Here is a 288,358-nt window from a genome sequence, read left to right on the forward strand (position 1 = left end):
GAAAAAAAAAATATATGTATAAAAGCCACCAATGCCCCTGAGAGATTCTATATTTTTAATCTTCTTCACCCAAACCAATTTTTGCAGTTTACAAATCTCAAGTATATATTTAAAATATATTTATTTATTTATTGCATTGCTAGTTTTGCTCTATGCATCAAGCTCAATAAAACTACCTCTATATACAAAGTATTTTCAAATTATGAGATTAAATCATGCTTATGAGAAACCACCACTACAAACAGCAAAATGGGTACATATCTTTCCTACATTTCTCCTTTCTTTTTTCTGTTTTTCCAAGTTCTGGATAATATATTGTCTAGTTTCTAGTGCTAGTTGTGCCACTAATAAATTCTATAATCTTTCAGAAATTACTCATTATTTCTTGACTTTATGTTCTCAAAAATAATTTGATGCTACTGTAATAGATAAGACTAATAAAGATAAAAGCAATATTTTAGACTCATTATTATGTGTGAGGAACTAATCTAAATAGTTGGCTTTTACAACCATAGAGATAAGTAATATTATAATTCTCAATTTACAAAGAGGAAACTAAAGGCAGAAAGGTTAAACTACTTTGTCCATAGTTATCCACGTGACTGGGTAACTGTAGATGGGGAATCCTAAACTGATTTCAGAATCCATGAACTTCACCAATGCCTCAGAAGAGATGAAAGTTCTTTTAAATCTCAATGTGTAGTAGTTCTAAAGTCACTACTTAATCTATAAGAACCTAGATCTAAGGTTTTAGAACAAACTGAAAAGGAAATATTTTCTTGTCAAAAGAAAAAATATTTAAATATGGGATTTGTTTTGATCAAAACATTGAAAAAAAAGGACGCTGAGGCCATCTAGAAATTTTTATTTTACTGAAGGAAAGTAAATAGTATCTGATTATGTTGAAATACAATGATGTAATTACAAACTAGCATTATGTTAATCTATGGCTACTGTAATTCTGTTCATTGTTCACTAAAATTTATTTACATGGAATTTGTGTGTGTGTGCATGTATATGCGTGTTTTGAGTGTAGTGATTACCTGTCAACAGAAGTTCATAAAAGAATAAATCACTAAAGATTTTTGAAACTCATTTTCTTGTTTACTAATTTATTATATTCAGTAAAAGACATATCTTAGTTATCTTGTTTTTCTGACTTCCAAATCTACAGATAGGATTGACATTCATCCAATTAATAGCATGTACTGTGGAATGGAAAGGTAGAAGGCATACACTCTATTTAATTGACTACACACATGATATGGTTTGGATCTGTGTCCCCTGCAAATCTCATGTTGGACTATTAATCTTCAATGCTGAAGGCAGGGTCTGGTGGGAGGTGATTGAATCATGGTGGCAGTTTCTCCTAGTGCTGTTCTCGTAATAGAGTGCTCATGAGATCTGGTCATTTCAAAGTTTGTGGCACCTCCCAACTCTCTCTCTTCCTCCTGCTCCTGCCATGTAAGATATGCCTGCTTTCCCTTCATCTTTTGCCATGATTGTAAGTTTCCTGAGGCCTCTCCAGAAGCAGATCTTGCCATGTTTCCTGTACAGACTACAGAATCATGAGCCAATGAAACCTCTTTTCTTAGTAAATTACCCGGTCTCAGGTATTTATTTATAGTAGTGCGAGAATACACTAATAATGTCTGTGTGTGTGTGTGTGTACATGTGCATGTGTGTACTCTTCTGTAGTTATATATATTTTTTCCATACAAACTCATGATAACATTTCCAGATGGAAAGAAATGGAACATTTATCTGGATTAAGTAATGATAATTTAAAAGTAGGCATTAAGGTCAGTGAGTTTACAGAGCTTTGGCATCCTGCATGCTTTTTTATTTCTCTCTGACCCTTCTTGCTTCTTGCTTCCCACATTCTCTCATTGTTTTCATATATACATATATAAATACATATATAATATATGCATATATAACGTGTATATATGTGTAAATGTATGTATATACATATATATTCTCTCTCTCTCTCTATATATATATATATATGTGTGTATATATATAAAAACATGCTTTCCCTTCTCACTCTACTACTTGTTTCTTTATTCTTTCCCATGGCCAGTTCTTTAGGTTTCTATGGGGAAATAATGAGTGCTGCCAGTACATGAATGGCTAAAAAAGGACACTAAACTCATGTATTTCTTCTTCCCCCAACTACAAGCTCGCATTGCCCAAGGTAAGTCCTATAGACCTTGTTTTTCTTTTTTGTTCATAAAGAGACACTGACTTATCTCACAAGAACTGCTACTGAGGACAATTAATAATTACAGTACACAACTATTGATTATAAATATGGAATTCAAAAATTCCTAGGTTTTTAAAAACCTATAAATCCCAAATTACATTACTGATTTTATACATTTCATCAAAATGCTTATCAATGTTATGTATCAGGGGATGTTAGGGGCTTCATAAGTAAAAGTGAACTATGAAAATTGTTTAATTTAAAGAGACCTAAAAACTACTGGGGAATGACAACTACATGAAGAAAAACTTTAATGCAACGTGATAATATGAAAGGTAATTTTGGGTATAACAACATTTGTAAGACAACAATATTACATGTAATGCCAGCACTACAGTTAGTAGCAATTGCTTTTCTACAGTCTTTGAGTCATTCTTTTAAAAATATGGTAAATTCAAAATGACAATGATAGATTGAACAACTCTGTCATTATACTGGGGCCTATCATGGGGAGGGGGGAGGGGGGAGGGATTGCATTGGGGAGTTATACATGATATAAATGATGAATTGATGGGTGCTGACGAGTTGATGGGTGCAGCACACCAACTTGGCACAAATACACATATGTAACAAACCTGCACGTTATGCACATGTACCCTAGAACTTAAAGTATAATAAAAAATAAAAAATAAAAAAATAAAAAAATAAAAAGAAACTTCAAGTTTGTTAATTAGGTTCTGGATACAGATAAATATCTTATATATAATTTATTTCATGTAAAATAAAGTCTTACATGCTTTACGAGTGGGAAGTGTTCATGTTCAATACCTTGATTTTCTACTTATCTATTTTGTCTGTGGTCATCCATTTGTAAGTTTAGGGGTTAAATTTTTATTAAAAAGCTCATTAGATTCAGTATTTCTATATTGTATTTGAAATTTCCAATATTAAAATATATTAACTATAAGAACAAAAGTCTTCAGTATAGTAAAATTTTGAAAAACAAGGAAGTAAGTACATTAGAAAGTTATATCTCCCGCAGCAACAGTAACTCTGCCCCTGTGCACAGATGGAGCATTTTGGCACTGCATATATACTCTAACGTGTATGTCTTTTTATATATACTACATGTAGCTTGCCAGAGCTATTTTCACTCTAGGAACCATTAACTGAAATTTTCTGACCCAGGTGTATTCATAATCAAAGTCTTAAAATCATAGTAATACAGTTTTTGGCAAACATTTCCTTTCCTTGTTTTATTTTCAAAATATATGAAGAAAATAGTGATATTGATTGCTCAGAGAAATGAAGGTAGTTTTGAATAAATGTACATTCATAAACTTATATTTTATAACTACCTAACAGAAGACATACAGATTCTGTCGAGGGCCCAGTAACTTATTATTTTAATAAAACAATAGTAAAACTACATGCTTTATGACCATAGCTCCTTGTTCTCTAGTATTTTGAGGCCAATTTGCGGCAGCAATAATAACCCTTACTCTCTACCTAAAAGAGAAGTGGTAAAATTTGATCTATCCAAATATTCATCCACGAATTATTTTCTCTTTTGTATTTTTTTATTTTCACTGATCTGAAGTATTTGTCACACTGAAGACAAATGAAAGAGACACTTTTATTGATAATGCTCTTTCTTGAATACTCTGATTGATTTTCTGGAGTATAATATATCCCAAATATATATCCTGAATGATGTTGGAATGCTTTATTCCTTTGGACTGAAAATTATTATCCTTTTGGTTGGCGAGGGTAATAGTCTTGCCATGAAACTAAAGAAAATGACATGATATGGAGTGTGATACTAGAATGGCCCTATCTCATTTGGTCACAAATTTAAGACTAGAAACATTGCTTCAGTCATGTGCTGGTAAATGTCTAACAACAAGCTCTCTGAAGGGAATTTTTAAAAATCTCTGGTTTAGGCTAGGCGCGGTGGCTCATGCCTGTTAATCCCAGCACTTCGGGAGGCCGGGGTGGGCGGATCACGAGGTCAGGAGATAGAGATCATCCTGGCTAACATGGTGAAACTCCATCTCTACTGAAAATACAAAAAAAAAAAAAAAAAAAAAAAAAAAAACATTAGCCGGGCGTGGTGGCGGGCACCTGTAGTCCCAGCTACTTGGGAGGATAAGGCAGGAGAATGACGTGAACCCGGGAGGTGGAGCTTGCAGTGAGCCAAGACCGGGCCAGTGCACTCCTGCCTGGGCGACAGAGCAGGACTCCATCTCAAAAAAAAAAAAAAAAAAAAAAAAAAAAGAAAAGAAAACAATCTCTGGTTTGTAGTATTTCTGCATTTTCATGATATAAATATTCCCACCACAGTTGATTTCAAGCTATAAATGCACCAGTAAACAACTTCGAGAGTTTTAAAAACCAGCAATTAGGTATTGTAAGCCACATATACTGGTTCTAGCACTGCACTGGATTGTTCTTACCTAAGAAGGCATGAAATTGTCCATTTCAAATAACATAACTTTAAGTCAACCTGGTGCCATGAAGAAAAACTCCTGATAAAAGGACATTTACTTTGGTCTAGTAGTTCTTATGCATTCAATATTAATGAATAATTTGTTTCTTCATTTCAAATACCTGAATATTTAAAACTCTAAAGAAATTTCTGTTGTACATCTATTGGGACTTTCATGGTGATACAGATCTGAGAATGATTTTTGTCTACATTTTACCTGAGCTAGCCTTTGATTAAGAATGTAATGAATTCCCTTGTAATCACGACACATTATGAACATTCTTTAGGAAAGTACAGATCTTTTGGGGGAAGAATCCAGATGAGATGAATCTTGGTAACCTAATTGGTATCTAACAAGGTGTTCTGAAGTAGTCAGAATATTGAATAAATATATTTTATTTATTGAATAAATGTATTTGATTCTGGATAAATGAAGTGAGTGAGTGAGTGAATGAAAAATTGTGCTCTTTGGCATCTGACATGCAAGCATATGTCAAGGAATATGAGTATGTTACTTGTAAAATAAATTTGAAATAAATGATTTATTGTTTCGTTATTCTGACAGAGGAAAACAAATATAATCCCCGAACTTTTATTTGTTTTAAAAAGGAAAAATAATTTGAAGTCTGTAGACACCACTGTGGTAAAGACTTTTGTAAATAGAATTTGAACAGGCTAAGGACTTATTGATTTAATAATCACAGCTTTGTTACAGTAGGTGAAATTGAGGGACTCTATGCTAATGTTGTTTGATGAAGAACAATGGGAAAATAGACACAGACATTGTTATATAGGAGTATATCTTACAGCGATTCATGTATAGGATATTCTATTAAAAATTAAATGAGCTATGCACATCATTAGACATTCCTGCTGCCACAATGAATCACCTTTCTGAACACTCTGATGCACCTAGACATGGGGTGGGGAGCTTAGGCTGGCTGACTTGCTTCTAAATAAGGATCTGCTGACTAATTCACATAAACTTCTCTTGCATTTCTAATAGGTTCACAGAGACTCCTTTTTTAAAAAGCAGCATCTGAAGACAAACAGAAGCTCCTATTTCACATATTGGCTTTCTACTGAAAAGATTTTAGAAATGTCAGAGGGAATTTCTTATTTCTACAACGACTGTCATTCAATTTCATGTGGAAGAACACAGAGATGGAGAGGATAGAAATGATAACTTTTCTTTTCTTTTGAGACAGAGTTTCATGCTGTAACACAGGCTGCAGTGCAGTGACACAGTCTCAGCTCACTGAAACATCCATCTCCTGAGTTCAAGTGATTCTCACGCCTCAGCCTCCCCAGTAGCTGGGATTACAGGTGTACACCACCACGACTGCCTGATGTTTGTATTTATAGTAGAGATGGGGTTTCACCATGTTGGCCAAGTTGGTCTCGAACTCCTGACCTCTAGTGATTCACACACCTTGGCCTTCCAAAGTGCTTGGATTACAGACATAAGTCGCCATGCCCAGCTCCCAGAAATGGTAACATCCTTGAATACACAGGATATTCCTGTGCAATGTATAATTTTCCTGCCCAAAATGTAGATTAATGTGTGTGATGGCCAGCCTCTAAGATGGCCCTGAAAAATTCCCAACTAATGGTGTGCATACACTTGTATATTTCCAGCCTCCATGTTCAATTGTATATGGCAAAAGAAATGATATGTTACTCCTGAGGTTAGACTATAAAAGACACATAGTTCCACTTGCTTTCTCTATATCTCATGACTTGCTCTGGAGGAAGCCAGCTGTGCTGTCATAAGGATATTCAGGACTGATTAGGAAGACGTTCACAAGTCAAGGAACTGATGTCTCTACCCAACAGCCAAAGCGGAACAAGTTCTGCCAACAGCAGTCTGAGTGAGATGGGAAGCAGAGTTGCAGCATTTGTTGAGCCCCAGTTGAGCATTCATTTGACTGAAGTCCTGGCCAACAGCTTTACTGCAATCTCATGAGAAATCTTGAGCCAGAACCACCCCTCTAAGCTGCTCTCAGAAATCTGGTGGCAAATATTTTACTGATTTATCTGAGAAATTCCATACCTATAGATAATTGGTCTATTTGTATTCTATACAAAACCTAAAATGTTCCCTACTGGCAAGGAAATTTTTGAGACTTTCAATGTGGTCTTTAGCATAGATTAGAAACGATGTCATATGAAATATTTTTATAGTCTATTTTTCTTAATAATTCTATAGTATATTTAAATATGTATATTGTATGACACCTTTATAATATTAAGCTTCTTGTTGGTTATTTGAAGGAATTGTTCAATATTTGCAATATGTTCAGTGTAAATCTGCTTAAATATCCAATTTGATATTTTTCTCTTTTGATGTTATTATACATTGCTGTGAGTTGGATGTTAAACTAATTGAATTGGTGGGACAAGAAAAAACTAAAAGTATGAAACCATTCCACTTTATGTAAACCTTAAAATCATTTCTCTTTTGTTAAATAAATGGTTTTAAAATTGCCTTGTTTGAAAAATCTATTTTATTCATTTATCCTATTGAAATATTCATGTATTACTTCAGATGCTCCACTGTGCTGATAACCACATTGATTAAAATGAAAGTCATAGAGATGAGAATAGAGAATTTTCCTGTAGTTAGAATCAGTTTTTCAAACTGGGAGTAGGAGAGGAGACACAGTAATTTGTGTCTCAATATCGTCATCTGTGACTTAGAAGTGTAGAAATTTACTTGGCCTATTTTGTGGATAAAGTTCAACTTCACTTTTATTCTTTAGATCGGTCTTGACCTTGGCTGGTCCTAGGAAATGATAGGAGATGAGAGATTTTTGAGAATATAAGAAAGGAAAAGAGAAAAGAGTGTTGTAAACAAGGGAAGTGTTGATATAATAAGATTTAAGGTCAAGATTCTGTCAATGAGCATATTTAGCAACTAAGATAATCATTCCTGAGCATGGGCAATCTGTATAACACAGTGGAATCGGGAAAATGATGATAATTTAAAGTATTATACTGACATACTTGGTCCTATGGGTATGAATTCTGATTTATGGTTTATAATATTGACTCACAAAAGGAATATAATTCCTAAATAATGCTTGGACTACAGGATTACAATGTTTCCTTTTATTTGAAAACAATAATAATTTACTGAATATCACTGTAGGATCTGGGAACATTACCGTGGATGAAGAAGAAAAATAAAGTCCGTGTCCTCATGAATGTATTCGAGTGTGGTAAGACAACAAGTAAGTAAATATATAACACACTTTGTATATCAGGTAGTGTAGTAGTTTGAATACTATCTCCCGTAAATTCTTGTCCATCTAAAATGTCAGGATGTGACCTTATTTGGAAATAGGGACTTGACTGATATAATCAAGTAAAGATAAGTAATACTGGACTGGCGGGGGGACCTAAGTCTAGTGGTATGTGTCCTTATGAGTAAGGAGGAGGATATATAGAGGAGGACCTGAAGGTGGAGGGAAATTTGGAGTGGTGCATCTTACAGACCAGGGAACACCAAGGATTGCCTGGAACTGCCAGAAGCGGGAAGAAGAAAGAAGGATTCTTTCTAGATTCTTGAGTGGGAAAGCATGAGTTTTCTGACACCTCGATTTAAAATTCTTGCCTCCAAAACTGTGAAAGAATAAATTTCTATTGCTTTGAAACATGCAATTGGTAGTATTTAGTTAAGGTAGACCTAGGCAAGCAATATAAAAGATCATGAGAACTACAGAGAAAAATAAAACACAAAATGTGGTTAGGGAGTACCAGAGTAGGAGAGTGCTATTTTAAATAGATTGATGCAAAAATTCAGTGATGGGGTGACATTGAGAGAATTTGCTATTATTATTCTTCATAAGGCTGGGCACTAGCCTCAGAATTCTGTATGAAGGCCCTTTTCTTCTTTTAGTAGCAGGGGTAATTTGAGAAGACCGTAACACAGGAAAACACTCTTATCTACTGTCTGGGCTTCTAGTCATCTCAATGATATTGAATGCAAAAAAACGCAAATGAGTGATAACATCTGTAATATATAAAAATAGATATCAGTGAAGACAAATACTTTTATATCAAAAAAGCTTCAGTTTGATAAAGTAAAATTATTTGCTAGTTTAACAAACTTAGTTCTCTTGTAGGCAGTACTAAATAGAGTATTAGAGAATGTAGGCAGAGCCTGTGTAAAGCTGATCTAATGAGAAGTTATAATGAACAATAAGGATATACAGAAGCAATGATAAAAGTAGCTATTGCCTATTCAATGTAGATGCAAATGACTCTGTATCCTCACTTAGAGCCTGAGAACAACACTGGATTAAAATAATGTAGTATTTTAAAATATTTATTGATTTATGATTTTTAAAATTTTCTCCTTTTTTCATTCATTCAGAAAAATCCCTGGTAAATGTCTAATACATGTTATTAGAATTATGGCCCCTTACATGGCCCAAGTTTATAGTCACAGGCTTACTGGATTACAGATACATACAGAGGGGATTAAAATATTACAATATATGCTTTATTATTTGGTTAGTTTTAAGTGTCATGAGAAAAGTAAAGAGTAATCAATGCAGTCTACATTGTTGTAGGAAGGTGTCTCAGTGTATTGTCATTTGACCTTAATATTTTGGGATATGTAATTAGCCTCTAAGAATGGGTATGCACAAGTAAGAAAACGAATAACATGAGAAAAGATAGGTATTTAAAATTTTCTATGATATATTTTATTTTAAAGACTTTTTTTTTTCTCAATTAACTAGAACAATTATTCTTAATTCTGACTTTACAATAGAATTTTCAGGAAACTATTTAAAAGAAACTTATGCCCAGGTCCCATTTGTGACCAATTAAATAAGAATGTTTGAAGATGGGACTTGAGTATGATCGTTATTTAAAACTCTTTAGGTTATTTGAATGTAAAATCAGCATTAGGATCGCTACCTAGAAAATATTCTAAACTGGAGAGTTGGAAGAAGTTGATCATAGAAAGCTACATTGACGATAGCTTTCTGATGAATAACCTAGGATTGCATAACAGGGCACCTGGACATGATGTTTATAGCCATAAGTCTAGATCATCAAATAGATTACTTATAGTAATAATTCTAATTAAATTGTAAAATTGAGCATTTGGATAAAATTGGTAAGAAATGGTATAAAAAAATGTCACTATGTTTTCTCATTAACTTATTGCAGAATTTTCTCAAACTGGAATCTGTGGACAGATGTTGCTCCCTGATTTATTTTCTGGGGACTGAAGGCCCTCAAGATTTGTTTTCTCATATCACATTTTCATTTTAGTTATAATTACAAAAATATATGACTATATATGTCATATTTTGCATATGTACACTCAAATATATGTGTGTATATCTCATATGTATCTTCTGGTGACTATGTTGTAAATAAATATCACACAACTATCTATACTTAGAATCATATTAGAACCAAGTAGAACTACTTATCAGGGGACAATACAAAAGGAAAAGAGGCAGATTCACAAACATAAACTAAAGGCTCGCTGACGGCACACCACAGCATAACATAGAAATACTGGTTTCATGTATTCCAAAGAAAGACAAAAGGTGGAAAATTGAGGTATCACATAGTCAAACATGGATTTAGGCATATGCAACCAAAGTGAACTTGTCCTATTAGCAATCAGCTACATAGTCACATTGTGAGCAATGATAATTAGAATTTAGTGACAATTTGGTCGTGTTAACTTGAGCTCCATTTTAATTTTGTATTTTTCTCAGCAGATACTCTTTTTTACTTTGTTTTTATGGTTTTTAAAAGTTATTACAGAGTATGCATAGTTTTAAATAATAATGTACTTTTAAAAATGAATGTCAATACTTTTCAGAAAATTACTTTTATATAGAAATTATTTCTATTTTAAAAATACACATGCACACTTTTTTTTTAAACTTAGCTTTAAAGGTAGAAAAGTTTAATGGAGGGAATACATAAGATGACATTGAAGAATGCATATTAAACTAATTCCATCATTGGTTAGTTTCGTACATTTTATAAAACACATAACTTCTATGAGCTCTGATATTTGGTATGCAAAGTGAGATTAAGAAAATATTTCCTCAGCATCATACCTAGGATTTTGTGAATATTAAATAAGATTACTTACATTAAATATTTTAGAAATTAGTAGACGTTAAACATTCCTGGCTTATAGATTCTATGAAACTACTTGCAGCAACTTTCCCTCTCTTACTCATCTGTCTTTTTCTGTGTGTGTGTGTGTGTGTGTGTGTATGTAATGTGATGGCAAAATGGTACTCTTGAAAAGGCTCCCAGAGCCTTCAAGCACTTACCTTTTGTAATCTGCAGCCCATGAGTCTCCTGAAAATATCAAGAAGAAACAAAGAGAGGGGTAGTGATTGATTGAGGAATACTCAGGCAAGAGGGCCCTGTGCTAGGGCCAAAGCCTGCACATGGATTTGGTCTTAATAACTTTCCATTACACACACTTCCTTTGGCACCAGTGAAACAAGGTTTGATTTATTTTTGATGGATCTTCTCGACATCGGAACTCTATTGCTTTCAAAGCTGTTGCTGCAGCAACACCTGAAGTGATTTTTATCACTGCCATAAAAACATTAAACGATTTCAGGTGCCAGAGACCTTTTTCAGGTTCTGCTGTTTGATAAGTGAAGTCAGTTGTTAAAAAATGTTTTTCTGCTGCTTTAACTTTTGACATGCCCCCTAGAAAATCTATATTCTGTACCCAACAGGATGTGAGATGCTTTATAAATGTGGGGAAACACTGACAGATTGAGATTTGTGAGGTATTTGTAATATTTTATGCAGAATCACTAAGGACATTTAAGCAAAATTATATGATTGTAATTATATATTTTAATTATTGTTTATTAGGATTATTTGAGATCAGTTTGGTTTAGTTGGCTTTCATGTGGTTTTAGCAAGTGGAGTCTGTTAGAAAGAAGGTTGTGGGAGGATCCTATGTGCTCTTCCTCCAATTTAGAGAATTAAAGGCTAATTATTCTAGTACATCCCTCACTGATTAGGCAATTATAACTAAAGCAGCAAATATTCCATTTGACTCTAATTTTAATGTCCTCTGGCCACTGATTGTTCAATGTCCTGCTGAGTGGATTATAATATCTCTCTACATCACGTCAGCTCCGAGGGAGAAATAGTACAAATGAATGACAAAGATAGGCAGTTAGAGAAAGCTAACTATACAAAGATTGCACAAGCATTGGTATAGTCACCTGTGACCTCATTATAGGCTCAGATTTAAGACATTGAGAAGTAGTATTTAGAGAATCTGTCTATCATGGAATTAAATATTTTACTATGTGTTAATCGCAACTTTCTCAAAAGCTAGAATATTTATTTCTCTTTCAACACATAAATATTATTCTGAAGCATACAAATTTTCACAAATAATTGTAATTATTTCTTAGTATTTCAAAAATTTTAAAAGGTCCTTATTTTTATAATAGTTCTGTTGAATTAAGCACATTTCTTTAAATTTTAGAATATTAAAAAAATTCAATCCATATTATTGGAGCAAATTATTTACATTACATTTAGAATTGACATCAATCCTATCAATCTGGCCAGGGTGCATATCCATAAAAATTTGGATCAACCTATTTCTGGCACTATTTTTTCTCTTCAAAAATGGTATTAAGATCTCTAATAAAAAATCAAAACATTTTTTAAAATGCTTTGACCAGCAAGTACCATATGATGCTAGACCTAGACCTTTCTTTTCCCAGTTTTTGGAAAATAAACCAACAAGCAACAACAACAAACTCTGTTGGGAACAGGCCCCCAAATCTGGTCATAAACTGGTCCCCAAACTGGCCATAAACAAAATCTCTGCAGCACTGTGACATGTTCGTGATGGCCATGACGCTCACGCTGAAGGTTGTGGGTTTACCGGAATGATGGCAAGGAACACCTGGCTCACCTGGGGCAGAAAATCGCTTAAAAATGTTCCTAAATCACAAACAATAGTATGAGTGATCTGTGCCTTAAGGATATGTTCCTGTTGCAAAAAACTAACCAGAGCCCATCCCTTTGTTTTGGCCCATCTCTTTGTTTTCCGTAAGGAATACTTTTAGTTAATCTATAATCTATAGAAATAATGCTTATCGGCCGGGCGCCGTGGCTCAAGCCTGTAATCCCAGCACTTTGGGAGGCCGAGGCGGGCGGATCATGAGGTCAGGAGATCGAGACCATCCTGGCTAACATGGTGAAACCCCGTCTCTACTAAAAAAATACAAAAAACTAGCCGGGCGAGGTGGCGGGCGCCTGTAGTCCCAGCTACTCAGGAGGCTGAGGCTGGAGAATGGCGTAAACCCGGGAGGCGGAGTTTGCAGTGAGCTGAGATCCGGCCACTGCACTCCAGCCTGGGTGACAGAGCGAGACTCCTTCTCAAAAAAAAAAAAAAAAAAGAAAGAAATAATGCTTATCACTAGCTGGCTGTCAGTAAATATGTGAGTCAAACTCTGTTCAGGGGCTGTCAACTCTGAAGGCTGTGAGTCCCCGGATTCCCCATTCAATACTCTATATTTCTGTGTGTGTGTCTTTAATTCCTCTAGCACTGCTGGGTTAGGGTCTCCCTGACCAAGCTGGTCTAGGCAAAATTCAACTACTAAGTTTGATTAAGAAATAAGAAATTGGAATCAATTTCATTAATTCTAGGACCTTTCAGCATATTCTTGTTTCCAAAATATGTAAACAATAGGTTAAACAATGTACTGGATAGACTACATGTTGTTCTAAGTTTATCTAGCTATATGAACTAGTCATCACATAAACCTGGGAAAGTAACTTAATATATGTTTCCCAATTTTCTCATCTGCAAACTGCAAGTGTTAAGAGTCTTCCCTTTTTGTTATTATGTAACTAAATTTACTTAAAATATGGGACATATTTAGTGTTCTTTCAACATTATGCAGAATACTGTATCACAAAACACATATTTGTAATTAAGATACAATATTAATATTAAATATATGTAGTAGTGTCTTAGCCTGTTTTCTATTTCTTTCATAGACTGCCCCAAACTGGATTATTTATAAAGAAAAAAATATTTCTCGCAGTCCTGAAGGCCAAGAAGTCCAATATCAAGGTGCCAGCAGCTGTCAAGGGCCTCTTGCCGAGTCATCCATGGTGGAAAGGCAGAAGGGCAAAGGTGCATCCATGAGAGAGAGAATGGAAGCAGTTCAAACTTATTCTTCTATCAGGACCCACCCTTGAGATAACTAACTCACTCCTATGATAATGGCATTAAACCACTCATCAGGGCAGAAGGTTCAGGATGTAAGAACCCTTTAAAGATCTCACCTCTCAACACTGTTGCATTGAGGATTAAGTTTCCAACACATAGACTTTGAGGGACATATTCAAACCATCACATATAAGATAGAATATGTATACATATAGGATTAAATATAAAAATGAATATTCAGGTATTTTTTGTTCTGATATAAGATGACATAGGTTCTCTTTTCCTTATGCTTCCAAATACACAAAATATCCTAGAAATAACTCGACAGATATTATCTAGGACGGTGAACGGTGAAAAAAGTGTGAACTGACTAGTCTTTGAGGACTTATGACACTGAAATGAATTTTCCTGGAATTTTTAAAATCTCCCACATATACCAGATTGAGCTCTTCCAAACTCTGCAACTTAGAAGTGCCAATAAGCATAGACAGAAGAAGAAAGAAGAAGAGGAGGAGGAGGAGGAGGAGGAAGAGGAAGAGGAGGAGGAGGAGGAGGAAGAGGAAGAGGAGGAGGAGGAGGAGGAAGAGGAAGAGGAGGAGGAGGAGGAGGAGGAAGAAGAAGAAGAAGAAGAGGAAGAAGAGGAAGAAGGAGGAGGAGGAGGAAGAGGAGAAGGAGGAGAAGAAGGGAGGAGTAGAAGGAGAAAGAAAAGGAGAAGGAGAAAAAAGATTTTTAAATTTTGTTTGTTTTGTTTTTGCCAGAAGACTGGGAGAGAGAAAGTTTGCCAGGAATGTAGTAAAGTGACCCACACCTAGAAACAGAGGTGATCTGGCTATAGCAGCACTACCAGCAGAACTCATTTGAGTCAGGCCATATTACATCCCACGCCTGCTGAGAGCAGTGGACCTGACCTGCCAGCAGCAGACACAACAGCAGAATTGGGACAGGCTCACTACGCTATGCTCTATCTCCACTGAAAGCAGCAGTCTCTTTACTCACACTAGGAGTGCCAACCATGCAGTGTCTTCTGACCCTTCAATGAATGGCAAAATATGTTCCAGGAAAGGCATTTTTAAATCTTTCATCCAACAACAGAAAGCCATGCAGTTCCAGTGACTCCTGGCTTTCCGGGAGTGGCAGAAGAAAACCCAGGCCAAGTATTTCATAGCCGTCCACTCAATGACATAAGGTAATTTGGATTTGAGATCTCCTGACCTTTCATAAAATGGCAGAGAACAATTTATATTCCTAATCTCCTGGCCTTCCACACACAGACATAAATTAGCCCAGTTAGATGCTTCCATCCACCAGTGGTACAGCAGTGATAAAGCTGAGAGCCCACCAGGATCAGATGACCTCAAAACAGACCCAGGGAAATGCTATCCCTTCTACAGGACTGTCATAAACCATCCTATATCAAATGACCAGAACATCAAATGAAGTGACTTTCATTACTGAAAGAAGCATCGTTAGGAATCCAGAAGGAGCTCAAACAGAGCCAGGAAAAAGCAAGCCAGATTAGCACTGCAAGTGCTCAGAAAATGAGGTCATCATTAGAAATACAGATCACAAAGATCAGAACCTACAACTTAAACCTAAACAGAGTACCTGCTAAAATATAATATTTAAATATAATTAACACTCTTCTAATATAACATTTGAAATGCTCCAAATATAATAGAAAGACACATATCATAGCAAATCCCAGAAAAGTCATGCCTTATGTGAGAGGAAACAATCAACTGATGCCAATGGCAAGCTGAATCAGATGGTGGAACTATTTAACAACACTTCTAGGGCAGCCATCATGCAATTCCTTCAACAAATAATTACAAATATTCTTGAAATAAATGAAAAAATTGAAAATGTTAGCAACGATATAAGATTATTTAAAAGAATTGAATGGAAATTATAGAATTCTCAATAGCCATTAGATGGGACCAATAATACAGTGGAGACAGAAAATAAAATTAGTGAATCTGATAATACAAGAAAAAATATGCTTTGTCTGAACAACAAAAAAGTGAAACTAGGAAAAAAAGAACAATGCCTCAGGCATCTGGGGGATGATAAAAAATATCCAAAGGTTGTATTATTGGAATATCAGAAAGGAAGGAGAAAGAGTAATATGAGTTGAAAAAGTATTACAAGAAATAATGGCTAAAATTTTCAAAAATTTGACAAAAGACATAAAACTACAAATTGAATAAGGTGAATGAATCCTAAATAGGAGAAGCCCAAAACATTTATGCCAAGATATATCATAATTTAATTTCTGAAAACTGAAAAAAAAATTAAAAGCAGACAGAGATTATCTGTAAGTGAATACCCATTAGAATGACAGCCTATTTTTTTAATCTCAAAATATGTAGGTTAGAAGGAAATGACACATTTTTCAAATGCTGTAAAAACAGAACCTGTAAACTGCCAATTTTATATATGGTGCAACTCAACTTTAGATATGAAAATGAAATAAAGACATTCTGAGACGTAGGAAAACTAAAACTGTCACCAGTAGATGTAACCACAAGAAATGGGATCTCTCCAAACAGAAAAAAAATAATTATAAGAAAAGAAAGTCTGGAACTTTAGGAAAGAAAGATCAACATTGTAATATAAATATCCTCCTCCTCAAATTCTTAAGTTACTGTATTAATTTCTTATTGCTGCTGTAACAAATTACCACAGACATTGTGGATTAAAACAACATAAATGTATTATTTTACAATTTTGGAATTCAGAAATCTGGAATGGGTCCTCCTGGACTAAAATAGAAAAAATTGGCAGGGGGCCTCCACCCATATGATCTCATCTAGAGTTAATTATGTCCCAAAGGGATCATCTCAAAACACCATAAAATTGGGATTAGGACTCCAATGTATGAATGTTCAGGCACATGATTTAGTTTATAGAATTCCCCTAGAGCTATCAGAGGGAGCATGTCCCTGTCAACACCTTGATTTGGAACTTCTTGTCTCCAGAACTGTGAAAGAATAAATTTCTGCTATTTTATGCCACTCAGTTGGGGATAATTTGTTATGGCAGTCCTAGGAAATTAATACAACTATGAGCCAATATCTCTTGTGAATTCAGATGCCATATTCTCAAAAAAAAAAAAAAAAAGAAAGAAAGAAAGAAAGAAAGAAAGAAAGAAAGAAAGAAAGAAAGAAAGAAAGAAAGAAAGAAAGATTAGCAAATCAACCCAACAATGTAAAAACAAATATGCATCATGGCCAAGTGTGACTCCAAGTATGCAAGGCTGGTTCAAAATTCCAAAATCATTTGATGTAATCTACTACATGGACAAGCTAAAGAAGGAAAATTACATAATCATATCAAATGACACACAAAAAAAGCATTTAACACAGTATAATACCAATTTATGATTAAAAATCTCAGTAAGTTAGTAATAAAAGAGATCTGCATCAGTTTGCTAAAGGTCATCTTAAATAAAATATAGCTAATATCATAGTTAGCACTGAAAAAGTAAATCACTGTTTTTTAAGATCCATCCTATGGCAAGTGTGTATGCCCTTGTCACTCTTATATGACATAGTACTAAAAGTTTTAGATACTGTAAAAAGTAAAAAATGAAGGAAGGAAGAAGGTATACTGATTGGAAAGAAATATAATCACCCTTATCTTCACTGACATGATGACAAAGACAATTCAAAAGAACTTTAGTAACCTCTCTGAACTAATAAGTAAATTCAGCATGATCGCAGAATAAAGGTCAACACAAATAAAACAAAGTTTCATATTCTAGAAAATTAAATTTAAAACTATATCATTTATAATTGCTCCAGAGAAAATGAGATACTTAGATATAATCTTAGCAAGACATGTTCAAGATTTGTGTAATGAGTATTACAAAATTTTAAAAAAACAAAGGATTTAAATAAATAGAAAGATACATGATGTCCATGAATTGAAAGACTTAACATTATAGTTTTTCATTTTTTTTTCTAATTGTTCAATTTCTATCCAAATGTCAGAGAGGGTTTTTTTTTGCAGACGTAGACCATAGACAATCTTATTCTGAAAATTTTTACAGAAAGGCCCAAGATCCAGAATATGTATAACAATCTTGAAAAATAAACTAACAGGAATGACTCTACTCAATGGTAATACTTACCGTAGAGCTATGGCAATTAAATCAGGACCAGGGGAAAAATGGCAGACAGGAGGCAGAACTGGATTGCAGCTCCCACTCAGACAGACAGAGCAGTATGTGGAGAATTGCATCATGAACTTTTACTCTCAAACTGCTGCAGGAATAAACCAGGAAAGCCAAGAGAATCCACAGACCCTCTGAAGAAAGCAGATTGCTCCTGTGGGACCCAGAAGACATCCCAAATACTGTACTGGTATCCATGACTGAGAGACCTGCAGACAGTTCACATCACACATCACAGGACTCTGCAGATAACCTTCAGTACCAGCCCAGGGCCTGACAGACCTCCTGGGTGGCTAGAGCCGGAAGATCTACTGCTTGGCTTTCAGGAAGCCACATCCCTAGGAAAAGGGGAAGAGTACAACATCAAGGGAACACCTGTAGGACAAAAAGAATTTGAAAAGCAGCCTTGAGCCCTTCCCTCTGACATAGTTTTGGCAAGTAGGCAACTGAGAATGAACCAGACAAACAATTCATGTAATATGACAAAATAAATTTCTTTAAAATCCTCCAGATATTACACGAGCTCACCAGCAATAGAGCCAAACCAAGAAGAAATCCTTGATTTAAAAGCAATTCAGAAAGTCAGTTATTAAGCTAATCAAGGAGGAACCAGAGAAAAATAAAATCCAATTTAAGGAAATTAAAAAATGATACAAGAAATGAGGGAAGGAATTTTCAGTGAAATACATAGCATGAAAAAAAGACAACCACAACTTCAGGAAATGAAGGACACACTTAGATAAATGCAAAATGTTCTAGAAAGTCTCAGCAATAGAATAAAACAAGCAGAAAGAAGAACTTCAGAGCTCAAAGTCAAGGTTTTTGAATTAACCCAATCCAATAAAGACAAAGAAAAAATAATTTAAAAAAGAACAAAGCCAACAAGAAGTTTGGGATTATGTTAAGCAACCAAACCTAAGAATAAGTGAGATTCCTGTAAGAAGAGAAATCTAAAAGTTTGGAAAACTTATTTGGGGGAATAATCGAGAAAATCTTCCCCAGCCTTGCTGGAGACTTAGACATCCAATTACAAGAAGCTCAAAGAACACCTGGGAAATTCACTACAAAAAGATCATCACCTAGGCCTACTGTCATCAGGTTATCTAAAGTCAAGATGAAGAAAAGAATCTTAAGAGCTGTTAGACAAAAGGATCTGATAACCCATAAAGAAAAATCTATTAGATTAGCGGTATAATTCTCAGCAGAAACCTGTAAACTCTAAGGGATTGAGGACCTATCTTCAGCCTCCTTAAACAAAACAATTATCAGCCAAGAATTTTGTATTCAGTGAAACTAAGCTTCATAAGCAAAGAAAAGATAACAGCCCTTTTCAGACAAACAAATGCTGAGAGAATTTGCCACTACCAAGCCAGCACTACAAGAATTTCTGAAGGGGGCTATAAATCTTGAAAAAATTTCTGAAAACACAACAACACAGAACCTCTGTAAAGCAAAAAATCTCACAGTAGCTATTCTTATATCAGACAAAACAAACTTTAAAGCAATAGCAGTTAGAAATGACAAAGAGGAATATTATATAATGATAAAACCTTGTCCAACAGGAAAATATCACCAATCTAAATATATATGCACCTAACACTGGAGCTCCCAAATTTACAGAACAATTACTACTAGACCTAAGAAATGAGATAGACAGCAACACACTAATAGCGAGGGACTTCAATACTCCACTGACAGCACTAGACAGGTCATCAAGACAGAAAGTCAGAAGAAACAATAGATTTACACTGTACCCTAGAACAAATAGACTTACAGATATTTACAGAATATTCTACCCAACAACCACAGAATATACATTCTGTTCATCAGTGCATGGAACTGAAATTATATCAAGTACTCTATCAGATCACAGTGGAATAAAACTGGAAATCAGCTTTAAAAGGAAGCTTCATAACCGTGCAAATACATGGAAATCAAATAACCTGCTCCTGAGTGATCACTGGGTCAACAATAAAATCAAGATGAAACTAAAAAGTTATTTGAACCAAGCGATAATAGTGACACAACCTATCAAAAGCTCTGGGATGCAGCAAAGGTGATGCTAACAGGAAAGTTCATAGCCATAAATGCCTACATCAAAAGTCTGAAAGAGAACAAATAGACAACCTAAGGTCACACTCTCAAGGAACTAGAGAAACAAGAACAAACCACACCCAAACACCACAGAAGAAAGGAAATAACCGAGATCCAAGCAAAACTAAATAAAATTGAAACAAAATAATACAAAAGATAAATGAAACAAAAAACTGGTTCTTTGAAAAGATAAATAAAATTGATAAACTATTAGCAATATTAGCCTAGAAAATAAGAAAAAAAAAAAATAAGCTCAATTAGAGGAGAAAACAAAAAAAGGGAGCTATCACAACTAAAACCATAGAAATACAAAAAGTTAATCAAGGCTATCATGAACACTTTCACACACATAAACTAGAAAACTTAGAGGTGATGGATATATTCCTGGAAAAACATAGCCCTCCTAGCATAAATCAGGAAGAATTAGACACCATGAACAGACCAAAAACAAGCAGCAAGATTGAAATGGTAATTTAAAAATTACCACCAACAACAAAACAGTTCATGATCAGACAGATTCATAGCTGAGTTCAATCAGACATTCAAAGAAGAATTGGTCCCAATGTTATTGACACTATTCCACAAGATAAAGAAAGAGAGCTCTCCCTAAATTATTCTATGAGACCTGTATCACTCTAAAACCAAAACCAGGGAAGAACATAACCCAAAAAATAAAACTACAGACCAATATCCCTGATGAACATAGATGCAAAAATCCTTAACAATATACTAGTTAACTGATTCCAACAACATATCAAAAAGATAGTACACCATGATCAAGTGGGTTTCATACTATGGATGCAGGGATGGTTTAACATATGCAAGTCAATAAATGTGATATATTACATAAACAGAACTATAAACAAAAATATCACATGATCATCTTAATAGACTCAGAAAAAGCATTTGACAAAAATCAGCCTCCCTTTATGATTAAAACCCTCAGCAAAATCAGCATACAAGGGACACACTTCAATGTAATAAAAGCCTTCTATGACAAACCCGCAACCAATATAATGTTGAATGGGGAAAAGTTGAAAGCATTTCCTCTGAGAACTGGAACAAGAGAAGAATGCCCATTCTCACCACTTCTATTCAACATAGTACTGGAAGTCCTGTCCAAAGCAATCAGAGAAGAGAAAGAAATAAAGGACATCTAAATCAGTAAAGAGGATGTCAAATTGTTACTGTTGGCTGATGATATAGTTGTATACATAGAAAAATCTAAAGACTCCTCCAAAAAGCTCCTAAAACTGATAAATGACTTCAGCAAAATTTTAGGATACAAAATTAATGTACACAAATCAGTAGCTCTGTTATACACCAATGGCAAAGCTGAGAATCAAATCAAGAACTCTATTCCTTTTACAGTAGCTGCAAAAAATTACAAGGCTTAGAAATATACTTAACCAAGGAGATGAAAGAACTCTACAAGGAAAACTACAAAACATAGACAACACAAACAAATGGGAGCACATCCCATGCTCATGTGTGAGTAGAATCAATATTGTGAAAATGACCATACTGTCAAAAGCCATCTACAAAGTCAATGCAATTCCCATCAAAGCGCCACCATCATCAAAACGCTGGGATAATTGGCAAGTCACATGTAGGAGAATGAAACTGGATCCTCGTCTCTCACCTTATACAAAAATCAACTAACGATGGATCAAAGACTTAAATCTAAGACCCGAAACTATAAAAATTCTAGACGATAACATCAGAAAAACTCTTCTAGACATTGGCTTAGGCAAGGATTTCAAGACCAAGAACCCAAAAGCAAAAGCAATAAAAACAAAGATATATATACATATATATATGTGTATATATATGTATATATATGTATATATGGTGCACTACTACTCAGTCATAAAAAGGAATGAATTAATGACATTTGCAGCAACCTCTATGGAATTGGAAGCCATTTTCTAAGTGAAATAACTCAGGAATGGAAAATCAAACATTATATGTTCTCATTTGTAAGTGGGAGCTAAGCTATGAGGATGCAAAGGTGTAAGAATGACACAATGGAATTTGGGGACTCAGGGGAAAAGGGTGTGAAAATGATGAGGGATAAAGACTACAAGCTGGGTTCAGTGTATACTGTTTGAGTGATGGATGCACAAACATCTCACAAATAACCACTGAATAACTTACTCATATAACCAAATACCACCTGTTCCCCCAAAATCTATGGAAATGAAAAGAAAAGACAGTGTAGTATGGGGACAATGCTGCAGATAAGCAGCTTACAAATAACCCATTTTAAGATGAGACAATAAAATGCTGAAAATCAAAACCCACAGTGAGAGGCGCTATTTGCAAAGAAAAAAAATCATCTTGTTCGTGCTCTAATTGAAGAGGGCCGACCAGTAACAGCAGAAACAATAGTCGATACCACCGATTTCTCAATTACTTCAGCCTGCACAATTCTGACCGAAAAATTAGAGTTGGGCAAACTTTCCACTAGATGGGTGCTGAAATCATTGTATCCAGATCAGCTGCAAACAGGAGCAGAACTATTAATGCAAATGTAAAGCAAGTATAATCGAGATCCTGATGCATTTTTTTTTTTTTGAAGAATTGTAACAGGAGATGAAATATGCTTTTACCAGTACAATCCTGAAGACAAAGCACAATCAAAGTAATGGCCACCAAAAAGTGGAAGTGCTCCAATCAGACCAAAAACAGAAGTGTCATGAGTAAAGGTCATGACAACCATTTTTTCAGGTGCTGAAGGCATTTTGTTTGTTCAGTTTCTGGAGAATCAAAGAACAATAACACGCTTATTATGAGCATGTTTTGAGAAAGTTAGAAAAGCTTTAGCAGAGAACACCTGTGAAAGTTCACCAGGGAGTTCTCCACCATGACAATGCTCCTGCTCATTCCTCCCATCAAACAAGGACCATTTTGTGAGAGTTTCAAAGGGAAATCATTAGGAGTCCATTTTATAGTTCCCATTTGGCTTTGTCTGACATTTCTTTTTGTTTCATACTATTAAAAAATCTGTAACGGGCACTCATTTTTCTTCAGTTATTAATGTAAAAAGATATTGTATTCACATGGTTAAATTCTTAGGACCCTCTGTTCTTTAGAAATGAGCTAAATAACTGGTATTGTCACTTACAAAAATCTTTTGAACTTGATAAAGTTTGTGTTGAAAAATAAAATTTATACTTTTTACTTTTATCTTTTTATTACATTTTCCCTGAACTTTGTGAAGTCCCTTTATATATGTTTTATTTTTAGATATTGACCTACATGATTGTGGAGTTGCCATGTCCAAAATCTGCAGGATGGGCAGGCTGGAGACCTGGAAAAAGCCAACAATATAGTTGAAGTCTTCAAGTCCAAAGACTGTCTGCTGGCAAAATTCCCTGTTGCTCAAGGGGGTCAATATATTTTTCTCTATTTTGGCTTTCAGCTAATTAGAGGAGGGTCATCCACTTAATGAGGGACAATTTGCTTGATTCAAAATCCACCAAGTTAAATGTTAATCTCATTCATATCACCTTTACAGAAACACGCAAAATAGTGTTTGCCCACATATGTGAGCACCTCGACTTAGCCACGCTGACACATAAAATTTACAATCACACAGAGGTAAAGACCAGAGTGGTGGTATATGGCTGGCAGGAAGTAAGTGTGGTTATAAGAGTAACAAAAAAGATCTTTTTGGTGAGGGAACAGTTCAGTATCTTGACCGTAGTAACATATATGCAAATCTGCATATATGATAAAATTGCCAAGAAATAAATACACACAGAGACACACAAATCAAATTTAAGAAATCTGAACTAGATTAGTAGATTGTGTCAATGTCAATATCTTGATTGTGATATTATATTGCAATTTTGTAAGTTATTATTGAAAGAAGCATGGCAAAGAGTAAAAGGGATCTGTCTGTATTAATTCACACAACTACAAGTTAATCTATAATTATCTCAAAATCAAAAGTTTAATTTAAAAATAAAGACATGTTAATTTACTCACAAAAGTGATTTTTGAACTTATTGATACTAACATTTGATCTTGCTATCGTTATAAATACACAGTACCTGAAATTTAAAATTATTACCTACAAAGTTCTTTGTTAATCCACACACTCTTTTTACATGATCTTTGAATATTACATATTACTGATTTATCTCTGTGGTTCCAGAACTCTATTCTGCATCTCTCAAAACCAGCTTTTGATCTCCCACTTATTAAAATATTTTGACATTTCCCTTTCAACATTTTGAAATCCTGTTCCATGCATTTGGAGATGTTTCTTTCTTTAAAAAATATAGGATTGAATCAAATATTTATTTTCAGTTCACTTAGTGATAAGATCGATTTGCTATGCTCTCTCTGTGTTATTTAATTTTCCTTATTTCAGAAGGATCAGGCTTGCCAAATACCAAATTAGAATTTCTTTGTAAAATCTCGTATGTTCAGTAAGGGATGGGGAAGAAGTCTTGAGAGACTAGGAAAAGGAAGGGAACATAAGGTAAGGAACTAACAAATTGTCATATAGGTCATAAAAATGCCTACATCTGTCTGTTTTCTACTTTCCAATGCCCCCTGCCAAAAGTTAACTAATATGGTTATCCAGGCATAAGAATTTGATACACATTTCCCAAGAATGAATAAAGAGCCTATAATTTAAATGAAAACATTTGAAAGGTTTTTATTGTTATGGTGATAGTGGTGGTGGTGATTGTTGTTTTGAGACAGAGTCTCGCTTTGTCACTCAGGCTGTAATGCAGAGGCACAATTACGGCTTGGCACACTGCAGCCTCATGTTCCCAGGCTCAGGTAATCTTCGTACCTCAGCCTTCCAAATAACTGGGACTACATGCATGTGCCACCACGCCTCAATCATTTTTAAACATTATTTGTATAGACAGGGATTTGCCATATTGCCCAGGCTGGTCTTGAGCTCCAGGCTTAAGTTATCTGCCTGCATTGACCTCCCAAAATGCTGGGATTACAGGCTTAAAGTATTTTTGTCAAGGATAAAATTTGAAACTTCAAGTGAAAATAAAAATTCTGAAAAACTTGTATTACCCACCGGGGGCTTGAAAGCATCAGGACTAAAATACTTTACTGTTGAGATCAGATAGTATATTAAAAATATGGCTTTTTGTTATTGAGTAATGAGATATGTCAAGCATTTGGAAAATTTGCCAAACTAAATGAACCAATATGTCCCAAATAATCAATGCTTGATTTTGTAAAATTAATGTATGAGCAAAAGGCCTATTCAAAGAGCAAACAGTTCAATGAATTTTACAAGGCAAAATGAATGCAATGATTATTTTAGATTTCACATTGCAACTAAATATTAAGAAACTACCATTTGTTGACTTTCATTGTAATATCAAACAATTATCACATTTCCACAATTATCACATATCTAATTAACTATCCATGTGAGACTGAATTTCCTTAATTTACCTCAACCAAAACAATGTATTGTTACAAATTGAATGTAGAAGCAAACATGAAAAATACACTGTCTTCTAGTAAACCAGGCATTGCAGAGATTTGAATGTGTGTAATACAATGCCATTCTGCTCACTAAAGTGTTTTATTTGGGAATTGTATATTAAAAAATTATGTTAGCATGCAATGGTTTTAATTGCTCAATTTTTATTTCTAACATGAAAAAATATTAACAGATATAGCCCACATGAACAACATCTCTTTATAGGCCTCAATATTTTTTCAACATCTAAAAGTCATTCTAAAACCAAAATATATAATTGCTGAGACAAGTTTTAATTAATAAATTTATTAGTAGATTACAGAATTAAACTTTTCCACATTTGGGGAAGGTTCCTTCAGTTTAGTTAGAGTAGTTGTTCTTGGGCAAGAACACCACTTATCTATGTGTCTTTGCTAAATAATGGAGGTATAATTCCTCTTTATATTGGTGGAATGAAGTGAGTGTTCACTGTTTGTTTATTGAAGGGTAGTAAGTATGATTAGCTTTGCATGGTTACAAGAAATGAGTAACATCTAAGTTAGGAATTATTATTTTCCTGTATAACTTGGACCCATCTCCACTTGGGTTCACGTTCTAATCTCTAGCTATTTCTGCTTGTCCTTGTTTATCCCTTTCACCTACTTCTTTTTTTATTTTCAGAAAAATTTTTTCTTTTCCTCCCTCCCCTCTCCACCTTTATCTCTTTCTGACTTCCATCCCTGTCCTCCTCTCTTTCTTTTTTTCTCTCTAACCTTATTGCATATCAGAGGATTCAGTTTAAAGTGGCTTGTGTTCACTGATAAGATGCTTGGAATAACGTTGGATCTTGGAGAATATTTTAAAGATATTATCGCCAACATTATCTTGATTTCAATCAGTCTCATTTAATGGTGGAATAGGCAACTGAAATAGCAGTGAGATATCATATAATAATTGTTTGATAGGAAAATAGCATAATCCTTTTGAAACACATGGTAAAATCTATTATGTAGACAACAAAGAGACAAGAATATTCTTCTAAGCTTGATTTCTAATCGGACAATTTGCAAGTAGAGTATAGTAGATTAGTTAGAAAATACAGTGATGTCTAATGTGATTCAATGTGATAATTCAAAATCTTTATATTCAAAGGTAATAGTTGTATGATATACAAATGGAAAAATGATATATATGATATATTCAGAATATATACATTCATAAGGAAAAGCGGCACTAAGAAGGAAAGAAAATATACTAACATGGCCATTTAGTGATTAGATGTTTAGAAATGTGATAGCTATCAGATGCTTTTGAAATTTGTGAGGAATGTGATAATAAATACTTCTAATAAAGAAAAATGCATAGCCAGATACTTCACTGTCCAGTGGGCTCTGTGGCAATGTTCTCATCTGAAACACACACTCGGGATCTAGTGACTTGCTATGTAGTATATCAGAGTTCCAGGTTTATCTTCTACATATGAGAATCATTCCTCCAAGAAGTCCTGACTGCATTTCATGTGAAATAATATTTTGAATCGAAGTCACAAATGCTCATTGCCATGTGTTGGCCATTGTGTCTCAGCCATTTTCTTTATATTGCATATATTCTTTTTATCTGGAGACACAAAGACTTTTTTTCTTTTCCTTTAATATCTAGGCATTTTGCTAGGATATATCTTGTTATTCATTCTAAATTTTTATTTTTGGGTACCAAGTGTGCTCTTTCAATATAGTAGTTTCAAATCGTTAGTACTAATTTCAGGAAAGCTTTTTTTAAATTAAGTTTTAAAGTAATTTTAAGTATTAATTTGGTTATTGTTTTGGATCTCTTCATTAAGATCTCCTATTGTCTATATTCAATATTTTTACTTTCTCTTGATTTATTTTAATCTCTGTCTTTTTTATTTTTGTGTGTATATATATATATACACACTCATAATGCACATATGTGTGTGTGTATATATATACACACATGCATAATGCACATATACACACACACACACACAAATAAATATATATATATCCTTTCTATCTTCTATTTACCTTAAGGCATAGGCATTTTATTGTGTTGTATTTACTCACTCCTCTGTTTCTTCTAGTTCAGCTTTCATTTATAAAATTATTTTCTTTTACATTGTTTTATTTCTTAAAATCTCCTAGGTTCCCTCATTTTATCTCTGAGTTTAAAAAAATATTTAATGTTACTCTTTAACATTATATGATTTCTTAATGTATGTAATGTGCTGTTTTATTTTCAAGCACATAAGACATTACAGGTATAATCTGATTTTTGAACATGTTTTTATGACATACTTTTATTTTCTGTAAGGATGTTGCTTTACATCTTATTCTCTTTTTTTTAGCAACTTATATAGAATTTGGCCTTCAGGATTTTCAATTGATCATTTTTCATGCAAAAGTTTCTGAACTTTTAGAAAGAGGCATAGCTCTGGGTAATTTTCAAACTTTACAGAGCTTCCTCTTCTGTTGTTTCATGTGGTATTTAAAAATATGGCAGCTTACTCTCTAGAATCTGCTGGAGGCTCTATGGCCCTTCTTTGTCTCTGTTTCTCCTATCTTTCTTAGTTTTGATTCCACTCATAGACATTTCTCTTCAATGTTTTGTTCCATCCTGGAAAAAACTCTGGCAGCTCAACTTAAATGATTTCTGGTTGTTAGGTTGTTCCAGTCCTGTCCAAACTACCCCAGTACATTCACATTTGCTTTCCAGCTGGGTGGGGAAAACTCTTCCAGCTGCCACTGCAGTACTCAAATCCACCTGTCATGCTTTAAAACCAACAAATGCCTATCTTTCTGCTATGGGTGCCTCTCTGACAGTAAGCTTTCATTTTGGAGTTTATTTTATTCACTGTCACTTAGTTCTGTTTTAAATGTCTCCAGAAATTTGTGTTTGTTTTGTTTGTGTTTTTGTTTTGTTTCTCTTTCTGATTTTATGTTAGGATTCAGGAAGTCTCAAAAATTATGCCACTACTGCCATTTTCCCTACATCTGCTACCTATAGTTTAAGTTAACAAGTTACTTGAGAGATAAAGTTTTATCCCCTGGCCCTCATTCAGAAAATTTATTTTTATAGGAACAAAACATGAAGATAATTATATTATTCACATATCTCCAATTATACTCAATCAATTTTTTAATAATTTATGTTGCACCCAAAGTAACACAGTATTCTCTTCATCATATGAAACTGTGTTTTTGACCTACATACAATGCTGTTGTATGATCCACATACAACATGTAAAGTCAGTAATATTTGGCTTCCCTACATGTGCAGAACTAGGCAAAAAGCCATAGTAATAAAGTTGTTATAACATTCCTCATCTCCAGTATGCTTTTTGAAGTAAGCAGCTACTTAGATTGTACTTATTTCAGCTTATTTTTCTCTAGGCCCTTTAAAGGATGTCACCAAACTATGACTCCTCTTACTTATGCTTTTGCTACTTTTTAAGTTGTATTTTTTATAAGGCATAGAGATGGTATTTTAGAAAAGTTATCTCCCGTAAAATAAATGTTTTCTTCCTGTTTGGAAGTTTCCTTACTTGATACTTTGTGCACTCTTTTTTCTTCCTCTTCTTAGTCATCCCCTATCTCAAAACCTCTTTAAAGTATGTACAAAATAACACTAAGAATTATGAGAGCAATGAATCATATTTATGTATCAACTATAACAAAATGTGGTTATGCATAGAATAAGTTGGTATTTATAAATTATGGATAAAAAATGAAAAAAGTGAATAAGTAGGCTGAGTGTGGCAGCTCACACTTATAATCCCAACACTTTGGGAGGCTGAAGCGAGAAGACTGCTTGAGTCTAAGAGTGTGAGACCAGCTTGGGCAACATTTTTGTTTCCATAAAAAAAAAAAAAAATAGTCAGGTATTGGTAGGGGCCTGTAGTCCTAGGAACTTGGGAGGCTGAGGCAAGAGGAGTATTTGAACTCAGGAGTTCAGGATCTCTCCACTGCACTCTAACCTGGGTGAAAGAACAAGACCCTGTTTCAATAAACAAGTAAATAAAATAGAATAGGCAACCAGTTGAAAGCGAGTAGTGGACGAAAGAAGCCAGAAGTCAAAGGAAAAGTAAAGAGATAGAGCTAAGCAATCAAAATGTTGATGGCAAAAGAAGAATCAGCATTCAGAGAATTATTAGAGACAGAACAAAGCAAGCAATAGACCAGAAACAAAGTAGACCAAAACAGATGAACAGAAATAACAGACACTATGATCAAATAGATTATCAGAAGTTCAAAGCAAGCAGTCAGGAGTCTGATGACATAAAGACTGAAGATGCAACCAGCTTGTGAAACAATGAGGACACAGACAAATTTTATATATATATATATATATAATTCTTTTTGAAACAGAGTCTCACTTTATTGCCCAGGCTGAAGTGCACCAGCATGATCTCGGATCACTGCACCTCTGCTTCCCGAGTTCAAGCAATTCTCCTGCCTCAGCCTCCCAAGTACCTGGGATTACAGGAGTACATCATCAAGCCCAGCTAATTTTTTTGTATTTTTAGTAGAGACGAGATTTCACCATATTGGTCGGGCTAATCTCCAACTCCTGACCTCAGGTGATCCACCTGCCTTGGCATCCCAAGGTGCTGGGATTAAAGGCATGAGCCACCATGTCTGGCCTCAAAGAGTTATAATTAATGAGACCTTATGTGAACATGTGGATATTAAAGTGTATTTTTGTAAAACAGCTTCTCATGTTCAATCCTGCTTGACTTCTTTAAATGACATGTTTACCGCTCCCTGTGAGATGAATCAAACCACTCATAAGGTCATTTTTGACACCCAGCCCATTTGCATATTGTTTGTCAAATATGCCCTGAACCATGAATATTATTTTGTTTAAGTCACAGGTGGTGCCTGCCGTGTGAAAAATATTGCCCTAAGCATTTTAATCATAAAGTTATGCAATTGTAATAATGATGTTTACAATTTATTTCACTCTCTAGTTCTCAATCATTTTCAAAATTGCCCAATTTCTGGCCTCGCTTTTTTATTTGTTTAAGCTCTCAGCTCAACACATGGAAATAATTTTTATCTTGCTGCTATGACTTGGACCTATGGCTTCAATTAAAATCCATACCTCTCCTTTGAGCATTCTATGATTGACTCTTTTTTGAAAATCTCTCTCTGAGTCCTTGATACTGAGGAATATGTAACTTGGTATTATGTGTCTTGACTGCCAAGTTGCACTGGCCCTGGAAATGAGATCAGATACATGATCAATGATTCTTAAAAGAAGCTTCTGTTATTTTAGTTGTATGATGAAATGAAAGAGATCAAAAGAGCCATACTAATAGCCAAGACATTTTGGGGGGAACATTTAACACATTCAATTGTATGCCCCAAATATTTATTAGGTATTGATTATGAGAACTTCTGATGAACTGTATGGTTATATTGCAAAATAAATGCCTCCATTGTTCACATAATCTTATAGTTCTACAAACTTTACAAGATTAAAACAGAAAGCATAATAATTACATATGTTAACCTCCCAAACAAAATTAAGGCGCAGTCTATAAGACTTTATTCATTTATTTATCTATTTTCTGTTTTTAGAAATTTGAAACGCTAATCATGTTTCCTTTTTGCTGTTTAACTCCTTTATATATAAACAACTTTTAAAATTACAATGTCATCGCAAATTTATTTTAGAATTATTTTTCTTATTTGATATCCTTTTGATATTCATAAGCATAGAAAATACACCTATCTGTTTTATCAGTTACCATAGTGCTTTTTAGAGTACTAAGAGTGTGTGATAAATATAAATAAATAAATATGAGTTAAGAACATCTAGAAAGTTTTGTGGTTCCATAGTTCCAGCCATAGAAACTAGTCAATTCTTACGAACATTTCTGTGACTGTTGTAATAGATTAAAAACATATTTTGATAAAGCATTTAAAAACCTCTAAATAAGGAGCTCTATGAATTTATTAATACTGAATTCAAGAAAATAGAAGTTATACCAGACTTTTACTGTGCTGTTGCTCAGTGATTCAGGCTTCCCTATATTACGTCCTTGTGTTGTCCCTCCTCATAGTGACTTTGGCCTCAGTCATGGGATTGACTTTGTCCAACTATTCTTACATTTAACAACTGCATAAACTATGAGAAAACACTTCATTTTGCCGAAGTTCATTCCTCAACTGGTAAGAAATATTTACCTTAGACGTTTGATGTAATAATTACATATGTTAACTTCTACACCAGTATTAATTCTCCTGTCCTCAGTGCTTGAATTACTGCCAAGTATGATTTAGACGTTGGGGAATATTGAGTACAAATCACTTAAGTAGTTAAACTTTTTGTTAAGCTATAAAATAATTAACTCAAAGTATAAATTTAAATTAATTCAAACATTTAATTTGAGTACTCTAAATAGTATGATAATTACTTTTATTTAATTGTGAAGTGTTGGGCTAAGCTATATTAATTCTTATACTATGTTTCCTGAATGTATACAGTGTTTCAGAGAAGTTTCTGTATACTTCTGTTTTGTTACTCTATAGAGAATTATCTTTGGTAACATTCTCAGTGGAAAATAGGCCTGAATCAATGATCCTTTCTCATTGACTTTAATGAATTCTAACTTTCTGACTGAAACAAGAATAGAGTTCTTGTAAAAATGGCAGTCACTAAAGATGACCATAGAAACTATGTGAGGAATAAGAGTGTTCACCAAACACAGCCTGACTATGTTTTGATGGGAGTGACTTGTTAAGAACCTAGTATCAGCCTATACAGCTATTAGATATCTGATAAGGTTTTCACTAAAATTGTTATTCTATCTGGAACCATTATTTAAAATAAAACAAATGTTTTTAAGATGGGTAAGTGGAAAACTGCATCCTCTTTTAAGGAACTAATCACTTTCTACCTGCAATATATATATGTACTTTTATTTATTTTAATGTATCAGATAAGTAGCAGATTGAAAGAAGCTATCATTTACTGTATGTCTTCTAAAGACTTGTAAATATTGTATATATTCAAAAATATTATAAAATATTAGGAAAGTGAAAGTGTAAAGAGCTAGAAAAATAAAGTTAAGGAAGAAAAGATGGAGGGAAGAAAAAAATAGATACATCTTAAAAGAAAGGAGAATGTGTGCGTATATACACATAAGTATGTGTATATACATACATTTTTATATATTTGTATATATACATAAATAAATGTATATATACATAAGTATAAATATATACATATTTACATAATGTAAATTATGTACATATTTACATAATGTAAATATAAATAAGTATAAATATAAGTATAAATACTTATACATAAGTATAAATATATACATAAATATATATTATGTGTATAAATATACATTTATATGTGTGTATATATATATACAGATATTTATGTATGCACATATATTCCTTAGGTATCAAAATATATTTAGGACAACAAAGAGATACAGTATCTTGTCCAATTTGTTATCTTTCAGAAGCTGCCTAAAGCCAAGTAATTAGAACCAAAACAGTTGAATTTAAATGTATGCATATTTTGTAGAATAATTTGCCTCTAAACAGAATTCAACATATTCATGTTCATTGGTTCTGTAATGCCACTCCTACAATTTTAATCAAAGAAAATTGCTTAAAATACATTTAAAGATGGAAGTCCAATAATGTCCAACTTTGTTTATTGAACTTCCAGTCATTCTTTACATGTATTTTAACCAATATTCTTAGAGTAAATTTTTAAAGAGTTTTAAATTTTTTCATTTTAAATTTTTTATGTGACTTTAAAATTTTAGAGGTATTTTTAAATAGTGTGCTTGTGGGGGGCTAAAAAAACTACATGACCAACAGTAAGTCATACATTTAATATGAAAGGACATAATGTATACAATTGAGCTGTATGTGGCCATAAGATTATGTCGTAGATAATATTTAATAATATGGTACAAATATTTGTGATATAGAATTAAAAGGCATTTTACCAAATGAAAAATATAATTTTATATATAACACAAAAATAAAATATGAATTTATATGTATATGAGAAAAACATAAGAATGGTATATGACCGAAATATGAGTGTTTTTTCTGTTAGAAGCTATAAACACATTTATTTTCTTTTTTATATTGTTCTGTACACACCAAATATTCTACTATGCATATCCTCCACTGGAAAATAATGACTTTTTAATGTCAAAACTAAGTAAGGACTTCTCATGGAAGAGTTACCAAAAATAGATTCTCAGTTATTTGTTACTATATGCTATATCTAGGTCAACACAGCCTGGGACTTGTATCAGATGATTGGTAACTACTTTCTAATATATTCTTAAGAAGTGTAATTCTTAATTTATAAAATGGCTGTCAAACTTTTTGTTTCATTATATTGTTTTATATTTGATTTATTTATAATCCAATTATAACGGCAATGACTTAATTACTGCATTCATTGTATTGACCAAAAATGCTACATGACTATCTTCTGTCCCCAACTCTAAACAACTCCCTAGTCTCCAACACACAATATATTTGATATTCTTTAGGTGATATACAGATTCAATGTGCCAGGCCTTGATTTTATGCTTGAAAATTGTTATTTTCCAGTCCATTAATATCTACACAGATACTCCTTCTAAGATTTTTTTAAGGAAAAATGAGTGGTGGACTCCTTTGTTTGACAAGCTTTAAAGTTTATTTTATTTTTTTCCCCCAAGGATATAGTTCTTTTGTGCTAACAATGAGACAAGTGCCCTAGGAGCACCACACAATGTATAATAGGTGCTGACACCTTGTTACATGAGGACATATACAATGAGATGAAGTGAAGCCTCTGAAAATTTCCAATAGGAGTGATTTAGACAAAACAAAGGAGATGTTTTCTGGATTATAGGATGCCCATTCATTTTTAAAAAATGATCTTAATCGGCTTCTTCAAGCGAAGTAGAGATCAAATAACAAGCATAAAATTCCCATATCTAATTTTCTTTATTCATTTTCATTTATCAATAATGAATATGTCAGGAGTTCTAGTCTGAACACAACATTTCTGAAAGCTATAGTTGCAAGGCAAATGTTACTTTAACTGCATGCACAGTGAAAGTTACAATGCAAACATTTAATCTAAATAATACCTGAAAGAACTGTTTGTATTAAAAGAACCTTAGGAAAAAGATGGTTATATCAGGAGAGGAAGTCCAATGAGTTGCTGGGGGAGGGGATGGTGGTATGGTTAAACAGGTTTAACATTCAAGTTTTGTACTATTGTGTTCCAGTTTTCTTATTATGTAATTGTGAGGTTTCTGGAAATTTTTATAATCACTTTAAAGCTTCAGGCTCTTCATTGTAGGCAATGTATGCACATCAAAGAGCATTGTGGGCTGGGCACGGGGGCTCACACTTCTAGTGCCAGCACTTTGGGGTCCAAGACGGTCAGACCATCTGAGGTCAGGAGTTTGGGACCAGCCTGGCCAACATGGTGAAACCCCATCTCTACTAAAAATACAAAAATTAGCTGGGCAAGGTGCCAGGCAACTGTAATCCCAGCTATTCAGGAGGCTGAGGCAGGAGAATCATTTGAACTCAGGAGACAGAGGTTGCAGTGGGCCGAGATCATGCCAATGTTCTCCAGCCTGGGCAACAGAGCAAGAGTCTCAAAAAAAAAAAAAAAAAAAAAAAAAAAAAAGCATTGTGAATATCCAAAAATACATGCATATAATCCATGCCCAAAGCAAGTACTTATTCAATAATAAACAGTGATACCAAAATTCATATTAATGATAGTAGTAACTATAGTACCAAAAATAAGACTTTTAGTAGTTAAGAGATTACTAACCTTCTACAAATAAGGCCCTATTGATATGGTCTGGCTCTACGTTCCCACCCAAATCTCATCTTGAACTGTAAACCAAATTGGAATCCCCACATGTTGGGAGAGGGACATCGTGAGAAGTGATTAGATGTTGGGTGTGGGTTCCCTATGCTGTTCATATGATAGTGAGTGAGTTCTCAGGAGATCTGATGGTTTTATGAGGGGCTTTTCCCCCTTTCACTCTGCACTTCTCTCTCCCGCTGTCATATGAAGAAGGACATGTTTACTTCCCCTCTGCCATGATTTTAAGTTTTCTGAGGCCTCCCCAGTTATGCAACCGAGAGTCAGTTAAACCTCTTTTCTTTATAAATTACCCAGTCTCAGATATTTCTTCATAGCACCATGAAAATGAACTAATACACCTCTATTTAGTCCTTCATATAAATTGTGTAATTTAATTACCAAAATAAAAATAAAAAGCTATCAAATAGAGAACTCTAATAATCTATACTTGACTATGAGGTGAATAAAGATCATTGAGGTTGAGTAATTTTAAGCTCACAAAATGTATACAGGAAAAACTGGAAATGAAATCAGAATTGTTTAACTGCACATTTATATATAAAACTTGAATTCAATTTTGAGTATTTCCTACTTACTTGTTTTCAAGCCTGTGAAGCTAAATCTAAAGTGTCTTACAGAGAAATAGTTAGCAATAACAGATACAAACAAAAATGGTGATTGATATCATTAGGAAGAAACTGAGTTGATTTAATCAAATTCACATATTTTACATAATAAATTATGTATTGTATTATGAGATTAACAAGAAAAAAACAATAGAATGGATCTTCTTTTGCTTTACAGCCATTTGAGAAAAATAAGGGCCATCACACACCATATTTGAAAGAAGTCTTGTGACTATGTAAACAAGCAATACAAAGTTAAAAAACAACAAATGGTGTATCTTTATTTGGATGTCTTTCATTTTTATAAAATATATTATCTTGCTTGATGTGCCCACACAACAGATATCTTGATTTAGGGCTTCTGGTCCAGAAAACTTCAGGGTCATCCTGGAAGCAAGCTTTGACCTTGTTATACAGGAGTTGACTTTTATATTAGAAACTGATCACAGAAGTGCAAAGGCAGTGTACTGTTTAAACAGTGCCTGGGTTATGGCCAAGGCAGTAAAGAATAATGTTTTAATAGTATTTTTGTATTTCTTCTCATTCTAATATCATTAGCTGTATTTATTAATACATAGACTTTATATAGGGTAAACCTGCACTGTGCTCTAATTGTGTCAATATTCTTCATATTCTCAGTCTTCCAAGAGAATAATTTACCTACTGCAGTTATCAGAGCTTTAGAACTAACCAGTCTAGTGTTACGTTTTCTCTTTTTCTTCTTTGAGTTTCAAATGATATAAGGGTCTTTTGGAATACTCCGAAGACTTGGTGTCCCAGGTGTGATGATCTGCTATCAAATATTAATTCAAATCAGTTGCTCACTAGTTGACCCCCAAATATCATGGGGAAAGACATAATATCCTGGTAATCTTCATTTAGTGCCATTCCACATTGTTATTTGTGCTGGTAGCTTGTTCAGAGCCTAGCTGTCAGAAATAAATAAATTACTCCCCAGCTAGTAAATCACAAAACTCTCCTGAGCTTCTCAAAGAAAAATGATGAATTTGTAGCCTTAAGAGGTTTGTTCATAAATATCCATTTTGTTTAAGGCATTTTGGGTCTACTCAGTGGAAGCCCAGTTTTCTTCCATAACCACTAGAAAAAGTGTTAATCCAGAAAGAAACACAAATGAAATGTTTATTTTCTGATCTCCATTAAATTTCAAGATTTTTAAATAAAATTAACATGGTATGGAAAGAAAAATTTGTCTTATGTTTGAGTGGCAAAAATGAGAGCAATATTTGAAAATCAAACCAAAAGAAGTGACCTTCTCCCAACAAAAATTGAGAGATCCTTGGTCCTCTTTCCCTCTTTCAGCTTTTCCCACTTCAAGAAATATTCCCAGACTTTCTGGGAGAGGAATAGCTCTTATTTGTTCATATTTGAAGTGAAAAATAGAGAAAGTACTGGTAGTCAGAGCCATATATCTTAAGTGACACAGATAATAGTTTTAGTAAGTGCCTTTTTCTTTAGAGATTCAAGCCCAGACTGGGAGCAACCAAAAGCCTTTCCTCACTGACAAGGTCTGGACTCACCAGGGAAATATATTCTGTCACTATGAACTTATTCCTAAGTGGGATAAAATTTTCTGACTAGTATTAAACTGCTTAAAATTCAGTTGACTAGATACAATATTTTATGATTGCAAAGCATAAATCATGTCAGTGTGGCAGCCCTAGATATTACTGTATTAGCTATTTTCTGAATTTTTAAAGAGGGGAAACTTGCAGGAAAAATTACAACACATATTTTTACAAAGAGCTTGTTACAAGTCCATGATATCTATATGTACAAATACTTAGAAATTACTAGCTGTATAATATAAAGATGATATGAATTAGCTTGTGTATTACAAAGCCAAGTGACAATTTAGAGCTAACTAGTTTTATGCTGAAGACATCATCCCAATAATACTTAAGTGAATTATAACTAATGCATTTCTATAAGTGATTTTTTAATCTGAAATAATAATTTTTTTATGTTGACTTACATTAAAATTGATATTTTATTTACCTCAGTGAGAAAGGTTACAGAGAAAGGAAGCAAAGAAGCACATGTGACTTTTATTGTGCGTATTGAAAGTAATCTAAAGGATGAGAAATGTGTACAAATTAAGGACAAAGAAAAACTCAGTTTTGGGTCCTTGCATACGTATAGTTCTATAGGTTTTAGTTTCTATTATCTGTGAATATATACTTTGTTCTATGAAACAATATTGATGAGGTGGTAGTTTTGTTCTTACATAAAAAATTTTTGTATTTGCAGAATTCTTGGTTATTTATTTCTTTTGATTTCACCTCATAAGGTGAGTGACAAAAGCTATTATTTTCATAAAGAAAAGGCCACTGTCAGCTCTAACTCAAGGTCAGCATGCTTTATTCATGGTCACTGGGGTTTATGTTTCCATAACAGCATTTGCCTTAGAACATAACCGAGGAAGGCATTTCAGAATTGAAATCCCAAAACTCAGTTAACCACTAGTAATTCATGTTATATAAAACCAAATATCCTAGCAGCATAGGAAATGCCATTCTGGGTCTGATAAAGACCCAGTTATTTTGCCAAGAGAGTTTATTGGGCCCTTGAGAAAGTCATAAAATTAACAAAGGCATGGTCTTGGCCTCCCGGAGTTTGTCTGCAGTGGGTTACATCCTGGTTATATATTAGAATCACCTGAGGAGCATATAAAAAATACTGATGCCTACCTACTTAACCAGAATTCAGATTTACCTTGCGTGCAAGCCAGGCTGAGAGCTATTCGTCTAGAGTTTTATACCCGAGTGCAACATGAATCATTTGGGGATGTTGTTAAAATGGAGAATCTGAGTTAATAGACGTGGAGTAGCTCCTGATAGTCTACATTTATAACAAGTTGGTAGATGACATTAGTTAAGAAGAAAAAAAAGGTCAAAAAGTTTTATATATATACATATACAGTTATATATATAACTGTCCCAGGCTCCAATTAAATAAACATAAGCAAACCTACATCAAATGTAATTATGTCCTTACCTAGTGAAATTTTTGTTTTTGTTGTTGAGATGGAATCTCGCTCTGTCACCCAGGCTGGGGTGCAGTGGTGCAACCTCAACCTCGGCTCACTGAAACCTCTACCTACTGGGTTCAAGTGATTCTCCTGCCTCAGCCTCCCAAGTAGCTGGGACTACAGAGGCGTGCCACCACGCCCAGCTAACTTTTTTATAATTTTTAGTAGAGACAGGGTTTCACCATATTGGTTAGACTGGTCTCAAACTCCTGACCTCATGATCCACCCTCCTCAGCCTCCCAAAGTGCTGGGATTACAGGTGTGAGCCAATGTGCCCGGTCTTGTGAACATTTTTATAAAGAATAAAAAGTGAGATACGAAAGGTTCCTTATTGTTCTGTAATTGGTATCAGAATAAAAGGCCACATAGGGAATCCAGACTGACCCAAAAGAACAAGACGGTTCAACAAAGGAATAAACCAGGTGAAAAAATAAACAGATGAAACATTTTTTAATTATTGGGACTTTATATTAGAGAAACACAATTTTGAATTAAGAAATCTTTTTAAGGCCGGGCGCGGTGGCTCAAGCCTGTAATCCCAGCACTTTGGGAGGCCGAGACGGGCGGATCACGAGGTCAGGAGATGGAGACCATCCTGGCTAACACGGTGAAACCCCGTCTCTACTAAAAAATACAAAAAACTAGCCGGGCGAGGTGGCGGGCGCCTGTAGTCCCAGCTACTCGGGAGGCTGAGGCAGGAGAATGACGTGAACCCGGGAGGCGGAGCTTGCAGTGAGCTGAGATCCGGCCACTGCACTCCAGCTTGGGCGACAGAGCAAGACTCCGTCTCAAAAAAAAAAAAAAAAAAAAAAGGAAATCTTTTTAAAGAATATACTCGAAAATTACAACTAGTCACTTATCTTTAACACAAAAATATATTAAGAAAAGATTTTTGATGGTAGTATTTCCTTTTTTTTTTTTTTTTTTGCTGCTTCCAATTTATTTAGATGCTTATAAAGATACATCTTGCGATTTTTACACGAATATGTACAGTGAAGCAGGGTGATTAGTCAATCCTGAAACACTTTTTCTTCTTTCAAACGGGCCATGAGTTCATGTCTATGTCTACAATTTAAATCTGTTTTGTTTGATCTTGTTCTAATATGAATGAAAAGCTCGTTTCTGCTCTACTGGATCTATCAAGTTACACGTGGTCATATCAATCTATAATCTTATCATATCCCTCAAACTTAGGATTACTTATTTAATCATTTACTTTTCCACTTATATGCTTATTTATCATTTTATGTCTGAAATTAGCATCTCAGAAACGGCCCCAAATTGTAGAAGTATAGGTGACAGTTTTTCCTGGTGTTAACCTAAACATTAATTGCTTAAAAATAAAAAAAAAAAAAAAAACACTTCCCCAAGTTAAAGCAAAAAGTCTTTCATAAGCTGAAACCACTTGAAACATTACAGCAATTATCACCAGGCTAAGTCAAAGCAATGACTATGATGAAAACAGCCAAGTAAGAGCCTATGAGGTTTCATTGAAAACATCCCTTTAAATTTTCACTGGTATGAGTATTGCGTGAAAAAAAAAAAAAAAAAAAAAAAAACTACAATAATAAACATCTACATTTACCCAATTAGCTAAAGTAAAGTGAAATATTCATGATGGTAGTATTTCTTTGACAAAATATGTGATGCTACAATGAAAAGGAGTGAATTTTACTTTTTATAATTTTTACAGCTGGCTATCAATTTGATCAATGTTAAAAACTATTTCAACAATTTTACCAGTCAATTCCCTTAATTTTTTGAGTCAAACCATCTTATTTTGAAAAGGTATCCTCATTTGTATTCACTGATCTTAATTTCAATTTTTAGCTGATTTCATCACCAGATCTTTACGAGTCAAAACGTCTAGGTGAGGTAAAATTTGTCTCTGATGTCATCTGAATAAATTTCAAGATATCCCCAATCCTTTTCAGATATTTGCAGTTTCACTGTGTAGCTATTTTTTTGTTAGTATACTTTCCCCACTGCACATTTCTACAATTTCTTCAAATCAATGAGAGAATGGTGTAATACAAGTTATTTGGAAAGCAAAGAGATTTCACAGGTTAAAAGGGAGGAGACATGATTGAGAAAGGATTTATTTAATAAATAGTCCCATCCCTAGGAAGTATTTTTAGTGTTATGACAACTTTGATTCCACCTGCTCATTGGTACTCGCATATGATGAGATATGCAATGAGTTTCTCTCTGCCTTAGTGTTTCCTTATTCACACTCACTATTATCCCCTTACACTGTGAGTTCACTGCTGCATTGAGCCAAGTGGAAGAAACCAGTGTGTTAAGATCCTGCCAAGTAACAGAAGCTAGAGGGTAAGAAAAGAAGAGGATATCCTTAGCCCAATCCAATCAGGCCTATTTCATAAACTCACTTTGTCCTTGTCTTCCACCCTTGATGCCTTTGCAACTGAGTAAGTTTTGACCTCTGTTCTGCAGATTATACACTTTATCTGAACATACATGGATGTCCCTAAAGACTACTGCCTCTATCTAGTAGGATAAATGCTAACGTAATCCTAATGTAATCAGTTAGACTCCCAGAACTCTCCATATCTGCATTTGGCACACCTGACCATTGCCATGTGCTGTCTAACTTCTTTAAGAGTAATGGTCACTGCTCCTGTAATCAATCTCAGCTTCTCTTCATTTTTCTGATTTGGGGGGAAGCAAGTTTAGTATATGTTTGCATAACTGTGGAATTAAATTATAGAAGGTTGTATTAAGAAAATATTCCTTAGCTTGGCAGAGTGGCACTCATCTGTAGTCCCAGCTACTTGGGAGGCTTGAAAGACTTGAGCCCAGGGGCTTGAAGCCAGCCTGGGGAATATTGTACTACCCTATCTCTGAAAAACAGAAAAGAAAAGAAACAATTTTGACATTTGACATTTCCTAATGGCTTTGTTTTTCACTGACTAAACGATTGTTTTTCTAATTGCTCAGAATATTTCCGTGTACCTTCATTTCTAGTAAATATCAACATTATATTATACATTTTGGAAGTAATAAATGCATTCTAGAATTTCAGAGCAGTATTGATAATCTTCTTCTTAGAATACAGCAGTAAAAATGAAGTCTTCTGAAGAAAGCAGAGAGGCTAACAATTGTCTTTAGCTTTTTCTAGCCAGACAGTTCTATTTTATAATGTGACAGAAGTACTAAATATGTAGCATTTTCATGAACCTTTACTAAAGGAATAGTATTATGTATTCACATACAAAAACATAAAATAATTGTGCAATATTAAAATATTGGTTACTTTTGGAGTCATTTTAATGTCACACAGCGTTTTGATTGTTTCTCTTTTAATTAAGAAAATGCTATTCCTTTAAGAGTATTATAACTTTTTCCAGATGCTGCACACAAATATCATTTCTCTAATTTCTAAAAGATATTAAATAATATTTTCAAAAGTATTCTTGTTTGTCCAAATTCCATATATTTTGAGTCCATTATACCTCTTTTCTTTATAAATTATCCAATCTCAGGTATTTCTTTACAGCAGCTTGAGAATGGACTAATATAATGTATTACTCTTTTGTTACTAGTTAAAATGACGCAAATGTTTCTAAGCTCATGATTTTGACATACTTTCATTTTATTAGCTGTTTATCATTTAGTTAAAAAACCCACATATTTAAAACTTGCAAAGTTTAATAATACTATGTTTAGTTATTCCCTTAATTGTCTTCTGAATATAACTCTTAGCTCTCACTGAATAACTCACAGAACTTTCATACCTCTGACTTCTGATTTTTTTGTCTCATAATTTAAATGGATTGCATTTTAGGTGTAAATACAAGAATCCTAACTGGTCTGGGGGTTCTCAGAATCTAATCAACAAGGAGAAGAGATGTATCCTTGGCCCATACGTGTAATCAGGATCTGATTGCAGCAAACTACTTGTTAACTGAATTTCAGGAGTGACTTTTTATCTGATGGACCTGTTTGTGAGGCCTGCAGGTGTTGTTACACTATCAATTATATATGTGGTCTCCATCTTTAAAATTTCAGGGGAAGGAGTTAGTGCCTGAGAGTCATAATTCCATTAAGAAGTTGAAAGGCATAGGACCAGAACAGAATTCTAATAGCAGGGAGAGGAGTCCGCTGACTCAGTCCTAATTCATCCACTTTCTCCGCATGGTTTCATCTAACGCTGTACAGTTTGGGCACAAAGGGATTCCCTTTAGGTGAACTAAGAGAATAGGGAAGTCTCTTTATTTCCTTCAACCTAGCTAAATATTAGAAAATAAACCAAGATGATAGAAGTAATATTTCATTTCAAACTTTTAATAACTCTCTATATTGTTTTCAATTTTTGTGGCTACAGTTAGATTTGAACTATGTATGGCTAAGTGAAAGAATCTAGATAGATTTGTGAAACTGGTTTCCTTTTTGCCACAACCTTCCGCACTAAAATGGAATAAGAATTAAAATTATTGACAAGGGTGATATTAATACTTAAACATAGTTAACTTTCATTACAGGAAATATTGATGTCAGTATTAAAGAGGCTGGATCTTAATCCCAATTAAAAAAATGAAACTTTACTCAGTGAAAAGGTAATCAGTTGACTTTAGTGCCTAAAATAATTACAAAACTTGGAAAAAAATGACAACCACAACTTTGATTAAGATCAAATTTCTATTGATGCAGTTTTGGATTGAGACTCAAAGTATTTGTTATTGAATGACAATGTCATGGGCCACTCTCTTTTGGCAGTCAATTAAAAACCAAGAACTGTTATTTCACAATTGGATAAAAATGAGAGCTATAAAGAAATCACTTCAAAACCTGTGATTTTTTTTTAAGTTTTAAAAGAAGCACTTTCCTCAAATTCTGTATTTGTTGTTAGGACTTAAGTCTTTAGATATAAAGACAGTTCTCTCACCAGTTCAAGTTTTCACAAAAAAGACAAAGTTGATTATGGCTAGTTTTAGGTGATATTACTTAAATATGCTATTTTATAAATTACTACATGCTGAATGATTTTCTTTTTTTTTTTTTTTTTTTTTTTTTGCTAAGATAGTGTTGTATAGTACTTATTACATAGTTCTTATTTGTCTCAAACCTGGGTAAACAAAAGTACAGATATTTTCTCATGTTATCTGGATATTTTATTTTAAAATAGTAATATATTTGTATTATTTTTCCTCCTATTTTGAAAACCCTGTAGGAATCTTAAGTGCTGAGTCAATTTTCTATTAGTAATATGATTATTTTCTCTGACAAAATAATTGACTACTGTCCCTTGAATTGATTTCATGTTGAATAACCACTGACTCTTTTAGAGAATAATTTTTAAGAATTTTTGTGTACAGATTTAATTTTAACTAAAGATTTGGGTAATGGTCAAGGTTAAGGTTTAGGTTAGTGTTAGCATCAAGTTTAAAATTAAGTGGGTGAATTTACTGGAATATCATATGTTAGGAATCTTCTTTGAGGCTTGTTCACATCATCTTACATCTTTGAGTTTCATGTTCTTTCTCTGAAAAATAGGAGTAGGATGAAATTATTTTTTTAATCTTCAACTTAGACACTAAAGTGAACTTTAGGAGGCCAAGCTTTTATCAGCATGACAAAAATCTAAGTGTACAGGATTTAGAGTAAAATAATTTACTTGTATGTTTCCATTTCACTGATTAATTATTACCTGAACAAGAGAGAAGTCTCTGGCTCTCTGAACCTCCCCTTCTTCAGCTTTAAAATGAGAATAGTAAATGAACCTTAATTGGTAACTCTGAGGTTATACCTGATGGTGTCTTCCAATGTACTTTGTACAATTTGAAGTATTAGTCCATGTTGGTCCTCTTTGGCCTTATTGTGATTTTATCATAATAAATTTTATCATTTTTAACATAAATTATCTTGTTATTTTGTTATGTTAGATAAAAGTCTATCCCATTTCAGTTTACAGATATAAAAATAAAAAGTGAAAAAGTAATTAATGATATGAGAGGGATCAGGATACATATATGAGATTGTTGTGTTAGTATCTTAAGGTTTTATTTTCATGTCAGTTTTAATGTTACATACTTCACCAGTTCCTCAAATAGTAATTAATTGGATGCTACAGCAACCTAACATAGTAGAAATTTGTAATTGAAGAGGACCACTTTTGTTTTAGGCATGTGAGCACCTGTAAGCTTAATACATAGTTTTCAAGATTATATAGCTTTCAATATGTGTTGACTACAGCCAATCTGTACCAAAACTTATTTTTCCAATGAAAATGAATAATATTAGTTTAGTGTTAACTACTAGTACTACAGATAGATAGATAGGTATGTAGAAAAAAATACACATATATACTTACATAATGTAATATATGTATATATAACATACAAATTCATGTATAATTAAATATTATACAGAAAAAAATTAATGTTTATAGAGCCTTTACTAATGTCAAATACACCTGCATTTCTTACTCTGTCTGCCTGAGAGGATCACAAGATTGAGCAAATGACTTCTGAGCACTAGGGAACAACAACCAGGCCACAAGATCAAAAGAGAATGTATGAATATTGACACGAAAGCTGCCCCCCAAAAAGAAACGTCTGTATTGGATTTCATGTGACCCAAAATAAAGTTGTATCTCGTTAAGCCACTGACACTTGGGACTTTGTATACATTAAAATTTCTTTTTAATTTTAGTTCTATATCAAAACAAGTAGAAATGCTCAGTTCCCCACTCTAAATCCCAGCACTTTTTCACTCTGAGAAAATACCCTAGGTTTCCATTTCTTCAGCCATAAGAAAGGATGATTATTTTAAATAATATAGATGTCTCCTTCTAGGAGATGTTCTGTGATTCTATTATTTTTATGTAAACACAATTAGTTTAACAGATGGAAGCTGCGGACAGAGTCTTGTTTAGCGTCATTATTACCCATTTTCATATTTAAAGTTCTTATTTTAATACAGAATTAGTTGGACATAAAGTCTACTAAGACATTAACTGAACTCTTGTTATCGGAAAAATCATTATGATGGATAGCTACCACTATAGAAAAAAAATCAAAGTCTATAGATAAAATAAAAGAATAAAAATAAAATACTACTAAAGCTGGATAAGCAAAATGCATTTCATGCCCCTTACTTGACCTACTAAATGTCTATATTTTTGAACAGAGGTGGTAAATCTGACTTACCACAGGGTTGGTGAAGAGATTATAGTATGCAATTATTAAAAATCACGTTTCTACTTTAAATAAGTTCCAAATTTCAGGTACTAGATATTTAACAGGCTCAGGCTATATAAACTTAGTGGCACATTTTAAAATTATACAACTACTATATTATGATAGCATTTTATTTCTGGTTGCATATAATAAACCAAAAAGTCAAGACCTAAATATGATGTTATTGCATTGGAAGATAGAAAAAGAATGAAAATGGCTTATGAAGCTGTATACTATGCATATTTTTCTCACTTATTCTAAGAGAGGGAAAGATAAAAGGAAAGAAGAGAGAGTGCTCTTAATTCTATTTTCTCATGCTGCTATTGTAAGACCACATTCCTTTTAAACATAGAAGAAAAAGAAAATGAGAGTTACCTAGATAACTTTGTACTTCATTTTATTTTTAACATAAATGGGACAGGTGCAGTGGCTCACACCTATAATCCCAGCACTTTGGAAGACTGAGGCAGCAAGATCCTTGAGCCCAGGAGTTCGAGGCTGCAGTGAGCTAGGATTGTGCCACTAGCCTGTGCATCACAATGAGATACTGTCTCCAAAAGGAAAAAAAAAAAAAAAAAAAAAAAAAAAAAAAGGCAATATTAAGTCATAAAAAATTCTTTCTAGTCTGCGAATTCACCCTCATTGCCTGCTCTAAGAAAATTCAGCTGATTCTTATCCTTCCTTCTTTCCTTCCTTCCTTCCTTCCTTCCTTCCTTCCTTCCTTCCTTCCTTCCTTCCTCCCTCCCTCCCTCCCTCCCTCCCTCTCTCTTTCTCTTTCTCTTTCTCTTTTCTCTTCTCTTTCTCTTTCTCTTTCTCTTTCTCTTTCTCTTTCTCTTTCTTTCTTTCTTTCTTTCTTTCTTTCTTTCTTTCTTTCTTTCTTTCTTTCTTCTTTCTTCTTTCTTCTTTCTTTCTTTCTTCTTTCTTTCTTTCTTTTCTAGTCTGTATGGTATTATGCTTTATTTTTAAAAGGGACAGAAGAGATGTTGCAGAAACAAGCGAGATCTTCCTGGTTGTGGTGTGTTTTATTAGCTGCTCTAGTACCCCTGCAGCATGTAGCTCCTTCTGTGCTTATATCTCCCCAGCACGTGACTCTTGAACCATACAGAGCTTCTTCAGTGCCAAGTGGCTACAGTGTATGTAACTTCTCCAGTCTCCATCTCCTAAAGTGTGTGTGCCTTTGCAAATGGTCTGCTCAAGCAGTACAGGCAGCCTTCCCGGCAGCCATCTCTTACAGTGTGTGAAGGACAGCAGCCCCTAGTGGCCAGCACCTGTCGCAGCTTCCCTTTTGTGTAATTACATAGTCCCGTAGTGGTGTACTTCTAACAAGATACCTAGACCACCTTTAGAGTACGATGTTGAACAAGACTGATAAGAAGGAATCACCAGAAGCCAGCAAGAGATAAAGAAAGAGTCTTTCCTAGAGCCTTCAGAGGAAGCATGGTCCCATTGACCCTTGATTTAGAACTTCTAGCCTCCAGAACTTGAGAGACTACATTTCTGCCGTGTAAAGCCACTCAGTTTGTGGTAATTTATAATAGCATCCCTAGGAAACTATTACAGATACAAATACTTCCTTATTTTGAAGACAATGATCTATAAAAACCTATATTCATACTTCATGATGGGAAACTTGATGTTTATATCCTAAAATCAAGAATGAAGCAATGATATCTTTTCTTACCACTCCTATTTAACATTACACTTGAATTATATGCCATGGCAATGTAACAATAAAAAAAAATATTCCGATTACAAAGGAAGAAATTCAAATGTCTTTATTTTCAGTTGCATTAATTGCCTCTGTAGACAAAAACACAAAAATTACCAAAAAAAACAAAAAACAAAAAACTTTTGCAATTAATAGCAAATATAGAATTGTTGTAGGATATAAGAATATAAGGATTAAAATGGCAATACTTCTGTGAATCATTACCCCTCCCCATGCTTAGGTATAAAACTAAAAGAATAAATACATGATATATATGTAGAAAACTAATTAAAAATCAAAGAAACAAATAAATGGAAATATATTCTATGTTCATGGATTGGAAGAGTCAATATTATGCTACTGTCAATTATTCCTAGATTTATTTATTGATTTGGTAAAATCTCAAATAAATTCTCAGTAAGATATTTTATAGACATCAATTAAATGGTTTGAAAATTTGTATAGGATAGCATAACCTATAGTGGCCATCACAAACTAAAAAACAAAGTTGGATAAAGTGTACTTCCTGATTTCAAGACTTAATAAAGTTATGGTAATCAAGACAGTATAGGATTGGCAAAGGAACAGATATATTGAGCAAAGGCAAAAACAGAAACCTAGAAATAAACTTACTGAGGTATACTCAACTTGCTTTTAACAAAATTGCGGAAAAAAAAAAAAACTATTCAGTAATGAAAGTATAGCCCTTTCTTTTCAACAAATGATGCTAGAAGAATTGAATGACTATATGAAAAAAAGAAAAAGAAAAAGAAAGCCCTAAAGATATACCTTACACCTTAAACAAAAATAACTCAATATGTATTTTAACCTAAATGCTAGCTGCAAAACTTCAATACAGAAGTACAAACCGTTAGGGAAAGCCTACGTGACCTCTGATACCACTATACATATATATAGTGGAATTGAGGTAAATGAATTCATATAGTGAAAAGCATATTTTCACTGTTGGAGTGGAAGGTCACAACAAAAAGGGGAGAAAGCTGGAATGATTCACAAGGGAATGAGATTAGTTGCAGATATCAGTATAAAATAATGTGTTGTTTAATACACATACAAGTGGATATATGTATATATATTATATATCAACATATATGTAATTTATAGACATATAATTGAATGACAGTAGACAATTGAATGGTAAAATACTGTAAGATTTACAATTGACTCAAACTTCAAAGAAAGAATATACTGTCCAGAATCTTAAAGATCTAAAATTACTGAGAGTAGATTATATTATTTGTACAAGGGTATATTTTCTTCCTCTTTTCTCTGATAATTTGTGTTTACTGAATTGTTTATAATTGTCTATGTTGTTTATAATAAACATTTAAATAGATCTTTGACAGGTCATAGCTATTAGTATGTTAGTTTATGACTTGGAAATTTTTTTGTGTGCAGTTTTAAATTTTGTTAGTATAACAGTTTAAATTAATAGCCAAAGGAATCTCAGAGGAGACGTGCAGTGTAATTTATTGACATTAGAGAATTAACTGATGGAAGTACTGTAATCTTTACAATCCTCCTCAGGGAAGTGAAGCATGTGGTTTTGAAGATCCTTGGACAACAAAACAGGCAACAGCACTACGGGACTAAATTATCCCTGGTCCCTAGGGTTGGGAAATTGTAACTCTAGTACTTGGAGAGACTTTGGGGGGTAAAAAAGCTTCCCATCAAGAAACAACAAAGGGCCCAAGGATTTTTGGTCTGTGTAATGTGTGAAATTGAAGTACTTTTTCTATCATCATTAATTGATTTGAAATTGAAGGAGCCTACCAACTTGACTTGAATATTGATTCTAAAAAGCTTCTGGGGAAGCCTTGGAAAACTTAAAATCATGCACAAAGCAAAGGGGAAGCAGGTACATCTTACCATGACTCGAGTAGGAGGAAAAGGAGGGGGAAGTGCTACACAATTTTAAGCAACCAGATCTCATGATAACTCACTCATTCACTATCGTGAGAACAGCAACAAAGAGATGGTGCTAACCCCTTCACAAGAATTCCGCCCCCATGATCCAGTCACCTCCAACCAGGCCCCACCTCCAACAGTGGGGATTACAATTCGGGCTGGAACACAGATCTAAACCATACCACTACCAGTAAGGTGATTTCAGTTTTTTGTTTTTTTTTTTTTTTTTTTTGTTTCAGTAATAAAAATCCAGTATTAACATTAATGTGGGTAAAAAATCATTTTCACAAACTACTGATGGGAATCAAAAGTTGGGGCCGGGTATGGTGGCTCACACCTGTAATCCCAGCACTATAGGAAGCTGGGGCGGTGGATGACGAGATCAGGAGTTCAAGACCAGCCTGACCAACATGGTGAAACCTCATCTCCACTAAAAATACAAAAATTAGCTGGGCGTGGTGGCACGTGACTATAGTCCCAGCTACTTGGAAGACTGGGGCAGGAGAATCACTTGAATGTGGGAGGCAGAAGTTGCAGTGAGTCGAGATTATGCCACTGCACTCCAGCCTAGGCAACAGAGCGAGACTTCATCTCAAATAAATAAATAAATAAATAAATAAATAAATAAATAAAAGGTTGTAGAGTATTCTGGGAAAATAATCTAGTAAAACCTACTAAAATTTAAAAGCCACCTCATCTAAACCTATCCAAATACTCCTATATGCATACATTTTATGTAGCAATGATATACTGTATAAAAAACAAACAGGCATATATATACAAACTTACAAGCACAATGATAAAACAGTTAATTGCACATTTGTTTATAGGGTTAAAATGTCAGGGTAACTACAAAACAAGAAAACAAATGGTTTTGTTTGTCTGTGTCACCACCAAAATCTCATCTTGAATTATAGTTTCCATAATCACCACGTGTCATGGAAGGAACCTGGTGGGAGGTAATTGAATCATGGGAACAGTTACTCTTATGCTGTTCTTGTGATCATTAAGTGAGTTCTCACGAAATCTGATGGTTTCATAAGGGGCTTTTCCTCCTTTTGCTTGGAAGTTCTCCTTGCCTTTGCCATGTGAAGAAGGGTCTGTTTGCTTCCCCTTCTGCCATGATTGTAAGTTTCCTAAAGTCTCCCCAGTTTTAATTGACGGCGAATCAATTAAACCTCTTTCCTTTATAAATTAGCCAGTCTCTGGTATGTCTTTATTAGCAGTGTGAGAACGAACTAACACAACAAACAAAAATGTTACTGAAATAAAACAAAATAAAACAAATTGCAAAAATAATGTTATAGGTTACGTATTCACTCTATTGATTGTTGCTTTTGCTTTGGGGAAGCTTTTTATATTGATGTAATCCACTTGTCCATTGTTGCTTTTAGTTGCCTGTGCTTTTAGGGTCATATCCAAAAAATAATTGCCAGATAATGTCATGAAGCTTTTATCTCTATGTTTTCTTTCAGTAGTTTTATCATTGCAGATCTTACATTGTCTTTAATCCATTTTGAGTTTATATTTGTATATATTATGAGATAAGGAACTAATTCCATTCTTCTGCATATGTGTATTCAGTTTTCCTAATTCCATTTATTGAAAAGGCTGCAATTAACAGAATGCAATTGATTGGAAAAAATTGATTGGAATGGAAGAAAATATTTGCAAACCATACATGTGACAAGGGGTTAATAAGCAAATAGATAACGAACTTGAACAACTGACTACTAAGAAAAGAAATAACCCCAATTTTTAAAATGAGCAAAGGACCTGAATAAACATTTTCAAAGAAAAAAACAAATGGCCTACACGTTTATAAAAAAATTGGATATAATTAATCATCAGGGAAATGCAATAATGAAAGTTCATCTCACACCTGCTAGAATAGCTTTTATTTAAAAAGCTGAAAAATAACAAGTGTCGGTGAGGTTGTGGTGCAAAAGGAGCCCTTGTACACTACTGGTGGAAATGTAAATTAGCACAGCCATTACAGAAAACAGCATGGAGTTTCCTCAAAAAACTGAAAAAGAAAGAAACACCATATGATTCAGTAATTCCACTGCTGCATATGTATCCAAACAAAACGGAATCAGTGGCCAGCTGTGGTGACTCACATCTGTAATACCAGCAATTTGGAAGGCTGAGGCAGGTGGATCTCTTGAACCCAGGAGTTCGATCTCAGCTTGGGCAACATGGTGAAACCCTGTCTCTACAAAAAATCCGCCAAGCGAAGTGGTGCATGCCTGTATTCCCAGTTACTGAGGAGGCTGAAGTGGGAGAATCATCTGAGCCAGGGAAGTCAAGGCTACAGTGATCTGTGATCATTCCACTGCACTCTAGCCTTGGTGTTGGGGTCAGACCCTACCTTAAAAGAAAAAAAAAAAAAAAAGAAGAAGAAAATGGAGTCAGTGTCTTGAAGAGATATCTGCATTCCATTACTTGTTGCAGCACTATTCACAATAGCCAAAACCTGAAGTTAAGCTAAGTGTCCATCGACGTGAATGGATTAAAAAATGTGCTGTATATATACACAATCGAATACTATTTAGCCATAAAATAGAAGGAAATTCTGTCATTTGTGACAATATGAATAAAACTGGAAGGCATTATGCTGAATGAAATAAGTCAGGCATAGAAAGATAAATACCACATGATTTCATTTTTATGTGGAATCTGAAAAAATTGAACTCATAGAAATAGGAAAAATGTTGAATTCACAGAAGTGGAAAGTTGAATAGTAGTCACTGGGGCCTTTTGATCAAAGATATCAAAGCACTAATATTGGGAATCTGCAAGGAACTAAAATCAGAAAGAAAAACACATAATCCCATCAAAGTGGGCAAAGAACAGTAATAGACATTTCTCAAAAGAAGATATACAGTCAACAAACATGAAAAAATGCTTAATATCATTAATCACCAGGGAAATGCAAATTAAAACCACAATGAGATATCATCTTACTGCTGCAAGAATGGCCATAATTAAAAGTCAAAGAACAATTGATGTTGGCGTGGATATGGTGAAAAGGAAACACATCTACACTGCTGGTGGAAATGTAAGTTAGGTACAACCACTATGGAAAACTTTATGGAGATTCCCTAACAAACTAAAAGTAGAACTATCATTCAATCCAGCAAACCCACTACTGGGCATCTACCCAAAGGAAAAGAAATCATTATATGAAAAAGACACATGCACACACGTTTATAGCAGCACAATTTGCAACTGCAAAGATATGGAACCATATATTTCATATTGAAATGCCCATAAACCAACAAGTGGATAGTGAAAATATGTCTATATACACCATGAAATACTACTGAGCTACAAAAAGGAACAAAGCATGACTTTTTTAGCAACTTGGATTGAGCTGAAGGACATCATTCTAAGTGAAATAACTCAGGATTGAGAAAATCAAATATCATATGTTCTCATTTATAAGTGGGAGCTAAGCTATGAGGAGGCAAAGGCATAAGAATAATATAATGGGATTTGGGAACTCAGCGGAAAAGAGTGAAAGGGAAGTGAGGGATAAAAGACTACCTACTGGGTACAAGGTACACTACTTAGGTGGCAGGTGCACTAAAATAGCAGAAATCACCACTAAAGAATTTATCCATGTAACTATAAATCACCTGTACCCCAAAAATTATTCAAATAAAAATAAACATTAAAAATTAGAAAAACAAAAACAGAAGAAACAAGTCAAAAAGCATGTATAAATATAATATTAATGTCTGTAATTATTCATGACAGGAATTTAGCAAATGCTCCATGCACTCTTCAGTGGAAAGGTAGAAATAAAAATAAAATTCTAAGTCCCCCACCCAACTGAATGGACTCCCTCTTGGCCAAGGGGACTTCAGAAAAATCTAGAAAAGTGAGCTCCTGACATGCTTCATTATATCCTCTGCCTCACCAACCACCATTAGGCTTTCTTTCCTAAGAGTTAAATAGAAACCAGCCCCTTGGAAAACCTCACTCCACTGCTGATGCAGCCCCTTTCATTTTGCAGTTTTGACACAACTGACCAGCATTACATCCTGATAAGGGACCACTGACCATGGAGTGGTTCTGGCCAGACTATGGAGGATGGGCACTGAGTTCCTTCATGTCCTCTGCTTCACTTTTTGACTTCGCAGGACTGAAAATTCTACTTTTGGATCATGCTAAAGCTGCTATTTGACCCTTGGAAAGGGGATGGAGCTCAATTGTACGTGTGCATGTTTCTCCTTTCACTAAAAATTGTGACTCTTCCTGCAGCTTATTGAATGCTTATCCTCAGCCATGCAATTCAGCATCAATTCTTGTCTTACTCTTTCCACACCTGAAGTGCCTGTTTTTGGCTTTTATCCAGTGGTTATGCTTTCCAGCCTATCAGAATGGACACCCTGCAGGCTGCAACTCTTCATAAGAAATAGAGCTCTCCTTTCCAAATTTATGAACTTTGTCTTTATTCTGTTGACAAATGTATAATCAGACAGGTCATGCCCTAAAATCTTTTGAATCTCTCACCTCAAAATACTCATCTTGCACTTTTCACTGATCCCGTTGTTGATCACAGTTGACTGCATTGACTGCCCAATGAACTCCACCCTCCTCTTCACATTGAGAGATCCTCCTTAAGCCAAGCTTCCACCTCTCAATACATTCAGATCTTGTCTTTTCCCCTTCCAGACACTGCCAAAGCTTCCCAGAAGTGGTGTTCTCCTTTACCTTTATAAGCAATTAGCTCAACTTTATCTTATTAACAGGATATTTGATGATGTTTGGTGAGCCAAAGTTCAACAATTATATGGCAATTGGGAAAAGAAACCGATAAGATATTGCAGGATATTTATCAGAGGCCAAAAAGGAATATGTCAGTTATGAGGGAATAAAAAAGAAAAGTACAAAAAAAGTGCAAGTTTTCCCTGTAGGAGAGGAAAGATAATTTTTTCCTCAACCCTCATAAATTCTTACTTACAATGGACCCCTGGAACAAAAGACGGATTAACAAGAGAAGAACAAACAGAATATTATTATTACATATGTTTCATATAGTGTACGTGGACAATAACCAGGAAATGAGTAATTCTCAGAAAGATGGCTTTACATTTCAGTTTACAGTGACAAGTGACAAAGACAAGACCAAAAAAAAAGATCTTTAAGTCTCTAGGGGTGACAAACTGGGAGAAGGCAAACAAATGACAGATAAGCTAGCAAATCTCATTAGGTAGATTCCACTGATGTGGTCTCTAGGCTGATAAAGGTTTAAAGTTGTCTTCAGAGATTATCCTCTCTCTTCGTTGGTGCAAGGTAGGGGTGATAGTTTTTGTCATTGTTAATCTATGACCTGCTCTTAAGCAAATAGATGGAGTGCCAAGAGCCTTCCTACATATGCTTCTCCTGAATTTATTTCAGCTCAAAACAATCCTCATGCCAAAGAAGCATATTTTGGGGTGGCATATTCTGGTCTCCCTCATCACTATATGACAGTATAGACTTTGCTGTCTTTACAAAGTCCTGATTGTAAAAATATTCTTACCAGTAGCAGCTACAAGAGTTTAGAGCACATATTAAGGATTTAAAAATTGTCATTTTTGTTAGTTGTGTTTAATTTAGCTTCAGATTTTGTTACCACAAACAAGTATGTTGATTAACTCAGATAAATTATATTCTTTGTTTACTATTAACAAGTAATAAACACATAATCCTAAAACATAATGAGACAGCTTCATATGGATATTTAATTCCTCTTTCTAAATCTGTTATTTTAAAATTCCAATGAAAACTATGAGGTGTCTTCATTTTGTGAAATATTAAGCATTGTTACAGCATACATTGGTATCTTCTTAGGTGTTTAATTATAGATTTTTAAAATAAAAGTCTCTTTATGGGTGCATAATTTTAAATGACTAGTCAACAAGTTAAAATGCAAATAAATCTTTACACTTACAAACTTTTTTTTTAAGGCATTTGTTCCTTGTTTTGATTAGATCTGTCTAATTTTAAATATAGAAGCATACAAAACAGCTATGCTACTTCGAGGCATGCTTTATCATACAAGAAATAGAAGGAGCAAATTCACAAATGGTATTCACAGAAACAAAGTGGGAGGTTTGGGGATTAGAAGCAGGAGGCTTATTTTTTTCATTGGCAATTAGTAGGCATTGAGAATCGAGGGTACCCAGTTAATGCCTATTTGTTCTCAGGAAATTACAGCTCAGAAGGAAAGCTGGCACCTTTGGTTTGCTAATCTGCATCGTTTTATGTGCTCCAGTCTTTCAGCCACAATCAAATACTTATTTCCTCTTGTTTGTCCTCATTCACTTCCTGCCTCCTACTTAGATTTAGCTATCAAATGTCCTTTGCTTTTGACCAGAGGCTCTTCAACAAAAATACTGTTCCTGACATCATTAATCTTTTGTAAAAAGAAATGCCTAGGCATATAGTAATGTATATAGTTTCTTTTTCTTGATCATACACTACTATTCAGCTTATTGTACCAGTATTCTTAAATCCTATAAATCAGACTTCTTTCCAATATAGTATCGCAAAGAGATTTAGAAAAAAAGGAACTCTAAACAGAAAATTATACTGTAAATAATATATTTTTAACTTTTCATTAAGTCTGGGATCTTCATTTACTTTTAGGTTTTTTTTATGGCAATTTATAAGAGAGATATATATATATAAACATATCTTATATAAACATATTTGAACATATACCCATATATATATGCATATTTCTTTATCTTTCTATTTATTATTTTAAATTGTCAGTTGTATTAAGGTTTCCTGCTGGTAACAAGGTTTTTTTTTTTTTTTTCTTTCTATAAATATCCATTTCTTTTCAAGTCACTGTCCCTTTTTTGACAACAATCTCTAAACCAGAGAGGGGTGTGTTTTAAAAGTAGTGTGTAGGAGGTATTAGCACAAATCCTGTTATACATGAACAGAATTTTTGCACGTAACTTCTTCAGAGTTATTTAAAAATGTACATTTTTTTTTTTTTTTTGGAAAAAAAAATGTGCTTGGAAGCTAACAAACCAGAACAAACTATTTTTGGCTTTTATAGATGCTGTCTTGTATATGCAACTCAAATTAACCTTTCCTGTTACTCGCCCCTGAAAAATCTGTAGTCTAAGGATTGTATGTGTATGTGCATTTATTTATTTTTACGTTTTATTAAAGTTTACAAAAGTAAAGTTTGTTTTCACAAAAAAGTAAGTGTAAGTATAAAATATTTTTTTATTTATATTCTGTCTTGTAATAAGATTAATTAAAAGTGCTCCCAGTTCTTCATATATTTTAGACTATGAAGAAAAATTTACTTTCTTTGTTTCGGACAATTACAAAATGGAACCAGGTTTTAAATCACCTTAATGTTTTACATGTTGTGAGCGATCTAGAGAACACATATTCGGAAATATTTTCCAAAAGTATTTAAATATATATATATATATATATATATATATATTTTTTTTTTTTTTTTTTTTTTTTTTTTGAGGCGGAATCTCACTCTGTCGCCCGGACTGGAGTGCAGTGGCCAGATCTCAGCTCACTGCAAGCTCCGCCTCCCGGGTTTACTGCCATTCTCCTGCCTCAGCCTCCCGAGTAGCTGGGATTACAGGCGCCCACCACCTCTCCCGGCTAGTTTTTGTATTTTTAGTAGAGACGGGGTTTCACCGTGTTAGCCAGGATGGTCTCGATCTCCTGACCTCGTGATCCGCCCGTCTCGGCCTCCCAAAGTGCTGGGATTACAGGCTTGAGCCACCGCGCCCGGCCTAAATTTTTAACAATAAGATAAATTTCAATATCAGAGAACATTTTTGGAATAGCCCACCTGCCATGGTGGGTATGGATATACAGTAGGTTTCAACATTGGAAAATAATGATATAGATTAGATTTTTATACTCTGTGTAATATTGTCATTATTAAAAAATAATACACTTTGGAAGCTCAAGGAGGGTGGATTGCCCGAGGTCAGGAGTTTGAGACAAGCCTGGTCAAAAGGACAAAACTCTGTCTCTACTAAAAATACAAAAATTAGCTGGGCATGGTGGCATGTGCCTGTAATCCCAGCTACTCAGGAGGCTAAGGCAGGAGAATCGCTTGAACCCGGAGGTGGAGGCTGCAGTGAGCCAAGATGTGCCACCGCACTCCAGCCTGGGCAACAGAGTAAGAGAGATTCTGTCTCAAAACAAACAAACAAGCAAACAACTCCAAAAAAAACAAATAATGCAGTTGACTTTGATAGAAAATGAATGATTTGTGCCAGCTGCATGACAGAAGGCAAAATATCCCCACAGCAATACAACCAATAGCAGAGACTTATAAATATGAGCCATATTATAAATCCATATTACCTTTGCTAAGGTGAAGTGACGGAAGTATAGAATCCTTTAGAAACTAATGTTTAAAGTGAAAGCAAAATCTTAAACAATGGATGATCAACGTGGTGAAGTGAAAAATGACTTTGCAGAAGATATCTGGAATCTGTGAATGTCTCTTTTTTTTGGAAAAAGAGTATTTATAGATGTAATTAAGTTAAGCGTCTTGAGGTAAGTTCATCCCGGAGCTTCAGGCTAGGCCCTAACTCCAGTAAGTATCCTTATAAGAGACACATACAGAGAATTGACACACGGAGGAGAAGGTGGTAAAAAGACAGAAGCAGAGATTGGACTCATGGAGCCAAAAACCAAGGAAAGGAATGCTGACGGGCACCAGAAACTGGACAAAACAAAGAAGGATTATCCCCTAGAGCCTTGGGGCACAGTGCAGTTCTGCTGATAATCTTGATTTCAGGCTTCTGACCTACAGAATAGTTAAAGAATACATTCATCTTGTTTTAAACCACCCAGTTGTGATTGTTTGTTAAGACAGCCATAGCTAACTAATATACTCAGGAAAGCCAATTTAGGATGCCTGAAATTACCGTTTAAAATCTATTCCATAGATATTTCTGGCAAGGCTTCTGGTCTTATGGGGCCCTCCATCCAAAGATTCCTTGCCTAGAAATGGTATATTCTTGTTCATTGTTACTGATAAATATGATGATGAACAAACATTATCTATAATTTATAAATTATGGTTCTTAGAACACAAAAGCACTATTCTTAATTGTGTTCTTTCTATTAAATTTATTTTGTACCTCTTTAGATAGAAAATATGACTCAAGCATGCATTCTACAGATAGAACATGTGCTCACTTTGACTTGAACATGAGTTCCTAAATGCCAGCAAGAAGATAAGAGAAAGTGTTTACCAGCTCATGAAATATTTCTTGCATAAATACCTGTCTGATCCATATTGGAGGTGTTGGTCCTGAACTTTCCAACCTCAATCAGGAGTAATGATGTAGTATATATTCTTTGTCTTTTTGCACACAACATATATTTTATATATTTTTCTTCAGGACAGAACGATATGGGGAGGGAAATAGTGTGAAGGTAAAATTTAAGAAGTGGTTGTTGAAGCTGTTTTTTAATTTTTCTAAAACATTTCAAATAAAGTGCAATGACTTTAGGCTAGGGTTTCTTAACCTTGATATTGTTGGCATAAATCAGACATCATGTAAGTTTGGGTGAGGCAATTCTTTGAGCAGGGGCTGCCTGTGCATTGCAGTATGTTTGGAAGCATCCCTGTTCTCCTACTGACTGGATGCTAGTAGCATTTCTCCCACCAGTGTGATCATCAAAAAGGTCTTCTGACATTCACAACTATCCCCTCTTGGGGCACTCTTAGTAAGGAACAACTGAGTGAGTTAAGCACATTTTTTTTTTTTTCCATGTCTATTGACATTCCTGTGTGGAATTTGAATTTTCACAATGTCTATAGTTAGAAAAACACTTATGTTTCATTTTGTTTTCACTGGGGAAATAATAGTGAGCAATTCATCCCCAGTCCCTGACCTCATAGAGCTTAGAGTCTCATGAGGAAGACATACAGAACTGAAATTATTATGAAACCAGATGTATGCTGATAAATGATGGCAGACAGGGTTATTTGCCAACTCATAACTATTTCTTCCTTCTTTCCTAGGAGAACTTGAACTTGTTCTGGGTGACAAAATACCGAATTTGATGATGACACATATCCTTCTTTACCAGAAATTAATTTGTTACCTCACTTGCATTTTAGTGTATTCATTTGTTGAATTCTGTTGAATGAGGTAAAAGGAGTTATATGCTAGGAATTTTATAAATAAATATTTTAGTCTCCACTATAAAGGAAGCTAACTTTTTTTGCCCAGTGGTCCCTGTTCTTTCCCCTGGCTTTTGGACTTGTAAAAAGATGTGATGCTAAGTTGTGAAAGCTATCTTGTTATGTTGAGAGATAAACCAACAGAACCTAAGTGCTGTGGACTTAGAGGTCTGACCTAATTAAAATGTTAAGCAAATCATAGTAACTACCATTATAATACAACTGCAGTCTTTTAAAAGTTGCTTTTAATTAGCTAATATATATCATAAAGTAAAAATATCATTAACTAATTTACAAATTGTGGTTATTTGTGGTGAGATCTGAGATGTGAGTAGGCATTAACTAAGGGGAAATCGTAGTGTAAAGTGTGCTGGGCAGAGAAACGATGGTGCAAAGGCTCTGTGTCCTAATTCCAAGAATTGCAGAAAGGTTTTAGTGAGCAGAGTTTGAACAAGAATATGAATGTTGTGGCATTGACTGGAAAACTAGGCATGGCCCTACAGAACATGGAAATGATTTTGCCTTTACCTGAAAAGCAGGTGAAGTGTCATTCAAGGGTTTAAAATCAGAAGTAAGGTGATCAATCATCAAGTAAGATGATTTTGTATTTTTAAAGCAAACATAGAAGAGTGGCACAAGAGCAGATGGTGAGATATTAATTTGAAAATTGTTACAATGAAGCAAGATGGAAATGCTGGTGGCTGAGACTAGAGAACTGCAAGTGGTTACGGACTCACATTTGATGTTTATCTGGAAAAAAAATTTGCTTAAAAATAGTTTTATTTTGGGGAACAGTTATATGTAAAGCCAAAGTTGTAGAAGTTCTATAATCATATGCCAATATAAATAAATTTACCAAAAGAGAAAATTCAAGTTCATATTACAATTAAGGAACTTATATTTATTCTTTCTGGTAAAGAAATTATCCTGGCCAATGCCATTCCGATTAATATTTAACTCAGACCCCACCGATTCCGTAAATATCACGTGTATTTTTTCAACATTGTCTCCACATATTTCTTTAGTTTCAAATAGGCAATAGATATAGAAAATTAAATTAATTAATCCTAAATTTGGTGTGAAATTCATTGATGAATTCTGTACCAACCTATAATATAAATGTTATTAATAGAAGAAACAGGAAAAATAATTGAAGACAAAAAGGAAACCCTTGTTGAGGTGAAGTTTACATACCACGAAAATATGTCCATTATATATGCACAGCTCAATGATTTTTAATAAATTCATACAGCTTCCCATTATACACACATTGGCATGTTTGATGTTCTATGGGTCTCTGAGACTCTATTAATTTCTCTTTAATTTTTTTCTCTCTGTTATTCAAATAGGATAATTTATATTGTTCTTCCTACAATTCACCGATTCTTTCTTCTGCCCTCTGAAGTCTGCCTTTGAGCCCATCTAAGTGGGTTTCTTATTTGTTGTACTTTTCGTCTCTAGACTTTTTAAGTTTAATGTACTGAAATTCTTCATTTATTGTGTCCTCATATTTTCTTTTAATTGTTTAAAAAGCTCTTGTAATTTTTTGAATACAGTAATAATAACTTCTTTGAAGTTCTTGTTTGCTATGTCCAATATCTAGACTCAGAATTAGTCTATATCAACTATTTTTTTCTATGAGTTAAAACTTCCTGTGGGTTTTTTGTTGTTGTTGTTGTTGTTTGTTTGATGATTGTTTGTATGCATTTCCTGACATCTTTTGTTGAAACCTGAATATTTTAGATGGGATGAGTTATAATATACCAAATTCGGAATGACTTGTTTTTTAAACTTGCCTTGTGTTAATCTCAGGCATCTGGTTCCTCTGTTGTAGCCACTGATGTTTCTGCTCAGATTTACATATATTATTTTTATTTTTTTAGCTTAGCAACCTAAAGAGTGTCCCGTGTGCTTGCATTGTTTACTGTTCAGCCAGTGATTTGGGGAGAGGTTGTACTCAAACACCTTGAGCTGAGACTCTAAAGTTTTCATGCTGTGCTGATAGCTCTGTTTGTGGACTGAAAAACCATTAACAATTCATCCAGGATTCAAGTATGCCTTGACTTTTACTTTCCACTGGACCCTACCAGGTGTCCCTGTGCCCGAAAGCAATTTCCTAGCCAGAGATGTGTGGGCAGCTTATATTGCTGGCGTTTCTTGGACTCTCTCATTTCCAGATCTCCCCATTAAAATTTTGGCTGATTCCACTCTGCACACCAGTGTGGACAGCTACTTTAGGATAACAGAGCTTCCGGCTTTCTCCATCATTTCCTGTGATATTTATCACTGTTACTGACAATGCTACCAATCACGAATTTTCACCTTCAACCCTGAATCAAGTTTGTCCCTCTGGCAGTGGCACTGTTGGTTTTCATAGCAGGGTCATGAAACAACAGAAACAATTGTGTTTGGGTAAAAAGCAGCAGCCTAAGCAAGAAGGCTACAGACTCAGCTTTTATTCCAAAATGTTTTAATTGTTGTTCATGAGTAAACACTTCTCAACTTACTGATTATTTCAGCAATACTCAGAGCCTTGAAATGATTATCTGGGGACAATTTTGTCTCATATATTTATTTTGGGGAACATGATTTCTGACCGTTTGTGCACTATTAAGTGGTTGCTTTTTAATGATCTGCTTTATACGCACACATGTTCCAGAATTACTTATTTAATGTACCTAATATAGTATTTTCCTTTGAATTTCTTCCCTTCAGTTCTTTAAATCTATCTGCTTTCATTTGTTTGTTTTTCCTAGTAAGTGTTGGGACTCAGAGGATGACAGTCCAAAGTGTGGCACATGGTGATGCTGAATACTTTGAAGTCGAGGAGATTGGAAAAGCCTCAGAAGGAAGGCCTTTCTGAACTTCTCCTATCCTCCTATCACCCACCCTTCTTTGTCCCCCACAGCAAGCCATCAAACCCAGAAAATCACTTTTTCTCTTCTTCCTTCTTTCTTGAAGGCACTCATTCCCACTGGGGACCTGCCCTGTACTTGCCCCATCCCTGAGAGGAATGCTACACAGAGAGACCAAGAAGAATCAGAACAGACAAGCTTTGCTGGGCTCCCCCCTCAATCTATTACCATTAGATTATGCTCTTTTGTCTGATCACATTTCTACATGGCTGTTTATTCTTCAAAAAACCTAAACAGATAAATAGATAGTTTTTCCTGGGTCTTTGGGTCTTCATTCCTCAAGGCTCCCTGTCACATCAAACTTTAATCAAATAAAATTATTAGGCATTTCTGTTGTTCACCTGTCTCCTGTTGAAGGAGTGTCAGCTATAATAATTATGATGGGTGATGAAAGGTATCACACCTTTCCACACATACACAAGCAAAAGTTTGAGCACTACAGGAATGATTCTAATTTTCAACACCCCCTAAAAGTAGTCTATGATTCAGGAATACGTTTGTTTCCTATAAAATTCCCTTTTTTTTAGTTATAGTTGAAATTATTGGCGTTATTACTGAATTTAGAAATCTACATGACAAGTTTAAAGACTATTCTTGCTTTTATAATACCTCTTTTATTTTTAATTTGTTGTTTCTGTATTTTTTTATTTCCCTTTGAACAACTGGCAATGATGGACTTTCACTTTGATATATTCCAGAGGTACAGATAATAATGAATGTAGTAGACATAGACCATTTTAATACTATTGAATGCCTAAATATTTTTGTTATTTCAATGAAATTTCCATTGGGTGACTGCAAGAGTAAGACTTATTTCTATCTAATCCCTGACAACTAAAACGAAAGCATCTGTCGTGGGCTCTGATCTTCCAAGAACATGAACCCAGAGCAGTGATACAAAGATGCAGAAAAATTTTAAAAATACTCACTTCAGAGTTTGTTAATTAAGTATTCAATGAAAAAAAGTAAAATAATCCTATAGATTGATTTATTGGCAGCCTAGAATTTTATTTCTTATCAATTTCCTGAGACTTGTTTTTTTTTTTTTTTTTTTTTTTTTTTAATTCCTGACAATTCTGACTATTCTGTGAGCTACCTTATATCCTTCTAATGAAACTTATTTTAGCCAGAGCTTGGAATAATGCAATAAGTAATTTTGAGGTTGAGCCATACTGGAGCCTAAGGCAAAAGGAAAAATTAATAATATTGATAATGTATTTATTTGATATTTCGTTCATCCTGTTTTTAATATTTATTTTAGTTTTTAAAAATTAAAATATTTACCTTGATTATTTGTTTCAAAGTTACTTTCTTTGTATGGGTGAATACAAAGATGTTCTTATCATGCTGGCTCAGGTTGACTGGACCCCTTATGATTGGTTGCTGTGAATCTCCTGTTTTTGGAAAAACTGGCCTGTTTCTAAGTTCAGTTTGATCACATGGTATCGAGCACCAGTGACTCTATTCTGGTTTGATCTGGTCTGTTGGGCTCTAGTGCAGCAGCTTAGTACAAAGCAATGACATCTCATACATTTTATTTAACATTCTTAAAGATAAAAATTTTCATCATTCACCAAATTACTTCATACTAATCAATATATATTTTCAGCATTTCAGAATCTTATTCTAAAAACATCAGTAACTTCCCTGTGTTCAGCTTAGGGGGCAGGAAGCCTGATTACAAGCATTTCCTTCATTCTCTCCCCCTTTTCCCTGCTTTTCTCCTTTTCTCCCTCTCTCTCCTCTCTATCTACCTCCCTCCTCCCTCCCTCCCTCCCTCCCTCCCTCCCTCCCTTCCTCCCTTCCCTCCCTCCCTCCCTCCCTTCTCCTTCCTTCCTTCCTTCCTTCCTTCCTTCCTTCCTTCCTTCCTTCCTTCCTTCCTTCCTTCCTTCCTTCCTTCCTTCTTTCCTTCTTAATTTTTCTTTATTTTGTGCTTTACAATATACATTGGTAATTAAGTAACCTCCTATCTATAGGCAGATTTTCTTATTTTTGTGTTTCAGTTTCTTGGGTTATTTAGGCTGGCTGTATTGTATATTGAAGTATTATTATATTGCCATGTAGCCTTAAGTATAATATGTTTCCTTTTAAAACCTGAATGATTTTTAAACAAGATTTGGTCTGAATACAATGTGCAAAGCAATAAAATTGTTTAAGCCAGACCTTACAAATATTTCCCTATTTTCCACATGTTTCTTGATAAATACAAAAAGTAAAAATAAAAACACACATTTAAAAATCCTAAAACCCACCTATGTATTCTCGTCTAACCATCACTTTGTTTTTGACTCGTAAAATTTGACATGCTTATCAACCAACAGCTGAAAAGGAAGTATCAAAGGATACAATCAGGACATTGGGTAATGATCTCTTTTTCCTTTCTGCAGATGAAACAACACTCACAGTTTCAATTCAGTTATTCAGTTTCAACCACCATAGGAAAGGTTCTGAATTGAAATTTTGATAACGTAGAGCAACATCTATATTATTTGAAAGATATAGGCTTTTAAAAAATAAAAAGTGGGCTTTCTAGGGGGCCCTCTCAAAACAATATAACAGAGATAAATTCTATTCCCTAAACCAAAATATAAAACTCTTGAGTTAGACTTGTTCTCCAATCCTGTAATATGGAATACTAATTAAAAAGATTTGCATAACAATATCAATCTCACAAGCAAGTTTTGTTATTGCCACTAAAAACAATAGCTACAACTTACTGAGCTTTTATAATATGCTAGCTCATGTGCTTATTTCTCTATACATGATATTTAATTTTAATTCATTTTAGTTTCCTTGTGAGTAAGATGATAGAATATTGTTATTACTATCAGAGAGTAAAAGAAACTAAGTTTTAGTGGCTTACGTGTATAAATGAAGTTACTATAGCAAGTAAACTAAATAACACATGAATTTAAGCTTGACTTCTTTTTTTTTTTTTTTTTTTTTTTTGAGACGGAGTCTCGCTCTGTCACCCAGGCTGGAGTGCAGTGGCCGGATCTCAGCTCACTGCAAGCTCCGCCTCCCGGGTTCACGTCATTCTCCTGCCTCAGCCTCCCAAGTAGCTGGGACTACAGGCGCCCGCCACCTCGCCCGGCTAGTTTTTTGTATTTTTTTTTAGTAGAGACGGGGTTTCACCGTGTTAGCCAGGATGGTCTCGACCTCCTGACCTCGTGATCCGCCCGTCTCGGCCTCCCAAAGTGCTGGGATTACAGGCTTGAGCCACCGCGCCCGGCCTAAGCTTGACTTCTAATGCATTGTTTTCACTATTATTCCTTCAGTAGGGAGAAATTATTATCTGTGTGTTCCTCTAGAATCTCAGTGACTTAGTGCTTAATATTTGATGGGGAAAAAAGAAAGACTTCATTTAGTGTCCCTTTGGGAATATGAAATGTGAGAATATGCTTTTCAACTCTGACTTCTTTGAAGGGAGAGAAGTTTCGTGATGAATAATGTTCACAAACAAGTACATACCTACCAAACAATGTATTTTGTTCTATAAGAATGGACTTTCCTCCTTTAAACTAGGATAGGATGTCATTGGATGAAGCCATGATTAATAAGTTATAGCCTAGTTGTTATCATTCATTCCACTCTCAAAGGATGTCTCAAGTTAACCTCTCCCCTAAGAGACACGTAGTTCTTCCAAATTAAGAAAGACAGTTTGAAGTTATAGAAATGCCTCTTGAGATTTGTTGACTGAAATGTATTTTGTTTATTAATTTAGCTAATTCTTATCAAGAAGTTCTTACAACAACTAGGGGAAAGGGTAAGAGTGCTCTGAATATTTTTAAATTTCAAAACAACTATTACACTTGCATAAACATTACATAGCAATTAAATGATTACATATGATATTATTAGTAATCACACATTTACTTACAACCTCTAATTAGTTTCTGACTGTGATCATAAATATTACCTAATGTCTTTTTACCAGCTTTTACTAAATGATCTCAAATTTAAAGAGCATGATAAATGTAAGCAAATTTGAGTGTTGCGATGTAAAGCACTTACCTTCTGATTATCTTTGTCATTAGTGTGATCCTATCCCTTAATGTTGACAGTTTTGTTGACTTCACTTGTCAGATGAATATCTTAGCTTCTGGCTTCCTCCATTCCTCCACTTTAGTGACTAGTTTAATTCATCTCTCTTATTTACTTACATAGTTAATGTTGGATTTATTCACTAGAAACTGCAGAGTCTAAAAATTTAAAAACCCTGCTCTCCTGCCACGGTGATTGATTCTCTGAACTTGTGTATTCCAGTAACCTATGAACATAACACAAAGCCTTTTTTTGATGCATTGAAACCACCAAATTCTCATTATCCAAAGCCTCTTTCTGGATTTTTATTTGTCCAGCCAGAATAACATGATGCATTATTATTATTATTTATTGGAATAGACTCAATTATATTAATTGGAATGTGATCAATTCCCTTCCCCATTCTGTCTCCATCCAACTATCTTGGAAAAGTCAAAACCTGGAAGAATAAATAGCTTCTCTATATGTGCAGTGCAGCAGCTGATTATTTTTGGAAAGATAAATTAGGTATTAATCCCTTATTCTTTTCAAATCAATTTCAGATTTTCAGTTCTCTTCCACATCACATTTTCTAACAAATGTCACCCATGTATCCTCTCTTCTCTTTGTCACTTTATGCATAGCATAGAACTTTCTATTTGTTAGTTAAGTGTTATCTAACCACCTTTATCAGAGTGTAAGATCAATGAGAGCTGTGTTGGTCATATAAGTCATGCTTTACACCCAGCACCTAGTACATAGCAAGCCAATCGTGAATTACAGACATGAGTGAACTCTCCAAATTCATGCCATTTCCATCGGTCTCTACATTTAATATTTTTAAAAGATTAGTCTTTTTTCAGTTATTTGAACATGTCAGTATTTGTTGATATTAGGACTTTTTCATATTTGTCCTTCTTTCCTGAGGGCTCTTCTCTTTCTTATAAATGGTATCCCCTTCTCAACTTTTAAGATTGCCTTTCAATGTCACCAATTAAGAAAGAGCTGGTCACTCTATCTAATCTAAAGTTGCTCTTCCCCCAAATTTTCATTCTATTAACCCTTCTTTGTTTCATTCATGTCACATATAACAATCTATTTTGTTTGTTCTCTTTTATATCTTCTTATTTTAATTATTTACATCATCCTATATTTCCATCAGAGCAATCAATGTCTGTCTAGCTCATTTTTTCCGTTTTTAATTGTGGTAAAAAACATGTACCATAATATTCACCATCTTAATCATTTTTACACGTACAGGTCAGTAATTAACTCACCTTGTTTTTCCCCCCTCCGTAGACTGACTGCTGCCTGACACAGAGGAGTTGTGGAATTAAAGACTGTGAAAAAAAATGAATAAAACATTTTGCAATGACCACATTCTTGATGTTTTTTAAATTCATGATTTTGTACAGGACTGAACCTCAATTATTTGAGCTGGCTTAATAGCAATAAATTAGTTTATATATACCCCATTTTCACCCATTTGTATTCTTAAATCCAGTACCTGGATGTGTCTATGTCAAAAAATCCTTGTATTCTGTTTCTATTTTCTAGGTCACCCTTAAACATTGTCAAGAAAAAAATCGTTTTTTTTAAAAAAATTTTTTAATTTAAAAACTATTCTTTCTAGCTTAGATTAATTTTGTCTAGTGTCCTTCAAAATTAATTTGAATCTGAAATGGGGGGAAATTTTAAGTACTCTTCACGATTATTTTCTAAATACCATTCTATAGACATTAATCATACGAGGTATACATTATTAATTCAGCCAATGATCCAGGACATACATATATGGAACCCAGATCATGTAAAAATCTATGTGTAGATGGATAGATAGATAGATAGATAGATAGATAGATAGATAGATAGACAGATAGATAGATAATTATGTGATGAATTCTATGTGTTGCCATACAAGACACAATACCAGAAAACAGAAGCATTTATTCTGCTAGTATATGAAGAGAATTAAAAAAGTAATTACATAAGGTGTGGAACATTTTATAATAAAAAGTAAACATAGGGCTATTTTGAAGCACAAATAAGAAAGAGTTATTATTATGACTTCATTTTACAGATAAAGGAACTGAGGCTCAGAGAGGATCAATAACATGGTGAATGTGTTACAAATTCTAAAAAATGACAAAGCCAGAGTTTGTATCTTATCCTGACTTGATAATTTAATTTGATAATAATGGCATCATACTGTTTTCATATATATACATATATACATAATATGTATATATATGAAATATATATGTATATATATGAAAGCATCTGTTTCAGATAATATATTTTACATACATTTTCTTATTTAATTATCCCCAAACTCCTTGAAATAGAAAAGATTTTCTATTTTATCAACTTCTATGTGAAGATGCATACCTTTAGGGAAAACACATACTTTCTCTAAGTGGTTAAACACAGGGATGACTGGATCTCAGATTTCTCTGACTTCAAAATACATGATTTTAAAAATTGCTATTAAAGCAAAATATTTTTATAATACTTGCTATTTTATCAAGTTCACTTATAATATTAATCCATCATGTCCTGAAATCCAGTACTTTTTTTGTTTGGAAGCTTTACGGCAAAGTGTACTCTGGGCTTGAATATTCAACAGAGGTACATATTGTATATTTATACCTCTACTCATGCTCATAATTATTTTGCATATATGAATCAACTGGCATTTTTTTCTGATACCCTCACTTATGTGAGCATTTTCTCAGTGATCTGGACTATGTCACTGTAGCTCATCTTTCTCTCCTTTGCATTGTTCAGCCCAACATTTTGTATGCGGCAGGTGAGCAGGAATATGGATGGTGAAAACAAATATTCTCTGTGTGTGTGTGTGTCTACTTATTATGCTACATACAAGGATGCTGAGACTCTGTAGAAATGGGTATAATTTGTACAGGAAATTTAGGTAGCATGTTAATTCACCGTCTCTTATCAAGGACTTCTGCTAAAAAAGATACATGATACATAGAGAGGTCTTGTGTATTTTGCCCTTTCATCCATATTTTCTACCACACGCATTACTCAGCATCTGTCCACGCCCAGCCTTGGTCTCTTTGGGGTCAATATGAAGAGATGCTAATCTAATACAAAAGGAGATGAAAAGAGCTTTTCTTCCTAGGAACTGGTAACCGTAGCATATTTTTATTACCTGAGGCATATTGCAGTGCTCATCAAACAGGACCCTAATGAGACCGAGTACCTCCAAACCTGTGCTAGTATTTGCTATCTTTCCTTAGAAAAGAGTGGATACATTTTTATTCTTAATGTGAGAAAAAATATCTCAAGGGAGGAAAAAAAAACTATACTGGAATAGCAATGAAGAAGTAGTTGCTCTACATGACATTTTATTTCTGGATGGCGAGAAAGATCAATGTACTTGCCTGCAGCTCATGAATTAATATCGTCAGCTATCAAGGAGTGAGACATTGTGCAAAGCAACGTGTTCTTCATTGCTAACTTCTTGTCATAAGTAAAGTAATAATAAGGCAGCTTCAGAATAGGTGTAACCCTTGGGATACACTACTACTATATCTTAAAAATCACTAATAATTATAATGCACGAACTTGACTTAAATTTTCAGTACAAATGAGACAATTTCCATTAGGTATATGGAAAGCAGACACTCTGAGCAATCCAGCCTTTTAGACATATATTTTTATATTTCCAGAGGCTATCACCATTCCAACTGGTTAAATGAAAAGGACTGGGCTGAGGTTCTTGAACATGAATTTCACTGTTATCTTAATATTGATAACAATTAGCCTGTGCTTTTGGCAAATCATTTCTAAAATGTTGATAGCAATATTGTTACTAATTATAAAAGTACTTGCTGGCCGGGCGCGGTGGCTCAAGCCCGTAATCCCAGCACTTTGGGAGGCCGAGACGGGCGGATCATGAGGTCAGGAGATCGACACCATCCTGGCTAACACGGTGAAACTTCGTCTCTACTAAAAAAATACAAAAAACTAGCCGGGTGAGGTGGCAGGCACCTGTAGTCCCAGCTACTCGGGAGGCTGAGGCGGGAGAATGGGGTAAACCCAGGAGGCGGAGCTTGCAGTGAGCTGAGATCCGGCCACTGCACTCCAGCCTGGGCGACAGAGCAAGATTCCGTCTCAAAAAAAAAAAAAAAAAAAAAAAAAAAAAAAAAAAGTGCTTGCTAAGGACAAATTCATTAATGCACATATTTGGTTTTTTGCTAAGTATTTATTAAATGTTTATTAAGAGCCAAAATTCTACTGTACATTATATATGTAACTATCATTTCAAATCACTTCAGAGTTTAGTTGGTACGGTAGCAATAAAATTATTGCTGTATCACAAGTACGGTAGCAATAAAATTATTGCTATATCACAAGTACAGTGAGGAAATACAAGTAACTAACTGAGGAAAGCAGAAATTTCTTATTCATAAAAGTAACAATTACCCATAGAACATAGAATGGCAAAGGTGAGGGTACAAAATTTGTAACTCAGTAACATATTAGAAATCTAGTTTATGGAACCTCAAGTACAGGCTGTTACTCTAGGAATATGAATTTACCTAAAATGCTTCTTAAGATTCTAATGATGAAATGATATAAAGTGAAGTAAATCCAAAAAGGCCAAATAAATTGGTCAGTGTTCTGGGAACAGTGGCGGTATAAAAGGCTACCGAATGTTTCAACAACATTGTTAAAGGAGAATTTGTAGGAGTGTTGAAGGAACCAGATGGAGTTAACAGTGTTCTTCACTATGGTATGAAGGTACATCACAGGGGTTTTTAGTCACTCTTCTGCTCTTTTCAGAATAACATATTTGAACAATTTTCCAACAGTAGGATTATTTCTCATTATTGTCTTCTTATACTCACAGTAGTATTGTTACAAAAGTAGAATTATGTCTACTTTCAAGGTGAAGAATCTGACATTTAAGGTCGTCTAAGGAAAGTTCAATGATGAGTAGCAATATATTTCTTTTTTTTTTCTTTTGGAGACAGAGTCTTGTTCTGTCGCCCAGGCTGGAGTGCAGTGGCACAATCTCAGCTCACTGCAAGCTCTGTCTCTGGGGTTCACGTCATTCTCCTGCCTCAGCCTCCAGAGCAGCTGGGACTAAAGGCGCGTGCCACCAAGCCCGGCTAATTTTTTTTCTTTCTTTTTTTTTTTTAGTGAGACGGGGTTTCACCATGTTAGCCAGGATGGTCTCAGTCTTCTGACCTCTTGATCCACCCGCCTCGGCCTCCCAAAGTGCTGAGATTACAGGCATGAGCCACCGCACCCGGCCAAAATGTCTTTCACTGAAAACTTTTCTTTCATTCAGTAAATGCCAGTTGAACACTTTCCACATTCGCAGCCACCGTTCTGCACAATAGGGATGTTATGGTAAGGTAAATATGATTTTTCCTTTCATTAAGTTTATAATTTTCTGACTTTTACCTAAATATTTATTATAAATATGACATAAAGAAGACAGAGTAGAAACCATTAAGATTGATAAATGTAAATATTTATAGTATACATTTAAGCTAAATATCCACACACGTTTCTGTGAAGACAAAGTATGATCTGTACTGTGGCATTACTAAGAATTACTTTACTATTTCGATACCAACTGACTACCTTATGTTTTAATTCTATGGGAAATGTAGAAAACACTATTGCTAAAACATAATGAATTTCCATCGTATGTTGCTTTGGTTAAAGACATTCTGGAGAAATACTTGCATGACCAATTTATTTTACTATATGTGGTTACTGTTAGCTCTTTTTATGTGTAGATTAAATTGAGTAAATAAAAGAGGACTTCCTCCATGTACTTTTTAATGGCATTATCTCGATTTGTTGTCTATATTTATGATCTTCTGTTTCTTTTCTTCCACTTTCTCTTTAACTTAGTTCAATCAGATATTTGCTCCCACACGTCCACTGAAGCTATTCTTTAAAAAAAAAAAATAATTATCTTGTGACTAAAAGACAATAAATTCCATAGTTCTCACCTTCTTCTAGCTTTTGATAGAGTTGACCACAGTTGACTATGCCGTCTTCCTTGAAACTCTTCACTGACTCCCAGGGAATTAAACTTGCCTGATTTTCCTCTTTGCATTAAGACCACTCCTCTCTTAGGCTCCCTATCTGGCTCCTTCTCATATCCCTAATCCCTAATCCTGGAGGAGTCCAGAGCCAATCATTTTACCTTTCCTTTTTTTTTTTTTTTTTTTTTTTTTCTGAATACCTCCCTCATCTGGTCTCACGGCTTAATTACAATCTACATGCCAATAATTTCCACATTTATCTAGACAGCCCAGAACTCTCCCCTGAGCCCTTAACTATTTCCTTGACTTCCTCACTTGGATGTCTAGTAGACTTCTCAAACTTAACATATCCAAAAGTTTACTAGCTCCTGATATTTACCCTCCAAATAGCTTCTGCCCTCAGCTCTGCATAACGTGCATCCTCATCCCCTCCCTGTACTAGTTCCCAATGGCTGCTGTAACAAATTACCACAAACTTAGTGGATTGACAATACAAATTTATTTTCTCACAGTTCTGGAGGCCACAAGTCTCAAACCAGTAATAATGGGCCAAAATCAAAGTGTCAATAAGATTGCACTCCCTCTGGAGGTTCAGGGGGAGAATTCGTTCTTGGCTTCTTCCAGCTACTGGTGGCTACTGGCATTCTTTGGCTTGTGATTGCATTACCCAACCTCTGCTTCTGTGGTTATATCACTTTGTCCTCTTCTGTTTATGAATATAATCACTTCTGTTTCCTTTCAAAATACATCCACAATTGCTTTTAACATTTAGGGCCCAATTGACTAGTCCAGGATAATCTCTCCATCTCAAGATCCTTCATTTAATCACATCTATATGTATGACCACCCTCTTTCCCTCATTCTTTCTTTCTCTTTTTTTCTCTTTCTTTCTTTCCTTCCTTCCTTCCTTCCTTCCTTCCTTCCTTCCTTCCTTCCTTCCTTCCTTCCTTCCTTTCTTCTTTCTTTCTTCTTCCTTCCTTCCTTCCTTTCTTTCTTTCTTTCTTTCTTTCTTTCTTTCTTTCTTTCTTTCTTTCTTTCTTTCTTTCTTTCTTTCTTTCTTTCTTTCTTTCTTTCTTATTCCTTCCTTCCTTCCTTTCTCCTTCCTCCTTCCTTCCTTCCTTCCTTCCTTCCTTCCTTCCTTCCTTCCTTCCTTCCTTCCTTCCTTCCTTTTTTCTTTATTCCATAAAAGGCAATATTCTTGCTTTCTAGGGATCAGGACATGGATATTTTTGGGGGCGGAGGGGTTGGGGTTGGGAACCTTCTTCAGATATCTGCTAAAATGTCAATGTTTCTGCGAATCCTTCTTTAACTATGTTATTTAAAATTTCCCACCCACTACTACCAATGCCCCTGAACTCACTATTGCCCTTTCCTTTGTTTTTTTTTAATCACCATACCCCTTATCATAATTTAAGATAATTATGTATATGTTTAATTTTTTATTATTTTTTTCAAGGTCTTGAATTTATTTATTTTTAACTTTTACTTTAGTTTTGGTTGTACATGTTAAGGTTTGTTACCTAGGTATACTTATGCCATGGGGATTTGATGTACAGATTATTTTGTCACCCGGGAATTAAACTCAGTATCCAGTACACACTTATAAGTGAGATCAGGTGGTATTTGGTTTTCTGTTCCTGGGTTAGTTTGCCAAGGATAATAGCCTCCAGGTCCATCTATGTTCCTGCAAAAAACATGACCTCATTCGTTTTATGGCTGTGGAGTATTCCATAGTGTGTGTGTGTGTGTATATATATATACACACACACCACACTTTCTTTATCCAGTATACCATCGATGGGATCTAATTAAACTAAAAAGCTTCTGCACAGCAAAAGACACTATCAACAGAGTGAACAGACAAACTACAGGATAGGATAAAATATTTTCAAACTATGCATCTGACAAAGGTCTCATATCAAGAATCTATAAGTAACTTAAACAAAACATTAAAAGTAGGCAAAGAACATGAACAGTCACGTAAAAAAAAAAATACATCTAGCCAACAAGAATATGAATAAAAGCTCAAATCACTAACACTAGAGAAATGCAAATCAAATCCACAATGAAATACCATCTCATACCAGTTGGAATGGCTACTTTTTAAAAAGTCAAAAAATCACAGATGCTGTCAAGGCTGTAGAGAAAAGGGAACACTTATAGACAATTGGTGTGAGTGTAAATTAGTTCAACCATTGTGGAAAACAGTATGGCAATACCTCAAGGAACTAAAAGCAGAACTACCATTTGATGCAGCAATCCCATTGCTTGGCATATACCCAGAGGAATATAAATCATTCTACCATAAAGACTCAGGCATATGAATGTTCATGGCAGCACTATTTACAATAGCAAAAACATTGGCCTCAACCAAAATGCCCATCAGTGACAGACTGAGTACTTTTCTTACTAGAATTGTAAACTCCACAGAGATAGAAATATTTAATACGGATCCTTGATGGGCTTTGGTGGTTCATGCCTGCAATCCCAGCTCTTAGGGAGGCAGAGGCGGGAGGATAGCTCAGTCCAGGAGTTTGAGACCTGTCTGGACAATATAGTAAGAACCTGTTCTCTACAAAAAGAAAAAAAAAAGAAAAAGAAAAGGAAAGCATTAACTGATCCTTAGCCCATAGATTAATATTTTGTACACCTTAGCTAGCTTAAAAAATATTTAGAGAACTAATTTGTTGAATGAGTTGTTGTGATGAAGTAGTCTACACAAATAGGTTACTGTATCATTATTGCATGAGCAGAAATCTTATTTGGTCATCAGATACATGCATTAAACAAATCTCTGGTAGCATTAGAAAATTTGTTGTGATACCAACAGACGTATTCTCACCTGAGTGCCTATCTAAATAATAGTTGGGGATATCTCTATTTTTAGACTTTTTTTTCTGATTTATATTGAAATATTAACTAACAGTAATGTAAAACCTTAGATTTCTTATAAAGGACGTGGCTAACAAATTTGAGAGAAATTGATATTATTTCACTATGATTATTTCAAATGCCTACATTATAGTGAGATAGAAACAAATTCCTGAGATTTATGAACTGTGAAATATTAAAAAATTACCTTCTTTAAGAGGCCTTCCTTGGGCAATGCATTTGTACAAATATTGTGGTTAAATTACAACATTTGTAATAGAATTTTTATTGATATTAATTAATTAAATATGCATATCACATCTACTCCCATATTTATCTTTGGAACTGTCACTATTATGACTTAGTTAACAACAAGTTATAACACATGCTTTTTAAATTTTAAATGGTGCTGCCAGACTATTTTCCCAGATGGCTGTATCAATTCACATTACCATGAGAATTGTGTAAAAGTAAGGTTTTACCCATATTATTGTTACATTTTATTGCACTCTTCTTTCTTTAGGAGCATACTAATATTTTTATCTGTGTACTGTGTTTTATACTGTAGTCTTTGTGATTGTTCTTCAAAACCTTTCTAAGTTCTTGGCATTTCCCACTAATACTTCTGGTAGCTTGAAGTATTACTAAATTTTGGATGCTTATCTCATAGATCTTCATTACCAGTCTTCCATTTTTATTGTTTGCCTGTTGCCTTCAACTGTTTTTCCATACCTCGTTGAATGAAGAGTTTATTACTTTGCATTCTACTTTATTCTATAGAATCCTACAAGAACTGGTTCATTTTTCATTGAGTTCCATCCTGAAAAGATCTGCCAGCTCTGTTATCTGATATAATTATATGATATTATCTTTTATAATCACTGTGTTAGTCCATTCTCACACTGCTGTTAAGAAATACCCGAGACTGGGTAATTTATAAAGAAAAGAGGGTTAACTGACTCACAGTTCAGCATGGCTGGGGAGGCCTCAGGAGATTTACAATCATGGTAGAAGGCACCTCTTCACAGGGTGGCAGGAGAGAGAATGAGGGCGGAGCAACGGAGGAAATCATTTATCAAACCATCATCTGGTGAGAGCTCACTCACTATCATGAGAACAGTATGGGGGAAACCACCGTCATGATTCCATTATCTCCACTTGATCCACCCTTAACAAGTGGGGATCATCACAATTCAAGGTGAGATTTCAGTGGGGACACAGAACCAAGATAGCAGTAACTATCAAAAACATTGCTGGATACATACTTCAAAACGTTTCTTGAAACTCCTAATGAAAAGCTACAAGGTTTTACATGATTGACACTAACCCAGAAATACTCTAACAAATATCTGTTGGTTATAGATCTATCTATCTAGTTGCACTCATTTTGTTGTCTGTTATTGCTTATCATTGGCCTGGTAACAGTAAATTAAATTTCTTCTATACTTTCCTATAACTGGTTTCTAAAAGATGTGAAATGTGTGGATGAAAAGTATGAAATTTACATGAATAGAGATGAAACTGCATGCCAGATCTGAAATTCCGTTTAAGGAAAATAAAGTTAGGGATAGATCTGTAAGCACTAAGAACATTCTGACCTAAAGTTTTCAGAATTCTGGGTTCTACATTGTCATGATTTCAAATTGATGAAAATTGAGCCTTACCATCTCACAAAGCAGTATCCTTTCTATTTTAGTTTCGTATTTTCTTTGTTCTTTGATAGTAATTTCAGTTTTGTACTAATGATTGGTTAATAAAATTCTTTTAGTTGTAAATATAAATAAATTTTCATTGTAAAAGAATAGTATTTAAGTATTTAAGTATACTCACAGAAAACAAGTAGGAGAGTGTTTTACTGCATCTTAACTTTCATATAAACAGAGAATAGACATTTTCAGTCACCACATTCTTATGTATATCTAAAAAAAGAGCTTCAAGTGAATTAAGACAAATTTTGATGCATGTAGAATGTTATTTAATCTTTACAACCTATTTGTCACCCATCAAGATATAACTATGTGTAAGTGCATTAAGCAAATTTGTTTTTTACATCTTAAAATTTGAAACTGTACTATAAGTTAGGGTTTCTCAACCTTGACAATATTTCTATTTTGTGCAAGATAATTATTTGTTGCAGGGCTGGAGCATTGTCCTTTGCATGGTAAGATATTTTTCAGCATCACTAGCTTCGATCCACTGGTTGCTAGTAGCTTCCTGGCAATTCCGCCATTATAACAACATAAATGTCTCAGGCATTGCAAATATCCCTTGGCCAGAAGGCAGGGGATTTTTCTCCAGTTGAATCCACTATCATAAGTTAAGAAATGTTACTATTGATATTATTATGTAATATTATTTCTTACATCTTGGTACTTGTAGATTATATATATATATATATATATATATATATATATATATATATTTTTATTATACTTTAAGTTCTAGGGTACATGTGCATAACGTGCAGGTTTGTTACATATGTATACTTATGCCATGTTGGTGTGCTGCACCCATCAACTCGTCAGCACCCATCAATTCATCATTTATATCATGTATAACTCCCCAATGCAATCCCTCCCTCCTCCCCCCTCCCCCCTCCCCATGATAGGCCCCAGTGCGTGATGTTCCCCTTCCCGAGTCCAACTGAATTCTACCAGAGGGTACAAGGAGGAGCTGGTACCATTCCTTCTGAAACTATTCCAATCAATAGAAAAAGAGGGAATCCTCCCTAACTCATTTTATGAGGCCAACATCATCCTGATACCAAAGCCTGGCAGAGACACAACGAAAAAAGAGAATTTTAGACCAATATCCCTGATGAACATTGATGCAAAAATTCTCAATAAAATACTGGCAAACCGGATTCAGCAGCACATCAAAAAGCTTATCCACCATGATCAAGTGGGCTTCATCCCTGGGATGCAAGGCTGGTTCAACATTCGCAAATCAATAAACGTAATCCAGCATATAAACAGAACCAAAGACAAGAACCACATGATTGTCTCATAGATGCAGAAAAGGCTTTTGACAAAAAGATTATATTTTTAATTATGTAAGGTCACAATCATTTTTATACACAATTAGAACATTCCAATGTGTAATTATTAAGCACTGCACCTCATATTAACTGCCAGAGGTAAGAATAAATAAGTATATTTTCAATAGATATAATACATTATAGAACATTTTAATAATCCTCTCAATGCATATCTGATAAGCATTATTTCACTTACATATTTCCATACTATGTGCATCTCCTTTAACTATGAACAAATTAAAGTAATAGTTTATACAATCACTGGTCACTCATCATTGCTAGTAAATATTTAGTGAGTCTAGAATATGTGTTAGATATATTTCGTGACTTGTCATAGTCAAATGAGGTTGCTGCTCTCTATTATTTCACTATTCTGCATCTGCAAATTTATTAAACAAAAAGGGGTATCTTTTCTGCTGCATTCATTCTACATTTGGGTATCTGTCTCCATCAGAGTTCTATTTTAATATCTTGATTATTAATAATTTAAATAATGCTACATCTAAGTACACAGCAGTCGTCAGTCAATCCATAGTGGACAAAAATAGTTCACACTTTATCAAAATAAGAGACGAAGTGTTATGCTATAGGTAAATTGTGGCTGTTTTGATTCAGAGTAAGTGAACAATTCATAATGGATAGCAATTCTAAATTAATGTCAACTTCTTGTTCTTGTCTTGTTCTGTGTCAAGTTCTCTCTCCTCACATTGAACAGAATTGCTTCTTTTTCATTACTTTACCTCTAAGAACTTTTGTTTCACCAACTTCTTTCTGTCTTTATCCAATTCATTCTGTTGTGACCAGAGCAGTTTACCCTCGTGTATTAGGTGATTATGTCATGCTCTTCAACAGAAAATTATCAGTGGCTCCCACGTGTTAAATTAAATTTGACTCAAAGCTGCCTCTATAAGTTATGGCCTGTAATCTAACTTTATATGTAAACAAACTGCAAACCAACTTGAGAGAATATTCTTGTAACAGGTAACCAAGCCTCACCCAATCATAGCAGCCAAGCTTTCAGCCAATCACAGGCTACAAACTGCTTGAATAAGTTTCAATAAGGCAAACCCCTAGCTATAACCAATTAGGCTATTTCTATATGTCACTTCCTTTTTCATCTACAAATACTGTCTGCCCGTACTGCTAAGTGAAGCTCTCTTGAACATTTACTGTTTCAGGATAACACCCAATTCATGAATTATTTCTTTTCTAAACTGCTAAATTTTCTAAACTGCTAAATAAACTCTGCTAAATTGAATTTGTGTTAAGACTTTCTTTCAAGCTAGGTGTCTACTATATAGACTTTCAAATTTGATTTTTTATAACTCCCAGTGTTCTTTGTAGACTGTACTGCTAGAACATATTAATAAGTTATATTTTAAAAGAGCTTAAACACAGGCCATCTCATGAGTTAAACGTTTTAATTTTTAAATAAAAGAATTGATTGAGATAATCTCATTCATTCGTACTTTGCAGATAACTCGTAAAATGTTTATAATTATTCTCTCCAAGTGGTTAAACACATTACTCTCATATTCTATAGAAACAAAATTTTTAGGATGAAAGAAAAACTGCCTTAATCTTAGCTCTTCATGCATAATTCATTGTAGTCTTCTTTGCACATGTATCATATCCTCAAGTCAAATATCTGAAATTCCTGGGAAATTTCTTCTTGTCATTCCATGCTTTGGTCTTGATCTTCCTGATACCCTGTCGTTGCCCACTGCTTTATCTCAACATGTTGACTCTCGCTGTTCATTCATGACCCAAATTAGACCTGTTCCTGATCATTAAAACAGACTTCTCCCTCTTGTGCTCCAGGATAATCCTTTGTTCAGTTCCCTTAAATACTATGCACAATCTTAAATATGTTATAACTCAGCATTTTCATGCATCATCTAGATAGTAATCTTCTTAGTACAAAGAGCCTTTATTTATATTTTCATCCTCCTTACTACCCTACTCATAGTAAATGTTCAACAAATACCTTGTGCCTAAACAAGAGCTTTACTTAACAATTGGATACTTTTATTTAAAGAGCAAAAATCAGAACAAATTTTCTATAGTATATTTTTTATAGTATGTATATTTCTTTATATAAAAGTATCTGTAAATGATTTTAAAAGAATCTAATAAAATGTTATAAAAGTGACCTTTATTTAAAAATAACATTATATGAAATCATAATAATCTTCAAAAACTCTAAATAAATATTATACTGCTGTCTGTGGGAAGCTGATACCTCTTTTCTGTCTTGTCAATGCTCATGTCTTAAAAATTATATTTAACTTACTCTAGAAGTTTTACTTTTTAAAATCTCCACTGAAGGCAAACATATATTTAAACCGGGTTGTTGTTAGTTATACTAATAAGGCTTAATTATAAGAGAAGTAGCCCATTCTCATTAAAGGGTGGAAGTATAATGTTAAGGAAAAGTACCAGAAACAAGGAGATACAAACAAAAGGATCCCTGTGTGTCTATTCAATGTCATTCTAGAGCATTGATAAACAGACCCACTCGAAGATTATTTAATTGTCCAGCAAAATTTAGCTTTGTTTGACTTGCTATTTATCATTGATTAGGGAACAGATAGTGTACAGTTGTTGATTTTAGTCTGTAGAGTTTCAAAGAATTTCTTTCTGGTGGAAAACAAAAAAAAGATGAATCCCAGTTATTTATGGTTCTATTTCCCTGAGGTTTCTAACTGGTTCTTAATCTAACTTAATGATCTCCTTGCTATATTCTTTATTGAGTGACGAACTACTGCATTCTTCAAATGGCCTTTGACTGCCACGTTTTCCCATCCTTTTTGTTTCAATTTTGCAAATTATATTTTTACAACAATTACCTTTGTTAGAAGATTTTAAGAGTGTTTCGAATACACAGATACCCTAAGTATACCGGCCTGAAAATCGGGCTGATGCTAGATTAACCTTGGTTGTAAATGATATTCTTGGAGAAAGCACTAAAAGACCATTATAAAAGGGTATTTGGTTCCTGAGAGGAATGTAGGTCAATTAATATTGATTGAACTAGGGAGGAGGAAGGGAGGTGATGGTGGGGTGGAGAGAGTTAAGAAGAGAAGAGAATAGAGTTTATTTTGTAATGTTTACAGGGATGGATTCTGATAAAGTTAAACCTAAAATCAAAGAAGAAATCACTAAAGTTTGTGTGGTTTTAATTTGCTCATAGACTTTAGGTCAAACAGGAAAAAATAATGAGATTCAAGAGATATAAAAACCCTCTTGCACCTCTCCTATGGGAAGAAAGAACTTGTAAATGTGAGAAAAAATAATATTCATACTTAGAGCATGTATCTCACTTAAAAAGGAGAAAATAATTGTATTCTATTTAAGATTTTAAAGACATATTTTTACCCCACATTTGTGAAAGAAGTTTTATTTCTCAGGCAGTGTTAAATGCAAAGCAAGTTTAGTATTTTAATACAAAACAATTCAGGGCTCTTATGAGCACAAATAACTGGGTGGGGGAAAGACAGCTAGAACTGAAAGATATCTAGCTGAACAATTTAGAGATCTTCTAATGGCTTAATGAAGCTTTAAAAAATCACCTCTGGGCTTAGAAATTCAAACCTAACACTTTATTTTTGGAGACTCATTAATGAATAAAGAAGCACTTTACAGTTGTTTTGTCAGTAGTATGTGTTAAATGGTTTATTTAACTAGCTAATTCAGACTCTGGATGGGGCATGGATATGGGAAAATTTACATTAGAAATAATCAGAAAAATCATATACTTCTGTGTACGTAAATTTTTCATTAAACTGGTTCGTTCTTCTAAATAGGGTCCCTGAGTAAATTAGCAGAGTGTTGTGTGGCATAGAACCACAGTCATGGTGCATGATAGCAACACTGAAGCAAGTCATTGGCTCATAGTCTCCATTCCCTATGTTCTGCTTTGAAATAGGAACAGGATACTCTCAGCACTACACAATTCAGGCACAATTAGCGATCATCAAGATAGAATCACATAAGATCTACTGGCAGCATGCCAGATATTCAGGGCCTTTGCATATATCTCAAATTATTATGTACTTATATTCCACTTAAAGTGTTTTTGACGAAAAAAAAAAAAAAAAAAAAAAAAAACTAAGAACCTAGATGTGTTTATACGTTTAATATGAAGAGTCTGTAATAATAGATATGCTATGACTGGTGATTTTCTAAGCTGAGACAAATCACATTGAATTTTGAAACCAAATGATGTTGAAATAGCACACTATAATAGCTACCGAAGTTTAATATGGTGTGGTGTCATGTAGATCTAGATACGATAAAATTCATTTCTTACTATTTCTACCATAATATAAAAAGAAAAAAAGATATTTATTAAAGACTTAAATATATCTACTTTTTTCTAACAAAACTGCTGTGACTTTGGATCACAGTATAATGAAGCACATATAAATAATACAATTACATAAAGAACCCTTCCATTCTTAAAAATGGTAATGGAGAACTAGCAGAACAGGACACTGGAAAGCACAAATTCAAGTTAGATAGTCTGTTTTAGAATTTCTGGTTCACTGCTTTTTAGTGTGTGTCTTTGCAAATTTTTGCTTCAATTTTGTCATCTGTAAAGTAGCAATAATATAAAGCACTCATACCATAGGGTTATTGTGAGAAATAAATTAATATATGTATGCAAATATTTAGAACAGTGTGTGGCATATAGTTAGTTTTTAAAAAAAAAACTTTGATAAAATTATTATCATTATTATGCAGTATGCAATGTTTATTGAGGGACACTGTGTTTCAGTGTAAATAGGTCTTTTCTTTGTTTTGTTTTCTCTCTCTCTCCCTCTATAGAGGTGGAGGACAAAACATTCTTACAAAGTAAGCAGAACACTTCGGTGGCCCCAAATGTGTGAAGGTTGTTTCTTCACACACCAATCAATTCTCAAGTGGACAGCAGCTGGGTGTCGAGCAATTCAATTCAGTTCTGACACTATTTACCTGCAGATGGTGTCAGACTTCATAGGCTGAGTATTCAGTCCCACGAGATTTCCCTCCATTTTCAGATGCCAGTTTCAAGCAGATAGTGACATGTGCTTAACTGACTTGCTGGCCATAAGTTGGGGTTCATACGACCCCCTCTTTGAGTTCAGTTAATTTGCTTAAGCAGATCCCGGAACTTTGGTAAACTCTTTACTTACATTTACTGGTTTATTAATAAAGGATATAATAAAGAATACAGACGAACAGATAGATGAAGAGATACATAGGGCAAGGTCTGAGGTGGTCCTGAGTCCAAGAACTCCCACAAAGTGGAATTGGGTACATCATCCTCCTTTTATATAAAAAAAGGATATGTTTACTAACCTGGAAGCTCTTCAAACTCAGGTTCAGAAATGTTAATGGAGGCTTCATTGTGTAGGTGTGATTGATTATTAATTTCATTTCCAGCCCTTCTCCCTCTCCAAAGAATGAAAGCTCTAAGATTATAATCGTGGCTTTGTCTTTCTGGTGACCAGCTCACCCAGGAAATCCCAAGGGATTTAGGAATTCTGTGTCAGGAACCAGGGTCAAAACTAAATATTAGAATAAGAGATTATTCTAGTACTCTTATCTTCTACAGAATTTGGAATTCTGGCTCAGGAACTGGGACAGAGACCAAACATTAGAACAAAAGATTCTTCTATTGCTTTAGTCATTTAGGAAATTACAAAATTTGTAAGAGCTGTGATTCAGAAACTGTGGACAAAATCTAAAATATGTATTTCATAATATTATACACTTTTTCTCTATTTCTTTTTTTTTGACAGACTGAAAAATCCCACTGCCAGTATCCACTCCCCTTTTATTTATTTATTTAGATAGGGTCTCACTCTGTCACACAGGCTGGAGTTTAGTGGCATGATCTTGGCTCACTGCAACCTCCGCCTCCCGGGTTCAAATAATTATCCTGTCTCAGCCTCCCAAGTAGCTGGGACAATAGGCACCCGCCATCACACATGGCTAATTTTTGTACTTTTAATAGAGACAAGGTTTCACCATGTTGGCCAGGATGGTCTCGAACTCCTAACCTCAGGTGATCCACCCACCGTCAGCCTCCTAAAGTGCTGGGATTACAAGCGTGAGCCACCGCGCCTGACCCACTCTCTCCTTTTTAAATAAAAGAATGTCTTTTAAATAATAGAATGCTTTCCGTGCCTAATCAAATTTTAACAGGGAACAAGCTGGAGACTAATTTCTTTCAGATTCCTTTACAGAGAAGTAATGCATGAAGAAACTTTTAGGTAACTTTATTTAAGACTTCCCCTCCTCTCATTATTTCCCTTTTCCTAGAGCTGGAATACAGATACGGTGTTGGTAAGTTAGTATCAACCATGCAAATAAAAGAAACATCACGAGATTGTAGAAAAATATGATTGAAGAAAAATGTGACCCTCTAGACAATTTTGTGAATCTAAGCCATGCATTGACCCTTGAATAACCACCTATGTTTTGCTTGAAAATAAAGGAAAAATAGACTTTAATCTTGTTAGAGCATTTTGGGATCTTTCTTCTACAGCAACTTAGTCTATACCCTAGAAGAGCAAATCACCTCTCTTTGTCTCCATTTTTCTAGTAGAAGATTAAAGATAATTAGTTTACTTGTAGGGCTGCTATAGTTATCAAATAGGAGTGCATAAGAAAAATGTTCAATATAGAAACTGATATATTATGTTGTTTTACTTTTCTGATGTAAAAACATTCATATTATCATTGATTATTTGACACTGTATATAAAATATTTTGCATAAGAGATTTCTTTTCTGTAGGCTTTTTAGTCTTTCCCAGGAAACCCCCCCCCCAATAAGAATAAATGAAATTGGCAATTATATAATATGTAACATAATTTGTGTGAATTTTAAAGATTGTTTAGTCCTTTTCTCATAAATGGTTCTTGAAAAAAATGTTTATGATTGAATTCGGCTTATGAAATTTTATAAATCCTTTACCGTCATTCTTTTGAAATTTGCAGTTCTCATTGTCATATTAAGGTTTAGAAAATTTCTACAAAAATAAATCTGCTTTACTATTTGATACATTATGTGCTAAACACAATGCTTGATCTATGAACACATTTTTTAATGTAACACAAATTAATGTCACACAAGAGAGTGTATTATCAGGAGCATAGTTTAAAATGAGATTATCTAGCCCAATGGACATCTGTTTATATGTGAAACCTTTTACTTGTCTGTTTGTCCATTTTGACTAGGTAGGCAGTTGCAATGACATTTAGTGGGTAGAAGCATTAACATACTGAAAGAGGGACATTGCTCCACAACAATCTCCTCCCTCCAATCCTCATCTCCTAATTACTGTATCATGTCCATTGAGATAGATGAATTTCTGGTCTACTCCTTTTAGGAATTTTGTGGACATTTGTGGGGCATATTATTGATAAAGGGCATGTGCTGGACCTTGAGCTTGAACCCAAATTGGACTCGTTATCTGGTCCTCTCTCAGGATCAGATTTTCTTATACAAAAGTTGCCATACTGAGTAATGCATACGTCATAAGTAAATTCTAAGATTCCTCAAGATATTCCTCATGACATGAATTCACATTTTACAAAGTTATCTTATTCCCCCATTATGATTTTTCTTTTTTTTAATATATAATAATATTAACTGTGAGGACAGATATTAAATAAAAGTGGAACTGAAATAAAATGAAGCAGAAAATATCAAATGTTATTCCATTGCCTGCCTACTGCTGGAGCTATTACAAGGCAAAATAATTCTCAATAATTCTCAGTATTTGGATATCTGTATTTTTTGTGGTTTTTTTTTTGTTGTTGTTGTTTGTTTGTTGTTTTGTTTTTTACTGGGCTGCTAATGGAGGTAGAGTGCGTAAGTTTGTCTATAGTGCTCCTAGTCATTGAATATTTATAGTGCACTAGCAACATGATAGGAATCAGCATTCTTGAGGTTCAGGATTGATGGGCAGATAGTCTAAGAGGCCAAGGTATTCAGTGTTTAGGAAGAGTTTGAAGATCTGATATTATTAAGAGGCTGCCAATGTATAACAGGACCTTGAAATCTCTCAACTAAGGACAAAGGTGGCAGCAGAAAATTTTTACTGTTCTATTTGCCTGACATGCTTTTTATTCTGATTGTTTGCTGCAATTATTCTATTCTCATAGAATAGAATAATTCAGGTCTTGGTTAAATGTAATGTTGGAAAGGATTTCCACAAACATAGTCCCATGGGTACAATCTCATTCTCCCAGCTCACTTTCTATGATAGTATTCTGTTTTATTTCTTCCTCACTTCATTCTATTTGTAACATATTTGCTTAAGATAGTAATTAAATGTGTATTTTTGTCATTATCTGTCATATAGTAAGATAGCTCAATGGAAATGACCATGTTCATTCCTTTCCACCAAAGTGAACAATGTCTCTTCAGTACATTGTTTTGAATGAATGAACATCTCATGTAATAAATTTATTTATAATATTTGTAAATTTGATAAGCTGTTTTATAATATTAACACTAATAACATCTTGGTAAATTCATCTCTTGCTATTTCATATTTGTTCAGGGGCTTTGTCTCTCAAGGTATAGAGCAAATGTTATGTAAATATTCTAATATTTATGTCCAAAATGTTCTATATTCTGATTCTTTGTTGTTATGTTCCTAAGGTAGAAGCATGGACTATAGTCAGTGGTCAGGGGAGACAGTGGGTTTGGAGTAGAAAGAGGAGAGAGTATCAGCAGTTTAGCTATAATAATTTTCATCAACCAGCAGAGATGTCAAGCAATAAAAGATTTTATCATCATATTTCTAATTTTCAGACATAATTCAAATTTATGTATACACTTGATTTTTACAAAGGAAACAAAATATCTTAAATATTTGTATCTAAGTTTTTCTTGAATTATGTGATTATAAACTTATATTAACATATATATGTAAAATTATTTCAGAAAACCTAGGATGGCAAATAATAACTTTGCAATAATTCCTCAGATAGCAATGACTTTGCTATGACTCAATGACAAAATGAAATGGCTTGTCTGATGAAGCATCATAGATTCTTCACCTTCCATAATGTTATATATGCCTGCAAGCTTGGTTCACCCCATCACCCTTCTCTCTACAACATAAAACCAACTGACAAGTAAAGGAATGATGCGCCTATAAAATGTCCCGAAACCCTGCTTATCATTATTAATAGCAAATGATTTCTTTTGAAATAAAAGGGGATGTCAGGCTATTATTGGCTATCCTTAAGTCTTGTTAGTTCTCTTCTAGAAAGATGGTTTTCAGGGCAGGTTATTAATTAAAGGGCTTGAGTATTTTTCCTTTCATAAAACATATCAGAGAAAATTTCTGTGAGCTATACTTCCTAAAATTATGAATTAGTGACACTTTTACACTGCTATCATTTATAAATCACAATTTCAGGTAATAATGCAATATCACAATTTTAAGCAAGGATTAAACATTAGTAATGAGGCCTGTAAAGTACTTAACTTTAATTGAGACTGTTCTTTTGACCTAGGGTCTCAAGCCATTTCAAAGTCAAAATGCATATCAGTTTTCTCTTGAGTTGTATGGATGAAAACATTTTATTATACAAAGTGGAAGGTTGGAGATGTTTCTATTGCTGTACTGTTTTATCCCCAATGAGGTACAAATTTGTCTAAAAGTAACAATCACCAAAAGAACAGCATGGTTATGATACTGACAGATCACACCACTCAGCCTCAATCAATGGCCTCTGTAGCCTTTGGTAAATTTGCTTTTAGTATCCTCACACTGCTCATTTGCCCATCTCAGTTGTAGATATGGGGTTCAACTTTATTGTACATTATCTGCTAAACGACAACTCAGTTACTTGTTAGGTGGGAAAACTCAGGCCCTCATGAATTGCAGAAGGGACAGCACAATTGGGAATGTGTAGGAAAAAAATTAAATTGCTTATTTTCCATCCTAGGAAGTTTGGTTTTATTATTCAAAATCATAATCTTGTATTTCTGTCTTCGTCAAGTATCTGTCATTAGGGTAAAAGGAAACATTAAATTCTTACAGATTCACTCATGACTCTTTCATTTGTAGAACCTCATGACAGAGGGACAAATTTTAACATAGAAAATGAGGTTTTAACTTAAGAGAAGAAGAAAAATCTGTCATATGTACTTTCTCTTACTATGAACATTTATTCTCATGTCCTCCTTTTTCATAATCTGTCATTATGTTGAATGTATGCCACTAAATGACACACCAAGAACTATTATAAAACTGACAACATTGGAATAAATAAATTATATTCCACAATATGAAGCTATTAAAGTATGTTAGAAAATAATGTTCAACTAAATATAAGTGCATAATATATTATGGGAAATTCATAAAGCCACAATATGTATACTAAGTGCATAAGTATCCATAAATTTTTTCAGTTAGAAAAGTAAAATAGTAAACATACTTATTGTAAAATGATAAACTGTAATTTTTGTATTCATGTAGCCATTAAGAACATTTGGGTTTTTTCTTAGTTGGATAGGTTAAACATTGGAATGAAAAAAGTAGAAGTATAGATGGAAAGATTCAATTATTTAAACTATTTATGAAATGGCTATTAAAGGGTTAAATCATTTATTTAAATTATTATAAGAGTTATATAATGTTGAAGGAATCTAAATAAACCCGCAATGAAGAATGCAAATAGCAAAACGTTTCTTTTTTGCTGAAAGAGAGATTTTAATGAAAAGATTTATGACAGAGGTCAGCAATGGAGAGATTGAGCTTTGTCCAGGAACACTATGCTTCATGACTCTACAAATAAGGGAAGTGTGTGTGGCAAAGTGTTTACAAGCAAAGATGTCACATTTGTTTTAAGTGCAGTGACAATTGCTACTCAAGCCTTTGGGTAAAAAACACAGTCATTTACTCATTTATAAAAAAACATACATAAAAGTAAAATGCAATTTAAAATCATTTTGGAAAATAACTACATTATACTAAGGTTATGATTCACAATTTAAAAATCCAACAAACAAATTTACTGGAGATACACACATACACACATACTCTCTCATTTTAAATCTCAGAATAATCTGATTGACCTTGGAAAGCATTAATGTCATGCAGAGTTACTTTCAAAGGGATAATTTATTGAGTAAGCTTTAATTTTTTGTATTTAGATATTAAGGAGACTTTATATTCCCCAGATGACAACTGCAGGGAGAGGTTTTTGGTAATGGAGGTGTCCACTTATGTCAGTCCTAGCTGAAATCTATGGCTCCACCTCATTACTCCATGGTTAATTCAGCCATTTTTCTTTAGTTCTAATTACTGATTCCTAAGTATTATTGTTGCACTTCAGGCAGTCAGTTAGTTTCCCAGTGCTGAATATGTTTATGCATTTAGTTTTACAAGACCGGATGATGTCTCAAACTCATTACCTTTATGTAGATAACTACACTCAAAAGATCTTCAAATCAATTAATGAATCAATCAAGAAATTTGCATCAAGTACTAATTATATGGTTGACATTCTGCTGAGCAAAACAGTCAAGGTAAGAATTGACGCAAAGAAGAAAGAGTCACTTGATTTGCTTTTGTATTCTACATACTATATGCCTTACTGTTTACAACAGATATGGTGATGCAGATACAGTGCTACTCACAAGAGACAAAATAATGAATAATAGAGCTTCCCTCTATTTAGGAATGCACATTCAGCACTTGAAACTAACAGCACATTTATAACTATAGTAGTTAAATAGAAGTATCATTATAATCGGACTATATACAAGGTTCTATGAAAATGTTTTGTGGAGAGACATAACTTATTCTATGAACATGGGGATAGATATGATCTTATTAGGAGAAAAAAAGTGCTTCTTGAGTGTTGGGTAGGGGAGATAGAAGGTAGAGGAGAGTTTATTGGAGAGAACAAACCATATGTTTTTTTACAACTAATAATTTTACAATTATTTATTTACTTTCTACTATGTACCAGCCACTGGTCTAGGCACTAAGGACACACCAATAAAGGGGAGAAGAATCCATGCCTTCATGGGAGTTACACTCTAGTCAGCAGATGTTTTAGTCAGGGTTCTCTAGAAGGACAGAACTAATAGAATATATACATATGGGTATATATATCCATATATATCATAAATGGGGAGTTTATTAAGGAGTGTTAAACTCACATGATCTCAAGTTTACACAATAGGCCATCTGCAAGCTGAGGAGCAAGGAAGCCAGTCTTAGTACCAAAATCGAAGAACTTGAAGTCCTATGTTTGAGGGCAGGAAAGCATCCAGCATGGGAGAAAGATGTAGGGTGGGAGGCTAAGCTAGTCTAGCCTTTTCACGTTTTTCTGCCTGCTTTATATCCTAGTCACACCAGCAGCTGATTAGATGGTGCCCACCCAGATTAAAGGTGAGTCTGCCCTTCCCAGCTCACTGCCTCAAATGTTAATCTCCTTTGGAAACACTCTCACAGACACACCCAGGATCAATACACACCCAAGATCCAGACACACCCAGGATCAATTACATCCTTCAATCCAGTTGACACTCAGTATTAACCATTACAGCAGATATGCATAAAAAATCAACTATGCGCTTATGAAAGACCATGATAAACTGTGTAGTCAAAGAAAGACAAGATGACAAGGTACCATTAGAATGACTAAAACAAGTGAGGGTGTAAGCTATGTGTGTATCTGGGGGAAAAAATATTTCAGGCAGAAAGTACAGCTGAGCTCTCAGGTGGAAAAAGCTGCAGGGTAAAAAGAAGCAGAAAAGGACTCAGACTGGAGTTGAGTGAGCTAGTGGAAAAGCAGAAGGAAATGGGATTAGAGAAATCATAGGGGATCAGACTATGCATGGCCTTTGAAGCCACTTTGAAGATTTTTTTTGTTGTTGTTTTCAGGGTAAAAGACAAAAGAGAATCAGGAAACTCTGTGAAGTTCTGAGTAGAATAGAATCTTTATCTGACTTACACATTAAAAGTTTTAGTCTAACTGCCCTGTCAGGCATAGGCTACGGTGAAAGGGAAAGGGGTAAGGGCAAGGAGATTAATGAGAAGGTTATTCCAGGAATTCAGGAAAAATATGACTGTAGCTTTTCTCAGAGTGATAGTAGTAGATGACAGATTTGATGAGATGAATGTAAAAACTTGAAGGTACAAGAGAATCTGACTTATATACAAATTTGAAAGAAGGCTTAAATATCTGGCTCCAGTGCAACAAAAGAGAAGCTAGTAAGAAAGAAGGCTGCACAGAGTGGCAAAGCTTACTTTATGAAGAGCTTTATAGGCCATGCTGAAGCTTTTATGCTGAGGTTGTTGTGAACCCACTGATATCGGGGGGAGCCAGCCCCCAATATTTCAACATAGGTTATTTTCTATTTTCCCTAAGTATCAGTTGATCTGAAAAATAAAGAGAAAGAGTACAAAAGAGAGAAATTTTACAGCTGGGCCTCCGGGGATGACATCACCTATTGGTAGGTTCCGTGATGTCCACCTGAGCCGCAAAACCAGCAAGTTTTTATTAGGGATTTCAAAAGGGGAGGGGTGTACGAATAGGGAGTAGGTCACAGGGATCACATGCTTCAGACGGCAATACAAGATCACAAGGCAGAAGGGGAAATTAGAATTACTGATGAGGTTCCATGTCCCCCTGGGCATGCATTGTCTTGATAAACATCTCAACAGGAAGCAGGGTTCGAGAGCAGACAACTGGTCTGACTAGAACTTCCCCTGTGAAGTTATCATGCATGTATTATTTCACACATTTCATGGATCAGGAGTTCAAGCTTTGCTTTGCTGGTTCCTCTCTGATCAGGGTCTCACAGGGCTGAAATCAGAACGTTGTCCACACTTTGAATCTGGGACTAGAGCTCTTCTACTCAGCTCATTCAAGATGTTGCCAGAATTGAGTCCCTTGGAGTTTTAGGACTGAGGCCATTAACTCCCAGAGGCTCTCAGACTACTTCATCACTGTAGTTTATAACAGCTGCTTGTATCTATTTGGCCAGCAAGAGAGTATCTGTCTTTTAAAGGGCACCTGATTAGGTTAGGCCTATTCAGGATAATCTCCCTGCTATCATCCTATAGCAAACTGATGAAAAACAGAAATTACACATGCAAAATCCCCTCACCTTTGCCATATAATGTTATATCATGGAGTGGTATCTCATAGTTTTATCATATTTAAAAGAAAGATATAAGTGTCACACTCAAAGAGAAGAAAATTATACAAGGCATATACACTGGCAGTGGTAATCTTGGGGAACAACTTAGACTTCTGCTTACTGCATGGATAGATCTACCACCTATGCACTGGAGAAAATGTCATGGCCGTTCAGTCATTCTGGTTTCTATTATTTTATAGAGAGTAGATAGGAGGGGAGTAGAAGGGAATAATAGACAAGTTAAAAGGCAATAGTTGAGACAGGCCTTAGATGTTAAAAATTATTTACAAGATCACTGAGACATCATGAATAAAGAAAAGGAGTAACATAAAAAAAAGGCCCCTAAACTTCTGACATGGCAACTGTTAGTTATTGTATGATCTAGACTGTATATCATTTTCTTTTTTTTTAAGATGGTAGATTGGAGGCTTTGTTGGCATACCTCATCCACTTGGAAAGAGGAAAACAGTGTGTAGAGATTCACACTGTCTCAACAGAAAAAGCAAAATAATCTCTGGATACTTTGAATGGTCTGGTGGGCACCAGCCTCCACTGGGGATTCAGTGGAAAAGTGCAAGTCTTCAGAGCATGAAAGAGGGGGAGAGTCTAGCTCCGTGATACACATTCCCACTGGGGAACCTGGTGAACTGGGCCATGGGGGAGCTCCTCAACCCTACCCAGTGCCGGATCTGACTTAGTGAGGGGAGGCGAGTCTGTGAGAAGAGGTTCTAGGGGATGTTTTGTGTGCACTGCCAGACCCTGGTGCCAATAAAAGGAAGCCATTTCTGATCCTAATTAATGGAGGACTTCACAGAAATCTGTCAACCAACTAGAGCAGGGGTCACAGGTTGGGAAAGGCTTCTGACTGAGACTTGCAAGTTAATCTCAAGCAGAGATGAAGCCCCGTGGCCAGAACTGAGAGGTGGTGCAGAGAGTGGGTTCTTGCTGTGGGTGAAGAAATTGGACACCCTCATTTTGTGAACATGGACCAGTAGAAATGTGATCTAGGAGCTGCAGGGTTTTTTTGGTTTTTGTTTTTTTTGCTTTTTGTTTTTCCCTAGGATGTGAGTCTTGTGATGCTGAGCACAAGTCACAAGATCTTAGTGTGGGCTGCTTGAGACTCCACTGGCTGCTTCAGCTTGCTGCCAGCAGCAGTCCACTGGGTCAAGGTCATAGGAGTTGGATGGTTGTCACTATTGCCTGCTGGAGTGTGGAGCTTGAACTGCCCCTCTCTCTTTGTGCAGGCTCTTTCGGCAGTGAAGGTAGTTCTGCTTGTCCCCGGAGCACTTCATTTGCAGCCTAGAAGCCACCCTATGATTCCCCCTTGGGGTCCAAGCTTGTGCTCACCATTGGAGAGCCTGAACACAGGCTCTTCGGACCCATTTCCACCCAGTTTGCTCCCCACCCTCCTTGTTGACAGAACATGGGACAGATAGCCTTGGCAGTTCCCTAGCCCTACCCACTGCCAGGGACATCAGAACATTTCACCAGGTTAAGCACAAATCCCACCACCTCAGCTGGCTCTTTCCTGAAAGTGCCACCTACTGGCCAGTAGTTCAGTCTGCATAGCCCATTACAACATTTGCAGACACAACTGCACAGTGCTCAGGGAGGAGACAAGCATTATGTAACAGCAGCTACTACCATCCCCCAAAACACTCCACAGATTCAGGAAACACTGAGCCTGCTCACCCACCCGGTAGATTACTACTGCAACACGATTTGGAGAAAGCTACCGCACTGCTATCAGAGTATAGCAGCAGATGGTAGAGTTGATGAGATGAATGTAAAAACTTGAAAGTACAAGAGAGTCTGACTTATATAAAAAATTGGGCCGGGCGCGGTGGCTCAAGCCTGTAATCCCAGCACTTTGGGAGGCCGAGACGGGCGGATCACGAGGTCAGGAGATCGAGACCATCCTGGCTAACATGGTGAAACCCCGTCTCTACTAAAAAATACAAAAAACTAGCCGGGCGAGGTGGCGGGCGCCTGTAGTCCCAGCTACTTGGGAGGCTGAGGCAGGAGAATGACGTGAACCCGGGAGGCGGAGCTTGCAGTGAGCTGAGATCCGGCCACTGCACTCCAGCCCGGGCGACAGAGCGAGACTCCGTCTCAAAAAAAAAAAAAAAAAAATTGAAAGAAGGCTTAAATATCTGGCTGCAATACAACAGAGAAGCTAGTTAAGAGAGAAATAGTAAGAGAGAAGCCAGTAAGAGAGAAACAGAGTATGACCAAATAAATAGTAGAGAGTCTATGCCACTCCTCTGCCACCTCCAAGAGGGCTGGTGCTTGCACCCACCATTGGAGGACTGAAGGCGGGTCAGTCTGGCACAGCTCTACCCAGCTTTACCCCATCTTAGGCTGAGAGTAGAGCCCAGGCCACTGTGAAATTCATTGGCCTGAGGAACCTAGCCCATGGCCTGAGGAGTCAAAAGCTTCTCCTAGAAAACATAGATCTAACATACACCTTACTATACCACTGCAGCTAGCTCTCACTTGCAAGCACTACCTACTGGCCTAAAGGTCAAAATGCAAAGCTCAGTACAAAATCTATGGACTTAAATGCACAGTGGTTGGGAATGAGATGGGCTTCCTCAAGACTCTGCCTTCCTATGCATAGGTCTACTACACCATGACCACAATCAGCATTTGAGAAAACAACCATATCCAAGTTATCTATAACTTTAGTTAATAGATTCCAAGGAATTCATACAGAGACTTGGCCCCTTGAAAGTACCCAGAAGCAAAACCAAACATCCTTGCTCAACATACGTTACAGTCATACCCTCAAGGGAAAAAACAAAAGTCTCATTTACATGAAAGTGAATTCAAAAATAGGAAGTGATAGCTTCTTCAAGTCAGAAAGAACTAGAATCTTGACAGTATGAAAAAGAGGGTGTTATGACAGTTATAAAGGATCACACTATCTCTCAGCAAGACATCCTCACCATATATATTCTTGAAATACCAGATAAAGAAATCAAAATATGAATTGTAAGGAAGCTCAGTGAGATCTAAGAGAAGTTGAAAGCCAACACATATATAACAGAAAAATAATTGATAATATGAATGAAAAATTTACTAAACAGATACATATTTGAAAAGCAAACAATTCTGGAAATAAAAAAATAATTGAAGGGATTGCAAAATACAATTGAAAGCTTTAACATAGACTAGAACAAACAGAAGAAAGAATTTCAGAGCTTAAAGACATATATTTCAAATTAATTCAGTCAGGCAAAATCAAAGAAGAATTTTTGAAAATGAACAAAGCCTTTGAGAAATATGGGATTGTGTAAAGCATCTAAGCCTAAGAGTCATGATATTTCTGAGGGACAAGAAAAAGTGAAAAAGTTAGAAAACCTATTTGAGGAAATAATTTAGGAAAACTTCCCTGGTCTTGGTAGATATTTAGACAAATAGATACAAGAAGCTACTGGAAGATATGTAGCAGGGAAAACTTCACCAAGACATATAGTCATCAGACCATCTAAAGTAAATGTGAAAAAAAAATCCTAAAAGCAGCAAGAAAAAGTGTCTAATCAGCTATAACGGAAATTAGACTTTAACAGCAGACTTCTCAGCAGAAACCTAAATGTCAGAAAAGATCAGGGTCCTATTTTCGGTCTTCTTAATCAGAAAAACTATCAGCCATGAGTTTTGTATTCTGCTAAACTAGGCTTCATAAAGGTAGGATAATTAAAAATTTTCCCACGCAAATATATGCTAAGAAAATTCATCACCACTAGACCATCCTTAAAAAAAATGCTCAGAGTAATTCTAAATCTGGAAATGGAAGGTTAATACCCAGCATCATCAAAACATGAAAGTATAAAACTCACATATCTTATAAAGCAATTACACAATTGAGAATACTAATCAATGAGGTAACAATTAGTATTTTGACAAAAGAAAATCTCATATATCAATATTAACTTTGAATGTAAATCAACTAAATGCTCCACTGAAAAGTTATAGTTTGTTAGAATGAATAAAAAAAAAAAGGTTCTAACCATACACTGTTTACAAGAAGCCCTCCTAACTGGTAATCAACATAGCACTGGCAGTCCTAAACACAGCAATCAAGCAAGACAAAGAAGTAAGCCTGTAATCCTAGCACTTTGGGAGGCCGAGACAGGCGGATCACGAGGTCAGGAGATCAAGACCATCCTGGCTAACATGGTGAAACCCCGTCTCTACTAAAAATACAAAAAACTAGCCGGGCGACCTGGCCTGTAGTCCCAGCTACTCGGGAGGCTGAGGCAGGAGAATGGCGTGAACCCGGGAGGCGGAGCTTGCAGTGAGCCAAGATCCGGTCACTGCACTCCAGCCTGGGCGACAGAGCAAGACTCCGTCTCAAAAAAAAAAAAAAAAAAAAAAAAAAAAAAAAGGTAAAAGGCATTCAAATTGAAAAAGAGTAAGTCAAATTATCTCTGTTTGCTAAGGATATGATCTTACACCTAGAAAATCCCAAAGACTCTTCCAAAAGATTTTTAGATTTAATAAATGCCCTCAGTAAGGTTTCAGGACACAAAATCAATGATCAAATATCAGTAGCATTTTTATATATGAATAATAATCAAACTGAGACCCAAACCAAGAACTCAATCCCATCTACAACAGCTACAAAGTAAAAAATCCCAAACACCTAGACATACATTTAACCAAGGATTTGAAATATGTCTACAAGGAGAACTACAAAACACTGACAAAAAAAAAATTGTGGATAATTTAGATTATTTAAATTATCTAAAGTGTAGATAATTTAGAATTGCAGATAACTTCCAATCATCACTCATAGATTAGAAGAATCAACATCATTATAATGAAAATACTGCCAAAATAAATTTGCAGATTGAATACACTTACATCAAATTATTAGCATCATTTTTCACAGAATTACAAAATAATTCAAAAATTCATATAAAACCAAAAGCGTCCAAATAGTCAAGGCAATTCTTAGCAAAGTGAACAAATCTGGAGACATCACATTACCTGACTTCACCCTATAATACAAGGCTATAACCAAAGCAGTATAATTCTGATACAAAACAGACACATAGATTAATGGAACAAAATAATGAACTCAGAAATAAAGTCACATACCTACAACAAACTGATCTTTAACAAAGTCAATACAAATATTCACTAAGAGAAAGACACCTTATAAATTGAATGATGCTAGGAAAACTGGATAGTCATATGTAAAAGAATCAAACTGGACCTTTCATTCTCACCATATACAAAATTAAGTCAACATTGTTTAAAGACTTAAATCAACTTAAGGCCCCTAAACTATTAATATCTTGGAAGAAAACCTAGGAAAATCTCTTCTGGACATTGGCCCGGGCAAATAATTTATGATGAAGCCTCAAATCAGAATTAAACAAAAAAATAGACAAATAGGACTTAAATAAACTAAAAAGCTTTTGCACTGCAAAAGAAGCAATCAACAGAGTAATAGTACCGCATGCAGAATGAGAGAGAATATTTGCAACCTATGCATCTGATGAAGGACTAACATTCAGAATCTACAAGAAACCCAAACAGGTCAACAAGATAAAAACAAATAACCTCACTAAAAAAGCAGAAAAATGTTTATAATTTGATGTTCATTGTATGCTGACTAGATAACATTGTTAAATATATTGAGCTAAATAAAATGCATTTGTTAAATTAATTTCACCCATATTTTTCTAGCTTTACTGTGGTTACTAGAAAATTTTAAATTACAAGTGGGGCTCAAATAATATTCAAATTTGACAATGTGCTAATCAAAGGAAAGAAACTTCACATTTTTGTTTCCTTTACAGTAGATTTCAATTTTTAACTCTTGTAATGCTGTCATGACCCATTGTTTGTTTCACTTTAAGAATATAAATATAATTTTATTCATCTTGGAACATAATATTTTTTCCCTTTCCAGTCTCCTCAATTCATTCACCATGATGTGTGAGACATGCTGTATAATCATTCTTGCTTTATAAATCTCCAGGTTGTTCAGAACTTGTATTGTGTAAAATGGGCATAACATACTAAAGTGTGAGTATTTCCACCCATTTTTCTTTACCTTCTGTGGTAATTTAAACTTTTTTTTTGTTGTTGTTTGTTTGTTTGTTTTGCTGTTCCTCCCGTTGAATGATGGAGTGCAATTCTTTTTACCTTGAACTGCATTGATCTTAGTGACTTGATTGACCAATAGAATGAGGCAGAAGTGACATTTTTGGGATTTTTGTAGTTAGGTTGTAAGAGGACTTGAGCTTTCTCTTGAATCTCTAGAAACACTTGACCCTAAATTCCTGAACTGACTTCCCAGCTAGATAGAACAAATGAAGAGGCCCTGAGAAGCAAAGGATTTCAGTTCAGCTGAGTCTTCCAACCATTGCTGCTGGGGAATGATGTATATGTAAGCAAAGTCTTCCTAGACCCTGCAGACTACACTAAACACCAGCAGAATATCACTGTGTAGCCTCCAGGTGGAAACTCACAAAACTAAAGAATCACCCAGCCAAACCCTGTCTGAAATATTAGTTCACACAATGTATAATTAAGTAAATTATTGTTTCAATTCACTAAGTTTGGGGGTAGTTAATTATACACTAGAAAAGCAGAACATCATTTTCTAAGGAGGATACTGTTCTGCTCAGCTACTATGTTTCTATTTGCCTGGGCAGCCTAGTGGGTAGGCAAATAGAATTTGAGTAATTGAGAGACCTGATGCTTCTGTATGTGAGAAAAGATAGACGAGAAATAGAGGGAAAGACATGGAAGAAACAAGTACATATGACAGAAAAGGCAGGCCAATGAGTAAGGTTGAGTGAGAAGGGAAGATGGAGATCAGAGAGAGTTAACAGGCTGCCATAACGGGTGGAACTTGGGTGAGAAGAGAAACTATTTAATTATATATATATATATATTTTTTCTTTTTCTTTCTTTTTTTTTTTTTTTTTTTTTTTTGAGATGGAGTCTCGCTCTGTCGCCCAGCAGACTGGAGCTCAGTGGCGCGATCTTGACTCACTGCAAGCTCTTCCTCCCGAGTTCACGCCTTTCTCCTGCCTCAACCTCCTGGGTAGCTGTGACTACAGGTGTCCACTACCACGCCTGGTTTATTTTTTGTGTTTTTAGTAGAGACAGGGTTTCACCCTGTTAGCCAGGATGGTCTCGATTTCCTGACATCATGATCCACCTGCGTTGGCCTCCCAAAGTGCTGGGATTACAGGCGTGAGTCACCATGCCCAGCCTTAATAAGATTTTTTAAGAAGTTATGATGTGTGATGTGTTGTGTCATCTTCTCCTTAGTGTACTGAAAAAACTTCAGTAAAGATTTCTATAGCTTTTCACTACTTTTGAAAGAGGGCGCTTTTTTTATGTGGAAGATATGCTGAAACTAGATTTAACATGAGAGCAATAAGACAGCTTTATTTGGGTTACATTTAATATCATAAGATAGGATAATAAATAATCTGAAACTCAAGCATTCTCACAGAACACAAAATTGTAAAATGATTCTAGAATTTAGTCAGAACCTCTTTAAACAACTGTACTTACATTTAATTGAGTCACCAGAAGTGCTTAGCTTACTTATTGTCTTATATATAGTGGAAAATTTTCATACATATAAGCATATATATACACATATGTAAACATAGGTATGTGTATCTATACACATATGTACACATAGGTATGTGTATGTATACATATACATGTGAAATTATACATATATGTGTAATATGTAAACATTTATGTGTATATGTGTGTAAAAATGTACACATATATATGTATATATGCATATCTATGTATACATACACATATATGTGAAAAGATACATACATATACATATTCGTGTATATGTAACATTTTAATATATGTATACATTTATGTTTAAATATGTACATTGAGTACATATAAACTTCAATTGTATTTAGTGTTTTCCTTGAAAATTTTCTTTCTCAACTTACGCCATTAATGAAATTCTAATTATAATTTTAAACAGAGTAACAATTACAAATATTATATAGAAATAGATACGTTTTAAGATTTGTTTTTAGTCTGGTTTCTCTTTTTCTATATTTTAACATCGCTTTTATTTTACTTTTATTCAACTTAATTTTGACCTACATTTTCCTTCTTATTATGAACACATGAAGCAAAGGGAAATAGATTCCTTCTAGTATTCCACTGGTTAAAACATTGTTCATCTCTCCTGTTCAGCTGTCATGGTTCATCCTTCTTCTCCTAACACACATTCATCTGCTGCCAACTTATCTTGCAGAACAGCTTAACTCTCCTTATCTTATCTTACCTACAAACCTTGCCTTTGGGCTCTGTTCTTTTGCTTATTCCCATTTAACTACATGCCTAATCATCAGGAAGATTATACATTTAAACCAATGCTTTTAAAAGAATAAATAAATAATATATACTTTCAACCTGTCAAAGATAGCTCTTGCCATAGGAATCATGAAGAGAAACACACACACACACACACACACACACACAAATACACACATACAAATTCAACAGTATACTATTTATGCATATTGCTATTTTGACCTAATAATTTTCTGGATTTTTAACTACCTCTAGTTTTAAAACTTGGATATCTGTCTGTTTGGATGGCTTTTATCTTGTGCTTTCTTACTCCATCAAAATAGGAAATATAATTCTTCAAAAATAATAGCTTCTCACTACCTGCTTCGTGATAGATACACTGATTAATATTTATGCTTTGAGGAAAATGGGATGTTTGAAATTTTGGAGAAAATTTGCTACAGAAAAATATGAGATTTTTCTTAGAAAATCATAATATTTGAAATCCAAATGATACCATGATTGTCATATATTACCAGCATTACATATCTCCCTAACAAGAAAATTATCCGTGTTTATCTCAAATAGGTATATGTAAAATCCTGTACCTGAAAACTATCTCAAGGATCTATTTCCTGAGGCTACTCCAGTATAAACCACTGTTTCATTCAGGATCCAGACAGATTCAATGATAGAAACTACCATTTGGCAGATATGCAGTCAGTTAAGACAGCAGCAAGAATACTGGAAAGGCATTATCATGCCTAGGTGGAAGAAACGAGGGGAGATAATTGGATACAAAAGTCCTCTGAGAACTGAAGCAGTGGAAACAAAGTGGTCTGGTGGAAAATTTAGTTTTTAGGGAACAAACTTCTTTTTAGAAAGCCACTGGGACAGGTATGTTGAGATCTTTGATTTTTTTTTTCCACCTGCCTAAATTGAGTCACAAATTTCAGGTGGTTTTCTGCTGTAACTAGCTTTATTTAAAACAGATTATTTCTTGGGCTATATGAAGTAGTTTTGTGAGAGTAAGATCTAGATTTTGACATACTAACATTATTTCATGTGACTGGTAAATACACCAATAACAAAATTAATTATTATGGAAGATTTTTTTCCCCTTTCCTGGAAATATTGGTAAAAATTTCAAAGATATGCATTTTTTGTGTATCGTAGAGTTGTGTCACACTTTGATCAAAACATTTCAAAAGAGTGTGGAATAGTATTTTAATTTTCACATCAAATACAATGTATTTGGAGGGATTGGCACTATGTTGATTTGCAAAAATAATTTTAATGATAGAAAGGAATGAACATTCTCAGGAACTCCTCTTTCAACTCCCTTGGGACAGAGGCTTTTACAAATGAGATCAAAATAACTGTTCTATCACCCTTTCACTCTTTTGGAACACAGTAAGTACACTGAAAGATAAATCAGAAATACTTAAAGAAAGCACACTACTACAAAATATAAATTGTCTTGCCTCTCACAATCCAAGCATCTCAAAATTGTACCTTTTGATGTTAATTGATCCTCCCAATATTTTAAAAGCGTGAATGCCTACATTTTCCTATTAAATAAAACAAAAAATGAAAACTATTTTTTTCAAACTGTGAAATAAATGTATAATATGTTCTAGATAAACAGTATTGATTCTGAAAAAGCATTGAATTTTAGTTCACCTAACTTAATTAACTTACTTTAGGATGAGAAGGAAAAACACAACTATTTTAGTCAATAGTCACACTTGCCTAACAGAGAAACACTTACAAGTTGATAATTAGGAGAATAATTGTACCCAATCTTAAAAGTTAATTTTCTGTTTCATTCTCTTCTTTTTAGTAACACACACACACACTTTAACTTACACATCTTATTGAATCTAATTACTCAATGATTTGTTCAATATTTCACATTAAAGACAAAGGTTATACTGGTCTTTATGAACAAGTACTTTTGAGCAGCTTTTATATACCAAGCACTGAGCTTGTCATCACATGGGAAGGACTATTCTATTAGTCCGGGAGTTCATTCAATTATCCTAAAGTGAAGATGAGTTCATGTGCATAATATCCCTAGATTACTAAAATTTACGGAAGTCTTTTTTTTTTTTTTTTACGTGTTTACATTCTTCTGCTTTTCTATTAGCATTTCCAGAAGCTCATCTACTAATGTTACTTTACCTGAAGTTACTTTGTTTCTCATGTTCTAGCACTCCATGTTTACCAGGATCTAATAGATATCCCTCTGGACAAAAGCAGAGCTTTTAGCTCAGTAAACTTTTTAGAGAAACTTTCTAATACCAGCAAGTTGACAGGTCTGAGAGCCATAGGAGTAAAATGATGTTTGATTTCTCACTTTCTCTTTTGACTTTGTCATTCAGTCCATCACGATCCTGTCACTTTGCCCTTTGGGACATCATTGAGGTACACTCATTATTCACACTGCCACAGTCTTTATCTAGAATTCATTTACTTTGTGCCAGGGCTAATGAGACAGCCTTCAAGGTAGAGCCTTGTTTTCAACCTCTCTCCTATCCAATTTATTTAACTCTAAGCAACTGGAATTATTTCCTTCAAAGCAACATGACCTTCTTTGTCATTATACTGAAGCAGCTGCCAATTGTGTTTCTCCTGAAGTCTAATCTTTTGATCTTTGCCTTCATGATGGTTAGACTTTCAGTCCACTATTACCTTATCTATTTCATGCTTACTTATGTGGTCAGCTGTTTCAGGACAGGCTTAACATACTAACCTCTAGACACCTACTCACTTAGTAAGGTATTTGGGTGTTCTTTTGAAATTGACTCCTGGCTACCATACTTTATCTTCTCTTTTCCTCTTTCAACATTCTTCCCCGAGTTCAGTTTCTTCATGTCACTTTCCTCCTAAATATTTATTTAGTTTAATAATTTATTTTTAATTTTAATTTTATATGTCTCTAAAAAGCTGATTACTATTTTTTTATATATACTGAAGACACATTAATAAATGGAAGTGAAATCGGCATGGGAAATCTAACTAGATTTGTCAAATTCTAAACAGCTGTTGCTGTTGCCTCATGAAATGTATTATATGTTCTCATTTACCTCTAAACTGGAACTATACCCTAATAATGTTTGATTACTTAACCTACAATTTTCCCTTCTTTCTATTTGTGAAGCTATTCTTAATTTTAGGGCTTCAATCCTAGTATATTACCTAACTGATATTCTTGTATCTTGATAAGTCTAGCATCCTCTGGTTGATTCTGCAGTTTGGGTATTAAGCTCCAGACAGAAGGTTAATATTTTAGATATGAGCACATGAAATACCATCTTTCATGAATGCTCATCTTTGTAGAGTTTGTCAGGGATAATACATGTATAAAAATTATGTAGAGATTTCCTTGTCTACTTTTGTCTACCTATTTATACTTGCTGAGCTGTACTAAAATCCTCTAAAACTGCAGTGACTCGGGTTAGGTATTGAAAGTCTTCTAAAAGTTTGAGGGTCTTACTTGGCAATTCATCATTTCTTCACTTCAGCCTCTGATTTTAGTTTTCTAAAGTAGCCTAGAAAATTGAATAAGAACCCTTTTATTTTCTCTGTAGTATAAGGTGATCATATAGTTGGAAGCAAAATTTGAGAAATGTTCTTCCCAAGGAACTGTATGTTATATTTGTCTGTGAGTAGCTGACCAGAGTGTTTTCAATAATAATGATGCTGATAAGAACAACAACTACCATCTATCACTCACTTTCTATACATGGCTGACTCCCCATAGAGAGTTTTACAATGAAGGTTTCTGGCATTGCACTATGTGCTTTGCACAGATTACTGCATTTAATCCTTATAAAATTCCTAATGAGGCCGTTTAACAGCCAAAGAAACTGGAGTGTTGAAAGGTTAAATAAGATTACTTAGAAAAGATTACAATGTAAGTTCTTGAGCCAGGCTTATCTGACTTAAAACTTTGGGGTCCTAAATAGTATACTATAAAGCCAAAATATTGGACTTCTCTGGACATGATGATTTGGGGGGTAATAGAGAAAATTCTTGAAATTTATCACTACTGGATATTCTGAGCACTTGGTAGCAGTATATGAATAGCAGAGCAATAAATAAAGAATAATTGTAGGTTTGAAAGGGTGGAAATACAGCAGAATGAAACAACATTAAACAATGGTTTAATTTGTTATCTTTTCCAAGAATGAGACTTTTCTTCATATTGATATAGATACACACACACAGCCAAAAAATACGTAAAGTTTCTATAATACATTTGAGGAGCATTTGTTTCTTTCAGGAAAGTAGCCCATGTTTGCTGCTTCTTTGAAACAATATGACATTATTTCAGTGACATATTGAGTACTCAGTTATACTTCGCAAATATTTTATTGATAATAACTGATGCTCAGAAGTATATAATTCAGAAAAATGTGAAAATATTTTATATCTATATGAGCATTTGACTTGATATTTGCTGCCAAGGGATATTAATGAAATGATCTGCATTCTTCTTCATTATTTGAAAGGCTATATTTTTAAGTCTTTTATTAAAACTGCCAGAATAATTAAGTATCTTATAGGAATGACCAGGAAGTAGAAGTAACCAAAAAAAGAGTAAAAATATTTATCTCAATGTTACCTTTTCTATACTTTAATGAGAAATGAAACTAACCATTGTTTTTAATTACAGTACAGACACTCTATGTGAGTCAATTCTGATGCGACCTGTTTACAAGTAGAGTAAAGCTTCTACATCAAGTTTTCTTCTCTTATGTCAGACTTAAAAAATGGACCAAAACCCTTAAGTGCACAAGGAGTGATTCTGAATTCTTTGACTCTGAAGCTTAGAGATGATGTATGATAAAATTATTTGCAATATTAAAATTGGTAATTTCTCTTTTCATCTCATCTCTGTGAGTACTCATTCACAGATGGAAGTACAAAATTTATAGGCATTCGAAAATTATCTCATGTATTATAGTAATAGAACTTGAGTTGGTTTTACATCCCTTACTTGAACACTGTTTGTATTTCTGACTATCTGAGTAAGGTTTTAAAGTCAAAATTGATAAAATTTTTATCCAGGGATTGAAATACCTGGATTAAAAAAAAAAACTATCTATTAATCTATTATGATGAAAATCTCTCCTTGTACTTTCTCTCTCCCCTCACTCTTTTCTGTGTGTCTACATGTATGTGTGTTTAAACAAGAACAAGACCCAGATTCTACACTCATAAAAAGTATGTTTGATTAAAAGTAATTTAACAAAATCACTCACTATAGTGACAGGGTTATATCAAAGTAATACAGGAGCCAAGTGAAAGAGCCACCAATGGACCAAACTAGAATAATTTGAGCAAGAAAATGAATGCAATAGTAGTATTGGATTATAACCCATAGTATAAAATAAATATGATGGGTTCATTCTAATATAAATAAATAATTGAATAAATTACTAAAGAGGAAGAGACAAATATCAAGTACAAAAGAATTTCAGATAAATTATGTAGATATTCTATCTTAATTGGGTGGGAATATAGCTCCCTTACTCCTTAAATGTAGGTTGCAATAGTGACTTTCTTTCAAAGAGTACAAGCTGGAAAGGGCAAGAGAGAATATAACTTTATCATGAAGAAACTGGACAACCACTATGGCAGCCAGATATCAGAGTCAATATTAACAGTCATACATCACATTAATATTATGTACCTTATACATGACATGATGAAATTGGCATTTTACCTCTGTTATCTTCCTTCCCTAAGCCCATATTCCCAGTCTAATAACGAGAAAAGCATCAGACAAATTCTAATAGAAGGCCTTGTACAAAAGATATGATCCAGCATTACTCAAAACTCTCAAGGTCAACAAAAATGTGTAAGAGTATGAGAAATTATAATGGTCATAATGAGCCAAAGAAGAGGTAACAACTAGATGTGGTAGCATATTCTAGATAGGATCCAGAAACTGAATAAGGGAATCTAAGTAAACTATGGACTGTGGTTAAAAACGATGTATCAATATTGGGTCATTAATTATAACAAATGTGCCATACCAAAGTAAGATGATATTAGTAGGTGAAACTGTAGTGGGACAGGAATTATCTGCCCAATTTTGGTGTGTGTATTGAACTGACCTAAAACAATAAAGTCTATTAATATGAAAAAGGAATTGCTTAGTAATTTGAGGCTACATTTTAATTTGGATTTTATTTTCATGTTCACTATAATGGTATTATGGTTTTGCCACTATAAGAATAAAAATAATTTAAGCAGTGTGAAGTATATGTAACTCATAAACTTAGAACAACAGAGTTTGAAGACACCTGACATTGATCTAGACCAAAGGTTTGCAATGTGGAGTCCTTATTGGATGTCCATAGATTTTATCAGATTCGTAAAAGGTTTTGTTGATCCATAAACTGCTGGGAACTATTTAGTTAACTTGCATTGCTAAGATTTGCTCCCATATTTTCCTTGATTAGTTATTAACTAACATATGTTTATATATAAAAGTATTAAATCTTCTAAACTAATTCATAAAATTTATGAACTATTCCAAGCAGGAGAGTAGTGTGGAAATATGTTCTTTGAAAAAACTGGATACGCTATCTTCTTACTGAGAAAACACCATGGTGTAAATGCCCATAGTATGCCTCTTTGTAAAGGGTGTATGTGTGGAAAACTAGATATCCTTACTCCCTCCAATGACTTGAACTTGAAGGAATCAAAGAAACAGAGAGAGCAATAACCCATTAACCAAAACATTAAATTGGGAGAATGAACAGCAAGATGAAGAAAAAGAAGGGAGTCAGAAAAGAATAAGAGACAGAGAGAGCACGCGGACAAGTCTAGTATTCTGGGCTGTAGCATATGTTAAATGCTTACTGAGAAATTTTCAGGGCACGGTAGACACAGATCTTTCAAAAAATGCAATACTATTAATATTTGTATCGCCAGGGAAAATACCTTCTATTTTCATGAAGCTTCATCACAATTCCGCTGTTATTGGAAGTGGAGAAATTGGGATGTTGTCTGGTAGCAGGCTATCTGTAACGACAAATTCCACAAATCATATTCTAAAGGTGTAATTACTTAATGGCATGCAACCATTTATATCTGTTAGACATTCTTTTAAAATTCAACTTATTTTAATGATATGTATTGAAGATAACTAAAGTCCCAAAATCAATACTTTCAAATTTACCATATTGATGTGACAGTGGATGTTTCACTGAAATTTAATCACTACCTGCCCCAAGAATATGATATGGTCCCAAAGGTATATGACTGCTTTTCTGCATTCAAATTATCAAAAATTTTTATTCACTTGACATGCCATGGTATCATTTAGACTTTTGTTAGCCGCATCATTTGTTAGATTAAGTTCACTTTTTTTTCTCTCTCTCTTTTTTCCACAAAAATTACAACCACTCAAAATATTGTGGTCATGTAGATTTCTTTGCAAGATATCAAAATGAAAAGAAATGAAAAATGAAGGGAAAAGTTTAAATAAAAGCTGCCAAACACATAAAAATTGCCTTAAAGAACCCTGTCCCTTCCTCTAAGCTTTGAAGTTTATCACACTTCTCATATAATTATGGGATTTCTTTTCAGCTCTTCTTCTCAGCTTAATCAATAAAATGCCAAAAAATTGTAGTTTTCACTTCTATATACATATTGGAGTTACAATAATTCAGTGAATTATTTTAACCTCAAACACTACTGTCTCCATCTTAAAAAACATTAACTACATAACCCATAAATAAATGTTTCTTTAATGACTACAATTTTGTTCAGATTTGCCTTTTTACAAATTCAGTGTTGTAGTCCTACATTAACCTCAGAGGTTCTATTTTGTAGAATGTAATTGAAATAATTTCTTTGTAATCTCAGAACTGAGCAGAAATATAATTTTCTTAACATCCTTTAGTTGCAATTCCATGAAAATAACAAAAGATAAAGTAAATAAATATCTTATTCTGGAAGACACTAGCCATATTCTATAAACATAATTATTCTTCTTTGATCATTGTTGGTTTAAAGTCTGTTTTATCAGAGACTAGGATCACAACCTCTGCTGTTTCTGGTTTCCATTTTCATTATACTTGTATCTGTTAGACATTCTTTTAAATTAAATTCATTTTAATAACATGTATTAAAGATAATTTAAAAATTAATGATTTATATGTCCTTTATTCTCATTCATGGAGTACCTTAATATTTTTCCTGCATATTATCAAATTACATGACATTTATTCTTATGCTGCTATTTTTAAAACTTCTAAGATTTTCATTTTAATAAACTTGAAATTCTTTAAAATGGAAATGCTTATTATAAGAACAAATAGTAATATTTTGAAAAATTATATTCTTATACTTTTTAGAAGTACAAATGATATTCAGAACTCATATAGTTAGAAACCATAATCAGGCAAGGAGACACCTTGACTCCCATTTCTGAGATTTTTCCTTTCATTATTGATCTTTACAGGAAAAGAACATGGAACACGTTCTAATGATGTGTCCATTTCAAATACTGTAACCCCGTGATCAGTAACTGTTTTGAAAATAAACAAGTTCAGCATGTTCTTTAACGGAGAAGAAAATGCATGCTAACATTATATATTCCTGTCTTAGTCTTGATATTTTTTCTACTGGAATCACAACCATTATTACAAAGGTGTGAAATTGTGCACACCTGTTTATATTTAATGAAGAAAATAAGTAGAGTTTCCTCTTAACAAATACTTCACAATAAAATAAATGAATTATAGAAAATGAAGATGAAAAATAACTTTTAGTTAAATAACATTTTTATTTTGCGGTAATTTTTAGAATACAGATTTGATACTTTATTGGTATCTTTGCATCATGATATGGCACTAAGAATTAGCTTCTGAAAAGGCATTTTCTTCAGGCATGCTCAAAAGCATACATGTGTAGGCATGTCAGAAATCTTGTAAACATCTTGAATTAATCTTCATATAAGGAGTAAGGAAAGGATCCAGTTTCAGCTTTCTACTTATGGCTAGCCAATTTTCCCAGCACCATTTATTAAATAGGGAATCCTTTCCCCATTTCTTGTTTCTCTCAGGTTTGTCAAAGATCAGATGGCTGTAGATGTGTGGTATTATTTCTGAGGACTCTGTTCGGTTCCATTGGTCTATATCTCTGTTTTGGTACCAGTACCATGCTGTTTTGGTTACTGTAGCCTTGTAGTATAGTTTGAAGTCAGGTAGCGTGACACCTTCAGCTTTGTCCTTTGGATTAGAGACTTAAATGTTAGACCTAATACCATAAAAACCCTAGAAGAAAATCTAGGTAGTACCATTCAGGACATAGGCATGGGCAAGGACTTCATGTCTAAAACACCAAAAGCAACGGCAGCAAAAGCCAAAATTGACAAATGGGATCTAATTAAACTAAAGAGCTTCTGCACAGCAAAAGAAACTACCATCAGAGTGAACAGGCAACCTACAGAATGGGAGAAAATTTTTGCAATCTGCTCATCTGACAAAGGGCTAATATCCAGAATCTACAAAGAACTCAAACAAATATACAAGAAAAAACAAACAACCCCATCAAAAAGTGGGCAAAGGATATGAACAGACATTTCTCAAAAGAAGACATTCATACAGCCAACAGACACATGAAAAAATGCTCATCATCACTCGCCATCAGAGAAATGCAAATCAAAACCACAATGAGATACCATCTCACACCAGTTAGAATGGCAATCATTAAAAAATCAGGAAACAACAGGTGTTGGAGAGGATGTGGAGAAATAGGAACACTTTTACACTGTTGGTGGGATTGTAAACTAGTTCAACCATTATGGAAAACAGTATGGCAATTCCTCAAGGATCTAGAACTAGATGTACCATATGACCCAGCCATCCCACTACTGGGTATATACCCAAAGGATTATAAATTATTCTACTACAAAGACACATGCACACGTATGTTTATCGCGGCACTATTCACAATAGCAAAGACTTGGAATCAACCCAAATGTCCATCTGTGACAGACTGGATTAAGAAAATGTGGCACATATACACCATGGAATACTATGCAGCCATAAAAAAGGATGAGTTTGCGTCCTTTGTAGGGACATGGATGCAGCTGGAAACCATCATTCTTAGCAAACTATCACAAGAAGAGAAAACCAAACACCGCATGTTCTCACTCATAGGTGGGAACTGAACAATGACATCACTTGGACTCGGGAAGGGGAACATCACACACTGGGGCCTATCATGGGGAGGGGGGAGGGGGGAGGGGGGAGGGATTGCATTGGGGAGTTATACATGATATAAATGATGAATTGATGGGTGCTGACGAGTTGATGGGTGCAGCACACCAACATGGCACAAATATACATATGTAACAAACCTGCACGTTATGCACATGTACCCTAGAACTTAAAGTATAATAAAAAAATAAAAATAAAAAAAAAAAGAAATCTTGTAAACAAAGTAGCTGAGTGGCACAAATGTGTAAGGCTTCCTAATTCCTGTGTGACATAACAAGTATTGTTTTATGTCTTTGATTTTTCAACAACTCAGAATCTGATGTTTTGCCATATTTTGATGCAATGTTTACTGAGTCAAGGATTTGTTTTACTCATTTTTTAATGCATTTGTAATTTCTATGCATTTAATTTACTTTAAAAATCCTTTAAAAATAATTCCAATCTACAAACAGCAAAGTGCACAGTTCATAAATGTAGAGCTCAATGACTGTTCTCAACTCAAACACATCGGCACAACTAATACCCAGATCAAGATATCAAGTGTTATCAGCACCCAGAGCCTACTCATGCCCCTTCCCAGTTACTTCACTCTCCAGACATAACCATCATCCTAGCTTACTTCACCACAGTTGTTCTCTAACTTTATCAAAAATGCTTTAACAAGAGATACACATTTGAGTATGGATCCTTTCTTTAATATTATGTGTGAATTTTATTCTTCTTGTCTGTAAATGTAATTTGTTATTTCTTGTTGTTATATACAATTTCATGTATGAACAAACCACAGTTTTTATGTAGCAGTACCTACTTTATCTGATGTTTTGCATTCTGCAGTCTCAGTTAGCTGTGGCCAATCATGGTTTAAAAATATTACAGTATTTGAATAGAGAAAAACAGAGATGACATTCACATAATATTTATTACAGTATATTATAATAATACTTCTATTTTAATTATTAACTATTGTTGTTAAATTCTTATTGTGCCAATTTTAAAAACTAAAGTTTATCATAGGTAAAATCCATATAGAAAAAAAACATAGTATACATAGGGTTTGATACTATCCATGATTTCAGGCATTCACTGGAGCTCTTGAAACATATCCTCCATGGAGAACCTGGGACCACTGTATCCCTTCTGTAGTTGATGAACATTGAGAATGAACTAATAAATGATGTTGCTATGAAAATTCTTATATATATTTCATTTCTTTTAGTGCACTCATACATATTTGTAAATATAAATAAAGTCATGCATCATTTAACAATGAAGATATGTTCTGGGAAATGTGTCATTAGCTAATTTTGTCATTGAGTGATCATAGACTGGACTTACACAAGCCTAGATAGTATAGCCTACTATACTCCTAAGCCATATGGTATAGTCTATTGTTCCTAGGTTGCAAACCTCTATGTGTATTACTGTACTGAGTACTGTAAGTTGTAGGCAATGGTAACAAATAATAAGCATTTGTGTATCTGAATAGATTTAAACATATAAATGAAACAGGAAAAATTTAATATTAAACCTTTTGGGGTGACCGTAATGTATGCAGTCCATCATTGACCCAAATGTCATTATGTGATACATGACTCTCTCTCTATATATATAAAATATATATATAATATTTTATTCATAAGGAAGGCATCTGCCTTAGTGGATACTGTCAAAAAGTTTTAGTAAGTGATTTCACTCGTTTATAGTTTTACAAATAGTATATGAGAGATAAAATTGGTTCACAATTCATCAATGTTTGTTATATATAAGTATATTAAAAAGGTTATGGTATTAGGTCTAACATTTAAGTCTCTAATCCATCTTGAATTAATCTTCGTATAAGGGGTAAGGAAAGGATCCAGTTTCAGCTTTCTACTTATGGCTAGCCAATTTTCCCAGCACCATTTATTAAATAGGGAATCCTTTCCCCATTTCTTGTTTCTCTCAGGTTTGTCAAAGATCAGATGGCTGTAGATGTGCGGTATTATTTCTGAGGACTCTGTTCTGTTCCATTGGTCTATATCTCTGTTTTGGTACCAGTACCATGCTGTTTTGGTTACTGTAGCCTTGTAGTATAGTTTGAAGTCAGGTAGCGTGATGCCTCCAGCTTTGTCCTTTTGACTTAGGATTGTCTTGGCAATGCGGGCTCTTTTTTGGTTCCATATGAACTTTAAAGCAGTTTTTTCCAATTCTGTGAAGAAAGTCATTGGTAGCTTGATGGGGATGGCATTGAATCTATAAATAACCTTGGGGAGTATGGCCATTTTCACGATATTGATTCTTCCTATCCATGAGCATGGTATGTTCTTCCATTTGTTTGTGTCCTCTTTGATTTCACTGAGCAGTGGTTTGTAGTTCTCCTTGAAGAGGTCCTTTACATCCCTTGTAAGCTGGATTCCTAGGTATTTTATTCTCTTTGAAGCAATTGTGAATGGAAGTTCATTCCTGATTTGGCTCTCTGCTTGTCTGTTGCTGGTGTATAAGAATGCTTGTGATTTTTGCACATTAATTTTGTATCCTGAGACTTTGCTGAAGTTGCTTATCAGCTTAAGGAGATTTTGGGCTGAGACGATGGGGTTTTCTAAATATACAATCATGTCATCTGCAAACAGGGACAATTTGACTTCTTCTTTTCCTAACTGGATACCCTTGATTTCTTTCTCTTGCCTGATTGCCCTAGCCAGAACTTCCAACACTATGTTGAATAGGAGTGGTGAGAGAGGGCATCCCTGTCTTGTGCCAGTTTTCAAAGGGAATTTTTCCAGTTTTTGCCCATTCAGTATGATATTAGCTGTGGGTTTGTCATAAATAGCTCTTATTATTTTGAGGTACGTTCCATCAATACCGAATTTATTGAGCGTTTTTAGCATGAAGGGCTGTTGAATGTTAGACCTAATACCATAAAAACCCTAGAAGAAAATCTAGGTAGTACCATTCAGGACATAGGCATGGGCAAGGACTTCATGTCTAAAACACCAAAAGCAACGGCAGCAAAAGCCATAATTGACAAATGGGATCTCATTAAACTAAAGAGCTTTTGCACAGCAAAAGAAACTACCATCAGAGTGAACAGGCAACCTACAGAATGGGAGAAAATTTTTGCAACCTACTCATCTGACAAAGGGCTAATATCCAGAATCTACAAAGAACTCAAACAAATATACGAGAAAAAAACAAACAACCCCATCAAAAAGTGGGGAAAGGATATGAACAGACATTTCTCAAAAGAAGATATTCATACAGCCAACAGACACATGAAAAAATGCTCATCATCACTGGCCATCAGAGAAATGCAAATCAAAACCACAATGAGATACCATCTCACACCAGTTAGAATGGCAATCATTAAGAAGTCAGGAAACAACAGGTGCTGGAGAGGATGTGGAGAAATAGGAACACTTTTACACTGTTGGTGGGATTGTAAACTAGTTCAACCATTATGGAAAACAGTATGGCAATTCCTCAAGGATCTAGAACTAGATGTACCATATGACCCAGCCATCCCACTACTGGGTATATACCCAAAGGATTATAAATTAGTCTACTACAAAGACACATGTACACGTATGTTTATTGCGGCACTATTCACAATAGCAAAGACTTGGAATCAACCCAAATGTCCATCTGTGACAGACTGGATTAAGAAAATGTGGCACATATACACCATGGAATACTATGCAGCCATAAAAAAGGATGAGTTTGCGTCCTTTGTAGGGACATGGATGCAGCTGGAAACCATCATTCTTAGCAAACTATCACAAGAAGAGAAAACCAAACACCGCATGTTCTCACTCATAGGTGGGAACTGAACAATGAGATCACTTGGACTCGGGAAGGGGAACATCACACACTGGGGTCTATCATGGGGAGGGGGGAGGGGGGAGGAGGGAGGGATTGCATTGGGGAGTTATACATGATATAAATGATGAATTGATGGGTGCTGACGAGTTGATGGGTGCAGCACACCAACATGGCATAAGTATACATATGTAACAAACCTGCACGTTATGCACATGTACCCTAGAACTTAAAAAAGGTTATGAATACCTTTTTATATACTTATACATTTATGTAAATTTATGGAGTATAAGTGCAATTTCATTACAGGCATAGATTGTGTAATGGTCAAGTCAGGATCTTTAGGTTATAAATCACCTGAATAATATACATTGTTCTCATTCATCAATTTAGAATATCCTCTTAAAATAATTAATGTTCAAGTATTTGCTCACTTTTTATAGAGTTCCCTGACACTTTCTTATTGCTCTATAGAAGTTATTTACATATTCTTCATAGTACTCCTTTGTCATAGATAGGCATTACAAATAACTTTTTCTCTGTAATACCATCTCTTAATGGATCTTTTGATTAACAGAAGTTATTAATTTTAATAAAGTCAAATTAATCAATAGGTTCTTTTGTGGTTAGTACATTTGGGGTGATGTTTAAAAAATATTTGCCTTCCGTAAGAATAAAAAGATACTCTTCTGTTTTTCGGTTCTTTTTAGAAGATATATTGTTATACCTTTCTTATTTAGAGTTATGACCCATCTGGATTTCTTATGTGTTAGGAGTCAAGATTATTTTCCCCCACTTTGACTGTTGTTACAGTCTGAATGTCTGTCCCCTAAAAAACTTACATTGATATTCAATTGCAATTGTTACAGTATTAACAAGTTAGACTCTTTTTTTTTTTTTTTTTTTTTTTTTGAGACGGAGTCTCGCTCTGTCGCCGGGGCTGGAGTGCAGTGGCCGGTTTTCAGCTCACTGCAAACTCTGCCTCCTGGGTTTATGCCATTCTCCTGCCTCAGCCTCCGAGTAGCTGGGACTACAGGCGCCCGCCACCTCGCCCGGCTAGTTTTTTGTAGTTTTTAGTAGAGACGGGGTTTCACCGTGTTAGCCAGGATGGTCTCAATCTCCTGACCTCGTGATCCGCCTGTCTCGGCCTCCCAAAGTGCTGGGATTACAGGCTTGAGCCACCGCGCCCCGCCCTAGACTCTTAAGAGTGGGCCACAGGGCTCTCAGCTCACAGGTAGGATTGATGTAGTTATAAAAGCGCAAATACAACCTCCTCTTGCTCTCTCTTGTCCTTCTATCTTCCAACATGGGATGATGCAGCAAGAAGGCAGATACTAGTGCCTTTATCTTGGACTTCTTAGCCTCCAAAATTGTAAAAAAAAAAAAAAAAAAAAAAAAAAAAAAAAAAAAAAAATATTCTTTATAAGTTACCAAGTTTCAGGTATTTCATTGTACTAATACATATGGGCTAAGAAAATGTCTTAGCCTGATTGAACAACACTTACTCAAAGAACATACTTTTTTCACTGATTACTATAGGACTGTACTCATAAATTCAGCGACCATATGTGGGTTAGTTTTTGTATTCTCTGTTAGGTTTTATGCCCATTTGTTTCTTTTTGACCAATAGTATCTTGACTTTATTACTGTACCTTTATAGTAAACTTTAATGTAGAAGCATAAGTCTTAATTTTGGCATATTTATTTAAATCCTAACACATATTTTTGTCCTACTGCATTCTATAGAAATATTTAAATCAGTTTGACATTTTTTCATTTATCACAAAGCCTGAAGACTTTGGGGACATGTTCATTACATAGTTCAATTTGAGAAAAACTAACAACATCTTTGTAATAGTGAGTCTTCTACTCTATATATATGGCATATACTGCTATGTATTTGGATCATTTTAATGTTAATATTGCTTTTAGAAGTTGACTTATACACTATTCATTAATGTTTAACCTATTAAAATCTCATTTAATTAGTATCTTTCGTACCTTGTTGAATAAAGATGTTAGAATACTGTATTGCCATATAGTTAGTTTTTCAGAAGTTTTGTGCATCATTTGTTAGATGTATTCCTACATATTTGGTGCTTTATGATGCTACTTGATTATAGCCACCTAGATTCCACAGATTAAAAATAAAAAGAATACTACAAAATGCCAACAGAATAAATAAAAGGAAAACCAAAGATGAATATATCATAGTGGAATCACAAAATACTAAATAAAACAGTGATATTAGAATTAGCTGGAAAAAAAAAAAGTATTACTTTCAATCAGTGGCAAATCAAAAACTGACACCTCATTGGAAACCATGAAAGCCAAATTATATGATGTGATGTTTTCAGTGTTCTCAAGGAAAATAATATGCCCTGTCATTTTCAGACCCTAAAATCTAAGATGGTCTTACACAAGTAGATTCTCATTGATGGATATTCTTGACATGTAATTCAAGAAGAAAATAATCTCATGTGTAAGTCCTGAGATGCAGAAGGAATAAAGAGCCAGAAAGTGGTAAGTAAGCATACCTAAATAAAATTAACCAAAGCTTGGCTAAGCAAAATTAATAATACAGTAAAACAATAATAAACTTAAATTTAAAAGTAAGAATTTTAAAATAAAATAATAATGGCTCAAAAGTCTTTATGGAGTAAACAAAGTATTCTAACATCTTCATATTATTCAACAAGATATGAAAGATGCCAATTAAATAAGATCTTGATAGGTTAAGTGTTCATGATTAGTGTGTAGGCCAGTTTCTAAAAGAAATAGAAAGAGCTTTTTACCTACCAAATGAATACAAGGAAATGTGTGGAATAGTTTTAAAAAATACAAAATAAAGCAAATTAGCAGTGGGGAAAAAAGTGAAAGGAACAAATTGTAGACATCAAACAAAACACTGTTGTTATATTTAACTATATCCATAAATAAAATACATACAATATGTGTGTAATACTTCATTTACAAGATAGATTGTCAGTCTGGCTAAACATATCTAGCAATATAAGAAAATATTTACAATATTAAGAAACAAGAAGAGTCAAGTAAAAAGGTAAAAAATAACATATCAGGCAAATTAAGTATAACTTTTGTTATACTTAATATCGATAAGCCAGCTTCAAGTATAACAAAAACTATCAGGCAAAAAAAGGTTAATTATATAGAAGGCCAGTTTATAGTGATTAGAGTTTTACTTAATGAGAAGTATATAATACATTTAATTTGGTTTACACTTAATACATTGGCTTCAATTTTGTATTAAATTGATTTTGATAGAATTAAAAGGGAAGGCATACTAAATTATAAATTTGTTTTTTGTTACTCATTGAACAAACAAAATCTGTATTTATGTAGAATATTTGAACAATTTAATGAATATATTTGACTCACATGACATATAGAATACTGAATAAATGATGTGCAAAATAGTTATTCATTTTAAACACACATGGAACATTAAAAACAACCAGACCAAGTAATGAGTCATGAAGAAAATGCAAAGTTTCAAACGTCGAAATATGGAATATATCCTCTGACCAAAATATAATTAAGTTATAACTCAATAACATACAAATATTTAAATATAAAAATGTTAAAATATCAAATATTTTGAAAGTGCACTTTGAAGTAACCTGTGGGTCAAACAAGAAGCTATAATAAAATTAAGAAAATATTTTAAGCTAAAAATTAATAAAATACAGCTCATACAAAATCATATTGGATGTTGAACAGTATGGAATAGATTGCAATCGACCAACCATCCCATTGAGAACAAACAAAAATCTGTTCAAATTAGAAAAACTTTTTACTTAAAGGCAATAGATTGCCAAAGCATTAATGAAAATTTAAGCACATAAACCTCCATAGAAGGAATGAGGTGGTGTATTGTAGCTTTCTTTAGAAGCAGTCTGCCTCTTTTTTTTTTTTCTAGTTATTTTTTCTTTACTGCAGCCAAAGTCTTACATTAGTTACCCAAATATATGGATTTGTAATTTCAAACCTACCAAATGCATTTATAATACAACAAATGTGTGCTATAAGAATCGCAGCACATATTTTCTTCTTAAATTTGCTAAAATCACAGGGTTGACACTAGTTTTCTTCTTGTTTTTTGTGGAATGCATCCTAGGGAAAAATATATTCTTTAGGTAGGTATAAAATTTAAACAATTTTAACCAAATTTACTTCCTAGTTATTCACATTCACACACAAAAAAAAACTCTATGTAAAAGGATAGGTAGAGAGTATCACTGTCCATTTGGATTTGGTATTTACAGAATGTTAAGTCACTATGCCCATATAAAATTTTTATTTACATGGAAAGAAATTTCAAGTTTCTGTTCTGCCTCTTCTAATTGTCTGTTTTGATTATTGACCAGAAACTGTGAATCTAAGCTGGGCCCAGGCACAAGGCCACTGAGAGGGACAGAGAAACCAGGCAAGATTTGGTGGGGGTCATACAAGGAAGGAGTGATATATTGAAGACTTGAGGGGCTTTCCATATCATTTAGGATTGCCAGGAAAAACTCAAGACATTGAGTTAAATTTTAAATTTAGACAATAATTTTTAAAAAAATCATGCAGGTGTCAAATACTGCATGAGACGTATTTATACTGAAAATGAATACATTATTTATCTGAAATTCAGTGGGCCTTTGGTTTTTGTTGTTTTTCCCCTTTGTTTAATCAGGGAAGATTAGTTTTAAGACTTTAATATTTACTACATCCCCAGGAGTTGGGGAGACAGAGAAACAACAAATGGATAAATAGAAAGCAACAAATAATAAAATAATATAGTAAACAATTATTTGTAGTATATGTTGTAATGTCTGAAAAATCTGAAATTATTTACAAAATAGAAAAAAACATAAAATAGGAGAGCAAGAATAGGTCAGTAATCATTCCACAAGTCAAAAATATATGGCAATATTTTCTTCTTAATAAGCATGTTAGTAAACATCAAAATTAGGCACAATAAAGAAAACACAGTGAATATATCTGAAGGAAAAAAAAGTCTTCTATATATCCTGATAATAAGGCTATTGAACTAAAACAAACACTGCTTTGCTCAATATTTTGCTATTTACTTAATCCTATTAATTATCCAAGATAAGTGTCCTTACTAACTTACAAATAAATTTTAAAAATTGAACACTTATTTTTATTTGAATATAATTTTTAGCATATAGCAACTTAATAGAAATGAAACGAAAATGGTAATATTTATTTGGAAGCAGAAAACATCTGATTTGTATTGTAAAAAATGTTATCTTCATAAGGTTTTGTTTTTCTCATTCTCTAAGTACCTTACATGTAGGATTCCATTCCACTCTGTAATAGATGAAAGCGTACCATGTTTAGGTACTTGTAGTAACTTTTCTATGCTCTCTGGCATCTTCTTATACACACACACACACACGCACAGAGTAAGAAAAATATAATGGCACAGAAATTGCCAAGTAGAAACAGACTATTCCAAATGATTTTGAAGTATCCTTTAACCACAGTTCTCACAGATTTACAGAGATCGACTACTCAAATTCCCAACGACAGTTCTAGAAAACAAAAACATAGTTCATTTGTTTAAGCTAAATTTGAAGTTGAAAGTTTGTCTAGCTTCTGGGTATTTGATGTGGTTTTGTAGCTGGCATCAAAAATAAGTATGTAACAAATAGTATGTACTAATTAGGTTTTCAAGAACCATGAATAATATTCAGCACTAGAAGCTGATGAGTAACATGTAAAGTCAAAGAGTAAGGAAAATTGACAAACTGGATTGAAAATTGGTAAAGAGCCAAAGATTTTAAGAGATGAAGAAAAGATCAAATTTCTAAAAAACTACCCTTGAGCATAGTTTGGCTGGGAGGGCTGAAATTTATAAAATATAGTGTGCAATTATAATGTCCAAAATCATGCTGATATCAATTAGCCATGATTCATGCAACCTAAGACAGACTATAATATTCTTGGACACTCTGTAATACAAATTCCACTTACAGTTTCTTCTTATAACTCTTTTTTGAGGTCCTCTTACAAGTAAGGCCCTGTTGTATGTCCTGAGATCACAACAGTAAAAGTCAGAGAATGTTCCTGTCTCCATGGGTCTTTTCTCAATGGAGAGAGACAGACATCAGACTTTTGCACACGTGTCTGTAATTGACAATTCCAGAAGTGAAGAATATCAAGAAGAAAATGAAGAGTTTAATGAGATAAAGCCCTGAAGGTGGGGCAGTTGTGGGGCATTACTTTAGATAATGTGTTCAGAAAACTCTCTCCAAAAAAAATAACTTTGAAGTTGAGTCTTGGATAATGGCGCTCAGCTATGGAAAAATAATAAAAGAAAACAGTGGGGCAGAAAGCTGGTCCTTAGGCACAGGGGTTCGTATGGTCTTAATATCAAACCACAACTGTTCTACCTTTCCACTAGATGTTCACTTATGTCTATTCACTTCTGATAGTTATTACCACTTTACTTTAGATAAATTTTGTGGACTCATGTCTCTAGAAATACAATTGTAACTCTTGCAGTGGCAGTTGTCTTGTCTCTCCTGCTGTTCATCAGCCAGTGTGTCATGACTTGGTGACTGACTGAACTGGAAAATATTGGGAGAGACTTTCTGTTCGAAAGAATCACAGAATATCAAACTTAATTTCTATTTTTTTATTATAATGGTGTTTCAAATTTGAAAGGAAAGAAGGACATTTACATTTACAAAAATGAGAGATAGTGGTCAGGTGCATTGGCTCACACATGTAATCGCAGCACCTTGGGAGGCTGAGGCAGGTGGATTGCTTGAGCCCAGGAGTTTGAGACCAGCCTCAGCAACATAGGAAGACCCATCTCTACAAAATTACAAAAATTAGTCAGGCATAGGTGGCACACGCTTGTGGTCCCAGCTACCTGGGAGGCAGAGGAAGAAGGATTGCTTAAGCCCAGAAGGCAAACGTTGTGATGACTGAGTTTGTGCTATTGCACTCCAGCTTGAGTGAGAGGCTGAGACCCTGTCAAATAAAAAAAAAAAAAAAGAGAGAGAGAGAGACAGAGAGAGAGATGGCAACCTATAATTTCAACCTACAATTTATTAAGACACTTTTTATTTTATAACTTATTCTATCTTTTTTGTTTCTCAAATACCTCTATTTTTAAGATATTTCTTATTTAAAACAAATGTATTTCCCATTTCTTATAGACATGATTATTTAATACTAGAATTCATTTTTATTTATAGGCCTATTGGGAAATTCATCCATAGACATAATGGACAAATCTATATAACTGACACAATATTTGTCAATGGAAGTTAAGTTTAAGAATGCAAAATAATGACAATAATTTTTTAGAAATATCAACAGCCTTATATTCTATATATCCTCCAATCTTATCTTTAGTCAATAAATTTAATCTCTGACTTCAGTGTTTCTAAGGCAAGAAAAATAATTTCAAGTGATATAAAGGAGAAAATTTACTTAAAATTAGTCAAAGTATAAAGAGATCTGAAAAAAATATTATAATTTGTATTATATAATGTAAACAAGTGGAAAAAATATTTTCTTAAAACTCCCTCAGTGTCATTCATACATAAGAAAAAGTATAATCAATAATTTGTAGGGATTCTTTAGCATGTCAGTTTAATTGAGAAAGTTGTCAGCCCTGAAATTTATTTTCTCTCACTTCTCACATATGATTATCAATTTCCTAGCATTTTCATCTCCTAAATTTGTTTCTTCATCGCTTTTCCTCTATCCTTATTCTAATTATAATTACTTAGAATGTATCATCTCTCATCTATTTGTCACCATGCTGCTGGTGTTGTCATGTCACCTCCCAATTCCAATTCTGTTCTCCATAGCACTATCAGAAGAATCCCTCTGTATGAAAACGGATTATGTTCTAGTCTTGCTTAGATTTCCTCGGTAGTTTCACTGACTCTAAAAATTAAAATCCAGGACTTTTACTGTTAAATGCAAGGATAATCATAATTTGTAAAAAACCATTACCTAGATAAATTATTTTTCCCATCAAATCATAAGCTATGGTCCCCTAAGCATTCACAGGTAAATTATCAGAGGTCCACAAGATCCAGGAGAGTAATGCATTTTCTAGATGACAACTGAAAACCATGTATTAACTAGAAATTTTAATATCTTAACTGTGTGCCGGAGGGTATAATAATAACATCAAGTTAGTTATCTAAGGAAATCAAATCCCATCAGCACCTAACTCTAAAAATCTAAACAGCCCTGGGATCAGTATGGGAACCCCAAAACCCTGAGGGCAAGATGTGGAGTCTGTGTCTGCCCTTGCCCCCACCACCACATCTTCTCTCCTCCCCATCCTCAAAGCCCCCACTTCCCTCCAGGCTGTTTCTTTTTTCATATGACTGTAACATAGATAGTGCTTTGCTTTGTTAATAGTAAGATAATGACTGAGTAACTTAGTCATACATTTCTCCTGTTTACACTCAGGGATTTATTTTGTTTTCTGATAGCAAAATAGAGACAAATCATTTCAGAAAATAAAATAGTAACAATGACATCAGTGATGCGGTTGGTAGAAGTATTATGGAATCATAATTCTTTAACTGATACTTTGGATTTAAGAAGTCAGAAAATATTTGTGAAGAAGTCATATTTAAGCAGTAATTTAAAAGATATATTGATACTAGGTAGAAAAAGTAAGAAAATGGTGGTATGATGCAGCACATTCTAAAAAAATAAAACCATACTTTTGAGTAAATAATAGTTCATCATTATGTATGTGTACAGATTGTTTTTATACTTATCTCTGTAAGTGTCTTACCTTATAATAATTTATATTAATATTACATAATTATAAATTAAACATTCAAAATTTCAAGCATTGATTAGAGAAAGGATATACAAATTTTAGCTGGAGTATAGTAGTCTTTGAAAATTAGGGTAACATTATTGAAGGCTTTTTAAAAATACATTTCTATATAAAATTTCATAATAAGTAAATAAGATAATATACTTTAAAACATTTTAAGATTAAGACAAATTTTTAAAAATACATCATATTAAGCAGAGCAATAACATTTTGCAATATGTCAAAACTAAAATTATTTTCTCTTTTAATAGGAGAAAATTTATATTTTCCCAGTGGGTTATTATATAAACACCCCTTTAACTTTGATTTCTATATACCCATCTTAATATCTCTATAACTTTTCAAAATTTAATTATAGTAGTTTAGGAGCTAAGTCTTCAGTAAATATTTAGGAAGAAATACAACCTAGGGAAAGGTAAACAGAAAAAGCAAAAATATTTGCTGGTGAGAAGATATGTCTAAAATGAAAAATGAAGAAAAGTCAAAAACTGTTAAACTAGACTTCACCTTTGGATGGATAGAGGGTTTGATGAAGATGGTAAAAACACAGATAACTGCAAATGGGAAAGAAAAAAGACAAAAGGGATTTGTAAAAAAACTAATTTACTTTTCAAATAAAAACTAATTTATTTTATTTAAAGTGTTCAGGCACCTTTATTCTCCTGGTATTTGTTTTTCCAGCTCATTAAGTTTCTGAATGATTAATCTTTGCTCTCTGAGGAGGAAGAATAAGATTATTTAGTGAAGTGTGGGAGAGCTGAACCCCTCAGGACATAGCTTAATCCAACAAAAGGGAATTCAGAGCTAAGGTTGTCATGACATTCTCAATAACAAAAACAATGATAATATTTCTCACTTACTTTTAGTGTATTATAAACATAGAATGATACATGCCATTTATCTAGTGGTCTGTAGTACACACATTGTTTTCAAAGTAATATTCTCCATTGGCTCATTTTGAATTGGAAAACCAAGGCAAACTTCTTTAAGAAAATAGATCAGAATTAACATAACATAGTTATGCCTTATTTGTCAGGAAAAATTAGGAAGTTAGGTTCTTCTCAAAAGGGACATGTTCAGGTAATTGAGGTTTAGATCTGTGAGATAAAAAAATACAATTTTAAAAAGGAATTATTCCTGGCATATTATAAATTAATGCACCTTATTTGACAAATCATAATCACTAAGTCAAAATGTATTGAATTATCAGTAGTCAATGTCTCACTACATAGTTAAGGCTTATTTATATATAGTTATTTCCTTAACACTAAGGTTATAGGGATATACAAGAATGGAGAAACTCTTAGCTAAATATACATTTAGCTGCCACCTTCAAGATATTCAAGCTGGAGGAGGCAGAGCAAGATGGCCGAATAGGAACAGCTCCAGTCTACAACTCCCAGCGCGAGCGACACAGAAGACAGGTGATTTCTGCATTTTCAACTGAGGTACTGGGGTCATCTCACTGGGGAGTGCTGGACAATTGGTGCTGGTCAGCTGCTGCAGCCTGACCAGCGAGAGCTGAAGCAGGGCGAGGCATTGCCTCACCTGGGAAGTGCAAGGGGGAAGGGAATCCCTTTTCCTAGCCAGGGGAACTGAGACACACGACACCTGGAAAATCGGGTAATTCCCACCCCAACACTGTGCTTTAAGCAAACGGGCACATCAGGATATTATACCCACACCTGGCCCCCTCCCGGCCATGGAGCCTCCCTCATTGCTAGCACAGCAGTCTGCGGTCTAACGGAAAAGGCAGCAGTGAGGCTGGGGGAGGGGTGCCCTCCATTGCTGAGGCTTAAGTAGGTAAACAAAGCCGCTGGGAAGCTCCAACTGGGTGGAGCTCACAGAAGCTCAAGGAAACCTGCCTGTCTCTGTAGACTCCACCTCTGGGGACAGGGCACAGCTAAACAACAAAAGGGGAAGCAGCAGAGTCCTGTGCAGATGCAAACGACTCTGTCTGACAGCTTTGAAGAGAGCAGTGGACCTCCCAACACGGAAGTTGAGATCTGAGAACGGACAGACTGCCTGCTTAAGTGGGTCCCTGACCCCTGAGTAGCCTAACTGAGAGACATCCCCCACTAGGGGCAGTCTGACACCCCACACCTCACAGGGTGGAGTACACCCCTGAGAGGAAGCTTCCAAAGTAAGAATCAGACAGGTACACTCGCTGTTCAGCAATATTCTATCTTCTGCAACCTCTGCTGCTGATACCCAGGCAAACAGGGTCTGGAGTGGACCTCAAGCAATCTCCAACAGACCTACAGCTGAGGGTCCGGACTATTAGAAGGAAAACTATCAAACAGGAAGAACACCTATACCAAAACCCCATCAGTACGTCACCATCATCAAAGACCAGAGGCAGATAAAACCACGAAGATGGGGAAGAAGCAGGGCAGAAAAGCTGGAAATTTAAGAAATAAGAGCGCATCTCCCCCTGCAAAGGAGCGCAGCTCATCGCCAGCAACGGATCAAAGCTGGTCAGAGAATGACTTTGACGAGATGAGAGAAGAAGGCTTCATTCCATCAAACTTCTCAGAGCTAAAGGAGGAATTATGTACCCAGCGCAAAGAAACTAAAAATCTTGAAAAAAGAGTGGAAGAATTGATAGCTAGAATAATTAATGCAGAGAAGGTCATAAATGAAATGACAGAGATGAAAACCATGACACGAGAAATACGTGACAAATACACAAGCTTCAGTAACCGACTCGATCAACCAGAAGAAAGAGTATCAGCGATTGAGGATCAAATGAATGAAATGAAGCGAGAAGAGAAACCAAAAGAAAAAAGAAGAAAAAGAAATGAACAAAGCCTGCAAGAAGTATGGGATTATGTAAAAAGACCAAATCTACGTCTGATTGGGGTGCCTGAAAGTGAGGGGGAAAATGGAACCAAGTTGGAAAACACTCTTCAGGATATCATCCAGGAGAACTTCCCCAACCTAGTAGGGCAGGCCAACATTCAAATTCAAGAAATACAGAGAACTCCACAAAGATACTCCTCGAGAAGAGCAACTCCAAGACACATAATTGCCAGATTCACCAAAGTTGAAATGAAGGAAAAAATCTTAAGGGCAGCCAGAGAGAAAGGTCGGGGTACCCACAAAGGGAAGCCCATCAGATTAACAGCAGACCTCTCGGCAGAAACTCTCCAAGCCAGAAGAGAGTGGGGGCCAATATTCAACGTTCTTTTTTTTTTTTTTTTTTTTTTTTTTTTTTTGAGACGGAGTCTTGCTCTGCTGCCCAGGCTGGAGTGCAGTGGCCGGCTCTCAGCTCACTGCAAGCTCCGCCTCCCGGGTTCACGCCATTCTCCTGTCTCAGCCTCCCGAGTAGCTGGGACTACAGGCGCCCGCCTCGTCGCCCGGCTAGTTTTTTTTTTGTATTTTTTAGTAGAGACGGGGTTTCACCGTATTAGCCAGGATGGTCTCGATCTCCTGACCTCGTGATCCGCCCGTCTCGGCCTCCCAAAGTGCTGGGATTACAGGCTTGAGCCACCGCGCCCGGCCTCAACGTTCTTAAAGAAAAGAATTTTCAACCCAGAATTTCATATCCAGCCAAACTAAGTTTCATAAGTGAAGGAGAAATAAAATCCTTTACAGATAAGCAAATGCTTAGAGATTTTGTCACCATCAGGCCTGCCTTACAAGAGACCCTGAAGGAAGCCCTAAACATGGAAAGGAACAACCGGTACCAGCCATTGCAAAAACATGCCAAAATGTAAAGACCATCGAGGCTAGGAAGAAACTGCATCAACAAACGAGCAAAATAACCAGTTAATATCATAATGGGAGGATCAAGTTCACACATAACAATATTAACCTTAAATGTAAATGGACTAAATGCTCCAATTAAAAGACACAGACTGGCAAACTGGATAAAGAGACAAGACCCAGCAGTCTGCTGTATTCAGGAGACCCATCTCACATGCAGAGACATACATAGGCTCAAAATAAAGGGATGGAGGAAGATCTACCAAGCAAATGGAGAACAAAAAAAAGCAGGGGTTGCAATCCTAGTCTCTGATAAAATAGACTTTAAACCATCAAAGATCAAAAGAGACAAAGAAGGCCATTACATAATGGTAAAGGGATCAATTCAACAGGAAGAGCTAACTATCCTAAATATATATGCACCCAATACAGGAGCATCCAAATTCATAAAGCAAGTCCTTAGAGACTTACAAAGAGACTTAGACTCCCATACAATAATAATGGGAGACTTCAACACTTCACTGTCAACATTAGACAGATCAACGAGACAGAAAGTTAACAAGGATATCCAGGAATTGAACTCATCTCTGCACCAAGCAGACCTAATAGACATCTATGGAACTCTCCACCCCAAATCAACAGAATATACATTCTTCTCAGCACCACATCGCACTTATTCCAAAATTGACCACATAATTGGAAGTAAAGCACTCCTTAGCAAATGTAAAAGAACAGAAATTATAACAAACTGTCTCTCAGACCACAGTGCAATCAAACTAGAACTCAGGACTAAGAAACTCAATCAAAACCGCTCAACTACATGGAACCTGAACAACCTGCTCCTGAATGACTACTGGGTACATAATGAAATGAAGGCAGAAATAAAAATGTTCTTTGAAAGCAATGAGAACAAAGATACAACATATCAGAATCTCTGGGACACATTTAAAGCAGTGTGTAGAGGGAAATTTATAGCAATAAATGCCCACAAGAGAAAGCTGGAAAGATCTAAAATTGACACTCTAACATCACAAATAAAAGAACGGGAGAAGCAAGAGCAACGACATTCAAAAGCTAGCAGAAGGCAAGAAATAACTAAGATCAGAGCTGAACTGAAGGAGATGGAGACACAAGAAACCCTCCAAAAAATCAATGAATCCAGGAGTTGGTTTTTTGAAAAAATCAACAAAATTGACAGACCACTAGCAAGACTAATAAAAAAGAAAAGAGAGAAGAATCAAATAGATGCAATAAAAGATGATAAAGGGGATATCACCACCGACCCCACAGAAATACAAACTACCATCAGAGAATACTATAAACACCTCTATGCAAATCAACTAGAAAATCTAGAAGAAATGGATAATTTCCTGGACACTTACACTCTCCCAAAACTAAACCAGGAAGAAGTTGAATCCCTGAATAGGCCAATAGCAGGCTCTGAAATTGAGGCAATAATTAATAGCCTACCAATTCACAGCTGAATTCTACCAGAGGTACAAGGAGGAGCTGGTACCATTCCTTCTGAAACTATTCCAATCAATAGAAAAAGAGGGAATCCTCCCTAACTCATTTTATGAGGCCAACATCATCCTGATACCAAAGCCTGGCAGAGACACAACAAAAAAAGAGAATTTTAGACCAATATCCCTGATGAACATCAATGCAAAAATCCTCAATAAAATACTGGCAAACCGGATTCAGCAGCACATCAAAAAGCTTATCCACCATGATCAAGTGGGCTTCATCCCTGGGATGCAAGGCTGGTTCAACATTCGCAAATCAATAAACATAATCCAGCATATAAACAGAACCAAAGACAAGAACGACATGATTATCTCAATAGATGCAGAAAAGGCTTTTGACAAAATTCAACAGCCCTTCATGCTAAAAACACTCAATAAATTCGGTATTGATGGAACGTACCTCAAAATAATAAGAGCTATTTATGACAAACCCACAGCCAATATCATACTGAATGGGCAAAACCTGGAAAAATTCCCTTTGAAAACTGGCACAAGACAGGTTTGCCCTCTCTCACCACTCCTATTCAACATAGTGTTGGAAGTTCTGGCTAGGGCAATCAGGCAAGAGAAAGAAATCAAGGGTATCCAGTTAGGAAAAGAAGAAGTCAAATTGTCCCTGTTTGCAGATGACATGATTGTATATTTAGAAAACCCCATTGTCTCCGCCCAAAAACTCCTTAAGCTGATAAGCAACTTCAGCAAAGTCTCAGGATACAAAATTAATGTGCAAAAATCAAAAGCATTCTTATACACCAGTAATAGACAAACAGAGAGCCAAATCATGAATGAACTTCCATTCACAATTGCTTCAAAGAGAATAAAATACCTAGGAATCCAACTTACAAGGGATGTAAAGGACCTCTTCAAGGAGAACTACAAACCACTGCTCCGTGAAATAAAAGAGGACACTAACAAATGGAAGAACATACCATGCTCATGGGTAGGAAGAATCAATATCATGAAAATGGTCATACTGCCCAAGGTTATTTATAGATTCAATGCCATCCTTATCAAGCTAACAGTGAGTTTCTTCACAGAATTGGAAAAAACTGCTTTAAAGTTCATATGGAATGAAAAAAGAGCCCACATTGCCAAGACAATCCTAAGTCATAAGAACAAAGCTGGAGGCATCACGCTACCTGACTTCAAACTACATTACAAGGCTATAGTAACCAAAACAGCATGGTACTGGTACCAAAACAGAGATATAGACCAATGGAACAGAACAGAGCCCTCAGAAATAGTACCATACATCTACAGCCATCTGATCTTTGACAAACCTGAGAGAAACAAGAAATGGGGAAAGGATTCCCTATTTAATAAATGGTCCTGGGAAAATTGGCTAGCCATAAGTAGAAAGCTGAAACTGGATCCTTTCCTTACTCCTTATACGAAGATTAATTCAAGATGGATTAGAGACTTAAATGTTAGACCTAATACCATATAAACCCTAGAAGAAAACCTAGGTAGTACCATTCAGGACATAGGCATGGGCAAGGACTTCATGTCTAAAACACCAAAAGCAACAGCAGCAAAAGCCAAAATTGACAAATGGGATCTCATTAAACTAAAGAGCTTCTGCACAGCAAAAGAAACTACCATCAGAGTGAACAGGCAACCTACAGAATGGGAGAAAATTTTTGCAATCTACTCATCTGACAAAGGGCTAATATCTAGAACCTACAAAGAACTCAAACAAATTTACAAGAAAAAAACAAACAACCCCATCAAAAAGTGGGCAAAGGATATGAACAGACATTTCTCAAAAGAAGACATGCATACAGCCAACAGACACATGAAAAAATGCTCATCATCACTGGCCATCAGAGAGATGCAAATCAAAACCACAATGAGATACCATCTCACACCAGTTAGAATGGCAATCATTAAAAAGTCAGGCAACAACAGGTGCTGGAGAGGATGTGGAGAAATAGGAACACTTTTACACTGTTGGTGGGATTGTAAACTAGTTCAACCACTATGGAAAACAGTATGGCGATTCCTCACGGATCTAGAACTAGACGTACCATATGACCCAGCCATCCCACTACTGGGTATATACCCAAAGGATTATAAATTATTCTACTACAAAGACACATGCACACGTATGTTTATCGCGGCACTATTCACAATAGCAAAGACTTGGAATCAACCCAAATGTCCATCTGTGACAGACTGGATTAAGAAAATGTGGCACATATACACCATGGAATACTATGCAGCCATAAAAAAGGATGAGTTTGCGTCCTTTGTAGGGACATGGATGCAGCTGGAAACCATCATTCTTAGCAAACTATCACAAGAACAGAAAACCAAGCACCGCATGTTCTCACTCATAGGTGGGAACTGAACAATGACATCACTTGGACTCGGGAAGGGGAACATAACACATCGGGGCCTATCATGGGGAGGGGGGAGGGTGAGGGATTGCATTGGGAGTTATACCTGATATAAATGACGAATTGATGGGTGCTGACGAGTTGATGGGTGCAGCACACCAACATGGCACATGTATACATATGTAACAAACCTGCACGTTATGCACATGTACCCTAGAACTTAAAGTATAATTAAAAAAAAAAAGAATTATAGACAATTAAATGTAATATTTTAAATAATTAAAAAAAAGATATTCAAGCTGGGAGATTTTTTCTTGCCAATAATGATTACTACCACTTCTTTAAGCCATGTCATTTCTCAAATAAACAGTAGACTCTATACAACATTTTCTACCTAAATTGTTGTGGCTCAAGCATAAGAATGGCATAGAATTCAAGGATTTTTTCTCTAAACTGTTAATATCCAAGAAGAAACTAAATTTCTTGAGATTAGTAAGATGATTATCTATGTCTGAAAAATCTTTAAGTGCCAGAAACTTAATAAACTATTTTATACATATTAACTGATTTGTTAAACACAAAAAAATCTATGATAAATATCTAGGTGACATTCAAAATATTTCCAACTGCTAGGATATCAGGTAATGCAGCTTAATGATGCGCAGACCCTCTAGAACAAGAGGTAACCGTAAATGACTGGTGAGAAGTCATTGGCTCACTGGTCAGATATGCAGTGATGGTAAGTACTGGTATTATCCCCACTTTAGGGATAAGAAACTGAAGCATAGAGAGATGATGATGTATTTTACCCAATGTCAAATGGCTGGCAAGTGGTAGAGCCGGAATTCAAATGAGACAGTTTGATCCATGAGCTTGTGCTCTGCACTCCCATATCAGCCCTGTATTCATCTTTCTAGACCTAGCCAGCAGAGGCAGAGGTAGAGTTAGGGGCTTTTTAATATCCTCCTAATGTATAAAAACATCTTGTCTGTATGAGTTTTGTTGACTGATAGTATCTTTCCTTACTGAATAAATTAATTCAAAGAGCAAAGGGTAAATTCAAAGGGTAAATCAGAGACATTAATACGCAGTTTATTGCTTGTATAGTCCACATTTTTGCTCTGCTAAATTATTGCAATAAACAAAGGTGCTTCAATTATACAAGAATGCAAGCACACATAAGAACACAAGTACACAAAATCTAAGCTGCCATATTTTTATCTCTTCTGATTTGTTTTACTCTAAAAGGCTTATTTATGTATACTCAACAATCACAAAGATGTACTGTGATGAAATTATTCCTTGCCCCAGTCTTCAGTTCAATGGTAGGAAAGTTCTCATGCATTAAATACCAATATTAGAAATTCCGTTTTGTCCAGAAAAAAAAAAAAAAAGTTGTTTTGAAATGAGATTTAGTCAGTTGAATTTCACCCATCAGATCATCATTGTATCATTATAATATATTTTTATATGTACAAGGAAGTCATTTCAAGACATGTTGAGACCCATTAGGGGACTCTAAAACAAATTTTCAAAATACCCTTCACAATTGGGCCTATTTCCTGCCTTGTTATAGGTAATATTGTTTTTGTAATGCTCCACTTTTTGATACTTGACAAGTGACATCATAATCATTGTCAATAATGCTTCAATCAGCAGAAGTATAACATATATAGCAATATGAAAGATAGAGAGACCTTACCTCTAAATCATGTATGACATTGAACTCTACTTTTGAAGGAAAGTAGAAATTAAACTCTTCAGAAGATTCCAGAAATATATATATATACATATATATGTACATAGTATATATATAAAATACACACACACACACACACACACACATATATATATATATATTTTGAGGTGGAGTTTTGCTCTTGTTGCCCAGGCTGGAGTGCAATGGTGTGAATTCGACTCACTGCAACCTCTGCCTCCTGGGTTCAAGTGACTCTCTTGCCTCAGCCTCCCGAGTAGCTGGGATTACAGGCATATGCTGCCACACCCGGCTAATTTTGTATTTTCAGTAGAGTTGGGTTTTCTCCATGTTGGTCAAGCTGGTCTCCAACTCCCGACCTCAGGTGATCCAGCCACCTCTGTCCAGAAATATTTTTAAATTTTTGACAAACTTCTGGATGCTTTAAGCTTTACAAATGCAGGTTAGGTTTCCTTTGTAACCATACTTCATGAATTCTAGATTATTTCTTTTCTTATCCTAAGGAGCACAGCTCATTTTTTTAATGGGTTATAAACCTGGAATTAGGATATAGTACAATCTTTCTTAGGATTCAGTGGAATACAAGATTAAGACAAAATGGATGCAATAACAAATTTAATCAAATATTTATCAAATTTCTTACACCATTTCTTCTGTTGTCCTTAAAGGACTTATTTTGGAAAAGGATATAATTCTTCTTCATGGTCTGGTCTTGACTTTACAAACATGAGGAAAGATCCTGTATTCTTCTCATTATGCTACCAGATCAACCTGGATGCTTTTACTGTTGATCTCAATAGTCAAAAATTATATTTTAAAATTTGCAAGAACCTTGGAAAAGATGTAGTCAAGAGCTTTCTGGTCAGGGTCTTCTGACACAACACACTCGTTTCCGGAGATGCCTGAAATGTTGATTCCTCCCAATTTTGACACTGTAGGTGACCTGAAATAGCCAGTGGCTCTATGCCAGGCCTCTCTCACAGAGAATAGACTTGTGTGATTATCTCATTTTTCTGTGTACATATTCATATTTTCTGTATGTGACATAGGATGAAAAGGACTGAGAAGCACTGTCTGCAAAATCCCCTACTTATGTGACGAATTTTCTCTAATCTGTTAGTATTCTTTTAAAAATTATGTTATACATTGATAATGAATGCATAAATTTATATAAATCCCTTTGAGTATGTTTTAATGATAATGTTTCTATATACATTTGCTTTTCACTTTCTAGTATTCATTCTACTTCTCTCTCTAACATCATATCTGGGCACAATTAACCCAATTCTTACTCTCTTTTATATTTGTTTGGAATTGTCCTCAACATATCTCTAGGGTTGTGTACTGAATGGTGTAAAGTCAACCAGATTATCACATTCTTATGGTCACAGTAATAGCTCCAGGGTGTCTATGCAAATAAAATCCTCCAATTAGTGTGAACTTGAAGAATTTTATGGGAAATGCTGGTGCATGGATCTCAGATGTTCTGTCACAAATGTCTAAAGACATTTGCTACCATTGGAGAAGACAGTCTGAATAGCAGAAGACATGTTAGAAGCAACAACAGTTGCTTGAACCCTAATGTCATGAACCTGTAGACCAAACAATAAGATAAAGCAATCTCACCTGGCAATTTTCAGTTACTTGTATTAATAAATTTCTTTTTTACCAAATTGGTTTATTTTACATTTCAGTTCTTTGCAACCAAAATACACTAAATATTTTTATTTTCTACTATTTAAAGCAATATTTTTCTTCTGTTATCCTAGAGAAAGCTCTGGTAGGATTAGTGGATGACACTTTTATTAAGGGTTGTTTTTAATATAATATTGGGCCAATATTCCTAGAAATAGGAATCTCATACTCTGAAGAGCCATCTTTCCTGAACAGTCTAGAGATGAAACTGAATGCCCTAAGAATCTGATAAGATATGTTAGATCAAGTGAGGGATCTTTTATGTAATTAATATTGCATAAGATTTATCTAATGTTCCTTTTCTGTTATGGGGGTCCACCTAGGATTCTAGATGATATTTAGCCATCAGGCATCCTTAGACTCTTATTGGTTGTGATATTTTCTCAGACTTACCTTGGTTTTGAGGACTAACAGTTTGAAGAGGGCTAGTCAGATCTTTTGTAGAATTCCTCTTATTTGGATTTTCTCATTGTTTTTGCTCATGGTTCAGTTGAAGCTCTGGGTTTTTGGAAGCAAGACTATAGAGATAAATTGCCAATTTAATCATATAACAAGAGCATATACTATCAACACACTTTATCACTGTTAATGTGAAACTTAATTACCTCGCTTTGTTTCTTTAGGTAGGATGTGGGTTGTTTCCATTACCTTGGATTGTTTTCCATATTTTTCCATATCTAGTGTAAATAATGCTGCAATGAACATGAGAATACAGACACCTCTTCGAAATCCTAATTTTATTTACTTTGAATATATGCCAGAAGTGAAATTGTTGATGTGGGATATATATCCCAGAAGTGGGATCACATAATAATAGTTCTGCTTTTAAGTTTTTGAGGAAACTCCATATTGTTTTCCATAATGGCTGTACTAATTTACATTTCCATCGACAGTGTACATGGGATTCCTTTTCTCCACAATCTTACTAACACTCGTTATCGTTCATCTTTTTGATAGCATCCATTCTAACAGGTGTGCGGTGATATCTTATTTTGTTTTTTATTTGCATTTCCCTGATGGTTAGTGATGTTGAGCATCTTTTCATATGCCTGTTGGCCATTTGTATGTTCTTTATGATAAAATTTTATTCAATTACTTTACCCATTTTTAATTGTGGTGTTGCCTTACTGTTAATCTGTACAATGGAAAATATTAAAATTCATGAAAGAAATAGAAAAACATACAAATAAATGGAAAGATATCCTGTGTTCAGGGATTCGAAGACTTCATATTGATCATATTACCCAAAGCAATCTACAGTTTTGATGCTCACTCAATAAAAGTTCCAATGAAATTTTTCTTAGAAATAGAAAAATAAATACATAAATAAATAAATAGAAAAATAAAGCAATCTTATAATTTGTATGGAATCAGAAAAGACCTCAGATAGCCAAATAAATCTTGAGGAAAAGGAAAATAGATGGAGGTGTCACAGTACTTGATTTCAAAATAAACTGCAAAGCTATAAACATCAAAACAGCATGACACTGGAATAAAAACAAAAAAATAGACCACTGGAACAGAAGAGACAGTCTAGAAATAAATCCATATACATATAATCAATTGATATTAGACAAAGATGTTAAGAATACACAATGGAGAAAAATAGTCTGTTCAATAAATGGTATTGGAAAAACTGGTAATTCATTTGCAGAAGATAAAAATTGTACCCTTATGTCACACCATTTACAAAATCAACCAAAAGTGTATTAAAGAACTACCTGTAAACCCTAAAACTATACAACTCTTAGAAGAAGACAGGAGGAAAGGTTTCTGAATTTGGCATGATCAATGAATTATTATTATTATTATTATTATTATTATTATTATTATACTTTAAGTTCTAGGGTACATGTGCACAACATGCAGGGTTGTTACATATGTATACATGTGCTTTGTTGATGTGCTGTACCCATTAACTCGTCATTTACATTAGGTATATCTCCTAATGCTATCCTTCCCCCTTACCCCCTCCCCACAATAGGACCTGGTGTGTGATGCTCCCATTCCTGTGTCCAAGTGACCTCAATGTTCATTTCCCACCTATGAGTGAGAACATGCAGTATTTGGTTTTCTGTTCTTGTGATAGTTTGCTGAGAATGATGGTTTCCAGCTGCATCCATGTCCCTACAAAGGACACGAACTTATCCTTTTTTATGGTTGCATAGTATTCCATGGTGCATATGTGCCACATTTTCTTAATCCAGTCTGTCACTGATGGACATTTGGGTTATTCCAAGTGTTTGCTATTGTGAATAGTGCCGCAATAAACATACATGTGCATGGGTCTTTATAGCAGCATGACTTATAATCCTTTGGGTATATCCCCAGTAATGGGATGGCTGGGTCAAATGGTATTTCTAGTTCTAGATCCTTGATAAATCGCCACACTGTTTTCCACAATGGTTAAACTACTTTACAGTCCCATAAACAGTGTAAAATTGTTTCTATTTCTCCACATCCTCTCCAGCACCTGTTGTTTCCTGATTTTTTAATGATTGCTATTCTAACTGGTGTGAGATGGTATCTCATTGTGGTTTTGATTTACATTGCTCTGATGGCCAGTGATGATGAGCATTTTTTCATGTGTCTGTTGGCTGTATGAACGTCTTCTTTTGAGAAGTGTCTGTTCATATCCTTTGCCCACTTTTTGATGGGGTTGTTTTTTTTCTTGTAAATTTGTTTGAGTTCTTTGTAGGTTCTGGATATTAGCTCTTTGTCAGATGAATAGATTGCAAAAATTTTCTCCCATTCTGTAGGCTTCCTGTTCACTCTGATGGTAGTTTCTTTTGCTGTGCAGAAGCTCTTTAGTTTAATTAGATACCATTTGTCAATTCTGGCTTTTGTTGCCATTGCTTTTGGTGTTTTAGACAGGAAATCCTTGCCCATGCCTATGTCCTGAATGGTATTACCTACGTTTTCTTCTAGGGTTTTTATGGTTTTAGGTCTAACATTTAAGTCTCTAATCCATCTTGAATTAATTTTCATATAAGGAGTAAGGAAAGCATCCAATTTCAGCTTTCTACTTATGGCTAGCCAGTTTTCCCAGCACCATTTATTAAATAGGGAATCCTTTAACCATTTCTTGTTTCTCTCAGGTTTCTCAAAGAAGAGATGGCTGTAGATGTGTGCTATTATTTCTGAGGGCTCTGTTCTGTTCCATTGGTCTACATCTCTGTTTTGGTACCAGTACCATGCTGTTTTGGTTACTGTAGCCTTGTAGTATGGTTTGAAGTCAGGTGTTGTGATGCCTCCAGCTTTGTTCTTTCGGCTTAGGATTGTCTTGGCAATATGGGCTCTTTTTTGGTTCCATATGAACTTTAAAGCAGTTTTTTCCAATTCTGTGAAGAAACTCATTGGTAGCTTAATGGGGATGGCATTGAATCTATAAATAACCTTGGGCAGTATGGCAATTTTCACAATATTAATTCTTCCTATGCATGAGCATGGTATGTTCATCCATTTGTTTATGTCCTCTTTTATTTCACTGAGCTGTGGTTTGTAGTTCTCCTTGAAGAGGTCCTTTACATCCCTTGTAAGTTGGATTCCTAAGTATTTTATTCTCTTTGAAGCAATTGTGAATGGAAGTTCATTCATGATTTGGCTCTCTGCTTGTCTGTTACTGGTGTATAAGAATGCTTTTGATTTTTGCACATTAATTTTGTATCCTGAGACTTTGCTGAATTTGCTTATCAGCTTAAGGAGATCTTGGGCTGAGACAATGGGGTTTTCTAAATATACAATTATATCATCTGCAAACAGGGACAATTTGACTTCTTCTTTTCCTAACTGAATATGCTTTATTTCTTTCTCTTGCCTGATTGCCCTAGGCAGAACTTCCAACACTATGTTGAATAGGAGTGTTGAGAGAGGGCATCCCTGTCTTGTGCCAGTATTCAAAGGGAATGTTTCCAGGTTTTGCCCATTCAGTATGATATTGGCTGTGAGTTTGTCATAAATAGCTCTTATTATTTTCAGATACATTCCATCAATACTGAATTTATTGAGAGTTTTTAGCATGAAGGGCTGTTGCATTTTGTTGAAGGCCTTTTCTGCATCTATTGAGATAATCATGTGGTTTTTGTCTTTGGTTCTGTTTGTATGCTGGATTACATTTATTGATTTGTGTATATTGAACCAGCCTTGTATCTCAGGGATGAAGTCCACTTGATCATGGTGGATAAGCTTTTTGATGTGCTGCTGGATTGAGTTTGCAATATTTTATTGAGGATTTTTGCATCAATGTTCATCAGGGATATTGGTCTAAAATTCTCTTTTTTTGTTGTTGTGTCTGTCAGGCTTTGGTATCAGGATGATGTTGGCCTCATAAAATGAGTTAGGGAGGATTCCCTCTTTTTCTATTGATTGGAATGGTTTCAGAAGGAATGGTACCAACTCCTCCTTGTACCTCTGGTAGGATTTGGCTATGAATCCGTCTGATCCTGGACTTTTTTTGGTTGGTAGGCTATTGATTATTGCCTCAATTTCAGAGCCTGCTATTGGTCTATTCAGGTATCTAACTTCTTCCTGGTTTAGTCTTGGAGGAGTATAAGTGTCCGGGAAATTATCCATTTCTTCTAGATTTTCTAGTTGATTTGCATAGAGGTGTTTATAGTATTGTGTGATGGTAGTTTGTATTTTTGTGGGGTTGGTGGTGATATCCCCTTTATCATTTTTGATTGTGTCTATTTGATTATTCTCTCTTTTCTTCTTTATTAGTCTTGCTAGCAGTCTATCAATTTTGTTGATCTTTTCAAAAAACCAACTCCTGGATTCATTGATTTTTTGTCTCTATCTCCTTCAGTTCAGCTCTGATCTTAGTTATTTCTTGCCTTCTGATAGCTTTTGAAGGTGTTTGCTCTTGCTTCTCTAGTTCTTTTAATCGTGATGTTAGATCTTTCTGTGATTTTATATCTTTCCTGCTTTCGCTTGTGGGCATTTAGTGCCCTAAATTTCCTTCTACACACTACTTTAAATCTGTCCCAGAGATTCTGGTATGCTGTATCTTTGTTCTCTTTGGTTTCAAAGAACATCTTTATTTCTGCCTTCATTTCAGTATGTACCCAGTAGTCATTCAGGAGCAGGTTGTTCAGTTTCTATGTAGTTGAGCGGTTTTGATTGAGTTTCTTAGTCCTGAGTTCTAGTTTGACTGCACTGTGGTCTGAGAGACAGTTTGTTATAATTTCTGTTCTTTTACATTGGCTGAGGAGTGCTTTACTTCCAATTATGTGGTCTATTTTGGAATAAGTGTGATGTGGTGCTGAGAAGAATGTATATTCTGTTGATTTGGGGTGGAGAGTTCTGTAGATGTCTATTAGGTCCACTTGGTGCAGAGATGAGTTCAATTCCTGGATATCTTTGTTAACTTTCCGTCTCGTGGATCTGTCTAATGTTGACAATGGAGTGTTGAAGTCTCCCATTATTATTGTATGGGAGTCTAAGTCTCTTTTTAAGTCCCTAAGGACTTGCTTTATGAATCTGGGTGCTCCTGTATTGGGTGCATATATATTTAGGATAGTTAGCTCTTCCTGATGAATTGATCCCTTTACCATTATGTAATGGCCTTCTTTGTCTCTTTTGATCTTTGATGGTTTAAAGTCTGTTTTATCAGAGACTAGGATTGCAACCCCTGCTTTTTTTTTGTTCTCCATTTGCCTGGTAGATCTTCCTCCATCCTTTTATTTTGAGGCTATGTGTATCTCTGCATGTGAGATGGGTCTCCTGAATACAGCAAACTGATAAGTCTTGACTCTTTATCCAATTTGCCAGTCTGTGTCTTTTAATTGAAGCATTTAGTCCATTTACATTTAAGGTTAATATTGTTATTTGTGAACTTGATCCTGTCATTGTGATATTAGCTGGCTATTTTGCTCGCTAGTGGATGCAGTTTCTTCCTAGCATCGATGGACTTTACATTTTGGCATGTTTTTGCAATGGCTGGTACCGGTTGTTCCTTTCCATGTTTAGTGCTTCCTTCAGAATCTCTTGTAGGGCAGGCCTGTTGGTGACAAAATCTCTAAGCATTTGCTTGTCTGTAAAGGATTTCATTTCTCCTTCACTTATGAAACTTAGTTTGGCTGGATATGAAATTCTGGGTTTAAAATTCTTTTCTTGGGAGGGGCAGAGCAAGATGGCCGAATAGGAACAGCTCCAGTCTCCAACTCCCAGCGCGAGCAACACAGAAGACCGGTGATTTCTGCATTTTCAACTGAGGTACTGGGGTCATCTCACTAGGGAGTGCCGGACAATCGGTGCTGGTCAGCTGCTGCAGCCTGACCAGCGAGAGCTGAAGCAGGGCGAGGCATCGCCTCACCTGGAAGCGCAAGGGGGAAGGGGATCCGTTTTCCTAGCCAGGGGAACTGAGACACACAACACCTGGAAAATCGGGTAACTCCCACCCCAATACTGCGCTGTAAGCATACAGGCACACCAGGAGAATATATCCCAATCCTGGCCGGGAGGGTCCCACGCCCACGAAGCCTCCCTCACTGCTAACACAGCAGTCTGCCGCGATCTATCCGCAAGGCAGCAGCGAGGCTGGGGGAGGGGCGCCCGCCATTGCTGAGGCTTAAGTAGGTAAACAAAGCCGCTGGGAAGCTCGAACTGGGTGGAGCTCACAGCAGCTCAAGGAAGCCTGCCTGTCTCTGTAGTCTCCACCTCTGGGGACAGTGCACAGCTGAAGACCGACAGGGGAAGTAGCGGGAGCCGGTGCAGACGCGAACGACTCTGTCTGACAGCTTTGGGGAGAGCCGCGGATCTCCCAACGCGGAGGTTGAGATCTGAGAACGGACAGACTGCCTGCTCAGGTGTGTCTCTGACCCCTGAGTAGCCTAGCTGGGAGAAATCCCCCACTAGGGGCAGTCTGACACCCCACACCTCACAGGGTGGAGTACACCCCTAAGAGGAAACTTCCAAAGGAAGAATCAGACAGGTACACTCGCTGTTCAGCAATATTCTATCTTCAGCAAACTCTGCTGCTGATACCCAGGCAAACAGGGTCTGAAGTGGACCTCAAGCAATCTCCAACAGACCAACAGACAGTCCTTCTGACTGTCAGAAGGAAAACTATCAAACAGGAAGGACACCTATACCAAAACCCCATCAGTACGTCACCACCATCAATGACCAGAGACAGATAAAACCACAAAGATGGGGAAGAAGCAGGGCAGAAAAGCTGGAAATTCAAAAAATAAGAGCGCATCTCCCCCTGCAAAGGAGCGCAGCCCATCACCAGCAACGGATCAAAGCTGGTCAGAGAATGACTTGGACGAGAGGAGAGAAGAAGGCTTCAGTCCATCAAACTTATCAGAGCTAAAGGAGGAATTACGTACCCAGCGCAAAGAAACTAAAAATCTTGAAAAAAGAGTGGAAGAATTGACAGCTAGACTAATTAATGCAGAGAAGATCATAAACGAAATGACAGAGATGAAAACCATGACACGAGAAATACGTGACAAATGCACAAGCTTCAGTAACCGACTCGATCAACTGGAAGAAAGAGTATCAGCGATTGAAGATCAAATGAATGAAATGAAGCGAGAAGAGAAACCAAAAGAAAAAAGAAGAAAAAGAAATGAGCAAAGCCTGCAAGAAGTATGGGATTACGTAAAAAGACCAAATCTACGTCTGATTGGGGTGCCTGAAAGTGAGGGGGAAAATGGAACCAAGTTGGAAAACACTCTTCAGGATATCATCCAGGAGAACTTCCCCAACCTAGTAGGACAGGACAACATTCAAATTCAGGAAATACAGAGAACGCCACAAAGATACTCCTCCAGAAGAGCAACTCCAAGACACATCATTGCCAGATTCACCAAAGTTGAAATGAAGGAAAAAATCTTAAGGGCAGCCAGAGAGAAAGGTCGGGTTACCCACAAAGGGAAGCCCATCAGACTAACAGCAGATCTCTCGGCAGAAACTCTACAAGCCAGAAGTGAGTGGGGGCCAATATTCAACGTTCTTAAAGAAAAGAATTTTCAACCCAGAATTTCATATCCAGCCAAACTAAGTTTCATAAGTGAAGGAGAAATAAAATCCTTTACAGATAAGCAAATGCTTAGAGATTTTGTCACCACCAGGCCTGCCTTACAAGAGACCCTGAAGGAAGCCCTAAACATGGAAAGGAACAACCGGTACCAGCCATCACAAAAACATGCCAAAATGTAAAGACCATCAAGGCTAGGAAGAAACTGCATCGACTAACGAGCAAAATAACCAGTTAATATCATAATGGCAGGATCAAGTTCACACATAACAATATTAACCTTAAATGTTAATGGACTAAATGCTCCAATTAAAAGACACAGACTGGCAAACTGGATAAAGAGTCAAGACCCATCAGTCTGCTGTATTCAGGAGACCCATCTCACATGCAGAGACATACATAGGCTCAAAATAAAGGGATGGAGGAAGATCTACCAAGCAAATGGAGAACAAAAAAAAGCAGGGGTTGCAATCCTTGTCTCTGATAAAACAGACTTTAAACCATCAAAGATCAAAAGAGACAAAGAAGGCCATTACATAATGGTAAAGGGATCAATTCAACAGGAAGACCTAACTCTCCTAAATATATATGCACCCAATACAGGAGCACCCAGATTCATAAAGCAAGTCCTTAGAGACTTACAAAGAGACTTAGACTCCCATACAATAATAATGGGAGACTTCAACACTCCAGCTGTCAACATTAGACAGATCAACGAGACAGAAAGTTAACAAGGATATCCAGGAATTGAACTCATCTCTGCAGCAAGCGGACCTAATAGACATCTATAGAACTCTCCACCCCAAATCAACAGAATATACATTCTTCTCAGCACCACATCGCACTTATTCCAAAATTGACCACATAATTGGAAGTAAAGCACTCCTCAGCAAATGTAAAAGAACAGAAATTATAACAAACTGTCTCTCAGACCACAGTGCAATCAAACTAGAACTCAGGACTAAGAAACTCAATCAAAACCGCTCAACTACATGGAAACTGAACAACCTGCTCCTGAATGACTACTGGGTACATAACGAAATGAAAGCGGAAATAAAGATGTTCTTTGAAACCAATGAGAACAAAGATACAACATACCAGAATCTCTGGGACACATTTAAAGCAGTGTGTAGAGGGAAATTTATAGCACTAAATGCCCACAAGAGAAAGCAGGAAAGATCTAAAATGGACACTCTAACATCACAATTAAAAGAACTAGAGAGGCAAGTGCAAACACATTCAAAAGCTAGCAGAAGGCAAGAAATAACTAAGATCAGAGCAGAACTGAAGGAGATAGAGACACAAAAAACCCTCCAAAAAATCAATGAATCCAGGAGTTGGTTTTTTGAAAAGATCAACAAAATTGACAGACCGCTAGCAAGGCTAATAAAGAAGAAAAGAGAGAGGAATCAAATAGATGCAATAAAAAATGATAAAGGGGATATCACCACAGACCCCACAGAAATACAAACTACCATCAGAGAATACTATAAACGCCTCTACGCAAATCAACTAGAAAATCTAGAAGAAATGGATAAATTCCTGGACACTTACACTCTCCCAAGGCTAAACCAGGAAGAAGTTGAATCCCTGAATACAGCAATAGCAGGCTCTGAAATTGAGGCAACAATTAATAGCCTACCCACCAAAAAAAGTCCAGGACCAGATGGATTCACAGCTGAATTCTACCAGAGGTACAAGGAGGAGCTGGTACCATTCCTTCTGAAACTATTCCAATCAATAGAAAAAGAGGGAATCCTCCCTAACTCATTTTATGAGGCCAACATCATCCTGATACCAAAGCCTGGCAGAGACACAACAAAAAAAGAGAATTTTAGACCAATATCCCTGATGAACATTGATGCAAAAATTCTCAATAAAATACTGGCAAACCGGATTCAGCAGCACATCAAAAAGCTTATCCACCATGATCAAGTGGGCTTCATCCCTGGGATGCAAGGCTGGTTCAACATTTGCAAATCAATAAACGTAATCCAGCATATAAACAGAACCAAAGACAAGAACCACATGATTGTCTCAATAGATGCAGAAAAGGCTTTTGACAAAATTCAACAGCCCTTCATGCTAAAAACGCTCAATAAATTCGGTATTGATGGAACGTACCTCAAAATAATAAGAGCTATTTATGACAAACCCACAGCTAATATCATACTGAATGGGCAAAAACTGGAAAAATTCCCTTTGAAAACTGGCACAAGACAGGGATGCCCTCTCTCACCACTCCTATTCAACATAGTGTTGGATGTTCTGGCTAGGGCAATCAGGCAAGAGAAAGAAATCAAGGGTATCCAGTTAGGAAAAGAAGAAGTCAAATTGTCCCTGTTTGCAGATGACATGATTGTATATTTAGAAAACCCCATCGTCTCAGCCCAAAATCTCCTTAAGCTGATAAGCAACTTCAGCAAAGTCTCAGGATACAAAATTAATGTGCAAAAATCACAAGCATTCTTATACACCAGTAACAGACAAGCAGAGAGCCAAATCAAGAATGAACTTCCATTCACAATTGCTTCAAAGAGAATAAAATACCTAGGAATCCAGCTTACAAGGGATGTAAAGGACCTCTTCAAGGAGAACTACAAACCACAGCTCAGTGAAATAAAAGAGGACACAAACAAATGGAAGAACATACCATGCTCATGGATAGGAAGAATCAATATCGTGAAAATGGCCATACTCCCCAAGGTTATTTATAGATTCAATGCCATCCCCATCAAGCTACCAATGAGTTTCTTCACACAATTGGAAAAAACTGCTTTAAAGTTCATATGGAACCAAAGAAGGGCCCGCATTGCCAAGACAATCCTAAGTCAAAAGGACAAAGCTGGAGGCGTCACGCTACCTGACTTCAAACTATACTACAAGGCTACAGTCACCAAAACAGCATGGTACTGGTACCAAAACAGAGATATAGATCAATGGAACAGAACAGAGTCCTCAGAAATAATACCACACATCTACAGCCATCTGATCTTTGACAAACCTGAGAGAAACAAGAAATGGGAAAAGGATTCCCTATTTAATAAATGGTGCTGGGAAAATTGGCTAGCCATAAGTAGAAAGCTGAAACTGGATCCTTTCCTTACCCCTTATACGAAGATTAATTCAAGATGGATTAGAGACTTAAATGTTAGACCTAATACCATATAAACCCTAGAAGAAAATCTAGGTAGTACCATTCAGGACATAGGCATGGGCAAGGACTTCATGTCTAAAACACCAAAAGCAACGGCAGCAAAAGCAAAAATTGACAGATGGGATCTAATTAAACTAAAGAGCTTTTGCACAGCAAAAGAAACTACCATCAGAGTGAACAGGCAACCTACAGAATGGGAGAAAATTTTTGCAACCTACTCATCTGACAAAGGGCTAATATCCAGAATCTACAAAGAACTCAAACACATATACGAGAAAAAAACAAACAACCCCATCAAAAAGTGGGGAAAGGATATGAACAGACATTTCTCAAAAGAAGATATTCATACAGCCAACAGACACATGAAAAAATGCTCATCATCACTCACCATCAGAGAAATGCAAATCAAAACCACAATGAGATACCATCTCACACCAGTTAGAATGGCAATCATTAAGAAGTCAGGAAACAACAGGTGTTGGAGAGGATGTGGAGAAATAGGAACACTTTTACACTGTTGGTGGGATTGTAAACTAGTTCAACCATTATGGAAAACAGTATGGCAATTCCTCAAGGATCTAGAACTAGATGTACCATATGACCCAGCCATCCCACTACTGGGTATATACCCAAAGGATTATAAATTAGTCTACTACAAAGACACATGTACACGTATGTTTATTGCGGCACTATTCACAATAGCAAAGACTTGGAATCAACCCAAATGTCCATCTGTGACAGACTGGATTAAGAAAATGTGGCACATATACACCATGGAATACTATGCAGCCATAAAAAAGGATGAGTTTGCGTCCTTTGTAGGGACATGGATGCAGCTGGAAACCATCATTCTTAGCAAACTATCACAAGAAGAGAAAACCAAACACCGCATGTTCTCACTCATAGGTGGGAACTGAACAATGAGATCACTTGGACTCGGGAAGGGGAACATCACGCACTGGGGCCTATCATGGGGAGGGGGGAGGGGGGAGGGGGGAGGAGGGAGGGCTTGCATTGGGGAGTTATACAAGATATAAATGATGAATTGATGGGTGCTGACGAGTTGATGGGTGCAGCACACCAACATGGCATAAGTATACATATGTAACAAACCTGCACGTTATGCACATGTACCCTAGAACTTAAAGTATAATAAATAAATAAATAAATAAATAAATAAATAAATAAAATAAAATAAAATAAAATAAAATAAAATTCTTTTCTTTCAGAATGTTGAATATTGGCCCCCACTCTCTTCTGGTTTGGAGAGTTTCTGCTGAGAGATCTGCTATTAGTCTGATGGGCTTCCATTTGTGTGTAACCCGACCTTTCTCTTTGGCTGCCCTTAACATTTTTTCCTTCATTTCAACTTTGGTGAATCTGATAATTATGTGTCTTGGAGTTGCTCTTCTCAAGGAGTATCTTTGTGGCATTCTCTGTATTTCCTGAATTTCTATGTTGGCCTGCCTTACTAGATTGGGGAAGTTCTTCTGGATGATATCCTGCAGAGTGTTTTCCAACTTGGTTCCATTATCCCCGTCACTTTCAGGCACACCAATCTGATGTAGATTTGGTCTTTTCACATAATCCCATACTTCTTGGAGCCTTTGTTCATTTCTTTTTACTCTTTTTTCTCCATACTTCTCTTCTCGCTTCATTTCATTCGTTTGATCTTCAATTGCTGATACTCTTTCTTCCAGTCAATCGAGTCGGTTACTGAAGCTTGTGCATTTGTCACGTATTTCTCGTGTTATGGTTTTCATCTCTATCAGTTCTTTTAAGGTCTTCTCTGCATTGATTTTTCTAGTTATTCATTCATCCATTCTTGTTTCAAAGTTTTTAGTTTCTTTGTGCTGGTTACGTATTTCCTCCTTTAGCTCTGAGAAGTTTGATTGACTGAAGCCTTCTTCTCTCAACTCATCAAAGTCATTCTCCGTCCAGCTTTGTTCCATTGCTGGTGATGAGCTGTGTTCCTTTGGAGGGGGAGATGCTGCTCTTATTTTTTGAATTTCCAGCTTTTCTGCACTGCATTTTCCCCATCTTTGTGGTTTTATCTGCTTTTGGTCTTTGATGATGGTGACGTGCTGATGGGGTTTTGGTGTGAGTGTCCTTTCTGTTTGTTAGTTTTTCTTCTAACAGTCAGGACCCTCAGCTGTAGGTCTGTTGGAGTTTACTCGAGGTCCACTCCAGACCCTGTTTGTCTGATTATCAGCAGCGGAGGGTGCAGAAAATAGAATATTGCTGCACAGCGAGTGTTGCTGTCTGATTCTTGCTCTGGAAGCTTTGTCTCAGGGTTGTACCCCACCATGTGAGGTGTGAGGTGTTGGTCTGCAACTAGTGGGGGATGTCTCCCAGTTAGGCTACTCAGCGGTCAGGGACCCACTTGAGCAGGCAGTCTGTCCGTTCTCAGATCTCAGCCTCTGTGCTGGAAGAACCACTGCTCTCTTCAAAACTGTCAGACAGGGGCATTTACCTCTGCCAAGGTTTCTGCTGCTTTTTGTTTAGCTATGCCCTGTCCCCAGAGCAGCAGTCTACAGAGGCAAGCTGGCCTCCTTGAGTTGGGGTGGGCTCCACCCAATTCAAGCCTCCTGGTAGCTTTGTTTACCTACTTAAGCCTCAGCAATGGTGGGCGCCCCTCCCCCAGCCTCGCTGCTGCCTTGCAGTTAGATCTCAGACTGCTGTGCTAGCAATGAGGGAGGCTCCGTGGGTGTGGGACCCTCCAGGCCAGGTGTGGGATATAATCTCCTGGTGTCCCGTTTGCTAAGACCCTTGGTAAAGCACAGTATTAGGGTGGGAGTTATCCGATTTTCCAGGTGTTGTGTGTCTCAGTTTCCCTTGGCTAGGAAAAGGGATTCCCTTCCCCCTTGGGCTTCCCAGGTGAGGCCATGCCTCGCCCTGCTTCAGCTCTCGTTGGTCGGGCTACACCAGCTGACCAGCACCAATTGTCTGGCACTCCCCAGTGAGATGAACCTGGTACCTCTGTTGAAAATGCAGAAATCACCTGTCTTCTGTGTCACTCACGCTGGGAGCTGGAGGCTGGAGCTGTTCCTATTCGGCCATCTTGGGCATGCCCCTGAATTTTTTTTAATATGACCCCAAAAGCAGAGGTAATAATAGAAAAAAAAATACACAAATAAGATTGCATTAAACTCAAAAGTTTCTATAGAAAACATCAATAGTGTGAAATGATAACCTATGGAATGAAACAAAAGATTTGCTAACCACACATCTGATAAAGGCTTAATATTCAAAATACATGGGTAACTCAAACAAAATATTTTAAAAGTTTTTTTTAAGACTTCTGCTTAGTTTAATTATATAACTGTTATATTGTGGTTTGAGAACATACTTCATATAATTTCTCTTACTTTAAATTAGTTAAATATATTTAATGACCCAGAATGTGGTCTATTTTAATTATACTCCAATGGAGCTTCATAGCATATATTCTGGTAGTTTTGTACAAAGTATTCCATAAATATCAATTAGAGCAAGTTGATGTATAGTGCTGTTCAGTTCAACTATATGCTTACTGATTTTAGGCTGTTTGATACATAAATTAATGAGGAATGTCAAAATCTCTTACTATAATAGTGAATATTTGCCCTTGCAGTTATAGCACTTTTTGGTTCATGCATTTTTGCTATCTGTTGTTAGGTGCAAACACATTTAGGATTGCTGTCTTCATAGAGAATTTACCCTTTTATTATTATTGAATGCCTCTATTGCTGATAATCATACTTATTCTGAACTTGATTTTATCTGAAATTAAAATGGCTACTACTGTATTTGTAAGCATAGAATGTCTTTCTCCATTCCTTTCCTTGCAATCTAACTGGATTTTTATATTTTAACAGGACATTTTGTAGATTGTATAGTTGGAACTTGTATCTTTTTTAATACACTTGACAATTTTTGCCTTTTAATTGCTATATTTAGACCATGCACATTTAAAGTGATTATGAATCTATACCAGTTTGCTTGTAAATAGTCTGTATTTGTTACTTTAAATTATTATTTATTCTCCTCCTCCTTTTTTCTGCCTTCTCTTGTTTTAATTTAACATATTATATAATGCTTTTCATTGCCTTTCTTAAAGTTATATTTGAATTTTCCAAATTTATTTAGTAGTTTTTCTATTTTTCCCAGTATACAGTTAAATACATCTTTCAATATACATTATTTAAGTGTTTATACATGCATATGTTTAAAGAATATATATTCATATTCTATATACATATTCATGTTATTTAAATGTGCATTATAGTATACGATAATGTTGTTTGGATAAGACAGCCTTCAAGTCTGTTAGATATTTAGGGTTCTACAAACTAAATTTGTCTCCCTCCTAAACACTGTAGAATGGTCTTTAGAGTATCAAAGCAGAATATTACTTTTTTATTCCTGATTTAGAAAAGTGAATAATATTCCTCAAATATAGGAATTGTTTTAAAAAATCCAGATTGGACAAAGACCAAAATGAGTCAAACTAACACTCCCCTTAAGTTTTGATCTAGGCACCTGTCCATAAGGAAATCTGAATCTAAAAAGAATACTTCAAGTTTTTATCCAGTCAGTTCCATAAAGGATCATGGTTTTTAAAAAATTAATAGACTTTTTCTAGAATAATGTTTTGTTTATAGAAAAATCGAACAGAAACTACAACATTCAACATGTTCTCTCCCCCCACTCAACAGTTCTCTTATTACTAACATGTTGTATCGATGTGATGTGTTTGTAACAATTGATGGACCAATATTGAAACAATATTGTTAACTAAAGTCTATGGTTGACATTAACATTCATTCTTTGTGATTGTGTAGTTCTGTTTGTTTTGCCAAATACATATTGCCATGTATTCAGCGTTGCAGTACCATACCAATAGTTTCACTGCCCTAAAAATATCCCATGCGTCATTTATTCTTCCTAACTACCCCCTCCTCAGACTCTTAGCAAACACTGAGTTTTTACTGTCTGTATGGTTTTGCCTTTTCCAAAATGTAGTATAGTTGGATTCATACAGTACATAGACTTTTCAGAATAAGTTCCTTCACTTAGCAATATGTATTTAAGGTTTCTCCATATCTTTTCGTGGCTTTAGAGAACATTTATTTTTATTGCTAAATATTTCATTGTATGGATGTACCATCCATGCACCTGTTGAAGAACATCTGGTTGCTTACCAGTTTGGGCCATTATGAATAAAGCTGATGCTTGTCAGGATTCTGGATTTTGGCCATTCTAGTAGATATATAGTTACATTTCAGTGTTGTTTTAATTTTCAAATCCTCAATGACAGAATGTTGAGCATCTTTTTATATGCTTGTTTGATATTTGTACATCTTCTTTGGTAAGGTGTCTATCAGATCATTTTACCAATTTTTCATCAGTTTTAAGAGTTTTTGTACCTTTTAATCAGGTATATGGATTTTTTAAATTCTCTTAACAATATTTTATGCAGATTTATAAATTTTAATGAAGTGTGACATAGTTTTATTTCATTGATCATGCCTTTGATATTTCATTTAATAATTAATTCCCAAACCCAAGGTCACCTAGATTTTCTACCATATAATCTTCTAGAACTATTATAGCTTTGTATTTTACATTTAAGTCTATGATACATTTTGATTTCATTTTTGTGAAAGATGAGGGAGTCTAGTTGTCCTGACATCATTTATTGAAAAGAGCATTCTTTTGTTTTGTTTTTTTTTCTCCTTTTGGTTGTGTTTCGCATTTGTTAAAAAATTCACTGTATATGAGTAGATCTAATTCTGGTCTTCTATTGCATGCCATTGAACTATTTTGTTTATTCTTAAACCAATATCAACTTTCTTGATTACTGTAGCTTTACAGTAGGTCTTGAAGTTGAGTAGTACCAGTCCTCTGGCTTTATTCTTCTTCTTCAATGATGTGTTGGCTATTCTGGGTATTTGCCTTTCTATATAAATTTTAGAATCAGTTTGTTAATATTCACAGTGATGCTTCCTGGGATTTTAAATGACAATGCGTTGACTATATAACTCAAATTGGGAAGAACTGACTTCTTAACAATATTTAACTTTTCTATTTATGAGCTTGGAATGTTTTTCAATTGATTTCAATTTTCTTAGATTTCCATCATCAGAGTTTCATAGTGTTATTCATACAGATTTTGAAAAAATGTTTTAGATTTATAGCTAATTATTTCACATATTTGGTGCTAATGTAAAGAGTGTTGTGTTTTAATTTCACCTTGCAATTAATTATTTCTGGTATATAGAAAAGCAATTGACTTTTGTATATTAATCTTGTATCTTGCAAAAATGCTGTAATTGTTATGGGTTCTTGGCATTTTCTTGTTGATTATTTGAGATTTTGTACATAGACTATTATGTCATCTGCAAACAAAAACAGTTGCATTTCTTCCTCCTCTATGTTTGTAACTATTATTTTATTTTCATGTCTTAATGCTTTAGCTAGGACTTCTGCTATGATGATAAATAGTAGAAATAAGAGGAGACATCCTTGCTTTCTTCCCAATCTTATGAGTAACAGATGTCTTTTTACACCATTAAATATGATTGTTATTGTAGGTTTCTTTTTTTTTATTTGTTTAGATTATCTCTTTTATTCCTTTTTAGGAAGTTTCTGTCTACTCCTAGCTTGCTGAGTGTTTTTATCCTGAGTGTTGACTTTAATCAAATTCTTTCTCTGCATACATCAATACAATCATATTTTTTTTCTTTAGACCATTGATGTGATTATTTACATTTTGGATATTGTAAAAGGTGTGCATATCCGCAATATATCCCACTTGGGTTAGTTTGTAATATTTTTATTCAGTGTTGAATTTGATTTGCTAATATTCTGTTCAGGATTTTTGCATCTATGTTTATGAAAGACAATGGATTTGCCTGTAGGTTTTCTTTTTTGTAATGTATTTGTATAGAATATTAGCGTAATCTTGGCTTCATAGAATTAAGATGTGTTTTCTCGGCCGCGCGTGTCGGCTCACGCTTGTAATCCCAGCACTTTGGTAGGCCGAGGTGGGTAGATCACGAGGTCAGGAGATAGAGACTATCCTGGCTAACAAGGTGAAACTCCGTCTCTACTAAAAATCCAAAAAAAAAAAAAAAAAAAAAAAATGCCGGGCATGCTGGTGGCTGCTTGTAGTTCAAGCTACTGGGGAGGCTGAGGCAGGAGAATGGCGTGAACCCAGGAGGCAGAGCTTGCAATGAGCCGAGATCACGCCACTGCACTCCAGCTTGGGCGACAGAGTGAGACTCCGTCTCAAAAAAAAAAAAAAAAGTGTTTTCTCTGTTTCTATTTTCTGGGAGACATTTTAGAGAACTTGCATTATTTCTTCTTTAAATGTTTGGTAGAATTCACCAGTGAACCCAGCTGAGCCCTGTGCTTTGTGTTTTGAAAGATTAATAGTTACCGATTCAATTTTTATAATATATAAGACTGTTTGGATACTTAGTTCTCCTTGTGTGTTTTGGTAAATAGTATCTTTCAAAAATTTGATTCATTTATTATGTCATCAATTATTTGTGGGCATTGAGTTGTTCATAATATTCCTGTGTGAATCTAATGTAAATAGGATTCATAATTATGTTTCCTGTTTATTTTGGATACTAATTTTTGTCTTTCATGTGTTTCATGTTGATTGGATAAGATCTTTTGAAAAATGCATTTTTTAGAGAAAATTATAGAAGTATAATATTCATCATTCCTTTTAGCTTCCCCTATGTGTCTGAACATATCCCCTATGTTTAGGAAACTCCAAGTTTTAAGAAGAGTGTCACTCAACTACAAAAGTTAAATTCCATGTGGTTAATCTTTCTTCTTACATTGTAGCTTGAACACATGACCCAGGTCTTCCTAATCACACATACCATTTCAGAATTTACATTACTCTAATTTTGCAAAAGTAAACGTATGGTACCAAATTAATTATTTCATTGGTTAGCAGGTCTTTTTTTCTAGAGACAGCAATGGTAGTCAGCACCTAATAATTGTGCTGGTAGTGTGACATGTAGCGTATATATACAATAAAAAGAATGACTAATAGAAGGCTTTGCCCTCTCCTCCTAACAACTGTAGAGAGCCAAACCAATAAAAATATAAGTCCAAATTTCCAGTCATGGCTAAAATCATACATTGACAATCAAACTTCATATTATTGTGCTATACATTTTTCCCCTAAAACCACATGTTTTTAGACAGCCTAAAATCAAACTCAGATTTTAATCTTGTACATTGCTATATTTCAAAGACATTTAAATTCATCTCCAGGTCACCAATTTGAAATGTTTACATTTGTTGACAAAAAAAATAAAGACACAAGAAATAGAATGGAGATACTTTGATGACTTAAATCCTGAACTTTCAAAATTTGCTGAATCTTGCTTTGCAGCTGAAACAGTCTTTCTTTCCTCATTTGATAACATTTTTCTCTTTCCAGGCTAATATTTGGAAAGGAGAAGCCAATTTTTTTCAAAACTAAATCCAATATACTGTATAATCTCCTTTTATCTGAGCTAAAATTACACTTGTTATAAGCAGAAAAAGATGGAGGGATGATTACAATGTTAATTCCTGAACAAAACAGTATGCACTTCAAAATACAAAATAAATTTTTATAAAGTATATAAAATTAACATCATAAGAAAGCATGAAGAAATTTTTATCAACCAAGTATGAAAATGTACAATTACACAGAAAAACTGAATTTGTCAGCATGCGATTTCTGTCAGATATACTGGACTCAGTGTGGTAGTAGGAGAAGCTGGGAGCATATAGTCTTGTTCCACTTGGTTTATTTATATAAACATAGATTATGGTAGATAAACATAAAATTAAATCAAGCAGCCAAAAATTATTTGGCAAATGTACAAAATGGGATTTAAAAACTTATGTAAAAATGTTTTAGTGCAATTGTCAAGTACAATCTGTGATGCACTTTCACACTTTGTTGCAAGAGAATCTATAGGGCCTATCTGTCTTCCAACAAGACAGTGAGAAACACATAGGTGGAGGGAGACGCTACATCTTTGAAAAGCAGTGGCTGATATTTCATACTAACAAGTCTGGAATGCTGGTGAGAAATGCTTTAAATATTTTCTCTGATTTCTTTGCGTATGCTGTCATAGACTAAGCAATGGCATTTCACTGCTGGATAAAAGGTGGGAATATTTTTCGTAATGAGAAGTCATACTTTTTGTTAATCGCGATGGTCTGACCTAAAGAAAATTTTAATTCTGTGGTCCTCGAGCTGATGCAATTAGGCAGCCTGCTAAGTTACTATTAAGTTTTGCATTGGAAAAAGCAAAATTTAAATAAGAAACATAGGCCTGACTTGAGCAAATACAATACAGAATGATAGCCTCTCACCAAATTTCCCAATATGTCAGTTTGAAGACCTAATTTCCTTTGGTTGGGTGTAAGAAAACACTACCCCAAAGGATGGTGCTTTGGCACAATGTGTACTTTGAACTAAAGGAGGTTGAAAGGCCTCAGAAGCAAAACATATCTCTTTCTCCTGTCTTCCTGTCTCTTGCTTCTATTGTTCCCACAAAGTGAGTCATAGAAACTATAATTTTTCTTAGACAGGTCATAGAAACTAGAACTTCTTTTTCCTAAAGCAAGCCATACAACCTAGAAAGGTCTTTCTCTCTTCTGCCTTTTTTCTTGGAGACTCTCATTCTAGAATGTTCCTGCTCCATACCCAAAAGGAAGGAATGCTATACAGCAAAGCAAAGAATCTAAACAGAGAAGCATCTCTGGGTTTTCCTCCTCAGTCTAGTGCCATTACATCATCCCCTCTATCCAATAACATTTCTTCATGGCTGACTAGTCTTCATCAAACCTAAGCATAAAAATATATAGTTTTCCCTGGAGTTTCAGGGTCTGAATTTCTGAAGGCTCCTATGTCACATACAAATTTGATTACATACATTTGTTGTGCTCTTTTATTATTCATCTTTTTTTGTTTGTTTGTTATAGACATGTCAGCCATGACTCTTACAATGGGATAATGGGTAAGAAAAGGTATCATATTTTTTGTGTGCCTTACACTTTGAACATAGTGAAGTCCATGTATTTTTTAGATGGACCCCCAAGGTAATATCAGCTTGTAATGTGAATCTTTTTTCAGCAGTTCCAAATGGAAATCTATGAAGGACGATTGTACTTGAGAAAGGAAAATTAAGCTTTTCCCAGGTGTTGTGGGATACTGGATATAAGGTAATACTAATCCCTGGAAAACAGACAATCATAGTGGGTGCTATGCATTAATATGATGAATGAAATTTTAATCTGAGTCTGTCTCAAAATGATCTGAGTGGAATCCCTGATGTTTTTCTATAATTACTTTCAAAGTTTCCAGATACTGAATGCCAAAATCTATCTATCTATCTATCTATCTATCTATCTATCTATCTATATCTACCATTAATCATCAAGTGTGAAAATCCCTACTTTGACATCTTGACCCATAAAACAAATTAATATGGTAAGAATGACCAAGTAGAAGGCTCCATAATCCCTCCTGGCCAAAAGAATAAATAAAAAACAATAGAAACCCTGGACAAATTACAGAGACTACTGTTTACATCTAGGACCCAAAACTGCAGTGGGAGAATTTCAACTCCAGAAGGTGAAAAAGACAGAAGGATATTGGTGATCATAAACTTGGTGCCATTTGTGACAACATGGCTGAACCCAAAGGACATTATGCTAAGTGAAATAAGCCAGACACAAGAGACAAATACTGCATAATATCACTTATAGGTTAAATCTAAAACAAAATTAATAAAATATTAAATATATAGAAAGAGAGAGTATACTATTGGTTATGAACAGTAGGGGGGCCTCTGGTAGATAGAAAGAAGTAGACCAAAGGATATCAAGCTGCAGTTTTAGTTACGTGGATGAGTAAATATAGAAATCTAATGTACAGTGTGAGGACCATAGATTTTTCCCTTAAGATCCATGAGGTATTCGTTCTAGGACCCCTCATGGATACCAAAATCCACAGATGTTCACAAGTTCCTTATATAAAATGGTTTCATTTTTGCACATCACTCATACATCTCCTCCTATACTCTTCAAATCATGCCTAGATTACTTACAATACCTGATACAATGTCAATGCTACATAAATAGGTGTTATACTGCATAGTTTAGGGATAATATCAAGAAAATTAAGTATGTATATGTTCGGTACAGTTGTACTATCCTTTGTTAGAATACTTTTGATCCACGGTTGGTAGAATCCATGGATGTGGAACTCATGGATACAAAATTCCTGGATATGAAAGGTTGATTTTAGTTAATAATATTGCATTGCATATTGGGACTTTGGTAAAAGAGCAGATTTTGGATACTTTTACCATACAAGCACACAAAGAAATGTAAGTATGTGAGATGATGAATATGTTAATTTGCTTGACTATAATAATAACTTTACTCCCTCTCTCTCTCGCTCTTTCTCTCTCTCTCTCTCTTTCTCTCTCTCTCCTATATATATACATCCAAACATATTGTACACTTCAAATTTATATAATAAAAAACTTACTCTATTTGTTACTTCAGTTGTAATTACCTTTCCATATATTTTCTCTGTACAAAGCTGACTGTACTGAGTCAGTCAGCTTAATGCACCTGGTATACAATTACAGATGTGGAAAATTCTTCCTTTCTCCCCTTTCTAATTAATAAGGGATATCTGGTTGTTAGGACCTTTCAGGGGAAGAGTACATTTGAAACATCTTGTTCTGTGTCACAATTTGTTTCCTATTGTCTTAGGAAAATAATAGCAATAACACCAAGCTGACTTGAGAATACAAATATCTGCCTGTGAGTGCGAAAGTAATTTCACAAAAATACAGGAACCAGTCAACGAATTTAAGCTGTGAAGATTAAATATACTTGGAAATGAAGATGCTTACTCTTCATAGTAAAATGCAAGTTTCTATGCCATCTATCCCCATGGTATTAAAAAAATCAGAAGACTTGTTGGGGTTCCTTATATTTTGAAGGTAACATATGTCTCAATTGGATGTTGCACTCCATTGATCCAAAATATTTTGGGTTTTGAACTAAAACTAAAAAATTATCTTTAAAGTAATCCGAAACTGTAATTCAAGCTGTCTTGTCCCTTGACTTTTATGCCAGTGAATTAAATTGTTGGATAATCATAGGTACTTGCAGTCAACAGTATATTTGACTAATAAAAATATTTGTCAAGGATAAATGGATGGACCACTTAGAATGGGTCCAGAATGTGATGGTATTGTGCCTCATGTGAGTAGATACAAAAGTGCCTCCACTTTGAGGATGCTCTCAATAATTGGGTGGATTATAGGACCCTCGCTGTTACTATCAGTTCGTTTCTATTCCAGGCTCCCTGAGTGTTGCTTCATGTACTCATGAATAATAATTGTCAGCCATCACACAAATGGAATTTATGCACAGGCTCAATATGTTACTTCTCAAAAAAAGAACACATTCTGAGCCAGAAATTTTCTTCCAGATTACTACGGAGAAATAATTTTGCTGTTACCAAGTGGGGCAAGGAGTTACAGAAATGAAAACCACAGGATCTCCCAAGTTACTGCCTGATAATGTTGCCATATCCAATAACCAAAGTGAATGGAAAACTATTACCATTTCATGAAGTAAGGGAAAAAACAAGAGAATCCACCTCTGAAGAATAAAGGTTCATTTATTCTCTTCATATGTAAAGTAATGATATCACTGATATACTGGCTGAAGAGAATCCTTTAAAAAGTAGTAGATAAAGAAAGTTTCAAATACCTGTGAATGCTGTAGAAAGAGCTTTAGAAACAAGAAAGGTTCAACATATTTATCTTGTCATTTTTTATTCCTTGCTATGCTAGAATCATATGATTTTATAATTAATATATCTTCTCCATTTGGTTTAAACTTTCTCCTCTATACCCAATTAACAGCGGGTGACTTGACTACACATAACTTTAACATTTAGTTCATAAACTGTGAATCTCTAATGTAATTGTAAGAGTTCCAGATGAGGCAATCATTTGACCTAGATATCTTGAACTCAACCCTGAATAAGGTAACTGATAATATTTCAAACTGACCTTTTTTTGGTGAGGAATGAGCTTATTTAGTTATAAGAGAGACAAATCTTTATGATACAAAGGTTTTTGTTAGAAGTACAGGAGTATTTTGTCAAGAACTGTGAAGATTCTATGATGTCACCCAGACATGCAGTCACGTACCTTATGTATATGAATACTACAGAAACATGAGTCATCTTGATTCTTTTTTTTCTGATAAATTCAGATCAACAGCAAGAGTAACAAGAGTATCATGGCAGCATTGGTCTCCACTCCTAAATCCACACGAGTGGCAGGTGAAGGTAAATGGGGAATTTTTTGTGAATAGGAAGTTTCACCTTACTGAGACAAGAGGGATAATAATGGATTTTCTCTGTTTTTACAAGATAACTTGGAAAAAGTTTGTGGAAAATGGAATTAAAAGATAAAAATTAAAATAGAAACTATCAACATGAGTTCCACAAAATTCAAGGCATTTTTTAATAGGCTATGATGTCAGCCCTTCGGTCCACCCCTAAAGAACTGAGGATCCTGGAAATGTAACCATGTCAGTGTGCTCCTTTTTATATTATTAAGTGAAGAAAAATTACTTTTTTTTCAGAAGAGAAAACAAAAAGAGCCAGAACAAGTCAAATCAGGATTGTAATATAAACATATAATGATTTCCCATCAAAACTCTGGCAAAATTGCCCTTGCTTGATGACAGGATTGAGCAGGAGCATTGCTGTGCTGGAGTAGGACTCTCTGGTAAAGGTTTCCTGAGTGCTTTTCTTCTAAAGCTTTGGCTGATTTTCTCAAAACACTTTCATAGTAAGCACATGCTATTGCTTTTGACCCTCCAGAAAGCCAACACACAAAATGCCTTGAATATCCAACAAAACTTTTGTCATGACCTTTGCTCATGACCTGTTTGCTTTTATTTAATTGGACCACTTCTGTGTCCGACTTGCCATTACTTTGATTATGCTTTTTCTTTAGGATTGTAGTGGTAAAGTCATGTTTCATCTCCTGTTCATTACTTGGAGAAACACTTCAGATAATTTTTTGCAGTTTTTATTGTTTGTTAGTACATAGTGAGCGTATATATTTATCAGATACATGATACAGGCATTCAATGTAGAAGAATCGCATCACGGAGAACAGTGTATCTATTCTCTCAAACATTTGTCCTTTGTGTTGCAAACAATCTAACTACACCCTTTACTTACTTTTAAAATGTACGAATAAGCCATTAGTAATTATAGTCAACCTGTGTGCTATTAAATAATGGGTCTTGCTCATTCTTTCTAGCTAATTTTTGTACCCATTAACCACACCCACTTCCACGCAGCCCCCATTAGGCTCTGGTAACCATCCTTTTACAATGTAAATGAGTTCAATTGTTTTGAAATTTAGATCACATAAATAAGTGAGAACATGTGATGTTTGTCTTTCTGTTCCTGGCTTATTTCACTTAACATAATCTCCAGTTCCATCCATGTGTTGCAAATGACAGGATTTCATTCTATTTTATGACTGAATAGTGCTTCATTGTGTATATGTACCACATTTTCTTTATTCTGTTGATAATCACTTAGGTTGCTTTCAAATAGTCACTAATGTGAACAGTAGTGCTGCAACAAACATAGGAGTGCAGGTATCTCTTTGATATACTGATTTCCTTCGTGTATATACCCAGCAATAAGATTGCTGGATCATATGGTAGCTCCTTTCTTTTGGATATATAACCAGCAATAGGATCGCTGGATCATATGGTAGCTCTATTTTATTTTTTTCAGGAACCAGCAAACTTTTCTCCATAGTGATTGTACTAATTTACATTCCCACCAATGGTATATGAGGATTTCCTTTTCTGCACATCCTTGCTAGCATTTGTTATTGTCTGTATTTTGGATATAAGCTCTATTAACTGGAGTAAGTTGATATTTCATTATAGTTTTGATTTGCACTTTACTGTTGATCAATAATGTTCAACACCTTTTCATATACCTGTTAGGTATTTGCATGTATTCTTTTGGGAAATGTCTAATTAAATCTTTTGTCCATTATGTAAAAACTTCCATTTTAGGTTCAGGGGTACATGTACAGGTTTGCTATACACATAAACCCATGTCACAGCGGTTTACTGTAGACTTTTTCCTCACCTAGGCACTATGTCTAGTACCCTATAGTTATTTTGGTTTTCTGATTATCTTCCTCTTTCCATCTTCCACCCTCAAGTGGACCCCAGTATCTGTTGTTGCCCACTTTGTGACCCTGAGTTCTCATCATTTAGCTCCCACTTATAAGTGAGAATATGCAGTAGTTTTCTGTTCCTGTGTTAATTTGCTAAGTATAATGTCCTCTAGCTTCATCCAAGTTTCTGCAAAAGATACGATCTTGTTCTTTTTATGGCTGTGTAGTATTCCATGGTATGTGTGTGTGCGTGTGTATATATGTGTGTGTGTGTGTGTGTGTGTGTATTTCTTTATTCAATCTGTCATTGATGAACATTTAGGTTGATTCCATGCCATTGCTATTGTGAATAGTGCAACAATGAACATTTATGTGCCTGTATCCTTATGTTAGAATGATTTATATTCCTCTAGGTATATAGCCCATAATGGGATTGCTGGATCAAATGGTAGTTCTGATTTTAGCTGTTTGAGGAATCACCATACTGCTTTCCACAATGGTTGAACTAATTTATACTACAACCAGTAGTGTATAAGCTTTCTTTTTACCCTGCAACTTTGCTAGTATCTACTTTGACTTTTTAGTAATAGCCATTCTGATTGGTGTGAGATGATATCTCATTGTGAATTTGATTTATATTATCCCAATAATCAGTGATATTGAGGTTTCCTTCATCTGTTTGTTGCCTGCACGTATGTCTTCTTCTGAAAATTATCTATTCATCATTTACCCACTTTTTAATAGGGTTGTTTGTCTTTCTCTCATAAATTTGTGTAAGTTCCTTATAGAAGATGAATATGAGACCTTTGTCAGATGCATAGTTTGCAAATATTTTCTCCCATTCTCTAGATTGTCTGTTTACTGTGTTGAGAATTTATTTTGCTGTGCAGAAGCTCTTAAGTTTAATTATATCCCATTGTCATTTTTTGCTTTTGTTTCTATTGCTTTTCATCACAAAATCTTTGCCTGTTTCTATGTCCAGAATGATATTGCCTTGGTTGTCTTTCAGAGTTTTATAGTTTTAGGTTTGATGTTTAAGTCTGTAATTTAACTTGAGTTGCTTTTTGTATATGGGCTAAAGAAGGTGTCCAGTTTCAATTATCTGCATATGGCTAGCTAGTTATCCCACCACTATTTATTGACTAAGGAGTTGCTATGGTTTGTCTTTGTGTCTCTACCGAATTTGCATCTCCAATTGTAATCCCCAAGTGTCAAGGGAGAGACCTAGTGGGAAGAGATTGGATCATGGGAGCAGTTTTCCCCATGGTGTTCTCAGGATAGTGAGTGAGTTCTCACAAGATCTGACGGTTTTATAAGGGGCTCTCCCCACTTACATCACCACTCTGTCTTTCTTGCCTCTATGTAAGATATGCCCTTCCACAGCCCTGCAGAACTGTGTGTCAATTAAGCTCCTTTTCTCTATAATTTACCCAATCTCTGGTATGTCTTTGTAGTTGAGTAAAAATGGACTAAAACAAGACTCCTCTTCACATTTCCTGATTCTATCAGCTTTGTCAACAATCAGCTGATTGTAGGTGTGCAGTATTATTTTGGGGCTTTCTATTCTGTTCCAATGGTCTATGTGTCTGTATTCATTGCAGTACTATGATGTTTTGGTTACCGTAGCCCTGTACTATGGTTTGGAATCAGATAACATGATGTCTTCAGCTTTGTGTTTGTTTGTTTTGTTTAGGATTGCCTTGGATATTTGGGATTGTTTTTGGTTCCATATGAATTTTAAAATAGCTTTTTCTAGCTCTGTGAAAAATACTTTAGATAGTTTGATAGGAATACCACTGAATCTATAATTTGCTTTGAGCAGTATGGCCATTTTGATGATATTAATTCTTATCCATGAGCACCTGATGCTTTTCCATTTGTTTGTGTCATCCGTGATTTTTTTTTTTTTTTTTTTTTTTGAGCAGTGTTTTATAATTCCCATTGTAGAGATATTTCACCTCCCTGGTTAGCTCTGTTCCAAAGTATTTTATTCTTTTTGTGGCAATTGTGAATGGAATTGTGTTCCTGATTTAGCTCTTCTTTAGCTGTTGGTGGTGTGAGTCGTTGCTATGAAGAAATACCCAAGACTGGGTAATTTATAAAGGAAAAAGGATTAATTGACTCACAGTTTCACAGGGCTGAGATGGCCTCAGGAAACTTACAATCATGAAGGAAGGGGAAGCAAACATATCCTCCTTCACATGACGGCAGCAAAAAGAAGTGCCAAGCAAAATGGGGAAAAGCCCCTTAGAAAAACATCAGATCTTGTGAGAATTCACTACCTCAAGAACAGCATAGAGGTAACTTCCCCCATGGTTCAATTACTTCACACCCAGTCTCTTCCATGACACATGGGGATGTTGGGAACTACAATTCAATATAAGTTTTGGGTGGGAACACAGCCAAATCATATCATGGTGTATAGGAATGCTAGTGATTTTTGTATGTTAATTTTGAATCTGAAACTTTAATAAAGTTGTTTATCAGCATATAATTCTTTTGGGCTGATACTATGCTGTTTTCCAGTTGTAGGATCATGTCATCTGCAAACAGATATAGTTTGACTTTCTTTCTTCTTATGTGGATGCCCTTTATGTCTTTCTCTTTTCTGATTGCTGGGCCAAGGCTTCCAATACTGTGTTGAATAGGAGTGGTGAAAGAAGGCATCCTTGTCTTGTGCTGGGTTTCAAGGGAAATGCTTCCGGCTTTTACCCATTCAGTCTGATATTGCTTGTGCATTTGTCATAGGTGGCTCTTATTATTTTGAGGTATGTTCCTTCACTACCTAGCTTATTGAGAATTTTTAACATGAAATAATGTGGAATTTTAAGAAAAGCCTTTTCTGCATCTATTGAAATGATCGTGTGGTTTTTGTCTTTATTTCTGTTTATGTGATGAATCACATTTATTGATTTGCATAAGTTGCACTAACCTTGCAACCTGGGGATGAAGCCTACTGTATCATGGTGGATTAGCTTTTTGTTGTGCTGTTGGATTCAGTTTGAAAGTATTTTGTTGATGATTTTTGAATCAATATTCCTGAAGGATATTGGCCTGCAGTTTCCTTTTTTTATTATCTCTGCCAGGTTTTAGCGTCAGGACGATGGTGGTCTTATAGAGTGAGTTGGGGAGAAATCTCTCTCCTTAATTTTTGGAATCGTTTCAGTAGGAATGGCACCAGCTCTTCTTTGTGCATCTGGTAGAATTTAGCTGTGAATCTATCTGGTTCTGGGCTCTTTTTTGTTGGTAAGTTACTCATTACTAGTTTAATTTTGGAAATCATTATTGGTCTGTTCAGGATATCAATTTCTTTTTGGTTCAATCTTGGGAGGGTATGTGTGTTCAAAGGAAATACAGCCATCTTACTTATTCGTATATATCCAAAGGAAGTATAATCAGTATCTAAAACAAATACTTGCACTCACTTATTCATTGCAGCATTTTTCACATTAGTCAAGATATGGAAACACCCCAAGTGTCCATTGATAGATGAATAAAGAAAATGCGGTATTGAAAATGGAAAACTATTCAGCCTTATAAAAGAAGGAATTCTGACATCCGTGACCACATGGACGAACCTGAAGAACATTATAGTAATTGAAATAAATCAAGTACAGTAATACAGTAAAACAAATACTACATGATATTACTTACATATAGAATATTTAAAAAGTCACACTCATAGAAATAGAGTGTAGAGTTTGGTTCCCATGGGACAAGAGGCCAATAAAATAGAAGAGAAGTTGGTCAAAGGGTACAGATTTGCGTTTGTAAGATGAATATGTTCTGAAGACCTCAGGTGCAGCATGGCGACTATAGTTAACAATAATTTAATATACAGCTGAAATTTGCTAACACTGTAGATCTTACGTATTCTCACCTGTTCCCTCTTCAAAAAAGGTAACTACTTGAGTAACAGATACACTAATTAGCTCAATTGTGGTACACGTTTCCATAATGTATGCATATATGAAACATCACATTGTAGTTTTAAATATGTCACTATATATCTTAATTTAACTAAAATAAAGTGGTATCTAATACATTGTGGCAGGAAAAAGAGAAGAGCACACAATTATTTAAATGAATCATAAATCAGATAACACAAAAAACATATTGACTAATTTTACTTAAAATAACATCATCCAGTTTACCCCATGTCAATAGCAAGATTTTCTCGTGTGTGTGTGTGTGTGTGTGTGTTTGTGTTTTAGGATTAATAATATTCAATTGTATGCATATAGCAACTTTTATTTATCCATTTATCCATCAATGGGCACTTGAGTTGTTTTCTTTTCTTGGCTATTGTGAGTAATGCTGATATAAACATGGAATTTTGACTTCCATCCTATTAAGCATACCAAGAAATGAGACTACTAAATCACATGGTAGTTCCATTTTTAGTTTTTTGAGAAATCTTTATATTGTTTTCCATAGCAACTGCACATTTTTCCATTCCCACCAACAGTATATAAGGTTCCAGTTTGTACATAACCTTGGCAACACTTAATCTATTTTTAAATTGATAATAGCTGTCTGAGTAGGTTTGAGATTTTGTCTCATTTTATTCTTGATTTGTATTTCCCTGTTACTAATGAAGTTAAACATCTTTTCATATACCTGTGGGCCACGTGTATGTCTTGTTTGGAGATATATCTACTAAGTGAAATTAGCCAGTTATAGAATAACAAATACCATATTATTCCATGCATATGAAATATGAATAATTTTCAGACTAACAGAACCAGGTAATACAATAGTGGTTGTCTGAGATGGAAGAGGATGAATTGGGAGGTTGCTGTTTAATGGGCATAAAGCTTCAGCAATCCATAATGAATAGGTTCTAGAGATCTGTGCAACATATATATAGTACTATTTTAACAACACAATATCGTGCACTTCAGAATTTGTTAAGAGGATATGTTTTGTATTAACAGTTCTCAACACCAAAACAAACAAATAAAAAACAGAAGAATACAAGGAAGCTTTTGGAGGTGTTGGATGTACTACATGTTTGATTGTAGTGATGGTATCATAGATATTTGCATATGTCCAAATACCAAATTGTACACATTAAAAATGTGAAGCTCTTCATACATTGATTTTATCTCAATAGATCTGTTTAAAAAAAATAAATGTTGAAATATGTTTCTAGCTTAGAGACATAAAACCCTGATTATGTAACTGAATTAATGTAATGCCTTCCCTAATTACTTACTGTTCTCTTGAAAATAAATAAATAAGAAGAAAATAAATGACTTAAATTCCTTTCTCTGAGGAGGATTATTAGATTAGCTCCCTTTTTTTTTTTTTTTTTTTTCTTTTGAGGCAGAGTTTCGCTCTTGTTGCCCAGGCTGGAGTGCAATGGCACGATCACAGCTCATTGCAACCTCTGCCTCCCAGGTTCAAGCGATTCTCCTGCCTCAGCCTCCCAATTAGCTGTGTTAACAAGCGCCTGCCACCACACCCAGCGAATTTTTGTATTTTTAGTAGAGACGGGGTCTGGCTATGTTTGCCAGGCTGGTCTTCAACTCCTGACATCAGGTGATCTGCCCACCTCTGCCTCCCAAAGTGCTAGGATTACAGGCATGAGCCACTGCACCAACCCTTTATTTCTGTGTTACAGTGTGAATACAGTGAAAAGAGAAAATGGGTTATTCTTTCCTAAATAGACTTCAGATAGTAGAACTAAAAGTCACCCCCAAATACCAAGCAAGTGTAACTATAGTGTGTTTGCACATATTTTATTTGTGTGTTATCTTTAGTTTTCATAGTGTTTCTTCAGATACTGTGAAACAGTATAATCACCAAGATTATGACTATTCACATATATTTCATGTATTCTATGTATTCCATTTTTAACTGGGTGTCACCAATAACTGTCTTTTAATTTAGGGAATCTCAAAATTATGTGGGTATATTCCTAAGTGACTTCTCTACTTATTCAACTGGACTTTGTGGACTATCATTTTTTTCTGAGGGAGAGGAGAATTGGAGGATGGCTTACGAACATTCCTAGTCATCATATAGGTAGTTCTCCAAGTAAAACTACAGCCAGAAAAGGTTTGCGGTATAGGTTAGAGTTATTCTTCCCAGAAAACTGGAGGTGGTATGACGAATGATGAATGTCCTTTTCACATACCATTGAGTGGCTGGATTGGTTTAGTCCTTGGATACAGATCATATAGAGTGTTTATATCCATGGCAGCTAGGCAATATAGCTTTGTTTGTAGTCAGTGATGTCTTCTGTTTTTCACAGATGCTTTAAGCTTCTGTTTTTTATATTTTTCTTACAGTGGTCATTTGGCAAAACCATTTATCTAGCTCATCCTAGGTCACTAACTGCCTCACTTCTCCCCAGAGTCTGCACAAAATTCCAATAATAGATAAATTTATTACATACAACTGAAAAACTAGAGATTGTGGAAGGCTTACTTTTCCAAATCTCCTAGGAGTATGAAGAAAATGTTGCATTTGATTTTAACAATGAAAAAGAAGAAAGAAATATACTTGTTAAATTGTCTTATTAGGACATTCATATTCTGTTACATATCCATATCACTAACTTTAAATCCTCTTAAAGTATCTCTTCTCAAAGTACAACATAACCATAGACATTAATTTTTACATGTATGTATTACTTTTTCTAAGCCATAAGAAGCAAAGAAACAAAAGTTAATCTCCATGTTTTCAGCCAATATAAAGCAGTGAAACTTTTTAATTTTTTCTTGACAGTTTTGAAGCTCAGAGATTATTTCTGTGTAAACAACAAAAAGTGGAAATTCATGTTTACACTGTAAGGAATGACTCTGTTTAAATAAATTTTTCCTGTGATTAGACATACAAAAATGCATGTCTACTACTAATGAATTAAAGCCTCCTAATTATAAAAATGTTTTATGAGGTTATAATGGATATTAAAAAATTATGATACATTGGTTCCACATGCAAATACAGAAAAAACAAACAAAATTACAGAGATATCTAGAGTATCTAAATTGTTAAAACATATATTTTTTTTAATTTTTATTTTTATGAGACAGAGTCTCAGTCTGTCCCCCAGCCTGGAGTGCAGTGGTGCCATTTTGTGATCTCGGCTCACTGCAACCTCTGACTCCTGGGTTCAAGCAATGCTACTGCCTCCGTATCCTGAGTAGCTGGGACTACAGCTATTATATATATATTATATATATATTTATATATATATATAAATAAAACAGGGAAGGGGTTTCACCATGTTAGCCAGGATGGTTTTGATCTCCTGACCTCATGATCTGCCTGCCTTGACCTCCCAAAGTCCTGGAATTACAGGTGTGAGCCACCACACCCAGCCACTAAAAAATATTTTAATGCCTATTTATGAAATAAGGAAATACAACAAACTCAGTTATAAATGTGCATAATTTAGTCTTACATAGGGAAAGTAGCTACCAGGTCAGTGGTTCTGACTTCATTAACCATTTTATAGTCTTTTACATGAATGTTTACTTCTCCATTGAAAAGAATTAGTAGAGGCTAAACCAGGTTATCAATAATTTAAAAGATAATTTGCCTTGTTTATATGTTTGTGGATAGACTGAAGCTAAAAAGTCAATTTGAGCTCTTTTCTGTTATGCCTTGCATATTTATTTTGAACAAGAACACCTATGGGAATTGAGAGCAGCTTTTCTAGTAAATATAAGTAAATTAGTTTCAGGCATAAAGTCAGGGAATTTTTATTTAGGCATGTCACATCATAACTGAAAGACAGTTAGCAATAGGATGCATATAAATACTTGAAGACTGTATTCTCACCCAAAATATAGAGAGAACAATCTTTAATTTTTGGAAATCTGTTATCTATTGTTTTAATTATTAAAGTTACAAGCAAAAATATCTAAAATATTTTTAGATTTAACTTTTTAGATTTTTACATAAAGTATCTAATCATAACTGTGTCTTGCCTGAGCTCCATTGCACACATTTGCTTTTAAAGTATTTTGCAGAATGTATATAAGTCATATAAGCCATATCTGAAATATGAAGTGTATGTGTGTGTGTGTGTAAACTATGTATGTTCACAAAGCAAATCAATATATATGTGACATGTCATCAAGTGATTCGTACTTTTCTGAACCTTCAATTTTTTTTAAATGAAGGAGAAACCAAATAACAATAATTATAGTAACTGATCTGACTTTTGTAAACACAAATGCTTGAATACTGCTAAAGATAAAAATGGTAAAATGCTAAAACAGTGAGTCATAACAATGTACAATTAACACTGTAAAATATATTATTTAACTCATTGAGGTGGGAATCCATATGATATTACATATTACAACTGGCCAAAGGAAAATTAAAATATCACACATATGTTGGCAGAAAAGAAATATTGACATGAACATGTACATAGGTGCAAACATGTTCACAGGGCAATAAGTACTAGATTGGACACAACTAATTTGCTTTTCTGTAGACATAACATTATTTTCAATTTTTGACAAGTTGCAGAGTTGTAAAGTAGATCAAAGACAATGGAAGGTGCACTTAATCGAGACTGTTTCTAGGCACCCTTGAAAGTACTTAGTTTTCAAATAAAACACAGCAAATACTTTTTTGAACGATTCCAAAGTCTGTCAAAATTTTTTCTGACAGTAAACAAAAAATATTATTTCATTACAAAAGTCCATAATTTTATATAAATATTTGCAATAAACAGCATCTTTTGTTTCCAAATACATATTTTTTCTTCTATAAAAATGATTATTATGTGTACTTCACAGTTATACATATAGCATGTAATCTGGATTTGAATCTCCAATCATTTGTCTTAGTTTTGATATTTTTCAGTGTATTTTGAACTATTAGATCCTACTGACAAATAAAACTATCATAAAGACAACTTCATAATAGATACCTAAAATTATAAGCACAACAACGTTCTCTTGAATACATCTCACTTGAAAATACTGCTTCAATAACCAGGCTTGCTGTTGAATGACATTGTGAGATATTGGATGTTGGAAACCAATAAGAACCAGAACAGATCATAGCTTTGCCTCAGAATGAAGATAAAATTTTGATTGGTAAACATCTGCAGAAAGATACAGTGGATCTTCCATGAGATTTCAGAACGTTGGCATTTATTAATCCCGAAGTTGCAGATTAACTCAATAGTAGTTCTTTTCTGTGCTGTCTCTGGATTCCTTTGTAATCCCTCTACCCCAGCAAGTCTTCCTTCCAAACCTCTTGATTTCTGCTTCTGTACATCTCTTAAAGAAGCTGGTTTTAAAATTTAGCATGAGGTGATTTTGTGGATTTCAAGATTGTGCAATCAAACTTATGGTACTCCTATACAGAATGCCTAGATTTATACTTCACCAGAACAGCTTGAGGGGTTAGAGTCTCAAAAAGATTTTACATATTATCTACACTAATGACTTTATATAACAGAACAAAAGCCAAGGCCAGTATAACATGAGTTATTCCTCAAGTTTTATGTTTTTCCTTAAGTCTTCTAAATTTCAGTTTAATTTCCACTATACAAATTCAGATTGGAAGAATTCTGATTTAATTAATCATAGAATATTCTACAAGCCATGTGTAAAAAGAATATCCAGACGCTATACTAAGTTTGTCCAGTTTAAACATAATTTCAATCTTATATTTCTATGCATGAAATTGAAAAATATTTATTTTGAACTCAATAATTAAGATATGTAGTCTAGGATATAAAGTGAATCAGAACATGTGGGTGAAACAAAAATAATATTATTGAATTAATGGAGAAGTCTATATTTTCTCCTATAATTTTATAAAGTGATCAATCTCTTATTGAAATAGGGTTATAGAAAACATATCTAAAATTCAAGAACATAATTTGCTATTATTAAATTTAAAGCATGGATATCAATAATTGTATTAATTCCATGGGTCACGGTTTTCACCATTAATTTTTCTGTGTAACTTACTTATTTGAGTATGTTTGGTTAATAATTTTGAAGACTCAAAATAAAAGTATAACTAATTTTTTGGAGGAAAGTCAATAAACAGGGAACTCTAGAAATAATGAAATCAAATGAATTATTTATTTTTATTGTTCATTTAGAATCTACAATCCATTTAAGGTAGAGATTTTTGTCAAGGTACTTAACCATTAATTCACTTAGAAAATTGCCTAGCGCATAATAGGTGCTTAATAAAATTTTGTTGAGTTAATAACAGGATTTTAAAATAATTATTGAATAAAATAATTATTAAATAATTTAATTATTTAATGCTTTTTAATAATAGAGGACTCAATTAACTTATCTCAACTTAAACTTTTACTGTAGTATTTAAAAATCTAAAACAATTTTGAGAAATCTGAAAATATAAAGCATCTTGAGTTCCTCAAAATAAAAGCAATATTGGAATCTCAGGTATTATAAATAAAATCTTTATTATTGGGAAAAATGGTGGATAGGAGGCAGGGCTAACTTGCAGCTCCCACTCGGATACACAGTGCAGCCTGTGGAAACTCACATCATAAACTTTTGCTCCAAGAACTACCACAGGAACGTATCAGGAAAGCTGAGAGCATACGCAGACCCTTTGGAGGAGAACGATTGCCACTGTGGGGTTTGTGGGATGGCCCAGGAACTGTGAAACTGCTTTCTCAGTTAGGAGGCTTGTAGCCTGAAGCAAGTACTCAGCCCTGCTCGCTGACTGCCTGGAAATAAACCCGGTGCTGTTGGTGGAAGGCACAGTGAAAATGAGACTGGCCTTTCAGGCTGCAGGCTTCATGGGAGCTGGGTGAAGCCTGTGACTGCTGGCTTTCCCCTACTTCATTAGTGACCTAAGTGATGCAGCAGAGGCAGCAATAATCCTCCTGGAAACAACCCCATGGGTCTGAAAACCACATCTCCATCCCCCATAGCAGTTTCAGCAAGCCCTGCCCAAGGAGAGCCTGAACTCAGACATGCCTAACCCTGTCCCCACCTGATGATCTTTTTCTATATGCCCTCATAGCTAAAGACAAAGGACATAATCCCTTGGGAGCTCTATGGTCCCACTCACTGCCTGAACCTAGGACAAGCTTGTATTCTCTCCATACAACCACACCTATTATGCTCTTGAAAGAGCCACCTTTTGGCTGGAGGCCAACCAGCACACAACCAAATTACATCCAAGGACCCTCAAAGAATCCATGTCACTCCCCTGCTACCTCCACTGGAGCAGGTGCTGATATCCATGGGTGAAAGACCTGAAGATGAATTATATCACGAGACTCTTGGCAGACACTCCTCAGTACCAGCCTAGCCTACTAGCTCTGCTGGCTGGCTAGATTCAGAAAAGAAATAAAAATCATTGCAGTTCACCTTTTAGGAAGCCCCATCCCTAGGGAAAAAGGGAGATCACCATATCAAGGGAGCACCCCATGGGACAAAAGAATCTGAACAGCAGCCGTTAAGTCCCAGGTCTTCCCTCTGACTTAGTCTACCCAAATGAGAAGTAACCAGAAAAACAATTCTGTTAATATGACAAAACAAGGTTATATACCAGTTCCCCCAAAATCACACTAGCCTAGCAGCAATGGATCCAAACCAAGATGAAATCTCTGAATTGCCAGAAAAAGAATTCAGAAGGTCAACTATTAGCCAATCAAGGAGGCACTACAACGGGTAAAGTCCAACTTGAAAAAATAAAAATTTTAAGAAAGAGAGCTACAATAAATGAATGGAAAAATCTCCAGTGAAGTAAATAGCATAAATACAAAACAACCACAACTTCTGGAAATGAAGGACACACTTAGGAAATGTAAAGTGCGCTGGAAAGTCTCAGCAATAGAATTAAACAAGTACAAGAAAGAACTTCAGAGGTCAAAGACAAGGCTTTCAGATTAACCCATCCAACAAAGACAAAGAAAAATAATTTTTAAAAAATTGACAAAGCCTCCAAGAAGTTTGGGATTATGTTAAATGATGAAACCTAAGAATAATTGGTGTCCCCAAGGAAGATGATAAATCTAAAAGTTTGGACAACATATTTGAGGGAATAATCAAAGAATACCTCCCTGGCCTTGCTAGAGGTCTAGACATTCAAATACAAGATGATCAAAGAACACGCGGGAAATTCATAGCAAAAAGATCATCACCTAGGCATGTAGTCATCAGGTTATCTAAAGTCAAGATGAAGGAAAGAATCTTAAGAGCTGTGAGGCAAAAGCAATAGGTAACCTATAAAGAAAATCTATCAGATTAACAGAATATTTCTCAGCCGAAACCCTACAAGCTAGAAGGGATTGCGATCCTGTCTTCAGGCTCCTCAAACCAAATAATTTTGAGCCAAGAATGTTGTATCTTGCAAAACTAAGCTTCTTCAATGAAGAAAAGGTACAGTCTTTTCCAGACAAACAAATGCTGAGAGAACTTACCACTACCAAGCCAGTACTATAAAAACTGCTAAAGGGAGCTCTAAATCTTGAAGTAAATTATTGAAATACACCAAAAGAGAATTTCCTTAAAGCACTAGTCTCACAGGACCTAAAATATAGCACAATGAAAACAAAACAAAACAAAACAAAACAAAACAAAAAACACCACAGTATTCAGAGAACAAATATCATGATGAATACTACCTCACATCTAAATACTAACATTTAATATAAATGGTCTAAATGCTGTACTTAAAAGATACAGAATAACAACATGAATAATAACTCACCAACCAAGTATCAGCTATCTTCAAGAGACTCACCTGACACATAAGGTCTCACATAAACTTAAGGTAAAGGGATGAAAAAAAAAAATACAATCCATGCTAATGGACATCAAAAGCAAGAAGGATTAGCTATTCTTATGTTAGACAAAACAAACCTTAAAGCAACAGCTGTTAAAAAATACAAAGAGGGATATTATAGAATAATAAAAAACACTAGTCAAACAGAAATATATCATAATCCTAAATATATATGCACCTAACACTGGAGATCCCAAATTAATAAAACAATTACTACTAGACCTAAGAAATGAGATAGATGGCAACACAATAATGGTTGGGGACTTCAATACTTCACTGACAGCACTACACATGTAATCAAGACAGAAAGTCAACAAACAATGGACTTAAACTATGTCCCAGAGCAAATGGACTTAACAGATATTTACAGAACTTTCTACTCAACAGCTGCAGAATATACATTATATTAATCAACAAGTAAAACATTCTTCAAGATAGACCATATGATAGGTCACAAAACAAGTCTCAACAAATTTAAGAAAATTGAAATTATAGCAAGTACTCTTTCAGATTACAGTGAAATAAAATTGGAAATCAGTTTCAAAAGAAACCCTCTAAACTGCAAATACATGAAAATTAAATAACATGCTCCTGAATGATTATTGAGTCAACAATAAAATCAATAGGGAAATTTAAAAATTCTTTGAACTGTATGATAATAGTGACAAAACCTATGAGCACCTCTAGGATAAAGCCAGGGTTGTGCTAAGAAGAAAGTTAATGGCCTTAAATACCTATATTAAAACATCTGAAAGAGCACAAATAGACAATCTAAGGTCCACCTCAAGGAGCTATAGAAACAAGAACAAACCAAACCCAACACAACAGAAGAAAGGAAACAACCAAGATCAGAAAAGAACTAAATAAAATTGAAACAAAACAAAAATAATACAAAATATAAATGAAACAAAAAGCTGGTTCTTTGAAAAGATATATAAAATTTATAGACCATTACCGAGATTAACCAAGAAAAGAAGAGAGAAGATCCAAAAAAAAAAAGCTCAACTAGAAATGAAATGGGAGATATTGCAAGTGATATCACAGAAATACAAAAGAACTTTCAAGGCTACTATGAACACCTTTATGCATATAAACTAGAAAACCTGAAGGAGATGGATAAATTGATGGAAATACAAAACCTTCATAGATTAAACCAGGAAGAAACAGAAACTCTGAACAGACCAATATCAAACATTGAGATCGAAATGGTAATTAAAAAGTTACCCCCAAAAAAGTCCAGGGTCAGAGGATTCACAGCTGAATTTTATCAGACATTCAAAGAAGAATTGGTGCCAAACCTATTGAAACTACTGAAAAAGAGAAAGAAGAAGGAAATCCTCCTTAAAACATTCTGTGAAGCTGGCATTACCCCAATACTAAAAACCATGAAAGGACATAACAAAAAAAGCAAACTAGGCTGGATGAGGTGACTCAAGCCTGTAATCCCAGCACTTCGGGAGGCTGAAGCAGGTGGATCACCTGAGTTCAGGAGTTTGAGACCAGTCTGGCCAACATGGTGAAGCCCTGTCTCTATTGAAAATACAAAATTTTGCTGGGCATGGTGGCGGACACCTGTAATTCCAGTTACTCAGGAGGTTGAGGCAGGAAAATTGCCTGAATCCAGTAGGCGGAGGTTGCAGTGAGCCAAGATCGCGCCATTGCACTCCAGCTGGAGTGGCAAAGGCAAAACTCCATCTAAAACAAACCAACAAACAACCAAACAAGCAAACTACAGAACCATAGAACCATAACCCTGATGAACGTAATACAAATAAGAATTAAAAATCCTCAACAAAATGCTAGGTAACTGAGTCCAACAGCATATCAAAAAAGTAATCCACCATGATCAACTGAGTTTCATACTAAAGATGCAGAGATAGCTTAACATCCACAAGTCAATAAATATGATACACCATATAAACAGAATTAAAAACAAAAATCACATGATCATCCCAACTGATGCAGAGAAAGCATTTGACAAAATTCACCATCCCTTTATGATTATAACTGTCAGCAAAATTGGCATAGAGAGAGGAGATATCACCTTAATGTAATAAAAGCCATCTATGACAAACCCACGGTCTACAATATACTGAACAGGGAAAAACTGAAAGCGTTCTTTCTGAGAACTGGAACAAGACAAGGAAGCCCACTCCTACAACTTCTATTCAACATAGTACTGGAAGTCCAAGCCAGAGAAATCAGACAAGAAAAAGAAAGAAAGGGCATCCAAATTGGCAGAGAGAAAGTGAAACTGTCTCTTTTTGCTGAGGACATGATTGCATACATAGAAAACCATAAAGAATTATTCAAATGTAGAACTGGTACATGTATTCAGTAAAGTTTCAGAATACAAAATTAATGTACACAAGTTAGTAGCCTGGCTCTACAGTAATGGTGACCAAGCTGAGGATCAAATCAAGAACTCAACCCCTTTTACCACAGCTGCAAAAAATAAAATATTTGGGAATATACTTAACCAAGGGTGTGAAAGACCTCTACAAGGAAAACTACAAAACACTGCTGAAAGAAATCGTAGATGACATAGACAAATGGAAATATATCTAATGCTCATGACTGGGTAGAAGCAATATTGTGAAAATGACTGTACTGCCAAAAGCAATCTACAGATTCCATCTAATTCCCATAAAAATACCACCACCATTCTCCACAAAACTAGAAGAAAATATCCTAAAATTCTTATGAAACCAACAAAGAGCCCACATAGCCAAACCAAGACTAACAAAAAGAACAAACCTGCAAGCATTACATTACCCATTTAAAACTATACTACAAAACCATAGACACCAAAACAGCATGGCACTGTTATAAAAACAGGCATATAGACCAATGGAACAGAATAGATAATCCAGCAGTAAAGTCAAACACTTACAATCTACCAATCTTTGAAAAACCAAACAAAAACATAAAGTGGGGAGGTGGGCGGGGGGAAGGCCACCCTATTCAACAAATGATGCTGGCATAATTGACACGCCACATGTAGAAGAATGAAACTGGATCCTGATCTCTCACTTTATACAAAAATCAAATCAAAATGGATTAAAGACTTAAATCTAAGACCTGAAACCATAAAAATTCTAGAAGATAACATTGGAAAAATTCTTCTAGACATTGGCTTAGGCAAGGACTTCATGACCAAGAACCCAAAAGCAAATGCAAAAAACCCAGGGATAAATAGATGGAACTTAGTTAAACTAAAAAGCTTCTGCACAACAAAATAAATAATCAGCAGAGTAAACAGACAACCCACAGAATGGGAGAAAATCTTCACAGTCTGTACATGAGACAAATAACTAATATCCAGAATTTTCAAGAAACTCAAGCAAATCAACAAGAAAAAAATCAATCCCATTAAAAAAGTAGGTTAAGGACATGAATAGACAATTTTCAAAAGAAGATATACAAATGGTCAACAAACACATGAAAAATGCCCCAAATCTCTAATTATCAGGGAAGTGCAAATCAAAACAACAATGTGATACCACCTTACTCCTGCAAGAATGGCCGTAATTAAAAAAAAAAAAAAAAAGATTTTGGTGTGAATGTGGTAAAAAGGGAACACTTTTACACTGTTGTGGAACTGTCAGCTAGTACAACCACTATGGAAAATAGTGTGGAGCTTTCTTGAAGAACTAAAAGTAGATGTACCGTTTGATCCAGCAATCCCACTCCTGGGTATCTACTCAGAGGAAAATAAGTCATTATAAGAAAAAGATACCTGCACATTCATATTTATAGCAGCACAATTCACAATTGCCAAAATATGGAACCAGCCCAAATGCCCATCAATCAATGAGTGGATAAAGAAATACACACACACACACACACACACACACACACACACAAACACACACACCACGGAATACGACTCAGCCATGAAAATGAACAAAATAATAGCGTTTGCAGCAATCTGGATAGGATTGGACACCACTATTCTAAGTGAAGTAACTCAGAAATTGAAAATCAAACGTCATATGTTCTCACTCATAAGTGGGATCTATGCCATGAGGATCCAAAGGCATAAGAATAATATAATTGGCTCTGGGGACTCAAGGGAAAGGATAGGAGGGAGGCGAGAGATAAAATACTACACATTGGGCATAGTGTACACTGCTCACGTGATGGACGCATCAAAATATCAGAAATCACCACTAAAGAACTTATTCTCGTAACCCAACACCACCTATTCCCTTGAAAACCTATTGAAATAAAAATATTAATAAAATAAATGAAATTTCACAGTGTTAATTACACTCTGCCAACTAAGTTGATTTAAATTAATCTCAAATTGAGGTAACCAGATGCAGCGCACAAACTATGTCACAATAGCTCAAACTGTTTTCTTCAAATAAAATAGTGAATACCTTTTCATGCCAGTGTTCCTTCTGCAGACATAGTGAACATTTGTAAAGCACACCAAACATTCAGTTCAAATGTGGCTAGGACAAGCCTCATAACATGATGTGTGATAAGAATGTTTCCCATTGTGCCCAAAGAAAGCAGCCTTATGAAAGAAAGCAGAATGCCTGTGGATGTAAGACCAAGATTTTCTGGAAGAAGGGTAAACTACAAAGGGGATTGTTGTGAAGTTTACTGGCCACTAATATATATGATATGTTTTGAACAAAGACACAAGAGAGAAAGAGCATCATCCAGTTTCAGTGTCATCTTTTATTTACATGAAAAAAAATGTAAGATTTTGCTTAAAAGATATGGTATATATTCAGTAACTATTTGAAGGCTCATTTTCTATGAAAGAAAAAATATTCTTAGAATTAAATGTATAACCAATTATTGTTCTATAAGCAGAAAAAAAACTAGACAGATTAAATTAATAACTTTAATAGCTATTAGAGTCTGGTTTAGGTGATGTACAATTACACACATATATATTTTCCTTTAAAATTTTTAGATTTAAATTTTCACGTTTGGTGGGTACATAGTGTGTATATTTATGGTGTCTGTGAGATGTTTTCATACAGGTATGAAATGTGAAATCAGCACAATATGAAGAACGGGGTATTCATCCACTCAAGCAATTATCCATTAAGTTGCAAACAATCCAACTATACTCTTTGTTATTTTAAAATGTACAGTTATTATTGACTACAGTCATCCTGTTGTGATATTAAATAGTAGGTCTTATTCATTCTTTCTAATGAACTTTTTGTATTCATTAAACATCCCCACCTTTCCCCAGCAACACACTACACTTTTCGGGCTCAGGTAACCATCCTTCTACTCTCTATGTCAATGAGTTCAATTGTTTTAATTTTTAGATGCCAGAAAAAAGTGAGAACATGTGATGTTTGTCTTTTGGTGCTTGGCTTATTTCACAAACATAATGACCTTTAGTTCCAACCATGTTGTTGCAAACGACTGGATCTCATTCTTATGTTTATGGCTGAGTAGTACTCCACTGTGTTTATATACCACATTTTCTTTATCCATTCATCTGGTTCTGGACACTTAGGTTGCTTTCAGATCTTAGTTATTATGAACAATGTTGCAACAAACATGAAAGTGTAGATTTATCATTGATACACTGATTTTCTTCCTTTGGGGTGTATTCCAAGCTATAGGATTGCTAGACCATATGGTAGCTATACTGTTAGTATTTTCAGGTACCCCCAAACTGTTCTGAATAGTGATTATACTAATTTACATTCCCACCAACAGTATAATGGTTCCCTTTTCTCCACATTCTCTCCAGCATTTTCTATTGCCTGTCTTTTAGATATAGGCCATTTTAACTGGGATCAGTTAATATGTCATTTTAGCTTTTATTTGAATTTCTCTGTTCATCAGTGATGTTAAGCACCTTTTCATATGCCTGTTTTCCATTTGTATGTCTTCTTTTAATGTCTATTCAAATCTTTTCTCTATCTTTTGATTGGATTATTAGACTTGTTTTGCCTATGGAGTTGTTTAAGCTTCTTACATATTCTTGTTATTAATCACTTGCCACATGGATAGCTTGCAAATATTTTCTCCCATTCTGTGAGTTATCTGTTTGCTTTGTTGATTGTTTCCTTTGCTGTGAAGAAGCTTTTTTACTTGATGTGTTCACCATTTGTCCATTTTTGTTTTGGTTACCTGTGCCTGTGAAGTATTGCTCAATCATTTTTGCCTCAACTAATGCCCTAGATATTTTCTCCAAGCCTTTATTGAAGTAATTTAATGGGCTGAAGTCTTAGACTTACGTCTTTAATCCATTTTGATTTGATTTTGGTATATGGCAAGAGATTAGGATCTAATTTCATTATTCTGCATATGGACGTTCAGTTTTCCCAGCACCATTTATTGAAGAGATTGTTTTCTTCCCAGTGTATGTTCTTGGCACCTTGTCAATAGTGAGTTCACGCTAGGTGTGTGGATTCTTTTCTGGGTTCTTGATTTTGTTTTGTTGGTCTGTGTTTCTGTTTTCATGCCAATACCACGTCTTTTTGGTTACCATGGCTCTGTAGTATAGTCAGGTCATGTGATTCCCCCAGTTTTGTTCTTTTTGCTCAGAATAGCTTTGGCTACTCTGGGTCTCTTGAGGTTCCATATAAATTTTAGGATTTTTTTTCTATTTCTGTAAAAACTATCATTGGCACTTTGATAAGGATTGCATCAAATCTGTAGATTTCTTTGGGTAATATAAACATTTTAACAATATCGATTCTTCCAACACATGAACATAAAATATTTTTCCATTTTTGTGTCCTCTTCAGTTTCCTTCCTTCGTGTTTCATAGTTTTCATTATAGAGATTGTTCATTTCTTTGGTTAATTCCTAGGCATTTAATTTTATATATGGCTATTGTAAATGAGACGGCTATTGTAAATGGGGTTTGTTTTTTTTTTTCACATTGTTCACATTTGGAATATAGAAATGCTATTGAGTTTTATATGTTGATTTTGTAATCTGCAGCTTTACTGAATTTATCAGTTATAATAGTTTTCTTGTTGAGTCTTTAGGTTTCTCCAAATGTAAGATCATCTCATCTGCAAACAGGGATAATTTTACTTTTTCCTTTCCAATTTGGATGTCCTTTATGTCTTCCTCTTGTCTGACTGCTCTAGCTATGACTTCCAGTACTATGTTGAATAACAGTGGTGACAGTGGGCATCCTTGTCATTTTCCAGATCTTAATGTAAAGACTTTCAGTTTTTCCCTATTCAGTTTGAATGTGGGCTTATAATACGTTGCTTTTACAGCTGTGGGTCTGTAATACGTGGCTTTTATTATGTTGAGGTATGCGCCTTCTACCCTCAGTTTTTTTAGGGTTTTTATCATGAAGGGATGTTGAATATTAGAGAATACTTTCTCAGCATTAATGGAAATGGTTATATGACTTACATTTTTCATTCTGTTGATTTGATGTATCACACTGATTTATTTGCGTATGTTGAGTCATCCTTGCACTTCAGGGGTAAATCCCACTTGGTCATGATCAGTAATCTTTCTAATGTATTGTTGAATTTGGCTTGCTAGTATTTTGTTGAAGATTTTTGCATTAGTATTTATCAGAGATATTGGCCTGTCATTTTATTTTGTTTTTTGATACGACTTTGTCTGGCTTGGGTATCAGGGTAATACTGGCCTTGTAGAATGAGTTTTGAAGTATTTCCTCCTCTGCTATTTTTTGTAACAGTTTGAGTGGGATTGGTGTTAGTTATTCTTTTAATGTTTAGTAGAATTAAATAGTGAGGCCATCAGACCCTGGGTTTATTTATTTTTTCTTTTTCTTTTTTTTTCCTGGGAGACTTTTTATTGTGGCTTGTATCATTATGTGTTATTGGTTCATTCAAGTAAGGGTTTTTTTCTGGTTCAATCTTACTAGGTTGTAGGTATCTAGGAATTTGTCCATTTCTTCTATATTTTCCAATTTATCGGCATGTAGTTGCTTTATAGTATCTACTAATGGTCCTTAGAATTTCTGCTACATCAACTTTAGTGTTTCCTTTTTCATTTATCTATCTGGATTATCTCTTTTTTCTTAGAGAGTCTGACTAAACGTTTGTCAATTTAAATATATTTTTTAAAAACACTTTTTGGTTTATTAATATTTTGCCGTTTTAATTTCAATTTTGTTTATTTTTTGCTCTGAGTTTTATTATTACTTTTCTTCTACTAATTTTGGGTTTTGTTTGCTCTTGCTCTGTTAGTTTTTTTAAGATGCATTGTTAGATTGTACATTTGAAGTTTTTATTCTTTTCTGATGTAGACACTTACACCTATAAACTTCTCTCTTAGAATTGCTTTTGCAATATCCCGTAGGTTTGGGTATGTTGTGTTCTCATTTTAATTTGTTTCAAGAAATCTTTTAATTTTATTCTAAATTTCTTCATTGACCAACTGATCATTCAGGAGCATATTGTTCACTTTCTATGCATTTGTAGTGTTTCCAAAATTTCTCTTGTTATTAATGTATAGTTTTATTCCATTGTGGTCAGAGAAGGTCAAATATACAGAGAGAGAGAATGAAACAGTAATTGTGGGTGGCAAAATGGGAAGGAGAAAATGAGAAGATGAAGCTCAAAGGATACAAAATATTACATATGCAGGATGAACAGACCTATTGATCTAATGTACAACATGAAAACTAAAGTTATTAGTATTGTATTATATTCAAGATTATTGTTAAATAAAATTTTAGTTGCTTCTGCCACATACAAAAAAAGAGTTAACCATGTGAGAAGATGGCTATATTAATTTTCTTTGATATAGTTAACATTTTACTATCCATATATACTCCATAACATCATGTCATATACTTTAAATATATACAACAAAATTTATTTTTAAAAAAGGAGGGCAAAAAGCTTTAGTTTTATTAAGTTTAATTAAACAAAGAGTTTCCATTAATAATAAAAATGAATTTTTCTTTATGTATTGATATTCTGAATTTCTGCCTTATGCTGAATAAAGATAGAGATGACTATAAAAAATAAAAGTAACAGAGAAATTATTATAGAGGACATGACAATTGAGTGATAAATGTAATCAACCAAGAAAATAGGGAACTTGAAAGAGGTAAATACAGTAGCTAAATTATTATACTAAATGCAAGTATTTAGTTAAAATGTCATAAAAGTTATTCTGTGTTTATAAAAATAGAGGAATGCAAAGTTAAAAAATGAAAATAATCAAAGATAGTTTATCACCCTATCATTCAAGTAATTGAAAATTCAAAACATTGACTTTACATGTTATCACACCACAAAATTACTTACATGAATTTGCCTACACATACAAGAATATGCAAGCACATAATAACTTATGTTATATTGTTTTAATTTAAGTTTTAACCTGTAGCTTTCCTCTCACTAAACAGGAAAGCTTTCTGCCATTATTAGAAACACTAGCTATGCAGATGCAAACTTTGTCTTCATTACTTAAGGACATTGTATTAAAATCCATCTCATTTAAAGCAAAGAAAATAAGAGCAAGTTAGAATACTAGTGATAACATGATATTTAAAAAAAAGAGATGATGCACTTATGACTTCATAAATTAAAGAAAAAAGTCAGAAGAAGGGTAATAAATGTCAAAAGGTGCTATTAAACAAAGGCTGCCCTTTATGGGTCTCATAAGATTAAAAAAAAAAAATACCCAGTGGTGTGTCTACTATCATCCCTGGAATGATAATTGCAATGTAATATCTATCTACAGACTTCATTTTTTTTGGATACCTACATTTATTTCTAAAAAGGAATTTTCAGTAAAATAATACAGGCATACCTCATAAATTTTGCAGGTTTTGTTCATAACCACTGCAATAAAGTGAGCCACACAAAGTTTTTGGTTTCCCAATGTATATGGAAGTTGTTTACACTATACTGTAGTGTGTGACAGTATTGTTTAAAAATAGTGTACATATCTTAATTTTAAATAATACCTCATTGCTAAAAAATGCTAAAAATCATGTGAACCTTCAGTAAGTTATAATCTTTTTGCTGGCCATGCCTCAATGTGTGTGGCTGCTCATTGATCAGGATGGTGATTGCTGACGCTTGGAGAGGCTGTGGCAATTTCTTCAAATAACACAATGATGATGTTTTCCACATCAACTGATTCTTCCTTTCACAAGATAGTTTTCTGTAGCATACAATGCTGTTTGCATTTTACTTACAGTAGAAATTTCAAAATTGGAGTCAATTCTCTCAAACTCTGTCTTTGCTTTATCAATTAAATCCTTTCTTGTAATTTTGAAAATGTTCACAGTCTCTTTATCAGGAGTAGATTCTACCTCAAGAAACTACTTCCTTTGCTATCTATTAGAAGCAACTTCTCATTTGTTAAAGTTTTATAGTGAGATGGAAGTAATTCAGTCACTTCTTCAGGCTCTACTTCCAATTCTAGTTTTCTTACTTTTTTCCACCACATTTACATTTACAGTTATTTCCTCAGCTAAAATCTTGAACTCCACAAAGTCGTCCATGAAAGTTAGAATCAACTTACTTCTAACTCCTATTAATGTTGATTTTTTCACCACTCCCCATTGTTGCGGGAAGTCAGGGACCCCGAACGGAGGGGCCAGTTGAAGCCGTGGCAGAAGAACATAAATTGTGAAGATTTCATGGACATGTATCACTTCCCCAGTCAATACTCTTATAATTTCCCATGCCTGTCTTCACTTTAATCTCTTAATCTAGTCATCTTCGTCAGCTCAGGATGTACATCACCTCAGGACCCTGTGATGATTTTGCTATCTACACCAATTGTTTGTAAAGCATGTGTGTTTGAACAATATGAAATCTGGGCACCTTGAAAAGAACAGGATATCAGTGATGCTCAGGGAACAAGGGAGATAACCATAAGGTCGGCCTGCGGGGCCAGGCAGAACAGAGTCATGTTTTTCTTATTGCAGAAAACGAGTAGGAGAAATATTGCTGAATTATTTTCCCAGTAAGGAATAACCCTGGGAACGGAATGCATTCCCCAGGGGGTGCCTATGGATGGCCGCTCTGGGGGTGTCTGCCTCATGTGGTAGAAGATAAGGGATGAAATACGCCCTGGTCTCCTGCAGCACCCTCAGGTTTGCTAGGATTAGGAAATTCCAGCCTGGTGAATTCTAGTCAGACCAGTTCTCTGCTCTTGAACCCTGTTTCCTGTTAAGATGTTTATCAATGACCATGCGTGCACAGTGGGACATGGAACCTCAGTAATAATTCTGATTTCGCCCTGGCCTTATGACCTTGCTCTGCCCTTCTGCCCTTGTAATCTTTTATTGCCATTTGAAACATGTGATCTCTGTGACCCACTGCCTATTCGTACACTCCTCCCCTTTTGAAACCCCTAATAAAAACCTGCTTGTTTTGCTGCTCAGGGGCATCATGGAACTTGCCAACATGTGATATCACCCCAGAGACCCAGCTGCAAAATTTCTCTCTTTTGTACTCTTTCTCTTTATTTCTCTGACCGGCCGACACTTAGGGAAAATAGACAAGAACCTATGTTGAAATATTGGGGATTGGTTCCCCCGATACCGCAGGAATCACAAATGTGCTAAATGACATCTCAAATGGTAAATCCTTTTCAGAAGGTTTCCATTTGCCTTTGCCCAGATCCATCTGAGGAATCATGATCTCTGGCAGCTTTAGCCTTAATAAATGGATTTCTGAAATAAGGAAATTTAAAAGTAGAAATTACACTTTGATCTAAAAACTGTAGAATGGATGTTGTGGTAGAAGAAATAAAAACGTTTATCTCCTTGTACAGCTCCATCAGAGCTCTTGGGTGACCAGAAAAATTGTCAATGAACTATTTTGACAAAATGTACTATTTTGAAAGGAATCTTTTTTTCTGAGCAAGGTGTCCCAATGTACTTAAAATATTCTATAAAATATGATGTAAACAGATGTGTAGTCACTCAGGTTTCATTTTTCTATTTATAGAGCACAGGAAGATAGAGAAAGCACAACTCTTAAGGGCCCAAGCATTTTCTGAGTAAGTTAGCATCAGCTTCAACTTAAAGCACCAGCTTTAAGAGTTTTCATTAATATTTAAAATACCTTTATTTTAAATATTATCCCTAACAAGAGAGTCAGCTTGTCCTTTGAAGGTTTTTTGGTTTGTTTGTTTGTTTGTTTTTACAGAGTCTTGCTCTGTTGCCCAGGCTGGAGTGCAGTTGTGTAGTCTCAGCTTACTGCCACCTCCACTTCCTGGGTTCAAGCAATTCTCCTGACTCAGCCTCCTGAGTAGCTGGGACTACAGGTTTGTAACACCACACCCACCTAATTTTTGTATTTTTTTTTTTTTTTTTTTTTTTTAGTAGTAACAGAGTTTCTTTGAAATAAAGTCACTGTGTGCAGCCCACATTTAAGGAATAAAGAGTTATGCTCCTCCTCCTTGAAGGCAGAGTATTAACATAATTTATTTGGAGTCCTTCTGAAAGATTTTTCTATTCTCCCAATTTACTTATTCAATTTTATGTTGAATAAATAACACATGGAATCGTTTATATCTATTTTAAACTTTGGGCTATAGGTCAATGCTACTTTATTTATTTTGTTTCTTAACTTGTTCCACCTTTGGCCTTTGGGAGCCCTTTCTTTGCATCCTTTTGGTATACCACCACCAAGATTATGGATCATTTCTTTTTTGTTCTTTTGACACTTCTTTATTTTATGGAGTTAAAATGTGCTCCAGGCTTATCTTGTATGTTTCTTATCCCAACCAGTCCAAGAATCAGCCATTTCTCCGAGGAGCCCTTGTTCCTTTTAACAGAAATTCAGATCCAGCCCGAACTGCAAACCATGTCACTAAGAATATTTTAAACTTTTTATCTATCCTGACACTCCAGTAGATACCTCGTGAACTTGGTCACACCACAGCCTGAAAAGTGAAGAACTGGTGCTGTTTTGAGCCAGTAAATTTTTGATGATATATTATACATCAGTAGAAAATTAAAATAGTATACTCCATTGAGATTTATTTTTATTCTCACTCCTATTATTAATATACCTTTCATTATTTAGATACTGTACAGTACAGAAAATATTAACGATATACCTAAGAAATGTCTCAATGTTTTCTCCATTTAAGATTATACTTTAAAAAATACATATTGACTTTGAGGGCAAGCATTGCACAAATTGCTAAAAGCATTTTCTACAAACAAAAACACACTGACTCTAAGAACCAGCATTGTTCAATTTCCTATGCTATTAGAAATAGTTTATTTTAAAGCCTCTGGCAATAATAAATGTTCTTCAATTGGAAGAAACATTTACTATGGATTAGTGTTTGGACGATGAAAAGAAGCAAACATTTAAGAGAGAAAGCTCCCTTGATGTTTAATGTCTTTTGAGACATCAAAAATAAACTCTAAGAACTCTCATGTTCTTTATTCATGTTATTTATGCAGAGCTGTATTATCGAGTAGGGATTACATGCATATTGCCTTGAACTACAATTCTTGGTTTGAATCTTGGCTCTTCATGTTTTATTTGTCTCGTCCATAAAGTGGTAATAAGAGTTGTGTCTATTACATAGGATTACTGGGAAGACAAAAGGTGTTAACATGGGTAAACTGTTTACAACATTAAGTATATAATATGTGCAATAGATTTCTTACTTTTGCACATATTAATATTATACATATTTCAAAGTCATAATTGTAAAATACATACACACATTTGATTATTATTATTATTTGGGATCAAATGCTGAAAATGACTTAAAAATCCAGCTGTCCCTTCGAAAGTTGGAAAAGAAAACTTTCTCAAATACAGAAATATTAATCTAGGGCCTCTAATCAATAATATTAATTTCATATAGTTTTTAAATATAAACAATCTGATTAACCCTCAACCATATAAATAACTTAATATCCCTTTTAATTATTCAGTAAAAGGTTTTGATTAAAAACATACTTTGGGCTTAGGGTCTATTACTTAATGTGATTTTGGAGTGAAAGATTTTAGCAAAATTTAGTTGGTTAGTATATACAAGTTACATACATAACTTGAAATTTTATACCCTCAATGGATCTTGTCTCTGAGTTAATTTTTTCAGATTGTCCTTAACAGGTATAAGGTATCGCCCAAACCACCTGAAATAAAATTGATTACAACATATTGTAAAAATTGTATATGATGTCATGTATACTGACAAATATTTCATAATAAAATTACAATTATAATCTGCATATTTCTATAATGATGGAAGAATAACTTGGTTGAGCATTGGGTCAAAGTCCATTTATTTAAATCTATCAAACCTGTACACATGAAAGACTATTAACCTACTTCCCTGTAGAAGAGTTCCTCGAACATTTGGCCTCTTAAGCTTAGAAGAATATTGCCTGAATTATTTCATGTACCTTTCAGGGTTTTGTCTTTTTTCATACATGCAGGAAAGATATTAGGAAACAGCTGCAAATGGTGGAAGCAGAAAAAAGACAACAGAGATGGAAAAACCCATTAAAGCAAGTGCTTTGATACCCAAGCAAATATAACTGATCAAGAATAAAGAGCAGAAAGAGAAGTAGGATGGGGTAGAAATAATAAACATTTGCACAAAGCCCAGTCAGCTGGTAAAATGTTCAAGATGGCACATTCCAGAGCTAAAATCAATGTTCATACAAGTTAATAGGCATAACAGTTACGGATCTGAGTCGCCACTTGAGACAAAATCAGAGAACACTTTAGCTTTAGGTTTTAAGATATGTTGTTTTCACTTGTGGGCAGAAATAAGCTCTGTGTAACTGTACTGGAGGAAATGACCAGTGTGTTAATTCATTCGGATATACTCATGCATTTATTTCTAAGCATCTGTCAAAAGAAGGCAGCTGAAACAATTTAGTTGTTTAGCTATTTTGTTGAAATTGATGAGAACAGCTGTATTGATACCATCTGGAGTGGCCCCTGCCATGAGGCTGGCTGCAGTAGAGGAGGTGAGGTCATGGGTGTGCACTCCAGGAATCCGGTGGGAGCAGGGAAAGGGCTGAAGCCCCGCCCCCTTCCACATTGGAGGGGCAGGAATCCTGCCCTCCTGAATACAGCTGCAGCTGCCAAGCCATGGCTGTGGACCTGGGCATCCCTGCATTCTTAGGGGCCTGGGAAGCTCCCATGTCTCGGCAGGCTCAGAAGTTTCTGCTCCCACTACCTGGCCTCTTCTCACTCCCAGTGCCTACTCCAATTTTGGAGCAAAGTTGTGGGCGAGCCCGGGTGCTGTCACAACCTGACTGGGTGTGCATGCCCTCGGGTGGCTTGGCATGGACCTGCAGGCACCTGTTGGCACAAACAGCCTGGAGGCTATGGCTGGTTAATGACAGCAGGAGGCAGACAGGGTCCTGGTCAGAAAGGGATGGGTCTGCAGTGAAATTCCACCTTCAAGCCAGGGACAGCCTGAGGCCTGGGGGCTGGGCAGCCAGTTTGTGAATCAGAGTGAGAAATTCTGGTGCTTTTTCCAGGCAGCTTATGGCTGCCCATGGACCAATCAGCACATACTTCCTCCCTCCGAAGCCCACAAAAACCTCAGGACTCAGCCAGACTCCGGCAGGATAACCTGCCTGTGGAGAAGAGCTAACCAATGTGGATCTCCTCCGAGCTGTTCTGTCACCCAATAAATCAACTCTTCACCTTGCTCACTCTCCATTCTCTGAGTACCTCATTCTTCCTGGACGCAGGGCAAGAACTTGGGAACTGCCAAATGGGTGGGGGTGGGGGGGGGGCGTGAAGGAACTATAGCACAAACAAGGCTGAAACACAACCCTTGCTCACCACGTTGTAGGTGATGAGAAGGAGAGAAGAGAGAAGGAGAGAAGAGTTGAAGTCCTTCAGGCACCTCCGACTTAGGAGGTCCCCAAGCCAAGGCTGTGACACCCTCTTTGACCGTCTGCAGTTCCTGACATCTCTAAGCTTCTGGATGCCACCACAATCCCTGGTGCCAGCTGTGAAAGCTGCTTGCAGTTCACGTGGTCCAGCTACAGCCTTGCGGGGAGTCAGTGCCCATGCCAGCACCTGGAGCTGCCCGCCTTGCTGGAATAGGAATGGGCAAAATTTAATGCCTAAGATATCAAAAGCAATTGCAACAACAACAACAACAAAAATTTGACAAATGGACTGTAATTAAACTAAAGAGCTTCTGCATACCAAAAGACATTAAGAACAAAGTAAACAACCTACACAATGTGAAAAAATATTTGCAAACTATTTTTCTGAAAAAAGTCTAATATCTAAAATAGATAAGGAACTTAGATTAACAAGCAGAAAACAACCCCATTAAGAAGCAGGTAATGTACATGAACAGACAGTTGTCAAAAGAAAACATACATGCAGCTGACAAGCATATGAAAAAATGCTGAATGTCAGTAATCATTAGAGAAATGCAAATCAAAACCACAATGAGACATCATGTCACACCAGTCAGAATGATTATTAAAAAATTAAAATAATAACAGATTGTAGTGAGGTTGCAGAGAAAAGAGAATGCTCATACACTGTTGATGGGAGTGTAAAGTAGTTCAGCCATTGTGGAAAGCAGTGTGGCAATTCCTCAAAGAACTTAAAATAGAATTAACATTCAACCTAGCAATCCCATTACTGGGTATATACCCACAAGAATATAAATTTTTCTACTATAAAGATGCATTAATGGATAAGTTCATCATAGTGCCATTCATAATAGCAAAGAGATGTAGTCAACCTAAATGCCCATTAATGGTAGATTGAATAAAGGAAATGTGGTTCATATACACCAAGGAATACTATACAGCAATAAAAAGGTACATGCAGTAATGTTCTTTGCAGGAACAAGAATGGAGCTGGAGTGCATTATCTTTAACAGACTAACACGGGAACAGTAAACCAAATACTGCGTGTTCTCACTTACGAGAGGGAGCTAAATGATGAGAATACATGGACACATAGAGGGGAACAACAGACATGGGGCCTATCAGAGCGTGAAGGGTGGAAGGAGAGGGAGGATCATGATTAATACTTGGTGATGAAATAATCTGTACAAAAACCATATGACAAAATTTTACTTATATAACAAACCTGCACATGTGCCCTTCAACTCAAAAGTTAAACTTAAAAAAAAACAAAAAAACAAACAAAAAAAAAACAGGGCCAGGCGCAGTGGCTCACGCCTGTAATCCCAGCACTTTGGGAGGCCGAGACGGGCGGATCACGAGGTCAGGAGATGGAGACCATCCTGGCTACCACAGAGAAACTCCGTCTCTTCTAAAAATACAAAAAGAAAATTAGCAAGGCATGGTGGCGGGCGTCTGTAGTCCCAGCTACTCGGGAGGCTGAGGTAGGAGAATGGCGTGAACCCGGGAGGCGGAGCTTGCACTGAGCCAAGATCGTGCCACTGCACTCCAGCCTGGGCGACAGAGCGGAGACTCCGCCTCAGAAAAAAAGAAAAAAAAAAAAAAAAAAAGAAAAGATAAATCACACTATTTTAAGAACCATACCTAGTAGTAAGTTTGTATGGTATTACGTTATTTTAAAGTAGGGTGAGAATTAGGTACTCTCCAGGGGGTGGAGGGTGGTGAAAAAGTGTGGCAGCATTTTTGGCTATTACTGTAAAGGTGATGCAAAATGGGTATTTTATCCTTAGCCCAGGGTGCTAAAGATTCTGCAATGAACTGAGCAAATGTACACAACTCATACTTTCAACCAAAAGGCAATAAATCAATGTTATAAAATAGTATCTAAATAAAATATTGTAAATCTATAACAAGATGGGGATTTGGATGAGACAAATGAGAATAAATTTAGGAAGGGGAAATGTCTGATATTTTCACTTCATTTACAGAGGTAGCATTTATGAAAAGTTATGATATCGTTATTTAGAAAGTAGGAATGACATATATATATATTATTTTTATTCCCAAATTGACCACTTTACTATATTCAGGTACACAATATATTCCTTAGCACAAATCTATTGCTAGAGTTCCTGAGTAAAACTTCTTAATGGGATGCTGTCATACATCTTTGATCACTTCTAGTTCTTTTTCAATGTTTACAGATGAAGCATTTCCTGCATCTTGTACTGCTCTTCTTGATGAGTTGACTCCACATTTCCTATCAGAGAGTATCACTAAGATCCTCAGTGACACTGAATTAGGCCAGGCAGTTGCTAATAAGGATATTGTCTTAACTCCAGTAATTAGAGTACCACACACACAAATCCTAAATTACCAGAGCTTTAGCAGAACCATTATGGCATTTTAGAAATTAAATTTGAAAATGTCGTATATTTAGAAATCTATAACCTGATTTTATTATTTTAATGTCCATGTGAGGAGAAGTAACTCCTCCTTTTTCTTTTTGTTTTTAAAGACTAAAACCCCAGAGATAGACAGAGCTGAATTATCTAGAAATGCCAGAGGCAAAACGTGTATTACATCCTGGATCAGTAATTAAAATTAAGGAGGAGGTCCATTGGGTTTAATCTCATGGATAAATGGAGACCAGTGCTTAAGTTTCACTGAAATTCTACATCTCATATCTTATTCAAAAAGTTTATTCTGTGAAAATGAAACAACTTTGTTTTTAAAAGAGAAAAATGATAAGTTAAATAGGGTAGCTCCAATTATGGAAATGAGCCAATTAAATCTCATCTTACTAGGGCCCAATCATGTTGGTTATCTAAGACTAATTATAGTAATGAGGCTGTTAAAAAATAATTTGAATTATCACAATATACTCTTTGATGATTTAATTGAATTATTATTTTATGATTTAATGAAATGTTCAGCAATGAACTATAAAATTATATTGTTCTGTAATATAAAAAGAAATACCATCAACTTGGTAGCAAAACATCTGTGTGGAAGGAAATGGTTCAACTAAATCTGCTTGGAACGTTGCATACATTTCATTTAATCACCAAATATGAAAATGAATTTTTCATATTCATATGCATGTATGATTAAGCATGGGGAATAGGAGGGGTTTTGTTCATTAGATTAAATTATATATATATATATATATATATATATATAAAGTTTCAATGAATGAAATTAGTTGTAAAGTCATGGCTTGCTAGTTATTTTCTCAAACATGTATTTAGATAATTACAAAAGTTAATATGCCTACAAATCCTGCCTTTTATTTATAATGTTAAGATCATACTTATATTAGATTTTCTGGATTTTGATCAACCAAATGAATTCAACCAATGTCCTTTCTCAATTAATCTCCTGCAAGAGATGCTAGTGACCACATGGTTTAATATAAATAGTTTTATTTATTTTTACTTTATATAGTTCAGCTTCTCAGAAACTTCACTGAAGTTGTCGGTTGTTGTGCTTTGATGGCTTAATGACGACTGTCTAGTATGTGTGCATACTAACTACATAAAAGCATGTTTATTCTTGTCCCACAAGTTATGTTATCATGTGCTGTCAGCACAGGGGTGGTGAATATTTTCTGGTGGTGGATATTCTGTTATGAAACTGTAAATTATTAAGTGGTTCCTAATGAGGGGAAGACTTGAGGAGAAGTGGTAATTTTGTCTACAATATAATGTTTTTGGTTTTTTGGATTTTGTTTTGTTTTTCCAGGTAAAGCAGAGTAAGTGGGAAGTATTTCAAGGTTTTGAAAATCAGGATACTCAGAGTTGCCTAAAACCTCCCAAAGTATTCAAGAGAACATCGTGTTTTACTGATTATTGTTCCTCTTCTTTGACAATTAGCTTTATTAGATACAAATTTACATGCTTTTATCTTTATTTCCTGCAGCTGACTTCTTACAAGAGACTACTAATCCCCTTAAAAAGCTACACTACTATAGGTTCCAGAAATGTATTCCACAATATTCATGTAGGATATTCTCAAACTCGCAGTCTGGAAAGTCCTGTATGATTTGGTCCTTGCTTGTATGTCTGCTTTACTTCCTATAATCCCCCTTACATTCTACAATTTACAAATCCTACACAATTTATACCTCATAATTATCTTGGTCTTTTTCATTCATTCTTAACAAATCTTATAACCTATAAGTATAATATCTTCTTATCTTTGCCTATGTGGCAAAATTCTGACAGATTATTCAAGAAACTCCTCAATAACTACCTTTTCTGTGAAGTTCCCTCTGAATTCCCTAGCATTATAAAGCAAGCTTTCTTCTATGCTCTATGATAGATGCATTATTTAGTTTTCCAAATTTTATTTTTTCATTAGCTGTTCGTTTTCTTTCTTATAATATTCAGTTTATTATATGTAAGTTATTCAACGTTAGGGTCAGGAAATAGATTTTTATATTTTTATCCTTAGCCTGAGCAAATTATTTGCACTTTAGTACATACCAATAACATTCTGTTGAATAAAGAAATTGATACATAAGAGTAAAAACTTGCCAATATATTTTATCCAAAAAGAAGCACAGTTGTCTTTTGAAAGTATATAGCCTTAAGGTCAATCTTAATAATAAATTCATCTTTTTAATAGTTACTTTATTACCATTACCATTATCATCATAACTCATCTCATCATATATTTGGGTATGTTATTTTACATATTCTCAATAAGGCAATATAAATTATTTCTGCCATTTTAAAAATTTTGGGACATTATTAAAACATAGTTCTATTTTCTGAAATGCAAAGACAAAATAAAAGTGAAAAAACAGATGACAATATCCAAGAACTGTTGGACAATTTCAGTACATGTAATTGGAATATTAGAGTAGAAGAAGGTCAGAATAGAATAAATGTTGGACATAGTAATGGTCAATAATTTTGCAAAATTAATGACAGACACAAAACTATAGATCCAGGAGGCTCAGAGAACACCAAGCAAGATTTAGATACACATTTATATATATAAACTTTGTACTCAGGCATATAATATTCAAACTGCAGAAGACCAAAAACAATAAGGAAAACTTTAAAGTGGCCAGTGACTAGAGGAAGATGGATGAGAATTACACTGAACTTCTAATCAGAAACCTTGCGAGAAAGGAAAGACTAGGGCAAAATTTTGAAACTATTTGCTTATTTATTATTCTATACCTAACAAAATTATCTATAAAAAGTAAACAATAAATAATTGCTCAGACAAACTAAAACTGAGGAATTCATCAACAGTGGACCTTCTGAAAAAAAATATGAAAAGAAGCTTAAAACTACATAAAGACAGAAGAAGGTTTTCATACTAATGTGAATATATAGACGAAAATTTTAATGAATGATGGAGAAGACACAAATTGTGTAGAAGTACAAATAATTTCTATGGATATTCCTCCCTATATGAGGCATAGCGTAACTCCTGCTTCTTAAGTGTGGGCTGTGCTTACCGACTTCCATGTACAGTAGAGTATCAGGGTTAGATAACAACTAGCAACTTCTTCTTTTTTTTTTTTTTTTTTTTTTTTTTTTTTTTTTTTTTTAGAGAGAGTCTTGGTCACCGAGCCTGGAGTGCATTGGCACAATCTCGGCTCACTGAAATCTCTGCCTCACTGGTTCAAGCAATTCTCGTACCTCAGGCTCCTTAGTAGCTGGGATTACAGGCATGTGCTACCAGGCCCAGCTAATTTTTTGTATTTTTAGTAGAGAAAGGGTTTTGCTATGTTGGCCAGACTGATCTCAAACTCCTGGCTTCAAGTGATCCACCCACCTTAGCCTCCCAAAGTGCTGTGATTACCGGCATGAGCCACCGTGCCTTGCCAACCATCAGTCATTTTAAAAAATCCATTCATGCATAAGACTAGATTATGAGTTACATATAGGAAGAGGCTATATTTTTGGGTAACTTTAAAGTAGAGAAATCTGCAAAATATTACCTCAGCCAGGTGATCAAAGTCATCATCAATAGCCATAAGTCATGTTAGTAGTATGTTATCTTGATATGGCATGATGGAAATGTCACTTTACCTTGTTATCCTCCTTCCTAAATTCCAGAAAACCAGTCCAGTAATAAGAATAACATCCACAAATTTCAATAAAGGGTGATCCTAAAAATTTCCTTACCATTATTAATTGCCCACACTGTCAAAGTCATGAAAAATAGGAAACATTGATATGAAATGTCACAGTTTAAAGGAACCTACAAGGAGACATAAAAACTTTATGTAATAGTGATTCCTGGATGGAGTCCTGGAATGGAAAAAGAACATTAGGTAAAATATTAAGTATGTCTAGATAAAATATGGACTTTTGTTAACAATAATGTATTAGTATTGGTTAATTAATCATAAAAGATATACAGTGGTAATGGACAATGTTGGTAATAGGAGAAACTAGGAGTGGGGTAGATGGAAACCGTCTATACTACCATCACAATTTTTCTGCAAATATAAAACTATTCTAAAGATAAATCATTCAAAAATAAAACCCAGTTTTTAATCATGCAATTATCTGTTTAAAAGATTTATTTAAAGACTTAGAAGCTATCAAGTACTTGATAAAAATTAACACCAATTATCCCTAACCATGGTGTCATGTACTTCAGTCTGACTCCTATTATAAGGGTTCATTCAAATTTTGGCAGAGATGGTAAATGCCAATTGATATCTGAAGCAACTTGAGGTCTGCAGATTATTACTGGCCTTTGATGAAATATTGCACTTCCCACTAGCCTAATAGCATGGTAAATGATCTCACTTCCACCCTAATGAGGAAGAATGCATTCATCATTTTTGGTTTTAAAATCCATTCTCCTCTATGAGTACTTAATTGACAATTAGTAGGCATTAATAAGGAAATTACGTTGTAAACTGGTAATTAGCACTAAACCATAACTTTATAGTGTCAAAATCACAACATTTACTGTCCTTGTAATTTAAAATACTAAAATGTATACTAGCATTTTTGTGTCCTAAAACCAAAACCCAACGTGGTGTTGATCTCATCACAGAAACCAAAACCCAGTGTGGTGGTGATCTCATCACAAAAGATAGATACACATGTGGGAATGGGAGAAATACTGAGGAAGTACTGGAAATGAGAAGGTACTGTTAGACAAGTTTCACTCATGTATTCTCAGAGGCTTGGTGAACCATGTTCTTTATCTCAGAATAATTTCTATATAATATATCAGATCTAGAAAGCAGAACTGAATTTCCCATATTCTAAGAACACTTATGATTAGATAGACCAACCATCAGTAATTTTTAAGTTCTTTTTATGCATAAATCATTTACCATGTTGGACTATAGTTTACATAAAGGAAGAGGTTATGTTTTGGTTCTCTTAGAATTTCTTATAATGCCTAGGACTACCAAGTAATTAATTTTTTTAGTCATCATACTGCAAAAATTGCTTTTTAAATTTTCTGTCCCTTCATCCCTCATCTTATCCTGATATTGTAAAGAGATATTTCTACTTGAATAATCTAATTATCTAGTATCTAGGTCCTTCTGCCTATAAATAAATTTCCTGAAAGATATATGATTTACTAACAGACTCTTTAACTCATAACCTGCCTAGAATATCCATCACTCTACTCTTCCTGCCCGGGCTTGCTCCTATTTGAGTGCCATTTGACAACTACTTAAAAATGTATGACTAAATATTCCATCATCCTTGCCTCAACTAATGTTTCTGGTTAGGTTGTTTCTCAAAGTTGGCTCAACTAAATACTGAGTTCCTGAGGAGACACTATTGTGAAATGGACAAGACTCTGTAGAGAATAAATCTATTTTCCTCACCCATCACAAGGTTCATTGCTGACACCCTTATAGTAAACCATAGGTTAATGGAAGAAAGGCATGTAACATTTATTTAGCCAGATTTTTACATGACCCAGGAGCTGTCAGAAATAAAGGCCCAAGGACCCAGGGAAAACTATTTTAAGCTTATATTTAATGAAGACTGGACAATTGTATAGAAGTATGATTGGACAAAAGGAGTTACGATCTAATAGTAATAAACAGAGAAACTTAGCAGACCTGTCTATTCAAACTCTTCTTGGTATCTCTGTGCTTTCATTTCTTTCCTCTGGATATAGGGCAGGACATCTGTCACATGAGTGTCTTATGACGAAGTTTCAGTGCAAGTAGGGCCGAGAATTCTCTATGGCCTATCTTCACACAGAGACGTGGAAGAAAGCAACAAAATAATCTTTTGTTAAGCTTAAGGAAGCTTAATGTCCAATTCGATCTTCCAACAAGGCATTAATAACCGCTGAAACTTAAAGTCCAATTCTGCAGTGAAAGTTTTCTAATATTCTTTTTTTTATGCTATTTTCCTGATTTTAGGTAATTTTTAGAGCTTAAAGTGAAATACAGTGTGGAAATGAGAAAGATATAATTTATCCAACATTCAAAAAATAAAATCTAGGATATAAAATATGTTTAGTATTCAATATGAGTTAGAAGAATAAAAGAAAATGGGATATAATGAGTGGTAATTTAAATATCTTCTTACTTTCTTCCTATTTGGTGCCAAAATAGTACCTTAAGGATAAGCATAAGTTCTAAAGAAGTTTGTTATTTTACTAGTTTCTTTATTGCATTTTTTTTCCAGCTGTGCAATTCCTCCAAGAAACAAAAACCCTCTTAGTAGGCTAATCAATATAAACCCTGAGTTCAAGAAATAATTTTAAAACCAATACTGCCGATGCATTTGTATCACACAGAAAGCTAAGTTAATGGGTAGCAAAGACCAAATTGTAAATGAATATATTGCTTCTACAATGCATAATGTTTTTGAATACTCAGAAAATTCCGAACAGCAACTTACTAATATCCTATTGGGACTTCAAAATATCTTATATCCAGCATCACATTAATCCCTATAATGAATAAGCTGGTGTAACAAGAAGAGAAAAAAATTAGTATTTCCTGGGAAGTAAAGCTAAGTGTCAAGCTACTTAGCAATTAATGTATTGTACTAGAAAAGGGGAAAAAGGCTCATGTTTTCATTGTTAATATTGTGCTTCTATATATAAAACCTACATTTCATTCCAGAATAGTTATTACTATGGCTTAGAAAATTTAAAATTGGCCGGGCGCGGTGGCTCAAGCCTGTAATCCCAGCACTTTGGGAGGCCGAGATGGGCGGATCATGAGGTCAGGAGATCGAGACCATCCTGGCTAATACGGTGAAACCCCGTCTCTACTAAAAAATACAAAAAACTAGCCAGGCGACGAGGCGGGCGCCTGTAGTCCCAGCTACTCGGGAGGCTGAGGCAGGAGAATGGCGTGAACCCGGGAGGCGGAGCTTGCAGTGAGCTGAGAGCCGGCCACTGCACTCCAGCCTGGGCGGCAGAGCAAGACTCCGTCTCAAAAAAAAAAAAAAAAAAAAAAAGAAAATTTAAAATTATAACTTAAATGTAAATATTTTAGAATTTTGGAAATTGATTAGTCTTAGTGTATTAGAATATTCTTTAGAATATTTAAAATACATATTTTATTGGTCTGAGTATTACTTTCAAATTTTACATTGATAAAACAATCAATATCCATGAACATGTTATTAAATTTCTCTAACATACATGTTAATTTTAATTAAAATATTTAATACACAATTCCAAAAATAGCTTATTGTTTTAAACTTTGTATTATAGCTCTGTTTCTGTAAATTCGAAAATAAAATATATGCAGAATAATGTGATTAAATTTATATTACATAACAATTCAATAGAAGATCAAAGAAAATAAGTTGTGCTTGTGATTGTAATTCTTTTTGGTAGCAGTTACTTTCACCTACATGTGAATTATTTCTATTAATTAATTATTCCAAATTAATACCTAGTATTTTAACTTTCAATAGTAATATGACATGGATAATGATTAATTTCACAATAATTATTCATATCATTAAGATTTTTAGAGACTCTTCACTGGGATTTCCATTTTACAGTAATTTTCAAACTTAAGTAAATAAAGCAAGCAGGGATAACTATATCATAGATACCATAATTATTATTTTATTATTTGTTATTATTATTTGTTAATTATTATAAACAATTTGTTATTTAACTGTTATTTTGTTATTTATATATTAAGAAATGTACTAGGGGAACTTTTAGTAGGACAATTTGTTGGCTAACTTAAGTATTTTAATTATTTTGCTTTGAAAATACATTGGTATAATATTAAATACAGTATCATGTGGATCAGTCCTTTTATGGTGGTTAAGGCGTCATTTTAGGTAACAAAAGCTATAGACCAAATTGGAACCTTATTATACTGGGTTTTAACAAGATGGTAATTATCATTGTAATGTGTGTTTTTCTTTTTCTTTTGACACTTTTCAATGCCCTATTTGCTCTGCAAGCTGGTTTGGGAATAGCACGGAAAACTCTGGCTCTCTCATGTTTAGTGAAGAAAAAAGGAAAATGAAACCAGAGCTAAATAACTACATTTATTTAAAACCTGTATCTTAATTCTTTTTTTTCCTCAAAGTATGTAGGACCTGATATCTTACCATTTCATTTGTTATCCAGGTCATCAGTCATAATCTGAATGAGGCGATAGACTAAAAGAACATTAAATAAACAAATATATGCAAACTCATAGTTTCATCCAGTCAAACCTGGACTTTGAAATACAGTTTTGGTATTCAGATAAGGATTAATACAGATTCATTTAGTTAAGGTTGTGAAACAGCTATTTGATTCTGGTGTAAAACTAATTTATATTGAAAATATAAGTTCACATAACTGACTAATATTGGCAATGTGTATGAATCAAGAGGAAAATTACTTTTATCTTTACCCCAATTGCTCATGATATATTTTTTTTTAATTTGGAAAAGCATTTCCAAAATCTATATAAGTAGTCTTATTTTATATTTATCTAAGACATAACTCTATTATAATTTTGTGGACTAGGCTAAATAAAGTTCTCTCAGCCTCCTTTTGTGCAGCTAAGTGCTTGTGACTTTAATGACAACTATTACTTATTACCACTAATATGCCATTTTTTTAAACTTTGCATTTGTGATACTTGATATCTTTTTCTGTGGCTTTTGATCTTAAAATAGAAAATCAAACAATATATAAATAAACAGGAGGAAAAATATACATAGCTTACATAACTAAATTAAATGTAAATTGTTTATAGTCAGTGTCTGAAGTTTATAATTTCCTATGTATCATTAATGCTATTCATGCCAAAATCCAGACATATGTGTCTGTGGTAAAAACTATTTCATTCTAGTTTTATTGTATATACCCTGAAAATAAAATTGTGATATAAAAGTGTCACCAACTGAAAATGTATAGCTGAAATTATTTTTTAATCATGTAATTAACTATGTTGAGTTTTATAAAATAATTTTTCAGCATAAAATATGATATGTTTTGACAAACATATATTTCCATTGACTATCATTCCATTATTAAAACGTGAACTATTTTCAGAATCCCCAAAATTTCCTTGGACTGTCTGGCAGCCAAACAACTTCAGGTTCATTCAGGCTGTTAATTTATCAGTGGTTTGTTTCTTTTATTGCTGAGTAGTATTCTGTTGCATAGTGGTACCACCACCTGTTAATTTATTCACCTATTGATGAACATTTAGATTGTTTCCAGTGTGGGACTATTAAGAATAAAGCTGCTGCAAGCAGTCATACAGGATAATTTCTTTTAGTATATGTTTAATTTCTCTTGGCAAATACCAAGATGTAATATTGCTGCAGTATACCATAATCGTCTTGTGGTGTGTACTTTGTAGTACTGTATTTTGCAAAACACTAGCAAACTATTTTCTGAGGTAATAATATCATTTTACATTCACATCAGTGATATGAGTTTTAGGTGATCCCTATCCTTGCCAATATTTAATATTGTCAATCATTAAAATTTAGCTATTATAGTGCTTATGTATCTAGTTGTAGTTTTAATTTGCATTTCCCTAATGGCAAATTATATAAAGCACAGCATAATTTGCTTACTGGCTAGTTATATGTCTTCTTTTGTGAAGTGCCTTTTCAAACATTTTGCACATTTGCGACTTGGTTTTTAAATTATGACTGAGTTATAGAAGGCCTTAATATACCCTAGATGCAAGTTCTTTCCCAGACATATATATTTTGTGTATTTTATCTCATTTTCATATGTCTGTGAATCACAGAGGTATTTTATTTGATTATTTATCATTTTCCCCTAAAATTTGCTTGTATTTGTATCACTTTAAAAACCTTTTTCACCTCCAAGTGTATGAGGAATTTTTTCTGTATTATTTTTCCACGTATTTTATAGACAGGGGTAAGAAAAATGTTAAGATTGTGTGTGTAGTAAGAGTTAAGGTTCATTATTTTTTCTTATAAATAGCTAATTGTTCCAACACTATTTGATGAAAATACTATTTTTCCCCCATTGGAAAACGTTGGTGTATTTCTAAAAAAGTAAATAGACATATTTATGTGGGTCAATTTCTCAACTCTCTATTCTGTTCCACTGATCTGTAAGCTGTATCTTTATTCCAACATAGTGTCTCGTTTATGGTAGCATTATAGTATGCTTGGAAATCTGGCAAATATCCTCTAATTTTCTTCCTTTATTTCAAAATAATTTTGGCCATTCTATGTTCTTTGTAATTTCACAAAAATTTTAGAATCAGTTGGTTAATTTCTGCAAAAAATAAAACTCCTAGTATTTTCATTATGATTGCATTGAGTTGATAGAACAATTTGGAGACAATGGACATATTAATATTGAAATGTTCGACTTATGAACATAGAACATTTGCTCATATATATGTCTTCTTTATTCTGTCAGCAATGTTATAATTTTCAGTGTATTATCTCATACACATTTTGTCGAATGTCGTTCTAAGAATTTTTCCTACATTTCCAATACTATTAAGTTGATTTTTTCTTACATTTTTTTTTCATTATTTGTTGCTTTTTTATGAACATACAGCTAAATTCACTCATGAACTCTAGGAGTCCTTTTTTATTTTTCCTGCAATATTCTATGTATATAAATTATGAATATGTACGGTTCCACTTTTTTTCTCCCAATTTGTTTATCTTATTTACTTTTCTTGACTCATTGCCCTTTTTATGGACTCCAGTACAGTGTTGATGATAATTAGTCAAAATAAATGTCTTGTTTCTGATCTTAGAAAAAAAGCATTTTGTCTTTCACCATTAAGTGTGATGTTAGATGGTAAATCATATGATTTATTTATTCTTTATTCCATTAATATAAGCAAGTACACTGATTAATTTTGAATATTAAACAACTTTACATCCTCTCTGACTTGGATGATCAAAACTCAGAGGTCTCCCAGGACTTTGTGAGCTCTGGAAATTGTTCTTTTAACTCCATGCTACTTGTTGTTTGACTAGCCTGCTGGAGCCTTAACAGACCCACATGTGGTTCAGCATCTAATCAAAGACTCGAGGTGTCCCCTATGGAGAGCTGTATCTTGTTGTGGCTTCATCTTTTCCTATACTCAACCTGTAAATTCCAGCTTCCTTAGGCCCTCCAGGCTCTGATCTCTGGCTCTTCTATTCAGTGAGAACACCATGCTCAGCGTGGGTTCCCTTTCTTGGAAAGAAAGGAAACCAAATTTGTTTCCCTTTTCTCAGAGATAACAATCCTGTGCCTCCTCTGATCAATGCTGACAAGTGTATTTATTTTGTTTATTTTTGAAAAATTAGGATATAATTGGATGACAAATCTAGGACTAGTTACTTCGTCGTGTCCAGGAGTCTAATTTTCATTATAATACTTAAGGAAGCTATAATACTTAAATACAAATAATACATTTCTTTTGGGATACTTTTTCCTCATCCTGCAGAGAAAAGTCAAAATTAATACACGAATTATTGTTGGAATTTCTATTCTGACCCATCAAATTGTATTCTGAATAGTGCAGGAAGAAAATTTACATATGTGAAGTTGGTTTCCAAAATCTTCGATTTTTATTTGGAGAGTGCTCAAACTTTGGTTTTGGCTAAAGCAAGACCAAAATGTGTCATATCAAATGACTACATATCCTCCCCAAACGCTGATAAATACACTTTAACTATAATTTATGGCATATTAATTGTGTATTTCTTTCACAATCTAAACATTTATGTCAAGATGTCATTAATGTAATACTTGTTGGTATCTGTCTTTTTTTTTTTTTTTTTTTTTTTTTGAGACGGAGTCTGGCTCTGTCGCTGGGGCTGGAGTGCAGTGGCGGGATCTCAGCTCACTGCAAGCTCCGCCTCCCAGGTTCACGCCATTCTCCTGCCTCAGCCTCCGGAGTAACTGGGACTACAGGCGCCCGCCACCTCGCCCGGCTAGTTTTTTTTTTTTTTTTTTTTGCATTTTTAGTAGAGACGGGGTTTCACTGGGTTAGCCAGGATGGTCTTGATCTCCTGACCTCGTGATCCGCCCGTCTTGGCCTCCCAAAGTGCTGGGATTACAGGCTTGAGCCACCGCGCCCGGCCAGTATCTGTCATTTTTTAAGAGTTGCAGACATATCTTGGATTGTAAGTGTTTACTAGTGAGAGATCAAAGTCAGGTTTCCTTCTCACAAAACTAGGCATGTCTATTTTTTTTTTGTAGAAATAACTATAATTTTACTAGTATAAAATAAATTTCTCCATATTTACCTTTATTTATGGGGAAAATAGACTTAATTTTACCATTTTAAAAAACAATAGGATGAAAATGAAACTAAATTATTCAAGCAATATCATTTTCAAAGTAATGTCACCAAAAAATTAATATATTTTAGTAGAATTGGCCATGATTTAGTGAATAAAGCATTCATCCTTTAGTGAAATTGGTAAATATACCAATTATTTGTGATTGCCATTCGGGAAGACTCAATCAGAACTAACATAAAAGCTTCCCTATCTAAATGTGGCCATTTCTAATTTTTAAGAAAAAATAAAATAAGTATTTCATGTTTTTATACAGGAATATAATTTTTTGGGGGAGACAATATTAATTTTATTTTACATAAAACTTCATATAAGTTTATAAATTAATATGCATAATTATGTTCATTTTGTCATTACTTAGACCTCCAAAAAATTATAGACCATCTGAATACTTTGTAGTAGGGAATCATCAAATAAAAGATGGTCAGTATATACCAATGAAAATAGATACAGATCTGATAATAAAATTTCAAAAATATTATTAAAGTGAGGCTTCATGAAGATATTTGTAGTATAATATAATTATATAATTTGTCAGAAATCACAGAAGCATGATATATATTTCGTATGAACACATACAAGTATTTATGTGTATGTGTATATATAGAGAGAGATATTCACATATATACACATATATAGACCTAAGATACTTATTCACCAAATTCATGATCATGGTTGCTTCTTAGGTAGCATAGTTATGTGAATGAAAATAAAAGTAACCACATAGTCATCAGTTACATTTCACTTTTCAAAAAAAAAAAAAAAGTTATTAAACATGTATCTTAAATCGTGGTAGTAGATATAAAAATGTTTTGTATATAATTCTCTACTTTTCTGATTATGCAAATAGCTTCCATAACAACTACTTTTCAATATGTAGATGTTCATTAAATAAGTTAACATACTTTTTCAAAAGTGCTTCAAATTAAAATTTGAGATTGTCATTTCACTTTATTACATATCTTTTAATACATTAATATTGTTGATAATGTCATTATTAAATCTATGAGACTATTATGAGATAAATTTCTATGATAGCATATGTGAAATTCAATATAATACATACTAAAGACAGTGAAATTATACTGTTTATTAGTTGAGCTTCTATAGTAAATTTTTTATAGAAAAATACTCTGTCAGTGTACCAGAAGATGTGTAATTTTAGAAAGATTTTAAATTAAAACAAGGAAAAACATGCCGTATAAGTTAAAAGGTAGTCTCCAAAAATGATACTTATAATACTTATAAAAATTATCAATAAAATCAGCTTAATCTTAATGAGTTATTTCTTTGTGCCATATTTTAATTATCTATCTATCTATCTATCTATCTATCTATCTATCTATCTATCTATCTATCTATTTTATTCTCACAATAATTTCATGAGTTTTTCCCAATTGACAGCCAGGTGAGGAAACTGAGGCCCAAAGGGTTTAAGTAATTTGCTGAAAGTTACAAGCTAATAAATAGTGAAAACAGTTTTAATTAAGTCTATTTAACTTAACCATGCCATGTTTTCAAACACCACACTCTACAGATTGTCAAACTACATCCAAGCAAAAACAAAAAAAACAAATAAACTAAAAAAAGCATGTATTTACTATGTACCCAGCTGAAAGAGAGAAACTATCTGTTCGTTTCAAGTCTTCCGTGTGTCCTCCTCCAATCACATTTCTCTCCTAAACCTCAAAAGAAAATACCTTCATTACTTTGTGGAACTCATTCTCTTAGTTTGATTTATGGTATTATCTCATTTGTATCATCTCATAATAGCATGTAAGACAACAACATATATAGCTTAGTTTTATTTGAAATTTTGAATTAATTAAATCATTTCTCATGTATTCCTCTGTGATTTGTTTATTTAGGTTTCAATTTTATGTTCATTGGTGATAATGATGAATCTACAATTCATTTTTACTACATGAATATTTATTTTTGCTTTAAACAATATTGATGTTAAAAACATTTTTGTACACATCTTCTGTTCACAACTACAATGGTTTCTGTAATGTATTTACCTAGGTATGAAATTGCTGGTCACAGGTTATGGATTATTTCAACTTTTAATGATAATACTGAACTACTTTCTGTGGTTATAGAATTATTTTCACTCACAACACTACTTTTACCCTACAACCGGTATTCATCAAAATCATGAGTATGAATAAATTCATTTGTGTGTCTCATCTGTGGGCCTATTATGTGTTCCTACTTTTCTTGATTCTAGATTCTTCTATTTAGTTAAATCATACTTTATCATGGTCCTTATGATGTGTGCTTAATTTGAATTCAGATATATCCTTGAATTACATGTCTTTCATGGCTGCCTGTTATCCTGTAATATTCATTCTTTATTTAACTTAATGCATGTACTGAGTAAGTAATTTCCTACATAGAATGAGTTCAGGGATGCAAGAAACAGCCGGGGGTCCCTTAGATTCCTCTGATGGCTGAAGCCTAAATTATACAATTATATAATCGTAGTTAATATTTACACCTGAAAGCTTTAATATTAGAACAAAAACACCAGGGATGTTGAATAATATATACATAATTAGCTTTAAGAGGACACAGATGAACATGCATGTCTGGGGAGATGTAAGCAGTAGAAAGTTTGTGCCCATGGAATAGAAATTTATAGCAGTTTAAGGATAAACTTGAGAGTAAAACATGGGCTTTGTTTATTTTTATGCTTAATATGTATGCTGATATTGAGGGTGCTAGTGGTCAATGTTTGCCACCGTATTCTACTATATAACTTGCTTTATTACTAAAATTACTGTATTTTCCTGTCTTTTCTCAACTGTTTCTCCAGAAAAAAATCAACTGGATACATAATCTCTCAAAATGGCAAAAATTACTGGAAAATATTTTCTGCATTTAGTTTTCATAAATTTAACTATTTGATTGAAATATATTGTACCTTAATATACTTTTGTATTACAGTTCTCCAGAGAGAACCAATAGGCTATATATACACATTGTATAGATAGACAGATAGATGATTCATAGATAGGTAGGTAGATAGATAGATGGATGGATAGATAGGTAGGTAGGTAGGTAGATAGATAGATAGATAGATAGATAGATAGATAGATAGATAGACATAAAGGGGCTTTATAAAGGCAATTGGATTATGCAATTATGGAGGCTGAAAAGTCTGACCAAAAGCCATCCAAAAGCTGAAATACCAGTGAAACTTGTAACGTTGCTCAGTCCAGCTCTTAAAATCTCAGAACCAGTAAAGCTAATAATTCTTAAACTGAGGCCAAAGGCAGGAGAACCTTGGGGGAGAGCTGATGCAAATTCCAGAGTCTAAAGGCCAGAGAACTTGGAGTTCTGTTGTACAAGATGTAGGAGAAGAAAGGTGCCCTCACTCTGGAAAAAAGAGACAGTCAATTTACCTTTCCTCTCCCTTTGTGTTCTATCTAGGCCCTCAGCCAATTAGGTGGGGTGTGTCCACACTGGGTGAGGACAGATCTTAGTTCACTGATTCGAATGCCAGTCTCTTCCAGAAACACCCTCATAGAATATCCAGAAATAATGCTTTACCAGCTATCTGAGTATCTCTTAACCCAATCAAGTTGACACTTAAAATCAACGATCACAAATTTCAACTAAAATAATTTAAACATGAATAGTTTAGGAGCAGAAACTGACAAGGATAGGCATTCTTTTAGGGAGAAAGAGATCTCCCATATTTTCTCAAATAATATAAAGACATTTAAAAAAATTGCATATGCTCACAAAGTAAATATAATTATATTTGAATATATTTTATAAATTATCACCATTTGGTTTCTTATGAGAATGCAGTGGTTACTCTTATCATTGTTTCTGGTAACAAATGCAATATGCCCTTTTTTACACGTTGCTTTTAAGATTTTCTTTATGTCACTGAGCATCAGCAATTTGATTGTAATGTGCTTTGGAGCTGTATTATCTGTTTATTCTGCTTGGGGTTCATTGAACAGCTTGGATATTTGGCCTATAGTTTTCATAAAAATGTGTAACAATTAATCCTTCCTATTTTTTATGCTCCAATTTCCCTATTTTCATATTCTGACACTTCAATTACATGCACATTAGACTGCTTGATGTTGTGCCATGGACCATGTTGTTGTTTATTTTTTCAACCCTTTTTCTCTTTATGTTCAATTTGTATAATTCCTATTGCCCTCTCTTCAAGTTTATTTATCTTCTTATTTGAAGTTTCTAGTCTGCTATTAGGTAGATTCAGTGAATTTGTCATTTTTAGGAGATTATATTTTTCATCTCTAGAATCCCCTGTTGATTCTCTATTATATCTTCTGTTTCTCTGTTTATATCCCTGTGAGTTTCCTCATTACGTTCAATTTTTCCTTCCAATCTTTTAATATATTGTTAGTGCCTGTTTTAAAGTGCTTTGATGATTCTAAAATCGCTGACATTTCTAGTTTGTTTCTATTTATTGATTTTTGTCCCGATTATGGATCACATTTTTTCTTCTCCCATTGTCTATAAATTTTTAAAGACATTATTGATGCTATGGTTTTTATATTTCAAGATTTTGCTTCCTTGCTCAATTAGAATATTAAATTAATTCACTTTCAGATTAGCTTGATCCCGTAAGGTTTGGTTTTAACTTTGTTAGAATGCGTCTGAAGTAGTCTTATCTCTAGGACTAGATTAACTCTATTCCTAAAGTATTCCCTGTCTGGAGTATGTATACAATCCTTGGAGTGTTCAAGAGATCCCTCTATGGTCATTGTTTGAAACTCAGGTGTCTCACAACCCCAGGTCGTTCAGCTCAAAGTTTCCCAACAATTGCTCCTTTTATGGTAGATGTTGTTTTTATTTTAAATTGTTCTTTGGTCCCTTGGAGCCTTGCTCGATGCATGAGCAGTTTTGTGTATGTGAAACATTCAAGGGATTGCCTATGATATTTCTGGATCTTTTTTTCAAGGTATCTCTTCTCTCTATGGTGCTCTGTTCGACAAATCCCAGCAGATCAAATAGCTCCAAACTCTAATACCTCTCTCTCATAATAAAACCACCATGCTCTGAGTTTGCCTTCCTTGTGAGAAGGGGGGGACAACTCCAAGTCTGGAGGGGACCTTGACAGAAAGCTGGAGCAACTGTCACTCATTTTCAAAATCTGTGATGAGTCTGAGATGTATCCTACTTACAAGGTACTAGTTAACCTGCCATAGTCTCATGATTGCTGGTAGAAGATACTATACAGGGTTAGAGACAAAAGTACTTTATATTACTCATGGTACTACAGCATAATAAACTTTATATGAGGTTCCCTTGTCCCTGAAGTCCCACGGAAAGGTCAGTGTGAATGCTACACATGCAGTGAGTTTGTGTTACAGCTAAAGAATCCAGAGCCTGGCGAATTCCAATCTTTTTTTCTTTTTCTTTTTTTGAGACGGAGTCTTGCTCCATTGCCAGACTGGAGTGCAGCGGCAAGATCTTGGGTCACTGAAATCTCCGGTTCCCTGGTTCAAGCGATTCTCCTGCCTCAGCCTCCTGAGTAGCTGGGATTACAGGTATGCACCACCACGCCCAGCTAATTTTTGTGCTTTTAGTAGAGATGGGCTTTCACCATGTTGGCCAGGATGGTCTTGATCTCCAGACCTCATGATCCGCCCACCTCGACCTCCCAAAGTGCTGGGATTACAGGGAATTCCAGTATTTTATACTGGGTTTGCAAGCAAACCTGCCCAACCTTTTCCCAGGAGGAAGGGACTCTCTCTTCCAAGCCTGTTTGTTATATAAGTGTACTTTAAAAGAAGGATTGGTTAAAACAGTGTCAGTATTTCTGCTGACATGTACAGAAATGTGAAACACCTGTGGAGGACTGACTCTCAACCTTTGCCTCATTTATTTCTCTTCTATTATGGTTCACCATCCTGTGCTGCCTATCATTAAAAATGTGAAAACAGTTACTTCATAACTTACAATTGACCCACTTTTACAGTTGTTTGAACACGGAAAATTAGTCAGATGACAGTGACATCAAAGAAGATATTCCAGTTGATATTTCTTTGAGGTTATCAATTTAAAATAAAATGCATTCAGATAATTAGAAATATTTTGAAAAATATGACAAGTTGCAGGATGTTTCCAGGTATAGCTAGTATTTCTTGCATGAGTTAAAGATTTTAAATCTATTTTTTAAATTTCTTCTTTTATATATACATATATATGTATGCATCCATATGTTTATACATACATTATACTTTATTAGACATTTGTTAATTATGGTTTATGTATACCTTAAACCTTTAAAATAGAAAATATATTATAGACTCACTAAAATTCTTTTTTCAAATATTTTTTCTTCTGCAAAATATAGTTTACACCTAAAATGTCCTCTCTTACCTTTTAATCCAGATGACACCTTTTTGTCCTTTAAGACAAAACCTAAATGTGACTTTGTTTATAGAACACATAGTTTTGAGTTCCTATTCTGCGCCAGACTACAAGGCTCTTAGGTAAATCTTCTGGACACAAAGATTTGAGAATCACTTTCTTTATGATGAGGACTCTCTCTGATGTTAGTATGCAATTTTGCAATTTTATTTTTTGGTAATGTTTTCAAATGCACTAACTCTAGAGGCAATATGGAGAATGATTTGGAGAGAAAATTATAGGCAGAGAGATAAATTTGAAGGTAAGAGTTGATAAGGAATTGCAGCATTGAGAATTTGATCTGTAGTAGTGGAATGTAGTTGGCATTGAGTTGACAACATGAGTGGACATTTAAGAAAAGAGAATCAGCTAGGCTTCAGGATTTCTTAGATATGGGCAATAATAAGAGACAGTGTTATATGATTGCTATTTATGAGATTTTATTTAGTTCTCCAGGTAGAAGATTATCCAACACTTTCCCCAAACCTTTACAAAACAGTTTTTATTTTATTTTTTATTTTTTTTATACTTTAAGTTCTAGGGTACATGTACATAATGTGCAGGTTTGTTACATATGTACACTTGTGCCGTGTTGGTGTGCTGCACCCATCAACTCATCAGCACCCATCAACTCATCATTTACATCAGGTATAACTCCCAATGCACTCCCTCCCCCCACCCCCTCCCCATAATAGGCCCCAGTGTGTGATGTTCCCCTTCCCGAGTCCAAGTGATCTCATTGTTCAGTTCCCACCTATGAGTGAGAACATGCGGTGTTTGGTTTTCTGTTCTTGTGATAGTTTGCTGAGAATGATGGTTTCCAGCTGCATCCATGTCCCTACAAAGGACGCAAACTCATCCTTTTTTATGGCTGCATAGTATTCCATGGTGTATATGTGCCACATTTTCTTAATCCAGTCTACCACTGTTGGACATTTGGGTTGATTCCAAGTCTTTGCTATTGTGAATAGTGCCGCAATAAACATACGTGTGCATGTGTCTTTGTAGTAGAATAATTTATAATCCTTTGGGTATATACCCAGTAGTGGGATGGCTGGGTCATATGGTACATCTAGTTCTAGATCCTTGAGGAATTGCCATACTGTTTTCCGTAATGGTTGAACTAGTTTACAATCCCCCCAACAGTGTAAAAGTGTTCCTATTTCTCCACATCCTCTCCAACACCTGTTGTTTCCTGACTTCTTAATGATTGCCATTCTAACTGGTGTGAGATGGTATCTCATTGTGGTTTTGATTTGCATTTCTCTGATGGCCAGTGATGATGAGCATTTTTTCGTGTGTCTATTGGCTGTATAAATTTCTTCTTTTGAGAAATGTTTTTTTTTTTTTTTTTTTTTTTTTTTTGGATACAGAGTCTCTCTCTTGTCATCCAGGCTATAGTACAATGGCATGACTTCGGCTTACTGCAACCTCTGCCTCCCAGGTTCAAGTGATTCTCATGCCTCAGCCTCCTGAGTAGCTGGGATTACAGGTGTCTGCCACCATGCCCAGCTAATTTTTGTATTTTTAGTAGAGAGGGGATTTCACCATGTTGGCCAAGCTAGTCTCGAACTCCTGACCTCAGATGATCCACCCATCTCAGCCTCCCAAAGTGCTGGGATTATAGGCATGAGCCAATGCGCTCTGCCACAGAACAGTATTTTAATTTAATGTATTTTGTATTACCCTTTTTCAATTAAATTTTAGCATGGTGGTAATCCTAGCTATATGCTGATGCAATCTCCAAACATTGCTGAGTGGAATTAAATAAGCCATACACAATTTAGTAACATATTCACTCCTTTTTTCCCACTGGGTAATCATGCCAGATGAAGGAATTTGATATGGACAGGCACCACTGAGTTACTCACAGATATAATGGAACTACGAGCTTTCACATCAAGCCCTCATTTATAACTTTCTAAAACCCAGGTCTATATCCTTCTTTCTTTTTTCCTTTTGTCTCTCGGTGCTCACTTCTCAGCAGTGTCCCCTATTAACATCCACAGAATAATAGACTCAATTAAGTTGCATTAATTCTGCTCTCAACAAATCATGCACCTTATATGCATTCCTTGCACTAGCAGTAGAGACTCTGAATTCATGCTTGTCATTGGAAATTTCTACAAACCTTATTTAGCGTATTTGAAATCATGCAAGGCAGGTTGGCAAGCAAACGCATAGTGCTGGATTGCCGAACATAGTTCCCAGTATATTATTTTCCTACACATTAGATCACTTCTACTCTCCTTAAATTTCCATACTCTTTTGACCTTAAAAAAAATTTGAAAACCAAAAAAAGAAAAAAGTTTCTAATTATTGCCCATGCTTTGTTTCAGTGATCAGTTTTGCTTTAAACTTGTATATAAGGTAAAGACTAAAACAAATACCTTTGTTACTTCCAAACTATTTTAAACCAAAAACTACCTATTTGAATCAAGTTAAATATGAAAGTCCAAAATGCAAAATATGAAATAAGTAAAGTAGAAAAATAGTTGGCATGGTATGAAAAATGATATTCTTAATTGTTACCCAGCTCATGCCAACTATGCACGTTTCATGGTAACGTAGAATATCCAAACAGTTGCAGGAAACACATTTTCTAAATACACAGAAAAAAAGGCTACAGTACATGTCTCCTGTTGTCTAACTACCTCTAGAGTGTGTGTTTTTAAAAAGGCAGTACAAAATTAATACTTGGACAGAGAGGCTTTTCCAAAACCTACAACCAGTAGATGCTTTGGTCACAGGGTCCCAACACCACTTTTCCAGGAGTCAGATATTCACTGTGCTTGCTTCTAGTAAAAGTAAGAAATAACTGTAGGATATCTTACTAGTAAATAGTTACAAAGGTAAAAGTATTAGAAATTGCATTATAATTTAAAGTAAAATTGCATGCACACATTATATCTTGCCTTAGGACTAAAGCCCCAATTTCCTTAACATTATTATAGCATTAAGAAAGAAAAACAACGGTTAACTAATAAATTTTAAAACCTCAAAAAAAAAAAAAAACCACAAAAACAATACTAAATTTAAGAAAGCTTAAAAGTGTCAACAGTTGTATAACTCAAATAGCTCACTTTACTTTTCTAAACCTCAATTTTCAATGCTTCAAAGAAGAATTTATTCAGATGATCTCTTAGTTTTCTCCCAAAGCTTTAGAATGCTTTGACACTGTATGACCAGGTCATTTTCAACCAGCATATTAATTCAGATTAAGAAACAATTTTAGCTATAACTTTATTTTAACTTGGCTTAATGAAATTTTGACAGTCTTTTTGAGTTGTTCTAATTTACCCACTTATTCTGAGTGGAAGTACTTTAAGTATGACAAAAGGACTGAAAAAATTAATCAATTTAATTTGGCATATGTTCTTATGTTTGAGCTACAATGTTCTGTTTCCAGCAAGAACTCTTTAACTATCATCTACTTTCTTCTATTGCCACGTTCCTTCATTTTCTAATAATGGAAACTGTACCATGTAACCATATCCATTATTAAAAAAATATTAACTCAACTTTCAAAATATACTGCTTTGATTCAAACATAAAGCTTGCTTTATACATATATTGTTTTGTTTTGTGATGAAGTGTTAAATTTAAGGGTTCCCTGAAGAAATGTAAATAAATATTATTAATGAAGTGATAATTATTATGAATGCATAACATTATCCTTCTTTTTATGTTTGCATAGATAACAAAAGTGTTTCAAGCAGTTATCATTTTTAACTTGAATAAACATGTAGTTATAGAAGTGAAGGAATGAAAAGTAAGTCCTATATACCTCAAGCAAGCTATTCAAAAATATACATGAATCACAAAAACATACAATTTTATTATTTTCTTTATTAATGACTAGTTTGGCTTCTACCTTGGTTTATATAAAATTCTTTAGAAAAAATATAATATGGCATAACTTATTCTCAAATAAGAAACATTATTTTGAAAATATCAATGATTTTGTATCTTTCCAAATATATTATCGTTGGATGACAGCACAAAGCATTATTTAAAGAAACAGAAACAAGCGGCTGATTTTAGAAAATAAGTTACATGTAGAAAAAGAAACACAATTAGGGGGTAGAATGCATGGAGCACAGGCAGAAAAGAAAACCCCTAAAAAAGAAAGGAAACGCTAACCAAAAAAGTCATTGTCAATATTAAATACAAGTGGGATTCAGAGTCTGGATTTTCTAGATGACCAGACTGTTCATGGTAAAGCTATCCATATGACGGTATGGATGGCACAGTGACTCTATTGAAAAACTAATCATTTTAGAAATAGTTCATAAGATATAGCTCTGGACTCACAATGTATATTTACAACCTAATAGGAAGCTAGAACTTTATACATACAATATAGCAATAACTCTTTCCCTATCTGTCATAAAAAAGCAAACAAAAATTTCAAACCACCAAATAAATTTAAAATAATGTTGAATAAAGGTGCTAACTTCTTAATGATTGTCATAGGACTAGTTTTAGAAAATAGAAGATATGGAACACAAGAGAAATAGACATGCACATTGAGTATTTGAATTTTCATGGACAAAATAGATAGAATAAATTGTAATGGTCAATTGGAGAGACATTATTTCTATTGCTGGTTATTAAATGCTATAAATGTTGGTCATGAAGTGATAAATTGTACTATATGCAAATACATATATATGCAAATACACATGTGTCTACATGTGTACTAGTTTAGACTAGGTAATACCACAGTAACGAATTATCTCTCAAATCCCAGTGGCTTAATCCAACAAAGACTATATCTTGCTCACATAACATGTTCATCATGTGTCAATGTGGTCTCTGCTATACATAGTACTCAAATATCTTGGATAGGAAAGCTCTGTTACCTTGAAATTGCACCAGCAGAGATACATGACTTCTGTGGCTGCTGGAGGCTCTTGTATTAGCCAAACACTTTGCCTTAGAAGGGCACACAATTGCATGCACACATGATATCTTTATTTTTTACACAGGTTTAATGGGCTGGAACCAGTCATTTGTTCCTGCATAACTAAAAATAAGCAAGAATAATCCTCCCATGTGTTCAGGAGAGACTAATGGATATAGATGGATGTATATTATGGTCTGTACCATGTTGCTCACACTGACAATAGTTAACAATGGGGTAAAATAATGTTCAATTCCAACAGCTGTTCTTAGGCTGGTAAATCATGAAGCTAGAAATTCAATTTGTTTTGGATTATAGTTTTTAACGCAGTAACTTTTAAAATACAATCAGAAACATATGGAACATATTATTTTTTAAACACATATGTTTCATCTTCTCTAAGTATAAACCTTGGTATTTTGAGAAACACTGACTCCATTAGGCCTTTGCATGTGGAAATACTGTAATGCAAATGTTTTTACAAATGACTAGTGCTTTATGCTTACATAAAGTTACTCCTATTCTAATAATTTTCTAGTATTGCTTTGAATGGAAATAATTTATGATGCTTGGTTGAAACAAAATAAAATTTTCCCATAGTGAATATTTAAGTTAGACATAATATATTAGAAACAACTACTTCAGAAACAAAAAGTGACTTTAATTAAACCAGGCACTTTTGGCAATGGCTCTCAGAACTTAGAAAAAAACTGACTCAGAACATCCAAGAAAATGCTTTTAACCAAATTAGAGAGTCAGACTTTTAAAATATATCAGATTGTAATACTACTGTCTCTCAATATAACTCAGTATAATCTGGATATTAAAAACATTTTTCAATGTCATAATAACAAAGGAAATAAACCAAATACTTTAATTTTCCATAGGCAAAAACTGATTTAATATATAATAACTTAATTTAATAGGCAAAGTAACATATTTTAAATTTCTTTCTTTCCAACTCAGAAACATAAATTTGATGATAAAATACTTAAATGAAATATGTTATGCTCTGTTGCATTTTATGCAAAAAAGTCTCTGTAAATAAAAAGACAAATAATCTTAATGTTTCTGGAAATCATATATTTTTCGATTCAAATTTTATATTTGATAGGTTTATAGGAAATTTGTTTTAATGTGTTTTCTTTAATCTTAACTTCAAGATTAACTTTACTGTCATAAGCTCTCCTTCTCAAGGGATTTTCTGGGATAAATGCATTTGTTTGAATATATAAATTCTACTATTCTGATCTGATATTTTTGGTATAAGATGAGTTGTATTCACTTTTTTTTTTTCTCCCTCCATTTGCCCTTAGGTATCTAAGCAGGAAAAGAGTTGTTGCCATTTGTGGATGGTTGGGTTTTTACAGGGATCTTGCTGTCTATATTCTAATTGGCTAGACAATTTAGAACTCGTGCTGGATGTAAGTTCAAGAAGTTACCATGGTAGGAGGTAGTGATTTAAGTAAGATTATTTAATGCCCTGAAACTTTCGAGGATGGTATTTATAAGACTCCTTTCCAAGTTGCCAAGGACTGACTGTCAAGCAATCAAGCAGTCCCTAAGAAGCAGCATGACTAACTGTATTGCAGTTATGCGGATGGTTTTTAAGAGTTTCAGAGATTTGTCCAAAAAGGTTACAACAAGCCAAATGGGTTCAGAAAGTGTATTGCTTAAACACTAGTTAGATGTATTAATTGTCTGTTCTCTCCCCAACTATTACAGAAACTCATTGAGAACTGAGACTTAGCTTGAGTCGCTATTACATACTGAAATGAGTTTACTACCAGCCATATCTCTGAAGGTTTATGAGATTGTGACCCTCAGATGACGCTTATTGTGATGATTTGTCAAACATTATTGTGGGTGTATCTGTGAGGGTGCTTCTGGTTTAGATTAACGTCTCAGTTAGTAGACTAAGTGGAGCAGATTGACCTGCCTAATGTGAGTGGACCTCATCCTATATAGTGGAGACCTGAATAGAAAAAATTGTCTTTGTAAAAGGAAATTTCTCTTTCCTGACGGTTTGACCTGGAACATTTGTGTGTGTGTGTGTGTGTGTGTGTGTGTGTGTGTGTGTGTGTGTGTGTGTGTTTGGTCTGTCTTTGGAGTCAATTCGAAATTGGCTCTTTTTAGGTATTGTGCCTGCAGTTTTTGGACTAGAACAAACCATCACTTTCCTAGATCTCTAGTCTGCCAGCTGCAGATCTGGAGATTTCTTAGTCCCCATACTTGCATGTGCTAATTATATATATATTATATATGTAAATATTATATATAATATACATAATATATTTATATATTATATTTATATATATAATATATATATAAAATTCAAGTTGTCTTGAACAATGCAAAAGAAGAAACGAAGAGATGGATTGAAAGGCTCTTTTTAACAACCAGATCCCCTGTGAGTTCATTACCATGGGAAAGGGCACCAAGACATTAATGAGGCATCTGCCCATGGCCCAAGTGTGTGCGTGTATATATATGTGTGTGTGTGTGTGTGTGTGTGTGTGTGTGTGTATTTTATTTATATATATATATATATATTTTCCCCCCCTCAGGTTGATCCTTGAACAGTGGAAAGGTCGGGAATGCTGACTTCAGTGCAGTAGAAACTTTGCATACAAGTTTGACTCCTCCTTCTCCAATACTTAGCTAATAGTTTACTGTTGATTAGAAACACATATTTGTATGTTATATGTGTTATATACTGATACAGTTTAGATGTTATTCCCTCCTCATCTCATGTTGAAATGTGATCCCAAATATTGGAGGTGGGGCCTAATGAGAGGTGTTTAGGCCATAAGGGCAGATGCCTCAGGAATGTCTTGGTGCCCTTCCCAATGGTAACGGTTGGCAGTGAGTTTATGTGGGATATGGTTGTTAAAGGAACCTGTCCTCTCCTCTCTTCTTTCCTCCTTTCTCTTCTCTCACCTCCTAGGTTTTTTAAAATGTGACACTCCTGCTCTCCCTTCTCCTTCTGCCATGAGTAAAAACTTCCTCAGGTCTCTTTAGGAGCCAAGCAGATGCAGGTGCCATCCTTCTACATCCTGCAGAATCATGAGCCAAAGAAAACTTTTTTCTTTATAAATTATCCAGCCTCAGATATTCTTCATAGCAATGCAAAACGAACATATATGTGTGTGTATATATATAATATATATATTATATATATATACTGTATTCATATAACAAAGTAAGCTAGAGAAAAAAATGTTATTAAAAATCATAAGGAAGTGAAAATATATTTACTATTCATGAAGTAAATGTGGATCATCATAAAGTTCTTCATATTCATCATCTCCAGGTTAAGCAGGCTGAGGAGGAGTAACAAGAAGAAGGATTGATCTTGTCTCAAGAGTGGCAAAGGCAGAAAAAAGTTCATGTACAAGTGGTTCTGCACAGCTCAATCACATGTTGTTTAAGGGTCAACTGTATGGCTATATTTATTTATAGATATAAAATATATGTTATAAAGGTTGGGCTTTTTGGCAGGTGTTTAGGTCATGAGGGCTCTGCCCTCATGAACACATTAATGCTTCCAGAACTGTAAGAACTATCTATATTCATGTAGATATATCCAGTAGGATATATCCAATCCTATATCTCATTGGACATATCTAATCTATAGATATATAGAGAACCCTGACAAATACGGACTTTGGCATCATGATCAGTTCTAGAGAAACAGAATTTTAAGGAGAAATTTTTCCAATTGATTCTAGGCTTTTGAGAATTGGGTACATATCTGATTACATTTAAATATGCCAATGACTCTCTTTCCAGTAGTAAAGAAAGCCCTGATAGTTTATGTCATGAGCTAGCAGCAGAGATTTACAAAATATTGCAAATATGCTTATATTGGTTGATAATGAGGTTGAGTGTTCCTAATGTCACTAGACAAAGTAGGGGAAGAGATTCGTGAGCTCTCAGGGGCCTCTTTGGTAACAGCACTAATCTCATTTATGGGGAATCTATCCTCAGTACCTAATTACATCCCATAGGCTCCCACCTCCTAACACCAATATATTGGGGGTTAGGATTTCAACATAAATTTTGGAGGGACACTCATACTCAATCCTACCAGGTGCTGTTTCTCCTATAGCCAGGTATTGGAGGGTAGAAATGGGAGTGTTATTACACACTGTCACTGCTAGTGACCCACTAGAAACATTTTTGCTTCCTCTTCCCCAACCTTATCTCATGTTTCCCTTCAGGTTTTTGTTCCAAAGGAAGGAATGCTTCCACCAGGAGACACAAAAGTGACTCCAAGAAACTGGAAGTTAAGACTATGCCAACTTTGAGCATCTCTTGCCTCTGAATTAACAGGTAAAGAGGGAGTTACTGTGCTGACCGGGGCACATTAATCCTGACTACCAAGAGGAAATCAAGCTACTATTACATGATGGAGGTAAAGAACAATATGTCTGGAATACAAGAGATCCCTTAGGGTAGTTTTAGTATTACCATGCCCTGTGACAGACGTCAATAAAAACGACAATAATCCAACCTAGGTAAGACTACTACTTTGGTAGAAATGTGTCCCCCGAAATTCATGGATTGGAAATTTAATTCTCAGTGCCAGTGTTGGAACGTAGGACATTTTGAAGGTGTTTAGATCATGAGGGCTCTGCCCTTATTAGTGGATTAATGTCCTTATACAATGGGTTTGTGAAAATAGCTTTGCTATATCTTGTCCTTCTGCCTTCCGCCATGCAGGTACAGTAAGAGAGCCCTTACAGGATATTGCTGACACCTTGATCTTGTACTTTCCTGCTTTCAGAATTTTGAGAAATAAGTTTCTGTTCTTTACAAATTACCCAGACTGTGCTATTCTGTTACAGCAGCACAAAATGAACTAACACAACTACTAATGACCCAAACCCTTTAGGGATAAAGATTTGGGTCACAACACCAGGTAAAGAACCATGACCAAGTGAGGGGATTGCTGTAGGTAAAAAGAATAAAAAATGAATAGTGGAAGAAGGTAGCTATAAATACCAGCTGCAACCATATAACCAGTCATATAAGTTAGAACTGTAATTGTCAAGAAGATTTTCTCATTTTGTTATAAATAAAGGTGCATATACATATACATACATATATATATTTAGATAGATAAAATATATTTGTTTCTTCCCTCTTGTTACCTTATATAAAATTATTATTGTCTTTATTTGGCAATTAAGTACGGTTTAAGGGGATGGATATGGGTGCCAATTTGACAAGTGGTAGACTTGTGATGGTTAAGTTGTTTTTTTAGTATTATACTTTAAGTTCTAGGGTACATGTGCACAACGTGCAGGTTTATTACATATGTATACACATGGGACTTAAATGTTAGACCTAAAATCATAAAAACCTTAGAAGAAAACCTAGGCAATACCATTCAGGACATAGGCATTGGCAAGGACTTCATGACTAAAACACCAAAAGCAATGGCAGCAAAAGCCAAAACTGACAAATGGGATCTAATTAAACTAAAGAACTTCTGCACAGCAAGATAAACTACCATCGGAGTTGTCAGACGACCTACAGAATGGGAGAAAATGTTTACAATCTACCCATCTGACAGAGGACTAATATCCCAAATCTACAAAGAACTGAAACAAATTTACAAGAAAAAAATCAAACAACACCATCCAAAGTGGGCAAAGGATATGAGCAGACACTTCTCAAAAGAAGACATTTATGCAGCCAACAGACACATGAAAAAAAAATGCTCATCATCGCTGGCCGTCAGAGAAATGAAAATCAAAACCATAATGAGATACCATCTCACACCAGTTAGAATGGCGATTATTAAAAAGTCAGGAAACAACAGGTGCTGGAGAGGATGTGGAGAAATAGGAACACTTTTACACTAGTGGTGGGTCTGTAAACCAGTTCAACCATTGTGGATGGTTAAGTTTCCTGTCAACTAGACCGAGCCACAGGGTGCCCAGATATTTGAACAAACGTTATTATGTGTGTGTCTGTGAGGATGCTACTGGATAAGATTAACATTTAAAATAGTGAACTAAGTAAGACAGATTACCCCCCATAATGTGAGAGGGCTTCATTTAATCAATTAAAGACCTGACTAGAAAAAAAAAAGGGCTAAGTAAGAAAGAACACCTTCTCCCTGTGACTGAAGTATTTTTATTTTTCTGCCTTTGGACTCAGTCTGAAAAATAAGAATTGAGTCTATAACCTGCTGGCTTTCAGTCTAGCACTTACACCATCAATCCTCCTGGCATCTTAATCTGTTAAGGATTCTATAAAATACTACCACAAACTGGTTGGATAATAAGTTGTTTCTCATTTGTTTTTCACAGTTACAGAGGCTGGAACATAGAAAATAAAGGCTCCAGCAAATTTGGTGTTTGGTGAGATCCCCCATCATGGTTCATAGATGGCTATCTTCTCTTTGTGTTCTCACATGATGGAAGGGACAAGGAAGCTCTCTGTGCCCTCTTTTATAAGGACATCAATCCCATTTATAAGGGCTCCACACTCACGACCTCATCTAATCCTAATTACCTCCCAAAGGCCACACCTTCTAATGCCATCACATTATGGAGTAAAATTTCAATATATAAATTTGACTTGGGTGGGGGGAGCATTGTTGAAGTCAAAATAAAATGTAGAGCTGAATCTCCAAATTAAATGTTTTATTCAAGAATCGCAGAATTTCAATTCAGAGCATACAGACAGACTGGAGTGGTCTTGGATATCTCTGAAGAACAAAGAGAAGGTTGGAGGTTGTATTAGGAAGAGAAATGTTACATATAGTTTTAAAATAAAGCTCATTGGCACTAGGAAAGTTTTTAGGAGCTGGCAAGCTCTAACAGGTGATGTTAGTGGGTAAAACTAGTCTTAGAGTCATGGCAGGTTGTTTCAACAGCTACGAGGGAAAATTGATCCTAGAGCTACAGCAAAACATTTTAGCAGGTGGCCTGGTAGAAAATTCAGTTGTGGAGTTGGTGTTATGTGCCCTGAATGTTTTTTTCTACCTGACCCCTTGACTCTGATGTAGTTGGATATGACAAGACTGGCCCAATATGTATAATCAAGTTCCACAATACAAAGATTTAATCTGCAGCACCTGGGTCTCCAGTTTGCTGATGGCAGATCTTGTGACTTCTCAGCCTCCATTACTGCATAAGTCAATTCCTTATAATAAATCTCTCTCTCTCTCTCTCTCTCTCTCTCTGTGATACATATATAAAATAATCAATTAAAGATGTGGATAGAACAAAATGGCTAAGATACATAAATATATGTAGTATATATAAAAGAAAAAAAATGCCTCCTATAAAGTGTAGAGACAAATTCAGCCCCTTTTGATTGACAGTAGGAACATAAACTTCTTATGATAATCTCCAAATCTTAGTTTTTATGCAAGGTGCTCTGTTTTTAAAATATTGCTTAAATATTTTTAAAAACCTTGTTCAAAAATATATTTTACATATTAGTCATAGGTTTATGGTCTCCATAATTATTTGTTTCTAACTTTTTTACTCAGATTTTTTCTTATGATTCAATATGTATGGGTCTTTGCTGGAAGATCCTCCTAATTGCTTATCCTAAGCGTCAAGCAAAACTTGAAAGATATGTTCTGCTGTAATTATTGGCCACTCTGGCAATATAGAAAGGGTGATGTAGCAGAGGAGCACAGGCATGAAGTGTTGGTACTGATTATAATTTATCACCCATAGGGAACCAGGCACAGCCCTGGATGCGATCATGTATACAGTAACTGGTATACTGGGGACCTCTTTTTGTACTTGTTGTATATTTATGGTCAGGTTATCAAAGCCAGTCTCCCTAAGGCACAAGTCTCTTCTTTCCTCAGTGTCCAAAGTTTCATAAATCAAAATTTTGAAAAATGCTTGGATAAGAGGCTAGGTTTTCAGTGGGTATGTTATAGAAAAATAAAACTAGGATGTCATTTGTGATTAACAAGGAGGGAAGCATAGTAATATTGAAACACTTTAAAACTCAACTGAGATACTACAGTAAACGAGAAAAGAAGGGTAGTAGAGAGGAGTAAATCAAAGGAAGGAATTTAGTTCATTATTATTCAGATAAAAAACGTACACTGTCATTCACTTCAATGTGTTTTTCCTTTGACCATCTGACCTGACTCAATGTTGTTAGGCACTGAGGGAGAGAACACTGTTGTGATTTCCATCTCTTTTTTTATCTCTCAATAGTTGCAGTTTCTAGCTCGTTTATTGCTGGGCAAAGGAAAAATAGAAAATTAAAGGAAAAGGACATGGTACATTAATGGAAAATGCTGTCATCAGAGCTTCCTGTTTGCCACATATTAGTTCTTTTGTAGGTAATTTAATGATGAAGTTTCATCATTAAAACCTGTCATTTCTTTACTCCTTTGGCAGGCTATTTATAACTCCTCACTAGGACCTGACATCTTATAGTGCAAGTTTCATAGTCTCTTTTAACAGGATCATTCTCAACTTATTATAGGTTCCCAAACAAGACTAAAACTCTTGAAGTGTCATCAAATGATATCGCAAGTCTATACATTAGCATGTAATTAATTGCCAAATGAATGGTGAAAATAAGTGTAAATGAAAGGTAATTGATAGATTTTAAAATACAAATGTTATGAATACCTGGCAGATGATATGCCAGCTACATTTTATATTACATAGTGACATTTTATTTCAGGTTCTATATTGTATACACTTTTTTTTTTTGGTATGGTACATTTACACATCTTAAACAACATTTCTAGCTGGGGAAAGACTGCCTCTACTGAGGTTAGTTTATTTGTAGATACTGGCCCAGACAGAAGTATGCCTTTATTATGCAAACTAGTAGAAGGAGCCATACCTTCTCTACTTGGCCCTTACCCCAGAAAGCAATATTCCCCTGCCTTAACCATACCAGGGCCAGGTACCAGGCAAAGAAGAACCATCCCTAGTTCAGAGCCCTGCTGAAATTATTCAAATTAGCCAATTCTAAACTCATCACTGTACTCTGCCTTACCTTTCCCACAAAAAACCCAATGAAGGTTTATTTAACTATCTGAATTAAAACCTGTGTTAAATACAATTATGATAAACACTTGTTATTAGAGACCTATGTGAAATGCTCATGGATCCCTTAAAGATCTTCAAATGAAACCTATTTATCTGGATGTGTTCTGTCTGTATACTATCAATCATTTTATGAACAGTCATGTGATATAGTACAATATGACTGGTGAAATCTCTCAGGAGCAGATGTAACTGACAGAGCTTAAATTGATGTTTTATGAAAATGTACTGTGGATATGCCTTAAAAGATGCCTTTATATGGCATCTAGCATTAACATGTTATCTTTATGGCTTATGACTTAAAAGGTTAAAAGTTTCAAATATATCTCTAGAGAAGGTAAGATCTCAAAAGAAGAGGTCTAATTCTTTTCTGATCCCATCTTGATTCTTCTTTCTCTACATTTTCCTCTCTGAAATCAGTCATCATTTGAATTCATTTATTTCTTGGTAGCAGCTATTGTTCCTTTTTTCTGCTTCTATTACTTAAATGATAAGCTAGATACTCTACACCTCATACCTATAAAAGTGAATGTGTCTTAGCTGATCTTTTGTTTGTTAGCATATTTCCTCTCTTACATATTCCACATAATAAATATATACATTTACATACTACCTTGATCACACCTTCCATCCCAAAACTACAGGAAGATTTTTCGTAAGGTTCCATGAACATGTTAGTTTAATAAAAAAAAAAACAAAGAATCCTTTTGAGAAGACATGCACATACTCCAGCAGATGGCAGGGCTGGGTGGGATATATCTATGTATAATAGATTTAGAAACTGAATTAAGCCATGGTTATACAACATCTAAGCAACTGCTTTTTCAGAAAAGCGGATATTATTGAACAAAGGGTTTTTTTTTTTTTTTTTTTTTTGTCTTGAGAATATCCATGGATTTTCGCTAAGACATTGTGGGCCTGAATATGAGTTTGAGAATTAAAAGAACTGAATTGTTCTATACAATTTAGTGGAAGAAGTCAAAGTTCTAGAAACACCTCAGGAGGGAAGTCATAAGAATGAGTCTGACTACTGCGAGAAGAGATCATAATGCAGTGCAGAAGCAAGAGACGGGGCCGTGAAACTTAGGAATAGATATAGCTCATATTTTATTTGAATTTATTCAATTATTTATGTGAAGTGTTTTATTGAGCCCTACTATTCATGAGGTACTCTTTTAGATTCCGGGAATGCTTTGGAAAAATAATAACAATAAAAATTCTAGACTTTATAGAGCCATACAAAATTAGCCGGGCTTGGTGGTGCATGCCTGTAATCCCAGCTACTTGGGAGGCTGAGGCAGGAGAATCACTTTAACCCAGGAGGTTGCTGTGAGCTGAGATCATGCCATTGCACTTGAGCTTGTACAACAAGAGGGAAACTCCATCTCAAACAAACAAACAAACAACAACAACAAAACTATAGAACTTGCATTCTAGTACAACAGGAAGCTGATAAATAAGTAAAACACATAGCATATTAGATGATGACATGTGTAAACAGAGAAAAACAAAGCTTTGAAGAAGGATGGTGTTCATACACACTAAAAGTTTAAAATTGTAAGTTTGGTACTGAAAAGCTGATCTGAAGAAAGACAGGAGTGTGCTATGTGGATATGGTCAGGGGAAAGACCATTCTAGTAGAAGAAAGAGTAATTGTGAATGCGTGAGTTGGTTAAGTGCATAGAGTAAAAACAATCATGAGGACAGTGTGGCTATTCCAGAAGGAACAAGAGGAAGAGCAGTAATATGACATACCAAAGAATTAATGAGTAGAGGGGATTACACAAGGTTGCTAAATGATGAGGACTTGTCTTTTACTCCACATGGAGATTTGAGATAGACATTTATTGAGAAGTTTTGAGCAGAGGAGTGTAGCAATCTGAGTCATATTTTAATAGGACCTCTCTCAGTGTTATGTTGAGAATGGACTGTGATTTTTTTTAAAAAGTAGAAATAGAAAAACCAGTTAGAAGTATTTTGCAACAATCCAGGCAAAATATAATAGTAACTTGAACCATGGTGGTGGGAAAAGAGGTCATAACAAGCAGTCATATACTATCTATTTTTGAAAGATAATCATCTTGCTTCAGATGTAGAAAATGAAAGAAAAGAGTCAAAGATGATTTCAGAAGTTTTGGCTTGAACTACTGGAACGATGAATTTTATATCAACTGAGAGGAAGAATACTAAGAAATAAGCGGATTGAAGGTTAGTTCAGTTCGGGAGGTATAAAGTTTTATTCGACATCTAAAAAATGTTGATTATGCAATTGGACATATGAACCTAGATTTCAACAGAGAGGTCAGAGCTGTAGATATAAAATCAGCAGTCATCAAGCCATAAGATCTGATGACCAACTGGGAAGTTATTTTAGTGAGAAAATAGTGCATCACCTAAGCCCTGGGCTCCTCATACATTACATTGGAGAGTGAAATGTTGGTAAAAAAGACGAAGAAGGAGGAGTCATCAGTAAGACAGGAAGAAACACAAAGCCAAGAAGGTAACAGCCTTCATTTGGCAAGAGTGATAAACTATATGAAATGCTGCTAAAATATTAAGATTGAGAATCGATACTGAATTTTGTAATGTGAAGATCATTGCTAAGACTGATAAGGAAGTTTGCTGAAGCAGTGGACATGACAGCCTGATTGTGAAAACTTTAATAGAAAACTGGAAGCAAAATTAAAGACAAACATCAGCAACTATTTTATGGAATTTGGCTCTGAAAGGGAAAGACTGAGGCATATACTACAGGAGCAGTGGTATCAATAAATCAATTAATTGAGAAGATATACAATATACATAAGGCTACAAGTCTTAAGTATGCAGATTGTTTCATTTTTACCTGTGCACATCCATGTGGTCACTTACCCAAACACCATCAATTAGCCTTGCTTAGTTTTGAGTTATACAAAAAAAAAGTGCCGTATAATATACATTCTTTATATTCTTTTTTTTGCACTCAAAAGTATGCCTATAAATTTAGACATAGTATCGTAAAATGGCTCATTTTCACTGGGTAGCATCACAATGTGTAATAGCACATTTTAAAATTATACCACAAATTATTCACCCATTCTACTACTGCTGAATGTTTGGGTTGCTTTCAACTTAGACATTACTATTAGTGAAACTGTTACGAACATTCTTGTACATATCATTTCATAGATATCATCATGGGTAATTCTGTGGGTCACCTCACTGGGTTAAAGTGGTGGCTCACACCTATAATCTCAACATTTTGGGAATTTAAGGTGGGAGAATCACTTGAGCTTAGGAGTTTGAGACCAGCCTGGCCAACACAGCAAGATCCCATCACTACAAAAATAAATTATAAATAAATAAATATATAAGCCAGGTGTGGTGATGTACGCCTATAGTCTCAGCTACTCAGGAGGCCTGAGGTGAGAGGATTGCTTGAGCCCAGGAGGTAGAGGTTGCAGTGAGACATGATTGTGCCACTGTATTCCAGCCTGAGTGACAGAGCAAGACCCTGTCTATAATAATAGTAATAATTAATAATTATAAAATATCCAGACATCTGGTAAAACATTATTTCTGTGTGTTTGTGAGGGTACTTCTGGAAGAGATTAACGCTGGAATCAGTAGGCTGAGTAAAGAAGATTCCTCTTCATTAATGTGGCCCGGCATCGTCCAATCCGTTGACAGTCTGGATAGCCCAAAAAGGCAGAGGGAGGACTTATTCACTTTCCCTTCTTCTCCCACCTTTTGTGCATCAGAGCTCCTGGCATGTACTGTTCATATCTTTTCCTAGACTATAGTTTGCATTTAATTGAACTCCCTTAATCATGCCTTTTGGACACTTGTTCTTAATTTTCTTGAAGCCTAATATGCTAATTTTAATAAGCTTTTGAGAGAATATACTTTGTTTTATTGGTTTCTCTGTTCTGCTTTTTTAAAATGGATTTATTCTTCTATTTCTCATTGTTGTTACTGTTACTTTCTGCCTTTCATTTCTTTGGGTTAATTCCTTTTATTGTTATAGATCCTTGGATTAGAAGTTTATTAAATCATTAATTTTAAACAAGTCTTATTTTCTTACATATTCATTTAAAGCTATAAATGCCCTCTTAGCACCACTTCAACTGCATGTCATGAGTCTTGACCTGTTGTATTTTCATCATGATTCAGTATTTGTGATCTTCATTTTTGCTTCTTCTTCAAAATACGAATCATACAGGTTTCTTAATTTTCAAACATTTTCTAGCAAATTTTCTGTTATTGAGCTCTAATTATACTTCACAGGGTTAAGAGAATGTTCTTTGTATAAATTCAGTTCTTTGAAAACTTAAAGCTAGCCTTATGGCCAGAATATGACCTAGTTTCATAAACACACCATGTGCACATGAAGAGGTTATCTCTACTATAGATGCACATGAACTTTTAATATTTCTTCTGTCTTGTACAACCTCTGAAATCTCTGGTAGATAATCCAGACTTATAGTGGCTGTTCTCTGCTAAGCCTCTTAGAATTTTGCCCTGTGCATACACGGAATAGGGGCCACCCAAGGAACTGATGGGAATTCTTATGCAGATTTATCAGGCTATTTTTCTGCAAATCCTTACTCTGTGGATCTTCACCTAAAAGAAAGTTCAAAACTTTAAGGCAGCTCTGATCGTCAGTCTCTCTTTCCTCCACTCAGAAAGACCAGAAAGACAATTGTGATTTGAAAAGCCTGCTCTTGCTTTTATTTTCTGTTCCATGATTGTTTCGAAAATGCTCTCCTGAAGAAAGCCTGGATTAATACAAAAAATCACTTCCTTTGTCTTCTTCCTTTATTTCCCTAATTTTATGTTGGTTAATTGTTTCCAATTTCTGTAAGAAGTGTTTCTATAGTGTGCTAAGATTTATAATTATTAACAATAAGAAAATAAGTATGATTTTATCTACTCTTTAATGGTCATATTGGAAGGACTTACAATTTTTTAAGGTGGAAAAATAATAGCATGCTTTTATGTATATAGGAATAATCCAGTGATGCCATAAATAATAATAGTGCAGGAGAAAGTGAAACTTTTTTGGAGCAAACTCTTTGAATAAGTGAGAAATATTGAGATGTACTCTATAGATAAGGGGGTTGTTTTCCCTAAAAAATGTAAAAGGACCCAAATTAGAAAAATGTAATCATGGGAGATTTCTTCAGGAAAATAAGAAGTAATGCCATTAGTTTGATGTGATAATGGGAAAAGAAATGCTGGATTTTGATGATGTTAAGAAATTATGAAATAACCAACTAAGAACTTGAAAATCGGAAAGCCCCAATTCAATGTAATCCAACTGTCACCAACGTAAAGCCCCAATTGAAGTTACTGATCATGAATTTCATATGAAAGAAGGCCACTTATTTTTCAAATTGATGTTCAGCTGTATAAGTACATATGAAGCGAGGGTAGATTTTTAGGTTTAACAAGGATTGCAATTTAACCCAGTGAGTTCTGTGAAGCCAGAAAGGATTTGAGAACTTTATGTGAGGGAGTGACTATGATGAATTTCCTTGTAATGTTAGATGGGTGAGGGATGTAGGAAGTAGGTCATGGACAGTGAAAACCAGATAGGACCTAGGGACTAAGACACTTCCAGATTTGTTTTGAGCGTTGGATTGGGTTGTTAGAGGAAATGAGCCAGAAGATGGGAGGTAATGATCAGCAGGTACAATATTTCAAATGGAGATAATGTAAACCTATGCATTTTTCCTTGTCTCCCAACTTTCACTGGAGCACACTGTACACACAATTGTCTTAAAAATGGTGGTGTGAATATGTTTGTGTGTATGTGCGTGCATGTGTATGTGTGTGTATAAAAATTAAAACAAAGGGCAAAGTTTTACATTTGGGCAAATGCGTTAGAGAATGAGAATAGCCCAACGTAATGGCATATAATTGCTAAATTGAACTAATTTAGCGGAAGCAGAATTTATGAGCCATACATGATTATAAGAACATATGCCTCTTGGGAATATTCAGAAATCCTGTGGAGGGCAATGCATGTTTCAATATCACTGTAATGAAAGTTTAAGGACATTTTATTTCTAGCTAAAAGAGAATCAATCTAGCTGGTGTCTGGGATATATTTGGAATTTCCCACTAATCTATCTCAGTGAGTCACAGTATTTTTGAACAATGAAGCCCAAGTGACAAAACACAGCTTTTGTTAAAATAGTACCTTACAATAGTAATTATATCACCTGTCAAATGATATATATATATATATATATATATATATATATATATATATATATTTTTTTTTTTTTTTTTTTTTTTTTTTTTTTTTTTTGAGACGGAGTTTCACTCTTGTTGCCCAGGCTGGAGTGCAATGGCACGATCTCGGCTCACTGCAACCTCCGCCTCCCAGGTTCAAGCGATTCTCCTGCCTCAGCCACCCTAGTAGCTGGGATTATAGGCATGTGCCACCATGCCCGGCCAATTTTGTATTTTTAGTAAAGACAGGGTTTCTCCATATTGGTCAGGCTGGTCTTGAACTACCGACCTCAGGTGATCTGATCCGCCCGCCTCAATCTCCCAAAATGCTGGGATTACAGGCGTGAGCCACTGTGCCTGGCCTCAAATGGTATTTTCTAAAACTTCAAAAAGAAGTTAACTTAGCTTTGTCTACTAGTCTATACCTTTACTTATCTAAAACATAAGTCAGCATTGAATAATATTAGTGGAAGCTGTTATTCTGGACCTTGTTGCCAGATGTTGAATATATTTTCCAAATTTACAATTTAATAAGATACATTAATGGTGGCTTTTAATTTTCTTTATTATAATGAATAATTCAGGTTATTATTTGCATAGCATTGGATGACAGCAAAATATAGACATCTTGGCTACATGAAATATAAAAAAACTCAATCACATTGGACACCTCAATTGGAAGACTTAAATACAAAATTAAAATATTCCTATGGGCTAGGCAGAGTGGCTCGTGTCTGTAATCCCAGTACTTTGGGAGCCCAAGGCAGGAGGATTGCTTGAGTCCAGGAGTCCAAGACCAGCCACAAAACTCAAGACTCTGTCAAAAAAAAAAGAAAAATTATTTGGGCGTGGTGGCATATACTTGTAGTCTCAGCTACCTGGGAGGATTGCTTGAGCCAAGGAGGTGGAGGCTGCAGTGAGCAGTGTTCACACCATTGCACTCCAGTCTGGTCAACAGAGGAGAAGTTCACTCAGAAAGTGAAAAAAAGGTCAGGCACAGTGGTTCACAAAGTACTATAATCTCAGCACTTTGGAAGGCTGAGGCAGGTGGATCACTTGAGGCCAGGAATTTGAGAACAGCCTGGCCAACGTGATAAAATCCTATCTCTACTAAAAGTACAAAAATTAGCCGGGCATGGTGGTGCACGCCTGTAATCCCAGCTATTCGGGAGGTGGAGACATGAGAATTGCTTGAGCCTGGGTTGCAGAGGTTGCAGTGAACAGAGATTAGCCACTGCACTCCAGCCTGGGCGACAGAGCAAGATGCTGTCTCAACAAAATAAATAAATAAAAAATAAAATAAAATATTTATATGGAATAAGATACAATACAAAGAATGAGACAAATAATACAATGTAAAATATGTATAACACATACAGCAGGAAAAACACAGCATAACTAATATATAGTTTCTGCAAATTGATAAGATAGATGCATACCATATTACAAAATGAGCATGTTGATGATTGTAGAAGTTGTGTATGTATGTTACTTTGTTATTTTGATTCAATTTTCATGAGTCACGTGATGCTTAGCATTGCTTCATATGTTTTTCCCTTTTGGAAAAATGCAAAATCATGTCCCTTGCCCAGGAACTTTTGAGTTTTTTGTGCTCTGCTTTCTAACTTTGAGGAATGTATTTTTGTATACTTTGATAATAATACGTTTTCAATTGTGTATCATGAGAATCTACTTCCAGTTATAACTCGACTTTCATTTTCATTAATACATTTTCCTTAAAGTGAAAAGTAGAAATTAACATCATTTTTCTTCATATAAATATAATATCTTCCACTTCCAATTATTGAAAAGTTCTTATATTTCCAATTGACCCAGCATTTCATTAAGGTACCACACATGCATGGGCTTTATATTTTATTCTGTGGATCAGTTGATCTATCTCTGTGCTTACCATACTGTCTTAATTAGATTAGCTTCATAACAGGTCTTGACATGTTGTAGGACAAGCCCTAACTTCCTAGTCTTCATTTATCCTTTTGTTTATTATCGTTTTTTATTTTGTTTTTAATTTTTATGAGTACACAAGTATATATACTTATGGGGTATATGTGATGTTTTGATACAGATGTACAATGTGTAATTATTACATCCAACCCTGTCTTTATTTTTAGAAGTGTGCTAGTTAGCCAAGCAAACTTAACACTTATTGTCAACTAAGTTATCTATAATTCAAGAGTTCACTGCCTAACTTGCAACACACACACACACACACACACACACACACACACACACATTTATGTATAAATATATGGTGATGGTTAATGGTTCAACTCCGTTAGGCTATGATGCTTTGATCAAATACTATTCTAGATGTTAGTATGATGGTGTCTTGTAGATATGATTAACATTTATAACCAGTTTACGATAATTAAAGCACATGACCATCCACAATGTTGGTGGGCCTAACTTAATCAGATAAAGTCCTTAAGAGCAAAAACTGGCCTGGTGCGGTGGCTCATGCCTGTAATCCCAGCACTTTGGGAGGCCGAGGCGGGCGGATCACGAGCTCAGGAGATGGAGACCATCTTGGCTAACGTGGTGAAACCCCGTCTCTACTAAAAACACAAAAAATTAGCCAGGTGTGGTGGAGGGCTCCTGTAGTCCCAGCTAGTCGGGAGGCTGAAGCAGGAGAATGACCAGAACCCGGGAGGCAGAGCTTGCAGTGAGCCAAGGTCGTTCCACTACACTCCAGCCTGGGCTGTCAACAGAGCAAGACTCCGTCTCAACAGAAAAAAAAAAAAGAAAGAAAGAAAAAACTAAGGTTTCACTGGGAAGAAGGAATTCTGCCCTAAGACTGTAATATCTAAATCCTGCCTGAGTGTACAGCCAGCTGGCCTGCCCTCCAGATTTTAGACTAAAGGCAGCAACATGAACTCTTGTTTCAATTTTCATTCTTCTGGCCTCCCTAACCTTACAGATTCAGATTTGCCTGTCCCCACCAATCAAATGAACAAATCCATTAAAATAAATTTCTCTTTCCCCTCGTATCTCCTATGGTTCTTTCTCTGGAGAACCCTGAATATAATGAATGTTAGAAATATAGATAAGAGGAAAAGGAAAGAAAATGAGGATTCACAAAGGAAGAAATGCAAATTACCAGTAAATTTGCTAATAGATATCTAGTGAATGAAAAAGGGAAAATAAATCCAACAACAAAAGAACGTTGTTTTTATATGTTCAATAGACAAAACCAAACCAAACTCAAACATGATGATCAATCCTAGCTAATACTGTTAGGAAATGAGAAAAATTGGAAAAATAAACATTTTTCCAAATTACTAGGAAGAGTGTAAATTCTTATAATTTTATTATGCAGGAGCTATTGTGTCTATTTATATTTTACTTTGGCAGGATCTATCATATCAAAAGATAAGTTGGATAGTTGGCTACCCAACTCCTGAAAAATATCTGAAGTTACAAAGTCAATAATAGTTGAATAAAATACATCTATATATGTTATATTATGCAGCTAGTAAAGCCATTTAAAAAGTGTTGGTTAGGGTTTTAAGGAACATGATAGTGAGAGTATTTATGCTTGCAGTAATACATTTGTGTATTTTGGACAAGTAACATTAATAATTAATTTGAAATTTAAAAGTAATAAGAATTACATACAGAATTATAAACATATATAAATTCAATATTTAAAGAGAATTTAGTTTAATTATTAATATATTATTTTAAAAGTTGTTAAAAAACATTCTGATTACATTTTCTGTCAATAAAAGCACTAAAATTATTGTCATCTTGTGTCTGTGTTTATCTTTCCTATTTCTTTCTTCCAACACAATTTAAAAGTTAGTCTTTTTGAAAATTCCATTTTTTGGCAGGGAGCAGTGGCTCACGCCTCTAATCCTAGCACTTTGGGAGGCCAATGTGGGAGGATAACCCTGGAGTTTGAGACCAGCTTGGCCAACATGGTAAAACACTGTCTCTACTAAAAATACAGAAAATAGTCAGGCGTGGTAGTGAGTTCCGGTATTCCCATCTACTTGGGAGGCTGAGGGGAAGGAGAATCACTTGATCCCACGAGCTGGAGACTGCAGTGAGCTGACATTGGGACACAGCACCCCAGCCTGGGCAACAGAGCAAGACTTCGTATCAAGAGAGAGAAAGAAAAAAAAAAGACAAGAAAATTTCATTTTTATTGCCATTTTTAGAATATGAAAATCTGTGAACTAAGGAAGAAGATGCAGAAATAAGATTTAAAAAATATGGGTTTCTCAGACTGGGTAACATAGCTACAAATAGGCACCTTATGATTAACATGTGTTTTATCTTCTCTAAGTCAACATGGAGTATTTTAAGCTTTACTGACATGGCGATTCCAGTGTTCATCCATCTAAAAATGTAGAGTCCTTTGGCTATAGCTATGTAAATAAGATTTCGAGAAATATTTGTCTATGAATATTTAGGCACAATCTTGACCAGAAAATACATACTTTATTTTTTTAAAGTTATTCTAATTTTCCTTTACAAACCTCCCTTGTTGGATTTCTTACGTTTCAATTTATAAATCCAGTCATGTGCTACATATTCTTTAGACCACATATATAACAGTGATCCCATAAGATTATAATGAAGCTGCACTATACAATATACCTTTTATCTTTTATGCTATGTTTTTACTATACCTTTCCTGTTTAGATTTGTTTAGATGCACAAATGCTGTGTTACAATTTCCTACAGCCTACAGTATTCAGTATTGTAACATGCTGTATAGGTTTCTAGTCTAGGAGCAATAGGCTACACCAGGTAGCCTAGGTGTGCAAGAGTCTGAACAATCTAGGTTTGTGTAAGAACTCTCTATGATGCTTGCACAATGGTGAAATCACCTAACAAGTTTCTTTCATCATTAAGAGACACATAATTGTATTTAATTTCAGTTATTGATAAAATAATCTTCTTGTTTATGTTGAAACCAGGTTAGCATTTGCCTTCATTTCTAATGACTAAAAGAATGTCAAAAAATATATAATTTTTTAAATAAAAAAGTCTGTTTGAAAATGGAAAACATGGCCGGGCCTGGTGGCTCATGCCTGAAACCCCAGCACTTTGGGAGGCTGAGGCAAGCAGATCACTTGAGGTCATGAGATCGAGACCAGCCTGGCAAACATGGTGAAACCCCTTCTCTACTAAAAATACAAAAATTAGCCAAGTGTGGTGGTGAGTGCCTGTAATCCCAGCTACTTGGGAGGCCAAGGCAGGAGAATCCCTTGAACCTGGGAGACAGAGGTTTCGGAGAGCTGAGATATTGCCACTACACTTCAGCCTGGGCAACAGAGTGAGACTCTTTCTCAAAACAGAAAAAAAAAAAAAAAAAAAGGAAAATATGAACAAGATTATTATAGTTGTGTAAGCCCTGGAAGTCACAAAAACATATTGTCTATGGTAAGGATAAGCAAGGTTATACATACATACTACACTCTTAAACAGCTTTAAGAAAACTGTGACATAATATATTGTAAAAGACAACTCCCCAATAACTAACTGCAACACGTTAAATATTTTTAATATCTACCTATACTACTGTTTTGTATAAACATGTTCTTCAGTATAAAAAGTTTTGATTATCACTCACAGTAATATTGGTAAGTAAATGTTTCAAAGAAAGATATACAAATTTTAATATTTTGATGAGAAAACCTTTGAGCTTTCAACAATATAAATGACCAAACTTCTAAAAGTTTACAAATGAGAAACACATAATAGGAACCTTTTGTATGAAGCTGAAACATTGCTGCTTCTGATTGACAGATGGATACAAAATTGATCTAGTAATAGGTATGTCCCTACACTAGAATTTGTGGGAATTGTCTCTTTTTTCTTTTTCTTTCCTCAATTATCTTTTTTTTTTTTTTTTTTTTGAGATGGAGTCTCCCTCTGCGGCCCAGGCTGGAGTGCAGTGGCCGGATCTCAGCTCACTGCAAGCTCCGCCTCCCGGGTTCACGCCATTCTCCTGTCTCAGCCTCCCCAGTAGCTGGGACTACAGGCGCCCGCCTCGTCGCCCGGCTAGTTTTTTTTTTTTTTTGTATTTTTTAGTAGAGACGGGGTTTCACCGTATTAGCCAGGATGGTCTCGATCTCCTGACCTCGTGATCCGCCCGTCTCGGCCTCCCAAAGTGCTGGGATTACAGGCTTGAGCCACCGCGCCCGGCCCTCTTTCCTCAATTATCTTATGGACATTGTGCTATGGATAATTCTGCTACACTACCCCCATATCTTTAGATTGTTCTTTAACACTGCAGAATCACACTTACATGCATCGGTGTGTGAACATGCACAAAATGAGAAAACTTTTGAGGTAAGGGCTATAAAAATGCAAAGCAATATGAACAGTTGCAAACCTGATTTTCTTTTCATCTCACATTTTTTTTTCCTCTGGAGATAGTTAATGTCAGAAGATTGAACAATTATTTTTATATTGACAAATAAATGGCCAATTTTGCTTTACAGAATAAACAAATAGCTGATGTCTGCTGTGGGTTTAAGAACCTGTGCTTTGTTTCAATTTGATAATCCACAGTCAGACATGAAATACTATGAAATTTTATCCTGAAGGTCACAGACCACCCTTTTATGAAATTAAACCAACCTTTTAAATGGTGAAAAGCAGGTTTGCTAACAAATAGCTTTGTCTTCCTGCAAACCTCATGAGAATTTATTCATGCTGACTCCTTATCTTAACTTGTAACACAATCGCCAATTAGTGTCAAAGTTACTGGAGCCATCACACTCCTAACTGCATTAACCTTATGTACTGGTTCAAGGAAAATGCAATTATTCTTCTTCTAAACTAATCACTAATTTCAAAGTTATTATTAACTAATTTAATCTTTAAATTGGCATAACCTATCACACTACATATCAAATTTATTGCTCAAAGGAAAGGAAGAGTATTCGAATATGTGTTAAAACCAAAGCAAGTGGAAAATAGGATTTTCTTAAATTCAGTTGCAGAGAAACCATGCTTTTAACCTTGTCCAGGTCAGAACCATTGGAAGGAAAAAAAAAAAAGACATTATTCATGTCACTGAAGACTAAGAGTGATTTCTCTAATTCCCTGGCATATTAATGACCAACAATGAGTGAACCCCTTAAGTACCTCATTTATTGTCTTAAATATGAAAATGTTTTAGAGATTAGAGAGGAAATTGTTTGAATTAATTAACTGAGCTGGCGCTCAAGGGATCTAGTACAAGATTTTTAGACAAAAGCTGGGAATTTACAATAATGACATTTCTTTCATGGTTAGAAAATATAGCACCAGTGGGATTTGGAGGCACTCTTAACATTTTAGCTGATGTCTGTTGAGGGCTTAAGAACCCTCTGAAACCATTTATTTTATTCATTGGAGACTTCTCTCAATTACAGTATAAAAGGCATCACATTAAAATAGCCATGAGGCCCACAAATTTCATCATATAAGTGGAATCGGATAACTGGTACAATGAAAATTTAGAATGCAAATGGAAGCTATTAAAGTAATAGCATCATTTTAAAATATTCTTTTTTCAGGAAAGGTAATGTGGAGAAAGATAAAAACAGAAGTGTTGTACATGCTTAGCTTAATCACATTTTCATTTCTCTTGTGGGTTATCAGTTGCAAATGAGACACCTCTATGCTTAAGAATCCATTCATATGGTGTTTTTTTCCTATTAGTATGGCAGAAGAATTTGAAAAACATTTTGGTTTAAGCTGGATTATGTAAATACTCAAAAATATAAACTTCAAGGTTGGCCTAACACATTTGTTTACCAATTTATTTATCTAGGTATTTATAATTTATTTCCCCATTTCTACATCATCAATAATCAGTCAATGAATTATCTATCTACCTACTATAATTTCTATGTGCATTGTCCTTTGGTTTGTGGAGGTGGATTCTTCAAGAACAGATTAATGTCCTCCCACCATGGGTAAGTGAGTTCTCTTAAGATACTGGATTAGTTCAATGGAGAACTGCCTATGAAAAAGAGCCTCAGTTTCTCTCTTTTGTTTCCTTGCTTGCCATGTCATCTCTGCAAATGCCTGTTCTCCTTCTGCCTTCCACCATTAGTTGAAGCAGCATGAGGCTCTCACCAGATGCAGACACTCAATCTTGAATTTTCTAGTCAACAGAATTATGAACCAATCAAATCTCTTTTCTTTATAATTTCCCAACCTGAGGTATTCTGTTATAGCAACATTAAATTGACTAATATACTCTCCATCTATCATCCGTCCATTCATCTGTCCATTCATTAAAATCTATTCCTATCTAGATTGATCAATCTATGTTATACAAATCTAGGTCTGATTTACTACAAGTAGACTATTTGGAAGTGTTAACACAGAATTTGCCTCATTGGACCAACTTTGATAGCAACACTCAAGTATGTTACAAGTGTCCTTATCCTTCCTGTAAAATAACTGTATTATATTTCTTTACATATGAAAATGTAAAGTTCAAAGCCTTTTAGGCCCCAAACATCAATTTTATTTCAGTTGTAACAGCTTTACTGAGGTATAATCAACGTAAATTACATATATTAAAAATATACAATTTGGTAAGTATTGACCTATTTACATACCCATGAAAATATCACCACAAGATAATGAAGATGTATCATCCAAAAGATATCTCATAAACCTTTGTGACCTCTCTATGTGTCCTTCCGCATAATCTTATGCCATAGTCAACTTCTGATTTGCATTCTGTCAATCTGAATTATTTTACATTTCCTAGAAATCTATTTTATTCAAATAGGATCATACAGTATGCACTCTCTTGCCTAATTTCTTTCACTCAGCATAATCACCCTGTGATTGATCAATTTTGTAGTTTGTAATAGTTTATTATTTTTATTACTAACTACCGTTATGTTGTGTGCATATACAAAAGTCTATCCATTCATCTGTTGATTGATAGATGGGTATCAGGTTATGAGTTCTGGGCTATGAAGATGCATATAAAACCTTTATATAGATAAATGTTTATACTTTTTCTTATAAACTGAGGTTTCTATTTAGGTTCAAAATTGAATTTGAGTTATATTTGATATATGTTGTCAGGCATAGATCATATGTCCTTCTTTTCTTCATATCTAATTATTAAATAAACTTATTGTTATAGCAATCATTTTTAAAAGACTATTTATTATGTAACTAATTGCCTCTATACCTTTCTTTAAAAGTAGCTGACAACACACATATGGTCTGATTCTGTTCATTCATTCATTTCTCCTAGTATCAATATCATACTATTCTTAAATATTGTAGCTTTATAATAAATCTTGAATAAAGATAATCCTAATCTTCTACTTTGTTGTTTCTTTTCAAAGTTGTTTTCACTCTTCTGTGTTCTTTACCATATTAATTTTAGAATCTGTTTAAGAATTTTTATCAAATCTTTTGTGAAATGTGATTGTATACATAGATCAACCTCAGGATAATTTACGTAATCAAATTAGAGTCCTCCAGTTCATGAATATGTATATGTCAGCCTTTATTTAGGTCTTTATTACTTACAGCAGTGTTTTGTAAGTTTTATTATTCAGATCTTTCACATCTTTTGTAAAAATGGAGTCCTCCTAGGTGAGCACATCACTTGAGGTCAGGAGTTCAAGACCAGCCTGGCCAACATGGCAAAAACCCAGTCTCTACTAAAAATACAAACAAAAAATAAAATTAAAAAAAATAAAAGAAAATGTAGCTAGGCATGGTGGTTCATGCCTGTAGTTCTAGGTACTTGGAGAGCTGAGGTAGAAGAATTACTTGAACCCTTGCAGTGAGCTGAGATCACGCCACTGCACTCCACCCTGGGTGACAGAGCAAGACTCTGTTTCAAAAAAAAAGAGTCCTAAATATTTTATATTTTGTGTTATTCTTGTAAATGTAATTGCTTTTAACATGAATTATTGTCTGTTGTTACTACTATATAGAAATAGGATTGATTTCATATGGTGCTCTTGCAGCTCTGCTAAACTCATCAATTGTGGTAGCATTTTGTAGATTCCATAGATTTTTTTTAAATATAATGGTCATACCTGTACATGAAAACATGCACATTTCTTTTTTTTCAAATGCATATATTTTTAAATTTTCTTATGTGATAGCACTGACAAGATCAGCCGGCACAATGCTGAATATAAGTGGTACAAAAGGAATCCTTGGCTAATTTATAACATCAGAGAAGAAACATTCATTGTTTCACCATTAATTATGATGTTAGCTATTGTTGTTTTTCACAGAAGCTCTCTGGCAGGTTGATAAAGTAACCCTCGCCTCTTACTTTGCTGATGGTTTTTATCAGGATGGATGTTAAACGTTTTCACAAGCTTTTTCTGGATAAATTGGCATGACTGTATGATTTTCCTTTTGCAATTGGGTCAATATGTTGAATTACATAATTGTTTTATTATTAAGTTAAACTTGAATTTCTACAATAAGCAACACTTGATCATGTTATATTATCTTTTTTACATGATGTTGGGTTTGATTTTCTAAAATTGATTCAGGATTTTATTATCAATATTTTCTTGTAGCGTCTTTATTTTTTTATTTTTTGCATTGTAGTAATACTAGTCTTAAACATTAGCTGGGGACTATTCCCTTTTATTCAATTTTCTTAAACATTTTTGTATAATTTATTTATGTTTTCTTTAATGTTTGTTAGGAGCCAACACTGAAGCCATCTGTATCTAATTTTTTTGTGTGAAAATAAACTATTTATTATTTGGAGTTTTTAAAGTGTAAATAAATTATTTCATAGCTATCAACCTAAGCCTATTTTCTATTTCTTTTTGAGTGTCTATTGGTGGTTTGTGTCTTTTGGAAGATTTGTTCATTTCATGTAAGTAGTTATATTTATAAGTATAAAGTTTTTCTATTTCCTTACTACCATTTTAATTTCTGTAGAATCTGTAGTGATATTATCTCACTCATTACTGAGATTAGTAATTTGTGTTTCTCCATTTTTTTCTGATTTATCTGGCTAGATGTAATAAATTTTATTGACATTCCCAAAACATCATCTTTTTGTTTCATTGGCTTCTCATATTCATTTAAGCAGTGAGTCCCCTTCCACATGACCCCAGGTCTGGGCAACTGCCAGTCTGTTTTTGTCTCTATGAAGGTTGATGTTTTACATATTTCATATAAATGCAGTTATACAATATGTGGACTTTTGTGTCTGACTTTATTTTCCATAAATTTTTCTTTTTCTTTAGATATCAGTGTTACTTATCAATGCAAGGTAAGTTTTCAAGGTTCACACTTACTATATAACGTGTCAGTACTTCATGTCTCATTACAGCTATATAATATTTCATTATATAGATATATCACATTTTGTTTATCCAGTTTTTTCATGATGGAGATTTGGGTTGTTTTCACTTTATGTCTAATATAAAAGTGCTGCTATTGTCATTTGTACCTATTTGTTTGAATATCTGGTTTTATTTTTTTTTTTAGGAGTATACCTAGGAGTGGAATTTCTGTGTCATATGTTAATTCTACATTTATCTTTCTGAGTAACCATCAAACTGTTTCTATAGTGGTCACACCATTATAAATTCCCAAAAAGAATGTGCAAGGGTTCCAAGTTCTTCACCTTTATGCTTATCATTTTTTTTGTAAAATATTGTTATTAATGCCATCCTAGTGAGTGTAAAGTGACATCGCATTGTGTGTTTTAATTTGTGTTTTCCTAATAACTAATGAGGTTGGGAGTCTTTTCGTGTAATTGTTGGTGTTGGAGAAATATTTATTCAAATCTTCTGCCTATTTTAAAATCAGGTTGTTTAAATCAGGTTGTTTAAATCAGGTTGTTTCTTGTTGTTACTGAGTTTTAAGTTTCTGTATGTATTCTGGACACTGTACTCTCATCAAATATATCATTTGCAAACATTTTTCCCACTTTTTAGGTTGTCACTCTACTTTTGTGATTGTGTCCTTTGATGTGTGGAGTTTTTTTATATAAAATCCAATAATTTTTCTCTTTCTTCTTTTGTTGATCAGGTTTTGGTGTCATACCTATGAATCCATTAACAAATACAAAGATTTCTAAATCTCTGGTCCACTTAAAATTGCTGTAGTGGATTCCTCTCCTATGTTTTGTTGTTGTTCTTGTTTTCCAAAACAGCATGACTAATTCAGCAAGCTCTGTATCCACAGTATATTTTTCCATTTCTATGTCTATGAATGTATTGATACACTCTTTCTGGAAAGAAGGGGCTATGATATAAACTCCCAAGACTGAAATTAAGAGAAGACAAATATAATAATATACATTTAATTATTTAGTGTTTAAATCATATCTATTTCCCATAATTCAGGAATCCCACTGTAAAGATTCTTATAACGAAATAAAAATTTCAGTTCATAAAGATATATAAATGGTGTTCATTGCAATATTTGAAGTAAGTAAATAAAAATGTAGACTGCATGAGTGATAGAAGTAGTACTAAAAAGTATACTATATATGTATATATATATATACTTTATAAAGTATACTAAAGTATATATATATAAAAGTATATATATACTTTATATATATATATAAAGTATATATATATATAAAAGTGTATATATATACTAAAGTATATATATATATACTTTATAAAGTATACTAAAAATGAAAAACAATATAGTTTTCAAAAAAATTAATTGAACTACATGTATTGAAGTGAAAACAGATCAAGAATTACTGATGTGTTGTTAAAAAACAATCTCGGAAGTTATAAAAGACTGTCTAAATGAAAAAAAATTCCCACTAAAACATGAAAATATTTTGGATATTGTATTAATATATAAATTTAGTTTAGCTAACAATAAAGTTATCTGGGAAACAAAACTAAGCATAAAGTGAAAATCAATGAAGTTAAGAAAGAGCTGGTGCCCAAAGAGATGTGACAGTTACACTAAACAAGAAACTAGAAATTTACCTACTAGAGACATTGTAAGTAAGCAGCACCAGACACTAAAAATGGAAAGGTTAGATTTCCAAGAACTTTAGATAATTTAATTATTGAAATAGAGTCTATAAAATAACAGCTTTAAAGTATTTATATTATTGAAGGAATATTTAAAAAATAGAACATGTAAGACTTATCATAAAATAAAATTAGATATTTGCTTCCAGATATCAAAATGAAGAGAAAATAAGTGAGCTTGAAAAAACAAACAAACAAACAAACATGCATGTTATCTATAACAGAAGAGAGCATTTAAATTATTGAAAATCTGAAGGTAAAATTAAGAGAACTGGAGATATTAAAAAAATTAAAAACAGTCTGGAGAAAAAAAGAGGGAGAGAGAAAGAGAGAAAAGAAGAAAATAATAGAAAAGAAAAAAGAAAAGAAAAGAAAAGAAGGTGGCTTTGTAGGGGAAATGTAGACTAATAGCTGACTGCTTAACTAAAATAATGGCAGGCATAAAACAATGAAATTATATTGTTAAAGTGATGAAAGAAAAAACTGCCAAATTATAATTTTCTAGAAAGGACCCTGGAAAAAGCCACAAGAAATAGTGTTAATATAACATTAGATAGAGTCTAATGAATGAGAAAAAAATGATAGCCTACACTAAGAGAATTAATAATTCCAGAAATACTATATTTCAGTAGCAAAAAACAAGCAAACAAACAAAAAAGAAAAAGAAGATTAAATTGACTAGGGTGGTAAACTAGAAAGGCCAGAAAATCAACCAGCCAACTATGTTCTACAAAAATTTCTGAAAGATAATCTGTTTACCAAAGCAATAAGGAATAGGAATGCTCTGTCGAGATGGCACCCACGTCATTCACAAGCTCAGTAGTGGCTCTGGTTTATATGCCAGGACTAATAGTAGGAGATATTGTTACAATGGAATCACTTACTGTGAAGGTAGAGTCTCAAAGTTATAGAATCCAGGTTGTATTGTTTAAATATCACAATCAAGGTAAGTGCAGTTACTTTAGTGGGTAGCAAGAATCAGAGTGACAGCCATGAATGTGAGACCTGCAGATAGTAAAAAGGCTAGTTAATTGTACAAAGTGTTCCTACAAGAAAGACAGATGTACAGCAACCAAGGTACTGCTAGCTTTATGTCATTAGAGAATTTAATGATTTTGGACCAGGTAGTTGATACAGTTATGACTATTAACTCTTTCACTAAATGAGAAAACATGTTCTAATAAGGTAGGGATGAGAATTCTGCCAGAAGATAACCTTATTATTCAAATGGCAATGTTGGCTCTTTCATGGGTCAGCAACATGTCAACTCACTTTTCAGATTTTGGACTCGCCAGCCTCCATAATCAAATGAGATAATTTTTTTAAAATAAATGTCTCTGTATATACACACATCCTATTGCTAATGTTTTTCTGGAGAACTCTAGCTAGTATATGAAAAAACTGTTAATTGGGAGAAGAGAGTAATCAGACCTTTAATTAATTATTGGATATGATACTTGAATTATACTCAATATTCAAAATGCCACCACGGCTTCTCATTAGGGAAAGAAAAATATGAAGATAAGGTAACAAATAAAATCCTTGCCAGGCTCTGGCTCAGAGTTCGTCTACTATGTCAATAGACTTAACCAGTGGTCATTTCACCAAGCCTGCAATTTATAATAAGGATGAATATACTTGGTAGTAACAGAGCCTTTACATTGATTCCGTGAGGATTGACTTAAGTGGCATTGTAGTAGGAAAGGACAAGCAAAAGCCTCTGAAACTACCCCTCCCACTCTGTGTCTCTTGGCAAAACAATGCTGCTATTCTTGGGATGATAATACTGGTAATATTCTTTATATTGCTCTTCAATGTAGAAAAGAGGTGCTTATTTATTAAAAGTACACAGCCAGATACTTTTTATTTTGCTGTACTGTTTTATCTAAATAAAAATGTGTTTACTGTTTTATAAGAGATATGAAGGATAAACTGTTTAGCCTATCAATGTATTTAATTATATATGTATATCTAATAGATAATATAAAAAGTAAAAAAGATAGAAGTAATATTTGCAAAGTTAATACAAGTAATATTACCAAAATTTTAAAAGACATAAATGTTTACATTGAAGATACAAATCAACCACTGGGTAGCACACATCAAAAGCTGTCTACACAAACATTTGAAGTGAAGCTTTAGGAAAACAAACAAACAACAAAAAACATGATTTTTTAAATGATGAATCTGAAAGAATATACAGATTGACAATAAAAACTACACTGGATTGGAAGAATCATTACTTTATCAATGGAACATTAAATTCAATAAAAATGTATCTGCAAAAATACTTTATAAAAAGCACTTTTATCATATAATTCTATGCTTAAATTATGACAGAGGTAAAAATTTCAATTGAACAAAAAACAAGTTTGCCAAAAATGACAAATAATTGAAGATTTACTTCAAGAAAAATATTGAACTCTGGATAAAATATGATTAGAGATGAAGTATTAGAATAACGATAAGTAAGTAAGGAAGTAAGTAAAATATATAATATGTTACATGATGATAAGAACTGTGGAAGAAAATGCAATAGGACAGGAAGATGTTGAGGATTATTTTGCAATTTAAAAAATATAAACATATAGGTTTATTGAAGGTAATGTTTTGGAAAAGAGCAAATAATAATAATACAAATAAACCATGTGGATAATTGAGGAAAGAGCATTCTAATAAGAGGGGCTTGAGCAGACAAGCAGGAAGGCTCTAAAGCCTAGGTGTCTCCAGTGTGTCCTTGGAACTGCCAGAAAGCCAGTGTTTCTGAGTAAACCAGGGGAAAAGTGCTAGGACATGAGTTCAGATAATGGAAAGTGTATCAGATGTTGCAGCTTATAAACCAAACTAAATATTCTGTTTTCACGAAGACAAGGATGTGAAGAGTTTATTTTACAGTGAATGACATTGTTTCATTTTGCAAATATACTATAAAGGGCAAGGACTGAAGAAGGAGACCAATAAGGAGATAACTGTCACATTCCAGGCAGGAAGTTATGGTGTCTAAAAGCAGGTGGTAGCAGTGATAGAAGTTTAGTGATGATGGCATTTGCTGAGGGAGTATGCAAGAGGTGTAAAAAATGATTCCAAAAGTTCGACCCTGGGGAACAGAAAAGAAAAGATGGAGCTGACAGTTTGGGAATAAATATCAGAAGTTCTAGTTTGGACATTTAGTATTAAGATTTCTATTCCATACTAGACACACACACACACACACACACACACACACACACACACACACACACTAGATACTATAGAAAGTAAAAAGATAGAGGTAATATTTACAAAGTTAATAAAGTAGATATTTTTAGCAGGCAAAATGATGAAGTCAAGTCACCAAAGCAGAGGTCCAATTAAAATGTCAATGGGATAACATTTTCACTCTAGAGATCTGGAAAAAAAAAACATGACAGTAGCATGAATTATTAAAAACATGAAGCAATCATAATAAGAAATATGTTTTTCTACTTATTTAGAATATAAATTTTCATACTCTTTCAGCAGAAATTTAATAGATTCCACAAAACTGCAGATTTTATGCAATTCAGAAAGTTTCTAGTGAACAAGATTCCATTTTTATGGCTGAAACATCTTGTAGTAATGTAAATAATTAAACTCAGGACAACTTGGAAATCAACAAGGTTAACAATATGAATAAAATTATGCTTCTCTTAATAATATAGGATCGAGTGATATATACTGCTCAAAGCAATCTACAGATTCAATGCAATCCCTGTCAAAGTGCCAACATTTTTCACAGATTGAGAAAAACCAATTCTAAAATTCACGTGGAACCAAAAAAGTGCCCAAACAGTCAAAGAAATTCTAAGCAAAAAGAAAAAATCTGGAGGCATTATGTTATCTGACTTCAAATTATACTACAAGGGTATGGTAACCAAAAGAGCATGGTACTGTTATAAAAGTAGATACACAGACCAATGGAATGGAATACAGAACCCAGTAATAAAGTCAAATACTTCCAACCAACTGATCTTGGACAAAACATACAGAAACATAAATTGAGGAAATAACACCCTATTCGGTATATGATGCTTTGAAAACTGGATAGTCACATATAGAAGAATGAACCTGGATCCCTATTTCTCATCAGGTACAAAAATCAACTCAAGATGGATTAAAGAATTAAATCTAAGACCTGAAAACATAAAAACTCTAGAAGAAAACCTAGGAAAAATTATTCTCGATATTGCTGAGGCAAAACATTTATGACAAATACCGCCAAAACAACAAAAACAAAAATAAATAAATGGGACCTCATTAAACTAAAAGCTTCTGCACAGCAAAAGAAACAATAATCAAAGCGAACAGAAAACCCACAGAATGGGAGAAAATATTTGCAAACTAGGAATCCAGCAAAGGACTAATATTCAGAATCTACAAGGAACCTACAATCTATAATATACCCTAAGTGGTATAATGAACATTGGAGACTCAGAAAGGTGGAGAGTGGGAGATTAGGGGGGGAATAAAAAAAAAACACATTGTGTAAAAGGTATATTACTCAGGTGACATCAGCAAGAAAAAAAATAATCCCACCAAAAAGTGGGCAAATGACATGAATAGACATTTTTCAAAATAAGATATAAAATTGGCCTAAAACAAATCATCAGATAAATGCTAATTAAATCCATAATGAGATGTCACCTTACTTAAGCCAAAATGGTCATTATTAAAAAGTCAAAAAACAACAGATGTTTGTGTGGATGTGATGAAAAGGGAATGTTTATACACTGCTGGTAGGAATGTAATTTACTACAACCTTTGTGGAAAGCAGTACGGAGATTTCTGAAAGAATTAGAAGTAGATCTACTATTTGATACAGCAATCACACTACTGGGTATCTCCCCAAAGGGAAAAAAGCCACATAGAAAAGACATCTGCATGCATATGTTTATTGCAGCACAATTCACAATTGCAAAGATACAGAACCAACCTAAGTGCCTATCAACTGATGAGTGGATAAAGAAAATATGGTATGTATGCCCTATGAAATACTACTCAGTTATAAAAAAGAATGAAGTAATGAAATAGAAAAACAAATATCATATGTTCTCACTTATAAGTGGGAACTAAGTTAAAGACACACAAAGGCATACGGGATGTTATAATGGACATTGGAGACTCAGAAGGGGAACAAATTAGGGAAGAGTGGTGAGAGATTTATAAAGAAAAGTACATATTGGGTACAATGTATACTACTTAGATGATGGATGTGCTAAAATCTCAGACTTTACCACTATACAATTCTTCCATGTAACCAGAAACCACTTGTACTCCAAAAGCTACTGAAATTAAAAAAAAAAAAAAAGACAACAAGAAAAAATAAAGCAAAATAAAAGACATGTGACTTTAAAACGAAAAAAGCAAAGAAAAATATATTAAAAATCTTTTAAAGTATGTTTTTGAACAAAGAAAAATATCTGAGAGAATATACCTGAAATGTTCATTATTGGCCACTATAATATGATAGAATTGAAGAACTGGAGATAAAAGAATGTTGAATTTTTATCCATCACTGTGTTAATGAAAATGTTATACATCATTTGGTAATATTTTGTAGGTGAGTTAACCTTCCCCTGACTCCAGAAATGAGTATAGATAAAGGAGGGAGGCAAAAGGACTGAATCCTGAGACTCTCCCATGCTCAGGAGCTGATGAAGAGGAAGTAGGGAAGGAAGACGAGGAAGGAAGGACAGCTTCTTATCTGCCAAATGAAGAAAGTGCTTTCAATGGAACAGAATAGAGAACCCAGAAATAAAGCCACACACCTACAACCATCTGATTTTCAACAATGGTGAGAAAAACAAGCAATGGGGAAAAGACTGTCTATTCAATAAATGGTGTTGTGATAACTGTTTAACCATATGCAAAAGAAGGAAACTGGACCCCTACCTATCACCATATACAGAAATTAACTCGAGAAAAAATAAAGACTGAAATGTAAGACCTCAAACTGTAAAAATCCTAGAAGAAAAACTTAAGAAATATTGTTCTTGATATCAGCATTGATTAAAAAACTTAGGAAATACTCTTCTTTATATCAGTGAAGAATTTATCGCTAAGTCTTCAAAAACAATTGAAACAAAATAACAACTGACAAATGGGAAATAATTAAGCTAATGAGCTTCTGCACAGCAAGAGAAATTATCAAGGGAGTAAACAGACAACCTATGAAATGAGAGAAAATATTTACCAACTATGCATCTAACAAAGGTCTAATATCTAGAATTAATAAGAAACTTAAATCAACAAGCAAAAAAACAAATAAATCCATTAAAAAGTGGGCAAAGGACATGAACAGACCCTTTTCAAAAGAAGGCATACAAGTGGCCAACAGATGTATGAAAAAATGCTCATCATCATTAATCATGAGAGAAATGTGAATCAAAACCACAATAAGATACCATCTCATACCACTGGGAATGGCTTTTGTTAAAAGTTCATAAAATTACAGTTTTTGGAGAGATGGAGAGGAAAGGGAGCACTTACATGCTGTCAATGGGAATGCAAATTAGTTCAGCCACCATGGAGTGTAGTTTGAAGATTTCGCAAAAACTCAGTTGAACTACCATGTGACCCAGTAATCTCAATACTGAGTATAAACCCAGAGAAATATAAATTATTTTACCAAAAAGACACATACACCATATGTTCATCACAGTGGTATTCACAATGGCAAAAACATAGGATCAACCCAGGTGCCTGTAAATGTGGATTAAAGAAAATGTGGTACATGTACACCATGGAATATTACATAGCCATAAAAAAGAACAAAATTATTTTATTTACAGCAACATGGATGCTGCTGGAAACCATTATCCTAACTGAAGAAATAAACAAAAATGAAAGTGTTTTAAGAAGAATGGAATTAATATTCAGTTGCTGAAAGTGTACTTGGTATGATTAACATTTTGTGAAGCAAAACATGGGAGCATCTTCTGCACTGCAAAAGAGGAGATGGACTACTAAAGCAGTCGCTGCAGCTTGCTATAAAGAGGCAGAATTTTGTAAGAGCTGGGCACATCACCAGCCCTATAGTGACATCAACACAACTTTCCCTTGAAGTCAAGATGGGCCAAGACAAGGCTAATGAAGCTGGCAGAAAGGATAGAGCATTTGAACATCCAGGAAGGAATTAGTATATATATATAAGGACGGTATTAAAAGAGACTTGGAGAACAGTGATTAAGCTATTGGAACATGTGCACTTATGTAACATTTGTCATTCATGCATTGTGACACCTATACTTATGCCATTAGATTTTCTTCATTTACTCTTTTCTTCCATTCTCAGGAAGGCATTGTTATGTGACCTATAACTGTGGAGTCTCTTACTTTTGCCTAATTAAGGATCAGTGTTCCCTGTCACATGTACTCTGATGCAGGGGCCATTGAAAACAATATGCTAAGAATAGATAAGGCTCAAGGACAGTATCTCTAGCTAGTTGCACTTTTAATGAACTCCAATAGTCAAGGACAGTGTCTCTAGTTGAACTTTTAATGAACTCTAGTAGGCACCAAGAAGGCAGACAAATAAGAAAGAGCTTAGAGACAAGGAACTAAGCAGAAGGTTACATCTGGGTGCAGAAAGTTTGTTTTGCATTGTGTTATTTTTGCTGACGTGGGATTTATGGAGTATAAATAAAGTGAGGTGGAGGCTCTAGGCACGGCCGCCATGTTCTCTGTTTGTCTTTGTCTCTTGTGTCTGTTCATTCTCCACCATCACCACTGCGGTCCTCAATAAGTGGCACAGCGAGCAGGGTCCACATGGGTGAGTAGCGGGGAACAAGAAGGGGAACCCCCTAGGAGCGGGTAAAACCCGGGGATTGTTAAGGGGAACCTTCTTAAGCTTTCATTATGGGGATTTCCAGTTCCTTGGCCTCAGAATATTTAAGGATTATTACAAGGGCTTTTACTTTCGATTGGGGTTGATGCAAAAGAGAGAACTTTGCGGAAATTGTTTGCTCGTGTGGAACAACATTGCTCTTGGTTTCAGTATCAAATTGAAGTACAAATAAATAAACGAGAGTGGCAACAGGTTGTTAAGACCTTTCGTCAAGCACACCAGCACGGTGATGTAATGTCGGCACCTTTATGGGCCCTTTGTGCTTCTATTACCTAAGCTTTGGAGCTCTTAGAGATAGACTCTGAAAAAGGGGAAGGTGGGGATGAGGAGTCTTTGAAGTCTCCCATAGCCATTTCCCCTCCTTTAGATAATCCTGTAACTGGAGGAGAAGGTCCTTTGTGTGATAATGTGTCTCATGAAAAAGAATCAGAAATTCAAAAGGAGCTTCAGCTGGTTGTTCAATTGTTACAACAAATTTTACAATTACAGTTATCTCCCCCTCAGCCCTCTCCTCCACCCACTCCTGTTTTTACTTTTCCTGTGGTCCATCCACCCCCATCGGCACCCAAGGTGGAGGAGGAGGACAGTTTTCCCCCACCGCCACCGCCGGTGGAAATGCTGCCTCGTTCAGGTGCGGTTTTTGCTGTCCCCACTTCTACTGCTAAAACTGTAATTGAGGTATTGGATTCTCAAGAAGATGAGGATCCTCTACAATTGTTCCCCATTATTAGGCAACCTTTTGGTCCTGATGCTCAATATCCTCAAGGAGGTGTGAATGTGCAGTATAATGTCCTTCAATTTAAGTTCCTTAAAGAAATGAAAGCAGCTGTTGCTAATTATGGCCCTCAATCTCCTTTTGTCATGGGGCTTTTAGATTCTTTCTCTTCTGAGAATTTGTTTTTGCCTCTTGATTGGGAGACCTTGGGGAAGGCTGTTTTGGACCGCTCTCAGTGGCTTCAGCTACGCAGTTGGTGGCTGAAAGATGCCAAAGAACAGGCTCGCCGTAATGCGGCTAGAAATCATCCAGGGCCAACAGAGGAGCAATTAACAGGTACTGGTCAGTTTGCTACTGTAGCGGCTCAATCTGGACTCGATGACGTGGCATTATCACAAGTTAAAGGACTGTTTTTAAAGGCTTGGTGTAAAGTAAAACCATCGGAGAAAACTGCCTTGTCTTTTGTTAAGGTTTTGCAGGGTGCCAATGAACCTTATCCTGATTTTGTTGCTCAGCTCCAAGATGCTGTCATAAAGACTGTGGGTAGTGGGGCTACAGGCAAAATCCTGGTAACCACACTAGCTTTTGAGAATGCTAATCAGAAATGTCAGAGGTTGTTGCGTCCTCTAAAGGCTACTGGAAACTTACAAATAGAAGATTTTATTAGAGCCTGTGCAGGAGTGGGAGGGGCTGCCTATAATGCTCAGTTGTTTGCTGGAGCTTTATCTAAGGCTCTCATGGGGAAAAAGGGAGTTTGTTTTCAATGTGGAAAGACCGGTCATTTTAAAAAGGAGTGCCGTAAACTATCTAATAAGAGCAACTCCTCAAGAGTAGGATCTAAAAACCTTCCCACTGAGCCCTGTGGTCGTTGCGGCAAAGGGCGACACTGGACTAATGAATGTCACTCTAAGGTGGACAAAGATGGTAATCTTTTAACCTCCGGATCGGGAAACTTGCAAAGGGGCCCTTCAGCTTGGGGCCCCAACAACAATACAAGCCCTCTTCATTTGCAATTTCCAGTCAGTTTGGGGGTCCAGCATCAGCAAGCCAGTCAATCAATGTTAACTCCCAATTTTCAGTAGCTCAGCTTTTCTCTGCTACTTCTGGTAGCGCTGCTGCTGATGTTGCCATTTTGCAGGCCATTGAACTCACCCCAGAAAGGGGGATTGTTAAATTGCCTACAGGTGTTTTTGGGCCATTACCGTCACATACTGTTGGACTGCTTATAGGATGCAGCAGTAGCATTCTACAGGGTTTACAAGTTCATTTGGGTGTTATAGATTCTGATTATAAAGGGGAAATTCAAATTATGGCAAGGCTCATAAGCCCATATCCTTAAAAGAGGGGCAACGAATTACACAATTCCTTTTACTACCCCATTTTCAATTTCCTTCACGGAGGCAAGAAAGAACCGGAGGTTTTGGAAGCATGAGTAAACATATTTTTTGGGAAACCTTAGTAACAAAAACCCTTATTTCCCCTCGAAGTAGAGGGAAAAATTTTTCAGGGCTTGATCGACACTAGAGCTGATGTTTCCATTATTGCCTCTGACCAATGGCCTTTACAGTGGCCTAAACAGCCTGTTGCTGTTTCTCTTACCGAATTAGGTTCCACTTCTGAGGTGTATCAAAGTTCTCAATCCTTAAGTTGTCGAAGGCCAGATGGTCAAACGGCCCAAGTCCAGTTTTATATTATTCCTATTGCCCTAAACTTATGGGGGTGAGATTTATGACAACAAATTGGAGCTCTTGTTTCTATTCCTCATATCTCTAATTCTGCCAAGAATATGACGTTCCGCATGGGCTACAATCCCCTTGAAAAATCTTTTTATTTTTTATTATTTTTATTTTTTTTATTATACTTTAAGTTCTAGGGTACATGTGCATAACGTGCAGGTTTGTTACCTATGTATACTTATGCCATGTTGGTGTGCTGCACCCATCAACTCGTCAGCACCCATCAATTCATCATTTATATCATGTATAACTCCCCAATGCAATCCCTCCCTCCTCCCCCCTCCCCCCTCCCCATGATAGGCCCCAGTGCGTGATGTTCCCCTTCCCGAGTCCAAGTGATCTCATTGTTCAGTTCCCACCTATGAGTGAGAACATGCGGTGTTTGGTTTTCTCTTCTTGTGATAGTTTGCTAAGAATGATGGTTTCCAGCTGCATCCATGTCCCTACAAAGGACGCAAACTCATCCTTTTTTATGGCTGCATAGTATTCCATGGTGTATATGTGCCACATTTTCTTAATCCAGTCTGTCACAGATGGACATTTGGGTTGATTCCAAGTCTTTGCTATTGTGAATAGTGCCGCAATAAACATACGTGTGCATGTGTCTTTGTAGTAGAATAATTTATAATCCTTTGGGTATATACCCAGTAGTGGGATGGCTGGGTCATATGGTACATCTAGTTCTAGATCCTTGAGGAATTGCCATACTCTTTTCCATAATGGTTGAACTAGTTTACAATCCCACCAACAGTGTGAAAGTGTTCCTATTTCTCCACATCCTCTCCAACACCTGTTATTTCCTGACTTCTTAATGATTGCCATTCTAACTGGTGTGAGATGGTATCTCATTGTGGTTTTGATTTGCATTTCTCTGATGGCGAGTGATGATGAGCATTTTTTCATGTGTCTGTTGGCTGTATGAATATCTTCTTTTGAGAAATGTCTGTTCATATCCTTTCCCCACTTTTTGGTGGGGTTGTTTGTTTTTTTCTCGTATATTTGTTTGAGTTCTTTGTAGATTCTGGATATTAGCCCTTTGTCAGATGAGTAGGTTGCAAAAATTTTCTCCCATTCTGTAGGTTGCCTGTTCACTCTGATGGTAGTTTCTTTTGCTGTGCAAAAGCTCTTTAGTTTAATTAGATCCCATGTGTCAATTTTGGCTTTTGCTGCCGTTGCTTTTGGTGTTTTAGACATGAAGTCCTTGCCCATGCCTATGTCCTGAATGGTACTACCTAGATTTTCTTCTAGGGTTTTTATGGTATTAGGTCTAACATTTAAGTCTCTAATCCATCTTGAATTAATCTTCGTATAAGGGGTAAGGAAAGGATCCAGTTTCAGCTTTCTACTTATGGCTAGCCAATTTTCCCAGCACCATTTATTAAATAGGGAATCCTTTCCCCATTTCTTGTTTCTCTCAGGTTTGTCAAAGATCAGATGGCTGTAGATGTGCGGTATTATTTCTGAGGACTCTGTTCTGTTCCATTGGTCTATAGCTCTGTTTTGGTACCAGTACCATGCTGTTTTGGTTACTGTAGCCTTGTAGTATAGTTTGAAGTCAGGTAGCATGATGCCTCCAGCTTTGTCCTTTTGACTTAGGATTGTCTTGGCAATACGGGCTCTTTTTTGGTTCCATATGAACTTTAAAGCAGTTTTTTCCAATTCTGTGAAGAAAGTCATTGGTAGCTTGATGGGGATGGCATTGAATCTATAAATAACCTTGGGCAGTATGGCCATTTTCACCATATTGATTCTTCCTATCCATGAGCATGGTATGTTCTTCCATTTGTTTGTGTCCTCTTTGATTTCACTGAGCAGTGGTTTGTAGTTCTCCTTGAAGAGGTCCTTTACATCCCTTGTAAGCTGGATTCCTAGGTATTTTATTCTCTTTGAAGCAATTGTGAATGGAAGTTCATTCCTGATTTGGCTCTCTGCTTGTCTGTTACTGGTGTATAAGAATGCTTGTGATTTTTGCACATTAATTTTGTATCCTGAGACTTTGCTGAAGTTGCTTATCAGCTTAAGGAGATTTTGGGCTGAGACGATGGGGTTTTCTAAATATACAATCATGTCATCTGCAAACAGGGAGAATTTGACTTCTTCTTTTCCTAACTGGATACCCTTGATTTCTTTCTCTTGCCTGATTGCCCTAGCCAGAACTTCCAACACTATGTTGAATAGGAGTGGAGAGAGAGGGCATCCCTGTCTTGTGCCAGGTTTCAAAGGGAATTTTTCCAGTTTTTGCCCATTCAGTATGATATTAGCTGTGGGTTTGTCATAAATAGCTCTTATTATTTTGAGGTACGTTCCATCAATACCGAATTTATTGAGCGTTTTTAGCATGAAGGGCTGTTGAATTTTGTCAAAAGCCTTTTCTGCATCTATTGAGACAATCATGTGGTTCTTGTCTTTGGTTCTGTTTATATGCTGGATTACGTTTATTGATTTGCGAATGTTGAACCAGCCTTGCATCCCAGGGATGAAGCCCACTTGATCATGGTGGATAAGCTTTTTGATGTGCTGCTGAATCCGGTTTGCCAGTATTTTATTGAGAATTTTTGCATCAATGTTCATCAGGGATATTGGTCTAAAATTCTCTTTTTTTTGTTGTGTCTCTGCCAGGCGTTGGTATCAGGATGATGTTGGCCTCATAAAATGAGTTAGGGAGGATTCCCTCTTTTTCTATTGATTGGAATAGTTTCAGAAGGAATGGTACCAGCTCCTCCTTGTACCTCTGGTAGAATTCAGCTGTGAATCCATCTGGTCCTGGACTTTTTTTGGTGGGTAGGCTATTAATTGTTGCCTCAATTTCAGAGCCTGCTATTGGTCTATTCAGGGATTCAACTTCTTCCTGGTTTAGCCTTGGGAGAGTGTAAGTGTCCAGAAAATTATCCATTTCTTCTAGATTTTCTGGTTGATTTGCGTAGAGGCGTTTATAGTATTCTCTGATGGTAGTTTGTATTTCTGTGGGGTCAGTGGTGATATCCCCTTTATCATTTTTTATTGCATCTATTTGATTCCTCTCTCTTTTCTTCTTTATTAGCCTTGCTAGCGGTCTGTCAATTTTGTTGATCTTTTCAAAAAACCAACTCCTGGATTCATTGATTTTTTGGAGGGTTTTTTGTGTCTCTATCTCCTTCAGTTCTGCTCTGATCTTAGTTATTTCTTGCCTTCTGCTAGCTTTTGAATGTGTTTGCTCTTGCCTCTCTAGTTCTTTTAATTGTGATGTTAGAGTGTCCATTTTAGATCTTTCCTGCTTTCTCTTGTGGACATTTAATGCTATAAATTTCCGTCTACACACTGCTTTAAATGTGTCCCAGAGATTCTGGTAAGTTGTATCTTTGTTCTCATTGGTTTCAAAGAACATCTTTATTTCTGCCTTCATTTCATTATGTACCCAGTAGTCATTCAGGAGCAGGTTGTTCAGTTTCCATGTAGTTGAGTGGTTTTGATTGAGTTTCTTAGTCCTGAGTTCTAGTTTGATTGCACTGTGGTCTGAGAGACAGTTTGTTATAATTTCTGTTCTTTTACATTTGCTGAGGAGTGCTTTACTTCCAATTATGTGGTCAATTTTGGAATAAGTGCGATGTGGTGCTGAGATGAATGTATATTCTGTTGATTTGGGGTGGAGAGTTCTATAGATGTCTATTAGGTCCGCTTGGTGCAGAGATGAGTTCAATTCCTGGATATCCTTGTTAACTTTCTGTCTCGTTGATCTGTCTAATGTTGACAGCGGAGTGTTGAAGTCTCCCATTATTACTGTATGGGAATCTAAGTCTCTTTGTAAGTCTCTAAGGACTCGCTTTATGAATCTGGGTGCTCCTGTATTGGGTGCATATATATTTAGGAGAGTTAGCACTTCCTGTTGAATTGATCCCTTTACCATTATGTAATGGCCTTCTTTGTCTCTTTTGATCTTTGATGGTTTAAAGTCTGTTTTATCAGAGACAAGGATTGCAACCCCTGCTTTTTTTTGTTCTCCATTTGCTTGGTAGATCTTCCTCCATCCCTTTATTTTGAGCCTATGTATGTCTCTGCATGTGAGATGGGTCTCCTGAATACAGCAGACTGATGGGTCTTGACTCTTTATCCAGTTTGCCAGTCTGTGTCTTTTAATTGGAGCATTTAGTCCATTTACATTTAAGGTTAATATTGTTATGTGTGAACTTGATCCTGCCATTATGATATTAACTGGTTATGTTGCTCATTAGTTGATGCAGTTTCTCCCTAGCCTCGATGGTCTTTATATTTTGGCATGTTTTTGCAATGGCTGGTACCGGTTGTTCCTTTCCATGTTTAGGGCTTCCTTCAGGGTCTCTTGTAAGGCAGGCCTGATGGTGACAAAATCTTTAAGCATTTGCTTATCTGTAAAGGATTTTATTTCTCCTTCACTGATGAAACTTAGTTTGGCTGGATATGAAATTCTGTGTTTAAAATTCTTTTCTTTAAGAACGTTGAATATTGGCGCCCACTCTCTTCTGGCTTGTAGAGTTTCTGCCGAGAGATCTGCTGTTAGTCTGATGGGCTTCCCTTTGTGGGTAACCCGACCTTTCTCTCTGGCTGCCCTTAAGATTTTTTCCTTCATTTCAACTTTGGTGAATCTGGCAATTATGTGTCTTGGAGTTGCTCTTCTGGAGGAGTATCTTTGTGGCGTTCTTTGTATTTCCTGAATTTGAATGTTGGCCTGCCCTACTAGGTTGGGGAAGTTCTCCTGGATGATATCCTGAAGAGTGTTTTCCAACTTGGTTCCATTTTCCCCCTCACTTTCAGGCACCCCAATCAGACGTAGATTTGGTCTTTTTACGTAATCCCATACTTCTTGCAGGCTTTGCTCATTTCTTTTTCTTCTTTTTTCTTTTGGTTTCTCTTCTCGCTTCATTTCATTCATTTGATCTTCAATCGCTGATACTCTTTCTTCCAGTTGATCGAGTCGGTTACTGAAGCTTGTGCATTTGTCACGTATTTCTCGTGTCATGGTTTTCATCTCTGTCATTTCGTTTATGATCTTCTCTGCATTAATTAGTCTAGCTGTCAATTCTTCCACTCTTTTTTCAAGATTTTTAGTTTCTTTGCACTGGGTATGTAATTCCTCCTTTAGCTCTGAGAAGTTTGATGGACTGAAGCCTTCTTCTCTCCTCTCGTCTAAGTCATTCTCTGACCAGCTTTGATCCGGTGCTGGCGATGGGCTGTGCTCCTTTGCAGGGGGAGATGTGCTCTTATTTTTTGAATTTCCAGCTTTTCTGCCCTGCTTCTTCCCCATCTTTGTGGTTTTATCTGTCTCTGGTCTTTGATGGTGGTGACGTACTGATGGGGTTTTGGTATAGGTGTCCTTCTTGTTTGATAGTTTTCCTTCTGAAAGTCAGAAGGACTGTCTGTTGGTCTGTTGGAGATTGCTTGAGGTCCACTCCAGACCCTGTTTGCCTGGGTATCAGCAGCAGAGGTTGCCGAAGATAGAATATTGCTGAACAGCGAGTGTACCTGTCTGATTCTTCCTTTGGAAGTTTCCTCTCAGGGGTGTACTCCACCCTGTGAGGTGTGGGGTGTCAGACTGCCCCTAGTGGGGGATTTCTCCCAGCTAGGCTACTCAGGGGTCAGGGACACACCTGAGCAGGCAGTCTGTCCGTTCTCAGATCTCAACCTCCGAGTTGGGAGATCCACAGCTCTCCCCAAAGCTGTCAGACAGAGTCGTTAGCATCTGCACCGGCCCCCGCTGTTTCCCCTGTTGGTCTTCAGCTGTGCGCTGTCCCCAGAGGTGGAGTCTACAGAGACAGGCAGGCTTCCTTGAGCTGCTGTGAGTTCCACCCAATTAGAGCTTCCCAGTGGCTTTGTTTACCTATTTAAGCCTCAGCAATGGCGGGCGCCCCTCCCCCAGCCTCGCTGCTGCCTTGCGGATAGATCGCGGCAGACTGCTGTGTTAGCAGTGAGGGAGGCTCCGTGGGCGTGGGACCCTCCCGGCCAGGATTGGGATATATTCTCCTGGTGTGCCTCTTTGCTTAAAGCGCCATATTGGGGTGGGAGTTACCCGATTTTCCAGGTGTTGTGTGTCTCAGTTCCCCTGGCTAGGAAAACGGATTCCCTTCCCCCTTGCGCTTCCAGGTGAGGCGATGCCTCGCCCTGCTTCAGCTCTCACTGGTCAGGCTGCAGCAGCTGACCAGCACCAATTGTCCGGCACTCCCTAGTGAGATGACCCCAGTACCTTAGTTGAAAATGCAGAAATCACCGGTCTTCTGTGTTGCTCGCGCTGGGAGTTGGAGACTGGAGCTGTTCCTATTCAGCCATCTTTCTCCGCCCCCCCGAAAAATCTTTAAACATATAGCCACTGTTCAGCAGCCTCAAGCCCTTCCTTTGACATGGAAAACTAATGTTCCTATATGGATTGAACAGTGGCCTTTAACACGTGAAAAGCTTAAGGCCTTGGTAAACTTAGTTCAGGAACAATTATCATTAGGTCATATAGAGCCTAATACTTCTCCATGGAATTCCCCTGTCTTTGTGATAAAGAAAAAAAAAAAAAAAAAAAAAATTCAAGTGGATTTTCCTATTCAATATTTAGGTTATACCTTGGGAGCACAAAATATTCGACCCCAAAAGATTCAAATTTGATGTGATCATTTAAAAACATTAAATGACTTTCAAAAGCTTTTAGGAGACATTAATTGGATGCGTCCTGTTTTAGGAATACCATCATATCAATTACAACATCTTTTCTCTATTCTAGAAGGAGACAGTCACTTGGACAGCTCACGTCACTTAACTCCTTAGGCTTTACAGGAACTCCAGCTGGTAGAAGAGCAGCTTCAAAAAGCCCATTTACATTATATCTTTCCTGACGTTCCCCTTTCCTTGTGTTTATTTTACACTTTACATTCTCCCACAGGAATGATTCATCAAACAAATCGGCCATTAAAATGGATTTTTTTATCCAACAAAACATCTAAACGCTTGACTACTTATATCGACTGTTTAGCTAAATTGATCATCAAAGGACGGCATCGCTGTCGACAACTCTGGGGAGGAGATCCTTCCTTTATTATCTCTTAATTCACTCATAGTCAGATTACCTATCTTCTTGCCACTTGATTCTCGACAAGTTGCTTGCACCTCATTTGTCAGACAATTTTCTACCCAATATCCTAAATCTCCGACAGGCAGCATTCTGTATTGCCCTTCTCACCAATATCTATATTTCCTGTTCAAGGTCCTACTTTTTTCACTAATGCTAGTAGTAGTAGTAAAGCTGGATATTGGAGTGTTCATCAATCTCGAGTTACAGTTTATTCTTATCCCTCAGTACAACAGGGAGAATTGTTTGCTATTCTCATGGTTTTACTTGATTTCCCTACCACCAGTTGTAACATTGTTAGTGATTCTCAATACGCCGTTTATGTTACTTCTTATATTTCTCAGGCCACTCTACTCTTTGTGCTACTTCTTCTCTTCAAATACTCCTTTATTCATCCCTCGTCTTCATTCTCATTCTTGACTTCCTGGACCATTAGTTCATAATAATACTCAGATTGATTCACTTTTAATTGGCCACTTGCAGGCTACAGAACAAGAGCATACTCTGCATCACACTAATAGTTCTGGCCTTCAACGACTGTTTCATTTAACTCGTAAACAAACTCGTTCTCTTATTCAAGCTTGTCCTTCTTGTGCTCCTTTAAGCATTTCATCTTTCCATCCTGGGATTAATCCACGAGATACTCAAGTTAATCAGATTTGGCAAATGGATGTCACATATGTCCCTTCTTTCGGACGATTAAAATATGTTCATCATACCATTGATACTTTCTCTAATTTTCAATGGGCAACTTCGTTGCCATCTGAAAAAGCTGATTCTGTTATTACTCATCTCTTAACTTGTTTTGCCATCATGGGCATTCCTCTTATACTTAAAACTGATAATGCCCCTGCCTATGTCTCTCGTAAATTACAAATTTTCTTACAGCAATACAATATTCAACATCTCACCGATATCCTGGGCAACAATCAAAGTCAAGCCATTATTGAGCGTGCAAATTTAACCTTAAAAACGCAGCTGCACAAACAAAAAGGGGGAAATGAGTCCCCCAGAAACCAGATACTGAAGGTTCTTTTTACCTTAAATTTTTTGAATCAATGGAGACAATTGCAGGACTCTGCTGCCGTAACTCATCTTTCCTCACCTTCCTTGGTGATAGTCCCCGCTGACAATTTAAGGGTTTGGTATCCTAATGAAGAAGGTAAGTATGCTCAAGGGCAAGTTCTAAAACAGGGACGGGGCTATGCTCTTGTCCTTACAGAGAGCGGACCTGAGTGGTTTCCTACAAGGCGATTGAAACCCTGTTGAAAAGAAAACTGGACTCAGCATGCACCTCTTCTTTTGTTAGATGTGCCTCGGTGGGGGACTTATTTCCCTTAGTGAGGCTTTGTATGAATATTGGACTTATATTCCCTTTCCACCCTTGTATCAGGGAGTCGCCTGGGGGAAGGCGAAAATTAAGGTTTTCACCAATGACACTACTTGGATGCCGTCCCCCTATATGGATAATGACAACATAGAATGGGAAATGGGAATAATAAACAGCACATACCAATTTGGAGTGGAAGGACTTCCGATTTGCATGGGAATTAGTCCTCATTGTCTCCGAAAATCACATGAAGCTTGGGCTGTTCGCTATAATCATAGCCATGTGGCTGCTAACACTGTTATTATTGTAACTATAAGCTTTCAGTATAACCATACTGTATATAGTAATGAGACTATTCCTAGTTCCTTACCTTTTTGTCCTATCCCAGAGGTTTCCCCTAATATTGAGGTGCTGGAGTGGCAGCACTGTCGGGGAACTAAGCCCCGGATTTTAATAGAGTACAATGGGCTGCAAGTAACTGATTGGAGTGTGCACGGTGATTTTCAAACAAAATTTAGTCACATACATTTGAAATGGCACTGGGTAAATAAAAATATTGCCGCTGATGGTAATGAGACCTTGGTATGGCATGAACGAGGCTTGTCGCCACCTATGCCTCATCTTAAACACTCTTTACAAGTACAGAGTCATCTTTGGAAGTTATTAGCTGCAGGTGATGCTATTAGTACTTTTATGGGAAATATGTCCCTTAATCTTTCTAACCCGAAGAGCTCCTTTCATATTCACTTACATCAGAATACCTCCCGATATATTATTGCTTGTGTCCAAAAGCCTTACCTGTTATTAGCGGGGAACTTAATGTGGGATAATGATACGGGGATTGTTAATTGTAAAGATACGTGTACATTTTTGTCTTGCCTCAATCATTCCTGGTGGCGCAGTTTTATGGGGGATATTTATATCCTCAGGGCTCGTAAGGAAATTTGGCTACCTGTCAACCTTAAGCGACCGTGGGGGACATCACCTCTTGAGACTTATATTTGGACTTCCCTTCAGCGGACCCGTCGTGCCCTTGGACTTATAATTGCCTTAGTGATGAGCCTTGTTGCCATTGCCTCCACTGTGGCTGTGGCAGGGCTCGCGCTACATCAAAGCATGCAAAATGCTAAATTTGTACAGCAATGGCAAGAGCAATCTCACCAGTTGTGGCTTCAACAACAGAACATTGACTCTCAACTTGCTAAAAGATTGGACAATGTGGAGCAAGCCTCAACGTGGCTTGGAGATCAGCTCACTGTCCTCAGTACGCGGATAACATGACAATGTGATTGGAACTCCACTCAATTTTGCGTAACACCTGTGCCTTTTAATGTTTCTCAGAATTGGACTGAAATCCAAAGATTATTAATAGGCCATAAAAATATTAGTTTGGACATCCAAGAACTCACTCAAAACATTTCCGAAGCATTTTGACAACAACTACATGTATTGTCTGGAGCAGCTACCCTGCAAGAGCTGGGTCAATGCTTTGCTGCCCTTGACCCATGGACCCAGATGAAAACATGGATTTCTACCATCTCTGGAAGTATATTGCTTTGGGCGCTCGGATTGGGTCTACTTCTCATGGTAATCCGATGCTCCCTCTGTTGCATCCAAAAACAAAGGAAAACACAAGAACAAGTATGGGCTACCTTTCTAGGATTGAGGCAAAACAAAAAGGAGGAAATGCAGGGGCCATTGAAAACAATATGCTAAGAATAGATAAGGCTCAAGGACAGTATCTCTAGCTAGTTGCACTTTTAATGAACTCCAGTAGTCAAGGACAGTATCTCTAGTTGAACTTTTAATGAACTCTAGTAGGCACCAAGAAGGCAGACAAATAAGAAAGAGCTTAGAGACAAGGAACTAAGCAGAAGGTTACATCTGGGTGCAGAAAGTTTGTTTTGCATTGTGTTATTTTTTGCTGACATGGGATTTATGGAGTATAAATAAAGTGAGGCGGAGGCTCTAGGCGCGGCCGCCATGTTCTCTGTTTGTCTTTGTTTCTTGTGTCTGTTCATTCTCCACCATCACCACCGTGGTCCTCAATACTCTGACTTTATTATTATTAACAGGCAGAGCAATTATATAAATTTTTTGTTTCTCTTGTCAAAATGAAGACAATTATTTTATGCTTGGTTAACATGCAAATTATAGAACATTAAACAATATATAATTCATCGTTATATATCAATATTTCATATAATAATTATTTATCATTAACTTGGCTATTATAAAAGATCATTTACTTGAGTAACACAATTATATAGTCTAAACTTTATCCCTATGATACACATAGACATGTGAAAGTGCATAGAGGACAAAATATTTTTATTAAAACCAATGTTACAGTTATGCTTTATGGTGTAAGAAACAAAATATAATTTTATAGGTGGAGAAAATTATTTTCCTTTTTCTATGGCTATTTATGTCATGTCAAAAAAATTAATTCTAAAGCAGTAGTGAATTTTGTAAATGTTGGGATTTGGTTTGATTTCAGGCTATTTCAAGCATGAGGCGATTTAACTTTGGTATTCATACTTTAAGCTGGGTTCCAAAGTGTGATGATTAGAATTATTTTTGTTTACAAAACACTACATACATATATTTAAGCTGAAATGTCTTTGAGAGACATCAGAACGCCAAGCTCTGGCTATCTGCCAGAGTGTCAGAGGCAATTCAGTTTCTATTATTTTCTTGCTTTCTTTCAAATATGGCAGGTATGCACACGTGATCTCAGAAGTAATTAACATTCCTCTAATATCTGTCTTACATTAACAACTGTAATTTCCTAGCCTTTTATTTATAGGTACATTTAAAAGCATAATTCGTTAGACACAGCCATAGGCACTATGCCTAAAATAAGCACTTTTGTTGAATTACAAAATGAAGAGAAAATGAAATGGGAGAAAAAGTGAGCATTTATGAAGAAGACTATACTCTGTCAACTCATCTCCATGTTCATTGACTATTTGAGTCTTCTTCCAGATAGAAGTATTAGGCTGGTGCAAAAGTAATCTCAGTTTTTGACAGTAAAAGTAATGGCAAAACCCGCGATTACTTTTGCACCAACCTAAGTAGCTCTGGATGTGAAATGAAACCAAAATTGAAAAGAGCTGCTCAGATAGGGAGTTCCCTCTCTAATTCTCTATGCTGTCAGCTGACATAGTGGCTTGATCACCCCTTTATTTTCTATTGATTTCAAATACCTTCCTCAAGAAAGATGAGTTAATATTAATTTATCAAAGTTGGTAGAGATGTGATTTTGATACCTAAAATTAAAAAAAGATAGTGAAATGAGAGAAAATATACACTAGAATTTCTTGGACAGTCTGCTCACATGAATTACAACTACATAAAAGAAATGTTGGGGCTGGGCACGGTGGCTCACGCCTGTAATCCCAGCACTTTGGGAGTCAGAGGTGGGGGAATCACGAGGTCAGGAGATCGAGACCATCCTGGCTAACACGGTGAAACCTCATCTCTACTAAAAATACAAAAAAAAAAAAAAAAAAAAAAAAGAATTAGCCAGGCATGGTAGTGGGCTCCTGTAGTCCCAGGTACTTAGGAGGCTGAGGCAGGAGAATGGTGTGAACCTGGGAGACGGAGCTTGCAATGAGCCAAGATGGCACCACTGCACTCCAGCCTGTGCAACAGAGCAAGACTCCGTCTCAAAAAAAAAAAAAAAGAGAGAAATAATAATAATAATTAATTTTTATATCTTTATAGAGATGCTTTCCTTGTATTCAAAATCGCATATCATAAAGGGCCTTATAAAAGTGGCCCTATTATAAGTAGATATTCATTTTGTATACACATCTTTGCCTTCCCTTCTCCCCACCGTAGATACTGAACAAGGTAAAACATGTATGCCACCATGGAAGGTGGAAACTTGCAAATTATTCTTTTTTTTCAACTCCTTGCTCTACTGGTCTTCTTAACACAGTTTTGGAATTGAAAAACTACTTTATGTATTCTTGCATCTGAATCACACTAAATGCTCATTGTCAGATTATACTTCAACGTGGACTAATGGCTAGTACTCTGGAACACTTGGGATGGAGCAAAATTCCCTGACAGAGGAGCTATGTGATGTCAGTGAGGCTGTTGTTTCTGTGACCCAGTCATTCACTTGTTAAAATATACACAGATTCTGGTTTTTAATTTAAATAATTTGCTGACTCATAATATTTATATTTAAACACATTGATAATTTCTGATTTTTATAGAATTGTGATTTCTTAGTTTGATTTAAAGATAAAATGTAAAATTAATTCCATGTAAAATCACAGTATTTGTTTTAGGCTTCAGAGATAACCTAAATGCCTAGCTATACAACTGTCAAGTAAAGAAAACAACATTTTTCTTACAAATAGAGGAACTGACTCTTGCCTTCTGATGCTGAGTGTACCTCTTATATTTTTAAAATTATTCTGTTAATCTTACTGTGTAGTAATGATAAAATGATAAACTCATACAGATGTTTTGAGGCTTTAAGTAAAAATATATGCAACACAAGTTTCAACATCTGATATATAGGAGGCAACAGATAAATTTTGTTATATGGAGAATGAGTGCTTTATCATGTTCCAAATTTTTCTTGAATATTACAAAATATATTAGCTGACATAACTAAAATATTACCCTTAAAGAGTTATTTTTGGGCTGGGTATGGTGGCTCATGCCTGTAATCCCAGCATTTTGGGAGACTTACACATGCAGATGACTTGAGGCTGGGAGTTCAAGACCAGCCTGGCCAAAAGGGCGACATCCCATCTCTACTAAAAATGCAAAAATCAGCCAGGTGTGGTGGCACAAGTCTGTAATCCCAGATATTCAGGAGGATGAGGCACGAGAATCACTTGAATCCGGGAGGTGTAGGTTACAGTGAACCGAGTTTGGCACCACTGCACTCCAGCATGACTGACAGAGTGAGACCCTGTCTCAAAACAAACAAAAAGTTGTTTTTGCATTTTAGAGGTAGTCTCTGATGAAATAGAAAAGCTGCACATGTTTAAGTTGAACCTATAATACAATAGGACTGAAATCAATTTGAAGTATATGTTATTCAGTGAACAAATATTTACTGAGCTCCTGCTTTCTACTATTAACTCTTCGAGACCTTAGCAATATAAAGGTCCCAGTTCTCCGTTCAATTTACATTGGGCATCAGATAAATAGCCAATTGAATAATTATAATCATTTCTGAGAATTTTAGGTATTATATGACATGAATCACCTTGACTAATGAGCTGGATAGAAACTAGAAATGGGTGGAATATCTACTTTGGTTTAAGGGATCTTAGAAGCCATCTCTGAAGACATGATATTTTAGGGGAAACTTTAATGGTGACGCCATTTTAATATTTGAGAGATTATTGTTATTACTGGAATTTTTAATACAGACTAAGATATATTGAGATGGAATATAGTAAAATTTTTAAACTGGCCTTTTAAGGTACCAAGGAGTTGGTAAGTCATATTTTTTCTTAAGTAACCTTTAGGGGCAGGGGTGTGTTCCAGCAAAGTTGGTCTTTACTTTGCCTACTCAGATATTTTGCTTCACCACAATTATGTTTTAATGACATTGGTTCCTCAATTTATACATTTTAGAAAAGAGTATTTCATTGTTTTATCTTTTGTATTATATTTTATACTTGTATTACTTTTCTTTCGAGAAACTCTTGAAGAACTTGGAAGTTCACAGAAGGACAATGCCCACTGAGGATAGAATAAAGTGATTTCCTGTGTCCAGCCCTACTTGTCTTACATCACATTATTGAAGATCTGTGTATTTTTCCTGACATCTGTAGTTTTCAAAATAACTAGTTCAGTACACAGTGTTGTAATATTTCTAATTTTGATGGCTGTAACTGATTATCTAATGTAGTATATGTCATATGGGAACCACAGACAAACTCTGCTTTGGCGTCAATACAAGTTCAAATAGCATGGTAGTAATGGTAAGTATTTTTCATGTGAAAATCATTTATTGGCCATAGATAGGTACACTAATGATAAAGCAGTCTGCTTGCTAGCCTTGGTAAGAGTGTATTAGATTTTCAGGTATCATTTTATAATTTTTACTTCAACACATAATTCAATAGCATATTGTAGGGTCAGGAAAATCTCTTCACAATTTTCAAACTAGTATTTGGATTGATAGTTTAAAAATTATCATTGATTGTAAAAGTTGATTTTTCAACTATATTTGTAAATATAAAAGCACTCAGGGATTAAAAATGAATGTTTTAAACAATTGATTTTATAATTTTATCTTCATTGTTCTCTCACACAATGGTTCAGTTGAAATAATACAAAAGACTCGATATTACTTAAGCCTCTGCATCATAGTCTAATTTATCTATATATGGTTGAAATATTTTTACATCTTTAACTTAAAATCTGCAAAGTTGATTAGTAATCAGTCTCCTTATCTCTCTTCACCTCTCAACCTTCTTTTTCTTAACCTACTCTTCTGTGCCTTCTTTCCTCCTGCTTTACATCTGATTCACAAATTGTTTCTAACAATCTTCACCAACTAGTAGCCTTACATTTATATAATTTAATACATGATTAAACAAAACTAATTTAAATAAGTAGGAACATGTTATGAGGTTTCTATTCATCTGGACATTTTTACTTCTCTCTTTATAATCTTGAAAGTAATTTTGATTCTTTTGTGTTTTATATGCATATGTACACATATGTTATGCATGTATTAGAGTCAGTATAATAAATATTTCCACAGATTCTGGAATAAAATGCATAAAGTATGGAGAAATTTTTAATTTATATAATGTAATATTTTTATACCAATTTCATCTATCCTCTATGCATTCTTACATCATACTCTTTCCTACTGGGATTGTGTATGTTTATTTTTAGGCCTTTTTTTACTTTGTTTTTAATGATTGTGCTTGCAAATACTCAATTAACTTTTAGTATAGGTTTAAACAATTGACTGTTATGAAAAGTTTTTTTCTACAACCCTATATCCTAAAATATTTGTAGCTACTCCTTGAATTAGTCATTTATCCTTTCTAAACATTAGTTCACTCATCTAGACAATACAAATAGCATACTTCACTAGGGGTGAAGATTGGAGACAATGCATAGTTAGCTCCAATATGCTATCTCCAATAAAGTAGGCATTTAATAGTCATTATCTCAATTGTTTTTTAAAAAGCAAAATATGTGGAAAATGGTTGTCTAGTTTTACATAAGTGACTTTGGGGCAAGATAAATTGCATTATAAATTAAAAGGGTTTGCAGTATGTGGATTCTGATATAAACATCTGTACCTTGTTAGGCTGAACCAAAACCAAACTATTTCAGGATGAAGAATCCCTGCCATTTACAGATGACTTTTAAAACATGTAAATATTGACATTAGCTCAGGAGCACTGGATGGAAGCATCCCTCCAGAGACATCGATGGTGCTTTCATTTCCTCTGAAGCGTCTAAGCTTTAAATATTTAAATGCAGTTAAAGGATTTAAAATAGGAAGAAGAAAATATTTTTATTTTTTAATGATGCATACCACTTAGTTTACTCTCTATATGCATTAGTGCTTATTGCAAATTCCCCAAACACTTAGTTATTATTTCACAGTCTTTTATCTGCTGATTTATAAAAGTAATTTATAAGACTCTTCCAGAGCTAACTTCATACACTTGGGGAGTACAGAGTATATGCATCAGAGTAAATAATTTTGTTTTATAATGGTGACTTCCAGCAAAAAATCTGATGAAGGCAATATTTTAAATTGAACATTTCTTATGCAGTCCAAAGAACACTCATTGTGGCATCTGTTTGATGCTTGTTCATCATGAGAGATCCCCTGGACCTGTGGAAATTTAATCATCTATCTACTTATTTGTTGAGCACCTATTATGTGCTGCCACTGTCTTTATGGTTCAATATCTCAACGTCACTTGGCAAAGCCTCTAAATTTCATTTTATTGGGAGAAATAGGTATATAATCTGAACATTAACAAGACAAATATAAAGAGATAAATTTGTAGTATATTATGGGAGCTCATAGGAAACTCACCTAGTTAAGCCTGAGGAAAAGTTTGAGGGAAGACGAGCATGAAAGACTTCACAGAAGTAACCCCTCAGTTAAATATTGAATAATGAGTAGAGTTTAGTTAACTGGCAGAGGATGTCTTGAGGCAATGGAAATAATAAAAATTTGATGTGGCTAAAATCATATGTAAATGGAAAATAGGTGATAAAAAAGAATGCACAGGTAAGCAAGGCCTAGATTAGGGATGATTTTATATTCCATGCCAAGGATAACTACTTTGTTTTGTTTTGGGTAATGAGAAATCACATAGTAAAATTTAAAAAAGAGAGTTGAAATAAATTTGTTTCTTTCTCATTACTATCCCAAAATGCATGGCTGCTCCTCTTAAAACCCTGACAAATCTCTTGTGAAACAACTGCTTAATCTATTTTATTAGAAGTTGACAATGGAATAGTATATTTTCTCTTTTAGAGGTATTTTCAATTTAACAGGAGATTCTTAGACATTGTTTACAACATAAACAATCTCTGTTGGTAGAAGTTAAAGGTACCATAAGAGAAGTGTAGGATTGTTATTTGGGTTGGGCCATCTCTTCATTTGTCTCTAAAATAAAACCAATTACGACCCCATGCTATGTCTTCTGTCCTTCTGATCTACATGAAAATGTTTTTCTACTCTGTCAATTACTGTGAGTCTTTGCGTGTTGCAGAAGATGTTATTTTCATCTGTGCAAGAATCCCTGACTTCCTTCTAGGTTAAGCTATATCACAACAGATGTTTGGTTCATGGTATGTCAGTGCTGGGTGGTGTGAAATACAAACCATAACGTTGACCTAATACATTAAGTACATCAGACTAACTAGATCAGGCAAGCAAGCCACGGTTAATGTACTGGAAGCTTTAGTAAGATGAATGTATTTCAGCAGGTGAGAGATTAACCCTACGAAGTTTTGAATACCTACCACCTCAGAACATGGTTGACTTTCAGTGCTGAAAAGCATTCCAGGATATTCCCCACCAAACTAAAAGATACATCACTTCATCTCATATTAAATATCATTCACAAAGAAGTAATAAGCAGTATCCTTGTATTAGTCTGTTTTCATGCTGCTAATAAAGGCATACCTGAGACTGGGTAATATATAAAAGAAAGAGGTTTAATTGACTCACAGTTCCACATGGCTAAGGAGGCCTCACAATCATGATGGAAGGTAAAGGAAGAGCAAAGTCACATCATGCATGGCAACAGGCAAGAGAGAGTGCATGTGCAGGGGAACTCCCCTCTATAAAACCATCAGATCCTGTGAGGCTTATTCACTGTCATGAGAAGAGCACGGGAAAGACCTGCTCTCACGATTCAATTATCTCCCACCAGGTGCCTCCCATAACATGTGGAAATTATGGGAGCTACAATTCAAAATGTAGGTGGGGTCACAGTCAAACCATATCATTTCTGTAGACCTCTTTGGATTCTGGAAACAGCAGAGTCCACACCTAGCAATGTATCAGATGACAAAAGTGGCCATATGTAAAAAGCACCTAGGCTAGGGAAACTCTACAACAAATTGAGGCTGCTGTGCAACCAGTCTCACCAGTTGGTATATAATAGTCAGTAGACCTTATTGTGTCAGAATTGACAAAGGAAGAAAGGATTCAATGGCAAGTCCATGGCACACACCACATTTCTCTGCTGTAGAGGAATTTCACTTTAATTATTTGGTGTTTGGGGACAATGTCATTTCATCTGCAGTAAATAATGATATGCTTACCCTAAGCCATTAAGAATTATCTTAACCAGAGGATACCAAATGGCCTGTATTCAGATCTTTTTGTTTTTAGCATGATTCTGTTGGATCTACCAAGTTTGGACCTACTTACTTGGAAGGGCTTAGAAGCAGTCTATAAATACAGGTTTGAGGACAAACAAACCAGAGGTTATGAGTGAGCTACAGACATAGGTTATTAGTAGCCCAGAAACCCATGGTACTCACCATGGTTTTACTTTTTTCTGTTTGTACCTTTGTATGTAGAGTGACATATGACCAGCTGAAAAAAGAGGAAAACACTGAGATTGCTTTGTTATTTAATTTAATTTAATTTAATTATTTTTATTTTTATTTTTTTGGAGACCGAGTTTCACTCTGGTGGCCCAGGCTGGAGTGTAGTGGCGCAATCTCCGCGCACTGCAACTTCCACCTCCCAGTTTCAAGTGATTCTCATGCCTCACAAGTAGCTGGGATTACAGGCACACACCACTATGACCAGTCAATTTTTCGTACTTCTGGTAGAAATGGGGTTTCACCATGTTGTCCAAGCTGGTCTCAAACTCCTGACCTCAGGCGATCCACCCACCTTGGCGTCCCAAAGTGCTGGGATTACAGGCGTGAGGCACCAGGCCTGGCCCACTTTGTTGCTGAGTCAGTTTATGTACAAGACAAATAAAAAATTTAAAAAGGCAGCTACATTACCATTACATTTACAGGCGACCTTAAAAGATAATTAAGAATGAGAAGTTTCTTAGTGGATAAAGCAGGAAGTGGTGTACCTAGTAATCCATTCGGTGTGGAAGAAGTGATCTGAGGTAACAATCGGTATAGATTCTGGAAAGTGGTTAATGGCAGGAGACTGGGAAGGAAAATGACTGGAGGATCAGAGACAAGAAAGAGTACAGGCATGTGAACAGACATTTGGAGTAAGCATAAAGTATGAAGATATTGTATTTACATGTTAATGCTCACCAGAAAGCATGCATCTGAAAACACACTCAAAATTCAGGTAGACAAAATGACTTAGTCAGTTAGCATTAGCTTTTCTTCATTGTTTATATACGATCAGGCAAAATGGCACATGTATGAAGTAGCCACAGTGGCAGATACAGAAGGTATGTGCGGACTCCGTAGCACTGACTCCCATTTACCGAAATGATATAGCTGATATTGTCTCTGAATAGTCAACCTGCCAGGTACAGAAACCAATGGTAAGCCCAGAATATAACACCTTTCCTCAAGGAGCAACTGGTCAATTGTTAACTAGACAACTATTTTAAACTCTCCCTGTCCTATAAAGTTCAGTAGTTTAGATACCTCTCTTGGGTATGATTTTGCCTTTCCTGTTGAAAGAGCCTAAGCCAGTCTCTAAGAGCTTATTAAATGGTTACTTCATGGCACCACATAACACAGCATTTCACCAGGAGACCCCCTGCACAGAAAAGAAGATACAGGAATAGGCCCTTAATCATATGATCTGCCAATTGTATTATATACCACACCATCTGGAAGCTGCTAGCCTAGTAAAGTGCTAAACACCTTAGGAGAGGCACAGGTAAAGCAACTCCTTGGAGGCAACATTCTGAAAGGATGAGATGCTGTCAGAATATAGTAGATAAATTAAACTCAAGATGTCTATATTATGCCATATCTCAGTAGAAAGAATCCAAGTACCAAGTTACAAGAAGTGCTCTGGCCTCACTTAACAAGATTCTCAATGATCAACTCGGAAAATGTGTTATTTGACCCTGAAACTCAGATCTCCTAAAAGGGAACACAGAAACATTGCCATTGATGTACATGGTGTAGCTATTGCCAATGTCCTTCAGATATAATTTTGATCTAGGGACCAACAGGCAAGAAAATGTGTTATCATCTAAGCAAGAGTAAATGACCTTGTTCAGCAGGAGGAGTTATGCCTGCTTTTATTCAAGGAAAGCAAAGGATGATTGGTGAAATCTCACTGTTCACTGGGTGTCTCCAAGTGCTACCTTGCCCCATTGTAAGAAGGAATGGATACTTGATTCCCTTGAGCCTCCCTTTCCTGAGATATTTCCTAATTAAAAGTATATTTGTGGGGAATAAGTGGTGGCAGCAATGGAAATGTTCTGCTCAATCTCCATCAACAGAAGCGGCTGCAGGGAGCATAGTTAACAGCCCAGAGGCCACTCTTATGAAATCACCATAATGTTCACAATGACACCACACATTCCCCAGGCTGTTGTTAGCCAATGACTGAGCATGGCAAGGTATCAATGCTGGCTTATTTCTGCAGGACATGGACCTCCTTTAATGAGAAATTTTGACCTGGGGACTCCCCACTATTCTGTCAAAACTCTCTTAAAACTGTGCAGTAATCTGGATTATTCTTGCCCAATTCTTCCTTAAACTGTTGTCAGACCTTCAATGTAGTATGAAGGCTTTCCACTACTTTCAACCTCTTCAGTCAATTCTTAACAGAAATTCCCCTAGGAAATCTCTTGTACTTTTAATCCCACGCTGGTGTTTGCTTCTCAGAAGACCTGAATTGAAACAATGATCAACAGCTGGAATGGTCTATTATGTGTCAAATGAAGCTTACCAAGTATGCCTCATCCTACAATTTAATATATGAGTATAAATATGTTCACTGAGATTAAAATTGGTTTTCTCAGAGGCATTTTTACTTGCTGGAAAGCAATTTGTTATTTTAAAAACAGTTGCTTCAAGGTTGTAGACAATTGTAATATACATGTTTTGGAAGGTACCAGAAGTTTCTGAAATATATTTTTGAAGAGTTTCATAGCTAGTATATTATGCAAACCACTCATGTAATAGTTATGTAAGGAATATATAACACATTAAGCATAATCAATCAGAATATGGTTGATGCAACTGTAAACTAATAAAATGATAGTTCTACCTGAAGTATCTAGTACCCTTTCAGATGGCATATAAATTAACCCTACTAATTAACAGCAAATACCTACTCCTTGAGTCAAAAAGCGTGGAGTTGGCTGTGGACTGCCAAACATTGATAAGATGACCTCTTGTGTTTACATCCACAAACAGTGGTCATTTGGTGCAGGGACCAGGGCTGAGCAGTAATCCAGGCATAAACAGAGGTGATAAGGAGAAGAAGAAGAAAAAGAAGGAGAAAGAGAAGGAGAGGGAGGGGGAGGGGGAAAGAAAAATTCAATCAGCCAACACTTGTACCGAGTAGTGTATGCTATCTAATTTTTTTCACAGTTGCTTATATTCACCTCATTAGCATATTGAAGGAAAATCAATGAAATGTATACCAGGGGAGTGTGTTACTCCCTTGGTGCTGCCTACTACTTGACATCCATGGAAACTCTGACCCTTTTATTGACCTTGAAGTGTTGTTACCGAGAATAATGCAAGTAAATGCATACATAGTGGTATGTTTATATAACAGGATGTTAATTTGTATATAAAAATCACCAAATATAGTTACATGCATTAAAACTGGGTAAATCTCACAAGCTGGTATATCAAGAAAAGACAAGGCAAAAAGTCACAAAATAAAACATAATTTGATATTTATATAAAGTTTAAAATGGACAAAAGCCAAACTATTTTTTATTATTTGGAAAAACTATTAAAAATCAAGGCAAAGTTCATAGCAAAAGTAAATATACTGGTTAACCCTAGAGACAGTGAGAGAGATGTAATCAGGCAGGGTGATCATGTGATGTGATTGTTCTTACCTACCTTTTCATTTCATAATTATCCTTTGACTACACACACATACATATTATGTTCTCTTGTATTTTTCAAGACAAATCACATTAAATGAACACAAAACTTTATATTCACTATGTTCTCTGCCATATTAAGGATGTTTGAAATATTGAAGGAAATTATGTGATTAATAAAAAGCAAGTTTTAAAAAGCAGTGTATTCCAGAAGTTATACTATGAAAATAATTTCCCTTAACCACTTTTCATGTGGAAAGTATGAATTACAAACTATATATTACATACAGAATGATACATTTGAAAAACAAACTGAGGGGAGAAAATACAAGCATAGTCTCAAGGACAGCAAAAAATCCAAAGTGGGAATAGCCCAAAATGTTAATATTGCAGCTAGTTTTTTTTTTTTTTTTTTTCCTTCTTCAACAATATAATCTCTTATGTATATTTTTTGTTCTTTCGATGTTTAAATAATGAACATGCTCTATTTACTTGGTAGAAAACTAACTCCATACCCATTCATCATAAAAGTTATCAGAAACAGAATTTATGTAACAATGGTATTAGCCATGGTCTCAGCATGGTTCATGTGATTATTTCCTGTAGCAGGTAACTGAAACCTGGGTCCTCAGGGCATTGGATCAGTGGATGTAACAATTGTGTAATTTTGAGGTAATCCCCTCTGAGAACAGTACAGGGAGAATTTTCACTGTGGATAAAATGAGTTGATCAGCTCCCTGGAGATAACAGGAGATAGGAAGGAAAGATTCAGGTTTTTAAAAAGTGTAATAACATCAAACTTTACCCATTGTCCAGTTTTACAAGAAATTATTCTATTAACCATTGCACCTGACTTCTAAGCCAAGTAAAGGAATTAAAGTTTATTCTGTCTTAGTTGTTTTCAATGCATCTATGTCCATAAACTAGAACAGAAACCAAATATGCTGGCTTTAAAAACCCAGCAATAATAAAAAATGCATATGTATTGTGACACTGGACAAATAAGGAAACAAAGTAAATTACATGAACTGTTAGACTCTCATGTTTTTGCTTATATTTGTGCCTAAAGTAGGTTGATTCAGACATTCTCCATTGGGTAGGAAATAGGGGTGTCAGTTACAAAGTTAGAAATCTATTTTTCACCAAGACCATTACCTGACTTCTGCTTGCTGCTTCTGTTCCTTTCTCAGGAAATCTATAAAGTTCAATTTATGATCATCAGAGGAGGATGTATATGGTAGCAGCCATAAGCTCCTTCAATATTCAGCCAGCTTATGCTTCTACATCTACCCTTCCCCTGAAAATTCCCATTTGTAAGAGTATAGTCACAGCCTTAGCAACTCAAATCTTTAAGATAAATTCAGAAATAATTCCTTATGTTATGTTAGCATATTTTATCTAAAACCTTCTTAAAAACATAAATAGTAATAATAGAAAACTATTCTCCCATTAAAAATACTTGTTAATTATAAATTACAATTATATGTATAATAGATAACATAACATAATCCTCTCGTTAGTTCTGCCAGGGGCTTTATTCCAGGAATTTCTGATTGATCTGGGGATGTATATGAGATCTAGGGCTGTCCATCATAAGCATGTTTAGCAATTAGATTATTTCTTCTCAGAATTTGACATTTGGAGGCCCTGCAGTTGAGTTGCTCTAGGTCTAGCTCTTAAAAGTGCCATTAACTGATGCTGACATTCTATAAATGTTTTGATACTGCTTTCTCAAGTTTTCATTTATTCTGAGTTCTGAGAATGTATCAAAAAAGCCATTGGCGAGTCTCAAAAGAAAGTTTCCTATTAATGGGCTCTCTAATCCCTTAGGGCTGGGTCACATTTAGAGTGGCCATGGCATATGCCACATGGTGAATTAAAAGAAGTTGCACCTGGAAACTGTTAGTTAATGGTGCTCATCTTTATCAATTAAAATCTTAATTGTTTACTGATAAATCAAAGTTAAAATGTGATTACCTACCTCCCCAATGGATCCTACCTTCCAACTTCAACCTCATCAAGGTATTTTGTTTCTGTTGTTGCTATTATTGCTATGTCTTGCATGTTTATTGTATGTGTCTAGGAAAGTACATTAATAATCTCTTTCTATAACATATGTTAAAGTTTACATTTCATCAGCATTTTAATATAATATGAATATTTTTTATAATATACTGTTATTTCTTTCATGTTGCTTATAGGCTTTGTTTTTACCATTTCTAGAATATCTTTTTTCAAAGTATGATTTTTAAAAACATTTTATTGAAATTATCAGAAATATTACATGTATGCTTTGTTTTCTGTATACATGTATGTCTAAATATGTATTTTACCCTCTTTGAATGATGTCATAGTTAAGCAATGTACTCTTTTTAAATTAATTTATTTTAATTGATAAATAATAATTGTGTATATTTATGGGGTACAGTGTGATGTTTTATCTATCACCTCAATGACTTAGCCCTTTGGGGTTCAAGATGTTGAAAATCTGTTCTTTCAGCAATTTTGAGATGTATACTATTATTTACTGTGGTCACTATGCAATTCAATGGATCAGTAAAAACATTCCTTCAATCTAACTAAAATATTGTACCCTTTGATCAACATGTCCTCTTACCCCATACTGCCCCAACCCCCTAGCCTCTGGTTACTACTTTTGTACTCTCTGTTTCTATGAGATAGACTTTTTTAGATTTCACATATAGGTGAGATTATATAGTATTTATCTTTCTGTGCCTGGCTTATTTCATGTAGCATAATGTTCTATAGTTCCATTCTTGTTGTAAATGTCTGAATTTCCTATCTCCTTCTCTATTAAGGCAGAGTAGTATATCTACCACAATTTCTTTAGCTATTCATCTTTTGACAGATAAATAGGTGGCTTCCACATCTTGGCTAATGAGAATAATGCTGAAATAAACATGGGAGTGCAGATATTGCTTGGATATACTGATTTCAATTTCTTTGGATATATAGCCAGAAGTGGAATTGCTGGGTCATATGGTAATTCTATTTTTAGTTTTCTGAAGATCCCTCATACTGTTTGCCATAACAGCTGCACCAAAATGGCTTTACCAATTTATCAGACCAATAACACATATAGATTTCCTTTTCTCCACATTCTTGCTAACATTTGTTTTCCCTATTTTGTTTGTTTGTTTGTTTTGCTTTAATAATGGCCATTCTAACAAGTGTAAAGTGATATCATGTTGTGGTTTTAATTTGCATTTTCTGACAATTACAGATGAACATTTTTTCATATATCTGCTAGCCATTTATATATTTTCTTTTGAGCAATGTCTTTTCAGATCTTTGGACCATTTTTCAATCATATTATTTGTTTTTCTTGCTATTGAGTTGTTTGAGTTATTTATATATTTTTGATGTTAGACCCTCTTCAGATGTATGGGTTCCAATGTAAGGGGTTTGCAAATATTTTCTCCTGTTCCATAGGTTATCTTTTTTGTTTTATTGATTGCTTTCTAGGCTATGCAGAAGCTTTTAAGTTTGATGTAATCCCACTTTATTTTTGCTTCTATTGCTTGTGTTTTAGAGTCCCATCCAAAAAATAATTGCCCAGATCAATGACATGGAATTTTCTCCTATGTTTCTTCTAGTAACTTACAGTTTCAAGTCTCACATTGAAGGCTTTTATTTATTTTGAGTTGATTTTTGTGTATGGTGTGAGATAAGGGTTCAATTTCATTCTTCTGATATGGATATCTAATTTTCTTAACATTATTTACTGAATAAACTTTCCTTCTCATGTGTTCTTGACACATTTGTCAAAAATCAATTAACCATAAATACTAGGGTTTATTTCTGAGGGTTTTATCTTTTTTCATTAGTTAATGTGTCTACTCTTATGCAAGTACCTTGAGGTTTTGATGTCTATAGCTTCATAACACATTTTGTAATCAGAGATTATGATGCCTCCAGCTTTGTTCATTTGCTCAAGATTGCTTTGGCTATTTGGAGTGTCTTCTAGTTCCGTATAAATTTTAGAATTGTCTTATCTATCTGTAAAAAATGACATTAGCATATTGACAGATATTGAATTCAATCTGTAAATCTGTTTGTAGTATGGACATTTTAACAATATTAATTATTTTGGTCCATGAAATACAACATGTCTGTCATTTATTCATGTCTTCTTTCTTTCCTTTTATGAATATTTTATAGTTTTCACTGGACAGATCTCTCACTTTCTTTGTTAATTTTACCATAATACTAAATATTTTTGAAGCTACAAAAATGAGGTTGTTTTATCAATTTCTTTTATGAATAACATAGTCTATAAAAATGCTACTGATTTTTGTAAGTTGATTTAGTAACCTGAAACTTTACTGATTTTAAAAATCAGTTCTAGCAGTATTTTGGTGGAGTCTTCCAGCTTTTGTTTGTATAAGATCATGTCATCACTCAGCAAAGAAAATATGACTTCTTCCTTTCTTGTATAATTATTTTTAATTTATTTTTCTTGCCTAATTGTTCTGGCTAGCACTTCCAGTACTATGTTGAATTAAAGTGGGGCAAGTGGGCATCCTTTTCTTGTTTCTAAACTTACAGGAAAAGTTTTCTAATTTTCACTGTTCAGTGTGATGTTAGCTTCAAGCTTGTCTTATATGGCCTTTATCATGTTAAAATCCAGTCTATATATGTACATTTTCTATATCTATTTCATTGAAAAGTTTTTATCATGAAGGATTATTTAATTTCTTCAAATACTTTTTTGCATCTGCATAGATAATCATACGACTTTTGTCCTTTGTATTAATATAGTGAATCCCATGTATAGATTTATGTGTGTTGAACCATCTTCACATCCCTGGGATAAATACGACTTGATCATGGTGAATGATCATTTTAATGTGCTGTTGAAATCAGTTAGCCAGCATTTTATTGAGGATTTTTAAATCTATATTCTTTAGTAATATTGGCATGTAGTTTTATTCTCTTTCAGGGTCCTTGTCTGGCTTTGATCTCAAGATAAGTCTGGCTTCATAAAAAGAGTGGAAGTATTTCCTCCTCTTTATTATTTTAGAAGGGTTTGAGAATAATGGGTATTAGTTATTTAAATGTTTGGCAGAATTCAGCAGTGAGGTTATCAGATCTTGGTCTTTCCTTTGTTCAGAGACTTTCCACTACTGATTTAAACTCATTACTGTTCATAGGTCTGTTCAGATTTTCTGTTTATTACTGATTCAATCTTGGTGAGTTGCATGTTTCTAGGAATTTATGAATTTCTTTTATATTATCCCATTGGTTAGGTACAGTTGCTTATAATATTCTTTTATCATCCTTTATTTTTTTATGGTATCAATTGTCCCCTCTTTTTTTTTCTTATTTATTTTTATTGAACCTTGTCTCTTTTTTACTTTGTTAGTTCAAAAAGTGTTGTTGATTTTGTTTGTATTTTTGAAAAACCACTTGTTATAGTTTCTACTGCTTTCCTAATCTCTATTTCGTTTATTTCTACACCTAACATTGTAATTTTCTTTTTCTGCTAGATGTAGGCCTATGCTTACTTTCTTTATGTAATTCCATGAGGTATAAAATTGGGTTATTTATCTGAGATCCTTCTTATTGTTTAAACATTTATTGATATAAACGTCTCTCAGAATCACTTTTGCTGCATTTCATAAGTTTTGGTATGTTATGGTTTTCTCATTGTTTGTGGTCAGAATATTTTTAAAATTCTCCCCATAATTTTTGCTTTGATCCATTAGTTATACCTGTTTAATTTCCATATGTTTGTGAGTTTTCCAAGATTCCTTCTATTATTGATTTCTAGTTTCATGGCCTCGCAATCAGAAAAGATACCTGATATAATTTTAGACTGTTTAAATATTTTAAGACTTGTCTTGTAGTCTAACATATTATCTATCCTGGAGAATGTTGTGCATGCAATTGAGAATAATTGCATTGTCTGTGCAATTCTATCATTATTGGGCATATTGCTCTTTAAATGCCTGTTAGATTCATTTGGTGTAATGTGCAGATGAAATTTAATGTTTTCTTGTGAACTTTCTGTTTAGGTGGTCAAGTGTAGTGTTGAAGTTACCAACTATAATGTATTGCAGTCTAGCTCTCCTTTAGATCTATCAATATTTGCTTTATATATCTGGATTCTCCTATGTTGGGTTCATAGATGCTTGCTATTTTTTAAAACTATGTGATTAATCTCTTTATTATTATATAATGATATTTTGTCTGTTCTCACAGTTTTTGAAATAAAGTTTGTTTGTCTTATATAAGTATAGCTACCCCCATTCTCGTTGGTTTCCACTTGCACAGTGTGATGGTTAATATTAAGTGTCAACATGATTGGATTGCAGGATGCCTACATAGATGGTAAAGTATTGTTGCTGTGTGTGTCTGTGAGGGTGTTGCCAGAGGAGACTGATAATTGAGTCAGTGGACTAGGAGAGGAAGACCCACCATCCAATCAGCTGCCAGTGTGGCTAGCACAAACCAAGCAGTAGAAGGTAGAATGGCTGTATATTTCCCTACATTCCTCCCACCATTGGACATTGTTTCAGGTTACTTAGCCTTTGGATTTGTGGAATTGCACCAGTGGTTTTCTGGGGGCTCTTGAGCCTTCAGCCACAGACTGAAGGCTGCACTGTCAGCATCCCTGCTTTTGAGTCTTTTGGACTCAGGCTGAGCCACTATTGGCTTCTTTCTTCTACAGCTTGAAGACTGTCTATCCTGGGACTTCACCTTGTGATCATGTGAGCCACTTCTCACTAATAAACTCTCTTTCATATGTACATATATTCTATTATTTCTGTCCCTCTGTAGAACCCTAATACACATAGAATATATTTTTCCATCCCTGTAGTCTATATGTGTCCTTAGAGGTAAAGTGCATCTCTTGTAGACATCATAGGGTTGAGTCTTTCTTTTTTCATTAATTTAGTCACTCAAAGTTTTCTGATTGAATAATCTGTTTACATTCAAAGTAAGTATTGATAGGTAAGGACCTACTATGATCATTTTGTTAATTGTTTTCTGGTTAATTTATAGATCCTTTGTTCCTTTCTTTCTCTCTTCCTGTTTTCCTTTGCAGTTTGATGATTTTCTGTACTGGTATGCTTTGAATTTTTTCTATCTTTTATGTACCTACTAAGGGTTTTTGCTCTATGATTACCATGAGAGTTACATATAACATCTTACACTAATAATAGTGATTTAAGTTGATAACTACTTAACTTTAATCACTTGCAAAAACTGCACTTTTCCTCCCCACACAACAATTTGTTTTTGATGACATTTATGTATCTTCTATAGTTTCTGTCCCTTAGCAAATTATTGTAGCTATAGTTATTTTTAGTAGTTTTATTTTTAATTGTATGCTGAAGATATAATTAATTCTCACACACCATTACAAGTGTTTTGAGTTTTACTGTATACTTACTTTTACCAGTGAGTTTTACATTTTGGTACATTCTCTTGTTACTCTTTAGTGATGTTTTTCTTCACTTTGAAGACTCTTCCAGCATTCTTGTAAGATAAGTATAAGTTCTCTCAACTTCTTTTTTTTTTTTTTTTTTTTTTTGTCTGAGAAAGTTTTTATCTCTCTTTCATTGTTAGAGAATAAGATTGCTGAATATAGTATTCTAGATTTACAGGGTTTTTTTTTTTTTTCACCTTTTTGAATATATTATGCCACTACCTCTGGCCTGTTAAGTTTCTGTTGCAAAATCTGCAGATAGATTTATGGTTCCCTTGTTTGTAACGTGTCTCTTTCCCCTTGGAGTTTTTAATATTTCTTTTTTGTCTTTAATTTTTGACAATTCGATTATAATATATATTGGTGTAGATCTCTTTAGATTCATCCTATTAGGTATATGTTCAGCTTTCTGGATATGCACGTCTAATTCTTTCTTCAAATTTGGGAAGCTTTCTTCTATTATTTCTTTGAATATATTTTCTATTTCTTTTTTTATTCTACTTCTGGTACTCTGATAATGTGTACATTATTCTATTTGATGGTGTCCCATAAGTGTCTTAGCCTGTCTTTACTTTTATTATGATCCTCATAAAAAAAGAGCCAGAAAAAAAATTTTTTATGCACAATAATTAAAGAGCCAAACTTTACAGAAAGGACTGTAAAACTTGGATACTATCAGTGAAGTATAAGCCCCTTATCCCTCAGGAAGAATCCTCAGAGTGGAGTTTTCCTTCTGAGTGGAGTATAAAGCTCTGTGCTTAGGATGATGTTAGTGCGTAAGTGTATCTCCACCTTTTCTATCCTTATGTGGATATTTTCTTAGTCATCCAGTGTGTAGGAGGCTGGATGACTAAAAAAAAATTCAACTGGATTTTGGCTTTTGCTAGAGAGTACTGATCCATTTGTAGATCCATTTGTAGGTGTTTATTGATGAGACTGCAGCAGGAGGGGTAGTCAGGAGCCCCTTGTTCTGCCATATTACTCAAACAATTAAATAATGTATCTTATTTATATTTCTAACCTTTGTTTCAATAGTCTAATTTTGCTTTATTTTAATATATATGCAATATTGCTTATGAGAAGTCTGATGATATTCTAGTTCCCTTTCCTGAATGTATTTTGTCATTTCCATCTAGAGGCCTTGGTTTAAAAAAATTATAATTCAAATGTCTTGCTAGGATATCACCATAGCTAACACATATATTTTGTATATACTTAGTTTTCTAAGGGCTTAATACATAAACTATTTCATCAATTCAAAGTATGCTCCATCAAGTACATACTGCAATTTACATTTTATATGTTAAAAAATACCAACATATTAAGTAATTTTCCAAAGCTCATAGGTTAATTAATTGTATAGAATGAAATTAAACCTGTATATCAGGCTGTAGAGTCTGTGTTTCTTGACATAAGCAAAAGTTTCTTGCACCACTTTATAAATGGATTGTATTGTTCTTTACCTATTGAATTCTCATGTGGCATCTCAGATCTCAGATGGGTATGTCTGTTGAAATCTCATGAGTAGTTTTGGATTGGCAATTAGTAGAAGATGATGAGTTCTCAAGTTCTCATTGTTCTCCAGTTTTATAAAATTCAGCCTCGAGAAAGTCTGACCTTGGGGTTGTGGTTTATAGTGAACAACATTATATTCAGAAATAAGAAGAAAGGAAGGCTTCTCAGCACAAACTGGTACCCCTTACAACACTGCCAGCATTAACAGAAATAGTGTAGAACTACATGAATAATATAGTAGTGGCAGCCCAGTCCAATTCATGGACATTAGTCAAAATCACCTGGATAATTTCTCTAAGCCCCATTTCTAATTGCAATATCAGTGATTTATTCACATAGTTTCATTCTAAGTCTTTATCCATCTTAAGAATGGTTTGTTACTTCCTTCTGTACCCAAACATCCTTTACACGTAGTTGTTCCCACACCAAGTGTTTATTATTTAAAGGGTCCCAACTGTGGCACTATCGTGAGTTTCTTCCAGTTTTACCCAGTGGCTTACCACAGTTCTTATGCCTCCAGTAGAATATAGGAAGTACAGGGAGGGGATTTAGGTTTATGCACTTCCACAAGAATTTTCTATTATTCATCTGTCTTCCCATAATTTGGATGTAACAGCTTTGAATTATTTAAATTTGCATAATTCTTTATAACTTAAATTTTTTTCAGGAACATTTTATTATTACACTAGCTATAAAGACTAATTCCCAAGCATTGTATTACATTTTTAGGAAGTAATATAATTTTCTCATTAAAATAAAGTCATTCATTTTGTAAAAAACAAAAATACTGCAAATAGTGGCTGCATAAATCTTAGGCAATAGAAAATGTACAATTACAAAATATTCTCTTCTTCTTGGTACATAATATTTTCATTTGTTTATAAAAGTTGTTGGATGGCTAGATAGATAGATAGACAGATAGATGAGAGCTTTTTAAACTTTCATGTTTTCTTTCATTGGAGGCTCTATTTTTCAATTATATAATTTTTAGCACAATGAAGGAAGAAAAATATTGCCCCTCTGTGCTGCAGTTGGAATGTTTCCCCCCTCAGAAACTCATGTTGAAACTTACTCCACAATGTGGCAGTATTGAAAGGTGGTGCCTTTACAAAGTAATTGAGTCAGAAGACTGTGCTCTCATGAATGGATAAATCTATTTGCAGATTTATTGATTAACAAATTAATGGATTAATGGAGTAGAATTGATGTCTTTATAAGAAGAAGAAGAAGAAGAGAACTGAGCTGGCACGCTGAAACCCTCACTACGTGACGCCCTGTATAATTTCAGGATTCTGCAAAGTCCCTACCATGAAAAAGGCTCTTACCAGATGCAGCCCTTTGACCTTGGACTTCTAAGACTTCACAACGATAAAATAAATATATTTATTTTCTTTATAAATGATCCAGCCTCTGTTATTCTAAGTGAAGTAACTCAGGAATGGAAAACAAAACATCGTATGTTCTCACTCATACGTGGGAACTAAGCTATGAGGATGCAAAGGCATAATAATGATACATTGGACATTAGGGATTCAGGGGAAAGGACTGGGGGTGGCAAGAGATAAAAGACAACACATTGGGTACAGTGTATGCTGCTCAGGTGATGGGGTCAATGAAATCTCAGAAATCGCCACTAAAGAACTTATTCATGTAACTAAATACAACCTGTGAAGTCAAAAAAATATATTAAAAAATTAAAAATTAAAAAAATTAACTAGTCTCAGATGCTCTTATAGCAACCAAAAATGGACTAAGACAATCTTCAAGCATAGGACTGGGTGTGCCTGGTTATTAGCTCCAGGAGCTTTAGTTCAGTGGCTTCATTGATGTGAATTAGAGGTTTTCAGTGGCTTCTAGGAAATTCCACCATGTGATATATTTGGGTAATTTTACTATGTGATATATTTAGTATTTTAGCAATACTCTAGAGAATGAAGTATCCTTTCTTCAATGTAAGCTGTAGACTTTACTTTTTATTCCAATTGAAGAAAACCTTTAAAATTTCCTTCTTCTTGCTTTGAACACATATTTTCAGTAGGATAAATAATTTTATTGTGTAAGCTTGGGGAAAGGTCTCAGGGGTTTTAATATATAGTAATTAAATAATTATTATAATTTGGCAGTTCTTCATGCTATTTGCTATTGTTCTTATTAGTATTAAACTTGTTCAAAACCAAATGCATCTGAGAAGCATTGGAAACTAGTTTTAATATAAAAGATTAACAGATGGACCTATTTTTTCTCTACATATAGTGCTTGCAATTATATGTTTACCTAATATTTCTCATGTTGACTAGGAAAGTTTTTACTCAATTTACTATATTCCACTTTGAAACTTGTTGCTTCTGGTAGTTACTCTCTGTCTGGTGTTTATCTAACGTTCTGTCTAAATATTAAGGAGCTGTTTTATTCAAGCCAATAAAGATTTAATTATTTAATCTGATTTTAGAAAAAC

Source organism: Rhinopithecus roxellana, chromosome 10 (genome assembly GCF_007565055.1).
Source record: "Rhinopithecus roxellana isolate Shanxi Qingling chromosome 10, ASM756505v1, whole genome shotgun sequence".
Taxonomy (NCBI): domain Eukaryota; kingdom Metazoa; phylum Chordata; class Mammalia; order Primates; family Cercopithecidae; genus Rhinopithecus; species Rhinopithecus roxellana.